This window comes from Bombina bombina, chromosome 9 (assembly GCF_027579735.1).
Source record: "Bombina bombina isolate aBomBom1 chromosome 9, aBomBom1.pri, whole genome shotgun sequence".
In the NCBI taxonomy this organism is placed as follows: Eukaryota; Metazoa; Chordata; class Amphibia; order Anura; family Bombinatoridae; genus Bombina; species Bombina bombina.
This window is the reverse complement of record NC_069507.1, coordinates 228,919,772-229,188,786: the sequence shown is the minus strand read 5'-3', so window position 1 is coordinate 229,188,786 and position 269,015 is coordinate 228,919,772. Positions and strand designations below refer to the sequence as shown.

General features: G+C 38.7%; 2 protein-coding genes across 2 annotated transcripts; one reads left to right on the top strand and one right to left on the bottom strand.

Moving 5' to 3' along the window:
- Positions 1-49,936: 49,936 nt before the first annotated feature.
- Positions 49,937-181,095, top strand: LOC128639630 (pancreatic triacylglycerol lipase-like). The gene is made up of 9 exons (XM_053691756.1): positions 49,937-49,985; positions 52,940-53,094; positions 54,163-54,288; positions 57,172-57,306; positions 64,245-64,353; positions 85,022-85,141; positions 86,757-86,876; positions 142,222-142,340; positions 180,985-181,095. Exons 1-9 carry the CDS (start codon positions 49,937-49,939, stop codon positions 181,093-181,095), a joined length of 1,044 nt encoding a protein of 347 aa, XP_053547731.1.
- A 49,877-nt stretch (positions 181,096-230,972) lies between these two features.
- On the bottom strand, positions 230,973-252,933 carry LOC128640509 (inactive pancreatic lipase-related protein 1-like). Its single transcript, XM_053692985.1, has 12 exons — positions 252,885-252,933; positions 252,295-252,449; positions 249,999-250,124; positions 246,169-246,303; positions 244,948-245,056; positions 244,522-244,641; positions 244,314-244,433; positions 242,323-242,441; positions 240,340-240,466; positions 233,172-233,283; positions 232,385-232,552; positions 230,973-231,036 (listed from the first exon to the last, which is right to left on the bottom strand). Exons 1-12 carry the CDS (start codon positions 252,931-252,933, stop codon positions 230,973-230,975), a joined length of 1,404 nt encoding a protein of 467 aa, XP_053548960.1.
- Positions 252,934-269,015: the final 16,082 nt, after the last annotated feature.

Below are 269,015 nucleotides of genomic sequence, written 5' to 3'. Positions count from 1 at the left end.
AGTCCCACTAATGTTCACAAATGTCAGCCTCTAATAAAATAATCTATGCATCTCAACATTGTATTTCTTTGAATTTCAATAAAATTTAAAAAAAAAAAAAAAAAAAATTTTTTTTTTTTTTTTTTTTTTTTTTGGTGTCACCCTCTGGAGGGTGTCACCCGGGTGCGGCCCGCCCCCCCCCGCCCCCCCCTAGTGACGCCACTGTATAGAACGACAAGGAGTTATTCAGACTCTTAACCCTTGTTAACCTGACAATAAATAAACATTTTATTGTTTCTCACTGTTTCCACTTTCATGTCTTTGACCACAATCTTTCATTGACCAGAAGGTAATGCTTCCTGGAAACTGTTGACTTGTAACACTTAAGACATTATAACTCAATTAGTAAGAGAGCAGAATGAACTAAATATAAACAACACTTTATGAAAGAATAATTCACAAGTATGTGTAAACTTTTTGGGGTCTATTTAACAAGGGCCGAATGGCCCCTGTTCCCCTTGTTTCCGCGCGAGCCTCCAGGCTCGCCGGAAACAGGAGCTAAGAAGCAGCCATCTGAAGACCGCTGCTTCTTAACTCATACGCCGCCTCTGAGGCAGCGTATAGCAATCCGCCAGATCATGTACGATCGGGCTGATTGACACCCTCTGCTAGCGGCCGATTGGCCGCAAATCTGCAGGGGGCGGCATTGCACCAGCAGTTCACAAGAACTGCTGGTGCACTGATAAATGCACACAGCATATGCTGTTGGCATTTATCGATGTGCAGCGGACATGGTTCACTATAGCGGATCATGTCCGTCCACACAATGTTAAATGGACCTCATCGAAATATGTTTTTATTGTTATAGAAAGACAGCATAAAAGCTAGGATGTGTGTGCTGCAGAGAAACAGACATAGAACAAGATTCAACATTATGCAGCTGTGTTCGAAATTCATTGAGGCTCACGTCATGTACGTTTTCTAGCCCATCATCAGTGGGGGTTTAAGTGATTAACACATATAGCTGTATTAAGTGGCCCAACACATGATACCTCCCACAGTAAACAAGAAATGCCACAAACATGGAAAAATAAAAATTACAACCACAAAACATTTGCAAAAAGAGCCTTCTTGAAAGACATGTAATTGTTAAATACTTGTGTCTTTTATTTATGCTATTGCTGTCTCCTGTTTAAACCCTGTATTTGTATTTGTAATCTCAGAGAAGCGAGTGAGGTGTTGTCCGTGGGCATTCCGGGGTGTTTTGGTGCCAACTGGAGGCATGGTCAGGATTATAATAAGGGTAGACAGTTGGCTCAATTTAATCTCCTACACTAGACGTGTGCACAGGCAAAAAATTTGGTACATCTGAAAGATTCAATTTGAAATTTATGGACAATTTGGTTTGTCAGAATTTTGTTTGTGGTCACTTTAGAAACAAAATTCATTCAGTTGCATTAGGACTAAGAAAAATCCCACAAAATATAAATTTTAGCAACAAAATTACACTGCTGGGAAATACCAACAATTGAAAGATTCTGTGCTAACTGGGTCACGAGAACATACAAGCACTATAAAATATTTTACAAAGAGAATTCAAACAATAAATTGAAAAAAGCATTTGCTAATTACAGTAATATCAATTATTCACTACTACTACCTTTTCCCACCACCCTATTGTCACCCTATTGTCTTCCCACTTCTAACCTTTTACTTCCCACCACTGCAACCTTTCCGTACAATCTTACTTTTTCAACTCTAATTCTTTTTCAAATCCCTCATACAAAAGTACTCACATTATATAATCACAAAATAGTCATCTACATTCGCTAAAAGTAGATTGCTAGTGATTATATTTTGTTGTCTTATGGAATTTTGACAGAGAATTTCTAGCCATTTAACATTTGGTGATCCACAGAGATAAACATTTATTGTTGGCCGCCATACTGATAATCCATTATTGTACTGTGTTTGCTACATAACTTAACCATGGACACTGACAAAGAAAGAAATTATTACCTCACTTCTATAGATTATTTAAACACTCTGACACAAGTCTTGTAATCTATATTTAGTGATAATGCATCTACCAATCCTCTGAGTGATGTTTCAATCAATGGAAGATCTGATTATCAAAGATAAAAAGTTAAAATGGGACAAAAGGACACTTGAACCCTACATTAGGCTGACTATAGTCTCAAGTGGACTAAATTTAATTAAATTCCCTACATTTGACACTGAGGACATTTTATTCATTAATTAATAAGTGGAATGAAGCATTATCTAAATGTTCTTTAAAATTGATGTCACTTTTAATAGAGTATAAGGATAAACAGCTGTTGCTAGTTAGAGAAAAATTATCTGCATTATAAAAGAGTAAGATATTCTGCCTATGATAAAATATTGGAGGAAACCATGGTCAAGAAAATCAAACATTCTAAGTATATGCCTGATTAATCTGATTATGCCAATGGTACTGTTTACATTTGGAGAAGGAGCCTAAGACGTAGGTCTAGAGATAGATCACAAGGATGTAGGCATAGGGGTAGGAGCTCTGATAGGTCAGACCAGAAATTTAGATTTTCTGATTCGGGGGGATTTCTGTGAGTTATAGTATTTTGAACTACAATCATTTTAAGAGGTTTCAGGATGCTTTATATAGTTTATTGGATGATGGGTTACATGCAGGGTTTTTGGATCAGAGCATATTTGTTTTTTTGCCCAGTTTAACCCATCTTCCATATACTACCATTCGTACACAAAACTTTGATTGATGTGAAGGGTGGGCTGATTGTATCTGGCATTGGTTCACTTTGTGAACCCTTGTCTCAGTGGCTTCATAGGATATTGCTGCTCATAGTGCTATCTTTACCCATCTATTTAAGAGATACCCAGCAACAACTTGAATTGAAAGAGATGGTTTAATGGGATAATATCTGTACATGGTGAGCAGCCAATATAACTACTTTTTATTCTTCCATTCCCCATGAACATGGTATGCAGGTTCTGAAATATTTTCTGAAATGGAGCAGAACTTTTTAAAGAGAAGATCTTCAAGCTTATTTCTTATTACAATGCAATTTATTTTCCTTTAAAGTTGTCTTTTATCTCCAGAGATATGGGATGGCCATGAGGGCCAAGTTTGCTCCCTCATATGGCAACCTTTTCATGAACTAGTGGGAGGCTGCCACATCTTTGGTGACATGAACACCTTCAAACATTGCATCAAATTTTACCGGAGGTACATAGATAATCTCCTGTTTATTTGGACAGAGGCGTCTCTGAATTGGATAGCTTTATTCATTATACCAACAATAACACCATTAGTATAAAATTTACAGTTTATCATCAGATTAGAGCTATCAATTTTTTGGATATTACTGGATCCTAAGAGACAGGTTCCACACTGTATAGGAAACCTATTCCTGGGAACCCAGAGGAACATGGTAAAAGTTGCCATCCTGGATGGGTTCCCTATGCAGTGGCAAAGGGACAGTTTATGAGAACTAAAAGGAATTGTACAGAGAATTCAGATTATGAGGAACAGTCTGAGGCTTTTGGACAAAGATTTTCCAATAGAGACTATGCACATACAGAAAACAAAAGGGGAAGTAGATACTATGGATAGGGGCGCATTAATTAAAAAAAAGAGCAGGAATAAAAAATCATTTAGGGATGTCACATTTGTAACTCAATATACCCCTCAATTTTAACAGATTTGCAAAGTTATTAAGAAGCACCTCCCACTGTTAACCGCTAATGAGGCTTTGCGGGATCTGCTAGCTCATGGCTGCAGATTCTCTTATCGCAACGTTTTAACTTTGGATAATATATTGAATCTTACAAAACTACAGAGTACCAAACAGAGTGAGAGTTCTTGGTTGTTTTTCAAAGGAATGTAGAAATGTAACTATCTTTGTTGCAAAGCATGCACTCATGTGGATTTGGGGGCACAGTTTACATCTTGGACAAAGTCTTTGAGGTGAGGAACTGCATTAATTGTCGGTCCTCCAATGTCTTTTATCTGACATGGTGTTGCCTGTGCCATCTCCAGTACATGGGTTGTACGACCCATGAGGTCAGAGAGAGGATCAGGTAACACCTTGTGGATATAAAAGAGATTGGATGCACCTTCAAAAATGGCACAGAACTTTATTGATATACATGGAAGTCAGGTCACTACACTAAAATGTAAGGTGATTCAGATTGTTAGGGCATCTTCTAGAGGAGGTGGAAAAACAAAGGTACTATTAAAATGTGATATATTTTTTATTTTCAAGTAAGCCACTAGATTGAGAATATGATTTAATAAACATTTGGGAGTAAATCAGTTTAAATCATGTGTAAATCATGTGAATAGTTTTGTCAGATAAACTTTTGGCATTGGTGTTGTTTACACCATGGTAGCTATTCATTTATTTGCTGTTTCAGTAGTTTTATTATTATATTAATAGAATTTATTGGTATTATTGTAATTCAAACTACTAATATCACTATGGTAGCAATATGGGATTTGGACATATCCAATACATTACTACAGTTTGCAACTTTTAACCTTAATCAAGTGTGTATAACATGTGATTCACATTTGTACCAATTAATTACTGGTGTGGGGTTTAAAGCCTTAACTGATTGTACATGCATGAGTAAGGCAAAGCTTTTTTCTTAAATGCGTCAGTTGTGTCTTACCGGTTGTTGAGCTTTGAGCAGGAGTGGGAGAGGCAACAGCAGATATCAGAGTTACTGAACTAAGTAGGCCTCTGGAACACAAACCTCAAAAATACACCTCCAAGGGAGGAGGACAAAAAAAGGCCTTGAGCCTTTGGAGACAGCGACTAGCAGTTTGATACAATTTTTTACTTTAACTGATGATGACAACCACAGATCAGGAAGGGCAGGAGCAGGAGAGGCAGCAACAGGCAACAGAGGTACTGAACTAGCTAGGCCTCATAGTACATAAGCGTTAGAAATACACCTACAAGGGAGGAGGAGGACAAAAACATGCCTAGAGCCAAGCAGACAGCAGTTTCCTGAGGATTTGGCATAGGAAAATGACTACTACAGAGAAGGAAGGGCCTCCAGTACACAAACCCCAAAAATACACCACCAAGGGAGGAGGACAAAGACGTGATTAGAGCCCCTTGGATACAGCGGTCAGCAGTTTGCTACAATTTTTACTTTAACTGATGATGACCACAACAGAGGTTGCAGGGCAGGAGCAGGAGAGGCTGTTGTATCCTCAGCCTAGGGGCTGTCACTAATGAGTAATTAGCAACAGATGTATGGTTCTCACAAAGAAAGCCAGAGAGAGAGAAAAGGAGCGGTAAGAATTATTCTTATTTATAAGTATTATATGCCTTGACTAGATAAAACTAATTATAGACAAATATTCAATCTGGGTTATCTAACAAATTAAAATAACACTAATATTTTATCAAACATTAGTCGACACAAATCTATTTATTAATTATCACAACAGATGAAGAGTAATACATACCTTGAGATCTAGAGGTACCAAATAACAACAGTTAATTCAAGTTCACTGTTTTTATACACATCTTAAACCAATCAGCTTAGTCCATACCATAAATGAAAGGCTAATTATATATATATATATATATATATATATATATATATATATATATATATATATATATATATATATAAGTTATCATCCTTATTTTATGAATTTGGCTTAGGTATAGCTAATTCTATTTTAACTTTGCTCATGTGCAGTTTCATAGTAAGTTAATAATAATTTGTATGTAGCTAGCAGTAAGTAGTATTTTGATTGACAAGAGCAACTGAATCTACATGTAACAGTTCTAAATGTAATGCCCTTGTAAAGGATTAACCCATTGCTAACTGAATTCCAACTAATTCTATCTATATTTTTTACATTGATAACTCCACATTCCCACATTCTATATTTTATAACTCCACAGAGGCAGCAGCAGGCTGCAGAGTTACAAAATACTCAGGCTTCGCACTACATAAACCTGAAAAATACACCTTTAAGGGAGTAGGACAGATATGTGCCTAGAGCCCCTTGGACACAGCAGCCATCAGTTTTATGAGAATTTGGCATTGATGGATGATGACCACTATGTAGCAGGAAGGGCAGGAGTGGCAGCAGCAGCAGGTAGCAGACTTACTGAACTAGGTAGGTCTTACAGTACATAAACCTCAAAAATACACCTTCATGGGAGGATGACAAACATGTGTATAGAGCCCTTTGGACAGCGCCCAGCAGTTTCCTAAGAGTTTGGCTTGATGGTTGATGAATAGCCACTACAGAGGAGGAAGGGCAGGAGCTGGAGTTTGAAAACATGTCAAAGCTAAAGGTGGAGTAACCTAGATTAAGAATGTTAAATTTGAGAAATACCATATGCTCCGGGAGCAGTGGTGACATTTGTGAGCTCTGAGGGTTCAGTATATTGACAGTTAAATTAAAACATTTTTCTCCCTAACAAAGGCAGGAGACCTACAAGTTCTAGTGATGCCCCAACTGCAATTTACATGTGCAGCAAGTGTGATCCATTTGATGCAAGAGAAAAAAACATTCTGCACAGAAAGGGTTAAAGTAAAACTTTTTTACCCAACAAAGGCAGGAGACCTACCAGTTCCAGCAATACCCCCGCAGTAATCTGAATATGCAGTCAGTGTGATACATTGACTGCAAGAAAAAACATAATTTATGTAAGAACTTACCTGATAAATTAATTTGTTTCATATTGGCAAGAGTCCATAAGCTAGTGACGTATGGGATATACAATCCTACCAGGAGGGGCAAAGTTTCCCAAACCTCAAAATGCCTATAAATACACCTCCCACCACACCCACAATTCAGTTTAACGAATAGCCAAGCAGTGGGGTGATAAAGAAAGGAGTAGAAAGCACCAACAAAGGAAATTTGGAAATAATTGTGCTTTATACAAAAAATCATAACCACCATAAAAAGGGTGGGCCTCATGGACTCTTGCCAATATGAAAGAAATGAATTTATCAGGTAAGTTCTTACATAGTAAGTAAAGGAAAAACACCAGCGCACAAGTTGGAACACAAAAAGAAGGTATGTTAGTCTGAGTACTGGGTGTAGTTTAGAGGGGTGTATGTCACTCTAAGTAGTACCCAAAAAGATGTATATAATCAATACTGTGTTAATGATGTAAAAATAAATGACAATAATTGACAATAATCACAACAATAATAGTTGGTCCAAAAAGTAATAAATGTCACAAAGTCAAGATAATTATAGGTGAGAGTGCCGCAAGAAGTAAAGATTTTCAGTGTACCCCTGACACTGTGGTAAATAATAGTGAAAGCGAACTAAATAGTAAATGCTTCTGCGCAACTTTAAAAGAACTCTGATGAGTACAAAATGTCCTTTACATAATGTCTAAAAAATAACTGATAAATAAATAAATAGATGAACAGATGAGGTATGTTCTTAAGTCAAAGAAAATGCATCCAAAAATGGAAAGAGTATAGGTGTCCTCTTACCGAAGATTACCTCAATCATATGAGGTAATGTGTGGTCATGTAGTTGATGTTGTGGGTCTGTGGTCAATCGCTGCTGTTGCCTGTTCCTTCAGTGCAGCCTTGTGTATGGTAGCCCTTTGTCTGGAACTTCCTGGATCTTGTGCTTTGGTCTAGAAATCTCTTGGCTGTATGGTAGTTCTCGTCCTAGGGTCTTTCCCAAACGTCTAGGTAGGCTCAGGATCAGCAGTTCACTGTTAGGAGCTAGCTGGTGATTGATGGCTACACACATATGTCTCTTGTCATTGACTTAACAGATGTGTTCTTCCCAGTAGTGAATTGCTGCTCTGGAGCATACTTTAACTATGTGTTTTAAATCATTTGCCAGAGTTAAACGCCTTGTTATATGCAGACAATGGTGCAATAATAAAATACTCTAATCCAGAGCTTTTTCTTCTTGCACTTTTATATCCCTTTAATATATTTAGAACCACCATGGATCCTCCTGGTTCACTTTACAGAAATGATTTCTCCATATATCTGTCACCTTCATCACTCATGCTTAACTCCCTGTTGAGTCTGTGATATTGACAGATTCACCCTATTAGACCAAGCGATACAGAGAAGGAATATGGCATGTCACAATACACCAAACACAGGGAGCCAGGAACTCTGAGTTTAATGTGTTCGAATGACTTTGGAATAGTTCCTTGAGGTGTTTCTTAGCTCTAACTCTCTCTGGCGGGTTTCTGATTCTCCCTTCCCTCTGTGGCCAGTTAGTGTGACGTCACTCACTCCCGACTCCTGTTTGAAATACTTGCGCAAGTATTATCAGCTCCGTTTTCACCAACCTCTTTCAGCTTTCCTGGATCTGGTCTATTTACACTCTGCACTTTAATACAACATACGCAGAGGTCAGACCTTCTTGCTCCTTTCCGCTGTTTTCAGTTTTACGGTATTGTAGGTGTCCTTTACCAACTCCAAAATCACTGCCAATCACTACCAAGTTCTGTATCACAGATCCACGTGTTTCACCCCCTTCAGGGCTTTCTCAAGATGTCATTCGAACACATTAAACTCAGAGTTCCTGGCTCCCTGTGTTTGGTGTATTGTGACATGCCATATTCCTTCTCTGTATCGCTTGGTCTAATAGGGTGAATCTGTCAATATCACAGACTCAACAGGGAGTTAAGCATGAGTGCTGAAGGTGACAGATATTTGGAGAAATCATTTCTGTAAAGTGAACCAGGAGGATCCATGGTGGTTCTAAATATATTAAAGGGATATAAAAGTGCAAGAAGAAAAAGCTCTAGATTAGAGTATTTTATTATTGCACCATTGTCTGCATATAACAAGGCGTTTAACTCTGGCAAATGATTTAAAACACATAGTTAAAGTATGCTCCAGAGCAGCAATGCACTACTGGGAAGAACACATCTGTTAAGCCAATGACAAGAGACATACAGGGAGTGCAGAATTATTAGGCAAGTTGTATTTTTGAGGATTAATTTTATTATTGAACAACAACCATGTTCTCAATGAACCCAAAAAACTCATTAATATCAAAGCTGAATAGTTTTGGAAGTAGTTTTTAGTTTGTTTTTAGTTATAGCTATTTTAGGGGGATATCTGTGTGTGCAGGTGACTATTACTGTGCATAATTATTAGGCAACTTAACAAAAAACAAATATATACCCATTTCAATTATTTATTTTTACCAGTGAAACCAATATAACATCTCAACATTCACAAATATACATTTCTGACATTCAAAAACAAAACAAAAACAAATCAGTGACCAATATAGCCACCTTTCTTTGCAAGGACACTCAAAAGCCTGCCATCCATGGATTATGTCAGTGTTTTGATCTGTTCACCATCAACATTGCGTGCAGCAGCAACCACAGCCTCCCAGACACTGTTCAGAGAGGTGTACTGTTTTCCCTCCTTGTTAATCTCACATTTGGCGATGGACCACAGGTTCTCAATGGGGTTCAGATCAGGTGAACAAGGAGGCCATGTCATTAGATTTTCTTCTTTTATACCCTTTCTTGCCAGCCACGCTGTGGAGTACTTGGACGCGTGTGATGGAGCATTGCCCTGCATGAAAATCATGTTTTTCTTGAAGGATGCATACTTCTTCCTGTACCACTGCTTGAAGAAGGTGTCTTCCAGAAACTGGCAGTAGGACTGGGAGTTGAGCTTGACTCCATCCTCAACCCGAAAAGGCCCCACAAGCTCATCTTTGATGATACCAGCCCAAACCAGTACTCCACCTCCACCTTGCTGGCGTCTGAGTCGGACTGGAGCTCTCTGCCCTTTACCAATCCAGCCACGGGCCCATCCATCTGGCCCATCAAGACTCACTCTCATTTCATCAGTCCATAAAACCTTAGAAAAATCAGTCTTGAGATATTTCTTGGCCCAGTCTTGACGTTTCAGCTTGTGTGTCTTGTTCAGTGGTGGTCGTCTTTCAGCCTTTCTTACCTTGGCCATGTCTCTGAGTATTGCACACCTTGTGCTTTTGGGCACTCCAGTGATGTTGCAGCTCTGAAATATGGCCAAACTGGTGGCAAGTGGCATCTTGGCAGCTGCACGCTTGACTTTTCTCAGTTCATGGGCAGTTATTTTGCGCCTTGGTTTTTCCACACGCTTCTTGCGACCCTGTTGACTATTTTGAATGAAACGCTTGATTGTTAGATGATCACGCTTCAGAAGATTTGCAATTTTAAGAGTGCTGCATCCCTCTGCAAGATATCTCACTATTTTTGACTTTTCTGAGCCTGTCAAGTCCTTCTTTTGACCCATTTTGCCAAAGGAAAGGAAGTTGCCTAATAATTATGCACACCTGATATAGGGTGTTGATGTCATTAGACCACACCCCTTCTCATTACAGAGATGCACATCACCTAATATGCTTAATTGGTAGTAGGCTTTCGAGCCTATACAGCTTGGAGTAAGACAACATGCATAAAGAGGATGATGTGGTCAAAATACTCATTTGCCTAATAATTCTGCACCCCCTGTATGTGTGTAGCCATCAATCACCAGCTAGCTCCTAGCAGTGAACTGCTGATCCTGAGCCTACCTAGACGTTTGGGAAAGACCCTAGGATGAGAACTACCATACAGCCAAGAGATTTCTAGACCAAAGCACAAGATCCAGGAAGTTCCAGACAAAGGGCTACCATACACAAGGCTGCACTGAAGGAACAGGCAACAGCAGCGATTGACCACAGACCCACAACATCAACTACATGACCACACATTACCTCATATGATTGAGGTAATCTTCGGTAAGAGGACACCTATACTCTTTCCATTTTTGGATGCATTTCATTTGACTTAAGAACATACCTCATATGTTCATCTATTTATTTATTTATCAGTTATTTTTTAGACATTATGTAAAGGACATTTTGTAGTCATCAGAGTTCTTTTGAAGTTGCGCAGAAGCATTTACGATTTAGCTCGCTTTCACTATTAAGTTCTTACATAAATTATGTTTTCTTTCATGTAATTGGCAAGAGTCCATGAGCTAGTGACATATGGATATCAATACCCAAGATGTGGATCTCCACTCAAGAGTCACTAGAGAGGGAGGGAATTTAATAAAAACAGCCATAATCTGCTGAAAAATATTAATCCACAACCCAAAAATATAAGTTTATTTCATTTGAAAGAAAAAAACTTAAATCAAAAGCAGAAGAATCAAACTGAAACAGCTGCCTAAAGAACTTTTCTACCAAAAACCGCTTCCGAAGAAGAATTTAGTAAATGTATGCAAAGAGGACCAAGTTGCCGCTTTGCAAATCTGATCAACTGAAGCTTCATTCTCAAAAGCCCATGAAGTGGAGACTGATCTAGTAGAATGAGCTGTAATTCTCTGAGGCGGGGCCTGACCCGACTCAAAATAAGCTTGATGAATCTAAAATTTCAACCAAGAAGCCAAGGAAATAGCAGAAGCCTTCTGACCTTTCCTAGGACCAGAAAATAAAACAAATAGACTGGAAGTCTTCCTGAAATCTTTAGTAGCTTCCACATAATATTTCAAAGCTCTTACCACATCCAAAGAATGTAAGGAACTTTCCAAAGAATTCTTAGGATTAGGACACAAGGAAGGGACAACAATTTCTCTACTAATGTTGTTAGAATTCACAACCTTAGGTAAAAATTAAAAAGAAGTCCACAAAACTGCCTTATCCTGATTAAAAAATCAGAAAAGGAGACTCACAAGAAAGAGCAGATAACTCAGAAACTCTTCTAGCAGAAGAGATGGCCAAAAAGAACAACACTTTCCAAGAAAGTAGTTTAATATCCAAAAAATGCATAGGTTCAAATGGAAGAACCTGTAAAGCCATCAGAACCAAATTAAGACTCCAAGGAGGAGAAATTGATTAAATAACAGGCTTAATAAGAACTAAAGCCTGTACAAAACAGTGTATATCAGGAAGTATAGCAATCTTTCTGTGAAATAAAACAGAAAGAGCGGAAATTTGTCCTTTCAAGGAACTTGCAGACAAACTCTTATCCAAACTGTCCTGAAGAAACTGTGAAATTCTAGGAATTCTAAAAGAATGCCAGGAGAATTTATGAGAAGAACACCATGAAATGTAAATCTTCCAAACTCTATAAAAAATCTTTCTAGAAACAGATTTACAAGCTTGTAACATAATATTAATCTATGACTTAGTACTAAGCATTCAATTTCCATATCTTCAAATTAATGATTTTAGATCCTGATGGAAAAACGGAACTTGAGATAGTAGGTCTGGCCGAACGGAAGTGGCCAAGGCGGGCAACTGGACATCCGAACCAGATCCGCATACCAAAACCTGTGTGGCCATGCTGGAGCCACCAGCAACACAAATTATTGTTCCATGATGATTTTGGAGATCACTCTTGGAAGGAGAACTAGAGGCGGGAAAATGTAAGCAGGATGATAACACCAAGGAAGTGTCAGCGCATCCACTGCTTCCGCCTGAACATCCCTGGACCTGGACAGGTATCTGGGAAGTTTCTTGTTTAGATGAGAGGCCATGAGATCTATCTATTGAAGACCCCACAACTGAACAATCTAAGAAAACACATCTGGATGGAGAGACCACTCCCCTGGATGTAAAGTCTGGTGGCTGAGATAATCCGCCTCCCAATTGTCTACACCTGGGATAAGCACCGCAGAGATTAGACAAGAGCTTGATTCCGTCCAAACAAGTATCCAAGATACTTCTTTCATAGCTTGGGGACTGTGAGTCCCACCCTGATGATTGGCATATGCCACTGTTGTGATATTGTCTATCTGAAAACAAATGAACGGTTCTCTCTTTAGCAGAGGCCAAACTGAAGAGCTCTGAGAATTGCACGGAGTTCTAAAATATTTATTGGTAATCTCGCCTCTTGAGATTTCCAAACCCCTTGTGCTGTCAGAGATCCCCAAACAGCTCCCCAACCTGAAAGACTCACATCTGTTGCGATCACAGTCCAGGTTGGCTGAACAAAAGAAGCCCCTTGAACTAAACGATGGTGATCTATCCACCATGTCAGAGAGTGACGTACATTGATTCAGCATACAAAGCTGAAGAGGTCTCATGTGAAAACGAGCAAAGGGGATCGTGTCTGATGCTGCAGTCATGAGACCTAAAACTTCCATGCACATAGCCACTGAAGGGAATGACTGAGACTGAAGGTGCCGGCATGCTGCAACCAATTTTAAACGTCTCTTGTCTGTTAGAGACAGAGTCATGGACACTGAATCTATCTGGAAGCCTAAAAAGGTGACCCTTGTCTGAGGAATCAAGAAACTTTTGGTAAATTGATCCTCTAACCATGTTTCCAAAGAAACAACACTAGTTGATTTGTGTGAGATTCTGCAGTACGCAAAGACTGAGCTAGTACTAAGATATCGTCCAAATAAGGAAACACTGCAATACCCTGTTCTCTGATTACAGAGAGTAGGGCACTCAGAACCTTTGAAAAGATTCTTAGAGCTGTTGCTAGGCCAAATGGAAGAGCAACAAAGTGGTAATGCTTGTTTAGAAAAGAGAATCTCAGAAACTGATAATGTTCTGGATGAATCGGAATATAAAGGTATGCATCCTGCAAGTCTATTGTGGACATATAAGGTCCTTGCTGAACAATAGGCAGAATAGTCCTTATAGTCACCATCTTAAAAGTTGGTACTCTTACATAACGATTCAAAATTTTCAGATCCAGAACTGGTCTGAATACATTTTCCTTCTTTGGTACAATGAATAGATTTGAATAAAACCCCAAACCTTGTTCCTGAGGAGGAACTGGCATGATTACCCCTGAAGACTCCAGGTCTGAAACACACTTCAGGAAAGCCTGAGCTTTTACTGGATTTACTGGGATATGTGAGAGAAAAAATCTTCTCATAGGAGGTCTTACTCTGAATCCTATTCGATACCCTTGAGAGACAATTCTCTGAATCCATTGATTTTGGACAGATTATCCAAATATCCTTGAAAAACCTTAATCTGCCCACTACCAGCTGAGCTGGAATGAGGGCCCCACCTTCATGTGGACTTAGGGGCTGACTTTGGTTTCCTAAATGGCTTGGTTTTATTCCAATTTGAGGAAGGCTTCCAATTGGAAGCAGACTCCTTGGGGGGAAGATTGAGTTTTTGTTCCTTATTCTGACGAAAGGAACGAAAATGGTTAGAAGCCTTAGATTTACCCTTAGGTTTTTAATCCTGAGGCAGAAAAACTCCCTTCCCCCAGTGACATTTGAAACAATAGAGTCCAACTGAGAACCAAATAAATTATTACCTGGGAAAGAAAGAGATAGTAATCTAGATTTAGATGTCATATCAGCATTCCATGATTTAAGCCACAAAGCTTTTCTAGCTAAAATATCTAAAGACATGGATCTAACATCAATTTTGATAATATCAAAAATTGCATCACAAATAAATTGAATAGCATATTGCAATACGCAAATAATGCTAGATAAGTCAGAATCCAATTCCTGTTGCGCTAAATTCTCCAACCAGAAGGTTGATGCAGCCGCAATATCAGCCAAAGAAATTGCACATCTGAGAAGATGACCTGAATATAAATAGGCCTTCCTTAGATAAGATTCAAGCTTCCTATCTAAAGGATCCTTAAAGGAAGTACTATCTTCCATAGGAATAGTGGTACATTTAGCAAGAGTAGAAATAGCCCCATCAACTTTGGGGATTTTTTCCCAAAACTCTATAGCTTTTGCTGGTAAAGGATACAATTTTTTAAACCTTGAAGAAGGAATAAAAGAAGTACCTGGCTTATTCCATTCCCTAGAAATCATATCAGAAATAGCCTCAGGAATAGGAAAAATCCCCTGAAGAGACCACAGGAGGTTTAATAACAGCAATTAAATGTTTATTAGACTGTACGTCAAAAGGACTGGTTACCTCAATATCCAAAATAATTAACACTTCTTTTAATAAAGAATGCATATAAATAAATAAGTAGATTTGTCAGTGTCAATGTCTGAGGAAGGATCTTCTGTATCAGATAGATCCTCATCAGAAGAGGATAAATTATGTTGTTGGTCATTTGAAATTTCATCAACTAAATGAGAAGTTTTAAAAGACCTTTTATGTTTATTAGAAGGTGGAAATGCAGACAAAGCCTTCAAAATAGAATCAGAAACAAATTCTTTAAAATTTACAGGTATATCATGCACATTAGAAGTTGAAGAAACTACAACTGGCAATTAGTGATGTCGTAAATTGTTCGCTGACGAATAGTTCCCGGCAAACATAGCTTGTTCGCGTTCGCCACGGCGGGCGAGCATATGCGATGTTCGATCCGCCCCCTATTCGTCATCATTGAGTAAACTGTGACCCTGTATCTCACAGTCTGCAGACACATTCCAGCCAATCAGCAGCAGACACTCCCTCCCAGACCCTCCCAGCTCCTGGACAGCAGCCATTTTAGATTCATTCGGAAGCTGCATTGTTAGTGAGAGGAGGGACAGTGTAGCTGCTGGTGATTTTATAGGGAAATTGATAGCTAGGCTAGTGTATTCAGTGTCCACTACAGTCCTGTAGGACTCATCTGATCTCTGCTTTAAGGACAGCACCCCAAAAAGCCCTTTTTAGGGCTAGAACATCAATTATTTTTTTTCCTGTGTAATCTAATTGCAGTTGCTTGCCTGCCAAGCCACTTGCCCAGTGCCACCACTCATATCTGGTGTAACAGTAGTGTAAATAATTTTAAAAAAACACTTTTTTTGACCGTGAAACATCAGTCTGCTAGTATAATCTAATTGCAGCTGCCTGCCTGTTAGCGTGTGTGCCAGGCCCACTTTCCCAGTGCCACCACTCATATCTGGTGTAACAGTAGTGTAAATAATTTAAAAAAAAAACTTTTTGACTGTGAAATATCAGTCTGCTAGTGTAATCTAATTGCAGTTGCCTGCCTGCCTGCCAGCGTGTGTGCCAGGCCCACTTGCCCAGTGTCACCACTCATATCTGGTGTAACAGTAGTGTAAATAATTTAAAAAAAAAAAACTTTTTTGACTGTGAAACATCAGTCTGCTTGTGTAATCTAATTGCAGTTGCCTGCCTGCTAGCGTGTGTGCCAGGCCCACTTTCCCAGTGCCACCACTCATATCTGGTGTAACAGTAGTGTGAATAATTTAAAAAAAAAACTTTTTTGACTGTGAAACCTCAGTCTGCTAGTGTAATCTAATTGCAGTTACCTGCCTGCCAGCGTGTGTGCCAGGCCCACTTGCCCTGTGCCACCACTCATATCTGGTGTAACAGTAGTGTAAATAATTAAAAAAAAAATTTGACTGTGAAACATCAGTCTGCTAGTGTAATCTAATTGCAGTTGCCTGCCTGCCAGCGTGTGTGCCAGGCCCACTTGCCCAGTGCCACCACTCATATCTGGTGTAACAGTAGTGTAAATAATTTAAAAAAAAAAAAACTTTTTTGACTGTGAAACATCAGTCTGCTAGTGTAATCTAATTGCAGTTGCTTGCCTGCCAGCGTGTCAGGGTTCAGCCTGGAATTGAACCTGGGATCTGTCTCTATTTCTGCAGCTGTTATTTCCCAGCCTGTTGTGTTACCACTATGCCACCAGATGGCTTGATCACAGGAAAGGAAAATTGTGTTCTTCTGTTTGCTGCAACTTGGCTCTCTGGCTCCACCTGCTTGCCAGCTGAAAGAAATCATTTAATCAGCAGCCTGCCTTTATCTGGGAGCTTTGTTTGCAATTTGGTGCTTTCACATTAAGAGTGATACTCTGAAACACTCTCTGCTCCTGTTTCCTGTGAGAAATACAGTTATCTTGGATTTCCTGGTTCCTTACTTCTGTTTCAAATACTGACTTCTCTTCTGGATAATTCCTTGGTACTGTGTTTCATTTTTGGACTGAATTCCTGGCAATTGAACTTGCCTAAAACTTTATTTCCTAAGGACTGATTCAGGTACTTTTGCTTGCTTGTTTCCTGATACTTCAAAGTTCCAATTGCAGTCTATGCAAACATCCTGTTTGTTTCTACAAAGTACCAGTTTGCAGTTTATGCAAGTTTCCTTAAAGTACCAGTCTACAGCATATGCAGATATCCTGTTTGTTATTACAAAGCTTTGCATCCCTGCCTGTTATTACAAAGAACTGCTTTCCTGCCTGATACAATACAGTTCCAGTCTACAGCATATGCAAATATCCTGTTTGTTATTACAAAACTTTGCATCCATGCCTGTTATTACAAAGAACTGTTTTCCTGCCTGATACTTCACAGTTTCCAGTCTACAGCATATGCAAATATCCTGTTTGTTATTACAAAGCTTTGCATCCATGTCTGTTATTACAAAGAACTGTTTCCCTGCCTGATACTTCACAGTTCCAGTCTACAGCATACGCAAGTATCCTGTCTGTTATACAAGCTCTGTTTTCCTGCCTGATTCTACTCAGCTCCAGTTCTACAGCATATGCAAGTATCCTGCTTGTTATTACAAAGCTCTGCTTTCCTGCATGTAATTTCACTGTTCCAGTCTAGAGCATATGCAAGTATCCTGCTTGTTATTACAAAGCTCTGTTTTCCTGCCTGTTGGTACTAAGAACTGTATTCCTGCTTTATACTACAACCTACAGACTTCGTCTTATCTAAGTGCATATCTCTACTTTGCTTTATCCTATAAAATAAACTCATCTCCTTTATTTCCTAAAACCTTGTACCTGTTTAATTATGCCTAAAAGGAAAGACTCACGCAGACAAAACTCAACATCAACCCCAAAACCTGACACCTCTGCACAACAGCTCCTTACTCCTGAACCTGCTCCCTTGCAGAGTATGACAGAATGTGAAAGCCATAAATTGGAGCTTGCAGAGGTGATTCACTCTTTGACTAAAGTGTCAGAGAGAATTTTGTCTGTGGACTCTCATCTACTACAACTTAACCAACTTCTAAAATCTCTTCCGGATGCATTGAAGTCACTTATCCAAGATTTCACTGTGGGATTCCAGACTTTACAGGATAGTCTGAAAGACTTTTTCAATAAAAATGTTTTTGGGTTTGGCACTCCTACTCCTGTGCCCACTACCCCAAAGGATGTATCCTTATCAATCAAAAGGAGGATTTCAACCCCTCTTACCACTGATGAAATGGCCAGAAGGAGAAATAATGGCTTATGTTTCTATTGTGGAGCTACTGGGCATGTAATATCCTATTGTCCAGTGAGACCCCCAAAGAAGTCTGTTCCGCGGTCTCCACCTCTAAATCCTGAGTTATCAAATGGACAGGCTACAGAGAGGAAGTCAAACTGTGATCCCACTTCAGATTCGTCTGGAGATGAGCACTGTATGGGTTCTATTTTACATCCCCAATTTGATCAGCCTAGGACTGCACCTTTCAAAGACTCTGATTCCTGTGAAGTGCTAACATGTCATCCACAGAATCCTAATATTATGAATCCAGAGATTTTTCTACCAGATCCAGCTACATTCTTATCTTTGTGCTTTCCAGAGGAGATGTCTAACTATTCTACCATTGAAGATGATACTGATTCTGACACTGGAGGGACAGTGCTTCAAACTGCTGTGTGATCAAAAGGTCCTTTACCACCTCTACCTCAGACCCACCTCTCCAGAACCTACAAGCCTAGAACTGCACTAAAACCAAAGATCAGTCCTGTTGGGGCCCTCTATACTAATTCCAGTCCCCAGAATCCTCTTCTGGAGAGCCCTTCAAAAAAGATAATACCCTCTGATTGTGCATATGCCTCTAATGGCACTTTGGTACGCATCAAAGATTTGGAGTTATATGAGAATGCCAAGTCCGCCCAGAGGTCGTCCTTGAGGAGGGGGTACTGTCAGGGTTCAGCCTGGAATTGAACCTGGGACCTGTCTCTATTTCTGCAGCTGTTATTTCCCAGCCTGTTGTGTTACCACTATGCCACCAGATGGCTTGATCACAGGAAAGGAAAATTGTGTTCTTCTGTTTGCTGCAACTTGGCTCTCTGGCTCCACCTGCTTGCCAGCTGAAAGAAATCATTTAATCAGCAGCCTGCCTTTATCTGGGAGCTTTGTTTGCAATTTGGTGCTTTCACATTAAGAGTGATACTCTGAAACACTCTCTGCTCCTGTTTCCTGTGAGAAATACAGTTATCTTGGATTTCCTGGTTCCTTACTTCTGTTTCAAATACTGACTTCTCTTCTGGATAATTCCTTGGTACTGTGTTTCATTTTTGGACTGAATTCCTGGCAATTGAACTTGCCTAAAACTTTATTTCCTAAGGACTGATTCAGGTACTTTTGCTTGCTTGTTTCCTGATACTTCAAAGTTCCAATTGCAGTCTATGCAAACATCCTGTTTGTTTCTACAAAGTACCAGTTTGCAGTTTATGCAAGTTTCCTTAAAGTACCAGTCTACAGCATATGCAGATATCCTGTTTGTTATTACAAAGCTTTGCATCCCTGCCTGTTATTACAAAGATCTGTTTTCCTGCCTGATACAATACAGTTCCAGTCTACAGCATATGCAAATATCCTGTTTGTTATTACAAAACTTTGCATCCATGCCTGTTATTACAAAGAACTGTTTTCCTGCCTGATACTTCACAGTTTCCAGTCTACAGCATACGCAAATATCCTGTTTGTTATTACAAAGCTTTGCATCCATGTCTGTTATTACAAAGAACTGTTTCCCTGCCTGATACTTCACAGTTCCAGTCTACAGCATATGCAAGTATCCTGTCTGTTATACAAGCTCTGTTTTCCTGCCTGATTCTACTCAGCTCCAGTTCTACAGCATATGCAAGTATCCTGCTTGTTATTACAAAGCTCTGTTTTCCTGCGTGTAATTTCACTGTTCCAGTCTAGAGCATATGCAAGTATCCTGTTTGTTATTACAAAGCTCTGCATTCCTGCCTGTTGGTACTAAGAACTGTATTCCTGCTTTATACTACAACCTACAGACTTCGTCTTATCTAAGTGCATATCTCTACTTTGCTTTATCCTATAAAATAAACTCATCTCCTTTATTTCCTAAAACCTTGTACCTGTTTAATTATACCTAAAAGGAAAGACTCACGCAGACAAAACTCAACATCAACCCCAAAACCTGACACCTCTGCACAACAGCTCCTTACTCCTGAACCTGCTCCCTTGCAGAGTATGACACAGTGTGTGTGCCAGGCCCACTTGCCCAGTGCCACCACTCATATCTGGTGTAACAGTAGTGTAAATAATTTAAAAAAAAAACTTTTTTGACTGTGAAACATCAGTCTGCTAGTGTAATCTAATTGCAGTTGCCTGCCTGCCAGCATGTGTGCCAGGCCCACTTGCCCAGTGCCACCACTCATATCTGGTGTAACAGTAGTGTAAATAATTAAAAAAAAAAAAACTTTTTTGACTGTGAAACATCAGTCTGCTAGTGTAATCTAATTGCAGTTGCCTGCCTGCCTGCCAGCGTGTGTGCCAGGCCCACTTGCCCAGTGCCACCACTCATATCTGCTGTAACAGTAGTGTAAATTTAAAAAAAAAAAAACGTTTTTGACTGTGAAACATCAGTCTGCTAGTGTAATCTAATTGCAGTTGCCTGCCTTCCAACGTGTGTGCCAGGCCCACTTGCCCAGTGCCACCACTCATATCTGGTGTAACAGTAGTTTAAATAATTTAAAAAAAAAAAAACTTTTTTGACTGTGAAACATCAGTCTGCTTGTGTAATCTAATTGTAGTTGCCTGCCTGCTAGCGTGTGTGCCAGGCCCACTTGCCCAGTGCCACCACTCATATCTGGTGTAACAGTAGTTTAAATAATTAAAAAAAAAAAAAAACTTTTTTGACTGTGAAACATCAGTCTGCTTGTGTAATCTAATTGCAGTTGCCTGCCTGCCAGCGTGTGTGCCAGGCTCACCGCGTATACTGTGCCCACTTGTCCAGTGCCACCACTCATATCTGCTGTAACAGTAGTGTAAATTTAAAAAAAAAAAAAACTTTTTTGACTGTGAAACATCAGTCTGCTTGTGTAATCTAATTGCAGTTGCCTGCCTGCCAGCGTGTGTGTCACAGCGTATACTGTGCCCACTTGCCCAGTGCCACCACTCATATTTTGTTTAATAGTAGTGTAAGTGTACATTTGATGTTTTAAAGCACGTTATTCCAAACAATTAAGGAATGTTAGGTGATTTATGCCCTTTATGGATTAAAACCAGACTCTGCATCAACTATGTAATTTTCCATGGGAGTTTTGCCATGGATCCCCCTTTGGCATGCCACAGTCCAGGTGTTAGTGCCCTTGAAACAACTTTTCCCTCACTATTGTGCCCAGAAAGAGTCCCTGTGGGTTTTAAAATTCGCCTGCCTATTGAAGTCTATGGCGGTTCGCCCGGTTCGCCCGTTCGCAAACTTTTGCCGAAGTTCGAGTTCTCCGTTCGCGAACTCAAATTTTTAGGTTCGCGGCATCACTACTAGCAATGTGCCATTACTGATGGATACACTAACTGCATGTAAAAGTTTATCATGACAATTATTACAAATGACATTCGGCGAAATAATTTCAACAATTTTACAACAAATGCACTTAGCTTTGGTAGGACCGATGTCAGGCAGCAATGTTCCTGCAGAAACTTCTGAGGCAGGATCAGATAGAGACATCTTGCAAAATGTAAGAGAAAAAACAACATAAAAAGCAAAATTATCTATTTCCTTATATAACAGTTTCAGGAATGGGAGAAAAGCAAACAGCATAGGCCTCTGATAAAGAAAAAATCAAGAGGCAAACATCAATGGGGTATTGAAATAATGAAAAAGTTTGGTGCCAAGTATGACGCACAACGTAACATAAACCTTTTTGGTGCCAAAAAATAACCGGAAATGACACACTCGCATCACTAATGACTCAACCATGTGAAAGGTCTCGGCGTCAAGTATGACGCTGGAAATAACGAAGTTGCGTCATAGACGTATTTTTCCGCACCAAAAATATTTTCGCACCGAGAATGACGCAATAAAGTTTAGCATTTGATGCACCCGCGGGCCTAATGCCGCCCGCAATTTGCAAGAAGTAGTCAATTGAAAAAAGACTAAACCCCAGGTAAGAAAAAAATTTCTTTAAAAGATGTTTATATTACCCAAATATGAAACTGACAGTCTGCAGAAGGCAATACATGAACCTGACTCATGGCAAATATAAGTGCATATATGTAGAACTTTATATAAATGCATAAAGTGCCAAACCATTGCTGAGGTGTCTTAAGTAATAAAAAGCATACTTACCAAAAGACACCCATCCACATATAGCAGATAGCCAAACCAGTACAGAAACAGTTATCAGTAGAGGTAATGGTAAATTGAGAGTATATCGTCGATCTGAAAAGGGAGGTAGGAGATGAATCTCTACGACCGATAACAGAGAACCCATGAAATAGACCCCCGTTAGGGAAATCATCGTATTCAATAAGTGATACTCCCTTCACATCCCTCTGACATACGCTGTACTCTGAGAGGAATCGGGCTTCAACAATGCTGAGAAGCGCATATCAACGTAGAAATCTTAGCACAAACTTACTTCACCACCTCCATAGGAGTCAAAGTTTGTAAAACTGAATTGTGGGTGTGGTAAGGGGTGTATTTATAGGCATTTTGAGGTTTGGGAAACTTTGCCCCTCCTAGTAGGATTGTATATCCCATATGTCACTAGCTCATGGACTCTTGCCAATTACATGAAAGAAAAACAGACTCTGCACACAAAGAGTTAAATAAAAACATTTTCCCCCAAAAAATGCAGTCCCGGCTATGCTCCCCACTGCAAAATATATTAAGCTACAACTCTAAACTAGTAAAGAAAAGTTATAAATTTCAGGTCACCAGAGTAAAAAAATAATAATGCAGTATGTGTCATTGCACTGCACTGCAAGAAAAATCTGATTCTCCACACAAAAGTCTTTTTTTACAACAAACAGCACAGCAGGCTGACAGAGGCGTGCACCACTGCACTGTTCAGAAGCTGAAGTGAACGTAATTAAAAGATGGCTGATGTTTGCTTAGACTATCACCACTATCATCACCACCCTATGCTAGTTTAAAAGTGGAATGGACAAGCCTGTTTGGCATTAAATCCCTGACTTGCTAGCCCTCATATCAATCATTTAGTTTTGAAAAACACATACATTACATTATGAGAAATGTAAATATGCTACTTAAGAGGATGAGAATAAGTTGAGACCAATTTTATATGAGAAAATGGTTTCCTGCAATGTTTTTAATTCTAGATAAAAAACTTTGCCTAAACAGGAAATTTTACAATCAATGATGGAAAACATTAACAAAATACTTAAAAAAAACAAAAGTTAGCAATCATAATCTTTGGTAAATATGTCCAGCATACCGATATTGGGATATTTATAAAAGCTTTAACCGCAAATATGCCGGAATTCTGCAACATTAGGTTTAGGGGTTAACAGCTTAATTTAGTTTTTTGCGATGTGGTGAGTTGACGGTTTAGGGGTTAATAGGTTTAGTTAGTGGAGGTGATGTGGAAGGCCAGAGGTTTAGGGGTTAATAAGTTTATTTAGTGGTGCCGGTGGCAGGGAGCAGCGGAATAGGGGTTAATACATTTTATTAAGGTGGCGGCAATGTCGGGGAGTGGCGGGATAGCGGTTAATAACTTTATTTAGGTTGCGGCGGTGTCGGGGAGTGGCGGGATAGGGGTTAAACATTTTATTATAGTGGCGGCGTTTAGTGACAGGGTATAAATAAAGTTGGGAAAAAGCCGAATAGACGCAAGATCGATGACTGTTAGTTAACAACAGTCCGATACTCATCGCTCCGTACTTGGTGCGCGTCTTTTTGACGGCTTTTTTTATAAATAAGGAGAGCGTAGTGAGATACGCGGCCGCAATGTTAGGCAAGCGTATTGGTGCCGGCGAATGCAACAAAGTTGAGGCTTTGATAAATATCCCCCAGCATGTCTTTACACAAATTACATTAAGATTGTTTAAAATTATTTAGGTTGGATTTGAATAACAAAAGTTTCATTTTAAACAGGCAAATTATACTTTCCTTAGACATTGTACAAAGGGGGCTTTGGAAATATTTTCACACTATTTGTACCCTAACTTATAATACATAGAAGCAATTTATATAAAAAAAGGCAATTATAAAAAAAAAAATGCAAACATTTTTTTTAGGACACTTCTGTCTTTGTGATATGAGTTGTAACTAATTATGCTGTTGATGAAGTGGGGATAATCTAGCTTGTATTTCATAGATTAATCTTGATAATATAACTCTCTCTTAATTCTGATGAAGGTGTTGTATTCCTGTATTTACAAAGCTAAGGAGATCATAAAAATCAGCTTCCGTTCTTGTCCACACTGTACTCTATATAACCATGAATAGATTATTCTGATTCCAGGGCAATGACTAGCTATATAGTATCAAACAAAAGTTTTTTTTTATTTTTAAATGTGACTATCCAGTGATACTATATACAACCACTCTAGAATATCTCTGGTCAGCCAAGATATCCATGTTTTATTTTCATCCTATTTTTATTAAATCTATTATAAACTTTCATATAGGATGGTAAACTATAAAAGTTTTATTTTTTTTAATTGAGGCATTTATATAATTTATATAAAAATGATTAATACTATATATAGGTTAGTATTTACTATTCTCTGATAAGATTATAAAAGCCATAATTCACAAATTAATTTTAATGACAGCCTCTTCACCAAATTGATTCTAAATCATATGTGCACAGCAAGATAGGATAAATATTCTTTAATATTTAACCAGACATACTATATATGGGCTGGCTCCTCCTATGCACCGTAGGGGTTTGCTCTATATATTTGTAGCAAGATTGTAACAAATTTTCAGCTGTCATCATCACTGCAGCAGTAAAGGTAAGTAAGTTAACACATCTTCAACATTGCTAAAAAGCATAAAATCTATTATTTATTCTCTTTACTGCTCTTCTCAGAGCAGGAGAAACATCACCAAATCAGAATTTTACTAAAATAGTAACATTTTGAGATGTGATGTAGCCCTCAAAGTTAGTCTTCAAATGGATTATTCCAACCATTCAAAATACAGATGAAATTAAATCATCTTTAAAATATCAAATTGTCAATATCTATACTTGCTTAATCTACATCCAGGATTTTTTTGAATTAAAACTTTGTTTCAAACGTTTTTGGTTATTTGCAGGCTTCAGTTGAGGCAAATTGTTCAAGAACACTGGTGCCAACTGTGTCTTTATGGTTTGTCATCAGACCTTTAGTTAAAGCAGAGTCACATTTAATTTAATGAGAGAGTCATACACTATAATTGTGTCTCCCTGGGTCATATGAGATAGCTTGAAATCATGACTCCAGTCCTAGGACTGTCATGAGAAAGCATCACTGCTTCTGAAATGAGTGTATTTGACTATAGAGTGTTTATCGTACTAATAATAGATATGTTCCACTATATTCTTTTTTCAGTGAGTACTCTCACATACAGCCATGCAAACACAAAGCACACCAGTTGTTTTGAACTACTGCCTGTTGGGGAAAAAATAGCAGAATTATTATTTTTTTCTTTTTGTTTTTTTTTTTTTAACTTTTGCTGCTAACCATTAAAGGGCCACTAAAACCAAAATCTTTCTTTCATGATTCAGATAGAGAATAAAAATTTAAAAAACATTACAATTTACTTCTATTATTTATTTTGCTTCATTTTTTAGATATCCTTAGTTGAAGAAAAAGCAATGCACATGGGTGAGCCAATCACACGAGGCTTCTATGTGCAGCAACAAATCAGCAGCTACTGAGCATATCTAGATATGCTTTTCAGCAAAGAATATCAAGAGAATAAAACAAATTAGATAATAGAAGTAAATTAGAAAGATGTTTAAAATTGCATTCTCTTTCTAAATCATGAAAGAAAAAATGTGGGTTAAATGTCCCTTTAATGCATACATTGTGCTTATGTAATGACACCAACATTCAATAATCTTGGATGGGATTTGCCAACTCCATAATGACCATTCAAGACACCCCCAGTGTAAAATAATATGTGGCAAACATCTATATTTTTAATATTAGAATAAAAAATAATATTCAAATCAGCTGTTACAACATGTAGTTATAAACGTTATATTAACTATAGAATGGGAATATGTAAAATTAAAGTTCAATTGTACACTTGAAACAAACAATCTATCATTTTAATCTTAGAATAAAAAATAATTTTAAAGTCAACTGTAACTACATATAGTTATAAACGTTATATTACCTAAAGAATGGCAAATTTGTAAACTTACATTTCAATTGTACACTTGGAACAAACCATCTATAATTTTATGAAAGAAGAAATCAAAAACATTTTATTTTTCATGAAAGCATGTTTAAGGGACATAAAACAAGTTGGGATAGAGAAAAAAATAATACAATATGTATTACCTGCAAATGTATACTGCAGTGCCTCGCCATTAACCCTTTCTTTTTAGTTTCTGAATTGTAAAGCTCTAACTCCCCCACACAATTCCTTTTATGACTGTATCTATGTTTATTGTTCTTTTGGTAAAATGCAAAATTGGCTAGGGATTATCTGACAGATCTCGAAATGTTTTAAAGCACTTTAAGTAATATCAGTTTAGTGAACATAGGCAATTCTCTATAGGTCTAATGGTAAAAGGAAGGTATATTCAGCACAGGAACTTCAATTAAAAAATATCTACTTTTCTCTTTTAGGTAGAAAAATGTGTTCAATATAGTTTTGAATAAAAATCTAAACAGCTGCAAGATAATCAACTTCAATATTATAATACTGTGGCCAGACAAGTGGTGCTGTTCCCAATTTATTTTTAAAGCAGCAGTGTGCCCATATTTACAGCAATCTTCCAACCTGCCCAAGTGTTTGTGTTTACACCTTACATTTATAATGTGTACTTGTGTGCATCATGCCGTTATTGCTACTTGATGGTTGGCTTTAAATTTGGAGAATTAGTGCTGTTTCCCTAAAAGTTATAGCAGCAGTGCATTTATTTATTTATTTAGGGCTAGATTACTAGTGGAGTGATAATTTTTGTGCCCTAAATAACCAGCCATTACAAGTGGCTAGTTATTGCTACCGCAAGCTTGCAGTAGCAATTAGAACTCAAAAAATTAACCAGAGGTCAGATCTCTGGTTAATATTTTAAATGTCTTCAAATTGCCCCCAAAATGACATGTGTGGTCCCTTTTTTTTTTTTTTTTTTTAAATGTAACATTTTTTTAAAAAAACTAAAAAAAACTGTACTGGTGTTAAAGTGTGCTGGTGTGGGGAGTAAAGGCTGTGACACACTGCAAGCAGAGCGACGCACAGCGTGTAGATGCAGCTGTGCGCGCTCAGTGTGTCTTGCCTTTTCATCTCTGAGCACTCTGCTGCGTCAGGTCGCGTAGCTAAGCGCTCAGAGATGAAATATTTGAACTTCAGAAGCGATGCGACGCGGAGCAAAGCAGCTGCTTTGCCTCGCGCCGCATCGCTTGCAGTGTGTCACAGCCTTTAGAAAAAAAATGGCACTGAAAAGTGCCATTACATTGCGATCTAGGGGGAACTATATGTTCCCTGTAAATGTGTTAATATGTGTATATACACATATATGAAAGCATAAGTATATATGTATAATTTCATATATATTTATATTTTGCTTCCCATCGCTGTGTGACCTACCCCCTTCTCTGCACTAGTTCTCATGCTGTGTCTACCAGAATGAGAACGAGGGTCCAATTGGAGCCTACGGAAGCACACTTTTGTGAGCGCAATGCTTCCATGCAATGTGAGTTAAAGGTGGCATTTGCATTGCACCTAACTTGTAATATTAGCGCACATTTGCGTGCGCTGGTATTACAGAGTGGAGCGCAAATATCGCTTTAGCAAAAGCAATATTTTGCACTCCACTTGTAATCTGACACATAATCTTTATTTAATTATAAGGATTGTTTTTTAATATATAAAAGTTATTCATTACATACTTGCTTTGAGTGGAAAAACATTTTTTTCTTATGTTAAAGTAAAATTGATTTCATAAAAATATCTTGTGTTTGTGTATATTATATATATAAAATCTTGCTAAGTGCTATCCCTTTTTTCTAATATATATTAATTTATTTTTAGATAAATGCTAATATTATTTTTCTTTTGGTAATCACGTATTTATATCTGGTGAGCGTGATTAGTTTACTTTTCTTATAATACAACTAATTATAACAAATATTCACTCAAGAATAGAATTCCAGCTTTTTATAATTAAGAATATATGATTGCTATAATAAATAATGTATCCACAATTAATGCTTTGCTAATAAATGTTTGTTTTTTTCTGTAAGAAATGGTACTGCTCCCTTTCAATTAGAAATGTTAACACGTTTTGACAGTTTTATTTTGATAAAGATTATTTTAGCTAATACGTTACTGCTAGATTACGAGTTTTGCGTTATGAGGGGTGCGGTGCTAACTTGCATGTTATTGTCACCGCTCACCTACAGCGCTGGTATTACAGGTTTTCAGAAATCCGGCGTTATTAGGCAAGAAGTGAGTGTAGAGCAAAATTGTGCTCCTTACCGCACTCCAATACCAACGCTAGTTGTACGTGCTCGTGCACAATTTCCCCATAGATATCAATGGGGAGAGTCGTCTGAAAAAAAGCCTAACACCTGCAAAAATGCAGTGTAAAGCTCTGTAACGCAGCCCCATTGATTCCTATGCGGAAACTAAAGTTATGTTTACACCTAACACCCTAACATGAACCCGAGTCTAAACACCCCTAATCTTACACTTATTAACCCCTAATCTGCCGCCCTCGACATCGCCAACACCTACATTATACTTATTAACCCCTAATCTTCCGCACCCAATGTCGCCGCAACCTACCTACACTTATTAACCCCTAATCTGCCACTCTGGTCATCGCCGCCACTATAATAAACATATTAACCTCTAAACCGCTGCACTCCCGCATCGCAAACAATAGTTAAATATTATTAACCCCTAATCTGCCCCCCATAACATCGCCACCACCTACCTATATTTATTTACCCCTAATCTGCTGTCCCCAATGTCGTCGCCACTATACTAAAGTTATAAACCCCTAAACCTAAGTCTAACCCTAACCCTAACACCCCCTAACTTAAATATAATTAAAATACATCTAAAAAAACCTACTACAACTAAATACTTACCTGTAAAATAAACCCTAAGCTAGCTACAATATAACTAATAGTTACATTGCAGCTAGCTTAGGGTTTATTTTTATTTTACACGTAAGTTTGTATTTATTTTAACTAAGTAGAATAGTTACTAAATAGTTATTAACTATTTACTAACTACCTAGTTAAAATAAACACAAATATACCTGTAAAATGAAACCTAACCTGAGTTACACTTACACCTAACATCACACTACAATTAAATAAATTAAATTAATTAAATATAATAAAAAAAGAAATTATCAGATATTTGAACTAATTACACCTAATCTAATAGCCCTATCAAAATAAAAAAGTCCCCCCCAAAATAAAAAAAAACCTAGCCTACAATAAACTACCAATAGCCCTTAAAAGGGCCTTTTTGTGGGGCATTACCCCAAAGAAATCAGCTCTTTTACCTGTACAACAAATGCAAACACCCTCCCAACATTAGAACCCAGCAGATTAGGGGTTCATAATATTTACTAGTGTTTACGATGCAGGAGTGCGGCGGTTTAGGAGTTAATATGTTTATTATAGTGGCGGGATGTTGGGAGCGGCAGATTAGGGGTTAATAATTTTATTTTAGTGTTTGCGATGCGGTAGGGCCTCGGTTTAGGGGTTAATAGGTAGTTTATGGGTGTTAGTGTACTTTTTAGCACTTTAGTTATGAATTTTATGCTACAGCTTTGTAGCGTAAAACTCATAACTACTGACTTTAGAATGCGTTACGAATCTTGCGGAATAGGCTGTACCTCTCACTTTTTGGCCTCCAAAAAAAGCTTGTAATACTGGCGCTATGGAAGTCCCATTGAAAAAAGACTTTACGCAAATTGCGTAAGTTAATTTGCGGTACGCCCAAAAATTGTGCGGGACAGCTGTACCTACAAGACTCGTAATAGCAGCGGTAGTGAAAAAGCAGCGTTATTAGCCATAACGCTGCTTTTTTACTCATAATGCAAAACTCATAATCTAGCCATTAATTTAATTTTTATCTATGGGCTCTATGTACTAAGCAGTCATTTTGCTTTTCATGTCTAATCTCGTGTCTTTATCCGCGCACGGATCACAATTCACATGTACTAAGCAGTGAAACATGGCTACATCTACTGTTTTTTTACTTGTGAGCATACCTGTTCTCTACTACTCGATCTGACTGTTTTTTCCCACTAAAAAGACCTTGCTCGCCAAATAACTCGCAATTATTCATAATTACTAAACAATCAATTTATGCATCATATTCATGCAAATATGCTCGCCACCATTTAGGTGGCGAGTACCATATAATTTAATAGTAGAATCTAAACTGATGCCATTTGTATCGCTCAATCTATCGGAGAAGTGTATTACTTACTGATTTGTCGTTAATGATGGAGTCCCTTATGCACTTGTTCATGCTTCAATACATCCAAATTAGAAATCAAAGGCAAATTCAAGAAGCTCCTGTGGATGATGACAGAAGAAGGAGAAGGAGAAGAAGAGTACCAAGAGTATTCCTCCCAAGAGTGGGTTTTCATGACCTTTCTGACATACAAATTGTGCAACAATTTCGGCTAGATAGAGAATCAATTATTATTCTTTATAACAAAATTTCCCAATATCTGGAGCCAATGATGGTGCGATCAAGGGCCATTCCCGGACTCCTGAAGTTGTTGGCGGCATTACATTCTTTTGCTACTGGTTCTTTTCAAGCGGCATCAAGCATCATTATTGGAATGAGTCAGTCAGCTTTTTCAATTCACCTTTTTAAGGTAATTGACGCATTGATGGTTGTATTTCCGCGTTACATCTGTCTACTATCTACCCAGGAAGAGTGGCAATCAGTCAAGGCCCATTTCAACAGGATGGCAGGGATGCCAAATGTCCTTGGTAAAATTGACTGTACTCATATTGCTGTGAGACCATCATGTGACCGCAAAGAGGTGTTTAGGAACAGAAAGTATTATTACTTTTTAAATGTCCAGATGGTGTGTGACCACAATATGAAAATTATCAGTGTACGTTCCAATTTCCCTGGGTCTTGTCATGTCTCGTACATCCTTTGTCAAACTGGATTGTACCGTAAATTTGAGTTTGGAGATATGCCTGAGGGCTGGTTGTTAGGTAAGCTCAATTCTTATTTAAACAATATTTTTTTAAAAAAAATTAATTTGTCGATTTTGACGCAAATGTATGTCAAATTTTTAATGTCAAGTACCATAAACCTGTTTTCGATTGTTTAATATCCCAAAATATAGAATTTATTGCTTAAAATTTTCATATTTTGCATCCATAAAATGTTTTCAACTTTATATAAAGTATTTTAAAATAATGGTCAAAAATGTTTTTTAATTACATAGCTAAGCTGCATGGAGCAATTAACTTCCTTACTATTATCAGTGTTTATTATAAATTTGTTGCCAGTTTCTAGCCATGCCTATCTGATACTCCCTACTCAGTTTTGCTATGTAACAATAGAGCAATAAACAAATATACATCCTTAGAAAATTTGTGGTGTGTAGATACAGCTTAACAATTCAGAAACATTATAATTTATTCCTTAAAGCTCATTAAGACAGCACTCTTCTAGAGATTGTTTGGAGTTTACACTTCCACAAAGTTTGCATATATCTTAAAGGGACAGTTTACAATACAATTTTTATTGTTTTAAAATATAGATAATACCTTTATTCTCCATTCCACAGTTTTGCGTAACCAACACCGTTATATTAATATACTTTTTACTTCTGTGGCTACCTTGTATCTAAGCCTCTGCAAGTTTAATTTTGACTATACTGTCCCTTTAAACTATCTTTTGCTATCACTTTATTGTCTACACACATGCATCCTTATCTTCTATTTCGTTGTCCAATTTCAATACAAGAGATAACAAGGTATGATTTAAATTATATTAATTTATTATCCTGCACCCCACTGTGACTTTATTTTATTATGCTGACTGTGTTTAATTATTTTTAAACAATAGCTGATACTCAAGTAACAATGTTTTCATTAAAGGTTGTCAAACCACATTTAAAATCAGCTATTTAAAATCCGAAAATAGGGGTAAGGGAAATTTAATTATCAAAAATGTAATAAACTCCAACAGTTGTAATTGAACATTATGAACCTTTTAAATGGAATAAAATGTTGGTTTGATCTGTCACTTTAAGTGTATAAACCTTCCATCTATACTTAAAGTTGAAACTTCAAGAATATTGTTAATTTTAAGTCTAATATATTTTTATTTTATTCTTCCAGGGGATGCTGGATACAAATTGTCCGAATGGTTACTGACTCCATATCAGAATCCTCAAGGAAGACAACAAATACAATTTAATGAGTCCCATAAAAGCACAAGAGGCATAATTGAGAGGACATTTGGTTTGCTTAAAATGCGTTTTTGTTGTCTCGATCATTCAGGAGGTGTGATGCAGTATGCACCAGAGAAAGTGGCAAAAATAATCTATGTGCAGAATTTTATAACATTATTTTTAAGGTTTACTGACACTTTAACTAATTAGATTCACCCACACATTATTAATAACAGCAACGGACTTACTTTCAATTGTGGTCCTTAATGAATTTCTCAATTTTTCATTAAATTATTATTATTTATTTATTTATTTATTATTATTTTTCACGTGCTGCTCCTGTCCTCTGGAACTCTCTACCCCGCTCCATTAGACTGTCTCCAACCTTGTATAGCTTCAGACGATCCTTGAAAACCCACCTATTCAGAGAGGCTTACCATCTCTCCTCCATCCCGCATCCGAACCAAGCTAATACATGTACATGAACTGCCTGACTCACTGCTGCAACTACAACCGATGTAACAAGCTACCCCAACCTTATGTGTGTATGAGTTACAATCGGCGTCCAACATGTCTCAACCAGAGCCATTTACGGTGGGCGAACTATTAATTTTAGTATACGCTATGAATAGATATTTTCCAAAAAAAATTGGAGGAGTTCATGCTTTGAAGCAAGATTCTAGGGATAAGATTATTTACGAGATGTTACATAGAATGTATAGAGTGTCTAATATAAAACGAACAAGACGTCAATGCCTTAGAAAATATAGCGATTTAAAAAGGAGGGAACCAGAGTATTACCACTCCATTAAAAGACTGCTGTGGACATGTAAGTATTTCTATTGCGTCATAATTGAATCAATTAAAATTACTATTTTTAAATTTGTATTCTATTCAGTTTAAATTTACACTGCACCCAAATTTATCTTTTCAAGATTCAGATAAAGCATGAACATTGTATCTATTTTATAAAAATACTACTTTTATATATTCTCCTAGTTTCTTTAACTTTTTTTATTACAAATCCAAAAGTGAACATAGGACTCTGACCATTTTTTTAAATAAAACGTGTTATCGTTACTTATTTGTGGTTCGATGTAAGGCAGCAATAAGCAAGCGCTATCCATGTTGCTGGACATATAATGGTCAGTTTGAAAACATTTACATTCCATCTTTAAAACTATATTTATTAAGTGAACTTAGAGAAATGGATAATAGTTGAAAATTATAATATTTAATAACATTAAATACTATATATGAATTTTGATTTAAGAATCTGGGTCTAGTGTCCCTTTAAAGGGGCACTGGTATTATTATTACATGTGTATAAATATATATCTATCTGTCATGAATTTGTAGCTTACCTTGTTCTTCATTGTACTTTTAATGGAATTATCCTTTCACCTTTGCCTTTTTGTTACAGCTCATATTTCCATTATAAAACACCAACCTACGCTTCCTACGTTCCTTGGTTATTCTAAACCCAGCTCAGCTTAACTCCTTACTTGGATTGATCCTTTCCACTTGCTGTGGATTCCTGTACTTTCAGCACTTAAGAACTGCCGTGACATCACGCGCCTTCCAGCTTGCTCACAGAACGGAACTAGCAGCTTCCACGCCAAACATCAGGTCGCTTCAGCTCAGTGCCAATTCTCCCAAACAAAAGCATCTCTGCTGTCAGCATATAAACCGGACCTTCCACCTTACCGGACTGAGTAAGTTAGTCTATCAAATGGACTTCTATACTTTTTATTACTATATGCGCATATTAGTTTTTGTATCAAGCTTAACCAAACTCTGCTGTATTGTCAAACTCAGCCTTGATACTAAATCAACCTAGAGTACCTCAATTTAGAACTCGGTTGCATTATGTACCTATGTTATATTATGTCACTTCTTAGTCAGATTAAGTGAAAGCTTCTAACCTGCAGGTGTTAGTTATTTGCCAGATATCAGTACACATTTGCTCAGGAGGGGTTCCTTCAAATACAGGGTTAAGCCAGGACATCTGCTTAACAAAATCTTGTGTTTGCAACTTCCCAACCTTACATTAAATGTTTGACTTCCTGCTGATACAGACTTTGTTCCACCGTTAGCCTCCTACTTCCTCCTCTGTATTTCAGGCAGTCTTGCATACAGTTTAACAGTGTTTTACTGGTTTTTATTAGTGTTTTATCAGTGCTAAGGCACTAAGAGTATTTTTACACACTGACGGGTGTCAGTGTATCCAACTAACATTATATTTTATGATGCTTGCAGGCAGTTATTTTAAAGTCACATTCCACAGCCTTTGATTTTTGAGCTAATAAAGAGTATAACATTTTACACCTCCTACAGTCAAGTGCTTTAACCCCTCAGTGCCCTTGTTGTCTACCAAACAAGTGTTTTTGACAGTGGGCCAGCCAGCTGGAAAGCTCTCCATTAATGGTTAAACTTCTGTTGGGAGAGACCACAAAGGATCTGGATAAAGGTCTTCGACTGGCTGTGAAAAGCCTCCCTGTTTCATCATACCTCATAGTGTTCAGGTTGTTATACGTGAGTGCAAATTTTGCTTGAGTGCTGTATTATGCCTCTGGTTGACTAACATACTACACCAGGATCTTTGTGTCTGTATGCCCTTCCCTCTTCTGTTTCTTCTAGATTCTGCTGAGATTTCCTCCTTTGGATTCTCTCTGTTGCCTGGGGATTAGGCTGCAAGACACTCTGGATTATCTCCTCCTACATATTAAGTAAAGACTGATTGTACCATACACAGGAGGATTGTAACATTACTACAGAGACTGGTGCTTTCTCATTATCCTTTAGGGATTGCAATATCTATAGCGCTAATACTCTCCCTGTGTCCCAATATATATATATACTCACAACACTGGCTCTGATCTTTGAGCCTTTTGCCAAGATCCTCTCGCAGCACTCGTGGGCAGGATCCGCTCTGTTGCGGCTTTTACTACTTCCAGGTCTGTATTTAGTTATGCTCCAATCTTCCAATCTCTCTCGGACCAGCTTCGCCTAGTGCCTGCCTCCCTCACGCATCATCGGTGGGAGAGAGGGGCGGTGCAGCTTCCCAGATCCGGCTCTTTTTCTTCCCGTTCAGCTGTGGCTACTCGACCTGTGTAGCGCAGTAAATACTGCATGACTTGCGGTGGGCTCTCTCACCTTAGCCCGTAAATCACCCCAGGACTTGGGGTTGTGGCGCATTCAATCTCCTCCAACGATTCTGGAGGTTACTCTCACAGCCCAACGCTTGCACGTCCTGCATCTAGGCTCCTCCCCTGAATTCTCCACCGCAAATAACATTTTAATACATTTTTAATTTTTAAATTTGTAAATAGATCATTTGAAGGAGAAATTGAAGGGAAAATGTCCACCACGTTACTTACGGCCCATGTTAATTAACTCTCCAAGGAGTGAGGCTTCTTCCCCACCTCTACCGTTAAGCTTGATGGATCGAGATTTTTCTCCAAAAATAGTTGGTGTTAAATTTGTAAATAGAAGGACTCAGACTGGTAATTATATAATTCGTTAATTTTTGTTACATGCATGTAACACCAATGTTTAATGTTTTTTTTAAACCTATTTTTTTAATGGCTCTATATTTTATATAATATAATAATTCTATATAATTCAAACCTACAGATAATAACATAAGCACAGATTGTCATTGTAACCAAGAATATACGGCCAAACAGCAAGATGAAGAATATGCTAAGTAATTAATCATATCTCATTATCAAGCAATTTGAAACTGCAATCAGATTATAAACTCTATTTTTTGCTTTTAAATAGACACTGAACTAGATTGTTATCTTTCTGCTATAGAATTTGGAGATAATTTGAGAGACATTGCTCACACAGTAATTAGCAACCTCACAGATAAAGGTATACATTTTTTTTATTATTTCTAATGATATTTGTTAAATTTTCTTTTGACTAATTCATAAAAATATTGAATATGTATTATTATTACATTTATTTTAGCTGTTGGATCCTCTGAAGTTATTGTTATGGTGGATAAAATTGTGCAAGCAGATATAACAGTTGATACAGTTCCAACTACAAGTGAAGGCAAAACTTAAATATCTGCTTTTACATTTTTAAAAACTACATACCCCAAAAAAGGTCAATAATTTTCAATAATGATTTTGCAGATATTGTTTCAATATTAATTGTTGATTCTGAAGACAAAAGCACACAGACTACATTTGATGACAACTTTAAGATCAAACTTGCAAAAATACGGTCAACTTTAAGCCTGCTTACAGAACAGGTTGAATTCCTGTATCGGAGATATGTTATCTGAAAATGATGTAATTGAATTTTTTTTTTCTATACCTTTTTCGACTTTTTGATGTTAAAAACAATTTGTATTGAACTTTTAAAAATGTTGTTTGATTTTCTTTTAAAATAAATATAAAAAAATGTAACATATGAAAATAAATATGTTAAATTTAAAAGTAAACAAGTTATATTTATTTTCATATTCAATAATAAATATTAAACTCAAATAACATATAATGAAATGGTAACTGAATATTACATATTCAAATATATTAATAAATTAAAATTTTAAAAACAAAAAACAATGAACAAACAACCATGACATGAGAATATGTACTGTGACTAAATATAAGACATGCTATGTAATTACTCCTGTCTGGCTCTCTTAGGATCTGGAGCTCCATCTTTATCCCTTACAATTGAAATAAGAGTTTCTAACGTTCTGCCATCTGTAGAGCTCTATTTGTTTGTTCATTTCTCTGTTGATCCATTTGCTTTTGCCACTCAAAGCGTTGTTGATTCATTTCTCTTTGAAAATCAAACCTTTCTCTATCTAAACGGATGTTATTTTCCGAAATTTTTGCCCATCTATCAAATTTAGAACAAATTAATTTTTGAAGTTCTAGATGGTCAGCCCTATATTGACTAGCAAGGTCTAGCAAGTCAGTGAGGCCCACGTCACCTGCAGTTCAGCCTCTGGTATATGGGCAACCCCGGGTACATTTGGTTCTTGTTGAACCCCATCAAGACAAGCTTCTTCTTTTCGTGGCTGTGGAGGATCATGCTCTTGGGGTGAATAAATATGAAAAAGCTGTGCATCTCCCATTTCTTGAATTAGATCTGGGATTTCACTGTTTCCTCCATGTCTTTGATTTTCAGTAGACATACGTGTTTCTTTCTCCACAGGGACAAGATTTAACAGCACTTCCTCTGAAAAGTTTTCATCCTCTACATGAATGCATAATATTGCATTAAAAATAAAATATAGAAAGAGATGACAGAGAGAAAAATAAATATAGAGATAGAGAGAGAAACAAAATAAGAAGAAATAGAAGAGAGGGAGAGATTGTCAAAAAGATGTAGCCTAATAAAGATAGAGATTTTAGAGAGACCAAAAAATAAATATTAGAAGATAGAGATGAGAGAAAGAGAGAGAGAACACAAGTGATATAAAGCTTAGTAAACTGAGAGATGAAAAAAGAGAGAGATTGTAATTTAAAAATATATAGAGAGAGAAAGAAAGAGATAAAGCATAAATGAGAGAGAGATGTTAGAGAGATAAAGAAATGAAAAGGAGATAGAGTAAAAAAGAGCAATATAAAGCACAGAATGTAAAGGAATGAAAGAGAGTAATAGTTAAAGAGAGATATAATTCAAAGTAGAAAGAAAAGAGAGATAGACCAAATATAATGGGAGTAGAATTTGTTTTATTTTTTTTAGATATATTAAAGATGTAACATACCCTCAAATAAAGATTGTGAGTTGTTGTTAATCATCCTTTACCTATATCAGCTGTAAAATAAAAAATAATAAATAATTGTTTTAATTTTTTTATTTTATTAAATTACACTTTTTATGAAAATAATTTTCTTGTCAATCATTTTTTTGTTTCTATTGGTGATTAAGAAATATCTTTAACGGGACACTAAACACAAATTTTTAGTTTCATGAATCAGATAAGCTTGAAAATTTAAATCATCTTTGTAATTTACTACAATAATCTATTTCTCTTCCTTCTCTTGCTATATTAAATTTAAATCATCTTTGTAATTTACTACAATAATCTATTTCTCTTCCTTCTCTTGCTATAGTAAATTTAAATCATCTTTGTAATTTACTACAATAAACTATTTCTCTTCCTTCTCTTGCTATATTAAATTTAAATCATCTTTGTAATTTACTACAATAAACTATTTCTCTTCCTTCTCTTGCTATATTAAATTTAAATCATCTTTGTAATTTACTACAATAATCTATTTCTCTTCCTTCTCTTGCTATATTAAATTTAAATCATCTTTGTAATTTACTACAATAATCTATTTCTCTTCCTTCTCTTGCTATATTAAATTTAAATCATCTTTGTAATTTACTACAATAAACTATTTCTCTTCCTTCTCTTGCTATATTAAATTTAAATCATCTTTGTAATTTACTACAATAATCTATTTCTCTTCCTTCTCTTGCTATAGTAAATTTAAATCATCTTTGTAATTTACTACAATAAACTATTTCTCTTCCTTCTCTTGCTATATTAAATTTAAATCATCTTTGTAATTTACTACAATAAACTATTTCTCTTCCTTCTCTTGCTATATTAAATTTAAATCATCTTTGTAATTTACTACAATAATCTATTTCTCTTCCTTCTCTTGCTATATTAAATTTAAATCATCTTTGTAATTTACTACAATAATCTATTTCTCTTCCTTCTCTTGCTATATTAAATTTAAATCATCTTTGTAATTTACTACAATAAACTATTTCTCTTCCTTCTCTTGCTATATTAAATTTAAATCATCTTTGTAATTTACTACAATAAACTATTTCTCTTCCTTCTCTTGCTATATTAAATTTAAATCATCTTTGTAATTTACTACAATAAACTATTTCTCTTCCTTCTCTTGCTATATTAAATTTAAATCATCTTTGTAATTTACTACAATAAACTATTTCTCTTCCTTCTCTTGCTATATTAAATTTAAATCATCTTTGTAATTTACTACAATAATCTATTTCTCTTCCTTCTCTTGCTATATTAAATTTAAATCATCTTTGTAATTTACTACAATAATCTATTTCTCTTCCTTCTCTTGCTATATTAAATTTAAAAGCAGGAATGAAAATCTTAGCAGCCATCCCATTTTAGGTTCAGTACCAATGATAGCGCTTGCTTATTGGAGGCTTACATTTACCCACCAATAAGCCAGCATAAACCATTTTCTCTACCAAAAATGGGCCGGCTCCTAAGCATTACATTCCTGTTCTTTAAATGGAGATAGCAATATAACTATGAAAATTTGACAATAGGAGTAAATTAAAAAATGTTTTAAAATTGCATACTCTATCTGAATCTTGACATAAAAAAATTGTGTTTAGTGTCCATTTTAAATAAAGATATTTATGTGATTATAACACATAAATATAAATGTAATAATAGGGACACTTTGAAAATAAATAATTTGGGATAACAGAAATAGATGTTTATTATATATGTGTATTAAAGGTATATTACCTAATCCTTTCCAACCGCTAGATCTGGAGTGCTGCTTTTAATGTCTGTGAAGGTATCAGCCGAAGAAAAACTGTAACTTACAGTGGAAGTTGATTGAATGTATTGCCCCTGTGCAGAACTTGTAGAAGTCCTGGCACTCGAGGTAGATGTAATGGGCTGAGAAATTTGGGAGGTGGCATGTTGATCAGATGACCTTACCACTGTCTGTTCTTGTGGGGCTGTTAAGAAAAATAAAGAAAATATTTAGAACTAAAGACAATGAAAATTAAAAAAATATAGAGAACATATTCTTCAAAAAAATATATAAAAATAAATATACATATATCTTAAAATTTAGATATATAGATATATATATATAGTCCAGCAACAGGAACACACCCTGCTCGTAGTATAGAAAGATGAAAGAACGTCAAAGGCAAAACAAGGACAAAGGGTAACGGAGAAAAGTGACACACACTAAGTAACAAACAACACAGAAACCGGTCAAACGCATTTCATCAAAAAGACTGACTTTCTCAATGACCGTAAATGAGCCCTGTTAAACACTGACACTTTATGTGAGCTAACAGCCCTCCTCCCTTACAGGATTGGACACAAATAACCAATCTCAGTAGGATGAGCTATATATACCCCTTTCTTTTAAATACAAACAGTGTAGCACAGAAAATATGCAAGAAGGAAAATAAACACTCATAAAAAATGACATGGTAAATACATTCAAGCATTAATTTGAAACTTATGAACAATAGTAGTGCCCATAAGATAAAAGGCACAAAAGAAAACATTTACCAAAAGTAAATAAGGATATAAAAAAGTAATGCCTAAAAAAAAAGACAAAAATAAGAAAAGTGAATGAAAATAACCTTGCAAAATTGTGTGAGCTAACAGTAAGATGACTAAATAAAATCTTTATATAATGAGAGCACATGCGTGCAAGAGGAAAATGGGGAAATCAAAAAGAAATACTGCCTCAACTCATGAATTTAAATTTAAAGAAACAGAGACAAAAATGGTCAAACTCTCCAAACGAAAATTTTGACATCTCACTCTGAATTAAGACCCTTTGGCATCCGGGTATCTAACTGAAAAATCCAAAAGACCTCTCTTTGAGTGAGAACCTTGCCTCTATTACCCCCTCTGTGGTGTCTTGGAATCAGCTGGATACCCTGGAACGTCAAAAGGGAATTATCCGAATCATGAAACCTCTTGAAGTGCAGGGATATCGGAGTACTGGACTCGGGGTCCTCAATGGAACAGTGTTCCAGAAACCTATCTTTCAAGGCTCTGGTAGTTTGACCTACATAGTTCTTCTGGCACCCCATACATGTCAAGAGATAGAAGACGTAACAGGAATTACAAAGTTATGTGTTCTTGTATCTTAAAGCACTTTTTGTTGACACTGGAAATAAAGTCCCTACCAAAGGTAGCATAAGTGAAAGACTTGCAACTTTTGCTACCGCACTTAAAGAATCCAGGCTTAATTGTAAGCCAATTCTCCTTGACCTTTGTAGGCAACATTGAAGGCAACAGGATATTACCCAACGTTTTAGCTCTTTTAGGTATAAAAGTAACCCCTTCCTTAACTATCTCATTTAGGGCCTCATCTGTTTTTAAAATGGGTAAAGCCACCCTCACTATGTTGCAAATTCTCCCATATTGTTCACTAAATGTAGTGATGAATTTGGGTCTGGTTGTGAAATCCTCTCTTGCACGCCTACTAGGTCTCAGATATATTCCTGTCTGTCCTCCTGGTCCACTTCATTTTTGGCCTTTTCTTAGGATTCTCTACAATATCTTCTTTCGACAAATCTATCAGTAAGTTCCCTGGAATGTTTTTGATAACTAGATTCACTAGTACAATTCCTTTTCATACAAATATATTGACTTTTGGGAATAGCCTTAATAATGTGTTTAGGATGGCAGGACCTGACATTCAAAATGGTGTTGCCCGCAACTTCCTTGCGGAAAAGTTCCACTTCTATACAAGACTTCTCAGGGTTGGACAATAGTTTTATGTCCAAAAAGGACATAACTGTATCACTAAGTTCCATTGTAAACTTTAAATTTAAACTATTGTCCTGTAAATACCCTAGGAAGTGTTGGATAAGGTCCTGTGGTCCCCACCAGACAAGCAACAAGTCATTAATATATCTACCATAAAAGTAGATGTAGTCTCTGAAGGGATTTTGGTCTCCATAGACGTGGAACAGCTCTTACCAACCCAAATATAGGTTGGCATAGGAGGGGGCAAACTTTGCCCCCATAGCTGTTCCACGCCTTTGGAGAAAAAAATCCCTTTAAAAACAAAATGAAATTGTGGGTTAACAAATATTCAACAGAATTTCTGATAAAATTCTTCAAATTCTCATCATATGTTGATTTGTTAACCAAAAAAAATTAAATTGCTTGTATGCCTTTCTCATGCGGAATGCATGTATACGGAGATACTACATCAATGGTCACAAAGAAAAATTCTGAATTCCACTCCAGATTCTCAACCTGTTTAATGACATCTGTAGTGTCCTTAATGTAACTCATTAAATTTAAAACAAAAGGTTAGAGAAAGCTATCCATCATCTCAGAAAGAGGCTCATTCAAAGAGCCTATTCCCGCCACAATGGGCCTTCCTGGAGGGTTGAGTGAACTTTTGGAAGGTATTGAAAAATCGCTGTTTTAGGATATTCAACAAGTAAAAAATCAAAATTATCCTTAGTGATTACCCCACTGTTGAGAGCCTTGTTCAAAATTGCACTTAAGTCAGTTTTAAACCGATACCTGGGGTTGTTGGATAATTTCTCATAGACTTGTGTGTCAGATAACTGTCTGTTAGCCTCTTTTAAGTAATCAAGCCTGTCAAGGACCAGAACTTTACTGCCCTTATCTGAGTTATGTATAACCAGATCACTATTAGCCTCTAATATAATATATATATATATATATATATATATATATATATATATATATATATATATATATATAGAGAGAGAGAGAGAGAGAGAGAGAGAGAGAGAGAGAGAGAGAGAGAGAGAGAGAGAGAGAGAGAGAGAGAGAGAGAGAGAGAGAGAGAGAGAGAGAGAGAGAGAGAGAGAGAGAGAGAGAGAGACAGACAGAAAGAGAGAGACAGAGACTGAGAGAGAAAAAGAAAGAGATAAGTATATATAAATATATATCTATGTATTGTATATATATATATACTTATACTGTATAGATATCAAAAAAAATATTTTTGTTGATCCTAAAGTTTAATTTAAACGTTTATGGATTGTTATCTAACTACAGTGCATCAATTTGAATATTATTTAAAAAAATGTTGTTAGTTTGTCTTATCTATTATACTTTTTTATAACATTATAGATCTTTTTCTTATGGAATCAATACATTTTAAAAAAAGTGCATCATTACTATATTATCTAAATTCTTGTGTATGCACCACAAAAATAAACATATTTCATGTAAGAATATATTATAATTCTGTAATTAATTTATTAAATGTTATTTTCATTATATTTAAGGTTTAAAAAACTGTAACATTAAATAAATAATATTAGTAAAATATTGCCATCAAATGGGCACATAACACAGGTAAAATTACAACTATTATTTATATACAAATGGAGTCTACATTGGATTAAGGCATTTACCTCTTATGTCGCTGTCACAGTCTTCGGCGACTCCGACGATAACCTCTGGACCCAGGCGATCGATTAACTTTTTCTCGTAGTCGGTCAGATCAGCGTAATAGGCTGGGCCTCCACCAGTACCCCTTGCAGAATTTTTCTCCTTAGCCAATTTCTGTTTGGCAAAGCATTTAATGTCATTGAAACGCTCTTTCAATGACATTAATGTCCTTTTTATCAGGGCCTTGGGCACACAGCATCACTGATTTTTTTCCAGATGACCTTCTTTCGACTGGTAGGTGTCTGCCTCATGCGACTTCCAAAAAGACAGTCGTAAGCTTCTAGAATCATATCAACAAGGACGACATTCTGCTGGTGGGAAAATTGATCATTTTTTGCTTTTGCAGGCTGAGAATCTGATGCAGAAGAAGCCATGTTATTTGCAGTAAATAGATAACAAAATAGTTTGATCAAAGTTGCCAGAATAGATAACCACCTGACTTAACTTGATTTTATAACAGGCTGCATGCACTTCCCAGCAGCTATGACGTCTATGACACATTTTTGGCCATGTGGGACAAAAAATAAAATATTTAGACTTCACAAGTCTGACAATTTAGTACATTGTAAACATTGTGGCGAGCGAGGCGTCAGATTTATCATTCATCCGCAACAGCTTGCGACGGATTAGACGCAACATTTTCAGAGGTGTTTTTTAAGTACATACAAGTCACAGGCGTCATTTGCTCGCGGCGAGCAAGAGCGAGTTTATCCGATTGTCAACCAGTGAGACAACTGACGCTTTAGTACATGGAGCCCTATGTATTTTAACAGAATCTAAAAAATACTACACACCAATAAAATGCGTCTAGATTACGAGTTTTGCGTTATGAGCAGCTCGGTGCAAACTTGCAAGTTATTTCCACCGCTCACCTCCCTATAACGCTGCTATTACAGGTTTTCAAAAACCCGGCGTCAGCAGGCAATGGCCTCTAGTTATGAATCTCTGTACTTACCGCTTGCCTAAGCTCGCCTCACATCGCCGCCGCGGACCTGAATACGTTCGCCAAAGTTATCAGTAAATCTGTCAAAAAGCTGTGCACCCAGTACGGGGTGATGAGCAGCGGACTGTGATAGTTATCAATCATCAATCTCGCTGCTCTTTGGCTTTTTTACAGCTTTATTGATACCCCTGTCACTAAGCACTCATACTATACTATACTGTTCTACCCTCTATACCGGCGCCCCTGGAGCCCCCTGCAACTAAATAAAGTTATTAACCCCTAAACTGCCGCTCCAAGACCCCGCCGCAACTATAATATATATATTAACCCCTAAACCGCCGCTCCCGGACCCCGCCGCAACTATAATAAATATGTTAACCCCTAAACTGCCTCTCCCAGACCCTGCCGCAACCATAATAAATATGTTAACCCCTAAACCACCGCTCCTAGACCCCGCCGCAACTATAATAAATATGTTAACCCCTAAACCGCCGCTCCCAGACCCCGCCGCCACCTACATAATACCTATTAACCCCTATCCTGCCACCCCTATACCGCCGTCACCTATAATAAATTTATTAACCCCTATCCTGCCCCCCCTACACCTCCGTCACTATAATAAAATTATTAACCCCTAAACCTAAGTCTAACACTAACCCTAACACCCCCTTACTTAAATATTAATTAAATAAATCTAAATAATATTACTCTTATTAACTAAATTAATCCTATTTAAAACTAAATACTTACCTATAAAATAAACCCTAATATAGCTACAATATAACTAATAATTACATTGTAACTATTTTAGGATTTATATTTATTTTACAGGTATATTTGTATTTATTTTAACTAGGTACAATAGCTATTAAATAGTTATTAACTATTTAATAGCTACCTAGTTAAAATAATTACAAAATTACCTGTAAAATAAATCCTAACCTAAGTTACAATTAAACCTAACACTACACTATCATTAAATTAATTATTCCAATTTAAAACTAAATACTTACCTGTAAAATAAACCCTAAGATAGCTACAATGTAATTAATAATTACATTGTAGCTATCTTAGGATTTATATTTATTTTACAGGCAACTTTGTATTTATTTTAACTAGGTACAATAGTTATTAAATAGGAATTAAAGTGATGGTAAACTCTCCCCTTTTTAAAATCAGATCTGGAATGTAAGCGCTATTTTAGATGGAGTTTTATTCATTAGCTGTAATGAAGATGCGCTATAACTTAGTTATTAATATAGATATGAAATTCAAATACCCCACGTTACACCACCCACTTCAAAAGTAAATTTTCCTGTCAGCTAAATGATTGAATTACTCTCCAATCAATGCTCTAGCTACAACAAAAGTGCCATATGGGGAGAACGCTGATTGGACAACAATTCAATCTGTTAGCTCACAGAAAATTTTACTTTTGAAGTGGGCGGAGGAGCATGCAGTATTTTAATTTCATATCTATATTAAAAAGCATGTTATACTGCATCTTCATTACAGCTAATTAATTAAACTCCATCTAAAATAGCGCTTACATTCCAGATCTGATTTTAAAAAGGGGAGAGTTTACCATCACTTTATTTAATAACTACCTAGCTAAAAGAAATTCAAAATTACCTGTAAAATAAATCCTAACCTAAGTTACAATTAAACCTAACACTACACTATCATTAAATTAATTAAATAAATTAGCTACCAATACCTACAATTAAATACAATTAAATAAACTGAACTAAATTACAAAAAAAACCCCCCACTAAATTACAGAAAATAAAAAAATATTACAAGAATTTTAAACTAATTACACCTAATCTAAGCCCCCTAATAAAATAAAAAAAATAATAAAAGTCCCTACCCTATTCTACATTACAAGGTAATCAGCTCTTTTACCAGCCCTTAAAAGGGCTTTTTGCGGGGCATGCCCCAAAGTAATCAACTCTTTTGCCTGTAAAAAAAAACACAACCCCCCCCTCAACATTAAAACCCACCACCCACATACCCCTACTCTAACCCACCCAAACCCCCTTAAAAAAACCTAATACTAACCCCCTGAAGATCTCCCTACCTTGAGGCGTCTTCACCCAGCAGGGCCGAAGTCTTCATCCGATGGGGCAGAAGAGGACATCCAGACCGGCAGAAGTCTAAATCCTAAAATAGTTACAATGTAATTATTAGTTATATTGTAGCTATATTAGGGTTTATTTTATAGGTAAGTATTTAGTTTTAAATAGGATTAATTTAGTTAATAAGAGTACTATTATTTAGATTTATTTAATTAATATTTAGGTTAGGGGGGTGTTAGACTTAGGTTTAGGGGTTAATAATTTTATTATAATGGTGGCGGTGTAGGGGGGCAGGATAGGGGTTAATAAATTTATTATAGGTTGCGGCGGTATAGGGGGGGCAGGATAGGGGTTAATGGTATTATGTAGGTGGCGGCGGGGTCCGGGAGCGGCGGTTTAGGGGTTCACATATTTATTATAGTTGTGGCGGGGTCCGGGAGCGGCGGTTTAAGGGGTAATAAATGTATTTAGTTGCGGCGGTTTAGGGGGGGGACAGATTAGGGGGTTTTAGACTCGGGGTACATGTTAGGGTGTTAGGTGCAGACATCTCCCATAGGAATCAATGGGATATCGGGCAGCAGCGAACATGAGCTTTCGCTATGGTCAGACTCCCATTGATTCCTATGGGATCCGCCGCCTCCAGGGCGGCGGATTGAAATCCAGGTACGTTGGCCCGGAATAGTGGCGAGCGTACCTGCTAGTAGTTTGATAACTACCAAAGTAGTCAGATTGTGCCGAACTTGCATTCGGAACATCTGGAGTGATGTAAGCATCGATCTGTGTCGGACTGAGTCCGGCGGATCGAAGCTTACGTCACTATATTCTACTTTTGCCGGGCAGTAGGGTTTGATAACTAAGGTAAATCAGCCTCGCCACAAATACGCTGCGGAATTCCAGCGTATTTGCGGTTGACGGCTTGATAACTAGAGGCCATTATGTCAGCGTTGAGCAAAATTGAGCTCCATGCCGCACTCAAATACCAGCGCTGCTTTGAGCTGATTTTATGTGCTCATGCGCGATACCCCCATAGACATCAATGGGGAGAGCCGGCTAAAAAAGAGCCTAACACCTGCAATAAAGGAACGTAAAGCTCTGTAACGCAGCCCCATTGATTCCTATGGGGAAAGAAAATGTATGTTTACACCTAACACCCTAACATAAACACTGAGTCTAAACACCCCTAATCTGCCACCCCTGACATTGCCGACACCTACATTACACTTATTAACCGCTAATCTGCTGCCCCCAATGTCGCTGCCACCTACCTACACTTATTAACCCCTAATATGCTGCCCCCAATGTCGCCGCCACCTATATTACACTTATTAACCCCTAATCTGCTGCCCCCGACACCACCTACCTACACTTATTAACCCCTAATCTGCCACCACCAACGTTGCCAACACTATACTAAAGGTATTAACCCCTAAACCTAACCCTAAGTCTAGCCCTAACCCTAACGTAACCCTAACCCTAACACCCCCTAACTTTAACATAATTAAAATAAATCTAAATAAAAATTACAATTAATACCTAAATAATTCCTATTTAAAACTACTTACCTGTAAAATAAAACCTAACCTAGCTACAATATAACTAATAGTTATATTGCAGCTATCTTAGGTTTTATTTTTATTTCACAGCTAAGTTTGTATTTATTTTAACTAGGTAGACTAGTTAGTAAATAGTTATTAACTATTTACTATCTAGTTAAAATAAATACAAGGTTATCTGTAAAATAAAGCCTAACCTGAGTTACACTAACACCTAACCTTACAATAAAATTAAATAAATTACATTAATAAATACAATTAACTAAATTACAAAAAAAATAAACACTAAATTACACAAAATAAAAAAGAAATGATCAAATATTTAAACTAATTAGACCTAATCTTATAGCCCTATCAAAATAAAAAAGCCCCCCCCAAACCCCCCCCTAGTCTAAACTAAACTGCCAATAGCCCTTAAAAGGGCCTTTTGCGGGGCATTGCCCCAAAGAAATCAGCTCTGTTACCTGTAAAAAAAATACAAACAACCCCACAACAATAAAACCCCAAAATAAATTCCTATCTAAAAAAACCTAAGCTTCCCATTGCCCTGAAAAGGGCATTTGGATGGGCATTGCCCTTAAAAGGGCATTTAGCTCTTTTTCAGCCCAAACCCTAAGCTAAAAATAAAACCCACCCAATAAACCCTTAAAAAAACACTAACCCTGAAGATCCACTTACAGTTTTTGAAGACCGGACATCCATCCTCAACAAAGCCGGGAGAAGTCTTCATCCAAGTGGCAAGAAGTCCTCGACGAAGCCGGGAGAAGTCTTCATCCAAGCGGCAAGAAGTGGTCCTCCAGACGGGCAGAAGTCTTCATCCAGACGGCATCTTCTATCTTCATCCTTCCGACGCAGAGTGGCTCCATCTTCAAGACACCCGGCAAACTTACCTGTAAAATAAAAATAAAACCTAAGATAGATACAATGTAACTATTAGTTATATTGTATCTAGCTTAGGTTTTATTTTATAGGTATTTAGTTTTAAATAGGAATTATTTAGGTATTAATTATAATTTTTATTTAGATTTATTTAAATTATGTTAAAGTTAGTGGGTGTTAGGGTTAGACTTACGGTTAGGTTTAGGGGTCAATAACTTTAGTATAGTGGCAGCGATATTTGGGGCAGCAGATTAGGGGTTAATAACAGTAATGTAGGTTGCGGCGATGTTAGGGACAGCAGATTAGGGGTTAATAATATTTAACCAGTGTTTGCGATGCGGGAGTGCGGCAGTTTAGGGGTTAATATGTTTATTATAGTGGCGGCAATGTCGGGAGCGGCTTATTAGGGGTTAATCATTTTATTTTAGTGTTTGCGATGCGGGAGGGCCTCGGTTTAGGGGTTAACAGGTAGTTTATGGGTGTTAGTGTACTTTTTAGCACTTTAGTTATGCGATTTATGTGTCGGCTTTGTAACATAAAAGCCATAACTACTGACTTTCAGTTTACGGTACGGATCTTGATGGTATAGGCTGTACCGTTCACTTTTTGGCTGGACAGGCAAACTTGTAATACTAGCACTGTGGAAGTCCCATTGAAAAAGGACTTTTTGAAAGTGTGGTAGTTACGTTGCGTTATGGTCAAAAAAGTGTGCGGTACAGATATACCAGCGGTAGTGAAAAAAAGCCATAACGCTGCTTTTTCACTCATAACGCAAAACTCGTAATCTAGCCGATGGGTATTTATGCACTTCACACTTTATAGCTGAAATACAATTTTATAAAAAATTTGATTTTTTATTTATTTTTCATTTTTGACAGATGTTGGCATTCTTGGCTGTAGGATTCTTTGTCCTGGTATCTGTGAAAGGTAACATTTTATGCATCATTTCTTTCACTTAATTTAACTTTTTTAATTTTATTTATGGATTAGTATTTTTTATGTGACCTTTTTCAAAAAAATTAACATACATATTAGAGAGTATGGGGCCGATTTATCACGCCCCGAATGGGGCCGTATATACCTGTTTCCGCGCAAGCCTTCTGAGGCGGCAGACAGCAATCCGCCCCATCGCATATGATCAGGTTGATTGACACCCCCTGCTAGCGGCTGCAAATCTAGTGAAATGCTTGTGTAATGATAAATTAATACACAAAGTAAAATATATTTACATTTAAATTGTAATTAATGCAAGCAGTATCAGTATTGTACTTACTACTAATGTTCACTGGCTGATAAAGACAAAACCCACAAATCTTTTTATTGGAGGGGTCCATGTGTCAGCAAACCTTACTTAAAACATTGGTATTTTAAGGTTAAAGGGACAGTCTACTCCAGAATTGTTGTTGTTTAAAAAGATAGCTAATCCCTTTATTACCCATTCACCAGTTTTTCATAACCAACACGGTTATATTTATACAAGCTTTACCCCTGTGATTACCTTGTATCTAAGCCTCTGCAGACTGCCCCTTCAGTTCTTTTGACAGACTTGCAGTCTAGCCAATCAGTGCTGACCCCTAAGTAACTCCATGGGGTGAACACAATGTTATCTTTATGGCACACGTGAATTTGCACTGTCGAGCTATGAAAAACTGTCAAAATGCACTGAGATAAGAGGCAGCCTTCAAGGGCTTAGAAATTAGTGTATGAGCCTACCTAGGTTTGGCTTTCAACAAAGAGAACAAAGCAGATGTGATGATAAAAGCAGATTGGAAAGTTATTTAAAATTGCATATCCTATCTAAATTGAAAATTTTAATTTTAACTAAACTATCCCTGTAAGTTATTTTTTCTTTTTTCAGAAAAAAGATAAAAGTGAATAAATGGTTAAATATCCTCTTTTAAATGAAAACTTTAAATAAATAATACAAGGTGCGCCTCTAAATGTCAGCTATACAGTCTAGTAAAAATAGTGTTACTATATTAGTCACCTGATACAGTGTGTGTTTTACACAGTAGTAATATTTATTTCTAAGATCAAATTATCGGAAAAAAGAACAAATATATTTAATAATGATTTCTAAAAGGATTTTTAAACAATGGGGACGATTTATCAAGGGCCAAATGGCCGCTGAAGCCCCTGTTTCCGCTCAAGCCTTCAGGTTCGCCGCAAACAGCAGTTATAAAGCAGCGGCCTTAAGACTGCTGCTCCTTAACTGGTCTGCTGCCTCTGAGGCTGCAGACATCAATCCGCCGATCCTATACTATCGGGTTGATTGACACCCCCTGCTCGCTGTGAATCTGCTGGCCGCGAATCTGCAGGAGGCGGCATTGTACAAGCAGTTCACTAGAACTGCTTGTGCAGTGTTAAATGTGCAATGTTAAATTCAGCGATGTCTGGCGGACATGATACGCTACAGTGTATCATGTCCGCCAGACTATGATAAATCGGCCCCAATGTGTTAAACGACTTAGCACAGAGTCAATCCACCTTTGTATAGTTTCCTTATGGGGATAAAACCACCTCAGTACAGATCTCTTTTATAGGCGATTAAGGATACTTAGGATTAAGTTGTTTATCCAACCTTTTATACTTTTTTACTGCCCCATGTTAAGCACCTCAGTAATGGGAGGCTGATTTAGTATCCTCTAGACAAGTCTCTGTATAAAGCATTTAGCTTATAATGTAACATGTACATTTCCAAGTGCTGGGAATTGACTCATCGGAATACGAATTCAAAATTTACCACTCATATGACAGCTGTACATTCAGCTTGCTTTAACATTCAACAGTTTAGCGTTCCCCTCATCTGCTTCAGACGCCTCCTCCATGAGCTCTGGTTACGTGGTTGCTGGAGAACCAATAGGCAGAGTGGATTACCTGTGATATTGTAGCTTGGAATCCCAAAACTTCTTTACCTGCACCTACACGATCTATAGCCAAATAGTTCTCAGAGTGTTATGATGTTCATAGCATACATCGTGTTAACAGCTCCTCCTCAACGCGTTTCAACTTCAATAGCTTTTATCAAGATCAATTAAATTTATATTTTATATGTATCTGTGAATTTAGAAGACCACCCGTGGCATTCCGATTTTAACACATATGTATGTTTGTTGAAATCATTATTAAATATATTTGTTCTTTTTTCCGATAATTTGATTTCAGAAATAAATATTACTACTGTGTAAAACTCACTGTATCAGGTGACTAATATAGTAACACTATTTTTACTGGACTGAATAGCTGAAGTTCAGAGGTGCACCTTGTATAATTGTTTTAGAGTTTTTATACATATTTTAGAGGTTCTGGGATTTACCTCTTTTAACAGGGCAGCTAAGCTATACTCAGAAAAAGTGTTATTTGTTTTTTTTATTTGTGAACCTCTTTTAAATTAAACACAGAGAAAATTAGTGTTGATGGTAATAAAAGTGAACCATATAACATGTCCCAATCAAAGAGCACTATTTGTGTGTTTCACAGTGCCTCTTCCTATTGGTTCATTTTTTATTTTATTTTTTTGTTCTCTACATTTCCTAGGATTTTTCTTATTATTGATTATTATTCTGGATCATGGAAGCTTCTATTAGATCATTAGTTTTGCTCTCCCCATCCATCTTCCTGTTGGCTGTGATTCTGGGTTACAGAAACATTCCAAGATGTTTATGGTTTGGGTCTTCGTGCCATGACAGTTGAATCGTTGGGTGTAGTGATGAGCTGTTGCCTGCGCAAATGATAATCCTCTGCTATTTACTGAACGCACACATCATTAGACTTTGCCCTCGTGCTACTTTCAAACATTTAAAAAAAAAAAGTAGATTGTAACGTCCTAGTTGTTTTGTTTCAGAAAAAAAGATTGTTTTTTTGTTGTTATTTTTTTTCAGGGGCAGAAGTTTGCTACAAAAGAATTGGATGTTTTTCAGATGTCAAACCATGGTCTGGTACAATAGAAAGACCAATTGTTATATTACCATGGGCTCCAGAAGCTATTAATACCCGATTCCTCCTGTACACCAGAAACAACCAAAACAGCTATCAGGTAAAATCAATTTGTTTCTGTGCAAAAATCAGATTTATCTATAAATAGACTACACTTGTCCTAATTAAAAAATGAATTATGTAATTTATACGTTTTAAACTATTTTATTTGTTTTTATTCTAAACTGTTTCTCTTAGCATTTATTCACTTTCACATTTTGTTTAAATAATAATTAGAATGTGATGTTCTTTCTTTCTTTCTTTCTTTCTTTCTTTTTTTGTCATTCTGTATTAGGAATTTTCTTAGACACTAAGAGATGAAGAAATGTAGGATTATTTTTTCTCCAAATCTACAAAAATGTACAGGAATGCCAAAATGATTTCTATATTGTGCCAAACAGGTTTGCCTTTAAAGTGAAGGTCCATTTTGATGAATTAGTGCCCGGTTTTTAATAAACCTATTAAAAACAAGGGCACTTTAATTCATCAAAATTGACATTTCACTGTTTTCTTTTCATCCTGAATGCTGCTCCAGCGATTCCCCCGGCCGTCGGACGCCTCTGCAGACGTCAGAAATGACTAATCAGGCTTCCTCCAATCACAGCTTCCCCACCTGGGGGAATCTTGGCCTGATGCAACGCTGTGATTGGTGGAAGCCAGATTTGTCATTTTGGGCCTGCGAAGACGGCTGGTGACGGGCGGAGTAAGTGCTGGAGTGGCTGTGAAGAATAAAAGGTACGTTTTTGAAGAAAACAGTGAAATGTCAATTTTGATGAATTAAAGTGCCCTTGTTTTTAATAGGTTTATTAAAAAACGGGCACTAATTCATCAAAATGGACCTTCACTTTAAAATATGTCTCAAAAAAAGTTATAAAAATATTGTCAAGATGTAGAAGCAATTACTATTAATAGAGGGTGAACACAATATAATAAAGGTACTTTCCTACAAGTAAACCCTATACACACTCTCTATCCCTATATCCCCTCTTTGGAAAGTGAAAAATGTACTGGGGAAAATTACAGAATAAACTGGTAATATAAATAAAGAATGTTAAAAACAATGTTATAATATTTTGCTTAACTTAATTTTATGTTTAGTATACTTTTAATATTTCTCTCTTTTCTTCAGTCACTAAGTGCAATAAACCCATCCACTATCTCTTCATCAAATTTCCGTACCACCAGGAAGACACGTTTTGTGATCCACGGCTTTCTCGACAGTGGGGAGTCAAAATGGCTGTCAAATATTTGCAGGGTATTGCATGATTTTGAATAATATTATTCCTGTATAGTTAAGTTACCTTGACAGATTTTAGAATGTTTGGTACTGAGACTTTTCCTATCAGTGGATTCCATTCCAGTCTATCAGATTTTCCACATGAAGTCCAATTTATTAGAAAAGTCAACGAGAACACATCCCTTGATTTTCAAACTGATTTTTTGGCTTCATAACATCCCTACTTTGCAGAGGCAAATTTAACAGTGACATTCCAATCAGAAACAGAAAATACTTCATCTTGCAGGCTACTTTCATTTCCATGTTCTGTGTTAATTAGGAAGAGTGGCAGATATTTTAGTTAGAGCTATAGCAGTGACATGTGGATTTAAAAAGAAATAAAGATGTGTACAGAGACCATGGGGTAGATTTATCATAGTGCGAGCGGACATGATACAATGTAGCGTATAATGTCCAGTGCACATCGATATATGCTGTCGGCATTTATCATTGCACCATGCAATGCCGCCCCCTGCAGTTTCACGGCCAATCAGCCGCTAGCAGGGGGTGTCAATCATCCTGATCGTATTCGATCGGGTTGATTTCTGTCCGCCGCCTCAGAGCAGGCAGACAAGTTATGGAGCTGCGATCTTTAGACCGCTGCTTCAAAACTTCTGTTTCCTGCGAGCCTGAATGTTTACGTGGAAACAGGGGGAGCTTGATAAATTAGCCCCCATATGTCAGTGTTGTTATAATAAATGCTCAATAGTAAACTGTTACTTAGTAGCTACATACATAACATTTTTTTTTTATAATATAATTTGAATAAAGCTTGATTTTCCGTCCGTTGTAAAAGTGTTAAATCAAATTAAAATGTCAACATGTCTCTAAATACCTCTGGGTCTAAGCTCTACAAATAATTACTGTTTCGTAATGGTTTTGAATTGGGTGACCGCTATTAAGCTTATCGTCCAAGCATAACACATTTTGGGCCAGATTGCGAGTTGAGTGCAAAATATCCCTTACGCTAAATAAAAGCACACGCTAATTTGCGCTGGTATTACAAGTTAGGTGCAATGAAAATACGACCTCATGTTAACATTCCACGGAAGCATTGTGCCAATGAGAGCACACTTCCATAGACTCCAATGGGAGCCTCGTTCTCATGCCATCATACACGGCACAGAAGCTAAGCACAGGGAAGGGGGTATGTAGCACAGCGATGACCAGCAATTTTAAATATATATGTATATAAGCATATTCATAAATATTTACAGGGAACACACAGTTCCTATAGACCACAATGTAAAGGCACTTTTTAGTGCCGTTTTTTTTTTCTAACACCACACAGCCTCCAACTTTTAACTCCTTAAAAACTTCCTAGTGCAGTATCTCTTTTATGAAAAAATGCTACATTTTTTTAATAAAATAATAAAAGATCCTCTATTTTGGAGGGCATTTGGGGCACTTTTAGAAAATTAACCAGAGATATGATCTCTAGTTAATTTTCTAAATGATAATTGCTACTGCGAGCTTGCGGTAGCAATAACCAGCCACTTGTAATGGCTGGTTATTTATCGCACCCTTGCACAAGGGCGTTTGCCCGTTTTCAGGAGCATGATAAATTAGGTCTCCACTTGTAATCTAGCCCTTTACCTTTAAAAGGACAGTCTAGTCCTAAACAAACTCTCATGATTCAGATAGGGCATGCAATTTTAAAGAATTTTCCAATTTACTTCTATCACCAATTTTGCTTTGTTCTCTTGGTATTCTTAGTTGAAAGCTAAACCTAGGAGGTTCATATGCTATTTTCTAAGACGTTGAAGGCCGCCTCTTATCTTAGGGCATTTTTACAGTTTTTCACCACTAGAGGGTGTTAGTTGATGTGTTTCATATAGATAACACTGTGCTCACACACGTGGAGTTCCTAGTAGCCAGCACTGATTGGCTAAAATGCAAGTCTATCAAAAGAACTGAAATAAGAGGCTGTTTGCTAAGGCTTAGATACAAGATAATCATAGAGGTAAAAATTATATTAATATAACTGTGTTGGTTATGCAAAACTAGGGAATGGTTAATAAAGGGATTATCTATCTTTTAAAACAATAAATATTCTGGTGTAGACTGTCTCTTTAAACCAATAATTCCATTCTTGTAGTATTTCACCTATATTTGTTATAAATCACTTGAAAACCTAGACATATTGGGTATTCCTAAAAGTGGGACAAAATAATGAATTAATAAGGAAAAGGTATTTTTCTTTAGCTACACAGTATTGCAGAAATTATTATATTATTATAAAGAAATCTGCAAAAAAAAAAAAAATCAGTATTAAATTCCTATGTATTGATATTTTCTATAACCATATAGGATATCACAAGAAAGCCCTGTTTGTCTGTTAAAAACACTAATTAAAATATATACCAGAATGTAATCCGGGGGGGGGGGGGGGCAGAGTCTACAACAATCTAGAGCTTGTTCATTCATTTCAGTCATTTTTTATATAATAAAAAGTTTTGCTCATATTGTATCGTACTTCTAAATTATGAAACATAAATTAAATTGTTTGAACATAAAAAATATGTTACAAATTGCTCAAATTGGTGAACTGTTATCTTCACTCATGCTATGAATTGTGAAATTGATTACATTTTTGCCAATACTGTTTTTCATGTAAAATAAATCATTTCCCCAGAATGTAAATAGTTGACATAAATAGTCACCTCCCCTCCAAGTATGAACAGCTTTCTTCTGTTTAACCCCTTAGATGCCAGGCCAGAGGGTTAATATTCTTGAGCCCTAATATTCACAGTACAAAATATTTAAAGGTATTTAATATATGTTCATACTGAGCTGTGTATCACTTTGCTAAACGTATTAGAAGATAATAATGCTTTATGAATATCATCTTGTTTCTTACAGAGGCTGTTGCAGATGGAAGATGTTAATTGTATTGCTGTAGACTGGAGAAATGGTTCACATGCTCAGTATCCACAAGCAGTCAACAACATTCGTGTTGTGGGGGCAGAAGTAGCTTATTTTGTTAAAATACTATTGGTAAAAAATGTTGTTTTTTATTATTATTTTGTAAATTGGAATCTACACCTTGTTCATCAGTTTATAGGTATGTGGGGTAGATTTAACAAGCAGCGGATGCTGAAATCTACCCCCATAGTTTCCAGATCGCTGGAAACAGGAGTTAAGAAGCAGTGGTCTGAGGTTGGCGAATAGCAATCATCCCGATGAGATACGATCGGGATGATTGACACCCCTTGATAGCGGCTAATTGACCGCAAATCTGCAGGGGGTGGCATTGCACAAGCATTTAACTAGAACTGCTTGTGCAATGATAAATGCTGACAGCGTGTGCTGCCTGCATTTATCGATGTCCACCCGCACAATGATAATTCAGCCCCATGGTATTAGTAATTCTATTTGGTAGCATGTGATAGCTAATATTATGGTGGTTAAAGGGGCAGTATACTGTAAAATTGTTTTTTCCTTAATGTGTTTCTAATTACTTTTTTCCCAGCTGCAGAGTATAAAATGTATGAGATTTGCTTTTCTAAGGCTTATTTGTGTATATGAATTAGCTGGTTTTGTGTTTTGAAACCACAACCTAATAAAATGGCTTGAGTTGTAGGCATAATGCAATATCCCTAACCTTAAGTTGTGCTTTACCTTTGGGTAATGATTTTTGTGTTGATATTCCTATGAGAACAACTCCCAATGAGGAAATGAGAGTGTAATTAAACAGGAACAACAGTTAGTAGCCTTTTATTATAAAAGATCCCACTGACAAACAATACGTTTTACAGGGGTATTTTACTCTGAAAGGCTTTTCTTATATAGTTGTTTATTGCTGACATAGAATGAGTTGATATACCTTCAGAGATGGGTAATGAAATTAGCCCTTGAGTGTCAATGGAAGTCTGTGACTTGGGTAAATTGAGTTCAAACAACTAACTAAATATGCAGTCAGTATTAGAAAGTATGGCAACAAGTTAGTAATACTTGCGGTTTATCCCTGGTCAGCCTTGCTCACAGTTTGTTCCTGAATCCGGAGGTGCAGGTTAGGTTGTAGGAATCCTTGGCCTTGTTCCGATATCTGGAGAGTTACAGGTTAAGTTGTAGGAATCCTCGGGCTTACATGCTATGGAGCTGCGTCTTGTGCGACTTGTTTACCACACTGTCGGTTTGGATGACGTCACCGGACGGGTGATTCAGCGTGACTATATCTGCAGGTGCAGCGGAGGGCTGTCCGAGTATAGAGAGTGAGGTTTGTGAGAAAGGATGGATCAAAGCAGGCTGATATAGCAGGTTTAGGTGAGAAGAAAGGTTATACTTTCAATAGTAACTATAGATATATCCTCATAAGAATATAGGCTTGAGGAATTAGCTTAGGCGGTGGTATCCTTAACTTAGATGAGGAGCCGTTAGAAATACCAAACACTTGCAATAATCAAGTGGTTTGTAAGGGTATAAGCTCCTCCTTAAATAGGGAGTCCCAGAGGAAGTGAGGAATATCTCTTAAAGGGGTAGTTGATATGACAGATCTTAAAGGGGTAGTTGATATGACAGATCCCCCCAATCAGGATACCCCCTTCCCCTTCACTGCACTTGGTTTGGTTGGATACTTAGTATGAAAATCGGAGAGTAAACGGGGAGCATGTAGATTGTAAGATGGCACCCAGGAGTCTTCCTCTGGGCCATACCCTTTCCAGTGGACCAAATATTCCACTCTTCTCCATCTATGACGGGAATCCAATATTTTCTCTACTTCATACTCTGATTGGTCGATTATAGCAATTGCAGATGAGTGTGTGTCTCCGTCAGGAAGAGTTTTGTCTCCAAGATAGGGTTTCAGTACGGATACATGGAATGATGGGTGAATCCTAAGAGTTTGAGGTCGATTAAGAACAACTGCATTAGAATTTATGACCTTTGTGATTGCGTATGGACCAATGAATTGGTTCGCCAATTTTTTACATGGTACTGTTAACCTGAGATTTTTGGTGGAAAGCCATACACGATCGCCAATTTTATAGTTTGGGGGAGTACTTCGTTTCGTATCAAAGTATCTTTTTTGTGTGGCTTTTGCTTCTTCCAGATGCTTTTTTAAAAAGGTTAAAGAGGTCTTAATGTTGTGAGTGTAGTCTGATACAGCTGGTTTGCTAGATACAAAGTCGCTACCCGGTAGTGAGTTCGGATGATATCCATAAGTAGCATAGAATGGGGAGGTTTTGGTGGAGGAATTCATAGAATTATTGTAGGCAAATTCAGCCAAAGGTAACCAATCCGCCCAATCATCCTGTAGATGGGATATATAACATCTCAAGTATTGTTCCAATGTTTGATTGGTACGTTCGGTTAAACCATTGGACTGTGGATGGAAAGCAGTCAAGAATATTGGGGTAATCTTGAGTAGTCTGCATAGCTCCTTCAGAATCTAGACGTAAATTGTGTTCCATGGTCGGACAATTGATGTGGGTAAGCCATGAAGTTTCACTATTTGCGAGAAGAATACCTTTGCTGTGGTCACAGCATTTGGTATGAATTTTAATGGTAAGAAATGGGCTATGATGGTCTTTTTTATTCCTGGCGCAGATATGACAGTTTCTTACGTAGTTGAAAACATCTTGACTGAGTTGAGGCCATCAGAAAGTTCTACTAAGGAGTTCCTTTGTCTTCACTTTTCCGGGGTGACCACTAAGTGGTGAGTCATGGAAGGGCTGTATAAGTCCTATTTTAAGGGAGACGGAATATAGGTCAAGCCATTGTAGTAATAAATCCCAGAGATGGAATCTCTTGCACAATTCGAGGGAATATCATTGTCGGACTGTAATGCTGTTAATATATCTGAATGTAAGGAAGTAGCTGCTGCTACAATTTTATGTGGTGGGACGATATGCACTTTCTCATGTTCTTCAAGGATGGGTTCAAGTGAATGAGAGAGTGCGTCAGCTTTTATATTTTTTTAACCTGGTCGATAAGTAATTAAAAAATCGAAGCGGTCCAGAAATAGTGCCCATCGAACCTGTCTAGATGACAATGTTTTGTTGTTCCTCAGGTACTGTAAATTCTTGTGGTCTGTAAAGATGTAAAATGGTTTTGAGGTACCTTCTAGCAAATGTCTCCAGTGTTCCAAAGCGCATTTTATTGCAAGTAATTCTTTATCCCCAACGGAATAATTGCACTCAGGTGCAGTGAGTGACCTAGAATAATACGCTACTGGGTGTAATGTGGGAGTTGCTATGCTTTTTTGTGAAAGAACTGCTCCAATTCCTATGTTTGAAGCATCAACATCTAATGTATATTGATAATCAGGATTAGGTAGTTGTAGTATAGGAGCAGTTGAAAAACTGTCTTTCAAGGACTGAAATGCTTCCTGAGCTTCATTGTTCCAAATGAATTTTTGTTTGCCGGTTAGTTTAGTTAATGGTTGTACTATTGTAGAGAAGTTTTTAACGAATCTTCTATAGAAGTTTGAAAATCCTAGAAATCTTTGTAGGGATTTTACTGTTGTGGGTGTTGTCCAGTTCAGTATGGCTGTAACTTTTTCAGGATACATATTTATACCATCAGGTGAGATTATGTAGCCTATGAATTTTATTGTTTTTACATGGAAACAACACTTCTCCATCTTGGCATAAAGGTGATGTTCTCTCAGTCTAGCTAGAACCCACCGTACATTTTTTACATGTTCACAGATATTCCGGGAGTAGATTAAAATGTCCTCTAAATAAATTACCACACACACATCCATAAGATCTTTAAAAATATCATTAATAAAAAATTGGAAAGTGGCTGGTGCATTGGTTAAACCAAAAGGCATGACATTATACTGAAAAATCCCATAACGGGTCCTGAAGGCTGTCTTCCATTCATCCCCACTCTTCATCCTGATAAGGTTATAAGCACCTTTCAGGTCTAGTTTAGTAAATATCCTGGCTTTACTTAAACTTTCGAGTAGCTCGGGGATGAGAGGAAGGGGGTATCTGTTTTTTATGGTTATAGAGTTTAATTCCCTATAATCAATAATGGGTCTGAGGGTACCGTCTTTGTTAGTGACGAAAAATATACCTGCTGTTGATGATGATGTAGAAGGTGTAATGAAACCCTTTCTTAAGTTTTTGTCTAAGTATTCCCTTAGATATTTTAATTTTTTTGTGATAAAGGGAAGATTCTACCAAAGGGTATGACTGCACCGGGCTTTGTGTCTATAGGGCAATCATACGGCCTGTGTGATTCTCCGCATCTTTTAGGTTAAAGACGTCTGAAAATTCTGTATATTCTGTAGGTAGTAGAGGTTCAATATGTTTTATTTCTATGTAGGGGAAACAAGTTGAAGTGCAATAAGGAGAGTCAAATGTGAGGTTGTTAGTGAACCAATCTATTTTGGGATTGTGTTTGTGTAACCATGGGTATCCAAGTATCAAAGGATGTATTGAACCAGAAATGATATAGAATGTGATGTATTCTTTGTGACCTGCTTTAGTGGTAGTAAGAAGAGGAATGGTGTGGTGGGTTATAGGACCTTTTAGAAAATTAGAACCATCAATAACTTTAACGTAAACAGGTATTTCTTTAAGCACACATGGTATTTTATTTTTAGTTACAACTTTCTGATCTATGAACATCCCAAAAGCTCCCGAGTCAATCATAGCCTCGTTCTGGAGGAGGTGTTGGTCCCACTGTAAAGACAAAGAGATTGCTAAATAAGTATTTGTGGTTTGAACAGTATTTGAACTTATATGTAATATCTTACCCTTCTTCTGACGACTTAACAAGGGGCAAGTAGACACAGTATGGTCCTTATTAGCACAGTACATGCATAGGTTTGACAGGCGACGCCATGATTTTTCTTCTTGGGAAAGTGGTCCTTTGAGGGTCCCAATCTCCATTTCTGCTTATTGGTATCTTCGTAGAGGGTTGACATAGCGGTAAGAAAGCTGTCTAGCAAATCCAAAATGGGATCACCTGACTCAAAAAATCTGTCCGCCCAGGATCTGGGATCCCCACTTAGGTAGGAGATTGTGGTACAGACTTTAATACGTTCTGTACAATATGTTTTTGGTTTCATAGTATAGAGCAATAGACAAGAATTTTTGAACTCAGGAAACTTTGAACGAACCCAGGAGAAGGGTTGTGGAGGGTTAATATGTGGTTCTGGATGTTCAGTAGCCTTTTGTGTAAAAAAAATCATTCATGATTCATTTTAGTGTGTTGTTCTCACTTTGGACTTCATTTAGCCCCTGTGCAAGTATATCCACTTTCTGGTTAAGTGTAGCAATTTTGTTTGCCATTTCTGTGGGATCCATTTCACCTTATAAGGCTATTGGCTTGATTATACTGCAATATCCCTAACCTTAAGTTGTGCTTTACCTTTGGGTAATGATTTGTGTGTTGATATTCCTATGAGAACAACTCCCAATGAGGAAATGAGAGTGTAATTAAATAGGAACAACAGTTAGTAGCCTTTTATCATAAAAGATCCCACTGACAAACAATAAGTTTTACAGAGATATTTTAAATAGGTATTTTACTCTTAAAGGCTTTTCTTATATAGTTGTTTATTGCTGACATAGAATGAGTTGATATACCTTCAGAGATGGGTAATGAAATTAACCCTTGAGTGTCAATGGAAGTCTGTGACCTGGGTAAATTGAGTGCAAACAACTAACTAAATATGCAGTCAGTATTAGAAAGTATGGCAACAAGTTAGTAATACTTGCGGTTTATCCCTGGTCAGCCTTGCTCACAGTTTGTTCCTGAATCCGGAGGTGCAGGTTAGGTTGTAGGAATCCTTGGCCTTGTTCCGATATCTGGAGTTACAGGTTAAGTTGTAGGAATGCTCGGGCTTACACGCTAAGGAGCTGCGTCTTGCGCGACTTGTTTACCACACTGTCGGTTTGGATGACGTCACCGGACGGGTGATTCAGCGTGACTGTGTCTGCAGATGCAGGGGAGGGCTGTCCGAGTATAGAGAATGAGGTTTGTGAGACAGGATGCGATCAAAGCAGGCTGATATAGCAGGTTTAGGTGAGAATTCAGCTTAGGAACGTAAAGGAAGAAAGGTTATACTTTTAATAGTAACTATAGATATATCCTCATAAGAATATAGGCTTGAGGAATTAGCTTAGGCGGTGGTATCCTTAACTTAGATGAGGAGCAGTTAGAAATACCAAACACTTGCAATAATCAAACGATTTGTAAGGGTATAAGCTCCTCCTTAAATAGGGAATCCAAGAGGAAGTGAGGAATATCTCTTAAAGGGGTAGTTGATATGACAGATCTTAAAGGGGTACTTGATATGACACATAATCAGATCTCATTACTTTATCACATTGTGTACATATACATGCTTCTTTATCTTATATCTGTCCAAAAACCAAAGACCAATGCTTGAGGGTCGATTTATGAAGCAACGAATGATGCTTCCGGCTCACTCCGCTTCAGGTCCACCTGAAACGGAAGTTTAGAAGCAGCGGTCATAAGACCGCTGCTCCTTAACTCGTCCACCACTTCTGAGGAGGCGGACAGCAATCATCCCAATCAGATACAATCGGGTAGATTGACAACCCTGTTAGCGGCTGATTGGCCTCAAATGTGCAGGGGGCGGCATTGCACAAGCATTTCACTAGAAATGCTTGTGCAGCGATAAATGCTGACAGCATATGCTGTCGGCATTTATCAATGTGCGGCAGACATTAGTAAATCGGCACCTTGGAGAGAACAAAGGAAAATTAACATTTTATTACCTTATCTCTTCTATACCCAACTTGGAGTATAATTTCTCCTGTTGGTTGTGTTTACACAGCTTATCTATAGCTTGGACCTAAGGCCAGAAACTTTCAGAATAGGTGGGGACCACAGGATAAATCAACTATTTCAAATGCTTTTGTTATTTATGCAATACTACACTACAGTATTTATTGGTTCTTAAATATCCCAAGTTCTGTACTTAATAGTTAATGTAATTTTATTATTAATAGAGAAACTTTGGTTACTCTCCTTCCAATGTCCATTTGATTGGCCACAGCTTGGGGGCACATGCGGCAGGAGAGGCTGGCAAGAGACAAATAGGCATCTCCAGAATCACAGGTGAGCAGACACAGAAATAGCTGGCACTTGTCCCAGATGATTGAAGAATTACAAATGTAGTATCTCTTCACATAAAAGGCAGTATAGAAGAATCTGGTAACTACAAGCCAGTTAGTTTAACTTAAGTAGTAGGGAAATTAATGGAAAGTTTCTTAAAATAAAGAATTATGACTTACACAAAAAAATTAAAGGACCAAAATCAGCATGCATTTTTTTTCAGGGACATCATGTCAGACTAATTCAATTGACTTCTTATGTAACAAAATTATTAGACCAGGAGGGAGCAGTTGATGTAGCATATCTTGATTTCAGCAAAGCATTTGACACAGTCTCACACAACAAACTAATTCATAAACTGTATCTCCTTAGTATAGACTACCAGTTTTCAAACCTGTAATCAGGCCTTGTAAACAAGCCACATTTTGAGGAAAAAACTGGAGCACAAGTGAAATAGTAAGTTGATTAATAAAAAATGGTTATTTTACCTGCTCACATCCAAGCTAATCCTGACAATCCTGAAAACCTGGCTTTTTGGGGAGGCCTGGGGACAGGTTTGAAAACCAGTGGTCTAGACTGAAAAATTGTGAACTAAGTAGAATGCGGGCTTAACCCCTTCACTACCGAGACTTTCAGAGAAGAACTTGACCAAAATACCAGAGAATGTTTAGCATTTTTGCTATCACTCTATTTAAACAGAAATATAGCTTTGTTTTTTTTCTATTTACCTGTCAAAATATATATATATATATATATATACACAAAACACGGAAGGGGACTGCACTCTCAGACCGGACTGGGTACACATCCCATGACCCATGGAAGCTGTGCTGTCCCCAGAGTCACAGGCAGTTAACCCCAGACTGGTCTGGGTGCAAGAACCATAAGGAAAATTACAAAACAAACTAATACAACACACAGAGAAAGTCCAGCACTCATTTGCAAGCTTTCATCTAAGATTAAAAGCAAAAATGGAAGGGTTAGTTACCGCATTTGGCCAAATAGGACGAGCCCAGGTACCACGTCAACGCCCCTTCCAAAAACCTGGGACCCTAAAACAGCCACACAATGCAAGCTCTTAATCCCTATGGGAAAAAGGGGCAACCAGACGTGGACTCCTTGCTCAGTGTGCTTAGAGCAATATGGCTACACCTCACTGACGAGGCCCAATGAAGGCCGAAACGGTCGTCTGGGGTTGCTGTGTTCCTTGTGCAGAGTGGAATTGCCTGGTATTTTGGCACTGGACTGACGGCGGGATCAGACTGATATACTACAGGAAATTTCTACTCTGTGAAAAGCATTACTGGGCTAAAAAGTTGCACCCAGGTGGTAAATCGCCATAGAACAGTCTAACAATGGTACTGAGCCAGTTGTTCGTTCCTGTGAGTGCACTTCTCTCTGTATATATATATATATATATGCATCAAAAACGGAACGGCACTCACTGGGTCTTAATATACAGATACTTTAATATAACATTTCGGGGTCTCCCCCTTTGTCAAATATACAAACAAACAAACACCCACATTTGGTGAACTTACCCCACTTTATGTACAGAAAATCAGACAAGGTGTAAGCACAGCGCTGCCGACAGCATCCGGAAGTGTCTCCTCCCCACCGGGGTTACGCTACGTCACTCGCGTAGTCATAGCAACCAGACGCCTGTTCGGCAGCGTCTGCAAATACAAATACAGAAAACAAGTTATGGCTTGACAGCAAGCATACGGTGCTATCAACAATTGACTGTATTTCAAATTATAGTTCATTCTGCAATGAATTTTTATTATGTGTATTTTATCATGTGTATTATTGCCTGTCTCTATACTTTCTTATCTACCGTAGAATGCTACATTATGGTGCAGTTAGTCTGTAGTTGAGCATATACTCAAAAAACATTTTTCTTTTTTTTTACAGTAGTTTCAGATTCTCCAAAAGCGCTTGCTCTTATATGTAATCACTCTAAGGGAGTATGAATTTTGACAACAGCTTTTAACAAAAATCTCCAAAAAATGTACTTATTAAAAATTTGACTATTTAATAAAAATTATTATATGATTTTCTGAAAAAATTATTATTATAAGTTTTTTTGAAAAAAATTATTATTATATGTTTTTTTGAAAAAAATTATAGGTTTTCTTAAAAAATTGAAAAATATCTTCTAGAGAACATGGCTCCTGGGTGACCATTCTCATAAACAAAGCTCTAATAAGAAGAGCTCTTTTCTATAAAAAACCTATTATATACAGAAGAGTTGTCAGAAAAATTACTCATAGAAAAATTTAAAAAAATGAAAAAAATTGAAAAACATTCTTAGAAAGAAATTAGAGAGTACTCCTAAATAAGAGAGCAAGGGCTAATATGGTAGGAAAAATAATCATACTCCAATGTTCAAACATTTGTAATGAAAAAGGCTCTAAAGTAACATATACTGCATCCACATTTATTCTCACTGATATGGAGATAGTTCATAGGAAGCAATGCCAGTCTAGATTAACGTTAAGACCTTGGGGGATCATTGTGCCCAGAGTGTGGATCCACCTTGCTTCTCGTTGGAGCAACAGCTTCGTTCAATCTCCTCCTCGTGTGAGTGGTGGTATATGATCAATTATAATATATTTAAGATCTTTGATGGTATGTTTGGCCTGCGCAAAGTGCCTAGCCACCGGCTATTCTGAGTCTCCTTTTTCTATAGCTTTCTTGATAACATTTCGGGGTCTCCCCTTTGTCAAATATACAAACAAACAAACACCCACATTTGGTGAACTTACCCCTCTTTATGTACAGAAAATCAGACAAGGTGTGAGCACAGCGCTGCCGACAGCATCCAGAAGTGTCTCCTCCCCACCGGGGTTACGCTACGTCACTCGCGTAGTCATAGCAACCAGAAGCCTGTTCGGCAGCGTCTGCAAATACAAATACAAAAAACAAGTTATGGCTTGACAGCAAAGCATACGGTGCTATCGACAATTGACTGTATTTCAAATTATAGTTCATTCTGCAATGAATTTCTATCATGTGTATTTTATCATGTGTATTATTGCCTGTCTCTATACTTTCTTATCTACCGTAGAATGCTACATTATGGTGCAGTTAGTCTGTAGTTGAGCATATACTCAAAAAACATTTTTCTTTTTTTTTTACAGTAGTTTCATATTCTCCAAAAGCGCTTGCTCTTATATGTAATCACTCTAAGGGAGTATGAATTTTGACAACAGCTTTTAACAAAAATCTCCAAAAAATTTACTTATTAAAAATTTGACTATTTAATAAAAATTATTATATGATTTTCTGAAAAAATTATTATTATAAGTTTTTTGGAAAAAAATTATTATATGTTTTTTTGAAAAAAATTATAGGTTTTCTTAAAAAATTGAAAAATATCTTCTAGAGAACATGGCTCCTGGGTGACCATTCTCATAAACAAAGCTGTAATAAGAAGAGCTCTTTTCTATAAAAAAAACCTATTATATACAGAAGAGTTGTCAGAAAAATTACTCGTAGAAAAATTTAAAAAAATGAAAAAAATTGAAAAACATTTTTAGAGAGAAATTAGAGAGTACTCCTAAATAAGAGAGCAAGGTCTAATATTGTAGGAAAAATAATCATACTCCAATGTTCAAACATTTGTAATGAAAAAGGCTCTAAAGTAACATATACTGCATCCACATTTATTCTCACTGATATGGAGATAGTTCATAGGAAGCAATGCCAGTCTAGATTAACGTTAAGACCTTGGGGGATCATTGTGCCCAGAGTGTGGATCCACCTTGCTTCTCGTTGGAGCAACAGCTTTGTTTAATCTCCTCCTCGTGTGAGTGGTGGTATATGATCAATTATAATATATTTAAGATCTTTGATGGTATGTTTGGCCTGTGCAAAGTGCCTAGCCACCGGCTGTTCTGAGTCTCCTTTTTCTATAGCTTTCTTGATTGCAGACCGCTGGTTGGCCATTCTGGTCCTGAGATCATCTATTGTCTTCCCAACATAAAAAAGACCACAGATGCAATGTAGGAGATAGATGACAAATTTAGTGGTACAGGTTACTCTGAATTTTATAGGAAATTTCTTTGTTCAATAGGGGTGATTAAATGTGCTTCCCGTGGTCAACCCATTACAGGTTGTGCAGCCCAAACACCTGAAGCAACCCGGGTTTATTCCGTAACCACGTATCCTTTGTATAACAGTTCCTCGGGTCTGTTTTTATCAATTTGTCCCTTAAAGAGTGGGCTCTCCGATACCCCACTCTTGGTGAGTTCATCTTTTGGAAGGGTAGATCTTTATCCGACGATAGTAATGTCCAGTTTTCTCTTAATTCTTGCACAAAATCACTTTTGCCCAATGTGAATGTAGTAATAAAAGTAATTTTCTCATCCTCTTTGGAGTATTCTTTAGTTACCAGAGTATCTTGTTGGGTCAAATGGGAGACTTTTTCTTTGCCTTCCTTTAGTATATCTTTTTGATAACTCTCAATCTGAAATTTTCTTCCATCTCCATAAGTTGTTTAGTTTTCAGCAATGGATCTGTGTTGTTTCTTATAGTTCTTCTGTATTGTGATACTGGTAGTGCTCTTTTTAAACTCGGTGGATGACAACTAGTTGCATGGAGTATTGAGTTCTTATCAGTATCTTTGGAATAAAGTGTTGTGCAGATTTTACCCTCCTTCTTGTATATCCGTAGATCCAAGAAATCCACTGTGTTCTTACTGAATGTTAGTTTAAATTTGACTGTAGGGTGCACTCTATTTAATTCCTCTGTCCATTGTAACAATTCAGCCTCTGATCCATGCCATAGAAGAAACAGATCATCTATGTATCTGCGGAATAAAGTTATTCTTGTATCTTTAAAAAGATCTTTCATTTTCGTTTCCAATTCAGCCATAAACAAATTTGCATAACATGGGGCCACATTGGACCCCATGGTTGTTCCTGCAATTTGTAGGTAGAAGTCTTCTTCGAAACGAAAATAGTTATATTCCAAACAGATTCTGAGGAGCTCAGTAAGTGCATCAATGTTAGGTCCTATATATGGGTGTTCTTGCAGATGGTTTCTCACTGCTCTTATTCTTTCATCATGAGGTATCACCGTATATAGAGATGTAACGTCCAAGGTTACTAGTAGAAGATCTTCATCAACTTCTGGTTGTTGGAGTAAGAGTTGAATCATACTTGTAGAGTCCAGAAGGAATGATGCCGTGTTGCGTACCAGGGGTTGTAGGATCTTGTCCAAATACGTTGCTATTGGTTGTAGAATTGAGTTAATGGCAGAGACTATAGGTCGACCAGGTGTTTTCTCCAGATTTTTGTGTACCTTGGGGAGCATGTACAATACAGGTGTTCTAGGATAATCTGTGACCATATATTCCCTTAGATTTTTGTCAATGCAATTACTTGCCAATAGGTCACTAGTCAGTTCATCAACCTGTTTCTTAAATTGTATCGGGTTCCCTTTTAGGCATCTATATGTAGACTGGTCCTCTAGTTGCCGCAACACTTCCTCCCTGTAGTTCCTGTAATTCATCAAGACCACAGCACCCCCTTTATCGGCTTCACGCAACACAATGTTGTTGTCCCCTTGTAAAGATTTTAATGCTGCTCTTTCACCCTTACTGAGGTTGTTCCTGTAAGGTATATTGTGAGAAGTTATCTCAGTAGATTTTTGTAGCATTAGTCAATTGAAGATTTTTATTGAGGCATTATTGCTCTGGGGATCAAAGGATCCCTGTTTCCTTAGACCCCTATCCTCATAAGGTTCAGTATTTTCTCTGAAGAATTCCTTGAGTCTAAGTTTTCTGGTAAATTTCTGTGTATCAACATACAAGTCAAAGTCATTTGCTCTTGTGGAGGGTACGAATGAGAGGCCCTTATTTAGGACATTGGTCTCATCTTTTGTGAGCAAATGGTCGCTGAGATTGATAATTAGGTTCGCATTCTGCTTCCCCTCCGGTACATTCTTGGGGGTCTGCCGGAATCCCCCCCTCCTGATGTACTGCCTCGGCCTTCCCAGTTTTTTGAGCGGGTTACCATTCCTTGTCGATTGCTTTCTTGAGTGTTGGATGTTATATGTGCATTATCCGAATCAGAGCTGTTTCCCAATGTATCTACAGTACCAGTAGGTTTTCTGTTATACCTCTGTCTCCAAGGTCTATTCGCACGGTACTGGATTCGTTCTTCAGGACTCAATAGCCATCTGTATACTGTTTTATTCTTATAGTCATTGGTGAAATCTTCTAATTTTTTGTTTTAAAGGCAATCAGTTCTGATTCATATCTATCCACTTCCTCTTTTAATTTGCTGATCCAGTTTTAATCTTCCTAAATTTTTTTCAATTTTTTCAATTTTTCTACGAGTAATTTTTCTGACAACTCTTCTGTATATAATAGGCTTTTTTATAGAAAAGAGCTCTTCTTATTAGAGCTTTTTTTATGAGAATGGTCACCCAGGAGCCATGTTCTCTAGAAGATATTTTTAAATTTTTTCAGAAAACCTATAATTTTTTTCATAAAAACATATAATAATAATTTTTTTTTTAAAAAACTTATAATAATAATTTTTTCAGAAAATCATATAATAATTGTTATTAAATAGCCAAATTTTTAATAAGTAAATTTTTTGGAGATTTTTGTGAAAAAAATTCATACTCCCTTAGAGTGATTACATATAAGAGCAAGCGCTTTTGGAGAATCTGAAACTACTGTAAAAATTTTATATGCTCAACTACAGATTAACTGTACCATAATGTAGCATTCTACGGTAGATAAGAAAGTATAGAGACAGGCAATAATACACATGATAAAATACACATGATAGAAATTCATTGCAGAATGAACTATAATTTGAAATACAGTCAATTGTCGATAGCACTGTATGCTTTGCTCAAGCCATAATACAAATTTCTGTATTTGTATTTGCAGACACTGCCGAACAGGCGTCTGGTTGCTATGACTATGCAAGTGACGTAACGTAACCCTGGTGGGGAGGAGACGCCGTGCTCACACCTTGTCTGATTTTCTGTACATAAAGAGGGGTAAGTTCACCAAATGTGGGTGTTTGTTTGTTTGTATATTTGACAAAGGGGGAGACCCTGAAACGTTATATTAAGGTATCTGTAAATTAAGACCCAGTGAGTGCCGTTCCGTTTTTGATGCACATATGAATCCTTATTGAGCACCCTGGGCACTGAAAGACTGAAGGGTTACTGGAGTGCTTTACCTAGTTTTGATGCCTATATATATATATATATATATATATATATATATATATATATATATATAGCAATTTATAATTCCATTCACTCAAGAATAGGCACTGCACTCACTGGTTTTAGTATTATAAAAAAAACATCACATTTATTCAAGCAGTTTAAAACAGCTTAAGGCAGCATTTTCCCCAAAAATTTCGGTACCAATCAGGTACCTTGTTCACTGGGACATCAAAGTACAAAGAGAGAGCATTATGGCTCAACACCTACCCCCCACCTCTATGTCAACCCTAAGTGCCAAAAATTCTGTTTAAAAGGGCAACTGAACAAAGGATTTACTACAAGCTAAAACCGCGCCCCCATAGCTGAGAACACCTACAGCTAACTCACATACTCATCATAGCCTGTTACAAATCCTCTCAGTCATAACATGACCAGTGCATCTGTTATGCTATTTCTGTAACCACTATGCAATCGTAGCACAACTAGAAACATAGCCCTGTGTTACATACCCAATATTTGTTACTTACGATCAAAGGAACTAATAGGAGGGGACATGCTGTGGGGTAGAACCTCCGCCATATCCTAGAAAGCCGCATGGCTAATTAGAATAGCCAATCAATGCGTATTACGTATCAACTCTGTCAAAACTATAAAACAGAATCATTCACAGATCCTCCCAAAAGCCCTAATGATCGAAGCAAAGATAAAAACATTTAAAATATATAGCCTAATATTCTACACAACTCCAGTATATATTGTACACTACATTGGTAATAAACTAAATATGATACAATATATATATTACAGCAATTTAAAGCAAAAGCAGCTTGACTCAAAACAATATGGTAGAAACTTTGTGGCGATTTAATTGTCAATTTAATTTGTGATGTTTAAGACTGTGAAGGAGCATATCAGTCACAGAATATGACACTCTATAGTCCAATCAGACACTAAACATATCTTGTTTCCACGGCAACAAAGAACACAACCTAGACCTTCCAATCATAGAAGCATCCATAATCCAAGAAAACAAAGATTCTACTTAAAGAACAAAGGAATCAGTCACAGTGAGAAGACATAAAAAAATTCTAGTCGATATTCAGGGATCAATATCTCACTGGTCAGGATTGGTTTATCAAATCAAGGGGACATCAGTTCTCACAGAAAGACACTATAATCTAGGTGTGTATTTAAACCCCTCGGGGTCACTGTGTCCAATCGGTAGATCCATTGTGATTCAGTCTGCAATAATCTTTTGTGCCGATCTCCTCCTTTCTTTAAGGGGGGCACATGATCTATTAACATAGTTCTCAGGCTTGCAACAGTGTGCCCTGCCTGTAGAAAGTGGCAGGCTACCGGTTGTTCAGAGGTTCTTTTGTCTATCACTTCGTGTATAGCAAAGCGATGATTCGCCATCCTTTCTCTAAACGTAGTTGAGGTCTTACCTACGTAAACCAGGGAACAAGGACATGATAACGTATAGATCCCAAAATCGCTCATACAGAACAATCTATAGTGTATCTTGTATTTCTCCCAGTATAGGGATGGCGAAAAACTGGTCCAGTGACCATGGTATTGCATGTGGTGCAGTCACCACATTTATAGCATCGTAGTTTTCTTTTCCCATTTAGCCAAGATCCTTTCTGGTAGCATTTGACCGGATCATTGTACACTAGTAAATCCCTTATGTTGGGTGCCTTTTTATATACCACTCGTAGTGTTTCCATCTGAGTGAACGGTAGAGTCTTATCTGATTTGACAATGTTCCAGTTGGTTCTAAGCCATCTTTCCATCACACTATGTAAGGGTGTGAAAGTGGTGACAAAGTTCACCATCTCAGTTTACACCTTGTCCTGATGTGTTCTATTAAGCAGCAATGTTTGTTGTTCTCCTGAAAGTTTACTCTGTGCCATATGGATGTCCTTTGTAGTATAGCCTCTCTGTTTTAGTTTCATAATCATAATGTCTTCCTGTATTTTCCTGGTATCCTCAAGTGTGTTATTACGTGTCATCCTCATGAGCGGAGACGCAATGACACTCTTTTTCTGATGTTTCAGGTGAAAACTTTGTGCTGCCAACAATTAATTTTTATCCGTAGGCTTAGTCAACAAAGATGTTGTAAAACTGACTATCCCTTCACTTTCATGTTTGCATATGTTCAAGTCTAGAAATGGGATAGTGGCTATATCAACCTCAAATTTAAACCTAATGGGGCAGTTGATACTATTAAACATCCCTATCCATATCATAAGAGATTCTTTTGTCCCCCTCCATAATAAAAAAACATGTTGTCTATGTACCTTACATAGAATTTAATATTCGAGACCGAAAGTGTTTTCATTACGTGTGTTTCATACAATAGCATGTAGAGGTTGACATATGCGGGAGCCATGTTAGAACCCATAGCAGTTCCAGCTGTTTGTAGAAAAAAGTCAGTCTCAAATTTAAAATATTTTTTCTCCAAACAAAACAGTAATAATTCTAACAGAAACTCAATGGGTGGTCCTGCATATGCCAATAATGAGCTCAAGATGGATCTGACAGCCTGCATACCATCACAATGGGGAATCATAGTGTACATAGTGTACAGGCTGTCAACATCCATTGTGACCAATAGGTCATCATGTTCCAACCAAGTAATTTTGAGTAACTGTTTAATCAGTGTAGCAGAATCCAATAAATAAGAGAATGATTCCCTAACCACAGGCTGTGATCTATAAACTCGGCTATATGAGAACATAGTGATCCCCTGGCAGAAACAGTTGGTCTGCCAGGGGGATTCTCTAAGGATTTGTGCACCTTAGGCAACAAATAAAGTACCTGTGTCACAGGATATCTCACACTCATGTAGTCGTGTTTGTTTGTGAGATATCCTAAGGTGCACAAATCCTTAAAGAATCCCCCGGGCAGACCAATTGTTTCTGCCAGGGGATCACTATGTTCTCATGTAGCCGAGTTCATAGATCATCACTTATAGCCTGTGGTTAGGGAATCATTCTCTTATTTATTGGATTCTGCTACACTCATTAAACAATTGCTCAAAATTACTTGGTTGGAACATGATGACCTATTGGTCATAATGGATGTTGACAGCCTGTACACTGTAATTCCCCATTGTGATGGTGTGCAGACTGTCAGATCCATGTTGAGTTCATCATTGGGATATGCGGGACCACCCATTAAGTTTCTGTTAGAACTATTACTGTTTTGTTTGGAGAAAAAATATTTTAAATTTGAGACTGACTGTTTTCTACAAACAGCTGGAACTGCTATGGGTTCTAACATGGCTCCTGCATATGCCAACCTCTACATGCTTTGGTATGAAACACAAGTAATAAAAACACTTTCGGTCTTAAATATTAAATTCAAGTAAGGTAAGGTATGTTAGGTACATAGACTACATGTTTTTGGTGTGGAGGGGGACAAAATAATGTCTTATGATATGGATAGGGATATTAAATAATAGCAACTCTCCCATAATGTTTAACTTTGAGGTTGATAGAGCCACTATCCCATTTCTAGACTTGAACATATGCAAACATATGTTCAAGTAGTTAGTTTTACAACATCTTTGTACACTAAGCCTACGGATAACAATTAATTGTTGTCAGCACAAAGTTTTCAATCAAAACATCAGAAAAAGAGTGTAATTGCGTCTCAGCTCATGAGGGTGACACGTAATAACACACTGGAGGATACCAGGAAACTACAGGAAGACATTATGATTACAAAACTAAAACAGAGAGGCTATACTACAAAGGACATCCATATGGCACAGAGTAAAGTTTCGGGAGAACAACAAATATTGCTGCTTATTAGAACACATCAGGACAAGGTGGAAACTGAGAGGGTGAACTTTGTCACCACTTTCACACCCTTACATAGTGTGATGGAAAGATGGCTTAGAACCAACTGGAACATTGTCAAATCAGATAAGACTCTACCATTCACTCAGATGGAAACACTACAAGTGGTATATAAAAGGCACCCAACCTAAGGTATTTACTAGTGCACAATGATCCGTCAAATGCTACCAGAAAGGATCTTGGCTAGACAGGAAAAGAAAACTAGGATGCTATAAATGTGGTGACTGCACCACATGCAATACCATGGTCACTGGACCAGTTTTTCGCCATCCCTATACTGGGAGAAATACAAGATACACTATAGATTGTTCTGTATGAGCGATTTTGTGATCTATACGTTATCATGTCCTTGTGCCCTGGTTACGTAGGTAAGACCTCAACTATGTTTAGAGAAAGGATGGAGAATTATTGCTCTGCTATATGCGAAGGGATAGACAAAAGAACCTCTGAACAACTGGTAGCCCGCCATTTTCTACAGGCAGGGCACACTGCTGCAAGCTTGAGAACTATGTTAATAGATCATGTGCCCCCCTTAAAGAGAGGAGGAGATCGGCACAAAAGATTATTGCAGACTGAATCACAATGGATCTACTGATTGGACACGGGGACCCTGAGGGGTTTAAATAAACAGCTATATTATAGTGTATTTCTGTGAGAACTGAGGTCCCCTTGATTTGATAAACCAAGATGTGCCAATCCTGACCAGTGAAATATTGATCCCTGAATATCGACTAGAATTTTTTATGTCTTCCACTGTGACCGATTCCTTTGTTCTTTAACCCCTTAATGACAACTGACGTACCAGGTACGTCATGCATTAACAAGTAGTTAGACAACTGACGTACCTGGTACGTCAGTTGTCTAACAGAGTGCTGGAAGCGATTAAGATCGCTTCCAGCAGCTCTGAGGGTATTGCAGTGATGCCTCGATATGGAGGCATCCTGCCATACCCCTTTACAAGCATCTGATGCAGAGAGAGCCACTCTGTGGCCCTCTCTGCACCGGAGCATCGTTGGTGGGTGGGAGTAAAGGAGGGAGGCGGGTGGGCGGCCTGTGATGTGGAGGGGGGGCGGGATCGGAGGCTGGATCAGAGGAGGAATGTGGACGGTGCACGGGGCAGCGGGCGGGCGCGTGCACGGGGAGGGAGCAGGTGGGAACCGCTACACTACAGAAAAATAAAATAAAAAATTGGGGGAAAATTGTGTTAATTTCTATTATTAAAACAATCGAAGGGTTCTGGGGGGGAGGGATGGCGCCCATTAAGCTAGAGGGGTAGGGTTAGAGAACTGTTTAACTAAAAAAAAACAAATATACCTTTTATTTTAGTACTGGCAGACTTTCTGCCAGTACTTAAGATGGCGGGGACAATTGTGGGGTGGGGGAGGTAAGAGAGCTGTTTGGGAGGGATCAGGGGGTCTGATGTTTCAGGTGGGAGGCTGATCTCTACACTAAAGCTAAAATTAACCCTGCAAGCTCCCTACGAGCTACCTAATTAACCCCTTTACTGCTAGCCATAATACACGTGTGATGCGCAGAGGCATTTAGCGGCCTTCTAATTACCAAAAAGCAATGCCAAAGCCATATATGTCTGCTATTTCTGAACAAAGGGGATCCCAGAGAAGCATTTACAACCATTTGTGTCATAATTGCACAAGGTGTTTGTAAATGATTTTAGTAAGAAACCTAAAATTGTGAAAAAATTAAAAAAAAAAAAAATATTTGAACGTATTTGGCGGTGAAATGGTGGCATGAAATATACAAAAATGGGCCTAGATCAGTATTTTAGGTTGTTTACTACACTACACTAAAGCTAAAATTACCCCAAAAAGCTCCCTACATGCTCCCTAATTAACCCCGCTGGGCATAATACGTGTATGTGCGCAGTGGCATTTAGCGGCCTTCTAATTACCAAAAAGCAACACCAAAGCCATATATGTCTGCTATTTCTGAACAAAGGGGATCCCAGTGAAGCATTTACAACCATTTATACCATAATTGCACAAGCTGTTTGTAAATAATTTAGAAAAAAAGTGGTTTGGAAATAACAAAGTGTTACTTGTATTTATGGCCCTATAACTTGCAAAAAAAACAAAGAACATGTAAACATTGGGTATTTCTAAACTCATGACAAAATTTAGAAACTATTTAGCATGGGTGTTTTTTGATGGTTGCAGATGTGTAACAGATTTTGGGGCTAAAAGTTAGAAAAAATGTTTTTTTTCCATTTTTTCCTCATATTTTATAATTTTTTATAGTAAATTCTAAGATATGATGAAAATAATGGTATCTTTAGAAAGTCCATTTAATGGCGAGAAAAACGGTATATAATATGTGTGGGTTCAGTAAATGAGGAAGAGAAAAATTACAGCTAAACACAAACACCGCAAAAAATGTAAAAAAAGCCTTGGTCCCAAACGGACAGAAAATGGAAAAGTACTGTTGTCATTAAGGGGTTAAGTAGAAACTTTCGGAGAGATTACGAGTTTTGCGTTATGAGCTGTGCGGTGCTACCGTACAGTTTTTTCTCACCGCACACTTACCTGCAGCGCTGGTATTACAGGTTTTTACAAACCCGGCGTTAAATGGCAAGAAGTGAGCGTAGAGCAAAATTGAGCTGCATACCGCACTTCAATACCAGCGCTGCTTAAATCAAATGTGAGCTGGTTGTACGTGCTCGTGCACGATTTCCCCATAGACATCAATGGAGAGAGCTGGCTGAGAAAAAGTCTACCTGCAAAAAAGCAACGTAAAACCCAGTAACGCAGCCCCATTGATTTCAATGGGGAAGCAAAATGTATGTTTACACCTAACACCCTAACATGAACTCTGAGTCTAAACACCCCTAATCTTACACTTATTAACCCCTAATATGCTGCCTCCAACATCGCCGACACCTACATTATACTTATTAACCTCTAATCTGTCGCTCCGGGCATCGCCGTCACCTACATTTTAAGGGCTATTAGTTTAATATAGTTTAATGTAATTTTAGTATAATAGGGTAGGTTAATTAATAGTTTAATATAGTTTAATGTAATTTTAGTCTAATAGTTAAGGTAGGTTAATTAATAGTTTAATATAGTTTAATTTAAATCTAAAGGTAAGTTTAAATTTATTATAAGATAGGGATGAGTTAATATTTAATATACAGTTATCGGGTTGTTAGGTTTAGGGGTTAATAGGTTAATTTAGTTTATGGCAATGTGGGGGGGCTGGCGGTTTAGGGGTTAATAACTTTATTTAGTTGCGGTGGGCTAGGGGTTAATAACATAATGTAGGTGGTGGCGATGTAGGGGGCGGCAGATTAGGGTTAAGAACATAATGTAGGTGACGGCGGGGTCCGGGAGCGGCGGGATAGGGGTTAATAAGTTTATTAGAGTTGCGGTGGGCTCTGGGAGCAGCGGGATAGGGGTTAATTAGTTTATTAGAGTTGCGCTGGGCTCTGGGAGTGGCGGTTTAGGGGTTAATAGCTTTATTTAGTTGTGGCAGGGTCGGGGAGTGGCGGGATAGGGGTTAAACAGTTTAGTATAGTGGCGGTGTTTAGTGACAGTATACAAATAAAGCTGTGAAAAAGCCGAATAGCAGCGAGATCGATGACTGTCAGTTAACAATCATCCCGTACTTGGTGCGCGGCTTTTTGACAGCTTTTTTGTTAAATTTGGAGAGCGTATTCAGGTCCGCGGCCACGATGTTAGGCGATGTTAGGCGATGTCAGGCAAGCGTATTGGTGCCGGTGAATGCAGCACAGTTGACGGCTTGATAAATAGGCCTCTAAGTATTGATCGTGCAAGTAAATAAGAAATGTCTATATACCCTAAGGTCACACATAGATTGTGCAGTATTCCACAAGTTAAGGAATACAGAGGCCACTGTGAATTGAGCTCAAAATTTGACCTGTATATACGTAAATGAATTGTACTCAGGGCACTGTCGTGTGTCTAAGCACTATACAGTACAGTTTACCTCAGGTTTATCAAGTGTTGCCAATAAAAATACTTATTGTTAGTTGTTAAATATCATATCATATGCTTGTAATTTGTACTGTGGGCAACCACCACAAGAGGTTTGTAAAAGAAATAGGAGTAGCACAAAGCTTACCCTGGGGCAGTAATAATTTGTGCTGAAATTACAGGTATGTGCTACATAAGTACCTTAAATTAACTAATATCGGATAAGCCAGAACAACAGATCTCCTAAGGAGATACCACTATTCCCATAGTAGAATAATACATAAGAAATACCACTTAGATTAGTGCAAAATTAAAACTGCAGGACACCCAAGAATCCTGTCATTCATCCCTTAACATGTTTCGCCTACTGGCTTTGTTAAAAGTGGAGGCGCCGCCCAGAATGCAGCTTTTTATTTGCCTCCTATTAGACATCACGCCTATTTCTTATGATGTCATGAATGGCTAATCAAATATACATGAAACAAAAGACCCTTATCCTAAAATGAGTAATGTATTTTAAAAAGGCAGGACCAAATCATGTCTTTCACCATACCGTTATCCACAGAAGGGATCATCATTACTAATATATACGCAGTGTTTTACGTCTCACGTGGGCATCACATTGAAATAATACTCTATCATACGCATGAGGGTAGAGTGCTTTTCCAGTTAGTATCCTGTCCAGCTCTCTTGCTGGAATTGTTCTTGTATATGTTTTCTCTCTGATACTTAGCACCTATATACAATTACATAGTATAACTATATATTGGATTATATTCCATACATTTAAATATAGTGTTCCCTCAAAGTAACAAGAGTGGTGCCATTGCTCATCTCTCACATTTTGACAGGGAGAATTATGTCTGTTTGCAGATGATACAAAACATTGTAAAAGAGTATATGTAGACAAAAGGAGAAGTGATATACAAAAATTGGAGGATTGGACAAATGACTGGGATCTAAAGTTTAACACTGCAAAGTGGAAAATTATGCATTTAGGGAAGAAAAATCCAAACGTTAATTACAGACTCTATGACACTTTACTGACTTTTACAAATGAGGAACAGGACTTGGGAATTATTATTTAGTTAACAATGTAGCATTGCAGCGACTAAGGCCAGTAGAATACATTGATGTATTGGTAGAGGTATTTGCAGTAGAAATAGTTCAAATCAGCCAATAGGATTTCAGTAGCTCTCATCCTATTGGCTGATTTGAATTTCCGAAATCAAATCAACCAATTGGAATGCAAGGGACGCCATTTTGAATTGCGTACCTTGCATTGAAGATTCATTATACGGCGGCGACCGTATGAAGAGGATGCTCCACGCTGGATATCTTCAGGATGGACCCGCTCCGCCGGGATGAAGATAGAAGATGCCGCCTGGATGGATGAAGACCTCGTCACCTGGATGAAGACTTCTTGCCGCCTGGATGGTCGTATTTAAGAAACTGTAAGTGGATCTTCAGGGGTTATTGTTAGGATTTTTTAATCTTTTTTGGGTGGGTTTTGTTTTTTAGTTTAGGGTTTAGGTTTTTCTTAAAAGAGCTAAATGCCCTTTTCAGGGCAATGCAAAAGAGTTAAATGCCCTTTTAAGGACAATGCCCATACAAATGCTTATTTCAGGGCAATGGGTAGCTTAGGTTTTTGTTAGCATTAGTTTTTTTATTTTGGGGGGTTGGTTGGGTGGCGGGCTTTACTGTTGGGGGGTCTTTGTATTTTTTTTTACAGGTAAAAGAGCTGTTTAACTTAGGGCAATGCCCTACAAAAGGCCCTTTTAATGGCTATTGGTAGTTTATTGTAGCCTAGTTTTTTTTTATTTTGGGTGGGCTTTTTTATTTTTATAGGGCTATTAGATTAGGTGTAATTCTTTTTTATTTTTGATAATTTCGTTTGTTATTTTTCGTAAATTAGTGTTTGTTATTTTTTGTAATTTAGTATTTTTTATTTTTTTTAATTAGATACTTTGTAATTTTTTTAGCAGTGTTGGGATTTTTTAATGTGTATTTTAGTTTTCTTTAATTGGTAGCTAGTTTAATTTTAGTTTAATAATTATATTATTTTAATTGTTAGTTTAAACTTAGTTTTTTTTAATTTGACAGGTAAGTTTTAATTTAATTTAAAGGGACACTGAGTCCAACATTTTTCTTTTGTGATTCATATAGAGCATGCAATTTTAAGCAACGTTCTAACTTACTCCTATTTTCAATTTTTCTTCGTTCTCTGGCTATCTTTATTTGAAAATGAAGGCATCTAAGCTAAGGTTGCCAATCAATTTTTGGTTCAGACCTCTGGACAGCACTTGTTTATTGGTGGGTGAATTTAATTACCAATCAGCAAGGACAACCCAGGTTGTTCACCAAAAATGGGCAGGCATCTAAACATTCTTGCTTTTCAAATAATGATACGAAGAGAATGAAGAACATTTGATAATAGGAGTAAATTGCTTAAAATTGCATGATCTATCTGAATAAAAAAAAAGCAAAAAATTGAGTTCAGTGTCCCTTTAAGATAGGGAAATTGTCATTTTAACTCCTTAACGACCAAGGATGTGCCAGGCACGTCCTCATTAGGAGGTCACTTAACGACCAAGGACGTGCCTGGCACGTCCTCTGGGGTTTGAAGCTCTGGAAGCGATCCTGATTGCTTCCAGCAGCTTTTAATGCAATATTGAGGCATCACTACAATATCTTTTTTGGCACACTGATGCAGAGAGAGCCCAGAGAGAGCCACTCTGTGGACCACTCTGCATTGGCCAGCGATGGTGCCGATTGTTGGTGGGTGGGAGCAGCTGCAGGAATGGGTGGCCTATCACTGGCAATCTTCCTGAAAATTATTGCCGGATGCGCGCAGGAGTGCACGCAGGGGGTGCATGAGCACGCGCACCCGCGATCGTGCATTTTTTTTTTTAAGTGGTGGAAGAGAGTATTGGGAAAGAGTGGTGGGAGAGGGTGGTGGTGGGAGAGGAGGGGGAAATCATTTTTTAAAATAGGTCTGGGAGGGGGAGGGAGTAGAGTTTGGAGGGGGCAGCTACACTACAGCAAAATAGAGGTTTATTATAAAAGAAAAAAAAAAAACATTTAAATGCAGAGTGGGTACTGGCAGACAGCTGCCAGTACCCAAAATGGTGGAAAAAAGTTAGTGGGGGGAGGGTTAGAGAGCTCTTGGGGGGGATCAATGAGGTTGGGGGCTAAGGGGGGATCCTACACAGCAGAATATATATTTTATTTAAAAAAAAATGAAAGAAAGCCTTTTATTTTAGTACTGCCAGACTTTCTGTGGTGGGGGAGGGATGAGAGTTGTTTGGGAGGCACCAAGGGGTGGGATGTGTCAGGTGGGAGGTTTATCTCTACACTAAAACTAAAATTAACCCTTCAAGCTCCCTACAAGCTACCTAATTAGCCCCGTCACTGCTGGGCATAATACAAGTATGTTGCGCAGCGGCATTTAGCAGCCTTCTAATTACCAAAAAGCAACGTAAAAGCCATATATGTCTACTATTTCTGAAGAAAGGGGATCCCAGAGAAGCATTTACAACCATTTGTGCCATAATTGCACAAGCTGTTTGCAAATAATTTCAGTGAGAAACCTAAAGTTTGTGAAAAAATTAGTGAAAAATTTAACGATTTTTTTTATTTGATCGCATTTGGCGGTGAAATGATGGCATGAAATATACCAAAGTTGGCCTATATCAATACTTGGGGGTGTCTACTACACTACACTAAAGCTAAAATTAACCCTACACGCTCCCTACAAGCTCCCTAATTAACCCCTTCACAGCTGGGCATAATACACGTGTGGTGCACAGCAGCATTTAGCAGCCTTCTAATTACCATAAAGCAATACCAAAGCCATATATGTCTGCTATTTCTGAACAAAGGGGATCCCAGAGAAGCATTTACAACAATTTATACCAAAATTGCACAAGTTGTTTGTAAATAATTTCAGTGAGAAACCTAAAGTTTGTGAAAAAATTAGTGAAAAAGTGAACAATTTTTTTATTTGATCGCATTTGGCAGTGAAATGGTGGCATAAAATATACCAAATTAGACCTAGATCAATACTTTGGGATGTATTCTAAAAAAATATATATACATGTCAAATGATATTCAGGGATTCCTGAAAGATATCAGTGCCCAATGTAACTAGCGCTAATTTTTTAAAAAAAAATGGTTTGGAAATAGCAAAGTGCTACCTGTATTTATTGCCCTATAACGTGCAAAAAAAGCAAAGAAAATTTAAAAATTGGGTATTTCTAAACTTAGAACAAAATGTAGAAACTATTTAGCATGGGTATTTTTTAGTGGTTGTAGATGTGTAACAGATTTTGGGGGTCAAAGTTAGCAAAAGTGTGTTTTTTTTCCATTTTTTCTCATATTTTATAAAAAAATGTATAGTAAATTATAAGATATGATGAAAATAATGGTATCTTTAGAAAGTCCATTTAATGGCGAGAAAAACGGTATATAATATGTGTGGGTACAGTAAATGAGTATGAGGAAAATTACAGCTAAACACAAACACTGCAAAAATGTAAAAAAGGGAAAAGTGCTGTGGTCATTAAGGGGTTAATTAAAAGTTAGTGGGGACGTTAGGTTTAGGGGTTACTAGTTTAAATTAGTTTATTGCCATTTGGGGGCTTTTGGTCTAGGGGTTTATAGTTTAATTTAGTATATTTCGTTGTGGGGGGCTTGCGGTTTAGGGGTTAGTAGGCGGTGCAGGGGTTAATAACTTAGTGGGGGCGATGGGGGAGGATGGCAGATTAAGGGTTAATAATATTTAAATAGTGTTTGCGATGTCGGAGGGCGGCGGCTTAGGGGTTAATAACTTTATTATAGTGGTGACGATGTTGGGGAGCGCGGAATAGGGGGTTAATCATTTTTATTAGTGGCAGTGATGTCGGGAGCAGCAGATTAGGGGTTAATAACTTTAATATAGTATTTGCGATGCGGGAGGGCCTTGGTTTAGGGGTTAATAGGTCATTTAAGGGTGTTTAGTGTACTTTGTAACACTTTAGTTATGAGTTTTATGTAACATATTTGTTGCGTAAAACTCATAACCACTGGTCTCAGATGGCATTATGGATCGTGTCGGTATAGGGTGTAACGCAAGCTTTTTAGCCTCAATGCAAAACTCATAATGGCTGCTCTATGGAAGTCCATTGAAAAAACGTAATTTTTACGAGTGCGGGACTGCCGTTGCGTTACCGGCTAAAAGGCTTGCGGTACAGCTATACTGATTTGTAATGGCTGCGTTGCTGTTTTAACGCTGAAATTACCATTTTTTCAGCATTAAAAGACGAACGCACAACTCGTGATCTATCTGTTTGTTTCTATGTTTCTATGAATCTTCAAAGGCCACAATGTTCCCTCTTAGCTTGAATAAAAGTCTTGTGAGATCCCTTAAGCATTTTATGCAATTAAATCAATCTCCAAAAAGGGGTAATTGCACAACCCAGCTGTGTGACTGCCACTGCCAGTTGTGTATTTAGGTTTTGTGCTGCCCTAGGCACTCAAAATTCTGTCTTTTAGCATAATTTACTTTTTATATTACTTTGATTGATGGTTTTATGTTGATAAATATGTTGGTTGAGTTTATCTATGCTTTTACATAAGTTAACAGTCATTTAAATAGAGTTTAAACTCGCTCTTCAGGTCTGGATCCAGCAAAACCTTACTTCCAAGACACCCCAAAAGAAGTACATCTGGATCTGTTTGATGGAGTCCTGGTAGATGTACTTCACACTGATGCTGGTCCTTGGAATCCTGATTTGGGTAAATATTTTTCTGAAAAACTTTACCTAAAGGCAATGTACTCATTTTCAGGCACAAAAAAAGGTCAACCTATTGAATACATAAGTTCAAAAAATATAAAAATAATATCACTTAAAGTTCCACTTTATAGCATTGCTTGGCCAGGAGTAAAATGAATAAACTGGCTATTTGAAAATGATGCAATGCACTATATGGTAGATGATAGAATGTTGCCTCAGCTTTAAAATCAGCAAAAATATTACAGCCACAATGTTGGAGTCACTAAAAATGTAGCTGGTGCATTGTTTCAATTTCAAGATTCTTTTGGAAGTCACTGCATCTAGACAAAGGATAGATGTAAACTCATTTTAGGTCCTTAGTTGTCAGAATTGACTACAACATGGTGATTTTCTTGCATCCCATGTGTTATCTTTTCCCTAATCTGCAAAACTCATTCTAGTCCCTTACCCTAGTTCTAAATCCCAATCCCTTCCCAAATTCTCAGCCCTATCTCTTATCCTAACTTTATCCCACATTTTACCCTCTACACTCTATCTATAACCCTTACCTATTCTGTAATGATTAACCCCAATCTCCAACCCTAATGAAAAACCCCTACCTCAATTTACCATAACCTTAACTCTTACTTCAAGCACTAACTAAAACCTTAGTCCTCCTATCTGGTGGAAACAATGTTCCAAAAATAAGCAGCAATGGTACTGTGGTTGCAGGATCACAAAAGCAGATAATGTTGCCCATGAAATTATGAGAGTGATGTTGTGATCATCAACAACATAGCAACCACAGCATTATGGTCGGATTTCTTCTATGCAAGGTATGTTTGCTTTGAATAGCAGCCAAGAGTCTTATGCAACGTTCACATTTTCCATAGTAGAATTCCATTATGGAATTTGTGAACTTCCAATATCCTTTACATTTTACTATCTTTTTCAATTGTTTTATACAAAGTCATATTTTTGCACCGCTGATTGAAAAGATAAATATGGTTCAAAATAATTTTTAAGTATGCAATGTCTATAAATTAACTTGAACACGTTTATTTATTTTTTGTAGAAACATATTGGACCCCATTTATCAAGGCATCTTGTGATCCACATGTATTTTCACATCAAAGTCTGCTTATAGAATTTATTTATGTACCAACTCTATTAAAATGAATGGATTGTTTGTGCCAGCGTACATGCCTTAAATCACTATTCGTGTTAAATCTTTCACAGCTAATTCTTGTGCATTTTAAATTAAAAATAACACGCTACTTTATATAATATAATTCCATTTTCCCAAAGCTAATTGTAAAAACTACGCTTGTGTTTCTTTAAAAAAAAAACTTTTTTTGGAAACGCATATTAAATTTATAACTCATGGGAACAACAATACATAAATAGAAAGAGAGATGGTTAATTTTACAGAGAGAGACAGAGAGACATTTGTTCTCAGATTCTTAAATTCAAATATTGATGTGCCAAATGTATCATTCTTTTGCTGATCTGCGATTATTTTTTAAATAAATCTGGTTGCCTATTCAACTTCGTCTAACGAGTCAAAGCAGCCAGATTTACCAATTGAGAAGTGAACAGGTTGACAATTTGATAAATTAGCCTATTGCTTCTTACAGGATTAGAAATAAGCCAAATTATTGGTCATCTGGACTTTTTTCCAAATGGAGGGATTCAGATGCCCGGGTGTCTAAAGAATACAGAAATTCTAAAAGTTAGCATTGAAGATGTATTCAATGGTAAGTACATTAATTGACTGAAATAAATCTACCAAGCAGTAGCGGATGGATCATAACTCACAATAATAGAGCTAAATTTTTTATCTAGACTTTTAGGGTCCGAATTATCAAGCTCCGAATGGAGCTTGATGCCTCTGTTTCCGCGCGAGCCTTCACGCTCGCCAGAAACAGCAGTTATGAAGCAGCGGTCTAAAGACCTCTGCTCCATAACTTATCTGCTTGCTCTCAGGCTGCGGACATCAATCTGACCGTTCCTATCTGATCAGGACGATTGACACCCCCTGCTAGCAGCCGATTGGTTACAAATCTGCAGGGCTGCGGCATTGCACAAGCTGCGGCATTGCACAAGCAGTTCACAAGAATACTACATTGTATCATGCCCGTCTGCACTTTATTAAATCGGCCCCTTAATAGCTACATTGACTGTACAATTGTAGCTATTACAGGATTGTGTCAAATTATATAAAATTTGCCATGTGTGAAGATAAAACAATAATGTAGCAGATACATTAAAGGGACACGAAATTACAAAACATGTCTTTCATGATTCAGATAAAGGGCTAAATTACAAGTGGAGTGCTAAATTATCACGCGCCTGCATATTAGCGAATGTGCCTGTTTGCAGGTGCGCAATAATTAACCAGCCATTACAAGTGGCTGATATTACACAGTGAAGTGAAAATATTATTATCTTAAAAGCGATATTTAGCGCTCCTCTTGTAATCTGGCCCAAAGTGTGCAATTTTAAACATCTAATTTACTTCTATTATCAAATCTCTTCATTCTCTTGGCATTTTTGTTGAAAAGCAGGGTAAAATCAGAAGTGTGCACGTGTCTGGGGCACTATATGGCAGCAGTTTTGCAAGAATGTTATCCATTTGCAAGAGCACTATATGGCAGCAGTTTTGTATGAATGTTATCCATTTGCAAGAGCACTAGAGGGCAGCACTATAAGAATGTTATCCATTTGCAAGAGCACTAGATGGCAGCACTATAAGAATGTTATCCATTTGCAACAACATTAGATGGCAGCACTATAAGAATGTTATCCATTTGCAAGAGCACTAGAGGGTAGCACTATAAGAATGTTATCCATTTGCAAGAGCACTAGATGGCAGCATTATAAGAATGTTATCCATTTGCAACAGCACTAGATGGCAGCACTATAAGAATGTTATCCATTTGCAACAACACTAGATGGCAGCATTATAAGAATGTTATCCATTTGCAAGAGCACTAGATGGCAGCATTATAAGAATGTTATCCATTTGCAAGAGCACTAGATGGCAGCACTATAAGAATGTTATCCATTTGCAACAACACTAGATGGCAGCATTATAAGAATGTTATCCATTTGCAAGAGCACTAGAGGGTAGCACTATAAGAATGTTATCCATTTGCAAGAGCACTAGATGGCAGCATTATAAGAATGTTATCCATTTGCAAGAGCACTAGATGGCAGCACTATAAGAATGTTACCCATTTGCAACAACATTAGATGGCAGCACTATAAGAATGTTATCCATTTGCAAGAGCACTAGATGGCAGCACTATAAGAATGTTATCCATTTGCAAGAGCACTAGATGGCAGCACTATAAGAATGTTATCCATTTGCAAGAGCACTAGATGGCAGCACTATAAGAATGTTACCCATTTGCAACAACATTAGATGGCAGCACTATAAGAATGTTATCCATTTGCAAGAGCACTAGATGGCAGCACTATAAGAATGTTATCCATTTGCAAGAGCACTAGATGGCAGCACTATAAGAATGTTACCCATTTGCAACAACATTAGATGGCAGCACTATAAGAATGTTATCCATTTGCAACAACACTAGATGGCAGCACTATAAGAATGTTATCCATTTGCAAGAGCACTAGATGGCAGCACTATAAGAATGTTATCCATTTGCAAGAGCACTAGATGGCAGCACTATAAGAATGTTACCCATTTGCAACAACATTAGATGGCAGCACTATAAGAATGTTATCCATTTGCAACAACACTAGATGGCAGCACTATAAGAATGTTATCCATTTGCAAGAGCACTAGATGGCAGCACTATAAGAATGTTATCCATTTGCAAGAGCACTAGATGGCAGCACTTTAAGAATGTTATCCATTTGCAACAACACTAGATGGCAGCACTATAAGAATGTTATCCATTTGCAAGAGCACTAGAGGGTAGCACTATAAGAATGTTATCCATTTGCAAGAGCACTAGATGGCAGCACTATAAGAATGTTATCCATTTGCAAGAGCACTAGATGGCAGCATTATAAGAATGTTATCCATTTGCAAGAGCACTAGATGGCAGCACTATAAGAATGTTATCCATTTGCAACAGCACTAGATGGCAGCACTATAAGAATGTTATCCATTTGCAAGAGCACTAGATGGCAGCACTATAAGAATGTTATCCATTTGCAACAGCACTAAATGGCAGCACTATAAGAATGTTATCCATTTGCAACAGCACTAAATGGCAGCACTATAAGAATGTTATCCATTTGCAAGAGCACTAGATGGCAGCACTATAAGAATGTTACCCATTTGCAACAACACTAGATGGCAGCACTATAAGAATGTTATCCATTTGCAACAACATTAGATGGCAGCACTATAAGAATGTTATCCATTTGCAAGAGCACTAGAGGGTAGCACTATAAGAATGTTATCCATTTGCAAGAGCACTAGATGGCAGCATTATAAGAATGTTATCCATTTGCAACAGCACTAGATGGCAGCACTATACGAATGTTATCCATTTGCAACAACACTAGATGGCAGCATTATAAGAATGTTATCCATTTGCAAGAGCACTAGATAGCAGCATTATAAGAATGTTATCCATTTGCAAGAGCACTAGATGGCAGCACTATAAGAATGTTATCCATTTGCAACAACACTAGATGGCAGCATTATAAGAATGTTATCCATTTGCAAGAGCACTAGAGGGTAGCACTATAAGAATGTTATCCATTTGCAAGAGCACTAGATGGCAGCATTATAAGAATGTTATCCATTTGCAAGAGCACTAGATGGCAGCACTATAAGAATGTTACCCATTTGCAACAACATTAGATGGCAGCACTATAAGAATGTTATCCATTTGCAAGAGCACTAGATGGCAGCACTATAAGAATGTTATCCATTTGCAAGAGCACTAGATGGCAGCACTATAAGAATGTTATCCATTTGCAAGAGCACTAGATGGCAGCACTATAAGAATGTTACCCATTTGCAACAACATTAGATGGCAGCACTATAAGAATGTTATCCATTTGCAAGAGCACTAGATGGCAGCACTTTAAGAATGTTATCCATTTGCAAGAGCACTAGATGGCAGCACTATAAGAATGTTACCCATTTGCAACAACATTAGATGGCAGCACTATAAGAATGTTATCCATTTGCAACAACACTAGATGGCAGCACTATAAGAATGTTATCCATTTGCAAGAGCACTAGATGGCAGCACTATAAGAATGTTATCCATTTGCAAGAGCACTAGATGGCAGCACTATAAGAATGTTACCCATTTGCAACAACATTAGATGGCAGCACTATAAGAATGTTATCCATTTGCAACAACACTAGATGGCAGCACTATAAGAATGTTATCCATTTGCAAGAGCACTAGATGGCAGCACTATAAGAATGTTATCCATTTGCAAGAGCACTAGATGGCAGCACTTTAAGAATGTTATCCATTTGCAACAACACTAGATGGCAGCACTATAAGAATGTTATCCATTTGCAAGAGCACTAGAGGGTAGCACTATAAGAATGTTATCCATTTGCAAGAGCACTAGATGGCAGCACTATAAGAATGTTATCCATTTGCAAGAGCACTAGATGGCAGCATTATAAGAATGTTATCCATTTGCAAGAGCACTAGATGGCAGCACTATAAGAATGTTATCCATTTGCAACAGCACTAGATGGCAGCACTATAAGAATGTTATCCATTTGCAAGAGCACTAGATGGCAGCACTATAAGAATGTTATCCATTTGCAACAGCACTAAATGGCAGCACTATAAGAATGTTATCCATTTGCAAGAGCACTAGATGGCAGCACTTTAAGAATGTTACCATTTGCAAGAGCACTAGATGGCAGCACTATAAGAATGTTATCCATTTTCAAGAGCACTAGATGGCAGCACTATACGAATGTTACCCATTTGCAACAACATTAGATGGCAGCACTATAAGAATGTTATCCATTTGCAACAACACTAGATGGCAGCACTATAAGAATGTTATCCATTTGCAAGAGCACTAGAGGGTAGCACTATAAGAATGTTATCCATTTGCAAGAGCACTAGATGGCAGCACTATAAGAATGTTATCCATTTGCAAGAGCACTAGATGGCAGCACTATAAGAATGTTATCCATTTGCAACAACACTAGATGGCAGCACTATAATAATGTTATCCATTTGCAAGAGCACTAGAGGGTAGCACTATAAGAATGTTATCCATTTGCAAGAGCACTAGATGGCAGCACTATAAGAATGTTATCCATTTGCAAGAGCACTAGATGGCAGCACTATAAGAATGTTATCCATTTGCAAGAGCACTAGATGGCAGCACTATAAGAATGTTATCCATTTGCAAGAGCACTAGATGGCAGCACTATAAGAATGTTATCCATTTGCAACAGCACTAAATGGCAGCACTATAAGAATGTTATCCATTTGCAAGAGCACTAGATGGCAGCACTATAAGAATGTTACCATTTGCAACAGCACTAGATGGCAGCACTATAAGAATGTTATCCATTTGCAAGAGCACTAGATGGCAGCACTATAAGAATGTTATCCATTTGTAACAGCACTAGATGGCAGCATTATAAGAATGTTATCCATTTGCAAGAGCACTAGATGGCAGCACTATAAGAATGTTATCCATTTGCAAGAGCACTAGATGGCAGCACTATAAGAATGTTATCCATTTGCAAGAGCACTAGATGGCAGCACTATAAGAATGTTACCATTTGCAAGAGCACTAGATGGCAGCACTATAAGAATGTTATCCATTTGCAAGAGCACTAGATGGCAGCACTATAAGAATGTTACCATTTGCAACAGCACTAGATGGCAGCATTATAAGAATGTTATCCATTTGCAAGAGCACTAGATGGCAGCACTATAAGAATGTTATCCATTTGCAACAACACTAGATGGCAGCACTATAAGAATGTTATCCATTTGCAAGAGCACTAGATGGCAGCACTATAAGAATGTTATCCATTTGCAAGAGCACTAGATGGCAGCACTATAAGAATGTTATCCATTTGCAAGAGCACTAGATGGCAGCACTATAAGAATGTTATCCATTTGCAAGAGCACTAGATGGCAGCACTATAAGAATGTTATCCATTTGCAACAGCACTAGATGGCAGCACTATAAGAATATAATCCATTTGCAACAGCACTAGATGGCAGCACTATAAGAATGTTATCCTTTTGCAACAACACTAGATGGCAGCACTATAAGAATGTTATCCATTTGCAACAACACTAAATGGCAGCACTATAAGAATGTTATCCATTTGCAAGAGCACTAGATGGCAGCACTATAAGAATGTTATCCATTTGCAAGAGCACTAGATGGCAGCACTATAAGAATGTTATCCATTTGCAACAACACTAGATGGCAGCACTATAAGAATGTTATCCATTTGCAAGAGCACTAGATGGCAGCACTATAAGAATGTTATCCATTTGCAAGAGCACTAGATGGCAGCACTTTAAGAATGCTATCCATTTGCAACAACACTAAATGGCAGAACTATAAGAATGTTATCCATTTGCAAGAGCACTAGATGGCAGCACTATAAGAATGTTATCCATTTGCAAGAGCACTAGATGGCAGCACTATAAGAATGTTATCCATTTGCAACAACATTAGATGGCAGCACTATAAGAATGTTATCCATTTGCAACAGCACTAGATGGCAGCACTATAAGAATGTTATCCATTTGCAAGAGCACTAGATGGCAGCACTATAAGAATGTTATCCATTTGCAACAACACTAGATGGCAGCACTATAAGAATGTTATCCATTTGCAACAGCACTAGATGGCAGCACTATAAGAATGTTATCCATTTGCAACAGCACTAGATGGCAGCACTATAAGAATGTTATCCATTTGCAAGAGCACTAGATGGCAGCACTATAAGAATGTTATCCATTTGCAAGAGCACTAGATGGCAGCACTATAAGAATGTTATCCATTTGCAAGAGCACTAGATGGCAGCACTATAAGAATGTTATCCATTTGCAACAACACTAGATGGCAGCACTATAAGAATGTTATCCATTTGCAACAGCACTAGATGGCAGCACTATAAGAATGTTACCATTTGCAACAACACTAGATGGCAGCACTATAAGAATGTTACCATTTGCAACAGCACTAGATGGCAGCACTATAAGAATGTTATCCATTTGCAAGAGCACTAGATGGCAGCACTATAAGAATGTTATCCATTTGCAAGAGCACTAGATGGCAGCACTATAAGAATGTTATCCATTTGCAAGAGCACTAGATGGCAGCACTATAAGAATGTTATCCATTTGCAACAACACTAGATGGCAGCACTATAAGAATGTTATCCATTTGCAACAACACTAGATGGCAGCACTATAAGAATGTTATCCATTTGCAACAGCACTAGATGGCAGCACTATAAGAATGTTATCCATTTGCAAGAGCACTAGATGGCAGCACTATAAGAATGTTATCCATTTGCAAGAGCACTAGATGGCAGCACTATAAGAATGTTATCCATTTGCAACAGCACTAGATGGCAGCACTATAAGAATATTATCCATTTGCAACAGCACTAGATGGCAGCACTATAAGAATGTTATCCATTTGCAACAACACTAGATGGCAGCACTATAAGAATGTTATCCATTTGCAACAACACTAGATGGCAGCACTATAAGAATGTTATCCATTTGCAAGAGCACTAGATGGCAGCACTATAAGAATGTTATCCATTTGCAACAACATTAGATGGCAGCACTATAAGAATGTTATCCATTTGCAACAACACTAGATGGCAGCACTATAAGAATGTTATCCATTTGCAACAACACTAGATGGCAGAACTATAAGAATGTTATCCATTTGCAAGAGCACTAGATGGCAGCACTATAAGAATGTTATCCATTTGCAACAACACTAGATGGCAGCACTATAAGAATGTTATCCATTTGCAACAACATTAGATGGCAGCACTATAAGAATGTTATCCATTTGCAACAGCACTAGATGGCAGCACTATAAGAATGTTATCCATTTGCAACAACACTAGATGGCAGCACTATAAGAATGTTATCCATTTGAAACAACACTAGATGGCAGCACTATAAGAATGTTATCCATTTGCAAGAGCACTAGATGGCAGCACTATAAGAATGTTATCCATTTGCAACAGCACTAGATGGCAGCACTATAAGAATGTTACCATTTGCAACAGCACTAGATGGCAGCACTATAAGAATGTTATCCATTTGCAAGAGCACTAGATGGCAGCACTATAAGAATGTTATCCATTTGCAAGAGCACTAGATGGCAGCACTATAAGAATGTTATCCATTTGCAACAACACTAGATGGCAGCACTATAAGAATGTTATCCATTTGCAAAAACACTAGATGGCAGCACTATAAGAATGTTATCCATTTGCAACAGCACTAGATGGCAGCACTATAAGAATGTTATCCATTTGCAAGAGCACTAGATGGCAGCACTATTTCCTGCCATGTAGTGCTCTAGACACCTGACTAGGTGTCTCTTCAACAAAGAATATCATGGGAATGAAGCTAATTTGATAAAAGAGGTAAACTGGAAACTTTTTTTATGATTTGCTTTGTCTGAATCATAAAAGAAAATTTGGTGGTTTTATATCCATTTAAGAGACACAGCCTAAAATGAATGTGAAAATGGCTTCTTTTTAAGCAAACAGGATAATTTTTTTATGTGCAGGGGTGGACTGAGACCAACCAGGCCCCCGGGCAAAAGTGGGGCAGGGCCCCCCAGCTACCTCCTCTGCCCCCCCCCTCTACCCTATTGCCGCTCCTAGGACAAGTGCCTCTCCAACCTCCCTTGCCCCTCCCCACCATGTTTTTATTGCCATATAAAGAGACAATTTTTTCCTTAAATATTTTTAAAAAGAACTAAATATTGCAAATTAACAAGTGCTTGTGCAAAAATGCATATATGCAATACAGTATGGAGCAGAAAGTAGTGAGGGGCAGATAAGGGGTTAAAATCGCTTCTGTTTACTTTTTACTGGCAGCTAAAGAGGTACAATCATTAATTTGTATGTTACTGGCAGCCGATGGGTAAAATTACTGATTAGTTATCAAAAAAAATACATCATGGGATTAACATTGGGGCTAAGGTAATGCTGTTAGGTGGGACATGGTGTGACCCAACTATCACTGTGCCCATCACAGATTGTCCAGTTTATTGGTGTACAACAACTGGAGTCTGGTTTTGAGGATGAAAATAAGCAACTTTAACTTAGCCTGGGGCATGTAATGCTTGGTTTAAATAAGGGAGTTATATGGTCTTTTAAAGGGACAGAAAGGGAACATTAAACTATAATATTACAGATACATCAATATGCCAATTTACTTTTATCAAATTTGCTTCATTTTGCTGGTATTCTTTTGTTGTATAGTAACCCTTGGTAGGCTCAGGGGCAGCAATCCACTACTGTGAGCTAGCTGAACATATTGAGTGAGCCAGTGACAAGAGGCATGAATATGTATCCACCAATCGCCATCTAGCTCTCAATAGTGTATTGATGCTCCTAAGTCTACCTAGGTATGATTTTAAAGATATCAATGGGCAAAATCCAATTTTAATATTAGAAGTAAATTGGGAATTTGTATTGCGTGCTGTCTGGATCATGACAAGTTTCATTTTGATTTTACTGTCCCTTTATGTATCACGTGTCTCATATAAATTTGACAATTTCTTATCTAACTGGGCACTTTATCTCAATTTAAAGATAATATATTTCCTTTAAAGGGATATTCCAGTCAAAACTCAATTGCACAAACTGTAGATGAACTACATCCAAGGACAGAAACATATTTACAATATGCATATATTAGTAAAGGTTCTCTCTATTTTAGTGTTAACATTTTTCTCTGCATGTGAAGAATAGCTAGATATTCTCAGTGCACCAACATTTTAAATACTGCAGCTGCTCCAATCTCCAGTGGGGCTTGTATCTTGTCAGCAATTAACAAATTGAGGCCTAGATTTAGAGTTCGGCGGTAGCCGTCAAAACCAGCGTTAGAGGCTCCTAACGCTGGTTTTGGGCGCCCGCTGGTATTTGGAGTCAGTGATTAAAGGGTCTAACGCTCACTTTACAGCCGCGACTTTTCCATACCGCAGATCCCCCTACGCCATTTGCGTAGCCTATCTTTTCAATGGGATCTTCCTAACGCCGGTATTTAGAGTCGTTTCTGCAGTGAGCGTTAGAGCTCTAACGACAAGATTCCAGCCGCCTGAAAATAGCAGGAGTTAAGAGCTTTCTGGCTAACGCCGGTTTATAAAGCTCTTAACTACTGTACCCTAAAGTACACTAACACCCATAAACTACCTATGTACCCCTAAACCGAGCTCCCCCCACATCGCCGCCACTCGATTAAAATTTTTAACCCCTAATCTGCCGACCGCCACCTACGTTATACTTATGTACCCCTAATCTGCTGCCCCTAACACCGCCGACCCCTGTATTATATCTATTAACCCCTAACTTGCCCCCCACAACGTCGCCGCAAGCTACTTAAAATAATTAACCCCTAATCTTCCGACCGCAAATCGCCGCCACCTACGTTATCCCTATGTACCCCTAATCTGCTACCCCTAACATCGCCGACCCCTATGTTATATTTATTAACCCCTAATCTGCCCCCCACAACGTCGCCGACACCTACCTACACTTATTAACCCCTAATCTGCCGACCGGAGCTCACCGCTATTCTAATAAATGTATTAACCCCTAAAGCTAAGTCTAACCCTAACACTAACACCCCCCTAAGTTAAATATAATTTTTATCTAACGAAATAAATTAACTCTTATTAAATAAATGATTCCTATTTAAAGCTAAATACTTACCTGTAAAATAAATCCTAATATAGCTACAATATAAATTATAATTATATTATAGCTATTTTAGGATTAATATTTATTTTACAGGCAACTTTGTAATTATTTTAACCAGGTACAATAGCTATTAAATAGTTAAGAACTATTTAATAGTTACCTAGTTAAAATAATAACAAATTTACCTGTAAAATAAATCATAACCTAAGATATAATTAAACCTAACACTACCCTATCAATAAAATAATTAAATAAACTACCTACAATTACCTACAATTAACCTAACACTACACTATCAATAAATTAATTAAACACAATTGCTACAAATAAATAAAATTAAATAAACTATCTAAAGTACAAAAAATAAAAAAGAACTAAGTTACAGAAAATAATAAAATATTTACAAACATAATAAAAATATTACAACAATTTTAAACTAATTACACCTACTCTAAGCCCCCTAATAAAATAACAAAGCCCCCCAAAATAAAAAATTCCCTACCCTATTCTAAAATACAAATATTACAAGCTCTTTTACCTTACCAGCCCTGAACAGGGCCCTTTGCGGGGCATGCCCCAAGAATTTCAGCTCTTTTGCCTGTAAAAAAAAACATACAATACCCCCCCCCAACATTACAACCCACCACCCACATACCCCTAATCTAACCCAAACCCCCCTTAAATAAACCTAACACTACCCCCCTGATGATCTTCCTACCTTGTCTTCACCATGCCAGGTTCACCGATCCGTCCTGGCTCCAAGATCTTCATCCAACCCAAGCGTGGGCTAGACATCCACTGAAGAAGTCCAGAAGAGGGTCCAAAGTCTTCCTCCTATCCGGCAAGAAGAGGACATCTGGACCGGCAAACATCTTCTCCAAGCGGCATCTTCTATCTTCTTCCATCCGATGACGACCGGCTCCATCTTGAAGACCTCCAGCGCGGATCCATCCTCTTCTTCCGACGACTAGACGACGAATGACGGTTCCTTTAAGGGACGTCATCCAAGATGGCGTCCCTCGAATTCCGATTGGCTGATAGGATTCTATCAGCCAATCGGAATTAAGGTAGGAATTTTCTGATTGGCTGATGGAATCAGCCAATCAGAATATAGTTCAATCCGATTGGCTGATCCAATCAGCCAATCAGATTGAGCTCGCATTCTATTGGCTGATCGGAACAGCCAATAGAATGCGAGCTCAATCTGATTGGCTGATTGGATCAGCCAATCGGATTGAACTATATTCTGATTGGCTGATTCCATCAGCCAATCAGAAAATTCCTACCTTAATTCCGATTGGCTGATAGAATCCTATCAGCCAATCGGAATTCGAGGGACGCCATCTTGGATGACGTCCCTTAAAGGAACCGTCATTCGTCGTCTAGTCGTCGGAAGAAGAGGATGGATCCGCGCTGGAGGTCTTCAAGATGGAGCCGGTCGTCATCGGATGGAAGAAGATAGAAGATGCCGCTTGGAGAAGATGTTTGCCGGTCCGGATGTCCTCTTCTTGCCGGATAGGAGGAAGACTTTGGACCCTCTTCTGGACTTCTTCAGTGGATGTCTAGCCCACGCTTGGGTTGGATGAAGATCTTGGAGCCAGGACGGATCGGTGAACCTGGCATGGTGAAGACAAGGTAGGAAGATCATCAGGGGGGTAGTGTTAGGTTTATTTAAGGGGGGTTTGGGTTAGATTAGGGGTATGTGGGTGGTGGGTTGTAATGTTGGGGGGGGGTATTGTATGTTTTTTTTTACAGGCAAAAGAGCTGAAATTCTTGGGGCATGCCCCGCAAAGGGCCCTGTTCAGGGCTGGTAAGGTAAAAGAGCTTGTAATATTTGTATTTTAGAATAGGGTAGGGAATTTTTTATTTTGGGGGGCTTTGTTATTTTATTAGGGGGCTTAGAGTAGGTGTAATTAGTTTAAAATTGTTGTAATATTTTTATTATGTTTGTAAATATTTTATTATTTTCTGTAACTTAGTTCTTTTTTATTTTTTGTACTTTAGATAGTTTATTTAATTTTATTTATTTGTAGCAATTGTGTTTAATTAATTTATTGATAGTGTAGGGTTAGGTTAATTGTAGGTAATTGTAGGTAGTTTATTTAATTATTTTATTGATAGGGTAGTGTTAGGTTTAATTATATCTTAGGTTATGATTTATTTTACAGGTAAATTTGTTATTATTTTAACTAGGTAACTATTAAATAGTTCTTAACTATTTAATAGCTATTGTACCTGGTTAAAATAATTACAAAGTTGCCTGTAAAATAAATATTAATCCTAAAATAGCTATAATATAATTATAATTTATATTGTAGCTATATTAGGATTTATTTTACAGGTAAGTATTTAGCTTTAAATAGGAATCATTTATTTAATAAGAGTTAATTTATTTCGTTAGATAAAAATTATATTTAACTTAGGGGGGTGTTAGTGTTAGGGTTAGACTTAGCTTTAGGGGTTAATCCATTTATTAGAATAGCGGTGAGCTCCGGTCGGCAGATTAGGGGTTAATAATTGAAGGTAGGTGTCGGCGATGTTAGGGAGGGCAGATTAGGGGTTAATACTATTTATGATAGGGTTAGTGAGGCGGATTAGGGGTTAATAACTTTATTATAGTAGCGCTCAGGTCCGCTCGGCAGATTAGGGGTTAATAAGTGTAGGCAGGTGTCGGCGACGATGTGGGGGGCAGATTAGGGGTTAATAAATATAACATAGGGGTCGGCGATGTTAGGGCAGCAGATTAGGGGTACATAGGGATAACGTAGGTGGCGGCGGTTTACGGAGCGGCAGATTAGGGGTTAAAAGTGTAATGCAGGGGTCAGCGATAGCGGGGGCGGCATATTAGGAGTTAATAAGTGTAAGGTTAGGGGTGTTTAGACTCGGGGTACATGTTAGGGTGTTAGGTGCAGACTTAGGAGGTGTTTCCCCATAGGAAACAATGGGGCTGCGTTAGGAGCTGAACGCTGCTTTTTTGCAGGTGTTAGGTTTTTTTTCAGCTCAAACAGCCCCATTGTTTCCTATGGGAGAATCGTGCACGAGCACGTTTTTGATGCCGGCCGCGTCCGTAAGCAACTCTGGTATCGAGAGTTGCATTTGCGGTAAAAATGCTCTACGCTCCTTTTTTGGAGCCTAACGCAGCATTTGTTTGAACTCTCGATACCAGAGTTAAATTTATGGTGCGGCCAGAAAAAAACCCGCGGAGCGTTAACAGCCCTTTTACCGCCGAACTCTAAATCTAGGCCTGAGTAATTACCAGATCATACAAGCACTTTAGGCTGTCTAAGCAAGTGCTGTATTTAAAATGCTGGTGCACGGAGCATACTTAAATACAATCTTGAAACAGCAATAAGTTTTATTACAAGATTTTTTGATAATACATGTATGTTGCAAAAAATATTCTATTCAAAAGTACCCATGTGCATTCCAGTTTTGACTGGAATGTCCCTTTAAATAAGAGATGCATGATCCTATAAGTATGCGTCTATACTAAATATAAAGATAAAACTATCTCCATTTTAACTGACGCCAGGGCAGGTTTAGAGAAAGGGAGAGTAAAGTCTTGGGTGAAAAGTCAGTATTTGCATAATAATGTGATGCACTGGGGACTGGGTTCCATGTGTATGATTTTCACAGCAGTAAGCCTGTGTTTGCAAGCAGTTTATCCTTGGGATGCCAATAACACACACACCTGGGCAGTGTATCCCTGGGATTCCAATAACACACACACCTGGGCAGTGTATCCCTGGGATGCCAATAACGCACACACCTGGGTAATGTATCCCTGGGATGCCAATAACACACACACCTGGGTAATGTATCCCTGGGATGCCAATGACACACACACCTGGGAAATGTATCCCTGGGATGCCAATAACACACACACCTGGGTAATGTATCCCTGGGATGCCAATAACACACACACCTGGGTAATGTATCCCTGGGATGCCAATAACACACACACCTGGGTAATGTATCCCTGGGATGCCAATAACACACACACCTGGGTAATGTATCCCTGGGATGCCAATAACACACACACCTAGGTAATGCATCCCTTGGATGCCAATAACACACACACCTGGGTAATGTATCCCTGGGATGCCATTAACACACACACCTGGGCAATTTATCCATGGGATGCCATTAACACACACACCTGGTTGGTTTATCCCTGGGATGCCATTAACACACATAGCCCTATTCAGTTAAACCCTGAGATACCCGTGACACATAAACCTGTAGTTAATGCCTTGGTTTAGAACCCAGCAGACACCATGGGGCATATGTATCAAGCTCCGTATGGAGCTTGATGCCCCGTGTTTCTGGTGAGCCTGCAGACTCGCCAGAAACAACAGTTATGAAGCAGCGGTCACAAAGACCGCTGCTCCATAACCTGTCTGCTTGCTCTGAGCAGGCGGACAGACATCGCCGGAAATCAACCCGATCGAGTACGATCGGGTCGATTGACACCTCCTGCTGGCGGCCCATTGGCCGTGAGTCTGCAGGGGGCGGCGTTGCACCAGCAGCTCTTGTGAGCTGCTGGTGCAATGCTGAATACGGCGAGCGTATTGCTCTCCGCATTCAGCAAATTCTGGCGGACCTGATCTGCAGTGTTGGATCAGGCCCGCCAGCCCTTGATAAATAGGGGCAAATGACTCCTTCAGTTTTTATCTCTTACTTTATCACCTGCAGCAACACTGCCTTTAGGATTGTGTGCATGGACATTGGCTGAAGAGGAAAGTTTAGAAGTGCTGGGCACAGAAGGCAGCTAGAGTAGTGGTAATATACAGTCATAGATCTCTCAGGCTGCCAGGTAGCTATGAGGTGCAAAGCATCAAACTGATCATAGTTGTTTCCCAGCTCCTAAATCTGACAGGTACAGTGGATCAGGCGCGGCAGATGAGAAATGGGCCAGAGAACACAAACTGATTACATATTAGGCTGGCAAAAGTTTATAAATAAATAGAATTATATAAATAAGCAAAGGTGCACTGGCATTTGAACAATAATATTTGTTACTGTTACTGTCAAAAATTTGGCGGCACTCCTCTGGCTTTCTTGCTGCAAAAACAAAGAGCTAGGGACATCTGACAAGTGCCTGAGCTAGGGACATCTGACAAGTGCCTGAGCTAGGGACATCTGACAAGTGCCTGAGCTAGGGGCATCTGACAAGTGCCTGAGCTAGGGACATCTGACAAGTGCCTGAGCTAGAGACATCTGACAAGTGCCTGAGCTAGAGACATCTGACAAGTGCCTGAGCTAGAGACATCTGACAACAAGTGCCTGAGCTAGGGACATCTGACATGTGCCTGAGCTAGAGACATCTGACATGTGCCTGAGCTAGGGACATCTGACAAGTGCCTGAGCTAGAGACATCTGACAAGTGCCTGAGCTAGAGACATCTGACAAGTGCCTGAGCTAGGGACATCTGACAAGTGCCTGAGCTAGAGACATCTGACAAGTGCCTGAGCTAGAGACATCTGACAAGTGCCTGAGCTAGAGACATCTGACAAGTGCCTGAGCTAGAGACAACTGACAAGTGCCTGAGCTAGGGACATCTGACAAGTGCCTGAGCTAGGGACATCTGACAAGTGCCTGAGCTAGGGACATCTGACAAGTGCCTGAGCTAGGGACATCTGACAAGTGCCTGAGCTAAAGACATCTGACAAGTGCCTGAGCTAGAGACATCTGACAAGTGCCTGAGCTAGGGACATCTGACAAGTGCCTGAGCTAGAGACATCTGACAAGTGCCTGAGCTAGAGACATCTTACAAGTGCCTGAGCTAGAGACATCTGACAAGTGCCTGAGCTAGGGACATCTGACAAGTGCCTGAGCTAGAGACATCTGACAAGTGCCTGAGCTAGAGACATCTGATAAGTGCCTGAGCTAGAGACATCTGACAAGTGCCTGAGCTAGAGACATCAGACAAGTGCCTGAGCTAGAGACATCTGACAAGTGCCTGAGCTAGGGACATCTGACAAGTGCCTGAGCTAGAGACATCTGACAAGTGCCTGAGCTAGGGACATCTGACAAGTGCCTGAGCTAGAGACATCTGACAAGTGCCTGAGCTAGGGACATCTGACAAGTGCCTGAGCTAGGGACATCTGACAAATACCTGAGCTAGAGACATCTGACAAGTGCCTGAGCTAGGGACATCTGACAAGTGCCTGAGCTAGAAACATCTGACAAGTGTCTGAGCTAGAAACATCTGACAAGTGCCTGAGCTAGGGACATCTGACAAGTGCCTGAGCTAGTGACATCTGACAAGTGCCTGAGCTAGAGATATCTGACAAGTGCCTGAGCTAGAGACATCTGACAAGTGCCTGAGCTAGAGACACCTGACAAGTGCCTGAGCTAGGGACATCTGACAAGTGCCTGAGCTAGAGACATCTGACAAGTGCCTGAGCTAGGGACATCTGACAAGTGCCTGAGCTAGAAATATCTGACAAGTGCCTGAGCTAGAAACATCTGACAAGTGCCTGAGCTAGGGACATCTGACAAGTGCCTGAGCTAGAGACATCTGACAAGTGCCTGAGCTAGAGACATCTGACAAGTGCCTGAGCTAGAGACATCTGACAAGTGCCTGAGCTAGAGACATCTGACAAGTGCCTGAGCTAGAAACATCTGACAAGTGCCTGAGCTAGGGACATCTGACAAGTGCCTGAGCTAGAGACATCTGACAAGTGCCTGAGCTAGGGACATCTGACAAGTGCCTGAGCTAGAGACATCTGACAAGTGCCTGAGCTAGGGACATCTGACAAGTGCCTGAGCTAGAGACATCTGACAAGTGCCTGAGCTAGGGACATCTGACAAGTGCCTGAGCTAGAGACATCTGACAACTGCCTGAGCTAGAGACATCTTGCAAGTGCCTGAGCTAGAGACATCTGACAAGTGCCTGAGCTAGGGACATCTGACAAGTGCCTGAGCTAGAGACATCTGACAAGTGCCTGAGCTAGAGACATCTTGCAAGTGCCTGAGCTAGAGACATCTGACAAGTGCCTGAGCTAGAGACATCTGACAAGTGCCTGAGCTAGAGACATCTGACAAGTGCCTGAGCTAGGGACATCTGACAAGTGCCTGAGCTAGAGACATCTGACAAGTGCCTGAGCTAGAGACATCTGACAAGTGCCTGAGCTAGAGACATCTGACAAGTGCCTGAGATAGGGACATCTGACAAGTGCCTGAGCTAAGGACATCTGACAAGTGCCTGAGCTAGAGACATCTGACAAGTGCCTGAGCTAGGGACATCTGACAAGTGCCTGAGCTAGAGACATCTGACAAGTGCCTGAGCTAGAGACATCTGACAAGTGCCTGAGCTAGAGACATCTGACAAGTGCCTGAGCTAGGGACATCTGACAAGTGCCTGAGCTAAGGACATCTGACAAGTGCCTGAGCTAGAGACATCTGACTAGTGCCTGAGCTAGAGACATCTGACAAGTGCCTGAGCTAGGGACATCTGACTAGTGCCTGAGCTAGAGACATCTGACAAGTGCCTGAGCTAGGGACATCTGACAAGTGCCTGAGCTAGAGACATCTGACAAGTGCCTGAGCTAGGGACATCTGACAAGTGCCTGAGCTAGAGACATCTGACAAGTGCCTGAGCTAGAGACATCTGACAAGTGCCTGAGCTAGGGGACATCTGACAAGTGCCTGAGCTAGGGACATCTGACAAGTGCCTGAGCTAGAGACATCTGACAAGTGCCTGAGCTAGAGGACATTCTGACAAGTGCCTGAGCTAGAGGACATCTGACAAGTGCCTGAGCTAGAGACATCTGACAAGTGCCTGAGCTAGGGACATCTGACAAGTGCCTGAGCTAGGGACATCTGACAAGTGCCTGAGCTAGAGACATCTGACAAGTGCCTGAGCTAGGGACATCTGACAAGTGCCTGAGATAGAGACATCTGACAAGTGCCTGAGCTAGAGACATCTGACAAGTGCCTGAGCTAGAGACATCTGACAAGTGCCTGAGCTAGGGACATCTGACAAGTGCCTGAGCTAGGGACATCTGACAAGTGCCTGAGCTAGAGACATCTGACAAGTGCCTGAGCTAGGGACATCTGACAAGTGCCTGAGCTAGGGACATCTGACAAGTGCCTGAGCTAGGGACATCTGACAAGTGCCTGAGCTAGGGACATCTGACAAGTGCCTGAGCTAGAGACATCTGACAAGTGCCTGAGCTAGAGACATCTGACAAGTGCCTGAGCTAGGGACATCTGACAAGTGCCTGAGCTAAGGACATCTGACAAGTGCCTGAGCTAGAGACATCTGACAAGTACCTGAGCTAGGGACATCTGACAAGTGCCTGAGCTAAGGACATCTGACAAGTGCCTGAGCTAGGGACATCTGACATGTGCCTGAGCTAGGGACTTCTGACAAGTGCCTGAGCTAGGGACATCTGACAAGTGCCTGAGCTAGAGACATCTGACTAGTGCCTGAGCTAGAGACATCTGACAAGTGCCTGAGCTAGGGACATCTGACTAGTGCCTGAGCTAGAGACATCTGACAAGTGCCTGAGCTAGGGACATCTGACTAGTGCCTGAGCTAGAGACATCTGACTAGTGCCTGAGCTAGAGACATCTGACAAGTGCCTGAGCTAGGGACATCTGACAAATGCCTGAGCTAGAGACATCTGACAAATGCCTGAGCTAGAGACATCTGACAAGTGCCTGAGCTAGAGACATCTGACAAGTGCCTGAGCTAGGGACATCTGACAAGTGCCTGAGCTAGAGACATCTGACAAGTGCCTGAGCTAGGGACATCTGACATGTGCCTGAGCTAAAGACATCTGACAAGTGCCTGAGCTAGAGACATCTGACAAGTGCCTGAGCTAGGGACATCTGACAAGTGCCTGAGCTAGAGACATCTGACAAGTGCCTGAGCTAGAGACATCTTACAAGTGCCTGAGCTAGAGACATCTGACAAGTGCCTGAGCTAGGGACATCTGACAAGTGCCTGAGCTAGAGACATCTGACAAGTGCCTGAGCTAGAGACATCTGATAAGTGCCTGAGCTAGAGACATCTGACAAGTGCCTGAGCTAGAGACATCAGACAAGTGCCTGAGCTAGAGACATCTGACAAGTGCCTGAGCTAGGGACATCTGACATGTGCCTGAGCTAGAGACATCTGACAAGTGCCTGAGCTAGGGACATCTGACAAGTGCCTGAGCTAGAGACATCTGACAAGTGCCTGAGCTAGGGACATCTGACAAGTGCCTGAGCTAGGGACATCTGACAAATACCTGAGCTAGAGACATCTGACAAGTGCCTGAGCTAGGCACATCTGACAAGTGCCTGAGCTAGAAACATCTGACAAGTGTCTGAGCTAGAAACATCTGACAAGTGCCTGTGCTAGGGGACATCTGACAAGTGCCCTGAGCTAGTGACATCTGACAAGTGCCTGAGCTAGAGATATCTGACAAGTGCCTGAGCTAGAGACATCTGACAAGTGCCTGAGCTAGAGACACCTGACAAGTGCCTGAGCTAGGGACATCTGACAAGTGCCTGAGCTAGAGACATCTGACAAGTGCCTGAGCTAGGGACATCTGACAAGTGCCTGAGCTAGAAATATCTGACAAGTGCCTGAGCTAGAAACATCTGACAAGTGCCTGAGCTAGGGATATCTGACAAGTGCCTGAGCTAGAGACATCTGACAAGTGCCTGAGCTAGAGACATCTGACAAGTGCCTGAGCTAGAGACATCTGACAAGTGCCTTAGCTAGAGACATCTGACAAGTGCCTGAGCTAGAAACATCTGACAAGTGCCTGAGCTAGGGACATCTGACAAGTGCCTGAGCTAGAGGACATCTGACAAGTGCCTGAGCTAGGGACATCTGACAAGTGCCTGAGCTAGAGACATCTGACAAGTGCCTGAGCTAGGGACATCTGACAAGTGCCTGAGCTAGAGACATCTGACAAGTGCCTGAGCTAGGGACATCTGACAAGTGCCCTGAGCTAGAGACATCTGACAACTGCCTGAGCTAGAGACATCTTGCAAGTGCCTGAGCTAGGGACATCTGACAAGTGCCTGAGCTAGAGACATCTGACAAGTGCCTGAGCTAGAGACATCTGACAAGTGCCTGAGCTAGAGACATCTGACAAGTGCCTGAGCTAGAGACATCTGACAAGTGCCTGAGCTAGAGACATCTGACAAGTGCCTGAGCTAGAGACATCTGACAAGTGCCTGAGCTAGGGACATCTGACAAGTGCCTGAGCTAGAGGACATCTGACAAGTGCCTGAGCTAGAGACATCTGACAAGTGCCTGAGCTAGAGACATCTGACAAGTGCCTGAGCTAGGGACATCTGACAAGTGCCTGAGCTAGAGACATCTGACAAGTGCCTGAGCTAGAGACATCTGACAAGTGCCTGAGCTAGGGACATCTGACATGTGCCTGAGCTAGAGACATCTGACAAGTGCCTGAGCTAGAGACATCTGACAAGTGCCTGAGCTAGAGACATCTGACAAGTGCCTGAGCTAGGGACATCTGACAAGTGCCTGAGCTAGAGACATCTGACAAGTGCCTGAGCTAGAGACATCTGACAAGTGCCTGAGCTAGAGACATCTGACAAGTGCCTGAGCTAGGGACATCTGACAAGTGCCTGAGCTAGAGACATCTGACAAGTGCCTGAGCTAGGGACATCTGACAAGTGCCTGAGCTAGAGACATCTGACAAGTGCCTGAGCTAGAGACATCTGACAAGTGCCTGAGCTAGGGACATCTGACAAGTGCCTGAGCTAGAGACATCTGACAAGTGCCTGAGCTAGGGACATCTGACAAGTGCCTGAGCTAGAACATCTGACAAGTGTCCTGAGCTAGAACATCTGACAAGTGCCTGAGCTAGGGACATCTGACAAGTGCCTGAGCTAGTGACATCTGACAAGTGCCTGAGCTAGAGATATCTGACAAGTGCCTGAGCTAGAGACATCTGACAAGTGCCTGAGCTAGAGACACCTGACAAGTGCCTGAGCTAGGGACATCTGACAAGTGCCTGAGCTAGAGACATCTGACAAGTGCCTGAGCTAGGGACATCTGACAAGTGCCTGAGCTAGAAATATCTGACAAGTGCCTGAGCTAGAAACATCTGACAAGTGCCTGAGCTAGGGACATCTGACAAGTGCCTGAGCTAGAGACATCTGACAAGTGCCTGAGCTAGAGACATCTGACAAGTGCCTGAGCTAGAGACATCTGACAAGTGCCTGAGCTAGAGACATCTGACAAGTGCCTGAGCTAGAAACATCTGACAAGTGCCTGAGCTAGGGACATCTGACAAGTGCCTGAGCTAGAGACATCTGACAAGTGCCTGAGCTAGGGACATCTGACAAGTGCCTGAGCTAGAGACATCTGACAAGTGCCTGAGCTAGGGACATCTGACAAGTGCCTGAGCTAGAGACATCTGACAAGTGCCTGAGCTAGGGACATCTGACAAGTGCCTGAGCTAGAGACATCTGACAACTGCCTGAGCTAGAGACATCTTGCAAGTGCCTGAGCTAGAGACATCTGACAAGTGCCTGAGCTAGGGACATCTGACAAGTGCCTGAGCTAGAGAACATCTGACAAGTGCCTGAGCTAGAGACATCTTGCAAGTGCCTGAGCTAGAGACATCTGACAAGTGCCTGAGCTAGAGACATCTGACAAGTGCCTGAGCTAGAGACATCTGACAAGTGCCCTGAGCTAGGGACATCTGACAAGTGCCTGAGCTAGAGACATCTGACAAGTGCCTGAGCTAGAGACATCTGACAAGTGCCTGAGATAGGGACAATCTGACAAGTGCCTGTAGCTAAGGACATCTGACAAGTGCCTGAGCTAGAGACATCTGACAAGTGCCTGAGCTAGGGACATCTGACAAGTGCCTGAGCTAGAGACATCTGACAAGTGCCTGAGCTAGAGACATCTGACAAGTGCCTGAGCTAGAGACATCTGACAAGTGCCTTAGCTTAGGGACATCTGACAAGTGCCTGAGCTAAGACATCTGACAAGTGCTGAGGCTAGAGACATCTGACTAGTGCCTGAGCTAGAGACATCTGACAAGTGCCTGAGCCAGGGACATCTGACTAGTGCCTGAGCTAGAGACATCTGACAAGTGCCTGAGCTAGGGACATCTGACAAGTGCCTGAGCTAGAGACATCTGACAAGTGCCTGAGCTAGGGACATCTGACAAGTGCCTGAGCTAGAGACATCTGACAAGTGCCTGAGCTAGAGACATCTGACAAGTGCCTGAGATAGGGACATCTGACAAGTGCCTGAGCTAAGGACATCTGACAAGTGCCTGAGCTAGAGACATCTGACAAGTGCCTGAGCTAGAGACATCTGACAAGTGCCTGAGCTAGAGACATCTGACAAGTGCCTGAGCTAGAGACATCTGACAAGTGCCTGAGCTAGAGACATCTGACAAGTGCCTGAGCTAGGGACATCTGACAAGTGCCTGAGCTAGGGACATCTGACAAGTGCCTGAGCTAGAGACATCTGACAAGTGCCTGAGCTAGGGACATCTGACAAGTGCCTGAGCTAGAGACATCTGACAAGTGCCTGAGCTAGAGACATCTGACAAGTGCCTGAGCTAGAGACATCTGACAAGTGCCTGAGCTAGGGACATCTGACAAGTGCCTGAGCTAGAGACATCTGACAAGTGCCTGAGCTAGAGACATCTGACAAGTGCCTGAGCTAGGGACATCTGACAAGTGCCTGAGCTAGGGACATCTGACAAGTGCCTGAGCTAGGGACATCTGACAAGTGCCTGAGCTAGGGACATCTGACAAGTGCCTGAGCTAGAGACATCTGACAAGTGCCTGAGCTAGAGACATCTGACAAGTGCCTGAGCTAGGGACATCTGACAAGTGCCTGAGCTAAGGACATCTGACAAGTGCCTGAGCTAGGGACATCTGACAAGTGCCTGAGCTAGAGACATCTGACAAGTGCCTGAGCTAGGGACATCTGACATGTGCCTGAGCTAAAGACATCTGACAAGTGCCTGAGCTAGAGACATCTGACAAGTGCCTGAGCTAGGGACATCTGACAAGTGCCTGAGCTAAGGACATCTGACAAGTGCCTGAGCTAGGGACATCTGACATGTGCCTGAGCTAGGGACTTCTGACAAGTGCCTGAGCTAGGGACATCTGACAAGTGCCTGAGCTAGAGACATCTGACTAGTGCCTGAGCTAGAGACATCTGACAAGTGCCTGAGCTAGGGACATCTGACTAGTGCCTGAGCTAGAGACATCTGACAAGTGCCTGAGCTAGGGACATCTGACTAGTGCCTGAGCTAGAGACATCTGACTAGTGCCTGAGCTAGAGACATCTGACAAGTGCCTGAGCTAGGGACATCTGACAAGTGCCTGAGCTAGAGACATCTGACAAATGCCTGAGCTAGAGACATCTGACAAGTGCCTGAGCTAGAGACATCTGACAAGTGCCTGAGCTAGGGACATCTGACAAGTGCCTGAGCTAGAGACATCTGACAAGTGCCTGAGCTAGGGACATCTGACAAGTGCCTGAGCTAAAGACATCTGACAAGTGCCTGAGCTAGAGACATCTGACAAGTGCCTGAGCTAGGGACATCTGACAAGTGCCTGAGCTAGAGACATCTGACAAGTGCCTGAGCTAGAGACATCTTACAAGTGCCTGAGCTAGAGACATCTGACAAGTGCCTGAGCTAGGGACATCTGACAAGTGCCTGAGCTAGAGACATCTGACAAGTGCCTGAGCTAGAGACATCTGATAAGTGCCTGAGCTAGAGACATCTGACAAGTGCCTGAGCTAGAGACATCAGACAAGTGCCTGAGCTAGAGACATCTGACAAGTGCCTGAGCTAGGGACATCTGACAAGTGCCTGAGCTAGAGACATCTGACAAGTGCCCTGAGCTAGGGACATCTGACAAGTGCCTGAGCTAGAGACATCTGACAATGTGCCTGAGCTAGGGACATCTGACAAGTGCCTGAGCTAGGGACATCTGACAATACCTGAGCTAGAGACATCTGACAAGTGCCTGAGCTAGGGACATCTGGACAAGTGCCTGAGCTAGAAACATCTGACAAGTGACTGAGCTAGAAACATCTGACAAGTGCCTGAGCTAGGGACATCTGACAAGTGCCTGAGCTAGTGACATCTGACAAGTGCCTGAGCTAGAGATATCTGACAAGTGCCTGAGCTAGAGACATCTGACAAGTGCCTGAGCTAGAGACACCTGACAAGTGCCTGAGCTAGGGACATCTGACAAGTGCCTGAGCTAGGGACATCTGACAAGTGCCTGAGCTAGAGACATCTGACAAGTGCCTGAGCTAGGGACATCTGACAAGTGCCTGAGCTAGAAACATCTGACAAGTGTCTGAGCTAGAAACATCTGAAAAGTGCCTGAGGTAGGGACATCTGACAAGTGCCTGAGCTAGGGACATCTGACAAGTGCCTGAGCTAGGGACATCTGACAAGTGCCTGAGCTAGAGACATCTGACAAGTGCCTGAGCTAGAGACATCTGACATGTGCCTGAGCTAGGGACATCTGACAAGTGCCTGAGCTAGGGACATCTGACAAGTGCCTGAGCTAGAGACATCTGACAAGTGCCTGAGCTAGAGACATCTGACATGTGCCTAAGCTAAAGACATCTGACAAGTGCCTGAGCTAGAGACATCTGACAAGTGCCTGAGCTAGGGACATCTGACAAGTGCCTAAGCTAAAGACATCTGACAAGTGCCTGAGCTAGAGACATCTGACATGTGCCTAAGCTAAAGACATCTGACAAGTGCCTGAGCTAGAGACATCTGACAAGTGCCTGAGCTAGGGACATCTGACAAGTGCCTGAGCTAGTGACATCTGACAAGTGTCTGAGCTAGGGATATCTGACAAGTGCCTGAGCTAGAGACATCTGACATGTGCCTAAGCTAAAGACATCTGACAAGTGCCTGAGCTAGAGACATCTGACAAGTGCCTGAGCTAGGGACATCTGACAAGTGCCTAAGCTAAAGACATCTGACAAGTGCCTGAGCTAGAGACATCTGACATGTGCCTAAGCTAAAGACATCTGACAAGTGCCTGAGCTAGAGACATCTGACAAGTGCCTGAGCTAGGGACATCTGACAAGTGCCTGAGCTAGAGACATCTGACAAGTGCCTGAGCTAGGGACATCTGACAAGTGCCTGAGCTAGAGACATCTGACAAGTGCCTGAGCTAGAGACATCTGACAAATGCCTGAGCTAGGGACATCTGACAAGTGCCTGAGCTAGAGACATCTGACAAGTGCCTGAGCTATGGACATCTGACAAATGCCTGAGCTAGGGACATCTGACAAGTGCCTGAGCTAGAGACATCTGACAAGTGCCTGAGCTAGAGACATCTGACAAGTGCCTGAGCTAGAGACATCTGACAAGTGCCTGAGCTAGGGACATCTGACAAGTGCCTGAGCTAGAGACATCTGACAAGTGCCTGAGCTAGAGACATCTGACAAGTGCCTGAGCTAGGGACATCTGACAAGTGCCTGAGCTAGAGACATCTGACAAGTGCCTGAGCTAGAGACATCTGACAAGTGCCTGAGCTAGAGACATCTGACAAGTGCCTGAGCTAGAGACATCTGACATGTGCCTAAGCTAAAGACATCTGACAAGTGCCTGAGCTAGGGACATCTGACAAGTGCCTGAGCTAGGGACAACTGACAAGTGCGTGAGCTAGGGACATCTGACAAGTGCCTGAGCTAGGGACATCTGACAAGTGCCTGAGCTAGGGACATCTGACAAGTGCCTGAGCTAGGGACATCTGACAAGTGCCTGAGCTAGATACATCTGACAAGTGCCTGAGCTAGAGACATCTGACAAGTGCCTGAGCTAGGGACATCTGACATGTGCCTGAGCTAGGGACATCTGACATGTGCCTGAGCTAGGGACATCTGACAAGTGCCTGAGCTAGGGACATCTGACAAGTGCCTGAGCTAGGGACATCTGACAAGTGCCTGAGCTAGAGACATCTGACAAGTGCCTGAGCTAGAGACATCTGACAAGTGCCTGAGCTAGAGACATCTGACAAGTGCCTGAGCTAGGGACATCTGACAAATGCCTGAGCTAGGGACATCTGACAAGTGCCTGAGCATGTAATAAAGCTACCAATGCACATAAGGGGGTCAATCCGATAAAAATCGTAGCCCGCAAAAGCTGGCGACGCCAATATTTGCGCGGGTTTGGTATCCTAAAAACGGCGTAACCTAGAAGTTACGCGCGTATATTTCTGCCGTCGCCCGTAGTTTTTTGGGCCATAGGCAGGTATACCAAACCCGCACAGTTTGGTATCCAATATACAGCGTAAGGACTTACGTGGCGAAAATGGAGAAATCTTACTCCATTTTCACTTCGCCACAAAAAGCAGCCGTAAGAAGCCTTACACTGACTATTGGAGCCCCGTAACTCCCTAAACTGGCTGCTAAATAAACCTAACACCTAACGCATGCGCAATGTCTATCTCCCTGTCAACCGCAATCTGCTAAATAAAACCTAACACCTAACGCATGCGCAATGTCTATCTCCCTGTCAACCGCGATCTGCTAAATAAAACCTAACACCTAACGCATGCGCAATGTCTATCTCCCTGTCAACCGCGATCCCCCGCCGCAATCCCTAATAAAGTATTTAACCCCTAAACCGCCGCCATCTACATAAACTAACCCCCTACTGTGAGCCCCTAAAACCGCCACCATCTAACTGTTCTATCCCCTAATGTGAACCCCTAAAACCTCCACCATCTAACTGATCTATCCCCTAATGTGAACCCCTTACACCGCCGCCATCTATATTAAAATTATTAACCCCTAATTTAATCTACCTACCCAGCCGCCAGCTATATTATCTATATTAACCCTAAGTATATTATAGTTAATATAGTTATTACATTATATATATTAACTATATTAACCCTAATTATATTAGGGTTAATATAGTTAATATAGTTACTATAGTATTTAAATAAACTATATTAACTCTATCTAACCCTAACACCCCTAACTAAATTCTTATTAAATAAATCTAATTCATATTATAAACTAAAATATTCCTATTTAAATCTAAATACTTACCTATAAAATAAACTCTAAGATAGCTACAATGTAATTAATAATTACATTGTAGCTATGTTAGGGTTTATATTTATTTTACAGGTAAATTGTTAATTATTTTAACTAGGTATAATACCTATTAAATATTTATTAACTATTTAATAGCTACCTAGTTAAAATAATTACCCAATTACCTGTAAAATAAATCCTAACCTAAGTTACAAATACACCTACACTATCAATAAATTAAAGAAACTACAAATATCTATCTAAAAATACAATTAAATAAACTAAACTAAATTACAAAAAAACCCACTAAATTACAAAAAATAAAAAAAAGATTACAAGATTTTTAAGCTAATTACATCTATCCTAAGCCCCCTAATAAAATAATAAAGCCCCCCAAAATAAAAAATTTTTTTTATAATATATATATATATATATATATATATAATATATATATATATATATATATATATATATTATAATAACGATATTAACTATATTAACCCTAATATAATTAGGGTTAATATAGTTAATATATATAATATAATAATTATATTAACTATATTAACCCTAATATAATTAGGGTTAATATAGTTAATATAGCTGGCGGCGGTGTAGGGGGATTAGATTAGGGGTTAATAATTTTAAAATAGATAGCGGCAGGGTAGGGGCTCACTTTAGGGGGTAGGTAAGGGGTTATAGATTTAATATAGCTTGCGGCGGTTTAGGGGTTAATAACTTTATTAGGTTGCGGCGGGGTTTGGGAGCGGCGGTTTAGGGGTTAATACATATTTTATTGTTAGGATAGTGAGGGGGGATAGCGGATAGAGGGTTAGACGTGTCGGGCTATGTTAGTGAGGCGTGTTAGACAGTGCGGGTGATTTAGACTTTAGTCAGGTTTTGTAGGCGCCGGCAGTTTCTAACGTGCCGTAAGTCACTGTCGACGCCAGAAATTTGTACTTGCGCAGATTTCTGGACATCGCTGGTTTATCTGACTTACGGCACGTTAGCATCTGACGGCGCAGTATATGGGATAGCTCGAGTTGCGAGCTGAAACTGCGGGCGACGCGGGTTCCCTCGCTTGCGCCGCAAACTACACCGTTTATCGGATCGCGCCCAAGGAGTGTTGAAGGGGAATTAGAGGGGCATCATGCCAAAGATTAACCCACTCATCTTTCCCATTTATGAGTAGAAGGGGGGCTGAGTGACCTGAGTTGCAGTGAATTTGTCTTACTACCATTTCAATTGTAAGCCCCCAGGACAAATATTCGCTCTAAAAAATGTTTCATCTGTGCGGAGCTGCTACTGCTCTGAGCAGAATTTTTTTTATATGACCTGGCGACTGGACAGCACACACACATATATATAGATCTATAGATACAGATATATTTATTTATTATTTTTTTTTTTTTTTTTAAAGATTTTATTGCTCAATATACATAAAAAGAACAGTTTTGGGAGACACAGCGCCCGTTCATTACAGTTCTATTACATAGTAACTTAATCTTATCACCAATTTTACGTAGATAACGAAGTATTAATGCATACAATATTTCCAGCTTCCAGCTACTTTAACTGTTTCGACCATAAACATACTAAATAGAAAACAAACAAAAAAGATAAGCTAAGAGAAAAAGGAAAATAGCAGAACATAAAATCCTTATCTTTAGTTACATAAATATAAATAGGAGAGTATCCTCCTCTCCTAATTCAAAACTGAGAAACATTGTTCCATAACTAACATATTTGTGAAAAATTGTTATGTTGCTGTCTAGATACCTCCGCTATTAAAGTTCTTCGGTATGTGTCATTTATATCTTCTAGCTAGACCTTAACTTAAATCATTCTTAGGGTAATCATTCCTTAAACTAACTATATCCGGACTTATATCTATTGGATATATCTCCCTCACTATAATCTGATTCTCAGGAGATATCAGATCCTTATTATGGCTTCCTTTTAATTAATTGATCCAGACCTGTGCTGAGGGATAAAAGTTATCAATTTTAAGTGGAAGGGAAGAGGGGGGAAGGAAAGGAGGGGGGAAAGAAAAAAAAAAAAAAAAAAAAAAAAAAAGGGAAAAAAGGGATAAAGAGAGCTAATACACCCCACCAGTCCCCTATTCCTCGTATGACCATATTCTGGGGAATCGACCTCGATCTATTTGCTGTTGAAACCAAGGGGAAGAATTAAAGTATCGCACTACATGGTTTTGTATGTCTATAGGAAGTGAGATAATAAATATTTTCCATTTACTAAAAAATCTAGAGACTTGTTTTGGGTTGATAGATCTTGTATTGTATTGCTCCAACACCATTTGATGCTGAACTTCTTTCAAAAACTCAGTAAATTTAAGTGGTTTGAAGCTCCTCCAGTTTCTTAGAATTAAATTTCGGGCCGTCAGGACGAATAGGTTGATGAGTTTATTATTAGGTAGGTTAATCGTATGTTTACATAGAAACAATACCTGGTGTAGCGTCAGTTTAACCCTAGTCCTCATTATCTTAGAGGCCCAAAAATTCAATTTCTGCCAGAATTGGGCTACTTTGGGACAATCCCAAAAGGAATGTGTGTAGTCTGGAAACTCTTTACTACATTTAGGGCATTTCCTCTTTTCCCAGCTCCATTTAGCCAGCCTAGCTGGAGTGAGATATGCCCGACTTACTAATTTTATATGGGACTCTTTCCATGTATGCATAAAAGTTGCCCTAGCTACCAATGAGATGCTTTGTGCTATATCCTCCGGTTCTATTTTTAGTTTTTCTTTTGCCCATTTTGTTGAGATTTCTACAAGATTTTTCAGACCGCCCTCCTTTAGGACTGCTTGATATATTTGAGAGATCGTATTGACCCCCGCACTATATTGAGAGATTATACTCTTCAAGTTTTTACTGTCTATCCCCGGCCCTGTATCTAATCTCAATTTCTCCACCCAGTGCCTGATCTGTAGATATGCAAAGAAACTGGACCTTGGGAGATGGAATTGATAGGCTATGTTCTCAAATGAGCGAAGTCTCAGGTTATTACTTTCGCAGATCTGTATTAAATATTTCACTCCGTTTCTGGCCCAGAAATCAAAGACCGAGGGCTCACAAGCTATTGGGAAACTCGGATTCCCAACTAAAGGTAAAAATTCAGATTTCCTAAAATCTACTCCCAATTCCTTGCAAATTCTCTGCCATGCATGGACAATATACTTAAAGGTAATCATTTGATATACTTGATCCGGAAGTCTATTTGCCACATGATGGAGAATCGACTTTAGAGTATACGGTTTTATCAGTGCAGATTCAATAACATAAAATGAGCTTAGATCTTTTTCAGTAATCCAATCGAGAGCAAATTTTGCTAATGCAGAGTAATTGTATATTTTTATGTTGGGGCACGCCATACCTCCTAGGGCTTTAGGAAGTGTTAATTTGTATAGTGAAATTCGTGGCTTCTTGCCCTGCCATATAAACTGATTAAATATCCTATTTAGGGTAACTAGGTCTTTCTTATATAGCAGAAGCGGTAGATTCTGCAGAAAGTATAGAAGCTTAGGAAAAAGCACCACTTTAATTAACATAATACGAGCACTGAGTGATAGGGGGAGATTACCCCAGCTCTGTAGTTTCAGAGCCAAGCCCTTAATGCACTGTTTAAGATTCAAATCATACCACCTATTGGGGTCCCTACTCAATGTGATTCCTAAGTACGTTATCTGAAAAGTTTCTAAAAATGGATGTTTACAGGGGGTTGTAGGTTTACGTATCCACATAATTTCTGATTTTTCATAATTGATCTTATAGCCTGAAAAGGAGCTAAAGAGGTTACATAAGTCCAACAATCGGGGGATAGATGTGTTTGAATTGCTAAGGAAAAGCAGAAGATCATCTGCGAACAAAGACAGAACTAACTTCTGTCCTCCTAACTGAATACCCTCCATTTCTCTTCTCAAAAGAATTGCAAAAGGTTCAAGAGATAGGTTAAAGAGAAATGGGGACAAAGGGCACCCCTGACGAGTGCCCCGCCCCAGCGTAATTTCCTCAGTCAATTCCCCATTCACTATAAGCGAGGAAGTTGGTCCCTTATAAAGTTGTGTAATAAAGTGTTGAAAGGGGCCAATTATACCAAATTTCCCTAATGCCGTTAACATATGATCCCATATAAACGAGTCGAACGCCTTTTCGGCGTCGATTGTAAGTATGGCGAGGTCTGGTTTAGGCGAGGGCCTTTGTCTTTCTGTTTTATTCCAAAAATAATCTAGGACTAGTTGAACTTTCCTGAGGTTTTTAACGGGATTCCTACCCGTCATAAAGCCCGTCTGGTCTAAGTGGACCAAAGCATCTAGAGGGGATTTCAATCTGCTAGCCAGAATATATGTCATAAGCTTGTAGTCCTGGTTCAACAGCGAGATAGGCCTGTATGATGTAATTAGCTCCAAATCCTTACCTTTTTTGGGAATTAGAACAATATTGGAAGCTGCAAACAGCCTAGACTGAGGTTTATTCCCAGTAAAGTAATAATTAAATAGCTTACCGAGAACCGTCGGAATCTGATCTGAGAGTAATTTATAAAATTCTGCCGGTAGGGAGTCAGGCCCTGGAGTTTTCCCTAATTTTAAGTTCTGGATAGCCTTTACGATCTCCTCAGCAGTAAAAGGTTTATTAAGCTCTTGGAGGTCCTCTTTCTTAATTTGAGGCAATGGTATTCTTTGCCAAAATTGTTGTTTAGCAATAGGATTAATCTGTTTCTGAGCATATAATTCTTGATAGGTCTGGAAGAAGGCTTCTCTTATTTTGGAGGGATCCGTCAATCTACTATTCCTATGTTTAACTGCTACTATATAGTTTTTCTGCTGTCTAATGCTAACAATCCTTGCAAGATATTTAGCTGAGACTCCATGAACCCCAGAATATAGTGCCTTCAACTTCAAATCCTCTGATATGGAATGTTGTTTCAAAAAGAGATCATAACTAGTTTTGCTATCTTTATATTTTTGCCAGTGCTCAGGCGAGGAAACCATCAGGTATCTCCTATAATTATTACTTAAGGTTTTTGCTAATTGCTCCTTCCTTTTCCCCCAAATCGCCCTCATTCTTATTATATATGCCTTGATCTCTCCTCTAAAAACTGCTTTCGCAGTTTCCCAGAAGATTTCTGGCTTATCCAAGTATTCTTGGTTGTCAGTCATAAATTGGTACCACCTCTTTTGAATCCATTTTTTAAAATGTGGGTTATTATAAAGATATTGGGGGAATTTTTTTTTATTTCCTATCGATACTTTTCCGGCTAATCCTATCTCTAGGGTGATAATAGCATGATCAGATATCACGATATCTTGTATTTCTGCCCGCATCTTCATTTTTGACATATGCTTTGAAACTAAAAAATAATCTATCCTTGAAAATGAAGCATGTGCCCAAGAGGCACAGGTGTACTCTCGACAATCTGGGTTCTGAACCCTCCAAATATCTTGTAAAACCAAGCTTTTAGTGAACCCGTGGAGAATATCTGTTCCCCTGGCTTTCCTTATCACCATCCTAGTTTTCGATCTATCCAGAACCTGGGAAAAGGCCATATTAAAGTCCCCGATAACTATTAAATTCTTCCCAGAATATAGAAACAGTTTTAATCTCAAATCTTCCCAAAAATTTTTATCCACAACATTGGGGCCATATACGTTACAGAAAATAAAATTGGAGCCTCTTACTTCTATCTCTACAATTTGATATCGGCCATTTGGGTCATTTACTACGTTTTTAATTTGATAATCTAATTTCTTATGTATTAAAATAGCAAGACCTCTGTTAGATTTGTCATATGGTGTATACAGGACCTCCCCAACCCATTTGGTTTTAAGTTTAATAGCCTCTTTTGGTTTGAGATGGGTCTCCTGAATAAAAGCTATATCAGGATTCTGCAGTCCTAAGTGTCTAATAACCGACTTTCTTTTACTCTGGGATGAGATTCCTCCAAGATTCCAAGATACCAGCCTTAAATTAACCATTTAGACTACCAGAGGCTAGGGGGGAAGAAAAAAAAAAAAAAAAAAGGGGGGAGAAATATAAAGGGAGAGAAGAAGAAAAAAAGGGGGGAGGGGGAATAAAAGGGAGAGGAGAAAAAAAAAAAAAAAAAAAAAAGGGGGGGGGGAGGGAAAGAAAAAAATAGGGGGTCCCCCTCTCCCTCACCACAAACATCATCGCTCCTTCATCCTTCCGCCCTTCTGCAATTATTAAAATTTCTTTCACAGAACAAACTGCATTTATCAGGTTTATCACCATCAAAATTGGGACCACCATTCATTCCCTATTGGGCCTGATTCTCGTTCCATAGTTACCTTAATTATACTCCTATACTATGACAGAATGACTTAATTTCTTACCATCTTTTTCTAGTATTATCTTAGCAGGGTAGACTAATCTCGCTTTAAGATTAGCTTTAATCAATTGAGAGCAATATGGAGCCATTTCCCTACGTTTAGTTTGGGTCTCCATTGAAAAGTCTTGGAATAGTAATATTTTGTTGGGGCCAACCATTATATTATTGTTCTTGCGGTATAATCTAAGGATGTGAAATTTGTCTTGAAAGTTCAAGAACTTAATAATGACCGGTCTGGGTCTAGACTGTCCCTCTAAATTGCTTCTAGGCTGGCCTAGCCTGTGGGCTCTCTCTATTGGAATCCTGACATTCTCTATATTACTTCCTACAAGTTTTGGAAGTTGCATGGCTGCAAAATTTATCAAGTCGTGGTATTCCGCGGTTTCCGGAAGTCCCACGACCCTCAGGTTGTTTCGCCTTGCCCTGTCCTCTAGTTCCTCAACTTTAGCTTGAATCGCAAAGAGTTTAACCTCATGTGAATTAACCATCTGGTCTTGTGATGTAAGTCTGTCTTCTATGTCAGATACTCTGAACTCTACCTCATTCATACGATTAGAGAACTGTTTAATTTCATTTGTAACAGTTACCATTTCAGATTTTAAGGCCTCGAATTGAGGCATCACTAGTTCTGAAATCTGTTGAATGAGGAGAGCGTTATCTGGACCACTCGCTCCTATGTCATTCTGATTGAGTGGCTCTGAACTACCCTCATTTGATTTGAGTTTACCTCTTGCTTTAGTTGGCATAATGGGGGAGGTGTTTTTAGTGTGTGAGATAAATCTTTCCATGTAGTGAGTGAATTTATAAAAAAAAGAAGGTCCAAGGTCCTAATCTAGCTATGTTTGAAAGTTATTATTCTATCTTGCTCTTGGATCTTAATCAGTGAAATTACTCCATCCTTACTTAAGATAGACTAATTAAGTTTACAAAAAGAAAACAGTGTGAGTGAAAAGAAAACAACAAAAAACAGGTCTAACCTGTCCACTAAAGTGGGACCGATTGTGCAGTGAATGTGATAATCAGGGGAAAGAGAGGGGTCCTATTGAGACCGCTCCTTCCTGTGAAAAAAAAGTGTTCTTTTCAAGTGCGATCGTGCAAAACCAGTAAAGCAACAACAAACAGTGATCTAAACTTAATCTATATTATACGTAACGTGAGGCACTTTTTGTGGGCGCCGTGCCCTCTACTTTTCTTTGGTACTGGGAGCACAAAAAGTGTGCTCCACAGAGAAAATAAATGAGTGTGTGTGAATACCACCTCCTAGAACTTGTAGCAATCTCGGTCTGTTGTTCTGAGTAAAGAGGGTAAGCAGAGTAAACAATTTATCTAGCAATTTCTTTGCTTGCTACATCGTGGAACCAGGCAATTTATAATAGAGAAAAAAACAGACCCAAAAAAAAAAAAAGGAGAGAAAAAGACAAAAAAAAACCAGCCTAGACTATAGCTGGCCCAGAGAATACCTTGCTTACATCCAGGTATTTAAGCCTATAAACCAAAGTTTGTTAGAATATATGTCTCTTTTCTCTATAGGAACAATAACAACAATACTGTTTTTAGTCTAAACCCCTGCTAAGCACTCTATACAGAGGGAAGAAATTCAACACCCTTAACATAACAAGTTTCCTAGCTGTTTAGCTATTAGATCTAGGTTCTTAGATAAGAAGTAAATACATAGAAAACAGTTGTCTAATTATAGTATTGTGGGTCATTTACCTAAGGGATTCACTTTTATAATATCTTTCTATGGTAACAAAAAGCCTTCCAGGATAACCTTTGGAATAGATAAACATTCTTTACAGGAATTGCAATTACCCCTTGTTTCTAAGACCTTTAACTTTGATTCCTTGACTATCTTTGGATACCACAAGCCCTTAAAGACACTTATATAGGTTGGTAGAGACTGATTCTTAAGGGTGTATATGACCTTTTTCAACTGTCCACAGACCCTTTATAGTTCAACAAGGCCTCATTGTATTAACCAGGTTTGGAATCAGCGGCACCTCTCTTAGATAGAAGAAATACTATTATATGTCCCCAAAAACCAGTGTATGGTAGTCCAGTTTCAAAGTTCAGTACATCTGGGTATTAGTCCCACCCAAACCTGAGTACCTTTGTTGTTAGCCAAGAAAAGAAAGTTATACTGATACTCTCTATTAGGTATTGGGTGTCCTTTGCTTTGCAGTGAGGATGCGGCCTTTTTAACACCGCTATATCCACTTAACCAAGCCAAATGCAAGCTGGGCAAATAAGTCTTAACCGGGCCCAACAGGAGGGAGTAAACGGGAGATCTTACCGGACTGTAGCAGGAAAGACCCGGCACCTGCTGCCCGTTCTATTCGAGTCTCCTTTCTTCTCTGCCGCTCCGGTTCTCAGGCCTGCTTCCCGGCTGTAACACTTCCTGCCATAGAGTTAGTTGCGCTTGCAGCTTGGCCTCAGCGTCCTCTCACCGCCAAGCCTCCGTTTGACGTTCGTCTGTTTCCGGTTTGGCGTCTATGCAGATCCGGACCTCCAGCGTGGAGCCGCACCCGGCCTCAGCCACAGCATCTTCGCCTCTCAGCTCCTGACTTCTGGACACTGGGAATACTGGTCGCAGTGAGTATAGGGGCCGCCGATCTCGGATACCTCCGTGGTCTCTGCCCCGACTCAGCAACTCCGTTTCCCTTTCTTTGGCTTTGTAGCGAGTTCTGAGAAATTCTGTCTTTCGACCGGGTAGTTATGTGCAAGAACGCCTCCAGGCGTATTGACTCTGCTCCTGAGTCAGTCTGCCATTAGGGAGCCGGCATCTGCAAGAGGAATATCCAGGCCAGGTCAGGTAGTATCTTTCCCGGCCAAGGATAAGCGCAGGCTTGGGGTGTTGGATAATGCCCTTTAGATTAGAGCAGCGTGCTAGCATCCATGTTGCTGCTAGCTCCTCCCCTTCCGACTCCTCTCCAGATGCCCAGATACAGATATATTTATATATACACACATACAAATATATAGATCTATAGATACAGATATATTTATATATACACACATACAAATATATAGATCTATAGATACAGATATATTTATATATACACGCACATACATATATATAGATCTATAGATACAGATATATTTATATACACACACACACATATATATAGATCTATAGATACAGATATATATATATTTATATATACACACACACACATATATATAGATCTATAGATACAGATATATATATATATATATATATATATATATATATATATATATATATATATATTTATATACACACACATACATATATATAGATCTATAGATACAGATATATATATTTATATATACACACACACATATATATAGATCTATAGATACAGATATATATATATATATATATATATATATATATATATATATATATTTATATATACACACACACATATATAGATCTATAGATACAGATATATATATATATATATATATATATATATACACACACACACACACACACATATTTATAGATCTATAGCTACAGATATATATATATATATATATATATATATATATATATATATTTATATACACACACACATACATATAGATCTATAGATACAGATATATATATTTATATATACACACACACACACACATATATATAGATCTATAGATACAGATATATATATATATATATATATATATATATTTATATATACACACACACATATATAGATCTATAGATACAGATATATATATTTTTTATTCAAATTGGCTATTAGAATTTAGTTCACATAGGCTTAGAATGAATAGTTTGTACATGTATATATATTAACAATTGTACTAGTACTAGAAGATTTGTATAACTACTTACTGTGTTATTTGACTTAGTAATTAAAGGAACAAAATCTATGACCAATCTGCAGCAAAGGGTTCAGCTACCTTACTCATAGGTGTAGACAATAGTTCTTAATTGAACCGATAACATGATTGGTCCCTTTGCTACATATAGGTCAATGCACACCTTGAACATATCACCTCTGATGAAGCGCATGTACGCATGCGCGAAACGCGTCAGGTGTTAAGGCTTTGCTCTCACCTTATGTACTAGCACCTTGCTTGAATAAACACCTTCTTTGAACCAGCCGTGGATGATTTTTCAGCCGTCTTTTGTCCTCTCTTCTGGGGATCATCTATTACTACATTTAGCGGATGAGATACCGCTTTGGCTGTCTATCACCCGGAACCCATATCCAGACCTGAAGAACCGGTGACTTAGGACCCAGTGGACACCTGACTTGTCCCGAGGAATTTGCCGTACGACGCTGTACGTTCTCCTCACGCCTACAGCGGACCTCCTGAGCGACACCTGGTTTGTCCGGAGGAATCTGCCGTGCGACGCTGCACGTTCCCCTCATGCTTACAGCGGACCTCCTGTGCGACACGGCACACTACTCTGACGTCAGAGCCTTGGTCGTATGAGGACAAGTGGAAACGAGGATACAGCCATCTCCCTCCGTCGGAACTTGGGGGCTCTTGCCTATCGAGGATCTTCGGAGGACGCTGCCTGAAACCATTACATTGGTAATTAAATTTCCTGGTCCACCCATTCTGGAGGTACTTTTTATTTCTACTGTGTACATCCCAATTGTACATTGGCTCTAAGGGTCCGGAGGGACGTTTACATTTACAGCTTATTTTCCCACAGCTTGTTTCTTGCCGTCAGGAACTTCCATAAGCGCTTGCTATACATATAGATATAGCGCTACACTTAAGGATATACTGGGAATATACTTGGAACATTCCATATCAATGTAATTGTGGACTACACCATTTGAATTTCCACAATTGTGCAAGTATAGCAAACCGTGATTTGCAACTATGGGAAATGCTAACTACGAAGTACTGTAACATTGTTTAGATATATACTTTGTCTTTATACACACTGTTGTAAGATCCCTCACTATTTATACCTGCAAATAATCCTCTTTTGCTCTAGATACTTTTATTTTTGTCTCTGCATCTATAAATATTAAGGGTTCCACTGGTTCTTTAATACATTATATATAATTTATATTTTAATATCCATTGGTACATTTTCCATAATGGCAACAAAAACACCCACAGGGGTTATAAATGAAACAAAAAGAAAACGCATCATGGAAAATGCACTAAAAGGTGATAGCCAAGCGCTTGTTCTGGTTGATGAGGATGATATTGCTAATGTGTTTTCCAAATTAGAATTATTAAGATTTAGAGAAACCAATTTGTGGTGGGACATAGAGTTCTTAGAACTCTATATATCTGAGCACAAGGTACCTAGGGGCTTACGAATGAAGAAATATCCCTCTTTTGCACTTAATAACCCCAAATTTATGGAGGAATGGAATGAGAATTTAACTAATTGTTCCATAATATTAATGAAACAACTATTATGTCATAAAAAAGAGGAAAGAGATCAAGTCCTTATAGAAATCAATAATGCAATTGAAACACTTAAACCATATGAGACTACCCAAAAACACATAGATTATAGCAAACAGCTCACTGAAACAATAGACACTCTAGACACAACATTATCCGAAAGGAAGATACAGAAATATCAGAGAGATGTCAAGGACTATGAACTTAATATAGTATATTCATGGCAACAACATAAGCCTACTAGACAAAGTTGGCCATCCACAAAGAAAAATAAAGAAAAAAATAGAAACAAAAAAGGAAATAGAAATAAGACAGATAGAAATAAAAATAAACATGTGACTTTCTCTAGCATAGACACAGATTACCAGGATACGAGTGCACAGTCTACTGAAGGTGAACAATCACAAGGTTTAATCGAACCAGATAAGACCAGCTTAAATCCGAGCACCAGTAGAAAAGAACTAAAAACTTTAGTGAAGCAACCTAGCCAGACTAGCACACCTAAGAAAACAAAAGAAACAATAGATATGGACGAAACAGAACCAACCTTCCGTTACCCCAGCAGGGTCAGAAAAAATATAAAGAAGTAGCAGTCATTAACCTCTCTGATTACAAATTGTCCGATATAGAATGTAATTTGCTAAATAAAGGCTTATCATATGCACCAGCACATAATTTTGATCTTGTAAATACACTTATCGATATCAACAGATTTGTCCGTAAGATAGTTTTGAAAAAACACTTTAAAGATATCCCAGTTGAGCACTCACTTGATAACACACAAGCTTCTAGTAAGCATAGTTCAGTAGGACTGAAATACACTGATCTGGTAGATCTTACTAATCTAATTTCTTTACAACAGGAATCCACTAGATCCACTGACACATTAACGAATAATTGCACATCTTTCACATATAAGAATAGTTCTTATTTTTATCCAGTAAATTCTAGACACCAACTATTGGACCTTTATCAGAGAGTGGTAGAGAGAGAATTGACTGACTTATCAAACACAATTGAAAAAAATCCCTTAGATATATCTAGAGATAATCTTACTCGACAACAAAGACAGGCATTGACTAGACTTCAGAAAAATGACAGTGTGGTGATAGTCCAGGCAGATAAAGGAGGGGCAGTGGTGGTATTGAACAAAATTGATTATATTGGTGAAGTTGAGAACCAATTAAAAGACTGTATGTTATACACTAAACTTACGTTCAATCCCACCACCTCCTTCAAAAACAAACTTAGTCACTTATTAGACTATGCTATTGAACATAATTTCATGGAAAAAGAACTAACTGATTATCTATATGTGGAACAGCCAACCACCCCATACTTTCGCATTGCACCCAAGATACACAAGGGTCTCAAGAATCCACCTGGACGACCCATTGTGGCCAGTAATGGATCATTGTGTGAAAGATTGGGTGGCTGGCTGGACCACATACTACAACCTATCATGCTGGCCCTACCAGGGTACATCAGGGACAGTACACACTTACTGACACAGATAAGTGATATAACTTGGAAAGAATCTTATGTATGGGCCACCATTGATGTCACGGCCCTCTATTCCAACATCCCTCACTCAAAAGGACTGGAGGCTGTAGATTTTATGTTACGAAGATATTCAGACTATAGCAACGAATTTATATCATTTATTGTCCAAATAACAGAATTTCTTCTACAGCATAATTTTTTCATCTTTCAAGGCACTTATTATTTACAAAGACGAGGTACAGCGATGGGGGCTAAATTTGCCCCTGCGCTAGCAAACATATATATGGGGTGGCTGGAATTAAATATGATCTTTTCAGACCAGTTTCCATATAAGAACAATGTCATAATATATGGCCGTTTTATAGACGATATTATAGTCATATGGGACACTGGGGATGACTGTACAGCTGATAAATTTGTAGACTTTATGAATAATAATGAATATAATTTGACCTTTACAGCACAGATACATAAACAGTCTATTGATTTCCTAGATTTAAGTTTGAGAGCCAAAGATAACACAATCTCCACATGCACCTACCGCAAACCATTGGCTAGGAACACGATACTGAGAGCTGATTCTTGCCATCTCAATCATTTAAAAAGAGGCATCCCTAAAGCACAATACCTTCGCTTAAGAAGGAATTGTACAGAACTGGCAGATTATTTCACACAAGCAAGAGAGTTAACAAATAGATTGACAGATAGAGGATATCATAGGAATCTGCTACTTAAATTGGAGAAACAAGTGGCAGATTTAAATAGACAAGAATTACTTAAAGGAGGCTCTAAGAAATTGGGAAAAATTGATAAATTAATATTACCTAATCAAAACCTTTTGTTTATTACACAATTTAGTAGACAATATAACCAAATTTGTAAGATAGTCAGACAGAACCTATCAATTCTAAAAGGTGATGAAGCACTTAACAACATCCTAACATCAGGAATAAAATGTATAGCACGAAGAGCACCAACCATAAGAGAAATAACTAGTAAACAGTTTACAGACAAAGAAACAATAGGTGCACACTGGCTTAGCCCAAAACCAGGGTGTTTTAAATGTGGTCATGTACCTTGCAAAGGATGCACATGTATCACTGTAACAGATACTTTCTCTTCCAATATTACAAAACAAGTGTTCCACATTCGAGATAGAATTGACTGTAATTCACAATATGTGATTTACCTCATCAATTGCCTATTTTGCTCCTGTCAATATATTGGTATAACTACCCGCCCATTAAAAGAAAGAATTCGTGAACATTTACGCTCCCTAGATGAGAAAGAACCTAAAACGCCGGTAGCTAAGCATTTTAGACTACATGGTATAGGACAAAAATATTTCTCTTTCATAGGTATTGATATTATTAAAAAACACCCTAGGGGTGGCAATAGGGAAAAATGCTTAAGAAAGAAAGAGATCTTTTGGATCATAAAATTACATACTAGAGTACCAGAAGGAATTAATAAAAGGATGGATGTTGATCTATTTGTTGAATAGTACAATTTACAACATAATCTAAAATAAAACAACACAAGAGAAAAACCCTTTTTTCCCCCTAAAGCTTACTAACACAGCTCAGGTCCCACAAAGAAAAGAAATGAATGAAAAAAATCTTAATAATTCTTTGGATGCACTAACTTAAATAGTGAATAATTAACTTAGCACATCCGAAATTAACTGTGTGTGTTCCATTATAATTTTTTATCACAATATTTATGTTTTCTTATTATTATATTCATGTTTATTTTAATAGAATTTCTGTTCCCTTATGAATTTCATTTGTATTTCAACATTTTGTTTATGTTAATGTGATGGTTTGTCCATTCTTAATTTAGATAGTTGATTTTCTCACATATGCATCGATGGTGACAGATTTATAGTAATTGACAACACTATCGATATGTCTGCATCTCTGGAAAAATCTCCATATCTACTTTCTAAGCTATTCTTGCATATTATTGCTTAATTGAAGAATAATGTGATTGTTAATAATTTTTTTATGTAATACTTTTTATTTTTATTTTATTCATATATTTTTTATTCAAATTGGCTATTAGAATTTAGTTCACATAGGCTTAGAATGAATAGTTTGTACATGTATATATATTAACAATTGTACTAGTACTAGAAGATTTGTATAACTACTTACTGTGTTATTTGACTTAGTAATTAAAGGAACAAAATCTATGACCAATCTGCAGCAAAGGGTTCAGCTACCTTACTCATAGGTGTAGACAATAGTTCTTAATTGAACCGATAACATGATTGGTCCCTTTGCTACATATAGGTCAATGCACACCTTGAACATATCACCTCTGATGAAGCGCATGTACGCATGCGCGAAACGCGTCAGGTGTTAAGGCTTTGCTCTCACCTTATGTACTAGCACCTTGCTTGAATAAACACCTTCTTTGAACCAGCCGTGGATGATTTTTCAGCCGTCTTTTGTCCTCTCTTCTGGGGATCATCTATTACTATATATATTTATATACACACACATACATATATATAGATCTATAGATACAGATATATATATTTATATATACACACACACACACACATATATATAGATCTATAGATACAGATATATATATATATATATATATATATATATATATATTTATATATACACACACACATATATAGATCTATAGATACAGATATATATATATATATATATATATATACACACACACACATATATATAGATCTATAGCTACAGATATATATATATATATTTATATACACACACACACACATATATATAGATCTATAGATACAGATATATATATATATATTTATATACACACACACACACATATATATAGATCTATAGATACAGATATATATATATATATATATATTTACATACACACACACACATATATATAGATCTATAGATACAGATATATATATATATATATATATATATATTTATATACACACACACACATATATATAGATCTATAGATACAGATATATATAAATATATATATATATATATATATATATATATTTATACACACACACACACACATATATATAGATCTATAGATACAGATATATATATTTATATACACACACACACACACATATATATAGATCTATAGATACAGATATATATATATATATATATATATATATTTATATACACACCCACACACACATATATATAGATCTATAGATACAGATATATATATTTATATACAAACACACCACTGCATACCTTTAATCAAGTGAGGAATTGTAGCTAACCCCATTTTTGGATTTTACGTTATAGTAACTAGCCTGTGTTGGTTCGTTGTGTACGGGTTATAGTAGCCCACTCTAACCCCAGGATTACCTCACACTCCTGGATTGCAGTAGAGCTGTTACAGGACCTTCAAATGTTTCAGACTGCTGCAGGAATAAGATGGGGGAGGTCAGCTCACTGACATTCAGGGCTGCCTTCTGCTTGCAATAAATAAAAGTCTGCTCAAAGGAGAGTCACTTGGACAGCCGGTGTTCTGGTAAAAGGCCAAACTTTTGAAAAGAGCGAACCATGTCACTTCCTTACATCAGCTGTTTTAAACGTTTGGCCCTAATGCGCATGCGTGCCAGCGTGATCCCATACCTGGCCGCATACGTCACTGGTAAACTATTTAGACCTGTGAAATTCAGAAACCCTTTCTATACCGCATGTGTGGGATTTTGTATCACAAATGGGAGGTTTATGAAAAGCTGTTTATTCGTCTCCTTGGCAATATTCTGAACTCCGCCCCCACTGCAACTACTCCCATTAAGCTGAGTCTCCGTGGGTGCATGACAAACAGCCACTCTGCTATCGCCACTGCTGCTTCTGTTGATCCAATGCTTACTGCTGCAACAAATGTTTAAACAATGACATTGAAGGGAGCCTGTGAAAAGCTGCATTGGATCAGCAGAAGAAGTAGTGGCGATAGCCGAGTGGCTGTTTCTCATGCATGCACAGAGACTCAGCTTAATGGGAGTAGTTGCAGTGGGGGGGCAGAGTTCCAAATATTGTCGAGGAGACGAATAAACAGCTTTCAATAAACCCCCCATTTGTGATACAAAATCCCATGCATGCGCTATAGAAAGGGTTTCTGAATTTCACAGGTCTAAATAGTTTACCAGTGACGTATGCGGCCAGGTATGTGATGACGCTGGCACGCATGCGCATTAGGGCCAAAAGTGTAAAACTGCTGATGTAACGTCACAGGAAGTGACATGGTTCGCTCTTTTCAAAAGTTTGGCCTCTTACCAGAACATCGGGCTGCCCCTGGGGCCACTCTGTGTCTCACCCTTGGTTACTAAAAAAGCCATCTGTGTGGGGTTATCTCAGTTGACCATACAATTTACAAAACAGATCAACTTCAGTTATTACAAATCACACAGCCTTCTGTGGAAAGGCTGCAGTCAGAGTAGAGTAAAACAGCACATCTGTGAATATGTGCATGTAGCACAATTACTGTAAATAATAATTATAATTATTAGGCAGATCTGTTGCTTGGTGCTTGGTACTTGAAAATTGCCTCTTTACCTCCTTCCTAAGTACCACTTAATTGTGCTGATTCCTCCCTGCATGTACCGACAGAGCGCTCATGCCTCCAGACCTCCACTGCACAAGTGAGCGGCAACTGGCCCCGCCCTCTCCCGCCACCCCTCCACAACAACCTCAAGCAAAAAATAAAAAGTAAAATAATAATCAAATAAAATTAAAATAAAATAAAATATTTAGTGCTGCATTCATAATGCAACTGCCTCCATGGGCCCTCTTAAGATGCAGGGCCCTCGGGCAAATTGCCCGAATTGTCAGTCCGCCCCTGTTTATGTGCTACTTTTAAACTTAAAAAACGCAGACAAGAAGATACTGTAGATTACAGTAATGTAAGTATATTATAAAGTATAACTTCACCTACACCCAACTGACTCTACAATGACACTCAATGAAAATGCTCACTAATAATTTATGCCCAAAAACACTCAAAATAATTTTGAATATACTGCACAGAAATAAAACATAATGGGCTAGATTACAAGCTGATCGTAAAATATCGCTTCTGTGAAAGTGATATTTCCGCTCCACGAAAATGTGCGCTGGTATTACAGGTTAGGGGCAATGTGAGAGCGCGCTTCCATAGGCTCCAATGGGGGCGTCATTCTCAAGCCTTGACGCACGGCATGACAACTAGCGCAGCAAAGGGGTTAAGTCGCGCAGCAATGCTTTACTTTTCATTAAAGGATAAAAAAGGAATAGAGCAATTTTGATAATAGAAATAAATTGGAAAGTTCCTGTATCAGAATCATAAATATTTCATTTTACTGTCCCTTGCAGAAGAAATAGCGGCAGACTTACTTGGGCTTCTGGTTATTTACTGTTTTCAAAATCTTTGTTGATATTTTTTGTTGTAAGATTCCCTTTAGTTGTGATCAAAAAGTGACCAATTGTTAAATAAACAGTCTAGACCCAATACATAATTGTATTACTTATTGTTACATGCCAGAGAGGCATCCTGCAACTGGGCCCACATCTATAAACTAAAAGTACATGAAACAGTTAAATATGCATTGTTTGTTAGGAGCCGAAAATAGCCACCAAGCTCCACCCACCTATTTTGTGTATATTTTGGTATGTTAAAGGGACACTGAACCCAAATTGTTTTCTTGCATGATCCAGATAGAGCATGCCATTTTAAACAACTTTCTAATTTACTCCTATTATCAATTTTTCTTCATTCTCTTGGTATCTTTATTTGAAAAGCAAAAATGTAAGTTTAGAAGCCGGCCCATTTTTGGTGAACAACCTGGGTTGTTCTTGTTGATTTGTGGGTAAATTCACCCACCAATAAAAGAGTGCTGTCCAGTGTTCTGAACCAAAAACTGGCTGGGTCCTTAGCTTAGATGCCTTCTTTTTTAAATAAAGATAGCAAGAGAATGCAGAAAATTGAGAATAGGAGTAAATAAGAAAGTTGCTTAAAATTGCATGCTCTATCTGAATCATGAAAGAAAAAAATTGGGTTCAGTATCCCTTTAAGTTCCTCCAATCATAATCAACTCTTAAAGGGACAGTCAAGCCAAAATTAAACTTTCATGATTCGGATAGGGCATACAATATAAAAAAAAAATTCCAATTTACTTTTATCATCAAATTTGCTTTGTTCCATTGGTGGTATTTTTGAAAAGATAAACCTAGGTAGGCTCAAACTGATTTCTAAGCCATTGAAGGCCGGCTCTTATCTCAGTACATTTTTACAGTTAGACAGTGCTAGTTCATGTGCACGATGCAGATAACATTGTGCTCGCTCTTATGGAGTTATTTATGAGTCAGCATTAATTGGATAAAAGTCTGTCAAAAGAACTGAGATAAAGGGGCAGTCTGCAGAGGCTTGTATAAAAGGTAATCACAGAAGTAAAAAGTATATTAATACAAGCGTGTTGGATATGCAAAACTAGGGAATGAGTAATAAAGGGATTATCTATCTTTTTAAACAATAAAAAAATGAAATAGACGACCCCTTTAAATACATTTTTCTACTCTCACATGCTGATTTGTGGATGTGCAATTTGAAATAGCTAACTGAAAAATATTACACGTGTACTGCTAAATTGTCATACAAAAAACCAGCTAGCTGGACAACAAGAAAGCTGTGGGCGGAGCTTCTAACAAACAATGATTATTTAAAAGTTTAATATACTTCTTACAAGCTTACAGATGTGAAACTTGTTGCAAGATGCTTGTCTGCTCCATAACAATCTATACTATAATCGCGTTTGTAATGCATCCGTCGCCATTGTCAGTTGTGCACGCATCCTCAAAGGAATGTTGGATGCAGGAGGCAGCCAAAAGAATGTTGGCTGCTCGCGCAGCCAAAAGAATACACCTTGATGCAGCGTAGGCAAACGAAGTACTAAGAAAAAAAAATACGCAACCACCCGCACAAAATAACAAAAAATACGTAACCACCCACACGAAATAACAAAAAAAACTAACTGCCTGCACGAAATAATTAAAAAACCTAACCGCCCGAACAAAGTATAACACATAAAAAACCTGTTTGAAGTATTAACAAAAAAAAACCCTAAGCGCCCGCAAGAAATATTAACAAACACCTAAACCGCCAACCCTCACATCGCAAAATAATAAATTAATTAACCCCTAATCCACAAATTAAACAACAAAAATAACATAATTAAAATATTAACTCCTAAGTCGCCAACCCCCCACATCGCAATAAACCTAATTAACCCATAAACCGCAAACCCCTAACATTGTAATAAACCTAATTAACCTATTAACCCCTAAACTGCCAATGCCCCACATCGCGATTAACCTAATTAACCTATTTACCCCTAAACCGCCAAACCCCCACATCGCAATAAACTTAATTAACCTATTAACTCCTATTAACTCCTAAATTGCCAACCCCCCACAATGCAAATAACTAATTTAATTACTAAGCCCCCTAACCTAACAACCCCCTCTAAAATAAAAAAATCCTAACATTAATTTAAAGATAAAACCTAACATTAAATTACAAAAAAAATTAAAAAGTCTAAAATTACAGAAAAATATAAACAAAAATAATAAAAAATAAAAACAAATTAAAGCTAATCTAATACCTCTATGAAAATAAAAAATCCCCCCAAAATAAAAACATCCCCTAATCTAAACTAAACTACCAAAAGCCCTTAAAATGGTCTTTTGTAGGGCATTGTCCTAAGTTCATCAGCCCTTTTACATGTAAAAAATACCCCCTAACAGTAAAAAAAAAACAAAATATAAAAACTAACACTAAAAAAACCTAAACTACCCATTGGCCCCAAATGGGCATTTGTATGGGCATTGCCCTTAAAAGGCCAATCAGCTCTTTTACAGTCCAAAAAACCCTAATCTAAAAAAAACACCCCAAAAAATAAAAAATAAGCTTAAACCCAAAATAGGTGCTCACCATTCATGAAGTCTGGTGGAGAAGGTCTTCTTCCAGGTGGCTCCATCACCTTCTATCTTGATCCGGCGCGGAGCAGAGGTGCTGAGCTGGCTTCCCCGATGCGCAAATCCGGAGCAGCGGTCCTTAGTGGCGGTGGTCCTCGCGGCGTGGAGGCTCCTCTTCATGCGATCGTCCGCGGCACACTGAAGATTGAATGCAAGGTACCCCATTTTTATTGGGGTACCTTGCATTCCTATTGGCTGAAATTTTAAAATCAGCCAATAGGATGAGAGCTACTGAAATCTTATTGGCTGATTTGAACAGCCAATAAGATATCAGTAGCTTTAATCCTATTGGCTGATTTCAAAATTTCAGCCAATAGGAATGCAAGGTACCCCAAATTTAATGCGGTACCTTCCATTCAATTTTTAGTGTACGACGGAGATTGGATGAAGAAGAGCCTCCACGCCGCTGAGGATTGCTGCCACTGAAGACCGCCAGTGAGCACCGCCGCTGAGGACCACCGCTCCAGATTCCCACATCGGGGAAGACCGCTCTGCACCTCTGGTCCATGCCGCCTTCGCTCCAGATGAAGATAGAAGATGCGGGGAGCCGCCAGGAAGAAGACCTTCCTGCCGGACTTCAGGAACGGTGAGTACCTATTTGGGGCTTAGTCTTAGGCTTTTTTTTAGTTTAGGGGTTTTTGGGCTATAAAAGAGGTCATTGCTCTTTTAAGGGCAGTAATAGAGCTGAATATATTTTTAAGGGCAATGCCATTTAGGTTGGATGGGGGTTTTACTGTTAGGGGGTACTTTGTAATTTTTGTATGTAAAAGAGCTGATTTCTTTAGGATGATGCCCTACAAAAGTCCCTTTTAAGGACTATTGGTAGGTTATTGATAGATTTGGGGGTGATTTTATTTTGGGGGTATTTTTATTTTTTATAGTGGTATTAGTTTAGGTTTAATTTTTTTATTTTGGATAGATTTGTTTATTTTATTTTTTATACAGATAAAGTAAGGGTTATGTAGGGGGCGCCACAGGCAATCTAGTTTTTCTAAAATTGCAGGTTTACTGATTAGGATTTAATTTAGTGGGTTACACTTTTTCTTTCTATAATTATTAATTGTACATTCGGGAATTTTTTGTAGATAGTCATATATTCAATGTAACTAGTTCTGTGTTTTTAATATTAGATTCAATTATGTGGTGTTAAATCTCTTTTCATGTAATAGTGTGAATGTTTTATTATAAAAACTATCGCCTAGATTACAAGTTTTGTCGGTAAAGACCTGCAGGGCTAACAAGCCTTTTTTTCCAGCGTACACTTTAAACAACACTGGTATTACAAGTTTTCTGAATGGCTGCGTTAGCCTCAGAAAAGTGAGCGTTGAGCAAATTTAGCTCCACTTCTACCTGTAATACCAGCGTTGCTTATGGTAGCGGTAAGCTGGCAAAACGTGCTCGTGCACGATTTCCCCATAGGAAACAATGGGGCTGACCTCACATTCTATTGGCTGATCCAATCAATCAATAGAATGCGAGGTCAATTCTATTGGCTGATCCAATCAGCCAATCGGATTGAACTTCAATCCGATTGGCTGATTAAATCAACCAATCAGATTTTTCCTACCTTAATTCCGATTGGCTGATAGAATCCTATCAGCCAATCGGAATTTGAGGGATGCTATCTTGGATGACGTCATTTAAAGGACCAGTCATTCGTTGGGTAATCATCGGCCGAGTAGGATGTTCCGCGCCGGAGGTCTTCAAGATGGAGCCGCTCATCGCCGCAAGGATGTACAGTGGGGAAAAAAAAGTATTTAGTCAGCCATCAATTGTGCAAGTTCTCCCACTTAAGAAGATGAGAGAGGCCTGTAATTTTCATCATAGGTATACCTCAACTATGAGAGACAAAATGTGGAAATAAATCCAGACAATCACATTGTCTGATTTGGAAAGAATTTATTTGCAAATTATGGTGGAAAAAAAGTATTTGGTCACCTTCAAACAAGCAATATTTCTGGCTCTCACAGACCTGTATCTTCTTCTTTAAGAGGCTCCTCCGTCCTCCACTCATTACCTGTATTAATGGAACCTGTTTGAACTTGTTATCAGTATAAAAGACAGCTGTCCACAACCTCAAACAGTCACACTCCAAACTCCACTATGGTGAAGACTAAAGAGCTGTCGAAGGACACCAGAAACAAAATTGTAGACCTGCACCAGGCTGGGAAGACTGAATCTGCAATAGGCAAGCAGCTTGGTGTGAATAAATCAATTGTGGGAGCAATAATTAGAAAATGGAAGACATACAAGACCACTGATAATTCCCCTCGATATCTGGGGCTCCACGCAAGATCTCACCCCGTGGGGTCAAAATGATCACAAGAACGGTGAGCAAATATCCCAGAACCACACAGGGGGACCTAGTGAATAACCTGCAGAGAGCTGGAGCAACGTAACAAAGGCTACCATCAGTAACACACTACGCTGCCAGGGACTCAGATCCTGCAGTGCCAGATGTGTCCCCCTGCTTAAGCCAGTACATGTCCGGGCCCGTCTGAAGTATGCTAGAGAGCATTTGGATGATCCAGAAGTGGATTGGGAGAATATAATATGGTCAGATGAAACCAAAGTAGAACTGTTTGGTAGAAACACAACTTGTCGTGTTTGGAGGAGAGAGAACACCATACCTACTGTGAAGCATGGGGGTGGCAACATCATGCTTTGGGGCTGTTTCTCTGCAAAGGGAACAGGACGACTGATCCGTGTACATGAAAGAATGAATAGGGCCATGTATCGTGAGATTTTGAGTGCAAACCTCCTTCCATCAGCAAGGGCATTGAAGATGAAATGTGGCTGGTCTTTCAGCATGACAATGATCCCAAACACACCACCCGGGCAACAAAGGAGTGGCTTCGTAAGAAGCATTTCAAGGTCCTGGAGAGGCCTAGCCAGTCTCCAGATCTCAACCCCATAGAAAACCTTTGGAGAGAGTTGAAAGTCCATGTTGTCCAGCGACAGCCCCAAAACATCACTGCTCTAGAGGAGATCTGCATGCAGGAATGGGCCAACATACCAGCAACAGTGTGTGACAACCTTGTGAAGACTTACAGAAAATGTTTGACCTCTGTCATTGCCAACAAAGGATATATAACAAAGTATTGAGATGAACTTTTGATATTGACCAAATACTTATTTTCCACCATAATTTGCAAATTAAGTATTTCCAAATCAGACAATGTGATTGTCTGGATTTGTTTCCACATTTTGTCTCTCATAGTTGAGGTATACCTATGATGAAAATTACAGGCCTCTCTCATCTTCTTAAGTGGGAGAACTTGCACAATTGATGGCTGACTAAATACTTTTTTTCCCCACTGTAGATAGAAGATGCCGCTTGGATGAAGACTTCTGCCGGATGGAAGACCTCTTCTGCCCCGATCGGATGAAGACTTCTGCTGGTCCGGATGTCCTCTTCTGCCCCATCGGATGAACACTTCTGGACGGATCGGATGACCACTTGTGCCCGGCTGGGTGAACACGGCTCAAGGTAGGGTGATCTTCAATGGGGTAGTGTTAGGTTTTTTTAAGGGGGGATTGGGTGGGTTTTAGAGTAGAGGTGTGTGGGTGGTGGGCTGTAATGTTGGGGGTGGGTATTGTATTTGGGTTTTTTTTACAGGTAAAAAAGCTGATTACTTTGGGGCAATGTAGGTGTATTTGTAACTTAGGTTAGGATTTATTTTACAGGTAATTTTGTAATTATTTTAACTATGTAGCTATTAAATAGTTATTAACTATTTAATAGCTATTGTACCTAGTTAAAATAAATACAAAGTTGCCTGTAAAATAAATATAAATCCTAAAATCGCTACCATGTAACTATTAGTTATATTGTAGCTATGTTAGGGTTTATTTTATAGGTAAGTATTTAGTTTTAAATAGGATTAATTTATTTAATTTTAGAAATTTTATTTAGATTTATTAAAAATAGATTTAACATAGGGGGTGTTAGGGTTAGGGTTAGACTTAGGTTTAGGGGTTAATAACTTTATTACAGTAGCGGTGACGTTGGGGGCGGGAGATTAGGGGTTAATAATTGTAGGTACGTGGCGGCAACGTTGGGGGGGCAAATTAGGGGTTAATAAAATTTATTATAGTGTTTGCGAGGCGGGAGTGCAGCAGTTTAGGGGTTAATACATTTATTATAGTGGCGGCGATGTCCGGTCGGCAGATTAGGGGTTAATAAGTGTAGGTAGGTGGCGGCGACGTTGGGGGCGGCAGATTAGGGGTTAATAAATATAATGTAGGTGTCAGCGATGTTAGGGGCAGCAGATTAGGGGTTCATAGGTATAATGTAGGTGGCGGCGATGTCCGGTCTGCAGATTAGGGGTTAAATAATTTTATTATAGTGTTTGCGATGTGGGGGGGCCTCGGTTTAGGTGTTCATAGGTAGTTTATGGGTGTTAGTGTACTTTGTAGCACTGTAGTTAAGAGCTTTATGTTCCGGCATTAGCCCATAAAACTCTTAACTACTGACTTTTATATGCGGTAGGAGTCTTGGAGGTAGAAGCTGTACCGCTCACTTTCTCCAAGACTTGTAATACCAGCGTTAGGCAAATCCCATTAAAAAGATAGGATACACAATTAACGTAAGGGGATTTGCGGTAGCCAAAAGTCGCTGAAGAAAAGTGAGCGGTACACCTGTACCTGCCATACTCGTAATACCAGCGGGTGTTAAAAAGCAGCGAACTTAGGACCCCTTAACGCTGCTTTTTAAAGCTAACACAGAACTCGTAAGTTAGCAGTATGTGAGAAAAAATATATAATTTATCAAAACTCAAGTGGTGAAAAAATAATAATAATTTCTTTTAGTGCAAGTGTTGTTGTGCAAATGATGTGATAAATAAAACGATATTTGACATTAATTGTTAATTCTTTTAATCTAATTGTAATGTTAATGTTATTGTGCGATAATTATGATGAAATAAGAAGGGGAACGTTCTGATAGTGATTCTGCACTTATTGTACTCTCTTTGTTATAGATTTACTGGAAGCCCTTAAAATAATTTTTGGTTGTATTCTCGCAAATAGACAATGTATACAAATTATAAATATGTATTCAACATTTATTACAAAACACTTTTATATAAAAAACAAATTTAAAAGGTTCAATTTCTTCAGCCTATTTAATGCAGTGTATTACTGGGAAGAAGATAAAAAATAAACAAGCACTTTAAAAAATAATAAATGCTTAAAAGATGACATCGGTGTCAAAAAATCCCTTAAAAGAATGGTAAAATCCCCAGCATGTTATTTTTCAGTAAACAATATATGAAAGTTGTTATATAATTTTGGCCAATTTAACACACGTTAATATTGCACTTTAGTCTCTATTTTAAGCACTTAATCTGGTAGCAGACAGTGATTTTGTAGCCAGTAGATCAGATACAAGCGCCAAGTTTGTTGCAAATACAAACGCCAAGTTTGTTGCAAATTTAGACAGTTCCATTCACTTCTACAGTCATTTAGGAGTTTCAGTAATATTACTTCACCTTTATGATATCCTTTGTAACAATGTGTCTTACTGTATAGTGGAGAGGTTTCTTGTCCTTCTCTTTTGTTGTGGCGTCCTTAGCCATTAGGACTCTGTTTCCAAAATCAGATTCTTGATCACATAGGCTTCATGGACCAATAGGTACTAGTTGGATGTTTGTGAGTGCGCGCACTTTCAAATTTGATTCAAAATGATTTCTTCTTTGCTCCTACCGCTATTCCCCCGAAGTCCCTCCATATATGCAATATAATACGGCAGGTGTTATGGTTGCAGCGGTCCTGGGAGATAGATGTAGTTATCTTCTATAGTTGGAGCCATTAAGTTTTATCCACGCGTATCAGTTCCTCAAAGCCTTTCATATATTGTTTACTGAAAAATAACATGTTGGGGATTTTACCATTCTTTTAAGGGATTTTCTGACACCGGTGTCATCTTTTAAGCATTTATTATTTTTTAACGTGCTTGTTTATTTTTTATCTTCTTCCCAGTAATACACTGCATTGAATAGGCTGAAGAAATTGAACCTTTTAAAGTTGTTTTTTATATAAAAGTGTTTTGTAATAAATGTTGAATACATATTTATAATTTGTATACGTCTTCTATTTGCAATTATACAACCAAAAATTATTTTAAGGGCTTCCAGTAAATCTATAACAAAGAGAGTACAATAAGTGCAGAATCACGATCAGAACGTTCCCCTTCTTATTTAATCATAATTATCGTACAATAACATTAACACTACAATTAGATTAAAAGAATTGACAATTTATGTCAAATATTGTTTTATTTATCACAACGTTTGCACAACAACACTTGCACTAAAAAGAAATTATTATTATTTTTTCCCCACTTGAGTATCCATAAATTATATATTTTTTCTCACATAGTTTTTATAATAAAACATTCACACTATCACATGAAAAGAAATTTAATACTACACAATTGAATCTAATATTAAAAACACAGAACTAGTTACATTGAATATATGATCTATATACTAAAAATTCCAGAATGTACAATTAATAATTATAGAAAGAAAAAGTGTAACCCACTAAATTAAATCCTAATCAGTAAACCTGCAATTTTAGAAAAAACAGATTGCCTGTGGCGCCCCCTACATAACCCTCACTTTATCTGTATGATCTATAATGGAGTCATTTGTGAGAGACTCCATTAGTAAGGGAGGCTAGATCTGGTATAGAGTTGACACAGTTCAATTAATCCTTTTTTATGTATTATTTTATTTTTTGTAATTTGACATTTTTTTTTTTTTTTAATATTAGCTTTGGAGTTTGTAGTTTTTTTTAAAAAAATAGACTGCCCTCTGGGTAGGCTTATCGCCTAGTAAGTAATAAAGATTAAATATTGGGTCTAGACTATCCCTTTAATCTGCTTTTTTGTTCTTAATTAACAGGAGTTGCAAGCTTTGGCTCTTGTAACCATATGCGTGCCATCATTTACTACACAGAGAGCATCACCAACTCCAGCATTTTTACTAGCTATCCCTGTTCAAGTTATGCAACATATCAAGCAGTAAGTACTACTATAATGTGAAAAATCAGATTATCCTAATTTGTGAAGGTATAATCTAGATTTTATTCAAGACACCAAGACAAGTATTTTGCTTTCTTTCTTTTACTACTTAAATGCAGTTATTCAAAGTACATAGCAAATTACATAAATAACTGAACATTTTTAAAATAGACAGCATACGTCATAAAACAGACCAGTAATCAGTAAAAAGGGGGAACAGGTTAAAACAAAACAAACTGACCAATCAGTTCAAACATATTGACCATAAACTGTCCATTGTAAATCTCCTAATCCTCTTTCTTGCTTGCTGTTGAAGGAAACACAAAGTCCATAAAATATAAATAACTGGAGCAGGTGAAGGGAGCTCTGCATAAAACAGCATAAAAAACGAACTTTAAACCCAATTCTAGGCTGCCCTTTGCCTTGCTGTTACAATCCCTGTGGCCACTAATAATTCCTTGACAGAGTTTTGTGTCCGGAGTGGAGGTGAAGTGTGAGAGACTCCCTCCACACTTATTACAGGAGCTGTACATCGCTCCCCCACGGAGGGCCAACAACAAGACACGCTGAAGTGGCGCACCGCATGCATACAGCACGGGAGGCTGTAAAAAGACCCGCTTACTTACACAGACGGCTGGTAGAATCCGGAGGGTGACCGGTCTCGTTAAGGAGACACTTGCTGGGAGGAAAGCGCCATCGAGCCCCCACGTGGATCACAGCCTGCTTCTGCCGCCACACCACGACAGGGCCTGATAGCCGCACTGCTCCGGAGGTTCATTGTCTGCCAGACTGAGAAGCAGACCTGCTAATCACAGACCCCGACATCGGCAGGCCCGTTTGGGCTAAATACACCGGAGTGGAGGACACGGAGGGAGTCTCGGCGGGCGCGAAAACAGGCGCCATCTTGAAAGGGAGGCTTCTAACCCGCATGGCGATAGCAGGCTCCGGAGTACAGAGGGGGTAAAGTATCACACTCAAACACAGCTAAAGAAACTTTTAATAACAATAACACCCTTGTGTATAGGGACATGTGATCTGATTAATATCCCCCAAAGCTACCTGAGGGTTTGGAGACACGGGCCCCTATTGTACTTCTTGTCACAACTTTTAACTCAGCTCTTGCCACGCACACTGGGTGTACTTCTGTGAAGGAGACAAGTATCTTTATCTAAAGTGTCTAACAGGGCTGCCTGCGCAGCATACCTCTAAGGTCACTACCAAGGCCAGGAACTTTGGATCTCAGAAAGCCTCCTATAGACAGTGCTTAACTTTTGGGTTTATTACTTAGCCCACCCAGTGGGCCCTTTTCGTACCCTGTAGTGAAGTCATACAACCCCTGCCATTTTTCTATATTGCTAATTGCAGGCATTGGGCCTGCCCTTGTGTGGAAAGAGGAATCTTTGTTTTGAAAGAAAAAAAAGGAAAAAGGGGAAAAGAATATAAAGAGAAACATAGCAGCACTAACTGCGCAACAGCCCTTGGGGGACATTACTACTAGGGGCAGGAACATTGGATTCTGCAAGACCTCCCAGGGTCTGAGTTTGTGGATAATCTACACTTTAACCTTTGGGCACATCATTCGGACCCACCAATTTGCCACTCTCACTGCATACCTGGCAGTAAAACTGTACAATCAGTTAACGCTGATATTCCCAGCACATAGATAAGTTAACACTGGGCCTATATCCCCCTGAGGGGATGCATAAAGGTTGCTGCGCTGCTGAACTTGTGCTGCCTCCCATCTGCAATAGTGGGAAAAGGAACTATATTATTTATAATCACTGTTGTGCTTAATACATGCATTAACCCATGCTTTTCTCCCATGCTAGGAAACTGTTATCTTCCACTAGATAACCCACAGATACTGTGTTACATATTGGTTGAGAGGGGTTTACTGGTTGATTGATAGAACACTATTGGCATTTATAATTATTCTTATCATTCCCTGTGGTGTATAGGGTGACACGTAGTCAGTACCTCACACGCCGCTCAGGTCAGCGGATTTGCTCTCTCCTATTTTTACCTCAGGACTGTACAATTAGATAGCACGGTCACCCTAAATTAATCCTTAAGAGATCTTCTGTGTCCCCTTATCCTTTTGAAGGGGCATTAGCAAACCGCTGCGCTGACAGGCCTGTATTGATACCCTTCTTTCTGGGAAGGAGAGAAGCTGTACAATCCCCATTACATTGCCTGTTTACTCCAGCATATGGTTTTCTTCACTGACAAGACTTTACAGCCATTCTTGAAATTATTCACACACATCACTTCATTTACTGGTTAACACGGGTTTAATGGTCTGCTGTTAGAATATCAACTACATATGTAAACTGTCTTATTATTTTCAGAGGTATATGGATAAATTCTTAACCAACTCCCCCATGGCAAGTCGTAGCAAAACGGGCTCTGCCAGAAACAAATCTGGAGCTGACCCCTCCGGCCTAGGGACTAGTACTGAAGCCTGCTCAGAGAATGGGTCACTTGACACACACCCTATTGTTAAGCAGATATCTTTACTGTTTATGCCCAAAATTGACAACCTGCAAAGGGGGGTTGATACCCTCACAGACGATGTTAAACAGTTCTCCACACGTGTAGCAGAGGCGGAGAATAGAATCTCTGACCTGGAGGATTCTAATGTGTCAAATTCTAACAAAATTGAATCCTTAGAAAGACAAGCCACGGCCCTACAGTTAAAAATAGACGACCTAGAAAATAGGTCAAGACGCAATAATGTGCGCCTATTGGGTCTACCTGAATCAGTAAAACAAGCAGATATCATCCACTTTGTTGAAAATACACTCCCCTCATTGTTAGGGATTCCCATACAGGATCTTAAAGGTGGAGTAGAACGAGCTCATAGAGTAGGCCCCGAGAGGGTTAACTTAGATGATTCGCCCCAACCCCGGTCAATCATGATCAAATTTCTTCACTTCCAGACTAAGACAGCAGTGTTAAGAGCTTACAGAAAAATGGACAACGTGATGTATGAAAATGCACGCTTGCTCCTATTTCAGGATTTCTCGGTGGATCTTATGAAACGCCGAAGGGAATTCTCACCAATTTGTTCAAAACTTCATAGAGAAGGCAGACAAGCCTTCTTACTTTATCCTGCCAGGCTTAAAATCATGACCCTAAGAGGCCCAAAATTTTTTGATACCCCGACTGCGGCCCAACACTTCCTAGAAGGCGGGGGGGCTCCCCCACGCAGTCCACGACAGAATCACCCAAGAGGGGAGGAGGGCTGAAAACAATGGTTGATTAAGAGACACCCCCCTTAAACAGGGACCAACACTAGATTTTAAGTCAATGATCTATCCTGATGGCTACAGAAACAGTTGACAAAGGGTCTGCGCCTACACGCAGACGCAGAGTTCTAGAGTTAAAGTTAAGTTTGAGTTTTGTGTGTTTATATGTCATTATAGGTTGCCTCCACGCTCCAGGGCATTTGGAATGCATGAATGGAAGATGTGAAGCGTTTGTGTGTGAGCACAGATGGGACATAGGCTCTCCTAAATCACCTCTCTTTGAAATACCCCAAACGCTAGGTTTCTCAAAGTATGCTGTGCGGATGAAAGATTTGATATGCTCACTTGGCTGCGGGAATGCAGTAAACTGTCAATTTGTAGCCTTATTGTTCTGTAACACTTTTACCCATATGCCTCAATTGCAGGGTGCAATATACTTAGACACAGCCAAGTATGTGGAATTTATGTCATCCTGTCTGAAAATTCTTCTAGTTTTTTGTATGTTTCTATACTTGTGTATCAACCAGCTCATGACATATATTGAGATAATAGGTCCTCTTTGTCTCCTCACAGTGGAATCACCTTTCATTCAAGTTGCCAATAATGTTTTGCTTATGCTTTCACACTTGCACGGTACACAACTCCTGCAGTATGTTGGGGTAACACATCCTCTTTGTATCCCCACTTTAGAGCTACTTCTAATCCAAGCTGCTGATGGGGACCTGGCGGTGGTTCACTGTGGTAGAGGACTGAACCGGGAGTCTAACTACTGTGGTGAGATTTTTTTTTTTTTTTTTTTTTTTTCTTCTTCTCCTCTGCTCCCACCCTTTCTGCCCTCCTTCCTCCATACCCTTACTCTTGGAGCATTACATACACACCTTCACCTCAATTGTCAAAATACACTACAAGATCCAACTAATAGATAAGATTTAATCTCTACTCCTGGAACATTGGGGGCATACATTCCCCAATAAAAAGAAAAACAATACTCACACAGCTTAGGAAAAAGAAGGCAGAGATTGCATTCCTTCAGGAGACCCACCTCTTGGATTCAGAGCACGAGAAGTTGAGGGCAGACTGGGTAGGGAGAGTTGAATACGCCTCGTACAGTTCAGCCAGTAGAGGGGTTGCAATACTCCTAGGTAAAAGACTGGAGTATGAGGTCAGGGAGGTACTTAAAGACCCGGAAGGCAGATACATAATAGTGCAGATATGTGTAGCTGAACAAATTTACACATTATGCAACATCTACGCCCCGAACTTAAAGGATAGAGGATTCTGGAATGCCATTGTGGCGATCCTCTCTCCTTACATCGGTACCCACATCATACTGGGAGGTGACTTCAACCTCACTCCAAACTCTCACTGCGATAGGTTAAGGGGGACACTTAGTGGGAAAATCAGAAAGACAATTAGACCCTCAGAAAAATTTGAAAAAGACATTTTTTCCCAGCTGGGAAGTTCCCTGGATGTGGTGGACATATGGAGGCAATTGAACCCAGATGGGAAAGATTATACCTGTGCATCGCGCTCGTCTCCCTCTATGTCCCGCATTGATCTGTTTCTAATATCCAACTCTCTCATTACGCGTATCATAGACACAAAAATTGGGGAAGTGGCGGTTTCCGATCATGCACCCATAGCACTCTTCATAGACAAGAACCAGTCAGTCAGCAATAGACGTACCCTTAGATTCCCAAAACACCTACTGTACTCCCAAGAATTCCAGAACTATCTAATTCACTGCTGGGATGACTACCGGGTAAATAATGCTCAGCATATAGATTCACCGGAATTGTTCTGGGTGACAGCTAAGGCGGTCTTGTCGGGCAACATTGTTGCCTACCTGGCGCGTAGGAAAAAACAATATACAGAAAAAATTGGGAAGCTGAGGGAGCGCTTGGCGGAGACATATCGCACTTACTGTGCGACCCCCTCCCGTCTCAATTATCATAATTACACTGATACAAAAAAAGAATATGATGCCCTACTAGCCAACCAGGCCTCACAGGCTCTTCTGCGAAGCAGAGGTAAATACTATAGATTTGGGGATAAGTCGGGGAAGCTCATGGCTGCCTTAGTGAATATGGACACGTCCTCTAAACATGTTGCAGCCCTGAAAAGTAGGGGCAAACTTGTGAAAGATGCTGAATCAATAGCAGAGGCATTTGCCTCATATTACTCCTCTCTATATACCAGTGAGGGTTCCCCAGGCTCTGAGCTAAGAGACAAATTTTGGGATAACATCAACATCCCACAAATTTCAGAATCTCAACTTGAGAAGCTAAACGCCCACATAGGAGAGGAGGAGATTCAGAGGACGATAATGTCCATGTCACTGGGTAAAGCCTCAGGCCCGGACGGATTACTGATAGAATTCTATCGGCTCCTGAAGGAACAGGTTTCCACGACATTGGCAAACTTGTATGCCACTTACTTTGAGGGGGAGAGAGCTCCGGTATCAGAATTCTCAGCGGCATATATCACCCTAATACCCAAGCCAGGGAAAGACACCGTATTACCAGAATCCTATCGTCCGATCTCCTTACTGAACTCGGACTACAAAATATTAACTAAATTATTGGCAGAAAGACTAAAATTTATATTGCCTGACATTATACACATGGACCAAACGGGATTCATGTATGCGAGATCGTCAGTGGTCAATGTTCGTAGGGTCCTACAGGTCATCCAACACTTTTGGACTGCGAGGGGAGAGGGTGAGGGGAGGAGTGACACGGAGGCCTTCCTGCTGTCACTCGACGCAGAGAAGGCCTTTGACCGAGTGGAGTGGGACCACCTTTTCTACACCATGACTAAGGCTCACTTCTCTGGCCCATTTTTGACTTTTATTAAAAACCTGTACCGAGCCCCCTTTGCTAATATACTAGTCAATAACATATTTTCAGAGAACATTTACTTACAAAGGGGAACCCGACAGGGCTGCCCCTTATCACCCCTCCTCTTTAATGTTGCCCTCGAACCATTGGCTATCAAGCTAAAACAGGTCTTCCCTGGCATAGATGTGGCAGGACACCCACAACATCTGGCATTATACGCGGATGATATGCTCCTGTTTGTCCAGAATCCGCGCACACATATACCGCGTATCCTGGAGACTCTCACTGATTTTGGCCTGTTATCCGGCTATAAAATTAATATGCATAAATCGGAGATCCTATGGCTTCTCAGGAAAGCTAGCACTGACGGGGATTTCCCGTTCTCAGTGGCTACCCATGATATCACCTATCTTGGCATTAAAATCTCCGCTAACCCCAATAAATTGTATGCCAATAATCTGACACCTATGTGTGCAAAACTACAGGCGCAGATGAATAGCTGGAGTTCGCTACCCCTGTCACTCTCAGGTAGGATCAACCTCCTCAAAATGGTGATACTCCCTCGCCTGCTCTATCCTCTTCTTATGCTCCCCCTGCTCTTAAGCAAATCGGATGTCAAAATGCTTAATTCGGCAGCGACTCGCTTCATTTGGAAGGGAGGTAAGCCACGAATCTCGAGGGACAAACTGAGCATGGGTTTTCTCAATGGAGGACTGGCTTTGCCAGACTTCAGATTGTATAATTGGGCGGCTTTAATACGACTGGTGTTGGACTGGCAGGTGGGAACACACCACTTTTGTCGGCCCTCCCTGGAACAGGCGGTTCTGGGAGACATCTCCTTAGCGTACCTACCTCATGTTTCGAACATGAAATCTGTGAAGGCACTGGGCCTGAATATGCTGTTCAGTGAACCATTAAAGGCCTGGCACCAGGCTCATAAATTTCTAAAGAAATCTTGCCATGTTTCAAGCTACCTACCTATTGTCAAAAATCCGGACTTCCCGGCAGGTTCGGAAACTCAACCTTTCTTGGTCTGGGAACGGAAGGGACTGAGATCACTTCAACAATTATTAGTCCCCCTCACAAAGGAGGTAAAAAATTTTGGTACCTTACAAAGAGAGTTTGGGATACCAAGAACACACTTCTTTGCCTTCCTACAAGTGCGCCATTATATCAATACACTCCTGCGTAACGCACCGGATTTTTGGGAGGGCTCTTCCTTCCGCATCACACAGGCATTGTATAAAATGGGTAAGTTTTCCTTATCTGAAATATATCAGACTCTTCTACAACAGCGAGCGCAGAGCACGAGGGACTCACTGCTTGCGGGATGGGCTAGGGAGGGAATTGGCAACATTACATGGGAGGTTGTGAGAGGAGGTCTCGAAAAAACTAAATCAGCTACATTGTCCGCCATGTTCAGGGAATCCCAGATACGCTTCCTTCATAAGGCCTATCTCACTCCGAGAATACTTGCCAAATGGGTAAACACATGCCCTAATAAATGCGTGAGATGTGCGATGGAGGCACCTACTCTCTTACACTATATGTGGGAATGTCCGGCAGTCAGACAATACTGGGGTAAAATACAATATTGGATTCACCAGTCCTTACAGATACACCTCATACTCCGCCCAGAGACTATTTTGTTTTTACATTGGGACACACATCATAGACAACAAGACGCTGTACTGAGTCTAGTAATATTGTTAGCTAGAAAATGTATCTTAAAAAATTGGACGGTAAGGAAAAGCCCTTCTTTTGTGAGCTTTAGGAATCTACTCAGATCACAGATATTTACTGAACAAATGGACGTTAGGATGGATGTTCAGAATAGGCTGGGCCTATTTCTACGTAAATGGCGTAGACTCATACTTACCTTTGAACTAGAGATCCAAAGGCTAATCCTGATGCCATTTAAAGACTCAGTTCTCTTCACGGAGGCAGAGTTGAGGGGGGAATGGACACATTTATTCTAAGTTACAATAAGCACATATGTGGGATGACTCTTCCTTCTCCCCTCCCCCCTCCTTTCTTCACCCCTCTCCCATTCCCATCGTCCTTCCCCCCTCCCCCCTTTTTTTTTTTTTTTTTTTTTTTTTTCTCTCTTCTTCCCACCGCTGGGCCCCAGAAGCGGCAGCAACAACTTTGGAGTAAGTTTAGTTATGTTGTGTTTATAGTTAGGTTAGATATGATTTAGATTGAGTTTTAACTAGGATAAAGGTATTGGAAAAAGAGTTCGTCTGAGAAATGTAATCACATTGGTCTGAAAAATACTACTTGCTATAGATTTCAAAGTGCGGATGAGAGAGTAAAATATCATATCCTCACTCAACTGATATTAATGTGAATCATTTTGTGTATACTGTAAGGTTCAATGCATAATTTCTAATGGATATTGTAAACTGTATCACATGTGACTGCAACCGCACAAATTGTAAATGATAAGAATGTGTGTTTTGCTTTCTTGGACAACAATAAAAAGATATTTCAAAATATAAATAACTGAACCTAGCAAGGCAACATAGGACACTGAAATATCCTGAAGAAGATGACCATCAAAATGGAAATTTCTAGATGTTTTGTACATTTCGGGAGAAACCAAGTGGAACACTTTTGAAACTGGAATTAATTTTATTGCAAGACCAGTGACTCATATTTTACTAGTTTAAAGCAAACTATCAAAATAATTTTAAAGAGGTATGTTGAATGGGTTTAAAATAAAATTGTTTAAAAATGGATTTAAAGAACCAATCATCTGCATCCAAAATTTGTTGAAGGGTAGTAGCCTTCAAAAACGCCTTAAAAGCGGCTGATCCTCTAACAGAGTGAGCAGAAAAAGATAAATCAATACCAGCTTCACTCATAACCTATTTAACCCACCTAGCAACAGAAGTAAAGTACGCATGAGAGTGAGGAGGGACAAACGATAATAAAAGTTGATTAGAAGAAGAAGTATGAAAGGAAGAAGTTTTGGATTCATATTCTTTAAAACATAAAACAAGACAAAGAGAAGGTTCAGAGGGTAAGTAGGATTACATATAGAGGTAGAAAAAGATTTAGTTATTTTAGAAAAAACGTTTAGAGTTGAAAGCGAATGCTCTAACATCTGAAACTCTACAAAAATAATTTACCAGATAGTTATTTTAAAGACAGAGAATCATTAGAAGGCCAAGATTTAAAAAGAGAAAAAAATAATATCTACATCACAAAATGAAGAGTATTTAGGGGCAGGAGTTCAAAAGCTTTCATTAATCTACAAACTAAGGAATGTTGACCCACAGGAAAATTATTAATAAAAGAGTGTTTAGAAGAAATAGCTGAATGGGAAACATTGATAGACCGTTACGCCAGGCCTGAATCAAAAAGAGATGAAAGAAAATTAAGAATAGCAGTCACATCAACTGAAAAGGGATCCAAACATCTCTCCAAGCACCAGCAAAACCATATGGACCATGCGGAAAAATAGCATTTTTGGGTATCTGGGGCCAGAAAGTCTTGCAGGAGAGACCTAGTTTGTTGTGATAAGCCTTGAGGAGAAGAGGTTTTCCCAAAATTGACCAGGCGAAGAGGCGAAGAGAACCGTGAACGATGAGAGTGTGAGGGTAACTTTCTGGATAAGACTGAAGAAGTGAAAAAGTGAGGGAGAAGAATATGATGGTTGATAGATAATTCTAGGAGGAATTGGTAAAATTGTTGAGATTGCCAAAGAGGAGTGATGAGAAAAATTGAGGTGGTCAATTTATGTAAGTGTGAGTGGACATGCTACGATGTAGTGTATCATGTCTGCTACACATCGATAAATGCCGACAGCATACGCTCTCAGCATTTTTCATTGCAACAGCAGTTCTTGTGAACTGCTGGTGCAATGCCGCCCCTTGCAGATTCGCTGCCAATCAGCCGCTAGCAGGAGGTTTCAATAAACCCGATCGTATTCAATCGGGTTGATTTGTGCCCGACACCTCAGAGCAAGCAGACAGTTTATAAAGCAAATTATGGAGCAAATTGACCCCTGAGAGAAGATCCCAATGGACTACCAAGATTGTTCTCTGAATCATGGAAAAAGGAGGAAACACATAAACTGTCTGAAGAGGCCATGGGTGGAGAAAGGCATCAATTGCCAGAGCTTCCGGATCAGGACGCCAACTGAAGTAAAGACGAATTTGAAGCAAAGTGTTCCATCGAGAAGGGTCCTCTGAGAGATTGAAGTGACTGAAAATTTTGATTGTGAAGTGTCCAATCACTGGAATCTGACAGATAACAAGAGCCTCAATTTGCTGCTTTGTTGGACAATCCTGGAATATATTTTGCTTTGACCGAAATATTTCTGTCCAAGATGAATGAATTATTTTGTAATAATGGATAAATCTCTCAATTTTGTACCACCGAGATGATTCAAATAACGGACTGCAGAAATATTGTCCATTCTAAGTAAAATGGACATAGGAGAAGAATCTTTTTCAAAACTTTTGACTGCAAAAGAGCCTGCCAAAAGTTCTAAGCAGTTTATATGACATTTTTTTTTCCAGAGACCATTTTACACCAGTAATAGAAAGACCACAACAAGAACCCCAGCCGGAATGACTAGCATCGGATTTGATAACTAAATCAGAGATTTCCCAAAGATGGGTCCCGGTCAAAGATTCTATGTTGGAGAGACACCAGGAAAGTTCCACCTTGGCTTCTGTATAATGGGATAAGATGAGAATACGATAGATCTTTCTGAAGATTAAATATTTTTAGACACTGAAGCTCCCTGTAATGAAGGGGAGCAGGAAAAAATAGCATGAATAGAGGATCAGAGTAACCCAACTATTCTGGCTATTGTCCTGATGGGAACCATAGGTAAAGAAAGAGTTTGGGAAATTTCCTTCTTGATTTTCACAATTTTGTCCTTGGGAAGACTGAGAGTAGAATTCGTTGTATCTATGAGAAAACCCCAAAAAGTTAAATATTTGGTCGGAGAAAGAACAGATTCTTTTTCACCAAAAAAACTAAGTTCTCTAGAAAGTGAATAGTAAGATGGCGTTGTGATTCTAAAATAACAAAATTCTGATTCATTAATAAAATGTTGTCTTAATATTTAATAAGACGGACACCACGTAAGCAAAGCCAAGTAATTATAGGTTTAATTAATTTTGTGAAAATCCAAGGGGCAGCGGAGACGCCAAAAATGCATGCAAGTAAAACTCAATGTTTTGCCTTCCCATGAAAAAAGTCAAACATTTTCGGTGTTCCTGAGCTAGAGGAACTATGAGATAGGCATCTGTCAGATCTAAGCTAACTAAGAAATCGCTATCTAAAAGGCAATCTCTGAGTAGATGAATGCCTTCCATTTTGAAATGTTGATAAACAACGAAAGCGTTTAAGGACCTTAAATTTATTACCGGTCGAAACTGTTTTTATAGCTTGTTTTAGTAAGAGGTTTCAAATTTCGTTTTGAACCAGAATTTTGTCTGAATCTGAAAATGTTATTGGATGAGGAAGAGAAATTTGGATTAGAATAGAAATAAAATCTATAAAAAGACCTGAAACAGTTTGAAGAACCCATTGATCTGTAGTTATAAGATTCCAATTGTGAGCAAAAAGGCTGATTCTGTTTCCAATTATGTTTTGGGAAGATTATTATTATTATTATCATTTATTTGTAGAGTGCCAACAGATTCTGCAGTGCTATAAACATAGGCAATATAAAAGGTAACATTTATAGAGATAAGACGGGTAGGGGGCCCTGCCGAGAGTTGCACTGTTGTAGTCAGCTCTTATGAAGGGGACCTGCAAACAGTAGGGCTCTTAGTCTTACATGCTAAGGGGGTTCAAAGAGATTGCAATAGAGGAGAGGAACTGGGATTAGGAAAGGTTAGTGTAGGTTGTATACATCGCTGAACAGTAGTAACTTTAGGGAGTGCTTGAAGCTTTCAAAACTAGGGAAGAGTCTTGTGAAGCGAGGCAAAGAGTTCCATAAGATGGGAGCCAGTCTGGAGAAGTCCTGTAAACAGGAATGTAAGGTTGTAACAAGAGAGGAGAGCAGGAGGTTGTAAACAGAGTGAAGGGGATGGAAGGGAGAGTATCTGGAGAAAAGGTCTGAGATGTAGGGGGGAGCAGTGCAAGTGAGTGCTTTGTATGTAAGAGTGAGAATTTTGTGTTTTATTCTGGAGGCAAGAGGAAGCCAGTGAAGGGATTGGCAGAGAGGTGAAGCAGATGAAGAGTGACAAGCAAGGAAGATGAGCTTGGCAGAAGCATTCATTATGGATTGTAAAAGAGCTAGGCGACAGCTAGGGAGACCAGGGAGGACAGAGTTGCAGTAGTTGAGGCGGGAAAGGATGAGAGAGTGGATTAAAATCTTAGTTGTGTCTTGTATAAGGAAACGTCTAAATCTTAGTCAAATGCGACCCCAAGACATCAGGCATGCGGGGTAGGGTAATGATGGAGTGGTCGACAGTTATAGAGAGATGCGGGGTGGAGAATTTGGAATAAGAGGGGAAAATAAGGAGCTCAGTTTTGGAGAGATTTAGCTTAAGGTAGTGAGAGGACAGTTAGTGACACAGGTTAGCAGGAGATAGGTTTGGAAAGGGAGGAAAAAGAAGATTTACCTTGAGAGGGACGAGCTCTTTGCCTTGATCATTAAAATCTAGGATTCCATGGTCTGCCATGGTAATGGAAGAAGCCTGAGATGGAAGGATTCTGGAACTGTCTTTAATTTTGAAACTGTTGCTGTGAGAATTGAGACAGATTGGGATAGGATGCGCAGGCGGGAAAACGGCCTCTACCTTTTCTTCATAGAGGTTCTAAATGTATTTAAATTAGATAATGTGTTAACGTAACTATTTAACTCTTTAATAAAATTGTCTCCAAAAAGAAGACCATTGGGGTCAGAATGAATTTCATTGACTGCAAAGTTGCTAACTTTCTGGTCAATCCTTTTAGAAATATTCCTTCTAGGTTCAGTATACAAAGCTGTATTAGCATTCCCAAGAAAACTAAGCATTCTTTGGAGCCATTCTCTAACAACAATTGGATCCAAAGAGGATTTATCAAAAACAGCTTGTTCGGTTAATTCTAAAAGTTTAGACAAAGGACCTATAGTATCTAAAATTTTGTCTTGGCAAATTTTCGATGCTCAATCTATTCTTTTTTAAGTTTAAAACAAGGAGTACCAATATATTTTAATATCTTTGTATCTAACTCCGGGGTACATCCAGCATTATTAGGAAGAATAGGCCTAGGGCATTCTGCCCTCATCTTATTACGTGAGTCTCTTTTTAAAGGTTTGCGTAACTCATCAGCATTAAATCTTGGATTTCCCAAGCAATCATAACATTTTCCTTCCTCTGATACAAGGTGTTTTGTCTTTTTTAAACAATTTAAAAAAAAATGTCACCTTAGGAGAGGCAGTAGAATCCTCTGATGAGAATTGAGTGACATAATTATCAGAATTATCTGAATCAGAGGAAATATCAGAGTTAAATGTAGAGGAAGATGAGTTTAAAAAAAATATTTTTAGTGGCTATAGCATCTCCCTTCAGTAACCTCTTGGGAGTATAGTTTTCCTTCCTTTCCTGTAAAGAATATGAAAACCAGACACAAGCTGGTGAAATTTTTAAACCAATTTTTTACTTGCCTTAACGCCGCTTGAAACAGGTCTCTTACGTTTCATCACTTTTTGCCACCAGACATTAATTAAAACAGAAATTTGTCACAATAATTTATTCATGGAAATATCTATCATTTTTTGAACACCCTCTTCATTGAGAGGAGTATTAACTTCAAAAATTTGTAACATGTTTAAAAATAATAAACTAAAATTAAGCAATTTTAAATTAGTGAAGGAAATAGTTAAAATGAGGACTACAATAAATATATATATATATACAGGGAGTGCAGAATTATTAGGCAAGTTGTATTTTTGAGGATTAATTTTATTATTGAACAACAACCATGTTCTCAATGAACCCAAAAAACTCATTAATATCAAAGCTGAATAGTTTTGGAAGTTTTTAGTTTGTTTTTAGTTATAGCTATTTTAGGGGGATATCTGTGTGTGCAGGTGACTATTACTGTGCATAATTATTAGGCAACTTAACAAAAAACAAATATATACCCATTTCAATTATTTATTTTTACCAGTGAAACCAATATAACATCTCAACATTCACAAATATACATTTCTGACATTCAAAAACAAAACAAAAACAAATCAGTGACAAATATAGCCACCTTTCTTTGCAAGGACACTCAAAAGCCTGCCATCCATGGATTCTGTCAGTGTTTTGATCTGTTCACCATCAACATTGCGTGCAGCAGCAACCACAGCCTCCCAGACACTGTTCAGAGAGGTGTACTGTTTTCCCTCCTTGTAAATCTCACATTTGATGATGGACCACAGGTTCTCAATGGGGTTCAGATCAGGTGAACAAGGAGGCCATGTCATTAGATTTTCTTCTTTTATACCCTTTCTTGCCAGCCATGTTGTGGAGTACTTGGATGCATGTGATGGAGCATTGTCCTGCATGAAAATCATGTTTTTCTTGAAGGATGCAGACTTCTTCCTGTACCACTGCTTGAAGAATGTGTCTTCCAGAAACTGGCAGTAGGACTGGGAGTTGAGCTTGACTCCATTCTCAACCCGAAAAGGCCCCACAAGCTCATCTTTGATTATACCAGCCCAAACCAGTACTCCACCTCCACCTTGTTGGCGTCTGAGTCGGACTGGAGCTCTCTGCCCTTTACCAATCCAGCCATGGGCCCATCAGTCTTGAGATATTTCTTGGCCCAGTCTTGACGTTTCAGCTTGTGTGTCTTGTTCAGTGGTGGTCGTCTTTCAGCCTTTCTTACCTTGGCCATGTCTCTGAGTATTGCACACCTTGTGCTTTTGGGCACTCCAGTGATGTTGCAGCTCTGAAATATGGCCAAACTGGTGGCAAGTGGCATCTTGGCAGCTGCACGCTTGACTTTTCTCAGTTCATGGGCAGTTATTTTGCGCCTTGGTTTTTCCACACGCTTCTTGCGACCCTGTTGACTATTTTGAATGAAACGCTTGATTGTTCGATGATCACGCTTCAGAAGCTTTGCAATTTTAAGAGTGCTGCATCCCTCTGCAAGATATCTCACTATTTTTGACTTTTCTGAGCCTGTCAAGTCCTTCTTTTGACCCATTTTGCCAAAGGAAAGGAAGTTGCCTAATAATTATGCACACCTGATATAGGGTGTTGATGTCATTAGACCACACCCCTTCTCATTACAGAGATGCACATCACCTAATATGCTTAATTGATAGTAGGCTTTCAAGCCTATACAGCTTGGAGTAAGACAACATGCATAAAGAGGATGATGTGGTCAAAATACTCATTTGCCTAATAATTCTGCACTCCCTGTATATATATATATATATATATATATAAATATTAATAAAAATATTAATAATTATGGCACCAGAAAAAATATAATATTAATACTAAAATTAAAACTATAATAATAAAACGAGGCAATACAAATAACGGTCACTAGATGGAGACAAAGGGGCATATTTATCAAGCTCCGATTGGAGCTTGATGCCCCGTGTTTCTGGCGAGCCTGCAGGCTCGCCAGAAACAGCAGTTATGAAGCAGCGGTCACAAAGACTGCTGCTCCATAACCTGTCCGCCTGCTCTGAGCAGGCGGACAGACATCGCCGGAAATCAACCCGATCGAGTATGATCGGGTTGATTGACACACCCCTGCTGGCGGCCTATTGGCCACGAGTCTGCAGGGGGTGGCGTTGCACCAGCAGCTCTTGTGACAGACCTTGATAAATTGAGGCCCATGACCGTATAAATAAAATGTGTGAGACAAAATAAAAACTGAATGAATAATTAAACAAATAGTAACAAGATTGCTATCTAGAAAACTATATGTGATTAACGAGCCGACACTTAGGTAAACAGAGGGCGAGAAAAAAGTAGGAATCACTAAACTATATAGTAAGAAGATGGAGTCGACTGCACATGCGCACCAGAGCGATACACGCAGCAGTTGGAGGAGAAGAAAAGGAAACACAGACTGGAGCGGATAACAGGGGAAAAACTTAGGAAAAAGGGGTAAGAAAAGAAAAAGTGCAATCTGAAGATAAAGTAAAATAAAATATTAAACAAAGAATAAAAATAAAGGGGGAAATATAAATTAATAAAAACAGAACAATGAAAAATAATAATAAACAGGAAAATAAAACATAGAAAAATACAATATAACGATAAACTATATAAAAAGCGATATAAAGGCACAATAATAAGACTTTATTAGAGAGCCTAAAATCACAATACTTATCTCCTTCAAGCAATAAAAGAAAGAGGATTTGGAGATTCACATTGGACAGTTTATGGTCTATATGTTTGAACTGATTGGTCAGTTTGTTTTGTTTTAACCAGACCCCCCCTTCTTATTGGTTACTGGTCTGTTTTATGATGTATGCTGTCTATTTTAAAAATTGTCAGTTATTTATGTAATTTTCTATCAGCTAGATTACGAGTTTTGAGCGCTATAGGGATTTTAACGACCGCCACAAAAGCGACGTTATTTCACCTCCCTATAGCGCTGCTATTACAGGTTTTAAAAAAGCAGGCTTGCGCGGGCGATATGGTTGTGTTGAGCTCCATATTGCACCCAAATACAAGAGCTGCTTTGACGTGATCATGCACGATTTCCCCATAGACATCAATGGGGAGAGCCGGCAAAAAAAAAGTATAACACCTGCTATCGCGGAAAGAAAAGCTCCGTAACGCAGCCCCATTGATGTTGAAATAAAAAGTTACGTTTAAACCTAACACCCTAACATAAACCCCATGTCTAAACACCCCTAATCTGCTGCCCCCAACATCGCCGACGCCTGGCTACAGTTATTAACCCTTAATCTGCCGCTCCCGATATTGCCTCTACCTTTATTATGTTATTAACCCCTAATCTGCTGCCCCCAACATCCCGATGTCGCCGCCACTATAATAAAGTTATTAACCCCTAAACCTCTGGCCTCCCACATCACTACCACTAAATAAATCCATTAACCGCTAAACCTAACCCTAACCCTACCGTAACCCTAATCTAACTCTAAACCTAACCCTAACACCCACTAACTTTAACATAATAAAAATATAGCTAAATTAAATTTACAATTATTAACTAAATAAACCTATTAACCCATAAACCGCCAGCCCCCCACATTTCAACAAGCTAAATTAAACTATAATTACCCCTAAACCTAACCTTAAACCTAACCCTAATCCCCCCAACTTTAACAGAATTAAAATACAGCTAAACTAAAGTTACAATTATTAACTAAATAATAACTATTTTAAAATGAATACAAACTTACCTGTAAAATAATACATAAGCTAGCTACAATATAACTAATATTTATATTGTAGCTAGCTAAGGTTTTATTTTTAATTCACAGGTAAGTTTGTATTTATTTTAACTAGGTAGATTAGTTAGTAAATAGTTATAAACTATTTACTAACTACCTAGTTAAAATAAATACAAACTTACCTGTGAAATAAAACCTAACCTGCCTTACACTAAAACGTAACAACAACAACAAAACACTAAAATTACTAAAAATAAGAAACAAATTATCAAAAATAAAAAAGATTTACAACTTATCTAATAGCCCTATCAAAATAAAAAGCCCCCCCCCCTCAAAAAAACAAAAAAAAACCTAGCCTACAATAAACTACCAATGGCCCTTAAAATGGCCTTTTGTGGGGCATTGCCCCAAAGAAATCAGCTCTTTTACCTGCAAATAAAAATACAAACACCCCCCCAACAGTAAAACCCACCACCCCCACAACTAACCCCCCAAATAAAATAACTATCTAAAAAAACCTAAGCTAACCATTGCCGTGAAAAGGGTGTTTGTATGGGCATTTCCCTTAAAAGGGCATTTAGCTCTTTTACATGCCCAGACCCTAATCTAAAAATAAACCCACCCAAAAAAAAACCTTAAATAAACCTAACACTAACCCCCGATGATCCATATACAGTTATTGAAGTCCCGCTTGAAGGATCCATCCAGCCAGCAAGAAGTCTTCATCCAGGCGGCCTCTGCAATCTTCACCAAGCTGGAGAAGTCCTCATCCAGACGACAAGACGTCTTCATCCAGACTCTCATTGAGCTCTCATCCTATTGGCTGATTGAAACAGCCAATAGGATTTTAGCAGCTCTAATCTTATTGGCTGATTGGAACAACCAATAGGATTTTAGCAGCTCTAATCCTATTGACAGATTTGAATCTTGGATGACGTCACTTGCATTGAAGTTCCATTTTACGGCGGTGACCATATGAAGAGGATGCTCCGCACTGGATGTCTTCAGGATGGACCCGCTCTGCGCCAGATGGATAAAGATAGAAGATGCCGTCTGGATGAAGACTTCATGTAGCATGGATGAGGACTTCGCCGGCTGGATGAAGATGGAAGATGCTATCCGGATGAAGACTTCTTACCGCATGGATGAGGACTTCGCCGGCTGGATGGATCCTTCAAGCAGGACTTCTATAACTGTATTTGGATCGTCAAGGGTTAGTGTTAGGTTTTTTGGGTGGGTTTTATTTTTAGATTAGGGTCTGGGCATGTAAAAGAGCTAAATGCCCTTTTAAGGGCAATGCCCATACAAATGCCCTTTTCAGGGCAATGGGACGCTTAGGTTTTTTTTAGATAGTTATTTGGGGGGGTTGGTTGGTTGGTTGGGTGTTGGATTTTACTGTTGGGGTAGTGCTAGTATTTTTTTACAGGTAAAAGAGCTGATTACTTTGGGGCAATGCCCCACAAAAGGCCCTTTTAAGGGCCATTGGTAGTTTATTGTAGGCTAGGGTTTCTTTTTATTTTTGGGGGTCTTTTTTATTTTGATAGGGCTGTTAGATTAGGTGTAATTCTTTTTTATTTTTGGTAATTTGTTTCTTTTTTTCGTAATTTAGTGTTTGTTTTGATAATTAGATACTTTTTGTAATTTTTAGAGTAGTGTTAGGATTTTTAGTTTAATTTAATTGGTAGTTAATTTAATTTTAGTTTAAAAATAATAGTTTAATTGTTAGTTTAAAATTAATTTATTTAACTTGACAGGTAAATTATAAAGTTAGGGGTTGTTAGGTTTATTTTAGTATATTTTGTTGTGGGGGGCTTTAGGTTTAGGGGTTAATAGGTTTATTATAGTATATTTCATTGTGGGGGGCTTTCGGTTTAGGGGTTATTAGTTTATTTTAGTATATCTTGTTGTGGGGGGCTTGCGGTTTAGGGATTAATAGGTTTATTATAGCTGGGTGTGGGCAGACGGCAGATTAGGGGTTAATAATATTTAAATAGTGTTTGCAATGCGGGAGGGCAGCGGTTTAGGGGTTAATAACTTTATTATAGTGGCGACGATGTCGGGGAGCTGCGGAATAGGGGTTAATACATTTTAATAGTGGCGGCGATGTCCGGAGCGGCAGATTAGGAGGTTAATAAATTCATTATAGTGTTTGCGATGCGGGAGGGCCTCGGTTTAGGGGTTAATAGGTAGTTTATGGGTGTTAAGTGTACTTTGTTACAGCTTTGTAGCATAAAACTTATAACTACTGAATTTAGATGGCGGTACGGATCTTGTGGTTATAGAGTGTACCGCTCACTTTTTGGCCTCCCAGGCAAAATCGTAATGCCGGCGCTATGGGAGTCCCATTGAAAAAGGAATTTTTTAAAAGTGCGGTACTGACATTGCGTGACTGGCTAAAAGATGTGCGGTACACCTATACCGACAAGACTTGTAATAGCAGCGTTAGGGAAAATTAAGCGTTATGAGCCATAACGATGCTATTTGACTCATAACGCAAAACTCATAATCTAGCTGTATGTACTTTGCATAACTGCATTTAAAGGGACAGTCTACAATAGAATTGTTATTGTTTTAAAAGATAGATAATCCCTTTATTACTCATTCCCCAGTTTTACATAATCAACACAGTTATATTAATGTACTTTTTACCTCTGTGATTACCTTGTATCTAAGAACCTTCTTCCAGCCCCTGATCACATGACTGTGACTGTTTATTATCTATTGTCTTAAATTTAGCATTGTGTTGTGCTAAATCTTAAATAACTTTCTGTGCCTGAACACAGTGTTATCTATATGACCCACATGTACTTTCTGGGGCCTATTTATCAAAGGTCTTGCGGACCTGATCCGACAGTGCGGATCAGGTCCGCAAGACCTCGCTGAATGCGGAGAGCAATACGCTCTCCGCATTTAACATTGCACCAGCAGCTCACAAGAGCTTCTGGTGCAACGCTGCCCCCTGCAGACTCGCAGCCAATGGGCCACCAGCAGGGGGGTGTCAATCAACCCAATCGTACTCGATCGGGTTGATTTCCGGCGATTCCTTTCTACCTGCTTCATAAATTGTGTTTACGGCGAGTCTGAAGACTCGCCAGAAACATGCACCCACAAGCTCCATTTGGAGCTTGATAAATGGGTTTTTGTGTTAAAAAGGAATTTAAAAAGCATGTGATTAGAGGCAGCCTTCAAGGGCTTAGAAATTAGCATATGAATCTGCCTAGGTTTAATTTCAACTAAGAATACCAAGAGAAAAAAGCTAATTTGATGATAAAAGTAAAATGGAAAGTTGATTAAATTACATGTCCTATCTGAATAAGGAAAGTTTAATTTTGACTAGACTGTCCCTTTAAGTAGTAAAAGAACAAAATCAAAATATGAGTCTCTGGTCTTGTAATAAAATCACGTGTTTATGTTTTACCAGCAGCTGAGAAATAATGTTAGCAGTAAAGCTGATGCAGAAGTAGGTTCTCTTCTCACTGGATCATTCTCTGATTGCTATTTATTTGATACAATTCAATTTACTTGGCAATAGATACTCAACTATCTATATTAAACAGATACATCATTCCCCTTTTATGTTCTAGGATTAATTTATATAAATGTTTCTGAAATAGTTTTTATTTGTCCATGGAAACTTAGGCCTAGATTTGGAGTTCGGCGGTAGCCGTCAAAACCAGCGTTAGAGGCTCCTAACGCTGGTTTTGGGCGCCCGCTGGTATTTGGAGTCAGTGATTAAAGGGTCTAACGCTCACTTTTCAGCCGCGACTTTTCCATACCGCAGATCCCCCTACGCCATTTGCGTAGCCTATATTTTCAATGGGATCTTTCTAACGCTGGTATTTAGAGTCGTTTCTGAAGTGAGCGTTAGAGCTCTAACGACAAGGGGCGCGATCCGATATCGATCGCAGTTTGCGGCGCAAGCGAGGGAACCGGCGTCGCCCGCAGTTTCAGCTCGCAACTCGAGCTATCCCATATATGTCGCCGTCAGATGCTAACGTGCCGTAAGTCTCACAAACCAGCGATGTCCAGAAATCTGCGCAAGTACAAATTTCTGGCGTCGCCAGTGACTTGCGGCACGTTAGAATCTGCCGGCGCCTATAAAACCTGACTAAAGTCTAAAACACCCGCACTGTCTAACACGCCTCCCTAACATAGCCCGCACTATCTAACACGCCTCCCTAACATAGCCCGACACGTCTAACCCTCTATCCGCTATCCCCCCTCACTATCCTAACAATAAAAATGCTATTAACCCCTAAACCGCCGCTCCTTTACCCCGCCGCAACCTAATAAAATTATTAACCCCTAAACCGCCGCTCCCGTACCCCGCCGCCAGCTATATTATATCTATAACCCCCTAAAGTGAGCCCCTAACACCGCCGCCATCTATATTAAAATTATTAACCCCTAATGTAAGCCCCTTACACCGCCGCCATCTCTATTAAAATGATTAACCCCTAATTTAATCTACCTACCCCGCCGCCAGCTATATTATCTATATTAACCCTAAGTATATTATAGTTAATATAGGTATTACATTATATATATTAACTATATTAACCCTAATTATATTAGGGTTAATATAGTTACTATAGTATTTATATTAACTATATTAACTCTATCTAACCCTAACTAAATTTATATTAAATTAATCTAATTCATTTATAAACTAAAATATTCCTATTTAAATCTAAATACTTACCTATAAAATAAACCCTAAGATAGCTACAATATAATTAATAATTACATTGTAGCTATGTTAGGGTTAATATTTATTTTACAGGTAAATTGTTAATTATTTTAACTAGGTATAATAGATATTAAATAGTTATTAACTATTTAATATCTACCTAGTTAAAATAATTACCCAATTACCTGTAAAATAAATCCTAACCTAAGTTACAAATACACCTACACTATCAATAAATTTAATAAACTACTAACATCTATCTAAAAATACAATTAAATTAACTAAACTAAATTACAAAAAAAAACAAACACTAAATTACAAAAAATAAAAAAAAGATTACAAGATATTTAAGCTAATTACACCTATTCTAAGCCCCCTAATAAAATAATAAACCCCCAAAATAAAAAAAATTCCCTGCCCTATTCTAAATTCAACAAATTTCAAAGCTCTTTACCTTACCAGCCCTTAAAAGGGCCTTTTGTGGGGCATGCCCCAAAGAATTCAGCTCTTTTGCATACAAGAAATACAATACCCCCCCCCCATTACAACCCACCACCCACATACCCCTATTCTAAACCCACCCAAACCCCCCTTAAAAAAGCCTAACACTACCCCCCTGAAGATCTCCCTACCTTGTCTTCACCACACCGGGCCGAACTCCTGATCCGATCCGGGCGATGTCTTCCTCCAAGCGGCAAAGAAGAATTCTTCCTCCGGCGATGTCTTCCTCCAAGCGGCAAAGAAGAATTCTTCCTCCGGCGATGTCTTCCTCCAAGCCAACCCCCGCTTGGGTTGGATGAAGATCTTGGAGCCAGGACGGATCGGTGATACCTGGATGGTGAAGAAAAGGTAGGAAGATCTTCAGGGGATTAGTGTTAGGTTTATTTAAGGGGGGTTTGGGTTAGATTAGGGGTATGTGGGTGGTGGGTTGTAATGTTGGGGGGGGGGGGGTATTGTATGTTTTTTTTTACAGGCAAAAGAGCTGAAATTCTTGGGGCATGCCCCGCAAAGGGCCCTGTTCAGGGCTGGTAAGGTAAAAGAGCTTGTAACTTTTTTAATTTAGAATAGGGTAGGGAATTTTTTATTTTGGGGGGCTTTGTTATTTTATTAGGGGGCTTAGAGTAGGTGTAATTAGTTTAAAATTGTTGTAATATTTTTCTTATGTTTGTAAATATTTTTTTATTTTCTGTAACTTAGTTCTTTTTTATTTTTTGTACTTTAGCTAGTTTATTTAATTGTATTTATTTGTAGGAATTGTGTTTAATTAATTTATTGATAGTGTAGTGTTAGGTTAATTGTAGGTAATTGTAGGTAGTTTATTTAATTATTTTATTGATAGGGTAGTGTTAGGTTTAATTATAACTTAGGTTAGGATTTATTTTACAGGTAAATTTGTTATTATTTTAACTAGGTAACTATTAAATAGTTCTTAACTATTTAATAGCTATTGTACCTGGTTAAAATAAATACAAAGTTACCTGTAAAATAAATATTAATCCTAAAATAGCTATAATATAATTATAATTTATATTGTAGCTATATTAGGATTTATTTTACAGGTAAGTATTTAGCTTTAAATAGGAATAAGTTATTTAATAAGAGTTAATTTATTTTGTTAGATAAATATTATATTTAACTTAGGGGGGTGTTAGTGTTAGGGTTAGACTTAGCTTTAGGGGTTAATCCATTTATTAGAATAGCGGTGAGCTCCGATCGGGAGATTAGGGGTTAATAATTGAAGTTAGGTGTCGGCGATGTTAGGGAGGGCAGATTAGGGGTTAATACTATTTATGATAGGGTTAGTGAGGCGGATTAGGGGTTAATAACTTTATTATAGTAGCGCTCAGGTCCGCTCGGCAGATTAGGGGTTAATAAGTGTAGGCAGGTGGAGGCGACGTTGTGGGGGGCAGGTTAGGGGTTAATAAATATAATATAGGGGTCGGCGGTGTTAGAGGTAGCAGATTAGGGGTACATAGGGATAACGTAGGTGGCGGCGGTTTACGGAGCGGCAGATTAGGGGTTTAAAAAAATATGCAGGGGTTAGCGATAGCGGGGGCGGCAGATTAGGGGTTAATAAGTGTAAGGTTAGGGGTGTTTAGACTTGGGGTACATGTTAGAGTGTTAGGTGCAGACGTAGGAAGTGTTTCCCCATAGCAAACAATGGGGCTGCGTTAGGAGCTGAACGCTGCTTTTTTGCAGGTGTTAGGTTTTTTTTCAGCTCAAACAGCCCCATTGTTTCCTATGGGGGAATCGTGCACGAGCACGTTTTTGAGGCCGGCCGCGTCCGTAAGCAACTCTGGTATCGAGAGTTGCATTTGCGGTAAAAATGCTCTACGCTCCTTTTTTGGAGCCTAACGCAGCATTTGTTTGAACTCTCGATACCAGAGTTAATTTTATGGTGCGGCCAGAAAAAAGCCCGCGGAGCGTTAACAGCCCTTTTACCGCCGAACTCCAAATCTAGGCCTTATACTTTGTTTTAGTCACATGGAAACTGCATTTGTATTTAAAGGACCAGTAAATACAGTAGATTGGCATAATCAACATATATCATATATTCAATAGCACTGATGCCCGTGTTTCTGGCAAGCCTTCAACAGAAATCAACCCGATCGAATACGATCGGGTTATTTGACACCCCCTGCTAGTGGCCGATTGGCTGCGAATCTGCCGGGGGCGGTATTGCACCAGCAGTTCCCAAGAACTGCTGGTGCAATGATAAAGGCTGAGAGCGTATGCTGTCGGCATTTATCGATGTGCAGCGGACATGGTCTGCAATATCGAATCATGTCCGCTCGCACAATGATAATTCAGCCCCTATATCTGAACTTGAAATAAGTAGTAGATTTTTTCTTACAAATTTCAAAGTTGTGTCTTTTTCAACTCCTCCTGTATCATGTGACAGCTATCAGCAAATCACAAATGCATATACGTATATTCTTGCACATGCTCAGTAGAAGCTGGTGACTCAAAAAGTGTAAATATAAAAAAAACTGTGCACATTTTGTTAGTGGAAATAAATTCAAAAGTAATTTAAAATTTCATGTTCTATCTCAACAATGAGAGTTTAATTTTGACTTGAGTGTTCCTTTAAATGGGCAGTCTACTCCAGAATGTTTATTGTTTGTTGAAATCACTTTTATTAGCATTTGTATTATAAAACAATGGCACATGTTTCGTATTAAACAGGAAAAATAATACCGTACATTTGAAATTCAACATTTGAGTCAATGGTAATTTCTTGAACAAAACATATCTAGTAGCAAAAAAAGGAAAAACAAATCAAGGTCATCACAGTTATGTATCACCTAGATTACGAGTTTTGAGCGCTATAGGGAAATTAATGAATGCAAAAAAAGTGGCGTTATTTAATCCCCTATAGCGCTGCCAATACAAGTTTTAAAAAACCCAGCTTGTGTGGGTGGTATGGTGCTTTTAAGCTCCATACCGCACCATAAACAAGCGCTGTTTTGACGTGCTCGTGCACGCTTTCCCCATAGACATCAATGGTGAGAGCGGGTCAGAAAAAAGTCTAACACCTGCAATCGCGGAAAGAAAAGCTCCGTAACACAGCCCCATTGATGTCTATGGGGAAAAAGAAAATACCGTTTAAACCTAACACCCTAACATAAACCCCACATCTAATCTTCCGCCCCCGACATCGCCGACGCCTGCCTACAGTTATTAAACCCTAATCTGCCACTCCTGATATCGCCGCCACTATACTAAAGTTATTAACCCCTATTCCGCCGCACCCCAACATTGCCGCCACTATATTAAAGTTATTTACCCCTATTCTGCCGCTCCCCGACATCGCCGCAACGAAATAAAGTTATTAACCCCTAAACCGCCAGCCCCCCACATCACAATAACCTAAATTAGACTATTAACCCCTACACCTACCCCTAAACCTAACCCTAACCCTACCCCTAAACCTAACACTAACCTTAACACCCCCTAACTTTAACATAATTAAAATAGATCTAAATTAAATTTATAATTATTAACTAAATAATACCTATTTAAAACTAAATACATACCTGTGAAATAAAGTCTAAGCTTGCTACAATATAACTAATAGTTATATTGTAGCTAGCTTAGGTTTTATTTTTATTTCACAGGTAAGTTTTAATTTATTTTACCTAGGTAGACTAGTTAGTAAATAGTTATTAACTATTTACTAACTACCTAGTTAAAATAAATACAAAATTACCTGTGAAATGAAACCTAAGCTACCTTACACTAAAACCTAAAATTACAAAAAATAAAAAAACCTAACATTACAAAAAAAAACAAAAAAAAAACGATTTTAGCAGCTCTAATTCCTATTGGCTGACTCAAATTTTTCAGCCAATAGGAATGCAAGGGACGCCATCTCTAATCGCGTACCTTGCATTGAAGATTCAGTGTACGGCAGTGACCGTATGAAGTGGATGCTCCGCACCGGATGTCTTCAGGATGTACCCGCTCCGCGCTGCAAGGATCAAGATAGAAGATGCCACCTGGATGAAGATTGAAGAGGCCGCCTGGATGAAGACTTCTCGCCGTTTGGATGAGGACTTAGCCGCCAGGATAAAGATTAAAGAGGCCACCTGGATGAAGACTTCTTGCCGCCTGGATGAAGATCGTTCAAGCGGGACTTCAAAAACTGTAAGTGGATCGTCGGGGGTTGGTGTTAGGCTTTTTTTTTTTTTTTTTTTTTTTTTTAAACAAGCTTTATTAATCAAATTTTCACAGGTTACATGAGGTTATGCAAACAATTGGATGCTAAGAAAAATCATATAAAGTAAAAAAGGATAACATCTTGTCTCGAACGAGACGTCATAAGGAGAACAAAGTCCAATGATTGTCCATATACTTGAAAGTGAATTCCTGTAGCTGGCAATAAGTAATTAGAAATAATAAGCTTGTGATTTTAACATTTTTTCATTGTCACAAACTATTACGCGTAATGTAACAACATAACAATTAAATTTTTGGAGCCCGTGTGTACCGGAGGAAGAAATTATTGCAAGGAAGAGGTAGGGTAGAGAAGTAATATGAGTGAGTAGGGAGAGAAAGGGAGAAAAAGTAAGGTTAGGAAAAAAAAATAAAAAAATAAATAAATAAATAAATAAATAAAAAAAAATTCACAGTTAATCTCAACGCGCAAAGTGCAGGCACGGATCAAGAGGGGTTGTCCTGAGCAGCAGAGGAGTGAACAGTGTCAGCTTCCCAGGTAGCTTTCATCATCTCATACTGAGTTAATTTATTACTTTTAAGGTAGTGCAGTCTTTCTAATACTAATAGTTCCTCCACAGAGGAATGCCATTCATCAAATGTCGGGGGATCTTTAGATTTCCATCTTTTAGGAATAAGCATTTTAGCTCCTGTGAGCATAATCAGGAGAAGGGCTCGTATGTGGTCCGATTTAGTGTCAGGAAGGTGTACAAATAGAATTGTTTCAGGTGTGTTTGGAATATGGAGATTCAGTCTATTCGATATATCTGCTATAACTGCCGCCCAGTAATTAGTCAGTTTCGGGCAAGTCCACCACATATGTAAGAGTGTGCCTGTCTCGCCACAGCCCCTCCAACACTTAGCATTTGCTGAACGAAAAAAGAGATGTAGTCTTGCTGGAGTATAATACCACCTAGTTTGTAGCTTAAGCTGGATCTCCTGAACTCTAGCAGAAACAGAAGAGCGTCTAATTAGTCTGAAAGACTTGAGCCAGCTTTCCTCATCTATCATCTGGTTAAGGTCTTTGTTCCAGGCCCTAGTGTAAGAGGCTAATGGCACATCAGGGGGGAGTAGAAGTAATTTATATAATTTAGAAATTAGTTTTTTTGGAGGCTGAGTGCTTGTACACAATAATTTGAATGGTGTAAGATCCCTAATGAAATTGTGTCTGTGATCATGATGTGACAGAAAGTGTGCCAACTGGTGGAATCGTAGCCAGGACGAGAAAAGTGCCCCATGCCGTTCCATCATGTTTTGTTGTGTGCATAGTCTGCCACTTTCTAGGGCCGCATGTAGTATGCCTGTTCTTAGGCTGTATGGAGCGCAAACGCGCTTACTTAGCGCATAATAAGGCAGTTCAGGATTCTCAATGGTTGGTAGCATTGGAGAGGCAAGTGATGATATATGTGTGCTAGTAGCCATGAGACTATCCCATTCGTGTAGTGTTTCTGATGCTAAATGATATTTGTGTAGCAATTCTGGGCGCTTTAGTACAGGTATCCAGGCCAGGGTACCAACATTGTGAAGTTGTAAGGTCTGTCCATCTATTCTGACCCATTGTTTCTGTGTAGTGTTATGTGACCACTCGGTCAGTCTCTGTAGTTGTATAGCCTGTCTGTATAATGTCAGGTCTGGAAATCCCAGTCCACCTCTGTCACGGGGGAGATATAATGTCTTTCTCAGGATTCTAGGTTTTATCCCCGACCATATAAACCGCTCCATAGTCCTTTGTAATTGAGGCAAGAATTCCTTAGGTAAGGAAATTGGAACAGTCTGTAGGACATATAGAATGCGGGGCAGTATATTCATTTTGATTATTCCTATTTTCCCTAGCCAGGACAATGATTTATTCTTCCAGGAAGACAAATCATTAGTTATGTCTCTTTTTAAAGATAGATAATTGTATGTAAAGAGGTTTTGAGGGTTCGCTGAAAGGTAAATGCCAAGATATTTAAGCTTAATATCTGCTATTGGAATTTTAAAGCTTGCCGCTAAGTGTTGAGTGTGTTCTTGAGGTGCATTTATATTAAGAAGTTCTGAATTTGTGATATTTAAAAGGAAGTTAGAGAGCGAGCCATATTCCTCAATCTCTCTCAAAAGTTCAGGGATCGAGGTGTCAACATTCGTAAGTGTGTAAAGGACATCGTCGGCATAAAGTGCCTGTTTGTATTCCGAATCGCCAATCTGTATGCCTGTGATAATTGGGTTATTCCTAACTTTTTGTGCCAGTGCCTCAATTGATAGGGCGAATAGCAGCGGAGAGAGAGGGCAGCCCTGCCTTGTCCCTTTTGAGATGGAAAAGGTTTCTGATAAGGTGCCATTGACTCTAACGCGAGCATTTGGGGACGAGTACAACGCGAAGGTCAGGTTGATAAAGGATTCGCCAAAGTTCATAACTTTCATAGTCTGCCGTAGGAAAAGCCAATCTACGCGGTCAAAGGCCTTTTCCGTGTCTGTTGCAAAGAGCGCCATGGGGATGCCTTTAACTTGTGCATGGTTTATTAGTTGTATTATTTTGTTGGTGTTGTCACGCGCCTCTCGGCCCGGGACAAACCCAACTTGGTCAGTAGAAATCAAATTCGGGAGGTACTTATTTAAGCGATTTGCTAGGATTTTGGCTAGGATTTTAACGTCCATATTAAGTAAGGAAATGGGCCTAAAGTTTGCTGGGGACGTAGGGGGTTTGCCCGATTTAGGGATGACCGCTATATGAGCTTCTAGCATCGAACTTGCTAAAGTGGGGTTGGTAATTAGGCTGTTGAAGAGCGAGAGCAACATAGGGCTTAAGGACTTGGAAAAAAGCTTGTAGTATTTGGGGGAATACCCGTCTGGGCCTGGGCTTTTACCATTAGGGAAATCTTTTATTGCCTGAGTGAGTTCTTCTTCTGAGATGGGCGCGTCTAGGTTGTCTTTATGGTCAGATTCTAATTGTGGTAATCCTAGTTCAGTCAAGTACTGGTCAATTTCTTGTTGTCTGCATGAGATGTCTAAAGAATTGTCCCTAGTATGTGACTTATCTGATATATTATACAGCGCTTTATAGTAAGAGTGAAAAGAGTTTGCGATTTGCTTACTACTTTTTAAAGTAGATCCTTCAGGTCCTTGAATGTAGTGTATATACATTTTTAATTGTCTCCTTCGGATTGCTCTAGCTAACAGTTTCCCTGGTTTATTGCCCCCCTCATAATATTGTTGTTTTGTGTTTAGTTGCCTGCGCTGGAACGCCTTTCTCATTAGGTCATTTAGTTCTTTCTTAGTGTTCTCCAATTTTCCTTTAGTTTCCATGTCTGATGGGTTATTCTTATGTTGGCCCTCTAACTGAGTTATCATGTCGGATAATTTGGTGTGTTGAATTCTGTGTTGTTTATTAAGTCGTGCTTTGTGTTTAAGGAATTCGCCGCGCATCACACATTTGTGCGCTTCCCAAAGGGTTGTAGGGGAGGTATGGGCGGGCTCATTATGCAGTAAATATTCTGATAGAGACTTCTGTATTTCTATTTTTATCAGGGGATCATCTAGTAAAAAGTCATCCAGCCTCCAAATATATACCGTTGGAGGTAGGTCAGGCCATTGGACAGTGCAGGTGACTGGGGCGTGGTCAGACCATGTTATAGAGCCTATGGAACAGGATGTGATCATGTCAAGACCATTTGTGTCGGTAAAAAAGTAGTCTATACGGGAATATTTATTGTGTGGGGGTGAATAGTATGTATAATCTTTACTCGAGGGATGTAATGACCTCCACACGTCATGGAGCATTAAGTTTGAGAGAGCACCCTTCACAGATTTTATTATCTTTGGAGAAGTGCTAGTAGTTCCATTACAGGTATCAAGCTGTGCATTCATTGACAGATTGAAATCTCCTGAGAGAAATATAGGGCCTTTTGCCACATCTAGGAGGAGTTTTGAGATTTTGGCCATGAAGAGATGTTGGTCTGCATTTGGACTGTACATTGTAGCCAGAGTTATTTGGTGATCGTAAAGGGTGCCTACCAGTATTAAATATCTACCCTCTGGGTCCCTTTCCACTTGTGTAATCTTTAATGGGATGGAGCTATGAATTAAAATTCCAACTCCGCATCTTTTTGCTGAGCTTGATGCAAAAAGGGCTGTTGGGTATTCTACGCTAAACCATTTGGGCTCCCTACCTTTGCGGGAATGCGTTTCCTGGAAAAAAAGTACATGGCTATGCAAATTTTTTAAGGCTCTGAAAGCAATTGATCTCTTACCTGGACTGTTCAACCCCTTAGCATTTATTGTGGTGAAAGTGAGGCCATGAGAACCAAACCTACCTCTGCGCTCAATCATGCTGAGAAAAAAAAAGAAAAAAAAAAAAAAAAAAAAAGGGGGTGTAGAGAATTCAAGGAAAGAGAGAGGTTAGATCAGAAAGAAAGAAAGAGAGAGTGTCCGGTACACAATAGGAACCAGAAAGTACACTACAATTAAGATAATGATCAATACAATCTGTTGATAGAAAAATATAGTGCAATAACAAACAATTTAAGCAGGGGTAGCAACCCCTAGACTAAAATAAAATAAAATGGTGATATACTCTTGGCGACTCAATAGTCCATTCCAAGAGGTTATTTTCTCTATGGCATTGGTTGGAAGGTGAGACTATGGAGGGTGGGAGTGGAAATGGGGTACATATGGTGTAGATTATGTAATGAATGGGAAAGGCCTGAGGGCATTATGTTGAGAACTGGAGGAGAAAGGGAGAGCTAGGACAGGAGCCAAATGTATGTAGAGGGAGGAGAGAGGGGGGATCTAAGGGGAGCATGATAATGTAAAAACCTTGCATTTCAGATTCTAACAGTTATCAACCCTGTCTTAACACAACTAACACAATAAAATGTAAAACACAACAATGTTTAGAAAACCTGTAAAGCAAAGATCAGTAAATTAGAGTAATACTGGAAAGGATACTGTCCCAAAGTACACATTGTTTGGGAACAAAGTGTTCATCAGATGTTGACGTCCAAAGGTGAGGATTTAAGCAAGAATGATGAGCCAAGCTTAAAAGAGATCCCCACATAGGGGAGCAGACAAGGCACCCAAGGGTACATCTGATGTATAATCAGCCAAAGTTTCAGGCCTATGCAAGAGCCAGACAAAATTCATTCCTCAGGAACACGTCTGCACATTGTCCAGAGGATACGGCTCTTAGACTGTAATATAATAGTGGACCGTCCGTGGGATCAGCATATGGGTTATCTAGTAGAGTAGCAAGCATCCAAAGGCCTGAGTATTGATCTTCATCTTCTCTCCTTAGAGGGCTCTTCCTGAGCAATCATAATTAGTGATCTGAATCTGTGTGGTCGTCAACATGGGGTCGCTGTGAGGTGGGGTTATCTTCTAATGACAGGCTTGAGTAGAAAGTTTGAGTGTCTGAACCAGGCTTGTAGATGGCGGTTTTATTTTGATGGGTAGCAATCAGTGACACTGGGAATCCCCACCTATATTGAACCTTGTGCAATCTCAGTTTCGCTGTGATATGACTTAGATCTCTTCTTTTTTGCAGCGTGGTCGGTGACAGGTCGGAAAAGATCTGTAGGTCTTCGCCTGCATGCCGTACTGGGTGTAGTGACCGGGCACATTTGAGTATTTCTTCTTTGTCCTTGAAGCTGAGGAGGCGCACAATTATGTCTCTGGGGGGAGCCTTTGGAGGAGGTTTAGCTCTAAGAGCTCTGTGTGCTCTTTCTAGTGCAATGTCTGGGGAGGACGGTGTGCCTTTCAAAGTTCGGAACAGGCTCTGAAGGTAACCCTCAATTGCCGGTGGGTGGATTGTTTCCGAGACCCCTCTGATACGTAGGTTGTTCCTACGACCCCGGTTGTCAAGGTCTTCCAGCTTATCAGAGAGTTGTTGTATGACTTCTGACTGATCTTGCAATTCTACAGCCATTTTCTGGATGGAGGAGGTATTAGAGGTCTGTGTTGTTTCAACCTGCGAAACTCTATTGTCAAGGGAGCTAATGTCCTTTCTAAGGTCATTGAAGAGGTCGCGCATTTCTTGAACTGCGTTCTTGATATCTTCCTTTGAGGACAGGAGTTGCAGGTCCTCTTTAGTGATTAGTTGTTGTTGTTGGGCTTCAATTCGCCGCTGTTGTTGTGGTAATGTTTGTGATTGACCTTCCATGATGACAGATGTAAGGGGGCTTGGGCACTCTGCTGGTTTTAAGTATTTATTGAGTGTGCTTGTGCTTGTTTGTTTTTCTGCTTTGCTCTGCCTTTTGCAAGGCATCACTTATCCACTCCCTCAGGAAGACCTCAGTGCAGTAGACCAGGGTGATTTTGCAGATCTGACAGGTTCTTAATTATTTTTTAATAATTAACTTTCCCCTTATTTTTATTTTATTTATTACTTTATATTTTTATTTGATTTTTGTTTATTATTTTTTTTTTTTACTGCTGTGTTTGTAGGGACTTTCTTGTGCTGAAGCAAAGAGCCTGCTATTCAATACTGAGTGTGAAAAATGTCAGGGAGCTTCTGTCATTATGCTCAGTTAACTCTTTAACTCTGACGTGGGTCTTTGGATGTGACTGTAGAATTTTATGTTGCAGTCTAATGAACCTTGTGTGCTGCTCCTAATATACACTGCTGTTCTATCTCATAAGAGAAAAATGGTGGACATAAGGCAGGCTATTAAGTATTAGAGAGGAAGCAGTCCCTGATTTGAGTGCCTGACTTTTGCAACAATTGGGGTAATTAGAAACTACACGGGGCCCAAGTTGTTTGAATGACTTTTGAGGAAGTGGTTCTGAACGGCGTGTCAGCTATTATTAATTTGCCCCAGGTGTTTTGAGTATAAATGCAAGTGATCGCTATGCAGAAGGCAAGGACCCGGCTGATCTCTATTCAGCAGCGTGTGTGCAGCATGATGGCGCCACGGGCCTGATGTGTCTTACTAAGGCTCAGACGTGCGCGCGTGTATGAGGGCACTTTCCCGACCGGACTTACCAGTCTCCCTTGCCGGAATGAGAGCGGCAGATAGCAGGCGGCCCCACAGCAAGAAATCAGGTGAGGGATAGGTCTTTAAAGTCGGTACTAGCGGTGGGTCCCGCCGGCGGCCATTTACTTCCCCTTGTCCTCCGCTCCGCTTCTTTCTGGGCAGCTCTCCCGAAAACCACCTATTTAGAACATACAATCGATTGTGTGATCGCCCTAAGAGAACACCATACTTCCCAGGCAAGTTTTTTTTTTAAATTGGGGATATTATGCCATAGTTTATTGTCCTTTTAGTCTAAGGGTTTTAGGAGCTCACTTAATGTGCCGCCATTCGCCTGCGTGGCCAGACTCCGCCCCGGTGTTAGGCTTTTTTTAAGGGTTTTTTGGGTGGGTTTTTATTTTAGATTAGGGTTTGGGCTTGTAAAAGAGCTAAATGCCCTTTTAATTGCAATGCCCATCCAAATGCCCTTTTCAGGGCAATGGGTATCTTAGGTTTTTTTTAGTGCTAGCTTTTTTATTTTGGGGGGTTGGTTGAGTGGTGGGTTTTACTGTTGGGGGTCTTTGTATTTTTTTTTTTACAGGTAAAAGAGCTGATATCTTTGGGGCAATGCCCCACAAAGGCCCTTTTAAGGACTATTGGTAGTTTATTGTAGGCTAGGGTTTTTTTTTCTTTTCAGTGGGCTTTTTTATTTTGATAGGGCTATTAGATTAGGTGTAATTCTTTTTTATTTTGGATATTTCGTTTGTTTTTTTTCGTAATTTAGTCTTTTTTATTTTTTGTTATTTTAGAGTAGTGTTAGGATTTTGTTAATGTGTAATTTAGTTTCTTTAATTGGTAGTTAGTTTAATTTTAGTTTAATAGTTATATTAAATTCATTGTTAGTTTAAAGTTAGTTTTTTTAATTTGACAGGTAAGTTTTAATTTAATTTAAGTTAGGGAAATTGTAATTTTAATCTAAAATTAGGGGGGCATTAGGTTTAGGGGTTACTAGTTTAATTTAGTTTATTGCGATATGGGGGGCTTTCAGCTTAGGGGTTAATAGTTTATCTTAGTATATTTCATTGTGGGAGGCTTGCGGTTTAGGGGTTAATAGGTTTATTATAGTGGCGGCGGTGTAGGGCTTAGTAACTTTAGTATAGTGGTGCGATGTGGGCGGGGCGGCAGATTAAGGGTTAATAATATTTAAATAGTGTTTGCGATGCGGGGGGGGCGGTGGTTTAGGGGTTAAAAAGTTTAATATAGTAGTGACGATGTCAGGGAACGGCGGAAAAGGGGTTAATAAAAAAAATTGTAGCAGCAATGTCCGGAGCGGCAGATTAGGGGTTAATAAATTTAATATAGTAATTGTGATGCGGGAGGGCCTCGGTTTAGGGGTTAATAGGTAGTTTATGGGTGTTTAGTGTACTTTGTTAGCAGTTTAGTTATGAGTTTTATGTTACAGATTTGTAGTGTAAAACTCATAACTACTGCTTTTAGATGGCGTTACGGATCTTGTTATTTTAGGCTGTAACACAGGTTTTTTAGCCAGAACGCAAAGCTCGTAATACCAGCGCTATGGGAATCCCATGAAAAATCATCAGTTTTATGAGTGCAGTACTGATGTTGCGTTACAGGCTAAAAGACTTACGGTACAGCTATACTGACAAGACTCAGAGGGGGGTAGTTATCAACGTGTCTACTTTTCCTGCCTTCGCCGGCCCAATACGCCTGCCTAAGCTCGCCTCACATCGCCGCCGCGGACCTGCAAAAATTCACCTAAGTTATCAAAAAAGCTGTCAAAAAGCCGCACACCAAGTACGGGGCCATGAGCAGCGGACTGTGAGAGTTATCACTCATCCGATCTCGCTGTTCTTCGGCTTTTTTACAGCTTTCTTGCTAGCCTGTCACTAAGCACCCACACTAACTACACTGTTCTACCCCCTATACCAGCACCCCCGGAGCCTCCCGCAACTAAATAAAGTTACTAACCCCTAAACTGCCACTCTTAGACCCTGCCGCAACTCTTATAAATGTATTAACCCCTAAACCGCCGATCCTAGACCCCGCCGCAACTCTTATAAATGTATTAACCCCTAAACCGCCGCTCCCTGACTCCGCCGCAACCTATATTACATTTATTAACCCCTATCCTGCCCCCCCTACACCGTCGCCACTTATAATACATTTATTAACCCCTATCCTGCCCCCCACTACACCGCCCCCACTGTAATAAAAATATTAACCCCTAAACCTAAGTCTAACACTAACCCTAACACCCCCTAACTTAAATATTAATTAAATAAATCTAAATAATATTTCTATTATGAACTAAATTAATCCTATTTAAAACTAAATACTTACCTTTAAAATAAACCCTAATATAGCTACAATATAAATAATAATTATATTGTAGCTATGTTAGGATTTATTTTTATTTTACAGGCATCTTTCAATTTATTTTAACTAGGTACAATAGCTATTAAATAGTTATTAACTATTTAATAGCTACCTAGTTAAAATAAAGAGACATTTACCTGTAAAATAAAAACTAACCTAAATTACAATTACACCTAACACTACACTATACTTAAATAAATTATTCCTATTTAAAACTAAATACTTACCTGTAAAATAAACCCTAAGATAGCTACAATGTAATTAATAATTACATTGTAGCTATCTTAGGATTTATATTTATTTTACAGGTAACTTTGTATTTATTTTAGCTAGTTAGAATAGTTATTAAATAGTTATTAACTATTTAATAACTACCTAGCTAAAAGAAATACAAAATTACCTGTAAAATAAATCCTAACCTAAGTTACAATTAAACCTAAAACTACACTATCATTAAATTAATTAAATAAATTAACTACAAATAACTACAATTAAATACAATTACATAAACTAACTAAAGTACAAAAAATAAAAAAAGCTAAGTTACAAAAAATAAAAAAATAAGTTACAAACATTTTAAAAATATTACAACAATTTTAAGCTACTTACACCTAATCTAAGCCCCCTAATAAAATAACAAACCCCCCCAAAATAAAAAAAATGGCCTACCCTATTCTAAATTAAAAAAAGTTCAAAGCTCTTTTACCTTACCAGCCCTTAAAAGGGCCTTTTGTGGGGCATGCCCCAAAGAATTAAGCTCTTTTGCCTGTAAAAGAAAAATACAACCCCCCCCCCAACATTAAAACCCACCACCCACATACCCCTGATCTAACCCAAACCCCCCTTAAAATAACCTAACACTAATCCCCTGAAGATCATCCTACCTTGAGTCGTCTTCACTCAGCCGAGCAGCGATGGAACTGAAGAGGAGATCCGGAGCAGCAGAAGTTATCCTCCAAGGGGCGCTGAAGAAATCTTCCATCCAATGAAGTGATCCTTTAGTCGGCACTGAAGAAGTCTTCCATCTGGGCGATGTCATCTTCCAAGAGGCCCTGAAGAAGTCTTCTATCCGGGCGATGTCATCTTCCAAGCGGGGTCTTCAATCTTCAATCTTCATCCCGCCGACGCGGAACATCCTTCTTTACTGACGGACTACCGACGAATGAAGGCTCCTTTAAGGGACGTCATCCAAGATGGCGTCCCTTCAATTCCGATTGGCTGATAGGATTCTATCAGCCAATCGGAATTAAGGTAGGAAAAATCTGATTGGCTGATTGAATCAGCCAATCAGATTCAAGTTCAATCCGATTGGCTGATCCAATCAGCCAATCAGATTGAGCTTGCATTCTATTGGCTGTTCCGATTGGGATATCTGGCAGCAGCGAACTTGTACTTTCGCTATGGTCAGACTCCCATTGATTCCTATGGGATCCGCCGCCTCCAGGGTGGCGGTTTGAAAACCAGGTACGCTGGGCCGGAAAAGTGCAGAGCGTACCTTCTAGTTTTTTGATAACTAGCAAAAGTAGTCAGATTGTGCCACACTTGTGTGCGGAACATCTGGAGTGACGTAAGAATCGATCTGTGTCGGACTGAGTCCGGCGGATCGAAGTTTACGTCACAAAATTCTACTTTTGCCGGTCTCTAGCCTTTGATAACTAAGGCGAATCAGCCTCGCCACAAATATGCTGCGGAATTCCAGCGTATTTGAGGTTGACGGCTTGATAACTAGGCCCCATAATGGCTGCGTTAGGGAAAATGATGCGTTATGGGCCACAAAGCTGCTATTTGACTCATAACGCTCAACTCACAATCTAGCTGTATGTTTATCACGATAGTATCAGTAACGCTATAGTTTAAGAGAAATAATAAGTTTACAGCCATTAAAATGTGGCGGGGGGTCTGGCCAGAATGTTTATTGTTTAAAAAGATAGATAATCCCTTTATTATCCATTCCTCAGTTTTGCATAACCAACACTGTTATATTAATATACTTTTTAGCTCTGTCATTGCCTTGTATCTAAGCCTCTGCAGACTGCCCCTTTATTGCAGTTCTTTGACAGACTTGCATTTTAGCCAATCAGTGCCCTCTCATAAGTATCTCCACAGGCGTGAGCACGTTATCTATATGGCACACATGAACTAGCGCTGTCTAGCTGTGAAAATCTGTGAAATGCATTCAGATAAGAGGCGGCCTTTAAGGGTTTAGAAATTAGCTTGTGAGCCTATCTAGATTTAGCTTTCAACTAAGAATACCAAAAGAACAAGGCAAATTTGATGATAAAGTGAATTTGAAAGATGTTTAAAAATACATACTCTATCTGAATCATGAAAGTTTAATTTTGACTAGACTGCTCCTTTAAATTGTACTGGTCTTACGTTACTCCTGAGTGTTCTATTGTCTTAGGTGGTATATAGCTTAATATATAGAAAAAATGAAACCATAGTATAAATTACTAAGTAGACCTCTCAGTGTATATTGTGTTATCCTCTAGGGTAGCTGCAGAAGTTGCCCCAGAGCTGGTTGCCCTAAAATGGGTCATTATGCTGATCAGTACCGAGGAGTGACAGCTTCTAGCCAAGTGTTTTATTTAAACACACCATGAGCTAATGCTTCCTGACAAATGGTAATTAATTAAATGTATACATTTTGTAGCAACATCTGATACATTTGATTTACATTTTCAACCGTTTTTTTTTTCCTTCTTTCCAGGCAAAGACAACTACGTCCAAATTGCATAATGTAAAAGCTGAGAGAAAACTGTTCATCATAAAAACAAATAAAATACATCTATTTGGTGCACTAATAAAGATTCATATGCATTCATAGCTGTGTCTAATGTATATAATTATGTTAAATTTATGTTATAATTTTGATTTGATTTTTTTTTTTTGGGGAGGGGTTGTTTTGTTTTATTAATGTTTTGTATTTCAAAGATAAAAAGATGAAAGAGAAAATTAGGAAAAAGTATTGAACCCATCCTCACACATACATTCAACCTCTCCCTTAAAGGGACATGAAACCCACATTTTTTTCTTTCATGATTTAGAAAGAGAATGCAATTTTAAATAATTTTATAATTTTCTAATTTACTTCTATTATCTAATTTGTTTTATTATCTTGATATTCTTTGCTGAAAAGCATATCTAGATATGCTCAGTAGCTGCTGATTGGTTGCTGCACATAGAAGCCTCATGTGATTGGCTCACCCATGCACATTGCTTTTTCTTCAAATAAGGATATCTAAAAAAGGAAGCAAAATAAATAATAGAAGTAAATTGTAATGTTGTTTAAATTTGTATGTTCTATCTGAATCATGAAAGAAATATTTTGGGTTTAGTGGCCCTTTAACCCCTTAATGACCACAGCACTTTTCCATTTTCTGTCCGTTTGGGACCAAGGCTATTTTTACATTTCTGCAGTGTTTGTGTTTAGCTGTAATTTTCCCCTTACTCATTTAATGTACTCACACATATTATATACCGTTTTTCTCGCCATTAAATGGACTTTCAAAATATACCATTATTTTCATCATATCTTATAATTTACTATAAAAAAATTATAAAATATGAGGAAAAAATGGAAAAAACACACTTTTTCTAACTTTGACCCCCAAAATCTGTTACACATCTACAACCACCAAAAAACACCCATGCTAAATAGTTTCTAAATTTTGTCCTGAGTTTAGAAATACCCAATGTTAACATGTTCTTTGTTTTTTTTGCAAGTTATAGGGCCATAAATACAAGTAGCACTTTGCTATTTCCAAACCACTTTTTTTCAAAATTAGCGATAGTTACATTGGGACACTAATATCTTTCAGGAATCCCTGAATATCCATTGACATGTATATATTTTTTTTTAGAAGACATCCCAAAGTATTGATCTAGGCCCATTTTGGTATATTTCATGCCACCATTTCACCGCCAAATGCGATCAAATAAAAAAAATTGTTCACTTTTTCACAATTTTTTTTCACAAACTTTAGGTTTCTCACTGAAATTATTTACAAAAAACTTATGCAATTATAGCATACATGGTTGTAAATGCTTCTCCGGGATCCCCTTTGTTCATAAATAGCAGACATATATGGCTTTGGCATTGCTTTTTGGTAATTAGAAGGCTGCTAAATGTGACTGCGCACCACACGTGTATTATGCCCAGCAGTGAAGGGGTTAATTAGGGAGCATGTAGGGAGCTTCTAGGGTTAATTTTAGCTTCAGTGTAGTGTAGTAGACAACCCCAAGTATTGATCTAGGCCCATTTTGGTATATTTTCATGCCACCATTTCACCGCCAAATGCAATCAAATTAAAAAAAACGCAAAATTTTTCACAATTTTAGGTTTCTCACTGAAATTATTTACAAACAGCATGTGCAATTATGGCACGAATGGTTGTAAATGCTTTTCTGGGATCCCCTTTGTTCAGAAATAGCAGACATATATGACTTTGGCGTTGCTTTTTGGTAATTAAAAGGCCGCTAAGTGCTGCTGCACATCACACGTGTATTATGGCTAGCAGTGAAGGGGTTAATTAGGTAGTTTGTAGGGAGCTTGCAGAGTTAATTTTAGCTTTAGTGTAGAGATCAGCCTCCCACCTGACACATCAGACCCCCTGATCCCTCCCAAACAGCTCCCTTCCCTCCCCCACCCCACAACTGTCCCCCCCATCTTAAGTACTGGTAGAAAGTCTGCCAGTACTAAAATAAAAGTTTTTTTTAAAAAAATAAAATACATCTTTAGCATATTTACATATGCCACTTTGTAGGATCCCCCCTTAGCCCCGAACCTCCCTGAAGCCCCCAAAACAGCTCTCTAACCTCCCCCTCTGCCTTATTGGGGGCCATCTTGGGTACTGGCAGCTGTCTGCCAGTACCCAGTTTGCAAAAAAAATGTTTTTTTTTTATTTTTTTGCCTGTTTTTCTGTAGTGTAGCTTCCCCCCCCCCCCACAGACCAATTCCCCACCCCCTGACTAATGTATTTTTACATAAATCAAACTATTTTTTTACAATTTTTCATACATCATTTTTCTGTAGTGTAGCGGTTCCCACCCGCTCCCTCCCCGTGCACGCGCCCGCCCCCGCCCTCCCGTGCACGTGCGCTCGCCCGTGCGCGCCTCTGATCACCCCGCCCACAATCCCGCCCCCTACAGATCATCAGGGCCATTGATGGCTGCCACCAGCCTCCCGAACCGGCTCCCACCCACCAACGGATTTAGCCGGTGATGTCCGGTGCAGAGAGGGCCACAGAGTGGCTCTCTCTGCACCGGATTGCTAAAAAAGGTTATTGCAGGATGCCTCAATATCGAGGCATCACTGAAATAACCGGAAAGCAACTGGAAGCGAGCAGGATCGCTTCCAGCTGCATTCCAGACCAAGGACGTACGCCACACGTCCTCGGTCATTAAGTGTATTTTTTTTTTAGGACGTGTGGCGTACGTCCTTGGTCGTTAAGGGGTTAAATCTGGCGCATTTCCATCATCCCTCAAACATTCTCTAATTGCAACTAATCTTATAAACCTTCACTCAATCCAGAATTCCCTTGCAACTGTCGCCAAATCACTTTTCTTTGCCTCACCCTCTAAATTTCTTGAGCGAATGTTTTATAAACACTTATCAAACTTTTGCTCATTTAACCATCTTCTGGACCCTTTGCATCCTGGCTTTCGTCCCAACACGCTACAGAAACTGCCATCACCAAGGTGACAAATAACCTGGTTACTGACAAGTCTAAAGACCATTACTCTATGCTTATACTTTTAGACCTCTCTGCAGACTTTGACACTGTTGACCATTCATTGCTGCTCCAGACCCTTCAATCCTTCGGTATTTGTGACACAGCTCTATTGTGGCCCTCTTCCTGCTTTTCTAACCGTACCTTCAGTGTATCCTCCTCTGACTACTTCCACTCCCCTCTACCACTCTCTGTTGGGGTACTTCAAGGCTCTAGGACCCCTTCTTTTTTCAGTCTACAGATCATCTCTAGGCTCATTAATCAAGTCCTGTGGGTAATAGTATCATCTTTATGCTGATGACACCCAAATCTATCTTTCTGCCCCAGACATTTCCTCCTCCCCGCTGACTCGTGTCACCAGCTGCCTAACCAATATCTCATCCTGGATGGCTTCTCACTACTTAAAGCTGAACTTCTATTTCCTCCCTCTACCAATCTCCCTATTCCCCAAATCTCAATTAGGCACCAATTAAAAAAAGAATATTAGTTTACACGTGGTTTTCTGCACTGATACTCGCAGGTGCAGCCCTAATGGAATTCTTGAAAAAAGGGTCTGTCCCTGCGAGTGGCGAGATGTCTCCGATGGAAGTAATGAGAGCTCTCTGTTAGGTAAAAGTTGACAATTGAGGACAAAGTACAGAGGGAGATCCTGGTGTATGTTAAACTTTAATATTACACCTAATATAAATCAAATTACGCTGTTTTCAGTGCAATGTACCTTAAATTTCCTACTATTTTTGGATGCAGAGGTTTTCCTTAAAATGAATTAGTGTTTTAAGAATTTTGATAAAAGTTTGCCACCTTTTAATTTTGCGAGAAAAAAACAAACTGTGAATGAGAGGCAATTTCATATACTCCCAAGAAACGCCCATGTTCAACCTTTGTTTATTGTTCTTTTAAGAACGAATTTCTTGCTTATTTGCACATCCGGTGTACTTAAATTATGATTTATGCTGCGCATATTTTAATATGATTTATTCCTGTGTGATTTACATACAAATGTTTACGTTTTTAGAAAATACGATGTTAGTGAACAATTTTGTTAAGATTTTTGATGAACCTTAACAATACATTTTTTTCATGAGGCTTTATGTGTGAATGGTTCAATTACTCCTTTTGTATGATTTTTAAATTACAAATTTAATTGTGCAGTTTTTAAATTTATGCATCTTCTTCCCATATGAAAATGCAGTATATGCATTTATATATAATTCCACCAGGAAAATAGTAAGGACAGATGAACATTCTTATAGAATCTCACCAACCCAGAGACCTTTTTAGAATCGGGTCATTCATTTGGATAACATTGTTATCACTTCTACCACTCAAGCCCATTAAAGGGACAGTCAACACAAAAATTGTTATTGTTTAAAAAGATAGATAATGCCTTTACTAACTATTCCCCAACTTTTTACAGAAAATATGTTTATATTAACACCTTATAACCTTTAAACATCTTCTTTGTCTGTTTCTATGTCCCTAAAGACAGTCTCATGATCGCATGCTTTTGTCAATGCTTTTCACATCATGGGAAGCTAGTTCATGTGAGCAATATAGATAACATTGTGCTGACACCCGTGGATTCTAACAAAACAGCACTAATTGGTTTAAATGCAAGTCAATAGATAAAGTTATGTGATCAGGGGGCTGTCTGAAGATGCTTACAAACAAGGTGATCACAGAGGTCAAAAGTGTATTAATATAATCATGTTTTCTGTGCAAAACTGGGGAATGGGTAATAAAGGCGCTATCTATCTTTTAAAACAATAAAAAATGTTGTTAACTGTCTCTTTAAGTCCTTAGCTAACTCCTGTCGCACTTGACTGAGAACTTTCTTTTGCTCCCCACCTTAAGTCCTTAGCTAACTTCTGCTGATTCCACCTTAAAAATATCTCTAAAATGTGGAGCCTGGGTGGAGTCTGGCCACGCTGGGACATGGCCGCTCAGTGAGGTTGCTCTGTGGGGCTGGAGCCTACTCTTCAAATTTGTAGCTAGCCGGGGACAAGATACAGACACTCAGTGGTGTCGGAACACTTGAGGAGCTGATCTGCCGCATTGGGGATAACAAACATGCCCTAATTAGCCTGCAAACACCCGGAGTGAGCCGCAGTGCTCAGGAGATAGCGGACGCCATCTTGGATTTCTCCCCACGAGGCTCAGACAGTAAACGGCTGCAACAGGTCCAGGTACAGTCAAAGTGGGTAACTACAGTGTTTCAACTCTTCAGGCACAGTGTTTAGCACAAATATAAGAGACTTTAACCATAATGTACGTTGGCATAAATAACAATCTAAATGGCATATAACTGCTCATATATATAGGATAACAGAGCTTATATATTCTCTCCCTTGTGGACACAATTTATCTATCAAACATCCTGCAAAGTATATGGGACATTTTGCTAATCAGAGGATCTGATGTTACATATACAGGGAAATCCTGGATACTGCTCTTTTTCTTTTTTAAAAATAAAGCTGTTCTCTTCTGAGGAAAAAAAGGAAATGAAAATACACAATAAACAGCATGACATGCATATATGCCTATAACTCACATATACTGAATGCTTGTCAAGAAGATACACTGGGAATGGCTTGTTGTGTTTTATAGACATGCTCATAATTTTAGAAGGGAGTGCTTCACTATATTTTAGCAAGTTAATCAATAAATAGTTGGCGCTGCTTTAATCCCTGTGTAGTATAAATGTATCTGGAACTTTCCCTTCTTTTTTTTTGCAATCTCAGTGCGGGGGCTCCACCTGGTGTCTCTAAACAGATATTACAGTGAAGTTATATACTTTATATTTGAAATCTTAATAATGTCTTCCAGAAGGCAAACAAAGCCAGATAAACCTGCAAAATCACAAATTCCACACCTAAGTCAGTCTCAGACTTTTTTCAATCTCAAGATAGAGAAAGCACAAGCCAAGAACCAACACGCTTGAAACACACTGACAAACCGCGCTATCAGGAGACACCATGGCGGACCAGCAGCAAGATCAATTATCACAAATTCTATCCAGGATGAATGATTTACCCTCTAAAAATGATATAGACTCTCTAAAGGATCTGATTAAGACAGAGATTTCCGATCTTAAGAAAGACATCACTGATATCGGCAATAGAGTGGATAACTTGGAGACATCACAGGACATGACGACACAAGAGATGAAAGATATTACAGAATCTCAAGAGCAGCAATCTCTTTAAATTCAGGATTTGAATGTTAAACTAGAAGATCTGGACAACAGAGGTCGAAGAAATAATTTGAGATTTAGAGGGATACCTGAGTCTATTGGACCCACCGACCTGGAAGATTATCTACAATCACTCTTTCACCATCTTTCAGACACCTCGGATACCACACCCTCTATACCATTAGAGAGAGCTCATAGAGCTTTGAGAGCAAAACCTTCAAGTCAAGCACCACCACAAGACGTTATTATTAAATTCCTTAGTTTTAAGGATAAGGACAATATATGGAAACACTTTAGAGATAACCCTAATCTTAAATATCAGGATCATGAGATTCAGGCATACCTGGACCTAAGTCCTATCACTCTTCAAAAAATAAAAGACGCTAAATTTATTACATCTATTCTACAAAAACACAACATAAAATACTGTTGGGGATACCCTTTCGCTCTCATCGTATCACTTGAGGGCAAAACTTGGATCTACAGAACTTTGAATGACCTGGGCTCTTTTTCCAAAGGTATTAACCTTGAAATTCCTACCCCTTAAACACAGAATAATACACCTGCTACAAGTGGGATGACATCTCGCCCGAAAAAAAGGAGACGAGAATGGAACATTATTCAACACAGGAAAAGACCTCCCAGACAGATGAACTCTGACTCAGCTCCTAATTCTGATTTCATCACATGATTTCTCGGAAGACTTAAAGCTGACTCTCACAAAGACTACCTGCTCATAGCTGGGCAGTCTATATCCTTTACGTAATTCTCTGATGAGAAAAAAGAAAGAAAATGTTTTTGCTTGCTGTTTTTGTGTTCTTTGTGTTCTTTGGTTGTTGTCCCCTTTTTGTTGTTGTTTTTTTTTTTTTTTTTTTTTCTATTTATTATGTTTTTCTCCTCTAGATACACGTTGCATATTCTATGGACAACAGTTAGCAGAAATGTCTCCAGGTTTTGACACTATATCTAGTGCCTATTAACTGAGACAAAATAGTAGTGTAATCAAGGTAGAAAATGACTTTGCCTTGAATATTTGAGAGTTGTGATAGAGTATTTTATGCATGAAATGTCCATGTATCTACAGATAGATATCTAAATATCAAAGTTTAGTTAATATTGTGTGATTTTTCCGTTACTGTATTTGACTAATTTAAGTTAGACTAACTTAGTAATAACCTATGTTTAATGAAGATTTTTTTTGGAGCATTATCTCTTTGCTCCCCTCATCGATAGTAGAATCTCTGGTACCCAACCCCTGTTTCTACAATCTGTTTATGTATCTCTTTTTTTTGCTTTGTCGAATTCTTTCTATCTTTCACTCTTTTTTCACCCTCTGATTGTCATTCTATGATAACGTATAGTACCCGGATCAATACTTCATATAATAATATTACACTTTGTAAAATAAGAACCTTATACCCACCCATCTTTTTCTATGACAGATAAACAATTTAACCAACTCCGGATAATTTCCATTAATGCCAAAGGTCTAAATTCTCCCTTCAAAAGAAATTCAACCCTCTCTGATTTTAAACAACATAAAGGTGACATAGTTATGCTTCAAGAGACGCATTTCAAAAGAGGTAGGGAACCACAAACATAAATTTAAATTTGGCCAATGCTTTTACTCTTCCAATACAACAAAGACAAATTGGGTGGGGATTCTGATTAAAAACAATATTCCTTTTCAGGTGATATTCTACCCACAAAGATAAGGAGGGAATATTTATAGCTGTTACGGGTAAATTGTATGGTAAGATTGTAACCTTAGTTTGTATATATGCACCAAACACTCAACAACACCTCTTCTTTAAGATAATAACAAATAGATTGCTTGACAATGCAAAGGGAGCTTTGATTATTGGAGGTGACCTCAATGTCCCACTTGAACCACATATTGATTGCTCTACTCACTCTTCGTCTATCCCATCCAAACGAATCACAGCAATAAAACAGAACATGAGGGACTTAGCAGTACATGACGTGTGGAGAACTCTTAACCCACAAACAAAAGACTATACATTTTATTCTGCTCCGCACAAGTTATATTCTAGGATTGACTATTTGTTTATGGATGTTACTAGTTTCTCATATATAATATAAAGCAAGATCCTAACATGCACATGGTCAGATCATTCCTTTATGAGTTGCAGTCTAAATTGGCCCAACATTTCCAAAAAAACATTTAACTGGAAATTTGACTCCTCCCTATTAGAAGACTCATTAATAAATGAAAAACTGGGGAAATCTTTAGCTGAATATTTTGAACTAAACTCATCTCCACAAATGGACGAAAGAGTTGTGTGGGAGGCTCATAAAAGTGTCATTAGGGGTGAATGTATTAGTCATAAAAGCTTTCACGTCAAGCAACAAAGAGCTAGACTAGAAACAACACTACAGCAAATTACTGCTTTGGAGTCCCAGCACAAACAGAACCCAGTTGATGAACCTGTGTATATTGAACTCTGTAATAAAAGACAAGAAATGAACTCCCAACTTCTACATAGATACAAGCAACAGGCCCTTCGTCTTAAACAACTTTACTTTGACAGCGACAATAAGAGTGGGAGATTCTTAGCTAGGAAACTACGTAGACAAACAAATAGATCCTTTATCATGTCAATTAAAAATGAAAAAGGTACCACATGTTCCAACATCACTTCTATAGCTAACGCATTTAGGGAATACTTTGAAGGTCTGTATAATTTGAAAGATTCTGATCCCATAGCCACTATGCACGACGACTCCTTTAGCTCTCATATCAAGAGATATTTAGATAACTTACAGATCCCCACCTTATCAAAAGAACAGCAAGAACAATTAGATAGACCAATTCAAGTTGAGGAAGTTATTAATGTCATCAAACATTTACCTAATAGTAAAGCGCCAGGTCCAGATGGCTTCACCAATTTATATTATAAAAGCTTTCAACCCATAATTGCCCCCCAGTTAAGTAGACTGTATAATGTTATAAATGAAGCCACCCCCTTCTTGCAACAATCACTGGAGGCCACAATAATACTACTACCCAAAACTGGGAAACCTACAGATATGGTAACGAATTATAGACCGATCTCATTGCTGAATAATGACTCAAAGATATACTGGCGAATAGAATAGGCCCTATTATGCCCCACTTGGGGACCAAGTTGGTTTTGACTTATAAATAGGGAGGCAAAAGATAACACAATCCGTTCCCTTCATTTAATCCAGCATGCACTTTCTTCTGATTCACAAATAGTACTTGTATCCACAGACGCCGAGAAAGCATTTGATCGGGTAGATTGGACATTTCTGCACCACATTTTGGAGAGATTTGGATTTGGCAAGGGTATTTTAGGGAAAATCTTTGCATAATATAACGACCATAGCGCGCATATTTTGGTAAATGGAGATCTCTCTGCCCCCTTCTATATTAAAAATGGCACCAGACAGGGATGCCCCTTATCCCCCCTACTGTTTACATGCGCTATAGAAATATTGGCAATACAAATCAGGGAAAATAAAAACATCGGCGGGCTGACCCTTCAGAACCATACCTATAAACTTTCGCTATTCGCGGATGACATCTTGTTTACATTGTCATCACCTTGCCAGTCAATCCCTGAACTAATGAAAGAACTTCATGATTTCAGAAGTATATCTAACTTTCTAATTAATCAGACAAAATCTGAAATCATGAACATTAACTTGTCTAAGGAAGAACTTAATTTTACAAAACAAATCTGCCCATTCAGTTGGCAATCCTCTTCTATTAAATACCTAGGGATTTTCTTGTCCCATAATCAGACTGACTTATTAGCTCTTAATTATGAAACTCTTAAAAAGAACATTGTAGCAGACTTAAGATCTTGGAGATCTAAGCTTCTTAGTTGGCTAGGGAGAATGAACACAATTACTATGAACATACTGCCCAGACTTTTGTACGTTTTCCAGATGGTACCAATCCCCCTCCCACCATCCTATATTCCCTCATTACAGAGAATAATTAATGATTATATATGGGATAGGAAACATCCCAGAATTAATAGAAAGTTAATGACTCTCCCTAAAGAGTCGGGGGGACTGGATGTTCCAGATCTAGAGAAATATAGAAAGGCGACCTTCCTACAGCGGGTGGTAGATTGGAACACTAACTATCTTGACAAAATCTGGGTGAGGATTGAACACCAGATACATCAGTGTTCTCATTTGGGTTCTTTGTGCTGGCTAGATGGCTCAAGCCGCCTGAGAATGGTTGGTAATTCTGTTACTGAGGAGATATACAAAATGTGGAATAGGCTATTAGTAAAATATCCCATGTTATCTTCTATACCCTCCCCATTGACCCCCCTGCTTGGAAACTTAGAGTTCCCTCCAGGAATAGGACTTGCTAATTTAGACCCCCTGGACAGACGGAGCAATCTACCGTTTTTTGTTTTATCAGAGGGAGGCAAAATGCACACAAGGTTGAAACTCCTAGACAATGACTTACATTTATTTAATAATTGTTTTTTTTATCTGCAAGCACACTCTTTTCTTCAGAACCACAAAGGAAAAAATAATTTGTTAAGATCGCCTACCAATTTTGAGAAACTATGCATGTCTACACAACCAATTAGACACACTCTATCAATTATATACCACATGTTACAACAAATGCCATTAGGCCTAGAACACCACTATATTCAAAAATGGGAATCGGAATTGAATCTTAGTATCTCCCTAAAGGAGAAACATATGATATTTAAAAGAACAATGAAAGCTTCCACATCTGCTAGGATATTAGAAATTAATTTTAAAATACTACACCGTTGGTATTATACTCCTACACGTTTAAAAACCCTATACCCACAAAAATCGGATATATGCTGGCGTTGTTACAGAGGGAGAGGCAATATGGGACATATATGGGGGTTATGCCCAAACATTTCTCCCTCTTGGAGAGATGTTATAAGCCAAACGGAAAAGATGCTGGGAATCATTATCCCGCAGGACCCGTTAGTCTGGCTCCTAAATAAACCTCCCAGGCGGCTATTGGCAACACATTTGACCATACTTCAAATTGCTTCCAATAGCGCTAAGACCCTAATAGCTCAATTTTGGAAACAGTCCAAAATCCCAAACATTGCTCAGTGGACTGACACAATGCATAAGACTATTCAGTTAGAGGAATACCACTACATGAAATCATCACGCACAGATTTCTTTCAAGAGATTCTCTTTATTTGGGAAGATTATATACATAACAAATATGGTAACTAAACAGATATCAAAGTCTGATGGCTTGCTGTGAGGGCAGGGTGCACGGAAAAATTTGAAGTCTGAGTTCATTGAACTAAATGACAATTCTTCTCTTCTCTTCTTTCTTCTTTCTTTCTCTTCCTTCTTTTTCTTCCTTTATGTCTTTCTCCTGTAAAATTAAAAATTTGATGAGGTTCTGGTTTCAGTTAATGGTCAGGTTTCTATTCACCATGTTATGATGTAAATCTGCCCAATTGTGATATGATCTTGACCACGTATTATGATTAAGTGTATGATTTGTTATACCTCAATAAAAATATTAAAAAAATATATATATATATCTCTAAAATGTGTTACATCCTCACTCAAGACACAACAAAGATTCTTATCCAAACCCTTATCATATCCCACCTTGACTACTGCTATTCTGTCTTTTCTGGTCTCCCAAGCTACCGCCTATCTCTGCAGGCTCATTTTCCTTAAGCATTGCTCCACATCTGCTTCACCACTTTAGTAACACTAACACTTCCACTGGCTTCCCTTAGCCTCAATAATTAAATTTGAAATTTGACCCTAACATAAAAACCCTCACCAACACTGCACCCTCCTATATCTCTGCCCTTGTCTGCAAATAGTCCCCAACCAACCCCCTCAGCTCTGCCAATACCTACTTCTCTCCTCATGTCTCATTACTTCCTCACACTCTTGTCTGCAAGCATTTTCTAGAACTGCACCTAACATACAAAACCTGCATTTCCTCTAGTCTCAAAAACTTTGTGTTCCTAAAAAACATATCTTTTCAAGGACTCATACAGCTTACTTTACGATGTCTCTAATACTTATGTTTCCCTCTCCCTCAACTTTGCTATATATTTCTTTTAGATTGTTAGCTTGAGAGTCTCTCTAACTATAGCTCACTTTGTATAAAAGTGCATCTGCAACTGATTGTGCTCAAGGGCAGGGCGCTCCTCTCCTTTGGTTTATGCTCATCAACGTAAGTGCAGTATTGTACATTTTATAGTCTTACATAATTGTGTCATTGTAAGTTTTTCATTGTATTGTAACCTTATAATTGTAATGTACCTTTGTATATCACTGTGTAAAATGTTGGCACTTTATAAATAAATGATAATAATAATAATAATAATAATAATAATAATAATAATAATAATAATAATAATAATAAATTAAGGAGGGGAAATGACAAAGTCTTAACCACCAAAATTCCCTTCCAATAAGACTCCCAATACCGCTTGCAGGTAGCTGTCTCCTTCAGATATCCCAGACAACAGGCGCATCTCCAAAACGTCTATGAAACTTACAATCACAAGGAACGCTGTATAGCTCATCAAATGGCAAAATAATTTAAAGATAACAAGCCAAAATGGTACTCACATAGGGCCTGATGAACATAAATTCTCCTGCTTGGAGAAAAATTGTTGTAGATACTTCACAGGGGCTGAACTCACTGAATGATCAAAGAAAAATGGCAGAACTCTCCTGCACTGTGAGATCTCTCTTATTAGTGATGTCGCGAACATAAAAATTTGGGTTCGCGAACGGCGAACGTGAACTTCCACAAATGTTAGCGAACGGGCGAACCGCCATAGACTTCAATAGGCAGGCAAATTTTAAAACCCACAGGGACTCTTTCTGGCCACAATAGTGATGGAAAAGTTGTTTCAAGGGGACTAACACCTGGACTGTGGAATGCCGGAGGGGGATCCATGGCAAAACTCCCATGGAAAATTACATAGTTGATGCAGAGTCTGGTTTTAATCCATAAAGGGCATAAATCACCTAACATTCCTAAATTGTTTGGAATAACGTGCTTTAAAACATCAGGTATGATGTTGTATCGATCAGGTAGTGTAAGGGTTACGCCCGCTTCACAGTGCGCAGTGTAGGTGATATACCTGCCCTGTGACCATGCTTTGCAGACCAGGTATCAGTGGTCAGATGGACCCTTGCCCCAACACTGTGTGCCAGACATGCCATTATAGCAGACTTATATGGCTTTGGCGTTGCTTTTTGGTAATTAGAAGGCTGCTAAATGCCACTGCGCACCACACGTGTTTTATGCCCAGCAGTGAAGGGGTTAATTAGGGAGCATGTAGGGAGCTTAAGTGTAGTGTAGTAGACAACCCAAAGTATTGATGTAGGCCCATTTTGGTATATTTCATGCCACCATTTCACCGCCAAATGCGATCAAATAAATAAAAAAAAATTCACTTTTTCACAAACTTTAGGTTTCTCACAGGAATTATTTACAAACAACTTATGCAATTATGGCATAAATGGTTGTAAATGCTTCTCTGGGATCCCCTTTGTTCAGAAATAGCAGACTTATATGGCTTTGGCGTTGCTTTTTGGTAATTAGAAGGCTGCTAAATGCCACTGCGCACCACACGTGTTTTATGCCCAGCAGTGAAGGGGTTAATTAGGGAGCATGTAGGGAGCTTGTAGAGTTAATTTTAGCTTAAGTGTAGTGTAGTAGACAACCCAAAGTATTGATCTAGGCCCATTTTGGTATATTTCATGCCACCATTTCACCGCCAAATGCAATCAAATTTTAAAAAAACTTAAATTTTTTCGCAATTTTAGGTTTCTCACTGAAATTATTTACAAACAGCTTGTGCAATTTTGGCACAAATGGTTGTAAATGCTTCTCTGGGATCCCCTTTGTTCACAAATAGCAGACATATATGACTTTGGCGTTGCTTTCTGGTAATTAGAAGGCCGCTAAATGCTGCTGCGCATCACATGTGTATTATGGCTAGCAGGGAGGGGTTAATTAGGTAGTTTGTAGGGAGCTTGCAGGGTTAATTTTAGCTTTAGTGTAGAGATCAGCCTCCCACCTGACACATCAGACCCCCTGATCCCTCCCAAACAGCTCCCTTCCCTCCCCCAGCCCACAATTGTCCCCGCCATCTTAAGTACTGGCAGAAAGTCTGCCTGTACTAAAATAAAAGGTTTTTAATTTCTTTTTAATTTTTTTTAGCATATTTACATATGCTGTGGTGCAGCATCCCCCCTTAGCCCCCAACCTCCCTGATCCCCCCCAAAACAGCTCTCTAACCCTTCCCATCTGCCTTATTGGCGGCCATCTTGGGTACTGGCAGCTGTCTGCTATTATTTCACATTCAAAAAAGTGTTGTTTTTTTTAAATATACACTACTGTTACACCAGATATGAGTGGTGGCACTGGGCAAGTGGGCACAGTATACGCTGTGAGGCTGACACACACGCTGGCAGGCAGGCAACTGCAATTAGATTACACAGGAAAAAAAAAAAAAAAGCAGACTGATGTTCTAGCCCTAAAAAGGGCTTTTTGGGGTGCTGTCCTTACAGCAGAGATCAGATGAGTCCTTCAGGACTGTAGTGGACACTGAATACACTAGCCTAGCTATCGCTTTCCCTATTAAATCAGCATCAGCTACAATGTCCCTCCTCTCACTAAGAATGCAGCTTCCGAATGAATCTAAAATGGATGCTGTCCAGGAGGTGGGAGGGTCTGGGAGGGAGGGTCTGCTGCTGATTGGCTGGAATGTGTCTTCTGACTGTGAGGTACAGGGTCAAAGTTTACTCAATGATGACAAATAGGGGGTGGACCGAACATCGCATATGCTCGCCGTCCGCGGCGAACGCGAACATGCTACGTTCGCCGGGAACTATTCGCCGGCGAACTATTCGCGACATCACTATCTCTTATTTCTGTATGTGAAGGAGAAACAGGCCCAGTGCAAAATAGCACTGCATGATATGAGAGTTTTGTAACACACTTTGTGCTTTGTATTTTATATTACTTTACACTTCAGATTTGGTCCTTTAATTATTATTACAGGGCCCCAGAGGTGAAGCTAAAATCTAATGTGGGTGTGGGATTGGCAGGTGCTCCTCTTTCAAATGAAGGGTCACTTGCCCAGTTGGCTATCAGGCGTTTACTCCATGGTAACCACAAAAACTTTATGGAAGCATATGCTTAATAAATAAAACAATTGGAGGTGGAGTATCAGCTCTCTCACCCCCACATTACATAGAAAACTATTAGACCTTTATTTACATAAGGAAATCATTATTGTCTGTCCATCTAGATGGCAGAGCATTATAATAGACATGACAAAAAATGTTACAGCTTTGGTTGATCATTCCCTTCCCAATATAAATGTATCACCATATAAATATTCAAGAGCATCCTCCTTTGCACCACAAAGAGTACCATAATGCTTTGTTGGCCATCTACAGAACATAGGCTATTCATGGCATACAAAGGGGTCCATTTACCAAGCATTAATTTCTGCGTTGGAGGCCTGTCGTTTCTAGCTTGCCTGAAATGATAGTTAAGTAGTAGCAGTCTTAAGGCCGCTGCTCCTTAACCTGTCCACCACCTAAAAGGTGGCTTAATAAAATTATACCAACCCGATCTGATTGCGATGATTTACAGCCTCTGCAGTGACTGACTGGCCACCAGCGTGCATGAATTGCACAAGCATTGCTGGTACAATGCTTGTGCAATGTTAAATGCAGGCAAGTAGTGAATCATGTCTGCCAAAACTTTAATAAATGGAGCCCAAAGCCTTTTCTTCTGGCATGCGCCAGGCCCAGCACAAATATCCTTCTTTTCACTCTTTCTGCTAAAACACTATCGGCTAGATTTAGAGTTTTGTCGGTAACGACCCGCGTAGCTAACGCTGGCTTTTTTTTTGGCCGCACCTTTTAAATACCGCTGGTATTTAGAGTTCACAGAATGGCTGGGTTTTCAGTGCGTTAGGCTCCAAAAAAGGAGCGTAGAGCATAATTTACCGCCACTGCAACTCTAAATACCAGCGTTGCTTACGGACGCGGCGAGCTTCAAAAACGTGCTCGTGCACGATATCCCCATAAGAAACAATGGGGCAGTTTGAGCTGAAAAAAAACCTAATACCTGCAAAAAAAGCAGCTTTCAGCTCCTAACGCAGCCCCATTGTTTCCTATGGGGAAACACTTCCTATGTCTGCACCTAACACCCTAACATGTACCCCGAGTCTAAACACCCCTAACCTTACACTTATTAACCCCTAATCTGCCGCCCCCGCTATCGCTGACCCCTGCTTATTATTATTAACCCCTAATCTGCCGCTCCGTACACCGCCGCAACCTACATTATACCTATGTACCCCTAATCTGCTGCCCCTAACACCGCCGACCCTATATTATATTTATTAACCCCTAATCTGCTGCCCCCAACGTCGCCTCCACCTACCTACAATTATTAACCCCTAATCTGCCGACCGGACCACACTGCTACTATAATAAATGTATTAACCCCTAAAGCTAAGTCTAACCCTAACCCTAACACCCCCCTAACTTAAATATAATTTAAATCTAACGAAATAAAATAAATCTTATTAAATAAATTATTCCTATTTAAATCTAAATACTTACCTGTAAAATAAACCCTAATATAGCTACAATATAAATTATAATTATATTGTAGCTATTTTAGGATTAATATTTATTTTACAGGCAACTTTGTAATTATTTTAACCAGGTACAATAGCTATTAAATAGTTAATAACTATTTAATAGTTACCTAGTTAAAATAATTACAAAATTACCTGTAAAATAAATCCTAACCTAAGTTACAATTAAACCTAACACTACACTATCAATAAATTAATTAAATAAACTATCTACAATTATCTACAATTAAACCTAACACTACACTATCAATAAATTAATTAAATACAATGCCTACAAATAAATACAATGAAATAAACTAACTAAAGTACAAAAAATAAAAAAGAACTAAGTTACAAAAAATAAAAAAATATTTACAAACATTAGAAAAATATTACAACAATTTTAAACTAATTACACCTACTCTAAGCCCCCTAATAAAATAACAAAGACCCCCAAAATAAAAAAAATGCCCTACCCTATTCTAAAATTAAAATAGAAAAGCTCTTTTACCTTACCAGCCCTGAAAAGGGCCCTTTGCGGGGCATGACCCAAAGAATTCAGCTCTTTTGCCTGTAAAAAAAAAAACATACAATACCCCCCACCCCAACATTACAACCCACCACCCACATACCCCTAATCTAACCCAAACCCCCCTTAAATAAACCTAACACTAAGCCCCTGAAGATCTCCCTACCTTGTCTTCACCACACCGGGTTCACCGATCGGTCCTGAGGAGCCTCCGAAGACTTCATCCAAGCCCAAGCGGGGGGCTGAAGATGTCGATGATCCGGCTGAAGTCTTGATCCAAGCGGGAGCTGAAGAGGTCCATGATCCGACTGAAGTCTTCATCCAAGCGGAAGCTGAAGAGGTCCATGATCGGGCTGAAGTCTTCTATCAAGTGGCATCTTCAATCTTCTTTCTTCCGGATCCATGGTCATCCCGCCGACGCGGAACATCCATCTTCACAGACGACTTCCCAACGAATGACGGTTCCTTTAAGGGACGTCATCCAAGATGGCATCCCTCGAATTCCAATTGGCTGATAGGATTCTATCAGCCAATCGGAATTAAGGTAGGAAAATTCTGATTGGCTGATGGAATCACCCAATCAGATTCAAGTTCAATCCGATTGGCTGTTCCGATCAGCCAATAGAATGCGAGCTCAATCTGATTGGCTGATCGGATCAGCCAATCGGATTGAACTTGAATCTGATTGGCTGATTCCATCAGCCAATCAGAATTTTCCTACCTTAATTCCGATTGGCTGATAGAATCCTATCAGCCAATCGGAATTCGAGGGATGCCATCTTAGATGACGTCCCTTAAAAGGAACCGTCATTCGTCGGGAAGTCATCGGTGAAGATGGATGTTCCGCGTCGGCGGGATGACCATGGATCCGGAAGAAAGAAGATTGAAGATGCCACTTGATAGAAGACTTCAGCCCGATCATGGACCTCTTCAGCTTCCGCTTGGATGAAGACTTCAGTCGGATCATGGACCTCTTCAGCTCCCGCTTGGATCAAGACTTCAGCCGGATCATCGACATCTTCAGCCCCCCGCTTGGGCTTGGATGAAGTCTTCGGAGGCTCCTCAGGACCGATCGGTGAACCCGGTGTGGTGAAGACAAGGTAGGGAGATCTTCAGGGGCTTAGTGTTAGGTTTATTTAAGGGGGGTTCGGGTTAGATTAGGGGTATGTGGGTGGTGGGTTGTAATGTTGGGGGGGGTATTGTATGTTTTTTTTTACTATTATTTTTTTTTGTAACTTAGTTCTTTTTTATTTTTTGTACTTTAGTTAGTTTATTTAATTGTATTTATTTGTAGGTATTGTATTTAATTAATTTATTGATAGTGTAGTGTTAGGTTTAATTGTAGATAATTGTAGGTAGTTTATTTAATTTATTTATTGATAGTGTAGTGTTAGGTTTAATTGTAACTTAGGTTAGGATTTATTTTACAGGTAATTTTGTAATTATTTTAACTAGGTAACTATTAAATAGTTATTAACTATTTAATAGCTATTGTACCTGGTTAAAATAATTACAAAGTTGCCTGTAAAATAAATATTAATCCTAAAATAGCTACAATATAATTATAATTTATATTGTAGCTATATTAGGGTTTATTTTAAAGGTAAGTATTTAGCTTTAAATAGGAATAATTTATTTAATAAGAGTTAATTTATTTCGTTAGATTTAAATTATATTTAAGTTAGGGGGGTGTTAGTGTTAGGGTTAGACTTAGCTTTAGGGGTTAATACATTTATTATAGTAGCGGTGTGGTCCGGTCGGCAGATTAGGGGTTAATAATTTAGGTAGGTGGAGGCGACTTTGGGGGCGGCAGATTAGGGGTTAATAAATATAATATAGGGTCGGCTGTGTTAGGGGCAGCAGATTAGGGGTACATAGGTATAATGTAGGTTGTGGCGGTGTACGGAGCGGCAGATTAGAGGTTAAAAAAAATATGCAGGTGTCAGCGATAGCGGGGTGGCAGATTAGGGGTTAATAAATATTATGTAGGTGTCTGCGGTATTAGGGGCTGCAGATTAGGGGTACATAGGGATAACGTAGGTGGCGGCGGTGTGCGGTCGGCAGAATAAGGGTTAAAAAATTTTAATAGAGTGGCGGCGATGTGGGGGGGCCTCGGTTTAGGGGTACATAGGTAGTTTATGGGTGTTAGTGTACTTTAGAGCACAGTAGTTAAGATCTTTATGAACCGGCGTTAGCCCAGAAAGCTCTTAACTCCTGTTTTTTTTCTGTTGCTGGAGTTTTGTCATTAGAGTTCTAACGCTCACTTCAGCCACGACTCTAAAGACCGGCGTTAGAAAGAAAGATCCTATTGAAAAGATAGGATACGCAATTGACATAAGGGGATCTGCGGTATGGAAAAGTCGCGGCTGCAAAGTGAGCGTTAGACCCTTTCCTGACTGACTCTAAATACCAGTGGTAGCCCAAAACCAGCGTTAGGAGCCTCTAACGCTGGTTTTGACGGCTAACGCCAAACTCTAAATCTAGCCATATGGGCAGTGCTTGAGTGAGAGCAAACTTCATGCAGGGAAACCAGTTACAGCAGAATGTTAAATTCAATAGCATAGTAAGCTAAGAGTCCACATGTCCAGGAGTCTAATATATGTCTGATGTGGGTATGTGACTAATGTAGCAGTTTAAGATCCTCAGGATCAGATATGCTTATGAAGAATGACCTCTTTCAAATGAGGAACCATATGTCTGCTGTAACAGTAATTGTTTCATAGAACCTATTGCATATAGGCTAACGTCCTGGGGTAGAATAGTCCCTCTCTCATCCCCCAAGATACATAAAGAGATATATGACAATTTCAAAGAGGGAATCCTTCTCTTTCCAATGAATGATCCATTTTCATCCCAATTGACAGCCAGGTGGTTGTCATAACTAAGGTAAATATGTCAAAATTTAAATTGACCTACAGCACTAAACCCGAAGGTAGTTTTGTATACTTTACATTCCAATGTTCTGTACAAAGCAGAAAATTAGTAATTCTACTATGTGAAGAACATTATAAAATATTAAAATTGAATACAATTGATTTTTCATGTTTTAACCCCTTGGCGACCGAGGGCGTGTCAAAAAACTACAGTTAAGGACCAAGGACGTGCCTGACACATCCTCTGGGGTTTCAATAGGTGGAAGCGCTAGTGATCGCTTCCAGACACTTTCAAGGTATTGCAGTGATGCCTTGATATTGAGGCATCACGGCAATACCTTTTTTTACCCACCGATGCAGAGAGAGCCACTCTGTGGCCCTCTCTGCATCGGCCAACGATGGTGCCGATCATTGGTGGGTGGGAGCCATTGCAGGGAGGTGGGTGGGCGGCCCTTCGCTGAAGGATATCCGGTAGAGGGGGGCAGGATCGCATGCGGGGGTGCTGGGAGCACGCACTGGCGCGGGTGCCTGCACGGGGGCAGGAGAGGGTGGGACCGCTAAACTATGGAACTTGTAAAGTGTAAAGGGAAGGAGGGAGAGAGGGGATAAATGTTATCCAAGGGATCTAGGAGGGGTGGGGGTAGGTAATTGAGGGGGGGCGCTACACTACAGAAACATTGGGATTTTTATCTATTTTTTTAATAAAAAAAGCTAATTGCCTGGCCACCCAAGATGGTGGCAAATAGGTAGAGGGAGAGGGTTAGAGAACTGTTTTGGGGGGATCAGGGAGGTTAAGGGCTAAGGGGGGATCCTACACTGCAGAATATATATAAAAAAAAAAGTATTTTATTTTAGTACTGGCAGACTTTCTGCCAGTACTTAAAATGGCGGGGACAATTGAGGGGTGGGGGAGGGATGATCTCTACACTTAAGCTAAAATTAACCCCACAAGCTCCCTACAAGCTACCTAATTAACCCCTTCACTGCTGGGCATACTAACAAGTGTGGTGCGCAGCGGCATTTAGCGGCCTTCTAATTAAGCAATGCCAAAGCCATATATGTTTACTCATTCTGAACAAAGGGGATCCCAGAGATGTATTTACAACCATTTGTGCCAAAATTGTCCAAGTTAAATAATTTCAGTGAGAAACCTAAAGTTTGTGAAAAAGTGAATGATTTTTTTAATTTGATCGCATTTGGCGGTGAAATGGTGGCATGATATATACCAAAATGGGCCTAGATCAATACTTTGGGTTGTCTACTACACTACATCTAAAATTAACCCTACAAGATCCCTAATTAACCCCTTCACTGCTGGGCATAATACACGTGTGATGCGCAGCAGCATTAAGAGGCCTTCTAATTACCAAAAAGCAATGCCAAAGCCATATATGTCTGCTATTTCTGAACAAAGGGGATCCCAGAGAAACATTTACAACCTTTTGTGCCATAATTGCACAAGCTGTTTGTAAATAATTTCAGTGAGAAACCTAAAGTTTGTGAAAAAGTGAAAGTTTTTTTTTTTTATTTGATCGAATTTGGAAGTGAAATGGTGGCTTGAAATATACCAAAATGGGACTAGATCAATACTTTGGGTTATCTACTAAAAAAAATATATATACATGTCAAGGGATATTCAGGGATTCATGGCAGATATCAGTGTTGCAATGTAACTATCGCTAATTTTTTTTTGGGGGGGGGAGTTTGGAAATAGCACAGTGCTACTTGGATTTAATGTCCTATAACTTGCAAAAAAAGCAATGAACATGTAAACATCGGGTATTTCTAAACTCAGGACAAAATTTAGAAATTGTTTAGCATGGGTGTTTTTGGTGGTTGTAGATTTGTAAAATTTGTTTTTTTTCCATTTTTTTATCATACTTTATAAAAAAAAATATAGTAAATTATAAGATATGATGAAAATAATCTTTAGAAAGTCCATTTAATGGCAAGAAAAACTGTATATAATATGTGTGGGTACAGTAAATGTCTAAAAGGAAAATGACAATTAAACACAAATACCGCAGAAATGTAAAAATAGCCCTGGTCCCAAACGGTAAGAAAATTGTAAAGTGCTCCAAAGTGTGTATATATATATAATGTGTGTGTGTGTGTGTATGTGTATATATATATATATATATATATATATATATATATATATATATATATATATATACTTGTATATATATATATGTTTGTAATACAAATGTATATACATATATATATTCAAATACCTTGCAACGACCATATACCTTTTAACCCTTATATATAGCTTTTTAAAATATTTATAAACATAATTGTTATCTTTACACAGCTTTTCCATTGCATATACTTATGTTCAGTATAGATGAGGATACCACAGAGAAAAGCAGCTATTTCAAATGAAAAAAATAAAGCTAAAACAGTTATTTGTATTCAATTTAATATACTCCAGCAGGTTAAATAGATCAATGGGAACTGTCCCATTTAACACAGCTCAAACGTGTGAACAAAGAAAAATAAATAGTGCAAATAAATCCTATAGAAATTGGGTATGGCTCTGGGTGGTTTGAAATAGTTCTCAGACAGACTGTGGCCTCTATTTATCAAGGTCTGTCGGACCTGATCCGACAGTGCGGATCAGGTCCGACAGACCTCACTGAATACGGCGAGCAATACGCTTGCCGTATTCAGCATTGCACCAGCAGCTCACAAGAGCTACTGGCGCAACGCCGCCCCCTGCAGACTCGCGGCCAATAGGCCGCCAGCAGGGGGGTGTCAATCAACCCGATCGTACTCGATCAGGTTGTTTTCCGGCGATGTCTGTCCGCCTGCTCAGAGCAGACGGACAGGTTATGGAGCATCGGTCTTTGTGACCGCTGCTTCATAACTGCTGTTTCTGGCGAGTCTGCAGGCTCGCCAGAAACACGAGGCATCAAACTCCATTCGGAACTTGATACATATGCCCCTGTGTGTGTAAAATTATCCCTTTAGCAGTACAATAAATAAAGATGTTTTAGAAACTATATACTGTATATGTTTTTTTTTTCTAAATATTTAATATTTATAGATTTGTTTTTATTTTTCACGAATCTACAAGAGGTTGGACAGGCATTAATTGTAAAAATAAGTTATCAATTCTAATGATTTTTCAATTTTTCAAAAATGGGGATTTTTGTAGATACATCTTTTCACAAAGTGCAACATGGTGTAGGTGACTGTGAGATTGAAATGCTTCTTCTTCTTCTTCTTCTAGAATCCTAAATTCTACTTTGAAGAAAGGTGAATTAATTCAATGTGAAGCCATCAAGCATCTGATTGAAGTGATTAGAAAATAGGGACGTCTACCCTTTTATTTACCATGTATATTATTGAAAAACACACACACAACATATACATTTCTGCAATACCTATAATGCTTTTTACATTTTATGAGTAGTTTTATTTTCAAGTTTTATGCCTTTTATCCCAAATAAAAATAAAACAATAATACATAGGGGTCGATGTGTGGGCTGTAGCGAATAATGTCCATCGCACATCGATAAATGCAAACAGCATAAGCTGTCTGCGTTTATCAATGCACAAGCATTTCTAGTGAACTGCTGCACATTGGGCGCTAACAGGGGGTGTCAATCAACCCAATCATATCCAATCGGGCTGATTGCAGTCGACCACCTCAGAGGTGATGGAAGAGTTTAGGAGCAGCAGTCGCTTCTTAACTTCCGCTTCATGGCGGACCGGAAGCCGAGTGGGTCAGAGGCAGCATCCGCTGCTTCATAAATCGACCCCATTGTATTAATAGAATACAGAACACAGTGTAGATAAAAAGGTACAATAATAATGTTTCTTAAAAAGAAAACAAGAATAATTTACTTAAAGGGAATGTCAACACCAGAATTTTTGCTGTTTAAAAAGATAGATAATTACCCATTCCAAAGTATTGTATAACCAACTAATTTGCTGATTTTTTTTAAAAAAAACTTAACTAAACTAATTTGCCTAAACGAAATTATTTATTTAACTAATCAAAACAAAACAATTTTTAGCGACGCACATGTCTACTTGAAATACCAGAGCACAATTGCGTGTGCTGGTATTACGAGTGGAGAGCAAATATTGTGCTTGTGAAAGCGCAATTTTGCGCTCCACTTGTAATCTGGCCCTTTATGTTTCAATGCACCTCGTTTAAATATTTGATTAACTTCCACATCCCTTTCAGAGTGATCTATTTTAACAGATATATAGGATCTTGTTGATGAGCCAATCATTGACCGTGTTAATAAGGTCTAAACCCCCTATTACGTCCTACGTAGTGTAGCATAACATGAAATAATAAGACAGCACACCAAGTTGGGAGGAAAAGACCGGTCACGGTCGCGTTTATTAAAATAAATGAATAACTAGTGTCTAATGCGTTATTCGAATTTACCTTAGGCACTTTTCTTAATACCAAACTTGGCAACAAGTTCGTTAACAACAAACGTTGGCGGCATCTCACCCTAACCTAGCCCCTTTAGTCAGATGGTCAAGGCCCCTTTCGATGCCTGCAACGTGACACCCGGCTGTCACGCCCAATGGCACTGAGAGAGAGCTGTGATGGTTTAGAGGTGTTTGGTCTTGTTCGCCAGGGAGAGGACCCCCAGGCCGCCTGGCGGGCTTAACCCCTCCTTTAATTAGACCGGCACTCTTCTCTCTCCGTGCCCGCTCCCCAGGGCCCTGACCACCCGCCTAACTAGGCATCAACCCAACCCAGTACGGTGACCTCTCACAATCGAATCGTACAACCCTATTGATAGAGGTGGGTGACTAAAATTAAGAACCCGGTCTTACATAAGGCTAGCTCAAATAAACCTACCCCTGCCGGGTTAGCTCACCCTACAAGCCGCATCGCTGCCAATCCATTGCTACTCCGGGGACGGGTGGGCGGGAAACTTTCCTCTTGAAGTCTGGAACCGAAAAGAGGCCGGATACTCTGCTGCAGGACCCTATAAAGGTAAGAACAAAACACCGACTCCTCTCCAGCAACAATGTAACAAACAAAATCACATTCTCCAGACTTCAAGTTGGTAATCCCTTAGTGATGTTGCAGGCCCACTAGAGGGCCCTCCACTCTCATAAGGTCTAAACCCCCTATTACGTCCTACGTAGTGTAGCATAACATGAAATAATAAGACAGCACACCAAGTTGGGAGGAAAAGACCGGTCACGGTCACGTTTATTAAAATAAACGAATAACTAGTGCCTAATGCGTTATTCGAATTTACCTTAGGCACTTTTCTTAATACCAAACTTGGCAACAAGTTCGTTAACAACAAACGTTGGCGGCATCTCACCCTAACCTAGCCCCTTTAGTCAGATGGTCAAGGCCCCTTTCGATGCCTGCAACGTGACACCCGGCTGTCACGCCCAATGGCACTGAGAGAGAGCTGTGATGGTTTAGAGGTGTTTGGTCTTGTTCGCCAGGGAGAGGACCCCCAGGCCGGTGCCTGGAGGGCGTAACCCCCCCCCTTTAATTAGACCGGCACTCTTCTCTCTCCGTGCCCGCTCCCCAGGGCCCTGACCACCCGCCACAAGAGCCAGGCGTTCTCTTGCCGCCACTTAACCAACAGGCACCTACAATAAATTAACATGTCAACAGTAACAAATAACCAAATAAACAATAACAATCAGCTTTTTTTTTTTTTTTTTTTTTGAACTATAATACCCTCAACAAAGTGCTCTTAATGTCTGACAGAAACATGTCCAACCCGACGTCAGTCAGGTGGACCCCATCAGGGCGAAATAGGTCCTTCTTGTCGGCCGTTATTCCATCGTGTCTAATCACGAAGCCCCCCAAGGCCGTGACCGCTCTTCCCAACTCTCTATTGACCTTCTTCCGCACGTTATAGGCTGCTTTCTGGGTCACAATGTGTCGCCAATGCAGCCGAGCAACCACATTTGACCAACTTATTTTGACCTCTTTCAACCACGTGTGCACCCACTTAATATCCGCTGTCATCCTTTTAATAAGGTCCAGGGCCGGCAATGCACCTAAGTCATTACCCCCCAAATGCAGCACAATGACATTCGGCTGCCCCCACCTCCTATGTGCATCCTGCAACAAGGCTGGTAAATCGTCCCACACAAGACCCCTGCGTCCCAACCACCGGAAGTTTACCCTGGACGTTCGGAATCCAAGTTGTCGCCCTTCCGGCATCCGCAGTGCCCTGATGGACGCCCAGTGGATAAATGAGTGTCCCACTATCCACACTCGAACCGGTGGTGAACTTCCCACTGTACCTGGTAAAACAGACAACACCAAATTAAACCTGGGCTAGCGCCCTAGCCCCGCAACAACCGCCCACTCACCTTCCGAAAATCCATCAGCAGCCCTGTCCCCCACACGCACCCGCCAACCCACCGGGTGTCGCTCAGAAGCCAACTTGCATAACACTCAAAGCAACCAGGCCGCCACCTATCCTAGCAATGCGGACCTGGTGTGGGCCTAATATACGCCTTAAATTGGGCCGACTTCCATCTTCCCAAGCGCTTAATCTCCGCTGATGATTCCCCCTTCTCCGCTGCGCTAGTTGCAGCACCTATCCGAAAGGAATGGGCCGCTATTCTCTTCGGGTCCAAGCCCGCCAACTCCGCCGTCTTAGCGAGAACTCTCCTGAACTGAAATTTGGACAATGCGGACCCATCCTCGTGCACGAGAAATTGCGGGCCTTGTCCCGGACGGAGTTTCGCAAACTCCTCTACGCAACGCACAGGGCAGCATATTGCTACCTCATGGCGCGCGAGAGGCAGCCATGTGCCTTTGCCCTCCTGGTCGGTTTTAGACCTAGGAACGTACAATAGCACACCCCCTCGTGCTAATCGGACGTGCTCCGCCAATACCCCACCAGACCCCTCCGTCTTCAACGAGGAGACCAGTTCACTCACCCGAAGGGCACCCGCAAATGCCAACGCAAAAGCGGTTCTAAACAGCAACGTCTCGTAGTCAGACTTGCATACGTCTTGCAGGAACCGAGCCAACTGCTCTAGCCTGTCCACTGTAATAGGTTCCCTTTTATCCTTTACGCTGGGAGCAGTTCTCCCCCATCCCTTCAGCACTTTTCTTACTAGAAAAGCCCTGGAGTGGTCGACAAAACCCAAAGCCTGGTTAAAGAAAGACACCGCTGCCAGCCTACCAACTGCTCCAGCCCTGCTAATGCCTTCCCCTTTCAACTGAGCCAACCATCCCAACACTTGCACCCTCGAGGCCCCTTGTACCTGAACACCCCTCTGCCGACAGAAAGTCACCCATCTGTTCCAGTGGCCCAGGTAAGTAGCCCATGTCTTTGGAGCCAGTGATGTCTTAACTAGCCCGAGGATGCCTTCCCAGCCTTCGCCAGCAGCCACCCTGGGAGCTGCTCTCCTAAACTGCCCCCAGTTGAATCGAGAGAGTGCGTCAGCAATAACATTCTGCACTCCCGGGACGTGTTTGGCGGTGAAAGAGATGTTGAGCTGTAAACAGCGCAACACCAGGTGCCTCAGATAGCTTACCACATGAGGTGAAGCCGCAGACAACCTATTAATGGCGTACACCACACTTAGGTTGTCTGTCCAAAACACCACTGACCTATTTGATAACCGCGCACCCCATATTTCTACAGCTACCACTATGGGGAACAGTTCCAAAAGCGTCAAATTCCTGACGTACCCGGCCTCTATCCAATCCCTGGGCCATGGAGCGGCGCTCCATTCCCCATCCAGATAAGCTCCGTACCCGAAGCCACCTGCTGCATCCGTGAAGAGGTGAAGTGCCTGATTGGAGACTGGTGGGTGCCTCCAGAGGCAAACCCCGTTGAAGTCAATTAAGAATCTGGCCCAAACTTCCAAGTCCTCCTTCACCTCTATCGTAACGCGCGCCCATTTCGCCCGACCTGGAGGGCCTTTCAACTGGCCCTCCAAACGGCGATTGAAGACCCGACCCATCGGGATCACGCGCCCAGCAAAGTTCAGGAGGCCTAGCAATGATTGCACCTCCTTGATAGGCACCCTATTGCGTTCCATAATTGCTCGGACCGCCTGCAGCATCCGCTGCACCTTGTCGCCGGCCAATCTACAGACCGCACGCACCGTGTCAATTTCTATCCCCAGAAATGTGATACATGTGCAGGGGCCCTGCGTCTTTTCATCCGCCAGGGGCACCCCGAAACTGGCCATTACTTCCTTCATGATTCTCATCATCTGTTCGCAATCCGCGTAACCCGCTCTCCCCACCAGAAGGAAGTCGTCGAGGTAATGGGCAATTGCCCCACCCCCCGACGCCGACCAGACCACCCAGTGCAGAAAGGAACTAAAACACTCAAATAGTGAGCAGGACAAGGAACACCCCATTGGTAGGCACCTGTCCACATAATAGGACCCTTCGAACCTCATCCCCATGAGCCTAAACGCTGAGGGGTGAAGGGGCAGCAGTCTGAATGCCGACTCAATGTCGAGCTTCGCCATCAATGCCCCTGAGCCACACTCCCTAACCACCTCCAGAGCATTATCAAAAGACTGATAATGCACCGAGCTGATTTCCGGGTCGATCGCATCATTGACTGACCCGCCTTTCGGGAAAGACAGGTGATGAATCAACCTGAATTTCCCTGGCTCCTTTTTTGGCACCACCCCCAATGGCGAAACCACCAGGTTTTCGATGGGGGATTCCGCAAATGGGCCAGACACCCTACCCAATGCGACTTCCTTTGCCAATTTCTCCCTCACCACGTGTGGGAATTCGTAAGCCGTCTTTAAATTTTTGTGCACCCCAGACCCACGCACCATCCTTGTAACTGGTATCTCGAAGCCCCACTCCAGGCCACCCCGGAGCAGCTCCGCTGCCCCCCTGTCTGGATAATGGGCCAGCCAGGGAAGCATAGGGGCCAGCTTAAGCGGGGTTGGGGCCCTTGACCACAGCTCCAGATTTTGGTGCTGGCTTCGATTGCCCCGGTTCCTTGCGTTTGCTGCAATCGACTCCCGCATGCGGTCCTCCACAATATCTGCAGATGTGGCGAAAGGAGCAACTGCTCCCTCTGTCACACTGCTTGTCCTGGAATTTCCAGCACTCTCGCCCGCGCCGACCTACCCTTGCACTCTGCCTCGACGACCCCAGCCGTGCCTGCGCAGGGGGGGTGGGGCCCCCTTCCAACCCCAGCTTCGACCACAGGTGCATGTCCTGCATGCCGAAATGAAGTAGGTGGTTGCCCACCATCTTCCTCCTGAAGGCCATGTCATATTCTCTCCAAGCACCCTCTTTAAACCTGTTATGGATATCCTCAATAGTATCCTGGTACTTAAAGAGGTTGTGGCCTTGCAGTAGCCACCTATCCACATAACACGCTGCCAGCACTCGGAAGCATTTCAGCCACTCCTCGTATGTTTCAGGCCTGCGCACTTTTTTGGGCCCTGACCCATCTTGGGCCCTTTCTTTTGCCCTAAACGCGTCCAGTGAGAGGTCGAAAACATTAACTTAACAACCCTTCTGTATTTTCTTCACTGTTTTCAACTTGAGGTGCCCGTACAGAGAATGCACCAAACACGGGTACGTGTCTCCCTGTGCCGCCACCTTACGAGGCACCGCGGCCCCAGGGGGGGCGCCCCCAGGCCCTGCGGGCCCTTGAACCCCTTCCGCGGGTCCTGGCGCCCTGTCCCTATCCTTCGCCTGCCCTGCCGCCATCTTCTTGATCCAGCGAAACATTCTACGCTGACCCTTTCCAACCAGCCCCAGGTCCTCCCCACTATCTGAACCTGAACCACTAGATGAAGACCCTGTGTCAGCGTGCAGTGTGGTGCATAGTACTCACTACTTCCCGAGCGGTCTGCTTCGATGGGTGCCTGGGACGAAGATCCGGCCTGCTCTCTTTGCTCTGTGCACTGTCCTGCCACCACTAGCGCACTGGATGCTTCTGCTGCCATTGTGGAAGTATTCCTACTCGATACCTGGGGAGACAAATTAACTTGGGGAGTACTCTGGGCAACGGGGAGCGTCAAAAGAGCGATTCCTCCCCTCCACCCTGAGATCCCCCCCAGCGTCCATCCCCAGAGCTGCAACCACAGCCCTTCTAATCAACAGTTCCTGCCCAGGCCCCTCCTGGGCATGAGCACTAAACCCTTGAGGGGCCTGCTGCCTGGCCATCTCACGCAGCGCAGTCTCTACAGCTCTCTGTATTATTGCCTCTTGCACCAATGCAGTCTGCGGTGCCTCAGGCCTAAACCCCGAAACTCCTGGCCTGTCACCACCAAGCCTCATATTCCCAGGCACCATACGCCCATACACATCCTCACCAACCGTAACACACTGTGACCCATGTGCACTGACATGCGTTATCCCCGCATGTGTCCTCCCTCTGCCCCCAGTGACATCCCTCATACTCCTGGATTGGATGAGACTCTTAAGCGCTTGTGCTTAATTACCCAATAAGGAAAGATAGTCTTACTATGTAGTTGGATTCAATGAGATCTATTTATTTTTAGAATTATAAATACATACAATAAAATTTAAAACAATAGAAATTGATTCTTAAAACAAATCTAACTGGTTGGCCAACCATACAGTGTGAATAAAATGATATAATATGTTTTCCAATCCCTGTTACTTAGTGTGTTATACAAACATATCTGTATATTTGAATTTTTGAATTTTGGTTTAATTGCAGATATTTTTTATGGATTTGATATAGTGGACTTGTGAAGAAGTATGGTATCCACAAAGAATATTCGCAATATTAATTCTTAATTACCATATTTACCATATTCGTTTGTTTAAAGCTGAACATACATAATTAAAATAGCGTCAATGGTATCAACAATATAATTAAAATAGCGTCAATGGTTTCAACAATAGTAACAAATAATAAAAGTGAAACAAAAATAAAGTGATACAGTAAAAATCGTATAAGTTATGAAAGATAAAGTCTTTCTGCCGTGATCGTTAGAGTAATTGTTAATTGCTTTTTGTTAAAAGCGCTGTTGTTAAGTCCTCCGTGGGGATAGTATGTGCGGGCGTGCTGCAACACGTTTTTATCTAATTGCTATATATATTGCGATTATAAGTCACTGTTAAGTAGTTTTGGTTATCTGTCCTTCACATTAACTTCCTTAGTTGGTGTAGGTATAATAAATCTTACCCGTTGTTTCTTTTGGGATACTTTGTTTCTGGTCTAGTTTCTTTTTGTACCCAATTCAATCTTTACTGTGATGAATGTGGATCGGAAGCCGGGATAGCCGCTGCCGGTGTTGTAGTGGTTTCAGTATGTCGAGTTGGTTTGTCTCTGCGATTACACACACTTGAAGAAGTAGATGCTGGGGTATTGTGGTAGTGTGCTTTAACCGTTAATCCTTTTGTCAGATGGCTGGGCTTTTTGCCTGGTTCAGGTTTTCAAAACCTCTTGAATTGTTGCGAATGTGTTCTGTTTAGATCCGTACTCTATTTGTTTCAGAGTATCCGATCTGCAGGTGTCCACAGGTTTCTTTAGGCCCAATTATTAGGTAAGGTATTTCAGTTGTTCTTGGCGGTCCTTTGAAAGGAGGACTAGGTGCTTTGAAGGTTGTTCTTGAACGCTTCAGAATATCTTTCAAGCGTATTTGTTGGTCCGTGGTTTGATGTAGTCTTGGCGGTCCACTTCGAAAGTGGACTATGAAAATGTTCAGTGTAGCAAGGAGTAGGCAACGCGTTTCAGCTGATTAATACAGCCTTTATCAAGCAGATGCTTGATAAAGGCTGTATTAATCAGCTGAAACGCGTTGCCTACTCCTTGCTACACTGAACATTTTCATAGTCCACTTTCGAAGTGGACCGCCAAGACTACATCAAACCACGGACCAACAAATACGCTTGAAAGATATTCTGAAGCGTTCAAGAACAACCTTCAAAGCACCTAGTCCTCCTTTCAAAGGACCGCCAAGAACAACTGAAATACCTTACCTAATAATTGGGCCTAAAGAAACCTGTGGACACCTGCAGATCGGATACTCTGAAACAAATAGAGTACGGATCTAAACAGAACACATTCGCAACAATTCAAGAGGTTTTGAAAACCTGAACCAGGCAAAAAGCCCAGCCATCTGACAAAAGGATTAACGGTTAAAGCACACTACCACAATACCCCAGCATCTACTTCTTCAAGTGTGTGTAATCGCAGAGACAAACCAACTCGACATACTGAAACCACTACAACACCGGCAGCGGCTATCCCGGCTTCCGATCCACATTCATCACAGTAAAGATTGAATTGGGTACAAAAAGAAACTAGACCAGAAACAAAGTATCCCAAAAGAAACAACGGGTAAGATTTATTATACCTACACCAACTAAGGAAGTTAATGTGAAGGACAGATAACCAAAACTACTTAACAGTGACTTATAATCGCAATATATATAGCAATTAGATAAAAACGTGTTGCAGCACGCCCGCACATACTATCCCCACGGAGGACTTAACAACAGCGCTTTTAACAAAAAGCAATTAACAATTACTCTAACGATCACGGCAGAAAGACTTTATCTTTCATAACTTATACGATTTTTACTGTATCACTTTATTTTTGTTTCACTTTTATTATTTGTTACTATTGTTGAAACCATTGACGCTATTTTAATTATATTGTTGATACCATTGACGCTATTTTAATTATGTATGTTCAGCTTTAAACAAACGAATATGGTAAATATGGTAATTAAGAATTAATATTGCGAATATTCTTTGTGGATACCATACTTCTTCACAAGTCCACTATATCAAATCCATAAAAAATATCTGCAATTAAACCAAAATTCAAAAATTCAAATATACAGATATGTTTGTATAACACACTAAGTAACAGGGATTGGAAAACATATTATATCATTTTATTCACACTGTATGGTTGGCCAACCAGTTAGATTTGTTTTAAGAATCAATTTCTATTGTTTTAAATTTTATTGTATGTATTTATAATTCTAAAAATAAATAGATCTCATTGAATCCAACTACATAGTAAGACTATCTTTCCTTATTGGGTAATTAAGCACAAGCGCTTAAGAGTCTCATCCAATCCAGATTTTACCCCCACTTTGAAGTTTGTGAGATTACTTCTTCGAGACTCCCTAGCTTTTACCCCCACAGCGCATAGTTTATTAACCCAACACACCAATATCCCTCATACTCCTGCCACTGCTGGCTTCCATGACTCTCACAGTATTGCTGCCCATATTCATGCCCCTTCCAGCTCCAGACACTCTCACATGACCGCTAGCACTAGGCCCCCCTTGCGTCTGCGCACCTGTACCTCCGCGACTCATGCCTGCCTGCGCCGTCTGCGTAGGCCCCACAGCTCTCAACCCCACAGACTCAAACCTCCAGCCAGCATCCACCAGGCCTTGGCGCTCCTGCGCCCTCACTACAGGCCCATCAGTACTCGTGTGCGCATGCGCGCTTGTACTAGGCCTCGCATCCTCGCTGCTGAGATCCTGCCGCCCCAGCCGCCCTAATGACGACCGGTAAGTCCTGCTGCCTCCGCTGTGCGCTGCCCTCTGCCGCCCCGCCCGCGACCGGGAGCCTCCCCAAGTTACCTGGGCCGCTCCGGTCGCGGGTGGTGTCCTCCGGTCCTCTGACCCTCCCTCCAAGATGGCGGCCGCGCTCCTCCTCCTCCGATGAGCTGGAGGAGAACATCTCGCGCGACCCGCCATCTGAGAGGGATGGGCCTGCTGCGCACTCTGCCATGTGGGACCTCGTGGACCCTGAAACACCTGCTCCACTCTCCACAACCCCACCGCCAGCCAGGGCCGCACTCCTGCCCTGCCCTTGAGCCTCAGGGGCCATCACAGAAGCCAGTGATTGGGCCAGGGCTAGGACCGCCGCCATGGCTACCGTTGGCAATGCAGACAAAGCCCCAGCCTGTTCACACCCTCCGGTGACAGCCGGACCCCTGCCTGCCTCACACCTCTCCCCAGGGGCCTCCCGCCCCCCACTAGTGCCGACCTGGGCCTCCACACCGCCCATACCCCCCGGCTGAGAAAGGGACACATCCCTGGGCCCAACAGAGCTACCCCCTTTTTTTCCCTGCACCCCCTCTCCCCTTATTAGCAGGCCCTTTCCCCTTATTGAAACTCCTCTGGGTTGGCCTTTTGGGAGGGGTGGGGGGAACAATTTCATCAAACCCATGCTCCTCTGCTTGTCTTGCAGGTCCTCTCTTCCTGGATGACATCTCCACAACCTCTCTGTATCTTTTGGGTGGTAGAGATTTCCTCCTGGATCTATCCATCAGCAAAAACTTCCTTCAGGGACACAGAAACTTTCCTCTTGAAGTCTGGAACCGAAAAGAGGCCGGATACTCTGCTGCAGGACCCTATAAAGGTAAGAACAAAACACCGCCTCCTCTCCTGCAACAATGTAACAAACAAAATCACATTCTCCAGACTTCAAGTTGGTAATCCCTTAGTGATGTTACAGGCCCACTAGAGGGCCCTCCACTCTCATAAGATTGGTGAAAAAGTCCCTTCAGAGATTTACCACATGCTTTGTTGTTTAGTTTACTTTAGGAATAGAGTTGTGAGTAAAAATAATAATGATAAATTCCAAAACAAAAAATCAATACGGTAACAATGCATTATTCATCAGTACACTGTATATATGGTATATATCCTCTTGGTGTCAGTAGAACCTCAGTAATGTTTTCTTAGTAGAGAAAGGGAAAAGAAAGCAAAGCACAAATTTGCTCAGATATAATCTGCTTTCAGCAAAAAAAGTTTATACGCACTTAAACATAGCATTTTGGTAATGGAATTGAATAATACATTTTTTCTTAAAATGTAATTCTTTTGCTTAAAAATATCTTTACAGTATAAATGTTGCCAGTTGTGAGACCCCCTAATGCCAGGTAATGCCTAAGTTGTCACAATCCTGTTGATAAAATCCCCTATTGACTACTAAGTCACGACAAACCCTCATCTCAATAACCCCAGCAACTAAATGCTTTAACACCTATTAAAGGAATAGTCTAGTCAAAATTAGATAGAGCATGCCATTTTAAGCAACTTTCTTATTTACTCCTATTATCAATTTTTATTCGCTCTCTTGGTATCTTTATTTGAAAAAGCAAGAATGTAAACATAGGAGCCAGCCCATTTTTGGTTCATCATCTGGGTAGCACTTTCTGATTGGTGTCTAAATGTAGCAACCAATCAGCAAGCTCTACCCAGGTGCTGAACCTAAAAATGGTCCGGCTCCTAAACTTACTTTTAAATAAAGATACCAACAGAACGAAGAAAAGAAAAATTGATAATAGGAGTAAATTAGAAAGTTGCTTAAAATTGCATGTTTTACCTGAGTCATGAAAGTTTACTTTTGACTAGACTATTCCTTTAACCTCTAAACTGCCACAACCCCTTCACAATAAATCCCTCCACTAAAGCCCAAAACCACTATTAACCCTTAAACAGCACAACCCCAAGTGCCAACCCCTATAAGCTATCAACCACTAACTATCATAACCTCAACACAAAAACTGCAGTAAACATTAAGTTTATCACAGCCTCTGTGCTCATGAGGAGTCACTCTTGTCCTGCAAGGCGATCGCCATTTAGAAGCTGTTTTTGGGGATCAGACTGGTAATCATTAGTGACTTAGTGGGTGGCACTCCAAAAAAGTAATTAAGAGTACTGGTGACATTGTCACAAATGTCACAAACAGGATGCCAAGAAGATGGATAGGGGGTGTTTATTCAAACCTCTTATCTCAGCTATCTTAGCACCTACAAATGATCAAGACCTGCCTCATTTGGAACAGAATCACCTTCTCTTTAAATTATAATGGTTTTGAAAAGTCCCAAGTGCCCCAAAAATAAAAATAAGTTAATAAAATTCAGAACATGTTGTTAATGGGGAGTGGATCTTTAGGAACACATAAAAATGTGTGACCCCCATTAAAGTGAGGTTTTTATAGTGGACAAATCCATTTTTTTTAAATATGACAGTGATAACCTCGCAAAAAAATGCTTTTATTTCTACTTTTGGCAAGACACTCTCGTTTTTATTACAACCCCCCCAAAGCCATTGATAAAAATTTAGTAAGGTGGTCAAAGTAGCAGCAGTGGTCACCTGGTAATTCACAGTGATACAAGGTTATTTTGCTGTCAAATAATTCAAAGGCTATTTGGCATACCCTGATTGGCACCAATTTAAACTTCTAAGCTCAGCTGGACAGACAAACGGGCTTGGAGGACGCCGGGAACGGCTCAACTCACAGAGGAGAAAGACCAGAACTTATGGCGCTTGCTGCATCTGGCCACAACCAACCTCTATATTTATATAGAGCTTCATCCACACAGACCAGTCAATAGGATAGGTGTGATCATGCAGCTTAAAAGAGCTGACAAGCTGATACACAGGACACGGAGGAAGCAGTATATCACTATACATAGCGGTACAAGGTAACTTTTATCCACTTCATGAACAATGGCCCGGAGGTTAAAGGATATAAACTTAACTTGGGCAATCCTGACCATTGTATCTATACGGACATACACTATTATAACTGCAGAGTTAACTATGAAACTATAGTCTTGATTAGTCATCATTTGTGCACGCACTTTCTTGCACTTTACTCATCACATTACATGTGTATCTGGTTCTTTAGACTCTAACCCCACTTGGTCCCAAGAAATTGTATAGAGTATATTTTATTTTTTATATTTAAGAATTTTGTTGTTATATATTGTAATATATCCGAATATATCTTATGAGATTGTACATTTTGTCTATAATAAATTATTGATATTAAATTCACTATTTGTTGATTTTCTCTATAGATATAGTATATACCACTTTTAATCTATATAGACCTTATTTAGGTTTTTTTCAACACACAGCTGTTAGCAAATCCATAGTGGGTCCTTTAATTGCTATTTTAGTGCTGCTCCCATCTTTTGTATATTCTTTTTTTCTACTTAACCTTAGGTAAAAAAAGGTTTTCGGGAGTTCTAACAATATTAGAGGTTATGGGGTATATTTATCAATGTGCGAGCGGACATGATACGAAGTAGAGTAGAGAGAGAGTATCATGTCCGCCACACATCGATGAATTCCAACAGCATACGATGGCAGCATTTATCATTGCACCAGCAGTTATTGTGAACTGCTGGTGCAATCGCGGCCGCTAGCATTGGTTGTCAATCAACCCGATCGTATTTGAATGTCCTTTGAATTATAATGATCACTTTCCAGCAATTATTATCCTCTTTATGATTTTGCTGTTAGTTTTAGGGCACATTTATCAAGCAAATGCAAGTATGCTGGAATACAATACATAGGAAAACTGGGTGGATTTAAAATATTTTTTGTCAAACTTTGTGAAAATCTATATAGGGTATGCAAGCAGGCACAGTTTTTATAAATTAATTATTTTTTTAAAGTACATTTTGTGAATAGTTTTATGACTAGATGGTTTGTCTCTTTTAGAGATGTGTATTTGTCCGAAAGTTGCTGATTTTTTTTGAGTCGTTTGATATTCGAACGGGCAAATAAAATGGACGAAAAACAAATTTCATTAGCACTAAACTGAACTAAATAAGGTCCTTTGTTTGTAATGATGTACAGGAGGTCTGACCATTCATTTGTCATTGTCCCCAGTCCATTCCCACCATAGTATTACTGACTGATGTTAGGGACAGCTAGTCAGGCACTAAAGGTTGGATTTTATACATGCAGGAGTTTTATGTTCTTTTAACATTGAAAAATATGTTATTTTAATTGTTTGAATCCTATAATGAAAGATTTTGGTTAATATTAGTTGTCTATTTTAGCCGTTCCCATTGGAAATAAAAGTAAAAAATCCTATTCCAATATTCATCTGAACCAAATCCCTATGAGTGCACAAAATTCAGCCGAACCAAACATTTGAAAAATCCTGAAACAAATCTTTTGGACGAAACAAATTTTTTTCTGTGCATATGTCAACGCGTCTATTTTACCTGTCTTCGCCGGCCCAATACGCCCGCCTAAGCTCGCCTCACATCGCCGCCGCGGACCTGCAAAAATTTGCCTAAGTTTAAAAAAAGCTGTCAAAAAGCCGCGCACCAAGTACGGGGCGATGAGCAGCGGACTGTGATAGTTATCACTCATCCGATCTCGCTGCTCTTCGGCTTTTTTACAGCTTTCTTGCTAGCCTGTCACTAAGCACCCACACTAAACTACACTGTTCTACCCCGTATACCGGCGCCCCCGGAGCCCCCCGCAACTAAATAAAGTTACTAACCCCTAAATCGCAACTCCTAGACCCCGCCACAACTCTTATAAATGTATTAACCCCTAAACCGCCGCTCCTAGACCCCGCTGCAACTCTTATAAATGTATTAACCTCTAAACCGCCGCTCCCGGACACTGCTGCCACCTACATTATACCTAGTAACCCCTATCCTGCCCCCTATACCGCCGCTCTCTATAATAAAGTTATTAACCCCTATCCTGCTGATCCCGCACCTCGCCGCAACTAAATAAATAGTTTAACCCCTAAACCGCCACTCCCTGACCCCGCCGCAACCTATATTAAATTTATTAACCCCTATCCTGCCCCCCCTACACCGTCGCCACCTATAATAAATTTATTAACCCCTATCCTGCCCCCCACTACACCGCCGCCACTGTAATAAAATTATTAACCCCTAAACCTAAGTCTAACACTAACCCTAACACCCCCCTAACTTAAATATTAATTAAATAAATCTAAATAATATTTCTATTATGAACTAAATTAATCCTATTTAAAACTAAATACCTTTAAAATAAACCCTAATATAGCTAAAATATAAATAATAATTATATTGTAGCTATCTTAGGATTTATTTTTATTTTACAGGCAAATTTCAATTTATTTTAACTAGGTACAATAGCTATTAAATAGTTATTAACTATTTAATAGCTTACCTAGCTAAAATAAAGAGAAATTAACCTGTAAAATAAAAACTAACCTAAGTTACAATTACACCTAACACTACACTATACTTTAATAAATTATTCCTATTTAAAACTAAATACTTACCTGTAAAATAAACCCTAAGATAGCTACAATATAATTAATAATTACATTGTAGCTATCTTAGGATTTATATTTATTTTACAGGTAACTTTGTATTTATTTTAGCTAGTTAGAATAGTTATTAAATAGTTATTAACTATTTAATAACTACCTAGCTAAAACAAATACAAAATTACCTGTAAAATAAATCCTAACCTAAGTTACAATTAAACCTAACACTACACTATCATTAAATTAATTAAATAAATTACCTACAGATAACTACAATTAAATATAATTATATAAACTAACTAAAGTACAAAAAATAAAAAAAATAAGTTACAAATATTTTAAAAATATTACAACAATTTTAAGCTACTTACACCTAATCTAAGCCCCCTAATAAAATAACAAACCCCCCCAAAATAAAAAATGCCCTACGCTATTCTAAATGAAAAAAGTTCAAAGCTCTTTTACCTTACCAGCCCTTAAAAGGGCCTTTTGTGGGGCATGCCCCAAAGAATTCAGCTCTTTTGCCTGTAAAAGAAAAATACAACCCCCCCCCAACATTAAAACCCACCACCCACATACCCCTAATCTAACCCAAACCCCCCTTAAATAACCTAACACTAATCCCCTGAAGATCATCCTACCTTGAGTCGTCTTCACTCAGCCGAGCAGTGATGGAACCGAAGAGGAGACCCGGAGCGGCAGAAGTTATCCTCCAAGCGGCGCTGAAGAAATCTTCCATCCGATGAAGTGATCCTCCAAGCAGCGCTGAAGAACTCTTCCATCCGGGCGATGTCATCTTCCAAGAGGCGCTGAAGAAGTCTTCTATCCGGGCGATGTCATCTTCCAATCGGGTCTTCAATCTTCATCCCGCCGACGCGGAACATCCTTCTTTCCCGACGGACTACCGATGAATGAATGCTCCTTTAAGGGACGTCATCCAAGATGGCGTCCCTTCAATTCCGATTGGCTGATAGGATTCTATCAGCCAATCGGAATTAAGGTAGGAAAAATCTGCCAATCAGATTGAGCTTGCATTCTATTGGCTGTTCCGATCAGCCAATAGAATGCGAGCTCAATCTGATTGGCTGATTGGATCAGCCAATCGGATTGAACTTAATTCCGATTGGCTGATAGAATCCTATCAGCCAATCGGAATTGAAGGGACGCCATCTTGGATGACGTCCCTTAAAGGAGCCTTCATTCGTCGGTAGTCCGTCGGGAAAGAAGGATGTTCCGCGTCGGCGGGATGAAGATTGAAGACCCCGCTTGGAAGATGACATCGCCCGGATAGAAGACTTCTTCAGCGCCTCTTGGAAGATGACATCACCCGGATGGAAGACTTCTTCAGCGCCGCTTGGAGGATCACTTCATCGGATGGAAGATTTCTTCAGCGCCGCTTGAAGGATAACTTCTGCCGCTCCGGGTCTCCTCTTTGGTTCCATCGCTGCTCGGCTGAGTGAAGACGACTCAAGGTAGGATGATCTTCAGGGGATTAGTGTTAGGTTATTTTAAGGGGGGTTTGGGTTAGATTAGGGGTATGTGGGTGGTGGGTTTTAATGTTGGGGGGGGTTGTATTTTTCTTTTACAGGCAAAAGAGCTGAATTCTTTGGGGCATGCCCCACAAAAGGCCCTTTTAAGGGCTGGTAAGGTAAAAGAGCTTTGAACTTTTTTAATTTAGAATAGGGTAGGGCATTTTTTTATTTTGGGGGGGTTTGTTATTTTATTAGGGGGCTTAGATTAGGTGTAAGTAGCTTAAAATTGTTGTAATATTTTTAAAATGTTTGTAACTTATTTTTTTTATTTTTTGTAACTTAGCTTTTTTTTAATTTTTTGTACTTTAGTTAGTTTATGTAATTGTATTTAATTGTAGTTATTTGTAGGTAATTTATTTAATTAATTTAATGATAGTGTAGTGTTAGGTTTAATTGTAACTTAGGTTAGGATTTATTTTACAGGTAATTTTGTATTTGTTTTAGCTAGGTAGTTATTAAATAGTTAATAACGATTTAATAACTATTCTAACTAGCTAAAATAAATACAAAGTTACCTGTAAAATAAATATAAATCCTAAGATAGCTACAATGTAATTATTAATTATATTGTAGCTATCTTAGGGTTTATTTTACAGGTAAGTATTTAGTTTTAAATAGGAATAATTTATTAAAGTATAGTGTAGTGTTAGGTGTAATTGTAACTTAGGTTAGTTTTTATTTTACAGGTAAATTTCTCTTTATTTTAGCTAGGTAAGCTATTAAATAGTTAATAACTATTTAATAGCTATTATACCTGGTTAAAATAAATTGAAAGATGCCTGTAAAATAAAAATAAATCCTAAGATAGCTACAATATAATTATTATTTATATTGTAGCTATATTAGGGTTTATTTTAAAGGTAAGTATTTAGTTTTAAATAGGATTAATTTAGTTCATAATAGAAATATTATTTAGATTTATTTAATTAATATTTAAGTTAGGGGGTGTTAGGGTTAGTGTTAGACTTAGGTTTAGGGGTTAATAAATTTATTACAGTGGCGGCGGTGTAGTGGGGGGCAGGATAGGGGTTAATAAATGTATTATAGGTGGCGACGGTGTAGGGGGGCAGATTAGGGGTTAATAAATTTAATATAGGTTGCGGCAGGGTCCGGGAGCGGCGGTTTAGGGGTTAATACATATATTATAGTTGCGGTGGGCTCCGGGAGCGGCGGTTTAGGGGTTAATACATATATTATAGTTGCGGTGGGCTCCGGGAGCGGCGGTTTAGGGGTTAATATGTATAGAGTAGCTTGCGGTGGGCTCCGGGAGCGGCGGTTTAGGGGGTAATAACTTTATTTAGTTGCGACGGTGTAGGGGGGACAGATTAGTGGTGTTTAGACTCGGGGTACATATTAGGGTGTTAGGTGCAAACATCTCCCATAGGAATCAATGGGATGTCTGGCAGCAGCGAACTTGTACTTTCGCTATGGTCAGACTCCCATTGATTCCTATGGGATCCGCCGCCTCCAGGGTGGCGGTTTGAAAACCAGGTACGCTGGGCCGGAAAAGTGCCGAGCGTACCTGCTAGTTTTTTGATAACTAGCAAAAGTAGTCAGATTGTGCCGCACTTGTGTGCGGAACATCTGTAGTGACGTAAGAATCGATCTGTGTCGGACTGAGTCCGGCTGATCGAAGCTGACGTCACTAAATTCTACGTTTGCCGGTCTCTAGCCTTTGATAACTAAGGCGAATCAGCCTCGCCACAAATACGCTGCGGAATTCCAGCGTATTTGAGGTTGACGGCTTGATAACTAGGCCCCTTAGTCTCTATATATATGTGTGACGTGAAGTAGAAGATGGTGAAAAGTGAACAAAGCATTCAATTGTAGCTTCTATTTTTCAATTAAAGGGACATGAAACCCAAATTTTGTTATTTCATGATTCAATGACCAGTCAACACAGTAGATTTGCATAATCAACAAATGCAAGATAACAAAACAATGCAATAGCACTTAGTATGAACTTCAAATGAGTAGTAGATTTTTTTTTCTGACAATTTTAAAAGTTATGTATTTTTACACTCCCCCTGTACCATGTGACAGCCATCAGCCAATCACAAATGCATACACGTACCATGTGACAGCCATCAGCCATTCACAAATCCATACACACTTATTCTTGCACATGCTCAGTAGGAGCTGGTGACTCAAAAAGTTTAAATATAAAAAGACTGTGCACATTTTTTAAATGTTTAAAATGGCATGCTCTATCTGAATAATAAAAGTTTAATTTTGATTGAGTGTCCCTTTAAACAAATTCTCAATTTACTTCTATTATCTTTTTTGTTCCCTTGGTATCCTTTTTTTAAAAAGGATACCTTGGTAGGCTCAAGAGCCCAAGGCACCAATGATTTTCATTAAAGGATACCAAGAGAATGAATCAAACTATATTTTATTTATTTATTTATAAAATATTTTACCAGGAAGGATACATTGAGATTTCTCTCATTTTCAAGTATGTCCTGGGTCCACAAAACATTGCATTGATACAGTAGGGTACAATAAAATACAAAAACAATAATAGTACACAATATATGCAAAAATTTTACATAGAACAGGTAGGAAATATCTAATCAACCATGACCGGTGCATTCTGTTTTGAGATATGTAGAGAGGGATCTCTTAAAGGATATTAGGCTTGGGGAAGGTTTGAAAGTATGCGGGAGGTCATTCCATAATTGTGGTGCTCTGTAGGAAAAGGAGGATCGAGCTGCTTTCTTTTTGTATTGATGCAAGCTAAATAATGTGCTGGTACTGTATCGGAGGTTATAGGAGGTGGGAACACCCGGGGAGAGCATTCTGCTCAGGTAGGGTGGGAGCTTCCCAGAAAAGCTCTTAAACACAAGGCAGGAAAGATGGAGGGTGCGTCTGGATTCCAGCGACAGCCAGTTTAGTTCTTTTAGCATGTCATAATTTGCATTTGCTGTACAATCTTTTCCTTTACTGTAGGACTGAGGCAGGATTTGTTTCTGTACAGGGCACCTAGTTTTGGATAAAGTTTAGATGCAAGTTTTTCTATGTGGAGGCCAAAAGATAGAATGGGGTCTAACAACATACCCAAGTACTTGAAAGAGTGAACTACGGTCAATGTGCAATTGGATTTTGTTTTGATGCGTAGATGAGAATTTTCTAATTTGTGTAATTTAGGTCTTGTTCTAAAGATCATTGTGACAGTTTTGTCAGTGTTTAGGAAGAGTTTGTTTTTTGAGATCCACTTTTCTACCTCTGTGAACTGGTCTTGGACCACTGCTTCAAGCGGCGGCAGATGTCGGAATTGTTTGCATAGATTACAGTGTCATCTGCATACATGTGTACAGTTGAGGATTTGCAGACATTAGGCAGATCATTTATAAATAATGTGAATAGTAGGGGGCCGAGAATGGAACACCACACATGACTGGGAGAGGGAGGGAGTCTCTGTCAGAGATGGAGACATATTGTGATCGATCCGATACATATGATTGAAACCAGGCTAACGGATGATCAGCAATACCAGAATTTTTTAGTTTGAGCAGTAGTATGTTGTGGTCTACTGTGTCAAAGGCCTTTGCAAAATCAAGGAAAATAGCTCCAGTTAGGTCTGTTTGTTCCATGCCAGTTTGGATGTCGTTACAAACTTTTAGGAGGGCAGTTGTAGTGGAGTGATTCGGACGAAAACCTGATTGATCAGGGGTCAGATAGTTAGATTGTTGGTAATACTCACATAGTTGCATATGGACGCATTTTTCTAAGATTCTTGACAATACTGGGAGCAATGATATAGGGCGATAGTTAGAAACCAAGGTTAACTCCCCACTTTTATGGATAGGCACTACTCTTGCAGTTTTCCAAAGTTTGGGTATGTATCCAGACACCAAGGCATCTTTTTATCAAGCGGTCAACTTACTTGCATTCGACGGCACCAATACGCTCGCCTAAGATCGCCTAACATCGCTGCCGAGGACCTGAATACATTCTCCAAATTATCAAAAAAGCTGTCAAAAAGCCGCGCACTAACAGTCATCGATCTCGCTGCTCTTCGGCTTTTTAACAGCTTCATTGGTATACTGTCACTAAACCCCCACACTATACTATACTGTTTACCCCCTATACCGCCGCTCCCGGAAGCCCACCGCAACTATAATAAATGTATTAACCCCTAAACCGCCGCTCACGGACCCCGCCGCAACTAAATAAAGTGTTTAACCCCTAAACTGCCGCTCCCGGAGCCCACCGCCACCTACATTATACTTATTAACCCCTAATCTGCCGCCCCCTACACCGCCGCAACCTACATTATACTTATTAACCCCTAATCTGCCGTCCCCTACACCGCCGCCACCTACATTATATTTATTAACCCTTAATCTGCCCCCCTATACCGCCGCCACCTACATTATATTTATTAACCCCTAATCTGCCCCCCCCACACCGCCGCCACCTACATTATACTTATTAAACCCCTAATCTGCAGCCCCGACATCGCCGCCACTTACATAAAGTTATTAACCCCTAATCTGCCCCCCTACACAGCTGCCACTATATTAAATGTATTAACCCCTAAACCTAAATCTAACCTTAACCCTAACACCCACTAACTTAAATATAATTTAAATAAATCTAAATAAATATTCCTATCATTAAATAAATGATTCCTATTTAAAACTAAATACTTACCTATAAAATAAACCCTAAGCTAGCTACAATATAACTAATAGTTACATTGTAGCTATCTTAGGGTTTATTTTTATTAATAACTTCCTAGTTAAAATAAATACAAATATACCTGTAAAATAAAACCTAATCTAAGTTACAATTACACATAGCACTACACTATAATTAAATAAATTCGCTAAACTAAATACAATTAAATACAATTAAATAAAATTATCTAAAGTACAAAAAAAACACTAAATTACAGAAAATAATAAACAAATTACAAGATTTTTAAACTAATTACACTTAATCTAATCCCCCTAACCAAATAAAAAAGCCCCCCAAAAATAAAAAAAGCCCTACCCTACACTAAATTTCAAATAGCCCTCAAAAGGGCCTTTTGCGGGGCATTGCCCCAAAGTAATCAGCTCTTTTACCTGTAAAAAAAAATTATAAACCCCCCCAACATTAAAACCTACCACCCACACAACCAACCCTACTCTAAAACACACCCAATACCCCCTTAAAAAACCTAACACTAACCCCTTGAAGATCACCTTACCGTGAGAAGTCTTCACCCAACCGGGCCAAAGTCCTCAGCGAATCAGGCAGAAGTGGTCCTCCAGACGGGCAGAAGTCTTCATCCAGATGACATCTTCTATCTTCATCCATCCGGCGCGGAGCGGTCCATCTTCAAGACATCCGCCAATAGGATTGAGCTCACATTCTATTGTTCCAATCAGTCAATAGAATGCGAGCTCAATCCTATTAGCTGATTGGATCAGCCAATAGGATTTTTTCTACCTTAATTCTGATTGGCTGATAGAATTCTATCAGCCAATCAGAATTGAAGGGACGCCATCTTGGATGACGTCACTTAAAGGTACCTTCAATCAACAAGAAGATGTCGTCAGAAGAGGATGCTCCGCGTCGGATGTCTTGAAGATGGACCCGCTCTGCGCTGGATGGATGAAGATAGAAGATGCCGTCTGGATGAAGACTTCTGCCCATCTGGAGGACCACTTCTGCCCGTCTGGAGGACCACTTCTGCCAGATTCGTTGAGGACTTCACCTTCACAGTAAGGTGATCTTCAAGGGGTTAGTGTTAGTTTTTTTTAAGGGGGTATTGGGTGGGTTTTAGAGTAGGGTTGGTTGTGTGGGTGGTGGGTTTTAATGTTGGGGGGATTTGTACTTTTTTTACAGGTAAAAGAGCTGATTACTTTGGTACAATGCCCCGCAAAAGGCCCTTTTAGGGGTTATTTGTAATTTAGTGTAGGGTAGGGCTTTTTTTTATTTTGGGGGGCTTTTTTATTTTGTTAGGGGGATTAGATTAGGTGTAATTAGTTTAAAAATCTTGTAATTTGTTTATTATTTTCTGTAATTTAGTGGGGGGGTTGTACTTTAGATAATTTTTTTAATTGTATTTAGTTTAGGGAATTTATTTAATTATAGTGTAGTGTTAGGTTTAATTGTAACTTAGGTTAGGTTTTATTTTACAGGTATATTTGTATTTATTTTAACTAGGAAGTTATTAAATAGTTAATAACTATTTAATAACTATTGTACCTAGTTAAAATAAATACAAACTTGCCTGTAAAATAAAAATAAACCCTAAGCTAGCTACAATGTAACTATTAGTTATATTGTAGCTAGCTTATGGTTTATTTTATAGGTAAGTATTTAGTTTTAAATAGGAATAATTTATTTAATGATAGGAATATTTATTTAGATTTATTTAAATTTTATTTAAGTTAGTGAGTGTTAGAGTTAGGGTTAGACAGGTTTAGGGGTTAATAAATTTAATATAGTGGCGACAGTGTAGGAGGCGACAGATTAGGGGTTAATAAATATAATGTAGGTGGCGGCGGTGTAGGGGGGGCAGATTAGGGGTTAATAACTATAATGTAGGTGGCGGCGGTGTAGGGGGGCAGATTAGGAGTTAATAAGTATAATATAGGTGGCGCCGGTGTAGGGGGGACAGATTAGGGGTTAATAAGTATAATGTAGGTGGCGGCGGTGTAGGGGGGGGCAGATTAGGGGTGTTTAGACTTGGGGTACATGTTAGGGTGTTAGGTGTAAACGTTCCCATAGGAATCAATGGGATATCGGGCAGCAGCGAACATAAGCTTTCGCTGCTTTCAGACTCCCATTGATTCCTATGGCATCCGCCGCCTCCAGGGCGGCGGATTTAAAACCAGGTACGCTGGGCCGGAATAGTGGTGAGCGTACCTGGTAGAAAATTGATAACTAGCAAAAGTAGTCAGATTGTGCTGAATTTGCATTCGGAACATCTGTAATGACTTAAGCATCAATCTGTGTCGGACTGAGTCCGGCGGATCGTATGTTACATCACAAAATTCTACTTTTGCGGGCTGTAGGGTTTGATAACTAAGGGGAATCAGTCTCGCCACAAATATGCTGCAGAATTCCAGCGTATTTTCGGTTGACGGCTTGATAAATAGATGCCCAAGGATTTGTTAATTAGGGTTGTGACAGGTTTAGCAATTGGCAGCGCACTGAGCTTCAACAGCAATGCTGGGATTTGATCAGGTCCAGACTGGTTTTTCATTTTTAGATTATTAAGTTGTTTCTTAATGACATTGATGGGTACAGGTCTAAAACTGAACTCCTCTATATTGGGTCTTTGCAGATTTAGTGGATCTAGGTGGGCGGTAGATTCCTGCAACAATGATTGATTTCCTGCACAGGATCTCAATTGTGCCAGAAAGGAAATCAAAGGTGGCAGGAGAGCTAGATTTTTGTAAGGGGGTGTACTTTGTGGAATTGTCAACATAAATTACAATGCCGCCTCCTCTCTTTGCTCTATCATTTCTATGGCATGAATACCCATGTATTGCAATGGCAGAGTCAGATATTTTTGCAGTTAGCCACGATTCAGAGATCACAATGATTTTGGGCTTGTATTGTAAACACCAAGCTTGCAGTGCATCAATTTTTGGTAGTAAGCTGCGGATATTACAGTGCACAAAGGAGAGACCATTTTAGCTGCAATGCTAGGAATGGAATTTGTTGGTGGACCAGGGTTAGACTCTACAGCATTTGAAAGGGCAAAGTTTTTTTTATAACTTTCCACCAGCACTCAGCAGATAAGTTACAGCAACAGAGCAGGCCATGGTGTATGATAATTTGTTTTCCAGTTAGAGGTGTGCGATTACGCCGGTAGTGATGTGACCAAAATTGTAGTGAGAAAAGGATTATTACAAATAAAATTATGGTCAGATTTGGATTCATATTAGTGATATGAGGTGTGTAGATGAAAATAAAACAAACCAAAAAAAAAAAAAATATATATATATATATATATATATATAATAAAAAAATAAAAAAAGTATATACTATTGATGTGTGATGTATAGCTATTTGTAGGAAGAGAAGGTATGTATTCTATAGGGTTAAGTAAAAGGAAGGATGTGCTGATTAGTGTTTGCAGCTGTCATTTAAGTAGAATGAAAGTAGTGTGGAGACTATCTATAAATGAAGACCTGACCCTGGGGGGTTTGAGGGGCAATAATTAGGTAATTAAAAAGTTGTTTAAAAATGTATTCTCTATCTGAATCATAAAAGAAAACTTTGTGTTTCATGTCCCTTTAATTGTACATTCGATTTTTTGGAGATGGCAAATAGATTCTATACATGTAACCATTAAGATTAGTATTGTAATGCTTAGTATATAATGACTTTCATGCTTTAATCCCTGTGGGCTATATTATGAGTGGCGCGCTAATTATTGCACACGAGGGAAAAGGGGTAGTTTGCGGCTTTTTGTGCACCTCTGAACTAGCGCACTAATATAAATTGAAAGTAAATGCGTTCAATTAAACTGAAATGAATGGACACCAGGATAGAGAGCTCTAGTTAAATGTTATGCAAGAAAAAAGTGGCGCAAAATACCTCAAAATTACATTTAAAAGCACAGTTGCACTCATATTAACACTGTCTGATAAAAATTATTTTAAAAAAATATTGCATTAAATAATTATAAGGGCTCAAAGATATGAGTACTCAGGTGTTAGAATAAAAGACTGCAAAGGGCTTTAACACAGAGATATATACATTTACATGACTAAATAAGTATATGTATACTCATACATAAAATCATAACTGGTGTTTTAATGAAGTGACTCTGAAAATGATTACTGTTTTTTATTTGTTTTATGCCTCTTGTCAAAGATTTTTTTATATAAATATTAGCAACCATGTAAAATAAAATAATAATAATAAAAATAATAAAATGTATGTATTATTCTGTCAAAGAAGTGTAAATGACATTACAATACTTTTTTTTTAAAGCAAGAATAATTTACAACTAACAAAAGCTGAGAGTCTGAGGAACATTGTCTTTTACATTTTCTCTGCCACAGAAAGTTCTCCTGGAAAAAAAAAAGAAAAAAAAAGGGTTTTCATGATTTTTATATTAACATTATGGGCTAGATTACAAGCAGAGTGAAAAAATATTAGCGCTATTGTGTTTGTTAATTCAATAGCAGGTTTATTTTTTTTTATTTTTTTATGGCTGAAGCAAAAGTCTAGAGTGCGCTAACATCTGGGTGTAGGATCGCTCAGAAGCGCTAAATCCCTCCTGTAATAGATACACTGAGCTATAGGCGCATTGCAAACCTCATTGCTAAGCCAAGGGTAAGCTGAATCTCCGCACATGTAGTGGAATTTGTATATATTTATTTATAAATATAACAGAAATACGTTATTTTTAATATCTGTGAGTTTTTTGGGGCATATTTTAAAGCATTAACACTTTGGGCTCCATTTAGTAAGCAGCAGATGCCCATCATTTCAGGCAATAAGACCCGCTGCCTCTTAACCTGTCCGCCACCTTTTAGGTGGTTGGATTGAAATCATCCCGACCGTATCAGATTGACAGCCCTTGCTAGTTCATGATTGGCCGCCAATAAGCAGGGGGCGGCATTGCACAAGCATTCATTCATTTTCTTTAAAGGGACATTAAACACTTTGATATGGTAATATAAAATAATACATTTTATATATTTAAAAAAAAACTCTGCAGTATACTTTCATTATTTATTTTGTCCCCATTTCCTGTAATTTAATTCTGAAAATTGTGCACACTCTTGTGACCTATTTTTAACTGTCTCTATCTGACCTCAGCAGAGAAAGAGAACCATTACTCTAAACTCTGTATCTCAATATACCACTTAATAACTAAGGGTTTGTAATCACCTTATTTAAAATAATAATTAGGTGTATCATGCATCTCTAGATAGTATCAGGGACAAGTTACAGGTTTTTTCGCTGTCTGTTTACAGAAATCCTACACCATTTAACAATTGTCAAGCGGACATGATTCGCTATAGTGAATAATGATTGCTGAACATTGCAGCAGGCGGACAGCATATGCTGTCCGCATTTATCATTGCACAAGCATTTCACCAGAAAGCCACCCCTACTTACAGGTAGCCAATCGGCTGCTAGCAGGTGCTGTCAACCATCCCGATCGTGGTGGTGCAAATGACGTCAGAGGCAAACTAAAACCAAGCCTAGCATCTTCAAAAGAGGCAAGTGGTTAGTGGTTTTTGGTTATTGAAAAACAATTGCAGCAGACAAAATGTTAATTTGTTTAAAAAATGTTTAGAATAGGATTATATGTTATTCTATAGCAAGACAACAAAAGTGTAATTGTGTTTAGTAGCATATCATATGACTGACAAAAAGAGTTTAACAAGACTGGGTGAATATACGTACATTGTTCCATCTTTCCCATATTGAACATTTATGGATTTAGCTCCAATACGAGACCTAAAAATGTTGACAAGGCTGTGTCTCCAGACAAATTTCACATGAGTGAGAGTCCCAACATCCTTCTCAGCATGAAGGAAATTTGTATATTTTCTGCCTGATATAATTATTCCACTGTAAAAATAAATCAAATAAGTCAAATCTGTGATATTGAAATGAATAGAAAATGTCTACTTGATAATTAAGTGAAAAAAGGGAAAACAAAATGCCAGACTATTAAAGGGACATGCAATTCAAATTTTATACAAAACAATTTTCCAATCTACTTCTATTATCAAATTTGCTTTGTTCTCTTGTTATTCTTTGTTTTGTTAAAAAGATATCTAGATAGGTAGTGTACACGTGTTTTGAGCACTACATGACAGGAAATAGTGGTGTCATATAGTGTTCTTGCTAATATATAATATTGTAGTAAAACTGCTTCCATATTGTCCTGCAGACACGTGCACACTTACCGTCCTGCTTTTCAACAGCGGATAAGAAGAAAACAAAAAAATTATAATAGAAGTAAAATGAAAAGCTGTTTAAAAGTTTATGTTCTATCTGAAACATGAAAGCAACAGTTTGGGTTTTATGCCCCTTTAATTAAAAAATAAATAAAAATAAATTCACAGTAATAACACTTCATTATAATATAAATAATATAGAGGTTTCATTCGCTGTTTTCCAATGATAAAGGAAGAAAATACATTTAATATTTTAGTATATTCAATGTGCTCTTGTGTTCGCTTACTTAAAAATGTCGTGTAGCTGAGTATTTCCTTTTGTTCCGTATACAGCAACTTTTAAATATCCCAGGACAATTGTTGAGCCAGTAATTTCCACAGACACTTTGTATCTCCAGCCTGAGAAGATAAAAAATCAATTAGTAGACAAAATAACAGTGAATTTGCATGTGTGCATTGTTTAATTGTTTATGGGTGAATACATTTTTATTTTAATATTCTACTGCAATGAGAGATAGGCAGAGAGAGTTAAATAAGTACAGAAGTTAAAGGGGCAGAAAAACGCCTTGAGATTTCTATATAAAATGTTTAGTTATGTGTAATAAAACAACTTAATTTCTAATGCAGAACTTGAAATCCACCTGTTGACTTCCCAAGGCTAAATCTGCTCTAGTCTATATCTGTCTCTGATTGGCTTTATGAGATAACAACTGCAAAACAATTCACTTTATACTAACATTATAACCAGGGCTAACCTTGTTGCCTGAGGACTAAAGCCCAGATTGGCTCCATCAAATAAGGCAAATGGTAGTTGGGGTTTGTCTATTAATAAATAATTGCAGTAAAAATACATTAAACATTAAATTAGACTGATATATTATTCTACAGCAACTGAACAATAATGTTCATGGCTGGGCTGGAAAATCGGAATGGCCCCTTCCCCCTCGGCCTGCCTTCACCCCCACTTTGCCTGTGGCCATTTTCCTCTGGAACAATCCCCCACACCCTCATTAGGAGAAGTCCTCAGCCACCTTTCTGCCACCACAGGTACCCACACTCTTGTCTGGAGCGGAGCGGCCTTAAAGAAATGCGCTACACAGGCTTACAAGGCTCGCTCCATTACATCCTGACCAAGAATTTGACCCTATGGTGATGGCGGCCCACTGGGAAAAGTCCCGGTATCCTATTACCCTGGCATAGCTCTGAAATGTCTAAACCTAAGACTCTACAATGACTTCTCCACAAGACCAAACTGAATGCTGCTCCAAGGGAAAATGATAAAGTTTGGTACCTATTGTGTCAATTATATAATTGTATATTTATTATAGTTACACAAATACAAGTTTATTTTGCATGAGAAAAGGCAAATAACATAATTTATGTAAGAACTTACCTGATAAATTCATTTCTTTCATATTAGCAAGAGTCCATGAGCTAGTGACGTATGGGATATACATTCCTACCAGGAGGGGCAAAGTTTCCCAAACCTCAAAATGCCTATAAATACACCCCTCACCACACCCACAATTCAGTTTAACGAATAGCCAAGAAGTGGGGTGATAAAAAAGTGCGAAAGCATATAAAATAAGGAATTGGAATAATTGTGCTTTATACAAAATCATAACCACCACAAAAAAAGGGCGGGCCTCATGGACTCTTGCTAATATGAAAGAAATGAATTTATCAGGTAAGTTCTTACATAAATTATGTTTTCTTTCATGTAATTAGCAAGAGTCCATGAGCTAGTGACGTATGGGATAATGACTACCCAAGATGTGGATCTTTCCACACAAGAGTCACTAGAGAGGGAGGGATAAAATAAAGACAGCCAATTCCTGCTGAAAATAATCCACACCCAAAATAAAGTTTAACGAAAAACATAAGCAGAAGATTCAAACTGAAACCGCTGCCTGAAGTACTTTTCTACCAAAAACTGCTTCAGAAGAAGAAAATACATCAAAATGGTAGAATTTAGTAAAAGTATGCAAAGAGGACCAAGTTGCTGCTTTGCAGATCTGGTCAACCGAAGCTTCATTCCTAAACGCCCAGGAAGTAGAAACTGACCTAGTAGAATGAGCTGTAATTCTCTGAGGCAGAGTTTTACCCGACTCAACATAGGCAAGATGAATTAAAGATTTCAACCAAGATGCCAAAGAAATGGCAGAAGCTTTCTGGCCTTTTCTAGAACCGGAAAAGATAACAAATAGACTAGAAGTCTTACGAAAAGATTTCGTAGCTTCAACATAATATTTCAAAGCTCTAACAACATCCAAAGAATGCAACGATTTCTCCTTAGAATTCTTAGGATTAGGACATAATGAAGGAACCACAATTTCTCTACTAATGTTGTTGAAATTCACAACTTTAGGTAAAAATTCAAAAGAAGTTCGCAACACCGCCTTATCCTGATGAAAAATCAGAAAAGGAGACTCACAAGAAAGAGCAGAAAATTCAGAAACTCTTCTGGCAGAAGAGATGGCCAAAAGGAACAAAACTTTCCAAGAAAGTAATTTAATGTCCAATGAATGCATAGGTTCAAACGGAGGAGCTTGAAGAGCTCCCAGAACCAAATTCAAACTCCAAGGAGGAGAAATTGACTTAATGACAGGTTTTATACGAACCAAAGCTTGTACAAAACAATGAATATCAGGAAGAATAGCAATCTTTCTGTGAAAAAGAACAGAAAGAGCAGAGATTTGTCCTTTCAAAGAACTTGCGGACAAACCCTTATCTAAACCATCCTGAAGAAACTGTAAAATTCTCGGTATTCTAAAAGAATGCCAGGAAAAATGATGAGAAAGACACCAAGAAATATAAGTCTTCCAGACTCTATAATATATCTCTCGAGATACAGATTTACGAGCCTGTAACATAGTATTAATCACAGAGTCAGAGAAACCTCTTTGACCAAGAATCAAGCGTTCAATCTCCATACCTTTAAATTTAAGGATTTCAGATCCTGATGGAAAAAAGGACCTTGTGACAGAAGGTCTGGTCTTAACGGAAGAGTCCACGGTTGGCAAGAGGCCATCCGGACAAGATCCGCATACCAAAACCTGTGAGGCCATGCCGGAGCTACCAGCAGAACAAACGAGCATTCCTTCAGAATCTTGGAGATTACTCTTGGAAGAAGAACTAGAGGCGGAAAGATATAGGCAGGATGATACTTCCAAGGAAGTGATAATGCATCCACTGCCTCCGCCTGAGGATCCCGGGATCTGGACAGATACCTGGGAAGTTTCTTGTTTAGATGGGACGCCATCAGATCTATTTCTGGAAGTTCCCACATTTGAACAATCTGAAGAAATACCTCTGGGTGAAGAGACCATTCGCCCGGATGCAACGTTTGGCGACTGAGATAATCCGCTTCCCAATTGTCTACACCTGGGATATGAACCGCAGAGATTAGACAGGAGCTGGATTCCGCCCAAACCAAAATCCGAGATACTTCTTTCATAGCCAGAGGACTGTGAGTCCCTCCTTGATGATTGATGTATGCCACAGTTGTGACATTGTCTGTCTGAAAACAAATGAACGATTCTCTCTTCAGAAGAGGCCAAAACTGAAGAGCTCTGAAAATTGCACGGAGTTCCAAAATATTGATCGGTAATCTCACCTCCTGAGATTCCCAAACTCCTTGTGCCGTCAGAGATCCCCACACAGCTCCCCAACCTGTGAGACTTGCATCTGTTGAAATTACAGTCCAGGTCGGAAGCACAAAAGAAGCCCCCTGAATTAAACGATGGTGATCTGTCCACCATGTTAGAGAGTGTCGAACAATCGGTTTTAAAGATATTAATTGAGATATCTTCGTGTAATCCTTGCACCATTGCTTCAGCATACAGAGCTGAAGAGGTTGCATGTGAAAACGAGCAAAGGGGATCGCGTCCGATGCAGCAGTTATAAGACCTAGAATTTCCATGCATAAGGCTACCGAAGGGAATGATTGTGACTGAAGGTTTCGACAAGCTGCAATCAACTTTAGACGTCTCTTGTCTATTAAAGACAGAGTCATGGACACTGAATCCATCTGGAAACCCAGAAAGGTTACCCTTGTCTGAGGAATCAAGGAACTTTTTGGTAAATTGATCCTCCAACCATGATCTTGAAGAAACAACACAAGTCGATTCGTATGAGATTCTGCTAAATGTAAAGACTGAGCAAGTACCAAGATATCGTCCAAATAAGGAAAAACCACAATACCCTGTTCTCTGATTACAGACAGCAGGGCACCGAGAACCTTTGTAAAAATTCTTGGAGCTGTAGCTAGGCCAAACGGCAGAGCCACAAACTGGTAATGCTTGTCCAGAAACGAGAATCTCAGGAACTGATAATGATCTGGATGAATCGGAATATGCAGATATGCATCCTGTAAATCTATTGTGGACATATAATTCCCTTGCTGAACAAAAGGTAAGATAGTCCTTACAGTTACCATCTTGAACGTTGGTATCCTTACATAACGATTCAATATTTTTAGATCCAGAACTGGTCTGAAAGAATTCTCCTTCTTTGGTACAATGAAGAGATTTGAATAAAACCCCATCCCCTGTTCCGGAACTGGAACTGGCATAATTACTCCAGTCAACTCTAGATCTGAAACACATTTCAGAAATGCTTGAGCTTTTACTGGATTTACTGGGACACGGGAAAGAAAAAATCTCTTTGCAGGAGGTCTCAACTTGAAACCAGTTCTGTACCCTTCTGAAACAATGCTCTGAATCCAAAGATTGTGAACAGAATTGATCCAAATTTCCTTGAAAAAACGTAACCTGCCCCCTAGAAGCTGAGCTGGAATGAGGGCCGCACCTTCATGTGGACTTAGAAGCAGGCTTTGCCTTTCTAGCTGGCTTGGATTTATTCCAGACTGGAGATGGTCTCCAAACTGAAACTGCTCCTGAGGATGAAGGATCAGGCTTTTGTTCTTTGTTGAAACGAAAGGAACGAAAACGATTATTAGCCCTGTTTTTACCTTTAGATTTTTTATCCTGTGGTAAAAAAGTTCCTTTCCCACCAGTAACAGTTGAAATAATGGAATCCAACTGAGAACCAAATAATTTGTTACCCTGGAAAGAAATGGAAAGTAAAGTTGATTTAGAAGCCATATCAGCATTCCAAGTTTTAAGCCATAAAGCTCTTCTAGCTAAAATAGCTAGAGACATAAACCTGACATCAACTCTGATAATATCAAAAATGGCATCACAGATAAAATTATTAGCATGCTGAAGAAGAATAATAATATCATGAGAATCACGATGTGTTACTTGTTGCGCTTAAGTTTCCAACCAAAAAGTTGAAGCTGCAGCAACATCAGCCAAAGATATAGCAGGTCTAAGAAGATTACCTGAACACAGATAAGCTTTTCTTAGAAAGGATTCAATTTTCCTATCTAGAGGATCCTTAAACGAAGTACCATCTGACGTAGGAATAGTAGTACGTTTAGCAAGGGTAGAAATAGCCCCATCAACTTTAGGGATCTTGTCCCAAAATTCTAATCTGTCAGACGGCACAGGATATAATTGCTTAAAACGTTTAGAAGGAGTAAATGAATTACCCAAATTATCCCATTCTTTGGAAATTACTGCAGAAATAGCATTAGGAACAGGAAAAACTTCTGGAATAACCACAGGAGCTTTAAATACCTTATCTAAACGTTTAGAATTAGTATCAAGAGGACCAGAATCCTCTATTTCTAAAGCAATTAGTACTTCTTTAAGTAAAGAACGAATAAATTCCATTTTAAATAAATATGAAGATTTATCAGCATCAACCTCTGAGACAGAATCCTCTGAACCAGAGGAATCATCAGAATCAGAATGAGGATGTTCATTTAAAAATTCATCTGTAGGGAGAGAAGTTTTAAAAGATTTTTTACGTTTACTAGAAGGAGAAATAACAGACATAGCCTTCTTTATGGATTCAGAAACAAAATCTCTTATATTATCAGGAACATTCTGCACCTTAGATGTTGAAGGAACTGCAACAGGCAATGGTACTTTACTAAAGGAAATATTATCTGCTTTAACAAGTTTGTCATGACAATCAATACAAACAACAGCTGGAGGAATAGCTACCAAAAGTTTACAGCAGATACACTTAGCTTTGGTAGATTCAGCACTTGACAGCGATTTTCCTGTAGTATCTTCTGACTCAGATGCAACGTGAGACATCTTGCAATATGTAAGAGAAAAAACAACATATATATAAAGCAAAATTGATCAAATTCCTTAAATGACAGTTTCAGGAATGGGAAAAAATGCCAAAGAACAAGCTTCTAGCAACCAGAAGCAATAAAAAATGAGACTTAAATAATGTGGAGACAAAAGCGACGCCCATATTTTTTCGCGCCAAATAAGACGCCCACATTATTTGGCGCCTAAATGCTTTCTGGCGCCAAAAATGATGCCACATCCGGAACGCCGACATTTTTGGCGCAAAATAACGTCAAAAAATGACGCAACTTCCGGCGACACGTATGACGCCGGAAACGGAAATAGAATTTTTGCGCCAAAAAAGTCCGCGCCAAGAATGACGCAATAAAATGAAGCATTTTCAGCCCCCGCGAGCCTAACAGCCCACAGGGAAAAAGTCAAATTTTAAGGTAAGAAAAATGTTAAATTAAAATGCATTATCCCAAATATGAAACTGACTGTCTGAAAATAAGGAAAGTTGAACATTCTGAGTCAAGGCAAATAAATGTTTGAATACATATATTTAGAAATTTATAAACAAAGTGCCCAACCATAGCTAGGAGTGTCACAGAAAATAAGACTTACTTACCCCAGGACACTCATCTACATATAGCAGATAGCCAAACCAGTACTGAAACGAGAATCAGCAGAGGTAATGGTATATATAAGAGTATATCGTCGATCTGAAAAGGGAGGTAAGAGATGAATCTCTACGACCGATAACAGAGAACCTATGAAATAGACCCCGTAGAAGGAGATCACTACATTCAAATAGGCAATACTCTCCTCACATCCCTCTGACATTCACTGCACGCTGAGAGGAAAACCGGGCTCCAACTTGCTGCGGAGCGCATATCAACGTAGAATCTAGCACAAACTAACTTCACCACCTCCATCGGAGGCAAAGTTTGTAAAACTGAATTGTGGGTGTGGTGAGGGGTGTATTTATAGGCATTTTGAGGTTTGGGAAACTTTGCCCCTCCTGGTAGGAATGTATATCCCATACGTCACTAGCTCATGGACTCTTGCTAATTACATGAAAGAAAAAAAATATTTATTTAATCTCTTGCTATTTCCTTCTTTTTTTTTCTCATTAAATATAATACAGCTTATATATCCATCTAATCAGTAAAGATAATTTTCCTGGTCAGTGAACGCTCAGGGGCATTTTTTATCTAGGGCTTACCTAACATTTCAATTTATAACAAAAATAAAATATTAATAGATCAAATTTAAAAAAACAAAACCAGAGATATAAACATACGTGCATAGCTTGGTAAATCTCCGGTATTCAAGTAAAACGTTTGACTGGTTGATGTGATCTTTGAATAGGTATCAGCGTAGTGCCCCATTAGAGGGCACCCATCATTGGGGCAGGGGAACCCTGTGCCCTGTGGAAGAAAAAGGTATTTAGTTTTCATGGACAATTACAAAATATAATAACTTAATGCGGTTTAGAGTTGCATGAACAATTTGTCCATCACTCCACTAGTCATGAGCTAGTTTAATTAGATTTAAAAAAATGATGTAGTTGAGGGTGACAAGATAGCTACAAAAAGAAAATGTCCTGCATCTACTATAAGGTAGATGGAGGTGTGTGATAGACATATACTTAGTTTAAAGGGACATTGTACACTAGATGTTTCTTTGCATTGATGTTTTGTAGATTATCCAGTTATGAAGCCCATCTGGGAGTGTTTTTGTAACAATGTATAGTTTTGTTTATTTTTTAATAACATTGTGCTGATTTTTAAAATCCTAACCAAGTCCCATATTATTAGATGTAGACTGATATCTACAGATTCCTGCTTGCTCCTGTTTATGTAATCTGTCTTTTCATGTGCATGGAAGGGGGTCTGCTCTTTCTTTTTTGCCAGCCCTTTCACTGTCTGTCCCAGCCTAACATCATCAAAAGTACTAGAATGTGAGATTCTAAGTAAGTTTTTAAAAGGTTTTATGCTGGATGTATAGATCAGTATCGGTGCATATTCTTCTGTATAGTAGTGTCTATTACTTGCAGTTATATGGAAACTGGTGTACACTGTCCCTTTAACTAAGTATATAGAAAGGTAAGTAGTAACACCATTTTTATAATTATTATGTAGCTGAAAAAAAATATTACTAATCAATTTAAAAAAACAACTTTTATTTATTATATATAGATAAACCAAGGATTGAATCCGAAGACACCTGAACTAAGGCTAAGACCCTTTAATCCGAGGGCTTCATTTCTTTTATTTCCAAGCTTATTGCTGAAATTAAAGTATAGGAGGCAAAGCGCTATTGATTCTAGCCACATAATCAAAAGATGCCAGAGCAAGTGGGTAAAAACAATGAGACACCGTTCAAAAATAGGCTCCCTAAGGTGTTTACTGTCCCTTATTAAGTAACATTTTTAGAAGTTTACAATGAAAGTTTAAAGAAACCAGCTTCAATTTCTTCTCCATCAACTCAACAATTGGCTTTATTTTAAAGCATATAAGATTTAGAATTTAAAGGGATATAACAAAAAGTCTGTTACATTGTTGTAATAAAGTGGGTTATACTTAATAGAAATCATTTCAATATGTATTATTCCTCATTTTAAAAATATTTTACCTTTTATTATTTTTTTTACTTAATTTGTGCAGTGTCCATTACTTTGTGTCACAGCCCTACAAGAGAACCAAGGTCTCTACAGGAAGGCATATCTAGCTTGATGGCATAAATCTTCTAGAGTAACATGAGCTGACTGAATGCAAAAGAAACAAAAGGAAGTCAGTTTTTCCAATGCTCAGAAGAGGGCAGAATGCAACTTAAAGGAACATTAAACCCAAACATTTTCTTTCATTATTCTCATGAAGGGGATCTGCAGTATGGAAAAGTCGCGGCTGGAAAGTGAGCGTTAGACCCTTTCCTGACTGACTGACTCTAAATACCAGCGGGCGGCCAAAACCAGCGTTAGGACCCCCTAACGTTGGTTTTGATGGCTAACGCAGAACTCTAAATCTAGGCGACAGTTTGCAAAGGTAAATTACATGAAAGGGGTGCAAAATAAACAACAAAAGTCTATTATTAAGTTGTTTCCCTAAACATAACTAAAGATTTTAGATTAAAATGTCCAGGTGTTTACTACCCCTTTCATATGTTTGCTTCCTTATAAATATTTTCAGACTGGGATATGTTCAATTGAATAACATATTTACTTTTCTCTTTGTAGCTTTTAGGGGCTCTTTAAATACAGAAGATATAGAAGGCTCAAGCTCACCGATTTAAATTCCGCATACGAAGGGCTGGGAAAACCAATATATCCATCTCGATAAAGGATGCTGTCTGTATAGTACTTGTAGCTTTTAAGATGATTGCATAGAACAACATCCATAATTCCTAGAAAAAGTAATGCAAATATACAGAAAAAATAAAATGTTCTCTACCACAGTAAATGGAACATATGTTCTAGAAATGTTTGTAAATCTCAGTTTGTTACAACAATCTAATGTTTTTAATTATATAAATTATTACAGAGAATAAAAAAATAAAATATTTTAACAATATATTAACAGAGAATGTTTTTTTCTTTCTTATAACTAAAAGAGGGTATTTTAGAATAAACTATATTTCTATTAGAAACACTAAATACATTTCGTGCACCTCCTTCTAATTAAGGGTGCTGCTATTACAGGTTATACTGCAGGTATCTGAAGGAGAGTTGCTGCTTGTGTGCAAACATACCAGCACTTAAATGCAGTGAAATACAGATTTCAACCTTTTGCACCCATGACTAGACGGAGGCGGGAATAACCTCTATACTAAGCTTATAAAGGGCTAGATTACAAGTGGAGTGTGGCTTGACGTTCCAACGTTAACTGCGCTAGAAGTAAGCTTTTTGGGCACGTCGAGTTGCGTTCATATTATGGGCTCCATTTATGAAGCAGCGAATGCTGCTTCGGAGTCCCATCATTCCAGGCTGGCGTGAAACGGAAGTTAAGAAGCAGGAGTCATAACCCAATGATCGGGATAATTGGCCGCCAGTGAGCAGGGGGCAGCATTGCACAAGCATTTCACTAGAAATATGAAACAAAAGCCTATGCTGTCAGCATTTAGTGATGTTGAGCGGACATGATTCGCTATAGCGAATCATGACCGCTCGACTTATAGTAAATCTACCCCTATGAGTTTAAAGTAAACTGTTTTCGCTCGCATACTAACCCGACGAGCATAAAAAGCCAAACTTACAATATTGCACTGCAATAACCTATTCCCCTATAGAAGTGAATGGAGCAAAAAAGTGGGGTAACAACCTAACACCCTACTTGCACGCAAACCCAATCGCATATTCTCATGTGCACTAACCCGACATTAAAATATGAATATTTCACATTCATAAATGAATATTTCTATATATAGCTGATGGTATTTTGGTACAATATATATGTATACCTATATATATATATATATATATATATATATATATATATATATACAGCATATACAGTATATATACACTGATATATATTGAAAAATATATTTAAAAATAATTAGAATATAGTCTGCTTTGTTCAGAACATAGGAGTGTGAAATATTTACAGTAAATACATAGTTAAAAACGTTATAAAAATTTGTATAAATATGTTTTTTCATGTTTTTATTTACTTAACTGTAAAGGGATACATATATATATATATATATATATATATATATATATATATATATATGTGTGTGTACATATGTATTTATATGTGTATATACATAAATACACATATAAATAGATTTGTACACATATATAGACACACACACACACACACATATATATATATATATATATATATATATTATACACACATACTTCTTTAGAGCTGTATATGTATGTATGTATGTATGTATGTCTATGTTAAAGCCTAACACCTGATACCTCATATATTTGAGCCCTTATAACTTTTGTGTGCAATATTTGTATTATATATTGTCATTATGAGTGTAACTGTACTTTGTAATATATTTTTGATGTGGTTTGTAACACTTTGTTGTTTCTTGAAACAGTTAACCAGAGCTCTGAGTAAGCGGTAATCATTCTAGCGTAAATCACGATTGCACTCAAGTGATCACGTTTTCTTTCAACTTGTAATACGAGTGGAAAACCTGAGTCCCTTTAATAAACATATTTGTTTAAATGCTTGTGGAGGTGTAATTTATTCCCCAATAGAACTGTAAGGGTTGTGCAATCCTATTTGAGAGACCAATAAAGCAAATACATCTTACCTTCCATAATTCCATCAAGAGCAATAATTCTGGAGAATATGCTTTTGTCACAACCTGACATATCTTTTCCTCCATTTGGATAGAAGTCCACATGGCCGACAGTTTGTTTCATTCCAAATCCTATAAAAACAGAATTTAGACATCAGTAGTATAGTAGTTTTGTTATTCATTGTCATTTTACCAAGATAGTAAAGAGAGAGTCAAGTACCTAAAAATGGAATCAGTGGTGCAACGTCTGTATGAATTATATCCACAAATGCAGCATCAGATGGATCGATTCTGACTTCAATTGGTGTTCCCTGAAAATAAGGTCCAGCTGGATCCAAACCTAGTTACAAAATGTTAATATATAATCTTAGAAACTTTTAGGGTTAACAAATATATTGTTTTTTTAACAAGTAAACCAATTGGGAGTAATAAAGCAAAGCAAATGCATAAATAAAAAAATTAACGGATGAACAAATGAATGAATAGATGAATGGATGAATGAATGAAAGAATAAACAGATGAACGAATGGATGAACGAATGAATGAAAGAATGAATGGACAAATTAATGAAATGATGAGGTCATCACTGAAGGATTCTTAAAAAATGATCATATACCCATACAGCATGAATTGTACCATTGCATACCAGTTATTCGTGCAATTCCAGGCTTCCTCTTTCCAGCCTCCCCAGCAGTGTGTGCTCCCAGACTGTGACCAATCAGATGGACGTTTGACAGGGAATACCCAAAATTATTCTGAAAAAAATAATAATTTGCAGTGTAAAATAATTACAAATAAGATTTTAACAAAAGCAGATGTTTAAAGTCAGAACGTGTAAAGATAGTAGAAAAATCCACTAAATAGGCATGAGAAATAATTATCTGGTTACATTTTTACTTTAAGATTGTAATATAAAATATTTGATTCTGTGTTTTAAAAAAATAATTTTGAAATATAAATTCATTCAAAATGCCTAACATGCTTGAAACATTGTTTTATGAATCTATGTCATTTAAACCAGCCTTTTTGAAAGTTATTTTTGTTTTGTTTTGGGGTTTTTATCTTTAGAATTAAAGCTTTGTCATTCAGTGGAGATACATGGGGGTAACCTGTTGACTGCCCAGACTTCTTTTTGTCTGGAAACAGTTGGCTGACATGGTTCAAACTCAGGTTTTAGAAAATAATTAACTGTTTTAAAAAAATAAGTTGACTTTACCCAAGTTTTTATATATTTTTTTTTTTACTTTTAACCTATTCTTCCCATGGCTTCAAGGCACAAGCTGGTTTTATAGGTTATTAATGGTCTATGTTTTCAAATATAATCATTATGATCAATAACAAGATGATATGTAAATGAAATGTAAATGTTAAAGAGAAAGTCTACTCCAGATTTTTTATTGTTTAAATTGATAAATAATCCCTTTATTACCTATTCCCCAGTTTTGCACAACCAACACGGTTATATTAATATACTTTTTACTTCTGTGATTACCTTGTTTCTAAGCCTCTGCAAACGGTTCCCCTTATCTCAGTTATCTTGACAAACTTTCCTTTTACCCAATCATTGCTGACTTATGATAAACTCCAATGTAATCTATATGACACACACGAACTAGCACTGTTAAGCTGTGAAAAACTATCAAAATGCTCTGAGATAAGAGGCGGCCTTCAAGGGCTTAGAAATTAGCATATGAGCCTACCTAGGTTTAGCTTTTAAAAAAAGAATACCAAAAGAACAAAGCAAATTTGATGATAAAAGTAATTTGGAAAGTTGTTTAAAATGTCATGCCGTATCTGAATCATAAAACTTTTATTTTGTCTAGACTGTTTATTTAAACTTTCTATAATGTAAGTCATAGTTACACACCTGAAGCGTATCAAGAAAATAGGCCAATTCTGCCCCAACAACACGAATATTGTTCGCTGCCCGTGTGTATAGTGTACGAGATCCTCTTCTCCAGTCAACACAAAAACAGTTTACATCTTCGACTTCAAACATTTGCTAGAAAATAAATAGTTGTATTAAAAAAATAATCAAAGCCCCCGACCTAGCAAGATCCTGTAAAATGACTTGTCAGTAATAAAAGTCCCCTCAGGGATTGTTTTAAAGGCAATATCTACCTGGGGAACTGCGTATGGCATTAAGGGGAGCTTACTCATGAGAGACACTTACTTTACAGTATAATGCTCACTAAAAAAAGATTATTATTTCCATGCTGCTGAGTTTTTTACTAAATTTTAATCTGTGCAATGAGAAAAATCCTCTGCGTGTGATGTCACGTTGTGGGCGGAGACCAACCTTCTGAACGGCAAACTGCAATTATAGACATTGTTTACAATATACAGTCTGTGCAATATATGAATGTTCTAGCTGTGGATGTTCTCTGTAAACCCCAGTGATTTTAACACATGTTTTAATAAATTGTTTTAACATTCATCCGAGTTCACTTCTATCTGCTCCTGTTGGAGTCTCCCATTGCTTTTATATCTAGAGCTTGATGTGAGGCTCTGCAGTATGTGAGTATACAACTTACATATGAATTAACCCTGTGGTCTCACAGGACTTCAATATTGGCAGCATTCATCTGTTTTATTTGAGGTTAACCCTTGCAGTTCGACTGCAGCATTTGTTTCCACTGAGAAGTAATCCCTGGGATCACTTATGCACATTTGGAGTTGGGACTTAGTCTCCAATTGACTTTTTTGGACTTATCCTTTTTGCACTAACACATTGTTTTCTGTTTGAATAATATCAAATGTACCATTTGAATATTGATTCTCATAAACTCCACTGTAAGTCAATGTGAATCAACGTTCAATATTCAAATGTAATATTCAGGTGTTTGTATTTTACATCCGATATTTAAATACTAAAATATGTTCTATAGAAACAATAAAATGGTAAAGCAATAGGAGAGGGATATGTTCTACCATTCAAATGTCCAAAAATCAACTAATATTTGCCTATCCCTACTCTATAATTTATCTATACCTAAGTCTAGTAGAAATTGTATACAGGTATACCTCACTTTACAGCGCTTTACTTTACAGCGCTTCGCTAATACAGCGCTTTGTGGAGCTGAAGTTCAGCCTCCAAGGATTTTGAAACAGTGCTGTGATCATTGTGAGATTGCGAGAAAAGTTACTGGCACCATTTTGTTATGCTTAGTTCACTCTGTTTACATCATTACAGTGCAATCTGTGTCTCGGTGCTATCGTCTGGCAAATTATACTACAGTAATTGTCACTATTTTACAGGTACAGTATTTATTGAATACTGTGCTGTGCTAGTGTTAAACTAAACACAGCACTATTGCACACCTAATATTTGTTAGTTAAAACATGTTTTCAAGTTTTTAAACACACTGGCAAGTGAAAAGAAAGCTAAAACTGCCTTGTTTCACTTTAAGGCGGTTTTCACTTTACAGCAGGGCTCCGGTCCCTAACCCGCTGTATGAGCGGGGTATACCTGTAGTTGGTTTCTCCTATAAGTCAGCTAGTTACTGGTTACAGTTGCAGTCCATGGATATTTACACTATTACTTTGCATATACTTTGTTACATTTCTATATCACATATATGTGTTACTCCAGAAGATGCTTTGTGACACACCTGACCTGTGTGACAAACCCATAAGTTCCTTTGATGTATAATGATATAAAATAGATAAAAAGAAACATAAAGTAATATGTGCTTATCGAAAATAATTTAGAAAATATGTTATTAAAAGTCTCTGAAAATCAGATGTTATGGTCATGAACATATTTTATTGGGTGAAATTGCTCTTCACAATGCAAGTGGGTTTGTCACCCTTGAGTTGATTCTTACTGAAACAAGTTACAAAATTTTACAGTCTACTTGCTGGTGAACTTCATTTTAAAGAGACACCCTAGCTCAAATTGTAATCCACATGGATGCATTTCGGTTTTGAATAGAAGAATTTTTTGTAATGTACATGTATTAGCAAAAAATCTTCTAATAAAAGCTATAGCTATTTCAAAAGTGTATTTAAGTATGCACTGTGCACAGGCATTTTAAACACAGCACTTGCTCAGAGAGGCTAATGTTCTTGTACCATATGGTAATGACTTAATGTATTAATTGCTGACACGATAAAAAAAAAACACTGGTGCTCTGAGCAGCTGCAGTATTTAAAATGCTGGTGCACTGAGAATATCTAGCTATGCTTTACATGCACGTGCAGTGAAAAATGTTAACACTAAAACAGTGATAACTTTTACTAAAAACATTTTATATTCAAAGGCATAATTTATCTATGTGCATTTAAATTTTGACTGGAATGTCCCTTTAAGCAGTGGTGCAAAAACATCCAACAGACAGAAAAAGTATCTTCATCTGAGCAACAGCACACAGTTTCACATAGTTTTTTTAAAACATATTTTTATGACAAATATAATTAAATGACAAAATACTAAATTTCATGTGGTTTATAATCAAAGATGCAAGCATTTTTGTGGGGGGGTTTTCCCAGCAAATATACCTTTATTTGTGATTATCCTTTCTAGCTCTGAGTTTCCTATTAAAGTGCAATAAGTATCCCTTCCTTTAAATTACAGGACATGCATTCTATTCCTTAGAACAGTGTTTTTCAACCAGTGTGCCGTGAGAGATCCTCAGGTGTGCCGCAGCAGACTGACAACAGTGTGACATTTTTTAAATGTTGCTTGTTTTTTTATTCTAGGCGTTTTTTTTTATTTTAAGTGAGATGATGACTGATGGGGGGGACTTTTCCCAGTGTGGGGGTGTCCCTCTTTCAAATTTTGAATTATTGGGAGGTATGTGACAGGCTCATCAGGAATCATTTACAACCATGACATATTGACATTCATTCACAGACAATCATTATGATTGTTTGTGAATGAATGTCAATATGTCATGTATAGTTTGTAGGAGGCATGACAGTACAGTGTGTGTGTGTATGTATGTATGTATATATATGTATATATATATATACATACACTGTATTAAGCTACAATGTGTTATTTTGTAAAATATTGGGATGGTGGTGTGCCGCAGGATTTTTTTATGTAAAAAAGTGTGCCACGCCAAAAAAAAGGTTGAAAATCACTGCCTTAGAAAGTGCACTGATGACTTGTATTGCTGTAAACTGTAAGCAAATGCACTAGAAAATATGTGGAGTATCATTTGCTCCAGGACTCAACTAGTTTTAATGGGGTTTTTTTTTGGGGGGGGGTTATTTACAGAAAATATAAGAAATTTAATTGTTCTGTTATTGTATTATTTTTTATTTTATCTTTTAAAATTGTGTCCATTTCTCATTTTGGGAGAGCTAATTCATTAAATGACTACTATAAACAGTAGAATCAAATAATAGACGAACACACAATAAAAAGACAATGAAATAGAACTTACTTTGAACTTGAAATCAGCAGAACATTTTTTTGTCAGATTTCAAAGTTAATCCAATTTCCCTCCCCCTGTATCATGTGACAACCATCAACCAATCACAACTTGCATATATGTATGTACTGTGCACTTTGCACATGCTCAGTAGGAGCTGGAGCCTCAGAAAGTGTGCATATAAAATAATATGCATGTTTTGATAATGAACATATATTGGAATTATTGATTTAAGTGCATACTTTATCTGAATCATGAAACTTTAAAAAAACACCAGTCAATATAATATACAACATACAGATTTACGAATCTTTACCTTGCACATATTTTTTAGCCAATTTTGTTCCCCTGTGTCATAAAATCCATGGATTATGAAGCGAGATTTCCTGTTTGTTTTAAAATTTGATGCTGAAATTGAGGAAATATTTACAGCTTGGAGCTCCTGTGAAACAAAACGACAATGTAATTCACTCTTTCTGCTTATTTGAAACAATCTAACAAACGAACCAAAATTGAAAATTTCGCCTTCAAATATATTGAATCAGAAAACACATTTTGCTCCAATTGTTAGATGATTTAATCTTAAAGGGACAGTGTACTCCAGAATTGTTATGGTTTAAAAAGCTAGATATTTACTTTATTACCCATTCCCCGGGTTTGCACAGCCAACATGGTTATATTAATATACTTTTTACCTCTGTGATAACCTTGTATCTAAGCCTCTGCAGATTGCCCCTTTATTTCAGTTCTTTTGGCAGACTTGCATTTTAGCCAATCAGTGCCTTCTCATAAGTAACTCCATGGGTGAGCACTATTTTATCTATATGGCACACATGAATTAATGCCCTCTACCTGTGAAAACTGTCAAATACATTCATTTCATGCGCTTTACTTGTAATCTAGTACAAAATGTTGAATTATGCATGGTAAAAAAAACGTTTTAATGAAACAGTATAGTTACTGGGAAAACTAAGGACAGATGAGATGTGTCTTTTTTAATGCATGATGAATTCTGTGTTAGGGAGGCTACATGTATACATACTAAACTACATGTATTGTACATTTGTTTCAGTTACTTTAAACACATTAACTGCCATTTTTATTCCAGCCTCTCATTGGTACTGTGTGGAAACACAATTTGTGAATTACACAAAAACTGTCTATAATACATGTATTAAACTGTACTTTATTTAGAATATTCTATTAGCGTATTAGCAAGCACAGGCTATGAGAATTGCATGTTTTCTAGTAAAGGGTCATAAGAGTTGAGAAATGACATTCTCTAACTTGTTAGAGGATGTAATTTTAAGACTATCGACTTTGCACTATTGTGGCTTTAACCTCTGCATAGGGGTTAAACACACAGTCGAAATTCCGCTTGGGAACCAGAGCATTGTTTGTCCCGAGCAGAAACCCCTGCTGATCCATTCAGCAGCACTAGTTGCACATCTGAGTTGTGCTGTCAGTACTGCTGAAAGGACGAGCAGTGCTAGTTGCACATCTGAGTTGTGCTGTCAGTACTGCTGATTGGATGAGCAGCGCTAGTTGCACATCTGAGTTGTGCTGTCAGTACTGCTGATTGGATGAGCAGCGCTAGTTGCACATCCGAGTTGTGCTGTCAGTACTGCTGATTGGATGAGCAGCGCTAGTTGCACATCTGAGTTGTGCTGTCAGTACTGCTGATTGGATGAGCAGCGCTAGATGCACATCTGAGTTGTGCTGTCAGTACTGCTGATTGGATGAGCAGCGCTAGTTGCACATCCGAGTTGTGCTGTCAGTACTGCTGATTGGATGAGCAGCGCTAGTTGCACATCCGAGTTGTGCTGTCAGTACTGCTGATTGGATGAGCAGTGCTAGTTGCACATCTGAGTTGTGCTGTCAGTACTGCTGATTGGATGAGCAGCGCTAGTTGCACATCCGAGTTGTGCTGTCAGTACTGCTGATTGGATGAGCAGCGCTAGTTGCACATCTGAGTTGTGCTGTCAGTACTGCTGATTGGATGAGCAGCGCTAGTTGCACATCTGAGTTGTGCTGTCAGTACTGCTGATTGGATGAGCAGCGCTAGTTGCACATCTGAGTTGTGCTGTCAGTACTGCTGATTGGATGAGCAGCGCTAGCTGCACATCTGAGTTGTGCTGTCAGTACTGCTGATTGGATGAGCAGCGCTAGTTGCACATCTGAGTTGTGCTGTCAGTACTGCTGATTGGATGAGCAGCGCTAGTTGCACATCTGAGTTGTGCTGTCAGTACTGCTGATTGGATGAGCAGCAGGTTTTAAATGGAATTACACAACTCTAATATATATTTATGTACATTGTCTGATTGTATCTTACTGGCAGTTATCATGCCTGGTCTATCACCAATACACTGGAAATCTTTACTTCATGGTTGAGAGTTCGTTTTGTTACTAGTGTATTGGTTTTGCACTGTAATGTACAAACATACATATAAAATTACTATAAATGTTTTATATAAAACACTGCCGTTTATTGATCAAATGTTGTCAAAATTGCTTGTCTCTTAGTTTTGAGGTTATTTAATTAAGTCTCTAGTTGCATTAATTAGATGTTGTTATAATCTTACTTTGTATAAAAATAAGCAAAGAGGACTTACTTGGAAGTTAGTGGGATTTTCTCTAGTGTACAGCAGGAATCGAACATTAATCACTTCTGGTGACCATGGTAATTTTGCAATTGGTCTCTCCAGAGTTCCAGACCATGGGTAGTTGTTTGTGAAACACCCAATTCTTTCATAGCAGACTTCCTCTCCTGTTAAATATGAGACCAAAAAATTTGAAAATATTCATGATAGATAGATAGATAATAGATCAATAGATGATCAATAGATTATAGATAGATAATAAATTGATAGATGGATAGATAAACAGATAGATGGACAGACAGACATATAGATAGATGGACAGACAGACATATAGATAGATGGACAGACAGACATATAGATAGATGGACAGACAGACATATAGATAGATAGATAGATAGATAGATAGATAGATAGATAGATAGATAGATAGATAGATAGATAGATAGATAGATAGATAGATAGATAGATAGATGACAGACAGACAGACAGATTATTGATAGATAGATGATATTTAGATAGATGATAGATAGATAGATAGATAGATAGATAGATAGATAGATAGATAGATAGATAGATAGATATGTAAGTAGCTGGTTACTTACCTTCCACAGCCTGTGCTAGAAGAACAACTGACCACACAGCCCAAAACATCTGGAATTTGAAGTAATTTATAAATGTAACTAATAGTAAATTGTGTGCTTGTCAAACACACCTAACATCTAAAGAAAAGTACAACATTAAATAAAAAAGCACTTTTTAAAATAAATTTTAAAATATCCTTCATGTGGAAAATATATTCCCTTATCCTTTTTCCATCTTTTCAGCTTTGTTTTATAACTTTATTGAACTAATAAATTACTACAGTACATTAATATAAATGTGACTTCATGTATTGAAATCATATCAAGCTTGACAAATATTGCGGTAATATGATTGCAATAATATGATAGCAGTAATTTGATTGCAGTAATATGATTGATTGTAGTAATATGATAGCGGTAATATGATAGCAGTAATATGAGTGCAGTAATATGATTGCAGTAATATGATAGCAGTAATATGATAGCAGTAATATGATAGCAGTAATATGATTGCAGTAATATGATTGCAGTAATATGATAGCAGTAACATGAATCACATTTATCTTAGAGTGCTGCATCAATTTATGGATTGTATATATTTTGTTGTTGATCAATATCTGCTGTCACTCATTTGGATAAATAGATGTTTGAATAGGCATTTGTGTAGACAGTCAAATACAGATCAGATATCACAATTTGTCTATTTCATTTTATACGTTAGTTATATTTGTTACGAATATTGCACTAATTAAAGCATTTCTATGTGATAAAATCTAAAGATTGTAGCAGCCAATTTGGATAATATAGAAAAAATATAAATATTTATAAGTTTATAGAAAATATTTGAAAGGTTTATCATGCTAAGATTATTGTTTCCATATTGTTTTTTAACCATTGTCTGTTTTGGGTTAGACTAAGCCAATAACTAAAAAAATAAATATCACTTGTGAGTAATCATTATTTTTATTTCTTTGTAATGATCAATGCATAATAACTGTGAGAATGTTATTGTAATGTACATTGTTACTTACCTTGAAATCAAGTCTGCAGAAACTGTTGTGTGAGCTGACTGCCCCCTTTACCTTTATATGCCCTGTGACATGGGCGGGGTACTGCTATGGGTGTTTTTTGTTTTACAGAGAACAATGGTAAGAAAATGCTCACTAGGGGCTACACCAAACACCTTAATCCACTGCAGAAACTGTGACAATTTATAAAGTAGATTTTTACAACAACAAAAATGATGAAGATAGTAAATATTGGTAAACAACTTTGGAACCATAAAATATCATTTGCACTTCAATTGCAGAGAAATGTGAATTAAACAAATTTGATTGAATCACCGATTGAAACCTAGGGAATGATGTTATTGCTTCTACTTCTTGTATTATATGTCAATATTAGTTTTATTCTGATATAACAATGCTAGAAAACTACCAACAGAAAATGACTGAAATGTTCATGATGCTTGATAGATGTCCCATTATTAATATTATAACATTTAGGAACGTCCTTCATAGATAGATAGATGGCTCAATTCACTATGGAAGTCCTAATACTTAAAGGGACACTGAACCCAATTTTTTTCTTTCATGATACAAACAGAGCATGCAATTTTAAGCAACTTTCTAATTTACTCCTATTATCAATTTTTCTTTGTTCTTGTGCTATCTTTATTTGAAAAAGAAGGCATCTAAGCTAAGGAGCCAGACAATTTTTGGTTCAGTACACTGGACAGCACTTGTTTATTGGTGGGTGAATTTATTCACCAATCAGCAAAAATAACCCAGGTTGTTCACAAAAAATGGGCCGACACGTATATTCTTGCTTTTCAAATAAAGATACCAAGAGAATGAAGAAAGTTGCTTAAAATTGCATGCTCTATCTGAATCATGAAATAAAAATTTTTGGTTCAGTGTCCCTTTAAAGCAGTGTTTCCCAAACCCAGTCCTTAGGACCCTTAACAGGCCATATATTCATTATATCTTGATTAGAGCACAGGTGAAATATTCAGCTGATGGGTGAGAGCAGGTTAGTAACCATGGTTACTGATCAGCTGATTGTTTCACCTGTGCTCTAGTTAAGATAAAATGAATATCTGGTCTGAGTAAGGGTCCTGAGGACTGGGTTTGGGAAACACTGACTTAATGTAGATTGGATACATGATTTGAAATAAATAATGAATGGGTTGCACAATTGACTCAAAGCACACCTACCTTGTGTATCCTACATTTACACAACCTTAAAAAACCTGTCAATAATATGTATAGATATACAATGCATTTGTGCAGTATTCTATTGGTAGAGGAATGGTATGGAGACACATTCAATCTTTCATCCTTTCTTGAAATTACAGAAATATATCAAAATACATGAAAAGAAATGATTTATTCTTTGTATTATTCATAGGTCTGTAACTATACACACACTAGTGTTCGATATAAATCTATATTTCTTATAAAATGTGTGAGTCTGTGCGTATGTGTGACAGAGGTTTAGAAGAAGGGGCTGATTATTGACACAGGTGGAAAACCAAATGAAAAGCAATAAACTTTCAACAAAGAAACAAGGTCTTTGAATATGCAAAGGAAGTAATTTACTCTCCTCAAGGATGTCCTCTTGTCATACAAAAACATTTCAGGTTACAATATATAAACAGGACAGTTAAAGGGACAGTCTACTCCAAATGTTTTATTGTTTAAAAAAGATAGATAATCCCTTTTATCCATTTTCCAGTTTTTCATAACCATCACATTTACATTAATATACTTTTTACCTCTGTGGTTACCTGGTATCTAAGCTTCTGCAGACTGCTCCCTTATTACAGTTCTTTTGACAGACTTGCATTTTAGCCTATCAGTGCTGACTCATAAATAACTCCAAGGGAGTGAGCACAGTGTTTATCTGTATTGCACAAATGAACTAGCACTGTCTAGCTGTAAAAAACTTTCAAACTGCACTGAGATAAGAGGCGGATTTCAAGGGCTTAGAAATTAGCATATGAGCCTACCTAGGTTTAGCTTTCAACAAAGAATACCAAGAGAACAAACCAAATTTGATGATAAAGTATATTGGAAAGTTGTATAAAATTGCATGCCCTATCTGAATCATGAAAGTTTAATTTTGGCTAGGCTGTCCCTTTAAGACGAGGGGGGAATGGAAAATTGGTAGATACACAAACACATTGGCACATGACACTGTATAAATGTGAAAACATTCACGATCAAACATATCCATTTGCACAATTTATTTTTTGCAGTGAGTGGGATAGTATGTTACACACACTCTGCACAGGTAGATGTCTGTTAGTGTGAATACACCTTGTTTTTAATTATGTAATTCTGCAACCTCTTTTTACTGCAATTATTTTTCAATAGCCAAACTCCACCAACCATTTGTCTTATTTGCAGGAGCCAGTCTCATCTTTAGTCTGCAGACAACAAGGCTAATGTGCATAAAGTTAGTATAAAGTCCCCTGTTATGCAATTGATATCAGTTAAAGCCAGTTAGTAAAAGATATATAGTAGGGTTTGGGTTGAGAAGTCAGCAGGGTACCTTCCACGTTCTGAGAAGAAGAAATTGCTCAATTTTCAGAGCTAGAAAAAATGTGAAACATCCAAGAAAGTGCCTACTTTTACAGCTATGAAAAAAGTGTATTTTAAAATTAATATCTTTGGAAAAAATCATGATGGAACTATACATAATATAGATATTACATTAGTAAGCTGCTGGCTATATAAAAATACAATATTGCAAATTCCCCTTTTAAAAGAAAGGGGAAAGATAGCACTAAATCAAATTGCTACAAAGTAATGGGACATCCATCCCCACATGGAAGCTCATGCGTTTCGGCTAATAAACCGTATTCATAGCTAAATACCACACATCACACTCAAAATTTAAAAGAAGAGCCTACATATCCCATTGGTTAAAACATAAGTGGGAGGTTGTCACGTGTTAACTAATAGTACCAATCAATACAGAGACAAAAAACATATATAAGTAAATATATATATACATATATATATATATATATATATATATATATATATATATATACAGTATATATATATATATATATATATATACACACACACATATATATATATAAATATATATATATATATATACAATAGTAAAGGATTTGTTGTTAACAACAAGTGGCAAACATACATATAAAAGAGGAAAGAAGGACCACCTATAAACAAAAAGTATAAGGGAAAACTATAAGGAAAAACCACCTATTGCATTAATCCGTTGTTGGGAATATACCATGGAACAAAAAATAAGTCACTTTTTCATGACAAAAATGTATATCCTTTTCACTGATCTGTAAAGCTAAGTGTACTTGGCACTGACAAGAAATAAACATGAAAATTGCAAATAAAATCCAAACTGTTATAAAAAGTGACTTATTTATTTTCAATCCCTTCTGCAGTAACTAAAGTCAGACATAGCACAAACCGCTAGACAATTTAAAGGTTCTTTTAAAACACAGAAACAACTAAGAATATCTATTATACCTGCAGACAAAATCACTGACAATACCCTTAGATTTCCCTTAGAGGGAAGTGTTTTTGTTTTGTGAGCCTCTGGCCTCTTTCTAAAAAAAAATACAATAAACTATCCAGCAACAAACCTGGCTAATTTTTATCCTTAAAGGGACATAAAACCCCAACATTTTATTTCATGATTTAGGCAGAACATAGAATTTTAAACATCTTTCCAGTTTACTTATATTATCAAATGTGCTTCATTTACTTGGTATCATTTGTTAAAGGAGCAGCAATGCACTACTGGTTTCTAACTAAACACATGGGAGAGCCAATGACAAATGGTATATATATATATATATATATATATATATATATACATATATACATATCCTCCTGAGCTAGATAAACCTTTCAGCAAAGTATAACAAGAGAAGGAAGCAAATTAACCCTTTAATGACTAGCGTTGTACCCTGTATGACGCTAGTCATTATGCTCTTAAGGACCAGCGACATACCCTGTACGTCGCTGCAGTCCTCGGCTTCTCTCTGCCGCGTTCTTGCTAAAAATACCGAGATCGTACTATTACTGCATGCCCCATGAGTGGGGTACTGCAGAAATAGATTTGCAGAATTACTGATGCAGAGAGGGCCACTCAGGTGGGAGGCTGATCTCTACACTAAAGCTAAAATTAACCCTACAAGCTACCTAATTAACCCCCTTGACTGCTGGGCATAATACAAGAGTGGTTCACAGCGGCAATTAGTGGCCTTCTAATTACCCAAAAATTAATGCCAAAGCCATATGTCTGCTATTTCTGAACAAAGGGAATCCAATAAAAGCATTTACAACCATTTGTGCCATCATTGCACAAGCTGTTTGTAAATAATTTCAGCGAGAATCCTAAAGTTTGTGAAAAGTTAAAAAAAAAAATTATTTGATAGCATTTGGCGGTAATATGGTGGCATGAAATATACCAAAATGGGCCTAGATCAATGATCAATACTTTGGGTTGTCTACTACACTACACTAAAGCTAAAATTAACCCTACAAGCTCCCTACAAGCTCCCTAATTAACCTCTTCACTACTGGCCATAATACAAATGTGGTGCGCAGCAGCAGGGCCGTCACTAGAAATTTTGGGGCCCCTGACTCAACCATTGATCAGGCCCCCCCCCCCCCCTCCTTTGACATGTGCAATTTTTGACCAAGTGACTAAAATGTATATGCACTTTATTCTTAATTGTCTATTTAAACTGGGAAATGTTGTAAAGGTAGTAACATACACACAAACACAGAGACACTAATACACTGAAACACACAAACACACTCACACATAAGGATTCACATATAGACACTCTAGCAGACACGCAAAGAAACACACTCAGACACAAACACCCAAACAGACACTTAGCACTTGTTTACATTGACCTGACAAGTAATGAGGTAAACTACAGTTTTGTAAAACAAAGGAGATTTAGAAAACAAAATATGGAGTTCTGATTATCTTTTTGTAAAGGAAGATGACAACTAAATTATGACAACAGCATGCAGTGGCTGAAAGGAAGGGCCCTGAACTGCCTAAACAATTATTTAAAGGTTAAATGGTGGAGTGGTTACTTCCGGAAAGGTCTTGTTAGTCTCAAAGTCTGTAGAAAGATGTGAATAATTAGTAGTAAGGTCAAAATGTCCTAAAAAGGAACAGACAATGGACACACACACACAAACTCAAACTCAAACTTGCACATACACACATACACCCAAGGAAACACAGACAGGGACATATACACACATACACACACAGAGACACCCACAGAAAACACGCAAAGACATACACACACACACACACACACAGAGAGACAACCATATGAAAAACACAGAAAGACATACATACACACACCCTCACGGAGACATCCACAGAAAACAAACAAAGACATACACACACCCTCACAGAGACACCCACAGAAAACACAGACATACATACATACATACATACACACAAACACCCTCACAGAAACACCCATAGAAAAAGCTCAAAGACATATGCACACACCCTCACAGGCATCCACAGAAAATGCACAGACATACACACGGTAACACCCCCCCTCACAGAGAGACCCACAGATAAAAAATACATACACATAGAGACACAAACCAAAGCACAAAGACATAAACACATACACCCACAGAAACACTCACAGGAGGAAACATTTATGCACCTTGCATACCCTAAATGAACAGTGTGTGACATGCATGATAAAAAAAATGCAGAAATTAAGAGATCACTTTTTAAAGAATCATATTTGTAAATGTGCAAACAAAAATAATTTTGTGAATTCAAAATTGTACATTAATGAGCTGGGTAGATGGCTAGATGAAGAAAAGTACCTTTCAAAGGTTGACATATGTTTGTTTGTTTTTTTCCCATTTTCCCCAACCAAGAGCACCACTTCAAATATAGTGTACAAATTTTCCCATCTGTCAGCTGTACTTATGGATTTTGAAAATGCTGTACTCTATATGGTCTTGGTGGGACCATAAGCTGTGGTACTCATACCATTAGATCAGGTTAAATGCAGGATTTAGGCTTGTTGGTATGTATTTCAAAACTAAGTCAACTGTAGTGTAAACTGAACAGTTTTAAGTTAACCTGTCTCATTTCAAACACTGAGCAATCTTAGTCTGAGAGTATAAAATTTTATGCAGATGTAAAAATCTTAGATAAAATGCCTCCTTGCATCTGGAAAGTCCTTGCATAAAGAGGCAGTAAACTGGAATGTAATATATATATATATATATATATATATATATATATATATATATATATATATATATATATATATAAAATGCATATCTGCCAAAAGGGCATCTACCATTTGCGTACTGAGGAGGAAACATTTCTGCATGGTTTTAAATATAGAATTTCTACAGCATTGTCAAATAATCATAAATACACTGCTGCTAAAAAATGTGTTTTATGGACCCCTAGCCCCACCATACAACTACTACCACACTGAAGTTACAATCCAAAATTGCACAAAGAAATAAAAAACATTTGCTAAGTAAGTCCTACCTCCTCTTCAAATGAAAGTGATCTGCCGTCTGACTCAGGCACACACTGTACAAAGTGCCAAGTCTGTCTCACACTGAGCATAGTGGTTTAGTGCACACTAAGAAATCCTCTCAAATGCTAATACTTTACTCCTTGTAATAACATTTCCCACGCTCAATTAATTTTTTTTTTTTTTTTTTTTTTAGTTCTTGCCTCATGGGGCCCCCTGGCTCATTGGGCCCCTGACAGGAGTCACCCCTGTCACCCCCTGATAGTGGCCCTGCGCAGCAGCATTTAGCGGCCTTCTAATTACCAAAAAGTAATGCCAAAGTCATAAATGTCAGCTATTTCTGAAAAAAGGGGATCCCAGAGAAGCATTTACAACCATTTTTGCCAAGCTGTTTGTAAATAATTTCAGCGAGAATCCTAAAGTTTGTGGAAAAGTTAGTGAAAAAGTTAACATTTTTTTTTATTTGATTGCATTTGACGGTAAAATGGTGGCATGAAATATACCAAAATGGGCCTAGATTAATACTTTGGGTTGTCTACTTAAAAAAATATATATACATGTCAAGAGATATTCAGGGATTCCTGACAGATATCAGTGTTACAATGTAACTATCGCTAATTTTGAAAAACAAATGGTTTGGAAATAGCAAAGAGCAACTTGTACTTATTACCCTATAACTTGCAAAAAAAGCAAAGAACATGTAAACATTGGGTATTTCTATACTCAGGACAAAATTTAGAAACTATTTAGCATGGGTGTTTTTTGGTGGTTGTAGATGTGTAACAGTTTTTGAGGGTCAAAGTTAGAAAAAGTATATTTTTTTCATCATAGTTTATATATTTTTTATAGTAAATGATAAAATATGATAAAAATAATGGTATCTTTAAAAAAATTAGAAAAACGGTATATAATATGTGTGGGTACAGTAAATGAGTAAGAGGAACTTACAGCTAAACACAAACACCGCAGAAATGTAAAAATAGCTCTGGTCATTAAAGGTAAGAAAATTAAAAATGGTTTGGTCCTTAAGGGTTTAAATGATAGAAATAAATTAATGTCTAATTATGACCTTACTGTCCCTTTAACCCAGACAATAGATAAATAGATTAATAGATAGATAGATGGATAGATAGATAGATAGATAGATAGATAGATAGATTAGATAGATTAGATAGATAAACTAGATTAGAAAGATTAGATAGATTAGATACATTTAGATAGATGATAGATAGATAGATAGATAGATAGATAGATAGATAGATAGATAGATAGATAGATAGATAGATAGATAGAAGATAGATAGATAGATAGATAGATAGATAGAATAGATAGATAGACAGAATAGATAGATAGATAGATAGATAGACAGAACAGATAGATTTAGATAGATAGATGATAGATAGATAGATAGAAAGACAGATAGAGAGATAGATAGATTAATCCTAAAAAAAATGGATAACAAACATGAGTAATTAACATTATATGGAATTACATTTTTAGTTCTCCCTTTAAAGCAAATTGTCATTTGGCTGGATAGAATAGTATGAGTCTAGGCTATACAACAGACATGTTTATTCCAGGATATTCTCTATTCATGACCAGTATTTTTACCTTTATTACTGTCATAGGGCTTGATTGCTTCCGCTAGAAGTAATATTTTTGCACGCGTCAGGCACAGTGCATATTACAAGTTGAAAGTAAAAGATTTTTTACTCACTTGGGCAAAAAGTTGAAGTTAGAATATCATGACTGCTTTAACGTATTCCCCCAAAGACTACAATAGAGCATGAAAGGTGCAGAAAAAACTAACACCCTACTCGCACTCAAACCCGATCGCATATTCTCAAGTGTGTTAACCTGACGTAAAAATATGAATATTTCACATTCCAATGTTCTTCACATAGCAGAATATATTCTATTTATTTATAAATATATATCTCTACATAAATCTGATGGTATTTGTACATTATACAGTATATATATATATATATATATATATATATACACACATGTTTATATAGGTATAGATATATACAGATTAGGGATGGGCGAGTGCAATTTGCTTGGCAAAACGAATAGTCCTGTGGACAGTCGTTTTGGACAATCGAATGTTGATAAAAATGAAAGCCATTAATATTTGGTATTCAAATGCTATTTTCAGTTTTCAAATGTTCATAATTAGATTAAATATCCATTTTTGAAATTTCGAATGTAACATTCAATTTAACAAATACTATTCAAAAGTTCAATAATTCATGTGGTTGGGAATTTAGTAAATTGAAACATAATAGATACACATGAATATTGATTACATTTTTTCTATTTCGAATATTTCATAATTTGAATATTTCATTTAAACAGAGCATTAAAAATACTATTACATACATATCAATTCAAATTGTTCTAATTCGAACATTGCATTATTCAAATGAAATTATGCAATATTTGAATTAGAAAAAATTAAATTGAATGTTAAATTTAAGAAATTATTAGAAATACCATTACATTAAACAAATATTAGAATGTTGTGCAAATATTCGAAATTTGAAAAAAAGGGTGGTTAACAACATGACAATTGGAAAACAAAGTTCTTTTGGAATCACAGGTTCGATTCCATATGAATTAAGAAGATATATATATAATAGTTTTATATAAGTTTTATAAAAGCCATTTTTTTCTTCTTTCTTCTTTTTTCTAATAACTGTTACCCAAGTATCTATATTTTTTTCCACTATACATCTACATCCTTGGCAAAACGGAACAATAACCTATATGGAATAAATAAAAGACTGGACAACTTATAAGTCTATATAGAACTCAATTGGATATCAGGAGAAATATATTGGAAGAAATTACACAAAACATGCCAGTAACAGTGGACAACATGGTTTACAGCCAATAACGAAGAGGATTAGGGAGAAGACTCACCTGGGTTATTACACACTCAAGTTTTGTCTGGAAAAAGGAGAGGTAATTGTATACAGTTTGACGTGTATACTAAAAGGAATTTCAGGAACTCCAAAAAAGGATTCAGAGCAACCAGTAAAAGGTGTGGGAATACCAATCACCAATTGAAAACAGCTTGTTCACAGAGGACTCCCAGAAGCCCAGTAATAGTGACCAATAAGGTAAAAAGATCCCTTTCTCAACATCACAGACTATTTTATCCACACAAAGCCACAACAAAGACTGTATAGAAGCACTTTATTCCACTAAAATATTGAAATATTTATCACACATCTGTTTACCTCGAAAGAGGAACTAAGACTCTAAGACAAAATTGGGAATTTTGAATCACCTGGAAACACTAGAAATAACAGTATTGTGTCACTTATTTATATTTTGATTCATCACTTTTTATTTTTCGTCAATTTTATATATATATATATATATATATATATATATATATATATATATATATATATATATATATATATATACACACACATTTTTTCCATTTTTTCTATTTTTCTATTTTTTTATGGCATTTTGATATATAGATTTTTAAACACTTGGTCCTATAGGAATAGGGTCTTGTATGTAACATAGAGCTATTGATTGTTTTATTGTCAGTAATATTATTAATATATATAAGCATTTAGGTTCCATATTTTATTATATTTTTTAATTTTATTAAATATCCAAAAATAAATCATATATATTAACTTATACTGGATTTGTGTATTGACTAACATTGGTACAACGAGGTTAACACCACATTTGTGTAAACAGAGCACATCAGATATTCTATATTATATAATCAGATAAACACACGCATATACTTAATCCATAGTGGGTCCCCCAGTGGGTCCTTCAATAGCTTATCAGCGCTATCCCAATCTATAGTTTGTATTCCAATTATTCATATACCCTAAGGGAGTGAGGATTATATTCAGGGATTAGCTATATTTTAGTTTAGGATATCATCAGACATTGTGTTCTTTGGTGTATCAATGTAAAATATTTACAATAAATACACAGTTAGACTCTTTATTAACCCCATCACTACCGGGAATATCAGAGAAAATCTTGCCCAAAATTCCGGAGAATTTTTAGTATTTTTGCTACCACTCCATTTAAACAGAAATAGAGCCTTTTTTTTTATTTTTTTATTTAGATGTCAAAACTATATATATTTTTTATAAGTAGAGAACCCAAGGTATTGATCTAGGCCCATTTTGGTATATTTCATGCCACCATTTCACCACCAAATGTGATCAAATAAAACATTTTTTTAAATTTTTTCACAAACTTTGGGTTTCTCACTGAAATTATTAACATTCTGCTTATGCAATCATGGCCCAAATGGTTGTTAAAGTTTCTCTGGTATCCTCTTTGTTCATAAATAGCAGACATATATGGCTTTGCCATTGCTTTTTGGTAATTAGTAAGCCACTGATTGCAGCTGCGCACCACACTTCTATTATTCTTGGCAGTGACAGAGTTAATTAGGTAGCTTAAAAGATTAGTTTTAGCGTAGAGATTACCCTCCCACCTGACACTTCCCAACCCCTGATCCCTCCCAAACAGCTCTCTTCCCTCAATCCCAACCTCCCAGTCACCCTCATCTTAGGTACTGGCAGACAGTCGGCCAGTATGAACATTTAAGGCTTTTTTTTTTTTAAAATAAAATATATATATATTTTTTTTTCTGCAGTGTAGGATCCCCCCTTACACCCCAACCTCCCTGATCCCCCCCAAACAGCTCTCTAAACCTCACCCCCCCAACTATAAGCCGCCATCTTAGACACTGGCAGCTGTCTGTCACACTGCTCCGTCTTCTTGTGGCCGTTGCCACAGACGCCGGCGGCTATCCCCTGTTCCCATGGCCATTGCCATGGATGGGGTGGTTCCTTCTGGCGCATAGTGATGACATCATCGCCGCACACCAGGTCTTCCTGATACCGGTCCTGTATTCTCCTGTGTTCTCCTTGGTGCCAATCTGCGACTATGTAAGTACCTCTGTTACTTACATTTCTTGCCCAAGTATAGGTTGTCTTGTGCTCCCTGGGTGCTACGTTCTGTTGCTCTGTTTGCTATTGCTAATACTGATTGCCTTACTGTTGCTGAACTCTGCCTGTCTGTGACCACTCTACTGATTAACCCCTGAACTGCTGTTTGCCTTACTGTTGCTGAACTCTGCCTGTCTATGACCACTCTACTGATTAACCCCTGAACTGCTGGATTGCTTTATTGTTGCTGAACTCTACTTTTCTCTGACCACTCTACTGAATAACCCTTGAACTGCTGGATTGCCTTATTGTTGTCAAACTTTGCTTGTCTCTGACCACTCTCCTGTTTTGACCCCTGATCTCCTGGTCCCTTGGATTACCTGCCTGTTGCAAGACTTTGCTTTATTTATCACTCTCTGCATTACCCTTTGGTACCCTGAAGGATTGGATTGTCTTCCTGGGGCCTTTCTCACCCTGTCTGGGACCACTTCACTGTTATCTCATCTCTACTGTGAGTATTGGATTGCATCCTCATTTACTATTTCTTCTTTGTTCTGGGATATTTCCTTATCTTGCCACTTGACGCCGGGATAAGAAGACTACTGGCCAAGTTTGGTCTGATAGGGAAATATCCCATGAGCATTACACTGTCTGCCAGTACCTGTAAAACCGTTTTTTATTAAAAAAAATATTTGTTTATTTGTTTTTTTATTTTTATTTAATTTTCTGTAGCGTAGTATCCCCCCTCCCACTTCCTGCGATTCTTAGTAAGGGGCCTCCCACATCCCCCTTTCCATAGTGTAGCTGCCCCATCCCTCCCTGTCTCTTTATTTATTTATTTTTCTGTAGCGTAGGGCCCTCCCACTCCTTCCCCCTTCCGCTGCTGAGCCGCCCCCACCCGCCACCCGCCTACCGCCCACACCTCCCGCCGGCACCAGCAGAAGATCATTACAGACGGTGTCACACACAGTATTCGTGCTCCGGCTCCATATGCGGCAGATGCCTGAAGCTTCAGGAGCTCCAGGTCTCGGCTGTAACTTAACAGCTGACAGTGCTGAAGCTTCCTGAAGCGAAGACGTATATATACGTCTTGCAGTACGATGGGCTGTATTTTCCCTTGCTACTTAACCTGGCCCCTTTTTTTCCTAGCTTTAGCTATGGCTTGCTCCTGGTTATAAATTTGGACAATGTCTGGCTAAGTTACCTGGTGTTTGACTACCTGGCATTAACCTTGGCCTGATCAAATTTAAGAAACTGCCTATTCCCTTCAGTGCAGGAGTTCCTCAGGTGCTGTTTTCAGTTATCATTCCTCTTTACTTGCTGCTAGACCAGGGGTGGGCAATTAGCGGCCCTCCAGATGGCTTAGGTAAGGATGTATTACCATTCAGTTAATAAAAAGATATAAACAGGTATATACAACTGATATATATAAACTTGTTGTCTAATGTGAGCTTCTTATCTATATATAAAAACTAATAAAACATTTGTATAATTAGACAGAAATGTAATAACTTGTTAAAAGCATACATAAAATAAAAAGGGACGTCTCCCTTATAACATCGATTTCATCAGAGAAAACAATTGAATAACTGTAGTATATATTTCCGCTATTTGATAATCAGGTACCTGTTATATAGTGTAACAAATGATAATGTCCAGAAATTGGATTAAAAAAACTTAAAGATCCAAACGAGATGACCTCCCCGCTATTGTGGCGGGTGTGTGTTACCGGTCCGTTAGTGAGAGACTGGTATTTAAAAATATGTCATGTGACTTTTCCTACGTCACACTTGTGATCGTAGCTGTTTCAATATAGTTGTAATGTAACCAGTGATCCTTGATATTCTGTCAAGCGCTTATTATGTTGCAATTTTTTTAACTTTAATCTGTATGTGTATCAGAAGGTGTATTCCCCTATTCCGTGTGTAATTAGGGAGTCTTGGGGGAGATTGCAACTTACGCTGGTCTCTTGGCACACCTGATTTCTCTTTTAGTGTTGTCTTTGCGGTCACATTCAGTGACTTGGATGTTAAACTTTGCGGTCACGTGCAGTGACTATAATGCAATCCTCGCAGTGTGGACTTGGCGGTCACTTGTAGTGACTGTAATGAGGTCTTTGCGGTCACGGAGGTGACTAGTGGTGGGGTCTTTGCGGTCACAAGTGGTGACTAGGAGTAGAATCTTTACCGGACATCAGTGATGTTATACAGCAAGGTTTTTGCGGTCACAGATTGTGACTTGCATGTATTAACTTGCGGTTATATCTTTGCAGTCACAGATTGTGACTTAAAAGTGGTCTTTGCGGTCACTAACAGTGGTGACAGAGGAAATCTTTGCGGTCACTAGTAGTGACTAACAGAATGATCTGTATCGTTGGAGATCAAAGTAAAACTTGGCAATCTCTCTGTGCAACTTAGTAGAGCTGATTAGAAACAACTGCAGGTTGTAGCAACGTCCAGCTGCAATGTTGCAGGAGGTAATCAGCAAAGGAAGTCTTGTAGTAGTTGTCTTTCCTGAACCAACAAAGGAATGTGGTGGGAATTGAACTCGTGACCTTTAGGGTTAGAGAGGGAGATCTTAACCATTAGGCTATGTGTATCTCACTTTCTGTGTTAGCATAGTGGACTTGGCGGTCACTTGTAGTGACTGTAATGAGGTCTTTGTGGTCAGGGAGGTGACTAGTGGTGGGGTCTTTGCAGTCACAAGTGGTGACTAGGAGTAGAATCTTTACCGGACATCAGTGATGTTATACAGCAAGGTCTTTGCGGTCACAGATTGTGACTTAAAAGTGGTCTTTGCGGTCACTAACAGTGGTGACTTAGAGGAAATCTTTGCGGTCACTAGTAGTGACTAACAGAATGATCTGTATTGTTGGAGATCAAAGTAAAACTTGGCAATCTCTCTGTGCAACTTAGTAGAGCTGATTTGAAACAAATGCAGGTTGTAGCAACGTCCAGCTGCAATGTTGCAGGAGGTAATCAGCAAAGGAAGTCTTGTAGTAGTTGTCTTTCCTTTCTTGACAATTATAACAGCAATCAAAATAAAAACATAAAGTGCAGAGTGACAACAGTGTCAAGGTCAACGCGTTTCGCCCTCTAAGTCACCACTGTTAGTGACCGCAAAGACCACTTTTAAGTCACAATCTGTGACCGCAAAGACCTTGCTGTATAACATCACTGATGTCCGGTAAAGATTCTACTCCTAGTCACCACTTGTGACCGCAAAGACCCCACCACTAGTCACTTCCGTGACCGCAAAGACCTCATTACAGTCACTACAAGTGACCGCCAAGTCCACTATGCTAACGCAGAAAGTGAGATACACATAGCCTAATGGTTAAGATCTCCCTCTCTAACCCTAAAGGTCACGAGTTCAATTCCCACCACATTCCTTTGTTGGTTCAGGAAAGACAACTACTACAAGACTTCCTTTGCTGATTACCTCCTGCAACATTGCAGCTGGACGTTGCTACAACCTGCATTTGTTTCTAATCAGCTCTACTAAGTTGCACAGAGAGATTGCCAAGTTTTACTTTGATCTCCAACGATACAGATCATTCTGTTAGTTACTACTAGTGACCGCAAAGATTTCCTCTGTCACCACTGTTAGTGACCGCAAAGACCACTTTTAAGTCACAATCTGTGA

Bases quoted from the DNA above. Each gene is read 5' to 3' on its own strand.
- LOC128639630 (XM_053691756.1), top strand. From the start codon at position 49,937: ATGTTGGCATTCTTGGCTGTAGGATTCTTTGTCCTGGTATCTGTGAAA. The intron at 85,142-86,756 runs GTAAATATTTTT...TGCTTCTTACAG, and splicing joins TCCTTGGAATCCTGATTTGG to GATTAGAAATAAGCCAAATT. The intron at 142,341-180,984 runs GTAAGTACTACT...GTTATCCTCTAG, and splicing joins GTTATGCAACATATCAAGCA to GGTAGCTGCAGAAGTTGCCC.
- LOC128640509 (XM_053692985.1), bottom strand. From the start codon at position 252,933: ATGTTTTGGGCTGTGTGGTCAGTTGTTCTTCTAGCACAGGCTGTGGAA. The intron at 250,125-252,294 runs GTAAGTCCTCTT...TTTGTTTCACAG, and splicing joins AAAATCCCACTAACTTCCAA to GAGCTCCAAGCTGTAAATAT. The intron at 240,467-242,322 runs GTGAGCTTGAGC...TTTCTTCCACAG, and splicing joins CGTATGCGGAATTTAAATCG to GGCACAGGGTTCCCCTGCCC.